The sequence below is a fragment of the Physella acuta genome, unplaced genomic scaffold (assembly GCF_028476545.2).
Source record: "Physella acuta isolate Inbredline_101_S28 unplaced genomic scaffold, ASM2847654v3 ptg000900l, whole genome shotgun sequence".
Classification (NCBI taxonomy): domain Eukaryota; kingdom Metazoa; phylum Mollusca; class Gastropoda; family Physidae; genus Physella; species Physella acuta.
The window spans coordinates 1-212173 of record NW_026732417.1 but is presented as its reverse complement, the minus strand read 5'-3'; the positions used below and the strand labels follow the sequence as shown (position 1 = coordinate 212173).

At 37.9% G+C, this 212173-nt stretch overlaps 5 protein-coding genes across 10 annotated transcripts; 2 read left to right on the top strand and 3 right to left on the bottom strand.

Moving 5' to 3' along the window:
• Positions 1 to 1393: 1393 nt before the first annotated feature.
• LOC131953011 (potassium channel subfamily T member 2) lies at positions 1394 to 126243 on the bottom strand. Its single transcript, XM_059315987.1, has 31 exons — positions 126010 to 126243; positions 30772 to 30851; positions 29556 to 29646; positions 28728 to 28811; positions 27930 to 28038; positions 27170 to 27244; positions 26546 to 26626; positions 25517 to 25611; positions 18580 to 18763; positions 16497 to 16661; positions 15716 to 15852; positions 15346 to 15418; positions 14610 to 14718; positions 14210 to 14318; positions 13789 to 13938; positions 12833 to 13071; positions 11932 to 12038; positions 10863 to 11014; positions 10272 to 10377; positions 9547 to 9719; positions 9123 to 9194; positions 8656 to 8790; positions 8083 to 8194; positions 7706 to 7807; positions 7404 to 7487; positions 6598 to 6732; positions 5904 to 5984; positions 5086 to 5209; positions 4515 to 4599; positions 3858 to 4068; positions 1394 to 2879 (listed from the first exon to the last, which is right to left on the bottom strand). Exons 1-31 carry the CDS (start codon positions 126195 to 126197, stop codon positions 2640 to 2642), a joined length of 3888 nt encoding a protein of 1295 aa, XP_059171970.1. The 5' UTR covers positions 126198 to 126243; the 3' UTR covers positions 1394 to 2639.
• Positions 118088 to 150215, top strand: LOC131953010 (glycosaminoglycan xylosylkinase-like). Of its 3 annotated transcripts, none has more exons than XM_059315983.1 (10): positions 118088 to 118154; positions 121653 to 122087; positions 122331 to 122457; positions 143588 to 143711; positions 145459 to 145545; positions 145892 to 146001; positions 146647 to 146821; positions 147593 to 147784; positions 148396 to 148455; positions 149548 to 150215. In XM_059315983.1, the coding sequence occupies exons 2-10, from the start codon at positions 121815 to 121817 to the stop codon at positions 149771 to 149773; spliced, it is 1374 nt and encodes a 457-aa protein (XP_059171966.1). In that variant the 5' UTR covers positions 118088 to 118154; positions 121653 to 121814; the 3' UTR covers positions 149774 to 150215. The 3 variants fall into 3 exon arrangements, with proteins under 3 accessions (XP_059171966.1, XP_059171967.1, XP_059171969.1); XM_059315984.1 differs by having other exon boundaries at positions 118089 to 118118; XM_059315986.1 differs by having other exon boundaries at positions 118099 to 118154; positions 121703 to 122087.
• Positions 150216 to 152276: 2061 nt separating this feature from the next.
• On the bottom strand, positions 152277 to 163555 carry LOC131953017 (histone-lysine N-methyltransferase SMYD3). The gene is made up of 15 exons (XM_059315996.1): positions 163535 to 163555; positions 161000 to 161136; positions 159285 to 159351; positions 158555 to 158662; positions 158180 to 158252; positions 157519 to 157649; positions 157182 to 157249; positions 155849 to 155957; positions 154890 to 155000; positions 154665 to 154701; positions 154416 to 154475; positions 153930 to 154101; positions 153531 to 153639; positions 153160 to 153289; positions 152277 to 152851 (listed from the first exon to the last, which is right to left on the bottom strand). The coding sequence occupies exons 2-14, from the start codon at positions 161098 to 161100 to the stop codon at positions 153164 to 153166; spliced, it is 1272 nt and encodes a 423-aa protein (XP_059171979.1). The 5' UTR covers positions 161101 to 161136; positions 163535 to 163555; the 3' UTR covers positions 152277 to 152851; positions 153160 to 153163.
• Positions 163556 to 168473: 4918 nt separating this feature from the next.
• On the top strand, positions 168474 to 201170 carry LOC131953012 (protein PRRC2C). Of its 4 annotated transcripts, none has more exons than XM_059315989.1 (40): positions 168474 to 168649; positions 170302 to 170476; positions 170570 to 170710; positions 170793 to 170917; positions 173671 to 173746; positions 176332 to 176484; positions 176605 to 176879; positions 177040 to 177119; positions 177292 to 177465; positions 177619 to 177666; positions 177778 to 177880; positions 177964 to 178065; positions 178253 to 178342; positions 180471 to 180719; positions 180827 to 180943; positions 181060 to 181333; positions 181479 to 181638; positions 181854 to 181925; positions 182102 to 182266; positions 182935 to 183137; positions 183220 to 183425; positions 183678 to 183769; positions 184411 to 185816; positions 185896 to 186088; positions 186312 to 186896; positions 187176 to 187282; positions 188606 to 188790; positions 189593 to 189863; positions 189951 to 190345; positions 191137 to 191196; positions 191282 to 191428; positions 191639 to 191880; positions 192031 to 192433; positions 192545 to 192712; positions 192802 to 193141; positions 193243 to 193447; positions 193578 to 193671; positions 197074 to 197427; positions 197710 to 198226; positions 198353 to 201170. In XM_059315989.1, the coding sequence occupies exons 2-40, from the start codon at positions 170362 to 170364 to the stop codon at positions 199267 to 199269; spliced, it is 9609 nt and encodes a 3202-aa protein (XP_059171972.1). In that variant the 5' UTR covers positions 168474 to 168649; positions 170302 to 170361; the 3' UTR covers positions 199270 to 201170. The 4 variants fall into 4 exon arrangements, with proteins under 4 accessions (XP_059171972.1, XP_059171974.1, XP_059171971.1 ...); XM_059315991.1 differs by having other exon boundaries at positions 181479 to 181643; positions 181856 to 181925; positions 189951 to 190216; XM_059315988.1 differs by having other exon boundaries at positions 181479 to 181643; positions 181856 to 181925.
• A 2302-nt stretch (positions 201171 to 203472) lies between these two features.
• Positions 203473 to 208798, bottom strand: LOC131953013 (uncharacterized; the record flags this gene model as incomplete). The annotated part of the gene is made up of 4 exons (XM_059315992.1): positions 203473 to 204510; positions 205714 to 205831; positions 206413 to 206850; positions 208681 to 208798. Coding segments are annotated over 4 exons (1262 nt in total), but the record flags the coding sequence as incomplete, so codon positions are not given.
• Positions 208799 to 212173: the final 3375 nt, after the last annotated feature.

The following is a 212173-nucleotide window of genomic DNA, read 5'->3' as shown; positions in this document are numbered from 1 at the left end:
ATTTATTAAAACAGTATTACATAAAATGGCATTAAAATATCCCTTAAAAGTTAAAATAAACAATTGCTATAAAAAAACAACAATCTTAACTTGCAAATCATATTCAACAATCATTGCTGACAAACATCTGTCCATCAAGCAATCACAAATGTATCTACAATATCAGATTAAAGGGTAGTGCTGGCTTAGTCACAGTCAACATATAATCACATTGTGCATTATAAACAGCAATTTTAAAACCTAACACTAAATAGTTAGTCTAGTGATGGGGCTATTGGTAAGCAACTGTTTTTTTGTGTGTAAACTATCTCTGCTAAAATAAAGCATTACAACTGATGCTTCAATTCAGATGAATTAAACTGTAGAATGTATAGGAATACAAATTATGTTTTTTTGTAACAGCTTGTTAAACTCAAGTGAAAAGTGTGGAATTAATGAGCCAACAGAGGTCAGAGTTTACAGGTCACTGGTTTGAGCAAGTTGTAAAATAACTTTTCTTAAATTAACTTAAACGAAACAAAAACTGTAAAAAGACAAAGTCTCTCCTACCTATTTCATATGATCAAAATAAAAATAAATTAAAAATAAATACAAATGCATACAACTATTTATTTTGTTAATCTCATAAATAAACTAAAACTAAGAAATATAAATATATAAATGAACTGAGGTAGGTTAGAAAATTCACTGGAAGATATGGAAGCAGGAAAGTAACTCATGGAGGCTGCAAGCAAGGTATATATAGAAGACAAGTTGGGTATGATAATGTAATGTTAGGAATAACACTATTTAAGTCTCAGAGCTACAAAGTAAGCTATTTGGCAAGTCTGAACAACCCAATCAAAAAGTGAGGCTGGTGGGTTAGTCATGTGGCCAGAAAAAATTATGGGAGATTGTTAGCTTTTCTAGTTGCTAGGGGGAATATTAGTTTAGAGGGCAGTTAACAAATAGGTAGTCTAGTCAAGATTAGTGTAAGGCTGTTTAGTTGTCGGCTTTGAAATTGAAGTGGAAATAGATAGTAAAAGAATTAGTTGTTATATCTTTTACACATAGTTGCTCAGTATTGTGTAAGAATAAACTTTGTATTACATTTTTATAAAGATTGAATTTCTGTGATTTCAACAAATACATAAAAATAGGCTTTTAAGTAAAGTTATCCTAGTCATCATAGGCATGTGGCACCAAGTTATGCCATAACACCGGACAGTCTTTCTATATTGCAATGACCAACATGATCAAGCTAGCACTGCAGCTCTTCTATATTAGACAGTAAATAGATCCAGATATGTGTATGTTGACTACATCTGTTAATATGACTGATAGAATGTCTTCAAGCATTTTAGAGTGCTGTCTATTTAAAAATTATTAACATCAAGAAAATGTTTAGGTAAGCAAATAAAATTTCATTTGTAGAATTAATTTTATTGAAATTTTCACCCTTTCCAATTATCACCTGATTTGGATTAATATTTAAATGTAAATAGTTATAAACAATACTTACAGTAAAAATGAATTATTTCCCCTTCCCTGTATTTTCATTGCCCTAGTATTATGCATTGTTATAAATGATTAAGAAAACAGTTACAACAAGCCAAATAAAATAAGACTAATGATTTAACATTAATTCAATAAAATAGTGCAAAAAATAAGTTGTAGCTGATGCAAGTGTACTTCACAATTATTTATAAAACAGTGTTCAGATCCATGGAATAGGCTGCAACCTTGTGGGCAAACATCACAGATAAATTAAACTTCAGCAGTTGTCACAGACAATATTTATAAGCTGAATTTTACCCACTAAGTGTTACTCAAGATTTAAAAAAAATTGTTATATGTAAGTACTATTTTATTATTAAGTTGATTGAAAACTTACAATTTTGAATTATAATTCATTTCTAAAATATAAATGTCTTAAGCAAATTTTAAAGTTTAATAAAGTTTTTAAAAATATGCTTTTCTGTTATGGAACTCTTGCTAAATGTTTAAAAAATTGAATACTTATAAAATAGTTTGATAAATTTATAAACTAAGTTTTTATATTTTTTATTTTCCAGGAATAGACTTTCAAAATACACAGGCTACTCATAAATCAGTCCTTAAACATGGGGTACAATCTTTGATGTATTTGCTTACTTATTGTAATATCAGACATTGTTTATGCAAACACAAATTATATAAATATACATAAATAAAACATTGACACAGCTGCTTATGAAAGTGCATTGCAACCAATCATTTAAAACACTTATCCTCATTTACCTAACCAGCTTTGCGATACTGCCAGTTAGGCTGAGTATTTTGATCAAATTATTAACATTTGTATAAACAAAAACAAAAAATCAACAAAAAAAATGTGTAAAAATCACATGTGACTAGACTGTCCAAAAAAATCATTAATTTACAGAGCTGGAAAGTTAAAAATTCAAAGTGTGAACACATGAAACAATTAAACAGCAGGTGTTGCACATTACAAGTAAGATACAACTGTACACAAAAGTGAGAAAACCTAAATAGGTTTTTGCACATAATAAGTGAGTTAAAACTTCAAAAATATATACACATAAGAGTTAAACCTGCTGCAGCAGTTCCACGTAATAAGATAAACCTGCACATACAAAAAGCAATTAAAACCTGAGCAGTCACAGAATTGTCCCATTCAAAGTATCATGGCTAAACAAAGCAGGGCCGTCTGAGCTATAAATAGACTTGATGTTGCCATCACTGTCTGGGGTGGAGATTTCGTCCCTTGAACGATGCGAGAAATGGTTGGGTGGGTCCTGACTCCCCTGCTGGGACATGTAATGGGACTGAAGGTCCGCTGGAAGACTCACAGACATGTCTTTTGGGTTCTCCAAGTGTTCGTAATAAATCACCGGAATCTATCAATTAAAAAGTAATTGTTCCACCAAATAATCAAATCTAGTGATATTTTTTAAACTGTTCACTACATCTATTAATAAACTATTCATCTCACTAGCTCGTTTTATTAATATTTAATAATGAAAGGTCAAAATTGAATTTAAAAAAAAGATAATTTTCAGTCATAGATAATTTAATCTTTTTTTAAGCATACCTTAAACTGGTACATTCCCATTAAGCCTGAAACAGAAAAACAATGGTCTTTCTTTTCAACCAGAAAAGTCAACCAAGGTAAAATTAAATATTGCATTAGTCATTATATCTGTTTCTGGCCTAACAGGGAAGTACCTTTCAAATGAAAACAATATACATATAATAAGATGAAACAAAATTTCAAGTAATTTAAAGACTAAACTAATAACCTACAGTTCAGGGGTCATAAATAAATGATGTCATACATTTTAAACCAATACCCCAAAAAGTCAAAGTTTTGTCCACCATTCACCCCCTCAACAACAACTTTTAACATACATTAACAGACTATTCCTCTTTTTTATCTTAAAAATAAAAAAATAGAATGCCACATTATCGCCCCCTCCCTACATTACTCAAGTCTGATCAACTCAGTCTATATGTGTGATATCATTTACAGACAACCCCTAGTGCTTTTACCTTTCTCTACCTATTCTAAACAACAAAATTTGATTCTGATAGCAAGACTTTTAAGACATGATATTATTGCATCAATGTTTTCTGTTTGCCATGGTCCCAGGGTTTTGGTTAGTGTTAGCTTCATGGAAAAGGGTAGGGTTAGGATCAGTAGTGTTGGCAGATAGACAGGGGGGGGGGTTAAAAATAAAATTCAACCCCCCCCATGACAAAATTCTACCTACAGCACTGGTATTACCTGCTGGTGTTTTATAGAAAATTTTGGCAAATTAAAAAACTTTTATACAAAATCCAACGCAATCAGCCCCAATTTGATATCAATTCCTTACATTGGCTGGGGCAGAGACCGTGGAATCTTGGGAAGTTTTTGTGATCAGATGGTCGTTACTCTCCTCCTGCTCATTGTCATGGGACTGCACGTCTGATAAGCCAGCATCAACAGATGAAGTTGGTACGTGTCTGTAGCTGTGTCCTAACAGCTTCCTTTCATCAGTCAATGGTGATGGTTGAGGGGATAGTGAGCTAGGACGTATGACGTACCTGATGGTTGGAAAAAAAAATTACTTTAATAAAACAATTTCTTACTCTTTACATTCAAAATAATTTAAAATTATAAACAACTTTTATATGATCATATTATTTTACCTAAATTTTAAAATCATGTTAACTATTTATTTAGTCTATATTAACTCCAAAAAGTTGAACTGTAAAAATCCACTTTTCACAAAACTAAAAAACTTAAACATAAAAATCCACTTTTCATTACTTTAAATGTTTTATTATACAACAGGTTAGACTGTTTAAAGAATTGATTTGATTTGTTATAAGTTGAGCTAAAATTGTATTTTATTGGCACAAATTAGTAATCAATATACAATAATTTTAAAATATTTCATACTATTCATTAGTCTCAATTTTGTGTGAATCAAATGACTTCAATTTTTTCATAGAAACTAAGAATGAATGAAAAATAAATTGATACATACACAATATCTCCAAGTTCCAGCTTAAGATCATAGCTGGGGTTAATGAGTACATAAGAAATGGTTGTCCTTGTATCACTTACTTCATCTGCAGAAAAACAAATTAGCAAATATTGTGCATAAATATAACATTTTTTATTTCTTGAGTCCTTTCCTGAATCCACCCAGCTTTGATGGGTACCTAAATCATTTTAGAGAAAGTAAATGCAGTTGGGCTTAGAAATGACCACACTATCCATTCATTTGTCAAGGTCACAGAAACAAGTGAACTCTACTTCAGAATGGGTATCTTATACATAAATTGCAGGTAATGGAATTTAAGTCACCATTTTCATTTAATTCAAATTTTATAAGTCAAAGGAAAAAATTGATTAAAAAAAAATCATTTACATTTTTAAAAAGTTAAACAGATTAAAGCGTTAAGTATATAGAACAAAAGATATTTTTAAACATAAATTATTGTAGATTGAACAATTTGTCTTAAGTAATAGCAAAAAGTGAGAGAAAAAGAAAGAGAAAATAGATAAGTGGAGAGATGAAACAGAAAGGAAAAAGCACATCCACCCACTCTCACAATAATCTTCTAGTGGAAGTCCCTCCGTCTGCATCCGACACTTGACCATCTGGATGATTTCATGTCTCTCTGGAGTCAAATGTCCTGTCATGGCTGACTCTTCCTCTTGTGGAGCCAATGAAACCTGAAGGTTAAAATATATTGAAAATTGTTTAGTATATCATAAGTGACTGGATTTTAAAAAAGTGCGATAAATTTTTTTTTTTAATGAAGCCTACATAAATTTAAAACATGCAAGTATAAAGAGTAATGATAAAATTTAAAAAATCAATAAATACTTTGAAATCTGAACACAACGAAAATGTTAATTAAATTATTACATAAAGAAATTTTAAACATACAAATATAATATAATTTACAAAATAAATTACAATATAAATATTTCATTCTCTTATATTTAAAAAAAACATTCCTTTTACATTTTCTATTATAAATACTCTTTTATAATGTACAAGGTTATAAATATATATACTTATTATTTACTGCAATAATCTCAATCATATAAAACTTTTAATTTTAATATTTTATTATGTTTATAAAATATCTAAAACACTATTTCAAGTTAGGTTATATTTTTCATTAGTGGAAGTTTGATACAAAAGCATGCTAATTGTTTAAAATGGTAAAGTATTGAGAAAAGACACTAAATATTAAAATGCATTCCATAAGTATATTTAGAAGGACTATCAGAAAAGGAAGTATTGAATCAACAATGAATAAAAACAGCAAACACAGAGCACAATAAAATGTATATTCTGAAAATGTGCATGTGAGGACAGGATGTATAAACTGAATGCTTAGAAGACATGTAAACTGACATTTTCCAATCCATGTTTTGAAGCTGTTGTTCTCATTCTTCCTCTTCTCAATATTGTCTTAATTGATGCATATTTCTGGACCTAAACAAAAGTCATAGAATTTACTGGAGCTCTTGGACTAAGGTCTTTATACCTTGAGGGCAAAGTTTTTTTTGTTGAAAAGGAACTTTAAAAGGCCACTGAAAATGTTATTTATAACAGAAATATACGTAAACAGTGTGTAAGTTGGTTTTTAGATATGTATGTTTACTTAAGTAAAGACTCTACTTTACACAGAAGCAATATTTCCCCTATATTCTTCTTATAACAAAAGTCAGTCAATAAACAATTTAATAAATCTACTTTTGAGGGTTACAAAACACTTTAAGTTGTAAAACATTTCAAATGGCACAACAAACAATAATTTAAAGTAGATTTATTACATACTGTTGTTTTTTAGTAATTTATTATTTGGAAAATCTGAAATCAGTAGTAAAAGGATGCAGTTATAAAAAAAAAACCTACAGGTTAAATCATGAGTTTTTATGTACGAATTTGAAATACTCCTTATTTAATAAATAAAAAATATTGAAAAATAATGTTTTGGTCACAAATGGGTTAAACAAAAATTTTCTACCACACCATGAGGGAGTACACACAAATGGTCACCTACGACATGTACACAAGCACATAATGGGATCAAATATTTCCTTACAGTACTGGCTTCGGCTGCACCAGAGTGATACTGGGTGCGATAGATCCCGATAGGTATCTCACAGGCTGTTGAACACAGCTTCTGATACAATCTGCCATAAGTCCTTATCCAAAGGTCATCTTTTCCAATTGTTACCTTTTAAAACAAATAAGAGAAAAATTATTGAAGATGTACATTTATGCTAGGTGCAGTGTTTCTTCCAGGCATCTCTTTGGGGAAGGGGGGGGGGGGTAGAGCCCCCCGAAAAAAGTCTACCCCCCCCCCCCCAAATGAAATGGAATTTATATAGAGAACATATACTTTTACCCCAGAAAATGTTGTCCCCCCCCCCCCCCCAAACATATCAAGAGCCCCCTGGAGAAACAAAACGTCTGAAAGAAACACTGGCTAGGTGGATCTAGCATTTAAATCTTAGGAGAAGAAATTCAAGATCTAGCCATAGCTATACAAATGTAAATAAAGAAATAACAACATAATTTATTTCTTAAAAATTACAAATAAACAAAAGATTTGTTAACCTTTTATTTATTTTTTTAAACTTTTGAGCCGGATTCCTTTCCTCCTACCCAGATATAACATTGACTTTTATAAAAATGTTAAAGCCAAAAATTTAAATTTTTAATAAATTTATAAGCTGTTAAGTTTTTCTTTAAAAAATTTGAAAATAAGTTAAAAATACTAGCTAGACAAAACAAAAATAATTAAAACCCCAAGATAAATAGTATCCAGGATACACTAGTTTTAGTATTGGGATTAATTGTGACTAAATAAACCACTATAAGTTAAACATTTAAAAAAACACTCACAGATGACAGGTGACCTGATCCAACTGCCATGTCTATACCCAACAACAGCCTGACAAATGTTATTAAATAGTCTTTAACAAATGCCTGCAGTTCAAATAAAAAAAAATATCTTGAATATTTTGAACATCTAAAAGAAAGGGTAAAGTTGAAAAGTTAAAAATTGGAGATTATAAGTAAAAGTTCAATTTATGTGTAGCTAAGTTCATATAATTTTATTACAGCTTATTTAACAAAATATTTCATGACAACTTGAAGGATTTAAATTCTCCAAATATTTTAATCTAGAAAACTATCAGACTGACCTGATACAAAAGCGCATCCAACATGCTCGCACTGAACACATTGCCTGCTGCAAATGGAAGTCTAAACATGTAATAGATATTGGAGCCTCGTTCTCTTTCTTTCTGTTCACAAATAAAAAATAAAATATTAGAGCAAAGTAATATCTGGTGGACTAAAGAGGAATTTAAAAAAATTATTATTAACAAAAGCAAATTTTAGGCTAAAAACAAATGGACTAATATCTAATATCATCAAAACAATAAAATAGAATTTTTATTCATATTGATTTTAACTTAAATATAGAAAATTCATGCTTAAGAATAAAGTGAGTATCTAATTTGTAAGGTTGACATTCTAAACAACAGAAATTTTGTGTTAAATAAAATTAGAAGTTTACCTTTTCCTGCTTTGATATAGATAAAGCATACAGATCATCTGGTCTAAACTGCATAAATCTCATGTTTGGTGCATGAGAAATTTCTGTGATGATGTTAGCTTTTGGAAATAGCCTGTAAAAATAGTAAATTACTTCAGAATAAACAATCATAAATTAAAGAGTCACATCTTTCTACACAGCTTCGGAGGGAGGGGGGGTGGGCGAACAGGACGGACTGTGTTACATGGAGCATGGATGAATTAAAAATTATATTTAATTTAAATAGAATATATACCCTTAACCCATAGTCTGCCCAAAGCAAAATATGCCCCTCTGAGCAAAATGCCTGAAAGAAACCCAGTTTCTACACAAAACCAACCTAGAATATTCTATATTTGGAGATATTAAGGCCAAAAATTATTGTGAACTGGGGTGATTTTCAATACAGAATTCAGTTTTAAAAAGCGGGTAATAAGAACAATAATGAAAACCATCTAACCAGAACTTACAAATAGAGATAGCGTAAAATTAATTACATAACAGTAGGCTTGAAAAAATGCTGCAATAAAAGTCTATTAAAAGACATTTTCCAACCTGAAGATTGTCTGTACAGATACTATGGTATTACAGTCTGCCAAGGTGTCCTCTTCTCTAGAGTTGGATGTTTCCTTATTCACAACCACAACATTTTCAGTTAGATTTATGCCTGCTTTGAGTAAATCTTCAATGCTGGAAAAAAAAATTAATAAGCTTTTTAAAGAGGGATTTTAATAATTGTACAAACCTAACAAATACATTTTTTTTTAGTTTTTAGAAATCTTTGGTCTTTTATATTTTTGCTATTAAATTTCTTGCTTGATAATTAAATCGCAAATATAAATGATAATGTAGGGTTTGTGATAATATATCTTCACATATAGTCTACATTGTTATATAGCTCACTTTATGATAATTCATGAGATTAAAAACCCTGAACAGTTTAATCAAAATTTTAAGTTGAAAGAGTTAAAAACAAAATAAAACTTTAAGCTAGCCAATGACGTTTAAGAAACAAAACCAACCAGTCAATGGATCCCAACATCCAGTAAACCAAAGGGAAATAACTAATCATGGCCAGGAAGCTGGAGTCAGGCCTGTGTTGTCAAAAAAAAAGAATATTACAATATTTATAATTATACCTGCATTTTCTATCCTGTGCTATAAATTAACTCAATGTAAACATCATTTAAATATGACATTTAAACCAAATATAATTTTAAGATACATTACTAATGTATACAGAATGGAAAATCCATTAAGTTCATTAAGCATTTTTTTAAACAAATGTGCTGTATTTAAATAGAGCTAGTAAAAGTTTTTATAGAATTAAAAAAAAAAAAATTAGTGATCCTTTTTAAAATGTTAATTAATTAGTTCATATATCAACACAATTGAGTATCTTTTTTATTTGTGAAGTGTTTCTAAAAATAGCAATATTTGACCTACACTCTGGAGAAGAGCAGAACAATGGGGTTGATGGATTTCTTAGGGCGAGCATGGGACCGTAAAGGCACTATGAAGTTGTAGAGGCCAGAACTGGCGTAATCTGCAGCAACAATAATGGCAGGGTTGGGCCAGTTGTACTCTCTGGCATTTTTGTGATGGCAGTGACTGCATTGCTGTCAAGTTTAGTTTTTTTAAAACTTAATTTATGCAGCCATAAAAATATCTAACATGATTTGTATTCTGCTGGTAAAGTTTGCATTACTAATTAACAAAAAATAAATTACTGTTTAACAAGTCTTAATTAAACAACAAATAATTTATTATGGAGTAAATTTAAATAAAGGTAACTTTATATTTTGAGTGTAATTTTAGGTAGTTCTCATCATATTTTCCCTTTTGTGCCCATTTCACATGGGGCAGATGAAGTAGAGTTAATCTGTTTCAATGACCTCGGCATACAAGGGGGTAGTGTGGTCAGCACTATGCCCAGCTGCCTTTGTTTCCCCAACATGAGTCGGGTACCCATTAGAACTGGGTGGGTGAACTCTTGACATTTGAGGTAGCAGTCTACTGCTCGGCCACAACATCCCATAGACATTACAAGTTATCTTTAATTAACATAATAAAAAATCTGAATATAAATAGCTGTTTCTTTAGTGTAAGCACAGCCTTCAAATAAAACTCAAATACTTTATCAGTTACATATTGGTAAATAAGGTGCTTACAGTAGCTACTTGAAGGCAACACAGTGGACGTTTCTCTTTCATGAGGTGACACAGTGTCGGACTTGTCCCTACATACGGGGTCACTGGAGGAAAGCCTCGGACATACCTAACAGACAAATCATTATAACTATGACCCATGTTTAAAATATAATTTTTCTATTAAAGCAACAAGTACTCAATGAACAATCAATAGCCAGGTTGTAATGTACATCAACTTACAATTATGTGCAGGGTTTTAAAATAATAATAAAAATATTACTAATAAATTAAATTGTAATAGGCAATGTATTATAAATTTTTAAAAGTTATTAATTTTTATGTGGTTGACTGTGATTGCTGTACGGATACTGTATGCTCGGGGCATATTCATAACATGCATGTAAACCACCTGATGAATGTGTTACATCACTCATGGAAGGGAATACCATCCTATGAGATGGTCAATAGTAGTCACAAGACAAGGCAAGGTGCAAACCACAATTGGCACCCAGTCTAGTGACGCCACTGACATAAACATATCATGTCATGTAACATAAACCAAAATTTCTATAGAAATTATAGGAAAGAAAATAACAAAAGGGAAAAACTTACTCAGGAAAGTCATCTCCATCTATATTCATTTCCTCTTCTTCTTCATCATCTGAATCCGATGCCATCACATTGATGTGAATGCTGTTGGTTTCAAGAGTGGCAGGCACTGGTGCTATACTTGGTCTCTTCTGTAAGCTCTGAATGTTGAGACCCTGGGAACATACATACAACAAGTGCATCAGCCATGTCAATTTTGTGTGAAGCCATCTAACAGTAATGATCTGGTTCTTTTGTTTTGTGTAAGTAAAGAAAATTGTATCAAATTCTTCAAAGTTTTAGAGTTCTAAATATGGTACCTCTAAAACATATACTGTGTTATTACTGTTTTGTTTTGTGTAACTAAAATTTGTACTAAGTGTTCTAAATGTTGAAGATCTAAAACACATACACTGTTTCAGTATTAATTTGTTTTGTACAAGCAACTGGCCTACAATCTTTAAAAATTTTAACTATTGAAGTTCTGATATTAAAATCTCTATTACACACATACTGTGTTAGTGTTTTTGTGTTTTGTATCAGTAAACAACATCTTTTCCCATTCATGTCCAAGACACATGGAGCAGATGAAATAGAAGTCATCTGTTTCAATGACATCTGCAAATGAGGGGATAGTGTGGTCAGCACCATGTCCAGCCACCTTTGTTGACCTGAGTCAGGTACCCATGAGAGTTGGGTGGGCTCAGGGATGTCCTATGGGATCTGAACTGGAGCCTTGTAAGTAAGTAAGTTTCCCTTTCAAACCTGACGGTCTATGGGGCAAGTGAAGTAGAGTTCACTTGTTTCTGTGACCTCGGCATATGAAGAGATAGTGTGGTCAGCACTATGCCCAGCCGCCTTTAATTTCCCTAACGTGAGTTAGGTACCCATCAGAGTTGGGTGGACTCAGGGACGGTCTACTGACTTGAACCCGGATTCGAACTCAAGACTTGCGGGTTAGCAGTCCAGCTCTCTACCGCTAGACCACTCCGTCCCACTCGAGCCTTGGGTAAGCAGTAATCAGCTCTGCCATTCAATTACACAGCCCCTGTATCATTTATACTGTTTGTGAGTGTTTAGACCAAATGCTTACTTTAGGTAGACTAAGATTTCTTGGTTTGCTGCCAGTTCTGGACACAAGATTGGGTTCAGAGTTGAAATTACCAACTCGGGTGTGTTGAAGCTCTAAGGCAACTGTCCCTGGAAGGCAAGTCAGATTTTTTAAAACATAAAGGAATAATTGCTAGTAGCATAATTACAAATAAACTATTTCAAACAAGAAAAGACTGAACACAGATTTATTGGTAGTAGATGTTAGGTCATGTACTGAGTAGTTGGCCTAATATACTGTTGCGATTAAATAAGTTAAAAATACATAAAGGTCTTATCAACACTAGGATGTGAAAATTGTTCATCCTACTGGTATTGCTAATAATGATTGTAGCATTCTGACTATGATTTATTCTAAACCTACATCTAGCTCTAACTTTAAACTTAATATTAAAGCTCAAACCTAAGCCTTAATGTTTATATTCTGTTATCTGCAACTCCAAATATTTAAAAGTGTAGGTATGGCTAATCACTAAGAACAGATTGACCAAACACGCAGTTCTTACCAACACTAGCTATCATACTAGCCACCCTGGTAGCTTTCTGTGTATAAGAATGTGTGGGTATGGCTAATAAAAAAATTAGGATTGTCTGACCAAAGTAGTTCTTACCAACACTAGCTATCATACTAGCCACACTTGAGGCTTTCGATGTATTTGAATGTGATAAAGATGAGGATAGTTTAGCCAAACAGTCAGTCCTTACCAACACTAGCTATCATACTAGCAACCTATAAGGCTTTCTGTGTATTTGAATGCAACAGAGATGAGGATAGTTTAGCCAAACAGTCAGTCCTTACCAACACTAGCTATCATACTAGAGTATTTGAATGTGTGGGTATGGCTAATCAAAATTTAGGATAGTCTGACCAAATTAGTTCTTACCAACACTAGCTATCATACTAGCCACCCTTGAAGCTTTCTCCGTCCCCTGTGGCAGTTTGGCCCTGTCACTTGTCCCCATATGGTTTGGGTGGGCCAGAATGAAAGCTGAGTTTTCCTCCTTGGTGATGTTCATATAGAAGCAAATGTCGTCCTTGCGCATGATATGCCTGGGCCCGGGGTTCAGCTGTATTGTACTACCTGGAATGTCTCTCTGAACTCCTACTAGACTGACACCATATCTGAAAGATTTGAATAAAATGTTACCGCTGTTAATTAAAAACATGGGGTCAGCGTGGTCAGGTAAGTAAAGCTTGATGTTGTTTAACCAAATGTTGCGAGTTCAAACCACCGGGCAGATGAGGCTCAATAGCTGGGGACAGCAACTCATTTAGGAGAGAAAATTCCCCATAAATGGTTTGTCCTTGAATAGAAAAAGGCTATGGAACCATATCTAAAAACAAAAGCAGACTGAAATCAGTCAATGGCCTATGTGGTGCATAACAGGTTGACGTATGATACTTAATTATGTTGGAGGAAATCCCATCCAACATTACAATTTAAAAAAATTTTATTTTTTTTTGAAGAAGAAAAAAAGAAGATTAAACTTATTATAACTAAATTATGTGTTTAAAAAAGTTAAAAAAAAAACCCCTCTTTCTAGTCTGGAGGTATATGGGGTTAATGATTTAAAGTTCACTTGTCTTTATTGTGTGATCTTGGCAAATGGAACAATAGCACCCAGGCATCTTTACCTTCCCTAATTTAGTAAAATACTTATGTAAATTTGGGGGACTCGGGCCCAAGATCTGAACTAGAGACTATCTGATTAGCAGTCAGATTCTCTACCATCCAACCATGATTCATTAAACATTGATTAAGTTTAGGTATCAAGTATTAAAATAATTTTATTAAAATAATGTTATTAAATTAAAATAATTTTATTCCACAAAACTTACTTGCGATGAGCATGAAAAGATGCATACGTAAAACTTTTCCCTTCGTAATCACCAAAAAAATTACTGTCTTTAAGTCGTATGTGGTAAATTTCATTCCCTGAGCATTTTCCATACAACTTTTGCCATTCCTCATGAGATGTTTGACCTTCACTGTTAAAAAGTTATAAACAAAAACCTTTTCAGTTCAGCTCTTCATTAGTATAATAATTATTTAAATCAACTAGTGTTGTAGAATTGGCCAAAGGTGAGAATAGGCAGTGCAGTAGTCAGTAAAAGTTGGATTAACTATTATCAATGTTTAAAGGCAAGTGTAATGTGTAAAGTATAAGTCTATGAGAATAGACAGTAAAGATGGTACTAACAGGCCTCTTGATGTGTGTAGCAGAAGTTTATGAGAATAGACAGTAAAGATGGTACTAACAGGCCTCTGGATGTGTGTAGCAGAAGTGTTACAAATGTAGAGATCCCTGGACACAGGCAATTATTGGCCAGCAAGGCATACTTGAACTCATCCTCACACACAACATGATCTGAAAATTGTTTTGTTGTTATTATTAGAAATCCAACTTTTAAAATAAAATGTGTTTGTTTCGTTATTATTTATTATTAGAAATTCAACTTTTAAAATAAATGTGTTTGTTTTGTTATTATTAGAAATCCAACTTTTAAAAGATGTTTATCCTAAAAAGTTGATTTGTGCCTTTCTTTTTGAATAATATTATAAAACTTGTAGAAATCTATTTAAAAACAAGTGACAAAAATAAAAGAGAGAATACAGATAGAAAAGTAGAAAACTAAAGATAAAATAAAAAAGAAAATACCAGCAAACTTGACATGAAACTTGTTCTCTGGTCTGAAGAGCTGGACATAGAGTGGACACTTTGGTGCAAAGTCTCGGACAGCCCAGGCTCTCATAATGGTGTGTTGATCCTGCATGGCCAAAGACAAACATGGGGGGGGGGGGAAGAAGGGAGGCATCAATATCAGGGGGAACATAATTAACTGGGGAGTCAGTATCACCACTTACTAGAAGAACATAGGGACACCTAAATATGTCAGTTTTAAGCTACTGAATGGATCTTCTACTTCTCCATAATTGGCTATTGTATAATATAAAAAACTGTTTATACAGAAGGCCTATATTTTCTAAAAGAACTAGAAAGAAAGTTTTTCTGGAACTGTGTAGTACATTTTAAAAGTTGATATAAAATTCCTGATTGATGTAAAATATGTGATGTTGACTTATGATTTGTAAACACTAAACAAGAATAAAATCTAGATTCTAGATCTAGAATTTATTTCTTGTGCTCCGGTTGGTTTTGTCCCCCCCCCCCCCCCCACAACTGATGACTCATTAACTTCTATTTAGTAATTTACATATTAAAAAACACAACACTAACACCATTACATGGGTTCTATCATAACAATACAAATCATAAAGCATGATTGCCTGGGTTACCACCCATATATATTTCGCTTTACTGCTGATAAATTAATGTTTTCTAACCTCACTGTCTGTACACTGTACAGTATATATTATTATTATTATATACTCACAGTGGCGTCCTTGGCAGCGTTGTTCCTATGGTTTCTCGCAGAAAGTATAAAGCAAGCCTCTGCATCCTGCATTCTATGAAAAGAAATATTTATTTCTGATTAAAAAACACAAGATACTTCAGAGCAAATAGTAAAGTTTGTTACATAAAACTCCAAAATCAAACAACTGCTGCCTTGTAGTTTGTTCTTGGTTGGACAAAGGCTATGGATGGAAGCAAATCCAAAGGCAAAAAGAAAAGCAGGCTGAAATCAGAGTCAATGGCTTCAATGGCGCATAACCAGTTGACACGTATCCCTAATTGTGTTGGAGGGGGATCCCTTCCAACACTAAACTTAAGAACGAAGAAGTTAAATAAAACGACCTACACACCTACACCTGGTCAAGTCCGTGTCTTTGAGGGCCGAACCTTGAACATAGATAACCCGCTGTGCCCACAGCGGAACTTGGAGCAACATCTTCATTGTAGTGTCTAATTCACAAGGGGAGAGCATCACCACGAAATAGTCCTATACAAAATAAGATACAATTTTCATAGTTATCCCCCTTATCCATATACAGCTTTTAAAAACTTCGTTGGTTTCGCAATTTTATTTAAAAATAAAATGTAAATTTTTACAAATCTTGTTTGGCTGGCTATACTTAACTAATTGATACTTCCCAATTAACTCTGAGACAAAGAAATTACTATTATTGGAGTTAGAGGATGGCCTGTTGCTGGATTATGGTTAGCAGTAATTCTCACAGGAAGCACGCTGGAATGCGCATCTTAGTTTATACCCACCCCGGAGTGCCGGATCACGTCAACCCCCTTACGGAGAAAAATGTCTGAAAGAAACCCCGATGGTTAGGTATTTTTAAAAATCGGCTGTCAGTTCTCGGGTTTTGTTAAACTTAAAGTGCTTTTAAAGTTTTTTGAGTCGCTCGACTTGCCTGCAGTTTCTTTCAGGAATCACTTGGGAGGGACGAGAGACGCTGATTCCCGCCCCCTCCCCCTCTACTAAATATACCTTTTTATATAGAAAATATATTCTTTAACTAGTGTCCGCCCCCCCCCCCCCCGCAAATTTAAGTGTTCCCCCTCCCCAAAGATTTCAAGTCCCCCCCCCCCCCCCACCCCCCAGAAAAAATGTCTAAAAGAAACCAGACATGCCTGCAGTTTGGCGTGAGCGTAGAACTCGTTGAGAAAGTCCATGACCGAGTCTGCCTGCAGCATGGTCATGCAGACGACAACGTGCTTCTCCGTCTGCGCGCGGTGGCTGCTGTAGGAGCCCCCCATCTTCTGCCTCTCCAGCCATATCAACGCCAGCTGTTCGATCTGGGACAGAAACAGAAAAAAATATTAAAAGATCTTGGCTCGTTTTTACATATTTTTTCTGGCAACTCATGAAAAATTTTAACCGACAAAAGACAAAAGATCTTGACTTGATTGTCGATACATTTTTCTGGCAACTCAGACCTGAAAATTTTCTTTACAGAAAATTCCGTCATTTTATGGAGACGTTTATTTTCTTCTAGCATCTTAACATTTAACCAGGGGCGTTGTTAGTCACCCGGTGTGGTAACTGAGAGTGTCAAAAGCCTACAATTTTACGTACTTAAAATAGTTATGATATATATATATATATATATATATATATATATATACATTTATATATATATATATATATATATATATATATATATATATATATATATATATATATATATATATATATATATATATACACATAGAGGGAGAGACAGACAGACATACAGACAGACAGACAAATAGATAAATAGATTGATAGATATGGCCTATATTTATGGGCTAGATTTTTTTGGGTGGGGGGGGGGGGGTATGAGCATCATCCATTAAAAAAATCCTGCCCACGCTTCTTTTCTCTATCAGACTCCTTCGATGTACTTTTGACTATGAAATTGGTCAAGTAAATACGGGTCTTAGACCTCGTCTAACCGATGACCACAACATAATCAACGATGACCACAACGCCATGAAGTATGACCCTTAACACCACTGAAGACGAAGTGCTTGCTATACTTAGCGTGGTGACAAGTAGTTATAAAATACGTCATTTTGATCCAACACTTTTACGGCTGTATAGCGGATATTTCAGTGGATACCGGAAGTGGTTTTGGCAGACGACAGAATTTTTTTCCCCAGCCTGACTTCAATGATTTAAGTTTATATTTGTCAACTCAGTTATACTTAGATTTTAAAGTATCATAAGCAGCATTTCGGAGCAAAGGGTTAGACACTTGATAACATACAAGTAATAGTAAAATAAAAATCTATGTCAGTCAAATTCTGGGTTATGGGTGTTGTAGCCCACATCTCTTATCATTTTGTAATGCTTATATGCTTGCATTGTGTCACTTTAAGCAGGCGCATATGATGATTTGAGAGTTGCTGCCCCTACCATACATTCGTGTACCTTCACTAATAGCTGTAACTTAACCTCCTTTACCTATATTTTTATTATATATATATATATATATATATATATATATATATATATATATATATATATATATATATATATATATATATATATATATATATATATATATATGAGTGTGTGTGCAGAGACGTCGCGAGGCGGGGTGCGGACCGCACCGGGTGACACGATTTAAGGGGAGTGTGACACTAATACAAAAATAGAGAAATTTATAGAATAAGTAAGCTTTTTGCCAGTTCAATGAATGGTTAATTAGCGGTTAAAGTATTTTAAGTACAAACTGACGATCCCGACAAGGGGAGGAGTGGTGACACCACGACCTAAACATGCAAACTGTAGAGAAAACAATGTTACACCCAGCTGTCTTAGCTAATAACCGACTTTAGAAAAATATCGTTAGTAATAACTGAAAACGTTAAAGCTATAACAATGGCGGGGGGGGGGGGAGATGACACCAACTGCAAAATATATAGGTGGATTAAAATAATATGTACAAAAATTGACACCATTTGGCAAAATCGGAGGGAGGTGTCACCAATAGCAACTATATATGTAGGCCTACGTATGCATTTGCATACATATATATATAGCCTATATTTTTTTTCCTTTGGCGTTGGGGGTGGGGGGGGGGGGGGGGTGGTGGGGGAGTGACACCATAAGGTGCCGCACCGGGTGACACCCGACCTAGCGACGCCACTGTGTGTGTGTGTATGTTTCAGTTTATGTCAGTGTGTTGTGCGTGCGTGTGTATGATGGCCCTTAGTGTAGATGACCTACCTGTGTGGGGAGTATAATGAGAGCGAAGCAAATCATGAGCAACATAAAAAGTTGGCTGGGCCAAATATCCGGGTAGACATCACCGAAACCAACGGTAGAGAAAGTTACCACGACGAACCAAAGGGACTCAAACGCACCAAAGTGGTGGTTACCTCCCCTTTGAAGATGATGGACGCCGCAAGCCCTGAGAAAAAAGTATAAAAACAACATTAAATTGTTTCAGAAATGTTAAAGAGTATTGAAAGGACAAGAACTTCACATCAATAGAAATTCTAGTTAAATTAATATCAAATACAAAACTTAATCACATGGTCAATTTTAAAATAAAATTAAGAAATAACCTCCTAAAATAATATCAACTTTAAATTAAATTATTTTAATATTAAACTTTAGATTACACATTTGTACCATTTTGAAACGGACAGTCAATTAGGCGGATGACGTATAATTCGCCTACTTTAATGACCTCGGTATATGATGAACGGATAGAGTGGTCAGCACTATCCACAGCCGGACTCAAGGATGTGCTACTGACACAAACCTGGGATTCAAACTCGAGAATTAACGGTTAGAAGTCGTATGCTCTACCATCCGACCACGCCGTCCCACTACACATTTTTAAACTACCTATATATGTTCATGGTCGAACTTAGTATCAAAACAAAGGGTAACAACTGCAGTGTTTACATCTTTTAGAAACTATAATGTGTCCACACTTAAAAAAAATAATTCTGTATGATAGAACAATGAATAGGGCAGAGGTAGGCAATCCCTATAGGAGTGCAATTCAAACCACCCGACCTTCATTTCGCTTAACCTGACCTGACCAACAGAAAATCGCGGGAACATGTTGAAATAATTCATGATGATGACATTTTTTATACTGACAAAAAAATAGTGGAGTTGATTCGTAAAAGAGAAGCGGCAAGTCAAATTCTGTGTTTTTGTCACTGTTCGACACTGTATTACTATTAGGCTGTCTTTCTAACTGCGCTGCTGTAGAGGAAACGCGTCTCTTGTTTAAACCGGACTAAGATGCTGACAAAATCACACTACTTCATTATTAAATAAGTTTTTTTTGGTTAACTTCGCCACCTACAAACGTGAAGCAGAAATCGGTTTGTTTATAGTTCTAGTCATCTAATGCGTACCGTGTGATGGAAAGTAAAAAGTACCATTGGTCCTAATTATAAATAAAACAATGCCTTTCTAAGTTAAGACTAGTTTAGAGCTAGTTTCTAAAAGGTTAAAAGTAGCAATCATCTTATAAGTCGTTCATGTTTATTTACATTTGTAAAGCTTTTATTAATTTTACACACACATTTTCTAGATGAAAACTAGGTTTTTACATCTTTGCTTTTAAAAGACGGGCAACTACAAGGACTGAACACCTCACAAACCTGGAAAGGTTACAATACATTGAGCTAAAGATATGTAATTTGACAATAGCTGAAGGAGCGGATGTCATATCTGTAGAACTATAGAACCAGATGTAGAAAAAAGAGCTCACCCGCAAAAACTCTTATATATACATTTATATATATATATATATATATATATATATATATATATATATATATATATATATATATATATATATATATATATATATATATATATATATATATATATATATATATATATATATATATATATATAATTATGTGTGGTAGATTTTATAGGATTTTATAGGATAGAGACCATTTTGTTCGTTAGCAGAATTTCTTCCAGGTCTCTCTTCGTCTACCCCCACCTTGAACGAAATGGAATTCATATAGAAAATATAGACTTTTAACAGTGTCCGCGCCTCCCCCCCCCCCCCCCACCCGGAAATTTTAGCCCCCCCCCCCCCCCTCCTTCCGAAAATTTCAAGTGACCCCTCCCCTCCCGGAGGAAAAAAGTCTAGAATAAACACTGTTCGTTACCCTATTATAACTCTACATATCACTTCTATGTAAAGCCAGACAAAGGAATATACAGATTGCACTGTAAAGAGAGACATCGGACCAAAACATAACTTTTGAATTAATTTTTAATACAGCTAAACCAGTTGAAAGGACACGAATTCAAGAGAAAGGGAACAACAACTTCAGCGGCCTTGCTGAGTACAAAATAATCGATAAAATATCTGAAACTTTTCCCCACTGACCAGAATATGAACCTTGAAAAGGAGAGTCGCGCGGGAAGGGAAACAACTCCTAAATCATTCCGCTCTTCAGAAGGTCAAAAGTTCAACACGACACCTTATATTACTTGTGGGTGTCAGGGACTGAGAATCGAAAACAGATGTAGCATTACGGGCTATGGGATCGATTTTAGTAGAAAAAAAATTGATTGGCGAACAGGACCGGATTTAACGTAAAAGAATCTTGTCTAAAATGTTGTAAACAAACATCAACACAACTGTATTAATTATTTTTTATTATTTTCTTTTATTTAAAAAAAAATGTTATAGCATTAATTGTAGCATGTTCCCATACTAGATTCTACCTCTTCTTGATAAATTAAAACTTCGACTCCGCACAAAACACAATGAACGAGTGACAAAAAAATTATGCCTAACGTAATAGCATCTATCTTTCTTCAATAAATTCGCGATTCGAACCCGCACCTCTACACCCCATTTTCTTTGTTCAGATCGGGAATCCCCGATATTGAAGATAACGTACATGGTAGCTGTTTGACAGTAATTCTAAACGCTAGTTCGTTTGGTTGCTAACCCGAAGGTCTCGAGTTCGGATCTCAGTTCGGACGGGAGTATATGACGTCCATGAGTCTACCCAGCTGTGACTGGTACCCGGCTTGTTGAGGAAAGTAAAGGCGGCTGGGCATAGTGCTGACTTAACGCATGTCAAGAAACATATGAACTCTATTTCATCTGCTTAATGGATCACTAGATCCAAAGAGGAACTTAACTTACTTAGTAAACACTAGTTAATTTTTTTTTTAAAGTTTTATTTGTGTATTCCCCCAGTCAATCGTTACTTTGTGCTCTACTTCAAATTCAATCAGAACCTGTTTAGCTACATTCGCGAATGGGCTTGACAAAGGTCTAGGGTATCAGGACTTTTTTCCAGACATTTTTTGTCAGGGGGGGGGGGGGAGGGGCTTGAAACTCTGAACCTTACGAGAGAGGGCGGACACTGGTTAAAGTATATATTTCATTTTCGACATAAATTATATTTTTTTTACTATTTCTACCGGGGAATGGGGGGGGGGGGGGTAGGGGGGGGGTCCATCAGTTCCATGTCTCAAGGCTTTTTTTTTTAAATTTAAATTTTACATTGGAAATCGCAGACTTGTTCATTGCAACACCTCTAATGACGCCAAATGTTTGAACTACTTAATATTTGATTCAGTCATGTCTCTGTTCGACAAAAAATTTCCAATTTTATGTTGATGTCGATTTTTTTTTGTTTGCGGGTGTTAAAACCATTAATTTCTGGTAAAATTTTTAATTGTTTACAAAACAAGTTTCAACTTTTATTTTTTTATTCTCAAATCATTTGAGAACAAACAGTTGAACTTTAAATCAACAAATTAATTAATTAAAACTTTTACTTGTGGATAAAACAACACTTTTCAACAGAAGGAAAGACAATTTTATTGTCATGAGTTCTATTATCTTGATCTTGGGTTTCTCAAAATTGCTTCAGGTGTGACCACATATAAAGTACCAGACAAAACTAAAAAAAAAATTAATTTGTAATATAAAAAGAAAAAAGCCGAATTTTTAATTTAGTATTGATCCATTTTGTTTCCATATACCGTGATATTTTAAAACTGTAGCTCTAGAGAGTATATTAGAAATTTATCACTAGAAACGTACATAAATTATTGAAAGCAGGAGTGTAGGCGTATACTATTCCCTGCATTGAACCATTTATTTTCTTTATTTCGCTATTGAAGAACAGTTAAAAACTGTTTTAAACGGAGAGTTAACGAAACAAACATCAGGAGCCATAAAACAACTAGGCGATAGACATATAACATTCACATTTACACTTATACTCACACACACACTCTCTCTCTCTCTCTCACACACACAATATATATATATATATATATATATATATATATATATATATATATATATATATATATATATATATATATATATATATATATATATTGTATGGCCAGAAAGCCTGGGGTAGCTAAGACGTTATTATATTTTCAGATTTCAAAGACGTGATGTCACATGCGATTATATTTTCAGATTTCATAAAATTGACAGCTTTAGCAAGAAAGTCTGAGGGACAGCTAAAATTGTAACATCATTTGTTCCGTTTATTACAACATATTTTAAAAAAAGTCTTTTTAGTTTTAAAAAAAATGTAATGTAACCCAACGGAATCTTAAAGTGTCGAATTTTTTATTTTTTGTCCGTGTTTTGGTAGGGCAGCAGGTCTGGAGATAGCCGTACCGGGCACTAACCGGGTGTGGCGGGTAATTTGTCCACTCGACGTGGTGCCAGCCAAAAACCAAATTTGATTAGACCAGGGACTCGTGCCAGACGCCAACCCGCTGGTGGCTCAACCCTGTCCAACCCTGAGGTTGTTTTATGGTGAGTTCCTGCTTGTTGTAGCCTGCGGTGAAATGAAATTGCTAGGAGAACTTGATAAGCCAAATATATTCATTTTAGAGCTTAGAAAACTAATTGAAAGCTAGCAGATGCTGGAAAATGGTTTTAGACTAGATATGTCTACAGGTTTTAGACTAGATACGTCGAACAGGTTTTAGACTAGGTTTGTTGAACAGGTTTTAGACTAGATATGTCGAACAGGTTTTAGACTAGATATGTCGAACAGGTTTTAGACTAGATATGTCGAACAGGTTTTAGACTAGATTTGTTGAACAGGTTTTTGACTAGATATGTCGAACAGGTTTTAGACTAGATAGGTTGAAAACACTGGCTCAGAGAAAAGATGTCTTTTCAAGAAGTTTTAGGCACAGGGAGGGTTGAGTGAGTGAGTGAATTCTTCTTCTTCTTCTTCGTTCTTAATTTTTAGTGTTGGGAGGGATCGAGCCTTATCTGCCAGAGGGTTTGAAATCGAGACTTTTTTTCGAATTTATCAACCATGAGCTTTGCCGACTCGACCATGCTTCCATTACAATTAAGGATTGCGTGTCAACTAGTTATGCGCCATTGAGACCATTGACTCCGATTTCAGCCTGCTTTTCTTTTTGGATTTGCTTCCATAGCCTTTGTCCAACCAAGAACAAACTACAAGGCAGCAATTGTTTAATTTTGGAGTTGTCTCTCCTAGAAGAGTGGCTGTCCCCAGCCAACGAGCCTCATCTGCCCGAGGGCTCGAGCTCGAGACTTTTCGGTTTAGCAACCATGAGCTTTACCGATGGGATGGATGGAGTGATTGGGGAGAAGAGTGAAAGAGAGGGATGACGTGAGGGGAGAGGGAGTGAGAGAGAGAGGGATGGATAGATTGAGGGAGTGGGAATGTGTATACTATAGCTCAAGCGAAAGAGCCCAACTTAATCTGTGAACCGAGCACTAAAGACTTGAAGCTAACACAACCATCATTCGCGCATTAAGAAAATCTATTTATATAAAAAAAATGACTGGCCAGATTTTTTTTTCGACTCCAACATAACAATGTCGTCTCTAAAAATAGATTTTTAAAAAAAACCATTCCAAAGTTCCGAAACGATTTTTAAAACGAATTCTTTTTACCGCTTTGAAAATATTGATTATTTTACAAAATTTCATTTTTCCCTATTTCCAAAAAAAAAAAATAATTTTTTTTTAAATTTCTATCATCTGACAAAAGACAAAACAAAACCAGCAAGACCATACGAAATCAGCCGGTTCATCCCTATTAAACCCGTTACTATTTCATGAATACAGAAAATAGAGAATCGATTTTTAGGTTTAAGGGAATTTACACCCCCCTCCCCACGCCTAGTAAATGGGTGCTGGTGTCTTTGTTATTAAAAGTCACAGCAGTGGGCGGTGGGGAAAGCGCCTGACGAGAAGAATTACCGACGAAATGTCCTGTTAGTTTCAACATCAACAGGTCTAGCCAATCAGATGATGTTTAGCTTCCACGTGACCTCTGGGGTTTTGCTACAGCAGTGTTCACACTTTGAACTGTCTTGCGGTAAGTAGATCTATGACCAACGACTAAAGGGTTAACGTGTCTTTTTGTGCGTTTGAAGCGAGATCTTTTAAAACCTATACCAAAGTCGCCGACATACAACACTTACCACGACCATCATGGTAACACACAAATTGACCCTATAAATAGCATACAAACTTAGTATACATAATACGTACTTCATACAACTTACCTATCAATACCATTAAACCCTCTAAATACCATGAAACTTGACTTATAAATACCATACAAAGTTACACTATAAATACCATAAAACATGCTTTATAAATAATACTAGACAAACTTCCCATATGAGAAACAGTTAAATTTACTTTATAAAATATAGAAAAACACACCTTAAACTTACCGTATAACTACCAGACAAACTTACTATATAAATACAAGACACCATATAGATCTAAGGGTCGTCCAAAAATGACGTCACACTCGTAGGGGGAGGGGGGTCCGTGATTTTGTGACGGTGTGTGATGATGGGGGGGGGGGGTTGTTCAGATAGTGTGACGTCACACTTTTGCATTATAAAAAAACAATGTTAGAAAACGAATTTTAGCCGTTATTTCGCGTTTTAGAAAACTGTTTTAATGAATTGCAATAGAAATTGATTAAAATACTCTATGTTGACTGAGTTCAGACAAGATGTCGGGAAAATATCGTATTTTAAGAAAAATTCAACTGCAATTTTGAGGGAGGGGGGGGGGGGGGTTAGGCTGGGGTGTGACGGAGGGAGGGGGGAAGTTAAACATCTTCAAAAAAGGCGTGTCGTCATTTATGGATGACCCCTAAATACCAGATACACTTACCCTATAAATACCAGACACATCAAGGTAGCACCAAGTACCAAAAGTTGTTGGGCCAAGGCCGACTGGGATCGTTGCATAACACGGTGAAGATCGTTCTGTTTTTGGTTTTTTTTTTTTGGTTTTTTTTTTTTGCGGGGGAAAAAAAAAGAAAACAGTTTGATGACGTCATTTACTGGAAAAAAAAGTTAATCAACTCCCTCCCTCCCTCCCATCTACGCCCTTTCCACACATTAAAACTTTATCTCGCTGGAACGATCTGGTGTTGTTAATTATTTCGTACAGCAAGACGGAACTCTGTCAGATTTAATTATTCCATTCATCTCCGTCTAACGATTTCTTCCCACATCATCCCCACACCGTCAATCTTTATCCAAACAGCAAGCAAAAACAAAAAAAAAAGGGAGGGAACTCTAAACAATTGTCCAGATTTACCGCCCTTTTGTTTTTCTTTCGTCTCTATTTGATCAAAACAAAGGGACCAACATCGAAGTTGTTTCCCCTAAGTTGTGATGTTTCTCTTTAGACCTAGCGATCTGTTTGGGCTGATGAAGTAAAGGCTATATGTTCCTTGACCTCGGCATATTAAGGGATAGCGTGGTCAGCACTATGCCCAGCTACCTTTACTTTCCCCACAGGTAAGCCAAGTACTCAATAGAGCTGGGTGGACTCAGGAAGTCCTACAGTCACAAGTCCGAACCGAGATCCGAACTCGGGACTTTTGGACTAGAAGCCAAACGCTCTATCATTCGACCGTCAAGTTTTTCATTGCTAACTAGCAAATCACAAACACAATGAAATAATACTTTCGGCATAATAATAGAAGAAGACAAACATGTTTGTGTTTTATAAGATTGTATGATGACGTTCAGTAGTGTCTTGATGGTGTAGGTATACAGCTTGTCATTTCCTCCATTATCTTTTACCACTGAGGTTTATTTTAATGTTGCAGCTTTATTGTGTATGCTGGTAAGGTAGAGGAATGACTTACAAACATATTCTACATGCTGGTAATGTAAAGAAATGACTTACAAACATATTTTGCATGGCGTTCTTGGCGAGCCAACAGTTGAGAAACACGGGAATAAATAAATGACGAAGTGGTTGGATGATCTGAAACAAAACAAACATGACGCAATGTTGTACCAGGTAAACAGCATGACATTCAGTACGACGTTTAAATCAATACAACGTTGGTCACATTAGGTCTGACATCATTAAATTCTAGACTTTACAATAATTATTGGCGGCTTCAGGCAAGTATTCTCAGGGGTCTAAAGTCCTTGCTTGCATACAGATAGTACAAGTGAAACGTACACACCCACGTCCTTGTATATATATATATATATATATATATATATATATATATATATATATATATATATATATATATATATATATATATATATATATATATATATATATATATATCAGACAGTTTTGAGGAGAAGATTGAGCCCATTCCTATGTCATTACCTCTAACATTGTTTATTTCTTAGTAAAAAAAAGCAGCCGGTTTTAAAAAGCGTTAGCGGTGTGACCCTTGAGACTTACAGTAAAAATAAATGGCACTGTTTTAGAGACTTACAGTAACAATAAATGGCACTGTTTTAGAGACTTACAGTAAAAATAAATGGCACTGTTTTAGAGACTTACAGTAAAAATAAATGGCACTGTTGTGATGATCTCTGTGAGAAGCTCTAGAGACAGAACTTGCTGCAGGATGTTACCCTGGTAGAATGGAAAGGTGTAGGTTCGGATCCCACACAGAACATCATGATAAAATGATGGGGGTTGGGAAAGGGTGAATGATAGATGAAATGAGTTTTGGGTAAGGATATAAATTTGGTCTAGAATGTACTGTGTGTGACGTAATGAGGCATTGGGAGGGGGGGTGGAGATAATGTTATATGGTAGGAAAACAGCAGGGCCTTATGTTGACAAATTTTATGAGATTTTAGTGACTGCAATGGTGGCGACAGTGAAGGTAGCTGCAATGATGGTGAAGGCGATGATGGTGGTGGCAATGATGGTGGTGGCAATGATGGTGGTGGCGATGATGGTGGTGGCGATCATGGTGGTGGTGATTTTGATGGTAGTGGCTATGATGGTAGTGGATATGATGGTAGTGGCTGTGATGGTAGTGGCTGTGATGGTAGTGGCTGTGATGGTGGTGGCTATGATGGTAGTGACTTCGATGGTAGTGAGATGGTAATGGTAATAGCTATGATGGTAGTGACTGTGATGGTAGTAGATGGTGGTAGTGAGATGGTGATGGTAGTGAGATGGTGATGATAGTGGCTATGATGGTAGTGGCTATGATGGTAGTGAGATGGTGATGGTAGTGCCTATACTGGTAGTGACTATGATGGTGGTGGCTGTGATGGTAGTGAGATGGTGATGGTGCAGCTCCCACCTTATAGCTCAGGTACTGGACCAGCATGGTTTCCGTCAGGCTAATAATAGCAACAGTCACCTGACAGATCCACACGCCCTGGTGGTGCTCCACCCAGATGATGGCCTCCCTGTGTCAGACACAGCCCACGTAAGGTCAAGGTCAGACACAGCACACGTAAGGTCAAGGTCAGACACAGCACACGTAAGGTCAAGGTCAGACACAACACACGTAAGGTCAATGTCAGACACAGCACACGTAAGGTCAAGGTCAGACACAAAACACCATCCGCATAAGCGATTTCTTAATACATTATTAACTGGGCTCGGTCAGCATATGAATAAATTATTATTTCAATTTACACCAAAAAAAAAGGGAAATGATGGCTAAACGTTAATTTTTAAAAACTTTATAAGCTGGGCCTCGTCACTTCAGTTCATCCTCCCCCATCCCAGCATTTAAAGAAACACCTTGACCTCCATGAGGTGGAGATGGTGGTGGTGGTGGGGGGGGGGGGTTAAAGTATTTGTATGTATATTAGGGGATGGACTTAAATAAAATTCCCTTTTTGAAACTAACGGTCCATGGGGCACGCGAAGTAGAGTTCACCTGTTTCTATGACCTTGGCATATGAAGGAATGGTGTGGTCAGCACTATGCCCAGCCGCCTTAACTTTCCTTAAGTTAGGTAGCCATTAGAACTGGGTGAACTCAGGGACGTTCTATTTACTTGAACCCGGATTTGAACTCGAGGCTTTCGGATCACAGTCTAGCGCTCTACCGCTAGAGATAGGACCTCCCCCCCCCCCCCCCCACTTACCAGTTGACCTGTGGGTCCTCATGAAAATCAGCCGAGTCTTTCCGTCTGTGTTTAGCTGTGGTGCCGTTATACATATCATTGTCTCTGTGGATCAACACATGCAACCAATCAAAACTCTACACACACACACCACGTGATTAATTCGATAAAAATAGTTCTAGTAGTATAGGGCTGGGGGATCATAAAATGCCAACCTTAGTGGCGATTATGGGGTTTATTAGCTAGATTGTTGAAAAAGCTTTACATTAACTAATGAAAGTGCTCCGAGAGTCCATGTACGTCTGATAACGCCTATCTTAGAATTAATAAAGTCTAGACTCACCCCACATACGAGTCTATACTTACCCCCAATTCACGAGTCTAGACTCACCCCACATAATAGTTTTGGCTTTCCTCATATACCTTTAGACTTACCCCACATACGAGTGTAGACTTACCCCACATACGAGTCTATACTTACCCCCAATTCACGAGTCTAGACTCATCCTACATAATAGTTTTGGCTTTCCTGATATACCTTTTGACTTTCCCCACATACGAGTGTAGACTTACCCCACATACGAGTCTAGACTTACCCCACATACGAGTCGAGACTTACCCCACCTACGAGTCTAGACTTACCCCACATACGAGTCTAGACTTACCCCACATACGAGTCGAGACTTACCCCACATACGAGTCTAGACTTACCCCACATACGAGTCTAGACTTACCCCACATACGAGTCTAGAATTATTCCACACACTACTCTTGACTTACCCCACAAACTACTCTTGACTTACCCCACATACAAGTCTACACTTACCCCACATACAACTGTTGACTTACCCCACATATGACTCGTCCATATAAACTCGCACAACATACAGCACACACGTCAACAACTTGATGACCAGGTTGAAAATACGGATACGTAAACCTGAAAGTAAGGAAAATACGGATACGTAAACCTAAAAGTAAGGAAGATACGAATACGTAAACCTGAAAGTAAGCAAAATACGGATACGTAAACCTAAAAGTAAGGAAGATACGGATACGTAAACCTGAAAGTAAGGAAAACATGGGTACGTAGAGCACACTTGGTATACAGTGTATACATAAATATTTGATATTATAGCCTACTCTGTATAATGATATTATATAGTCTGTATATTGATATTATATAGTCTGTATGTTGATATTATATAGTCTGTATATTGATATTATATAGTCTGTATATTTATATTATAATATATAGTCTATACATTGATATAATATAGTCTGTACATTGCCTGCCGTCCCTAAAATGGTACCTCAAATGGACCTTAAACATAAACCTAACCCAAATCGTAATGTAATGTTTTGGCTAGGAAGATTTCCATTTTCAGCACAGGTATAGACTAAAATTAAAGTTTTATCACTTTACTGGTAACATGGGTATGTTAAGAGTTCCACATAGGGAGGTAGTTACCATGGGGATAAATGTATAGAAGTAATTGATTTGGAACTAATGACATGGCGTTATACCCGGGGGTGGGGTGGGGGGGGGGGTCATTGATGAACGCAAGCAACTCACTCCCGTATCTTCACGTACCCCACTAAAGACGAGAGTGTGCTAGAATCGAATAATAAAAGCAAATATATTCATTACATGTCTCCAAGGATAGGAAATCCAAAAGAATATATTTTACACTCGCTAAATAAAATACAAATAACATCCCCAATTCCAAAACACACAAAAAGAACAAAAAAAAAACGAAACAAAAACCAAATAATTCTGTGAAATATCTTGTGAGCTCATGGTTATATTTTATTTCTAACTAAAGATAATCATAAATCTTGTGTTTGCTTTGTTTTTTTTAACAAACAGATTTTGTTACACGTGAAACAAAGTGGAGAGACAACAAAGAGACTTACTCGATCTTTGAATAATGTAACAAAGAGATTTTGTTAAACTTGAAAGTAAGTAAAGAGAAAACAAAGAGACTTACTCGATCTTTGTTTGACTTAACGAATAGACTTTGTTACACGTGAAACAAAGTGGAGCGACAACAAAGAGACTTACTCGATCTTTGATTCTTGACAAAGTACAGCTGCAGTCTTTCTTTCAGGGACTTCTCGTTGGTGAAGAACTCGACGTGCACTCTGTAAGAGAAAAAAAACTGTCTTAAAATAGCTGTCTTATATGTGTCTTCAAATTCCTTGAATATAAAATGTCTTGAAAAAATGTCTTAAATTTCTTCTAAATACAATGCTCTTAAAAACTTTCTTAGCACATGTTAAACTCGTGATTCCTGTTTTTTTTCTTTTTCTTTTTGAAGTTTTTAATTTTTAAAAGTCAAGAATCCTGCTTAAGCCGTGTGAATGCATTTACTCAGTGGGTGACAATGGCAGAGTTTCTTTCAGGGGTTTTATAGGAATGGGGGGGGGGGGGGGGGGGGGCGCTCGAATACTACCCCCCCCCCTTTCCAAAAATAATGGAATTAATATACAAAATTAATACTTCAACTTGTGTCCGTCGTTCCCCCACCCCCGGGTAATATGTCCAAACCCCCCCCCCCCCCCAAGTTTTAAGTGCCCCCCCACCCTTCGGAGAAAAAAATACCTGAAAGAACCACAGAACCATAAGGTTACCATTATGACATCTTTTCACGTGTGGTTAAAAACGAAACGTCCCATCACACATATAACCACGGCCGAACCGGGAAATCCCGTACGTGATACTTTATCCAATCAAAACTGAGGGGTCAGTTCACGTGACAATGCAGTTAAAAATAGCAATCACTGCTGGGGATAGAGGCAGGCACGACAACGGCCATTAGCTTCAGCCATTTCGCAACCAGGCAGCCAGCACTTGCTGCCCCAGCTAGTCTTAATGGGGGGGGGGGGGGTATTTTTTTCTCTCTAAAAACTAGAAATCGTTGTCTGGGTCAGGGGTATGGGTCGGGGGAGGGGGCGGGGGGTGTTGAGATGAATGGAGCTGGTCGATACAGTGTTGTCAGTCTGAGACGAGCTAATGACGGTGGAGGTGGACTGGTCATTACAGCCTCAGCCTAAAGAGAGTCGATCTGTGTACACGTGAGTAAACAAAACAAAACTGGTCATACTAAATCACGCGGTGATTAGAAAATCACAGAGATACCACTAGATAAAAAAGGAAATTTTTTGCACAAGGTATAAAATTTCATAAAAAGAGGACACAGCGTCTTGAAAGATTTAAGATACTTAAATTTAAAAATAAAATGCTTTACTTAAAAAAATATGATAGTTAAAAATATTAATTTTTTTAAAAATGGGCTGCTTTACTTAAAAGATTTAATTAAATTACCTAACTAGCACAGAGATTTCTAATATTGTTTTAATTTTTCCCCTATGCATAAGTTACAAGATACATGTAAAAGCTTGTAAAATATGTGTGTATAAAATTTGCCTATGTATCAACAACAAATGTTAATAAACATCGATCAATCATTCTTGCATCCCCTGGTATTGACATGAAAAAAATAATTCTTGCATCCCCTGGTATTAGCATGACAAACGGCGTCGCTACAGGGCGTGTTTGCGTCTTTTGATCGCTTTGATTACTACACAGACAGCGGAAATAAATATGTATCATCTTTCTCTGTGGCGAAGGAATAGGGAATGAATGTATTATTACACACATTGTTATTTTTACAAAGGAAGCTTGGACTATCGTGTGTCCGCTTTCACGCCGCGAAAAAAAAAAATCTGCGCATATTTTTTGACACTACAAATGAAATGGAAACTGATACATAAATAAAAATTACATATGGCAAATCAAACTAAACAGTATGTAGGCCTACTGTTATTTTTAATGTTGCTAATCGACATTACTTTCTTCTTCTTCGTTCTTACTTCTTGTGTTGGAAGAGACTCCCTTCAGCACAATTAAGTATACGTGTCAACTGGTTATGCGCCATTGAGGCCATTGACTCCGATTTCAGCCTGCTTTTCTTTTTGGATTTGCTTCCATTGCCTTTGTCCAACCAAGAACAAACTACAAGGCAGCAGTTGGTGGTAGCAGTTGTTTGGTGGTAGCAGTTGTTAGGTGGTAGCAGTTGTTTGGTGGTAGCAGTTGTTTGGTGGTAGCAGTTGTTTGGTGGTAGCAGTTGTTTGGTGGTAGCCGTTGTTAGGTGGTAGCAGTTGATTTATGGTAGTTGTTGTTTGGTGGTAGCTGTTGTTTGGTGGTAGCAGTTGTTTGGTGGTAGCAGTTGTTTGGTGGTAGCAAATGTTTGGTGGTAGCTGTTGGTGGTAGCAGTTGTTTGGTGGTAGCAGTTGTTTGGTGGTAGCAGTTGTTTGGTGGTAGCAGTTGTTTGGTGGTAGCAGTTGTTTGGTGGTAGCAGTTGTTAGGTGGTAGCAGTTGATTTATGGTAGTTGTTGTTTGGTGGTAGCTGTTGTTTGGTGGTAGCAGTTGTTTGGTGGTAGCAGTTGTTAGGTGGTAGCAGTTGATTTATGGTAGTTGTTGTTTGGTGGTAGCTGTTGTTTGGTGGTAGCTGTTGTTTGGTGGTAGCTGTTGTTTGGTGGTAGCAGTTGTTTGGTGGTAGCAGTTGTTTGGTGGTAGCTGTTGGTGGTAGCAGTTGTTTGGTGGTAGCAGTTGTTTGGTGGTAGCAGTTGTTTGGTGGTAGCAGTTGTTTGGTGGTAGCAGTTGTTTGGTGGTAGCAGTTGTTAGGTGGTAGCAGTTGATTTATGGTAGTTGTTGTTTGGTGGTTGCTGTTGTTTGGTGGTAGCAGTTGTTTGGTGGTAGCAGTTGTTTGGTGGTAGCAGTTGTTTGGTGGTAGCAGTTGTTTGGTGGTAGCAGTTGTTTTGTGGTAGCAGTTGTTTGGTGGTAGCAGTTGTTTGGTGGTAGTAGTTGTTTGGTGGTAGCAGTTGTTTGGTGGTAGCAGTTGTTTGGTGGTAGCAGTTGTTTGGTGTTAGCAGTTGTTTGGTGGTAGCAGTTGTTTGGTGGTAGCTGTTGGTGGTAGCAGTTGTTTGGTGGTAGCAGTTGTCTGGTGGTAGCAGTTGTTTGGTGGTAGCAGTTGTTTGGTGGTAGCACTTGTTTGGTGGTAGCGGTTGTTTGGTGGTAGCAGTTGTTTGGTGGTAGCTGTTGTTTGGTGGTAGCAGTTGTTTGGTGGTAGCAGTTGTTTGGTGGTAGCAGTTGTTTGGTGGTAGCAGTTGTTTGGTGGTAGCAGTTGTTTGGTGGTAGCAGTTGTTTGGTGGTAGCAGTTGTTAGGTGGTAGCAGTTGATTTATGGTAGTTGTTGTTTGGTGGTAGCTGTTGTTTGGTGGTAGCAGTTGTTTGGTGGTAGCAGTTGTTTGGTGGTAGCAGTTGTTTGGTGGTAGCAGTTGTTTGGTGGTAGCAGTTGTTTGGTGGTAGCTGTTGGTGGTAGCAGTTGTTTGGTGGTAGCACTTGTTTGGTGGTAGCTGTTGGTGGTAGCAGTTGTTTGGTGGTAGCACTTGTTTGGTGGTAGCTGTTGTTTGGTGGTAGCAGTTGTTTGGTGGTAGCAGTTGTTTGGTGGTAGCAGTTGTTTTGTGGTAGCAGTTGTTTGGTGGATGCAGTTGTTTGGTGGTAGCAGTTGTTTGGTGGTAGCAGTTGCCCGAGAGTGTGAACTCTCGCCATCCCCTAATCGGCATTAGCTGGGTATTTATATTTCTTAACCCGTCTTAACACCCCCCCCCCCCCGCTCTATATGTCATGGGATGGGTACTGACAAGAAGGGATGGACTATTCGAGTTGAGTGGCAGGCGAGATTCGTGTTAATCTGTTGAACTTGACGACTTGACACAGCTAGAGTACTTTTTAACTTGATATTTATTTACTACTTTTCAAGTAGAAAACCTTGCTGATCTTAATAAACTCTCGAAATGCGATATACTTTTAGTAAGCGTTATTTTGATGTCATTGTCCGTATTGATAAGGTTATTTTTCTATGATAATGAGTAAAAAGTTATTTTTGAAAAGATTTAAAATCCATTGTCTTAAAATGGATTTGCGTTTATTTCATTCGCCTTTTTTATGAAAGTTAAATGCAGTGAGAAAAATAATTTTTAACTACGAATTGAAAGCAAAACGATTCTACAAAACAGCAAACAAAATATATACGCTCAGCTTCAGAAAGATCTGGTCTGGTATCAACAATTTATAACATAGAGCTTCTGTTTAATTTTTAGATCTTTAAATCAAACGGTTTAGAAACTTCAGTTTTGTTTTCATCAAGACCAAGGAAAGTGCAACACTTTTAGTTCACATACTTGTGAATGTTGCCTTGTTCCCCTACATGTGTCGGTCGCAATTTCCCAAACATGTGCCGGCTATTTTACAGTTCCCATACATGTGCCGGTTACACTACAGTTCCCATACATGTGCCGGTTACACTACAGTTCCCATACATGTGCCGGTTATACTACAGTTCCCATACATGTGCCGGTTACACTACAGTTCCCATACATGTGCCGGTTACACTACAGTTCCCATACATGTGCCGGTTACACTACAGTTCCCATACATGTGCCGGCTACTTTACAGTTCCTATACATATGCCGGTTACACTACAGTTCCCATACATGTGCCGGTTACACTACAGTTCCCATACATGTGCCGGTTACACTACAGTTCCCATACATGTGCCGGCTACTTTACAGTTCCTATACATATGCCTGTTGCCCCTCGCTAATTTCCTCTAAGTTTTAATCAACAGAAACCATTCCAATCAAGACGAATTTAGGACGGCAAAGGTAAAAATATATTCTGAACGTGGGCCAATGTCACTGCGACCTATGACCATTATTTCTTTACTAGGCATGCTGCCCAGCTTCGCTTAGGCTTTCGAAAACATTGAGAATTTGAATGCTTAATTAATTCGCCCGAGGGTCGGTCTACGACCTCAGGAGTTATGTAGAGGTTCCTTCGTGGACATTTTTTTTAAATTTATAACTCATATAATGCGCCGGTCAGTCGAGGTCAGTTTTGACCCCCTCATCGTAGACTTTTCGGCCAACCGGCCCCCGTGTTCTGTCGCCCCAAGGCAAGATCCTGCCAAATTTGAAGCGCCTGCGGCGCCGGGAAGTGCCCTATCGGGCACCCGACAACTTTGCTTTATATATTATAGAGATTAGCGATTTTCGATTTGCACCCCCCCCCCTCGAGATTTCCATTTGCACTCCCCCCTCAAACTTTCTATTTTCACCCCCATCAACCTTTCAATTAATTTTTCCAACCCATTTTGGCGCCCGGGGACATATGTCCCCCCCCCCCGCCCCCCCCCCCCCCCCCCTCGCTACGCTACTGGCAAATTGCATAGATAAACAAAGATTTCAAAGTAATTAAGGCCTGAAATACTTTAGTATAGAAATGTATTATTTGAATAGATTCTAGATCTAGGTAAGGTCTACATCTGTATAAGTCTACTTTTTCCGTACATCTAGATAATCTAGATCTAGATCTAGAATATCTAGATCTAGAATATCTAGATTTAGAATCCTAATAGAAATTTTTTTTTAAGTTTAGCCCGAGCAAAATTGTATTGTATAAATTTTATAGCGTACGTAGATCTAAATCATATTTGAATGAAATAGTTCATTTCTTTATTTTATTCTAAACTCGGAAGATGACGTCATCAGTTCCGTGCTTTTCTTTTAGTGTAAACAATAAGCGACGTCATTGTTAAATGCGTTCTTGTCCCAAGTTTAAACACTTTTCCGGTTGCATAATTAAAATTGTTTTTTTACATTCAAATACGCCTTTATTTTTTATTTTTGTTCTTTAAATAAAATTGTGGTTATACATTTAAAACATCTAACATATTATTTTCAACAAAAGTCCGTATAAAGTTCTTCATACATCGCTGCAGTTTCTGATGTGATGTCAGGCGAAAATATTTTGCGGACAGAGAGAGAGAGAGAGAAGTGCGCACATGGGCCATTATATATTAGGATTCTTGATTATTATTTCACGAGAGTCGCATATCGCATTGTATGTGACATATAAAAGACAAGGACGTTCCTCTCCAACACCGCAGGCCATAGTGCGACGACCCCTTGCCATTATATAAATCACCCCTAGGGTCAGGCTGATCTCCGTGCTTTGTCCCCAGTCACGTGATTCCCGTCTATGTATTTATGTCATCCTGACACTTCTGCTAGCACGACACGGCCTGGTATGGCCATAATAAAAAATTCATTATGTACTCTTTCGCAATACCGATCAACAAAGTTTACAACGCGGACAATAAAAGACATGGCAATCTTTTAATTAAACATTCCTCTTTAGACCTGGCGATCTATTAGGCAGATGAAGTAGAGTTCATTATTTTTTTTTACCTCAGCATATGAAAAGATAGTGTGATCGGCCTTGTCGTATTTTCTTTCCCTAACGTGAGTTAGGTACCCATTTAGAACTAGGTGGACTCAAGGATGCTCGAATGACTTGAACAGGGATTCGAACCCGAGACTTTCGGGTTAGCATTCCTTTAATTATTTATGGAAAACATGCTTAAAGTAAATTATTGAGCCAATATATCCCAATATATCCCATTCTATGAGATAATCTGTGCTAAGACCCCAATATGCGATAGTCGCCGATCCTATGTGATAAGTGTCATTCCATTATGTGATATAGACCAATATCTCATTATGTGATAAGGGCCGAGATCTCATTATGTGATGAGCGCCAAGACCCCATATGTAATCCCAGGCATCATCGCATTATGTGAAGTCTCACAAGTCACCATCTAAAACACATCAATAATTTAGCGAGATGATTAATTTGATTATCTCGTTACTTAACTTCATTTACCTTAATTCATTATCTTCTCGGAGTTATATGCATCAATGTGTTTATAAAACCTTAGTCGTCTATATGCATGTCTTCAACTTTAGAACAAAGAACATCTTTCTCTCTAGGGATTTATTCTGACTCTCGACTGTAATATATCATCGATACCAATGGGTGCGCAGACGTTCACCATACTAACTCTAATGGCAAACTTTTAAATGTACTAAATAAAAAATAAAAAATTTCAAACTGTAGGGCTATATTGTTATAAATAATGTCTGTAAGGTTTTTTATTTTTTGCTTATTTGAGATTTAAGAAATCATTATTATAAAATTGTTTAGACCTCTTAAAATAATTTTCAGTATTTACAAAATGCGATCTTGTTTTATGACGCATTTTTGCCTCGTATAAACTTAAACTTTAGGCCGCTAAAGTTCCCAAGTAAAGTAGGATAGAACATAACATCACCTAACGTATCGATAATATGTAGTCATTTTCCCTTTTGCTTCTGCACATATAATCTACCTTTAAAAATGTTTTAAACGAATTTGTACAAGTTGACCACAGTCCACTAATCGGTCTCAAGTAAATGATTTAACACAGCGATATGTCATAACCCTTTTTAACATCGCAGTTTATCTTATTAAAAAAAAATATCGAAGCATATTTGATATGATAAAATGATTGTAATCTGAAATTGGCCTGCTTGCCAAGTTTGAAACCAAACGGTTTGTGTTGTGTGGGCGAAAACATTTATCTCAAGATTTCCCCCAGATATAGATTTTACATGACGTGTCAAGTTAAATGTAATCTTCTATGTTCCTAATATAGGCTATATAACGTGGTTTTATTTAGAAAAAAAAAACAACGGGGCCAGTCCGGGATTTGAACACGGGACCTCTCGCACCCTAAGCGAAAATCATACCCCTAGACCAACGGGCCTTCGTAGAACTATTTATAAGCATATCTTATTATTAATTTTACCCCTTTAGATCAATCAAAATATTTACCATATGCTATATACATATTATGTGTAGACCCAAAATTGTGGATGTTTACAAGGGGACTTAACCGTGACGTCACGTGCAACCTCTCTAAAAGGCGGAGTAACAGTACGGTCGTGTCATTCGTGAAACAGGTTGTGATAAGGGTAATCCGCCCCTGACCATGTATCTATGTACATAAGATCTATCCGTGTACATGTGACTTATTTATGTTCGTAAGAACTATCTGAGTACATTTGATTTTTCAATGTACGTAAGATCTATGTTCATAAGTTTTGGCGAAAACAAGAATAATCAGCTCTATTGTGTGGAAACATAACAACACACAAACATCACGACACAACACATATATCATGACACACACTTCATGACATACACATCACATCAAATCACACACATCACACACACACACGTCATGACAAAAACGTAATTACACACACATCACCACATACACATCACCACACACACATCACGCCATTACATCATTTAAAATTATGGATGACCAGTTAGCACGCGCTACGGCCAATCAATCGATGACATCATCGATCCATCTATCCCTACCACTGGGAGGCCAGGGAGGGGCATTTGCTTTCCTTTCAAGTTTGATAAACGAAATTCTCCAATATCTGTCGTCTATTCTAGTTTTCGAACATCGATCTTTTCTTCTTTATTTATTTCTAGGTGTTGATGAAATACTCCCAGAGGCCGCTTCATCCACCCTCCCTACCCCACCCCCTAACCCTACCCTACCCTCCCCTGTCTCAAGATGGCATGCGATGGTATTCAAGCTTTTCACACTTTCATTAAATTAAAGTTTGTAAAATTCTGTATAGAGCCTGTGATTTTTACTTTCTCGTATATACGTAGTATAGAGAAAGTATTGTAATCGTGCAAAAAAAAAATCGAGATTTTTACAAATCTCGACGTTTTACACCTCACTGATACGGAAAAACATAATTTTGCAATCTTGTCCGTATGTCTCTCTGTGTGTGTGTGTGTCTGTGTGTGTGTCTGTGTGTCCGTGTGTAAACACGATAACTTGAGTACCGTTACAGCTAGGTTGATGAAATTTCATATATAAGTATTATATCAAAATCGTAGATCCGTATCAACTTTTGAGCGATTTCCGACAACCGGAAGTGGTACTTTTTCTACTTTGAATTTTTCAAAAGCCTATAACGTGAGTACTATTTCAGATAGATAAATGAAATTTCACATGTAAGTAAAAGATCTAATTCTCTACCTTCTGATAAATTTTGAGTAATTTCCGTTGACCGGAAGTAGTAATTTACGCTACTTCCGATTTCTCAAAAAAACTAATGTAAATTTATTAAGTACTAATACTATTGCGCACTATTATACACACCTTTATTAGGCGTTCGCTTGGTGCGCAATTGTTTTTTACTGAGATTCTATTCTATTTTTAAAAGTTTCAGTATTTAAAATGGATTAAAAATCATAACTATATCCCCAGTTACCATCCCCTGTTGTTTTATATAAGAATATTCGAGAAAGTTTAGGGGAGATCACTACCGGTTTATTTATGATTTATGACTATTTTTATGACAGTATTTGTGTTAAGATAGTTGGTTTGAAACGGAATTCAGCAAGCTTTTCTGCACTTGTTCACAGGGACCTGTCCTTTCGTATGTATCCATTCAGACCGGAAAGTTAACTGGTGTAGGTAAAATAGAGTTTAGCTAGTTTTAGATGTGGGGGTGGGGGGAGTTATGTTTGTATGTGAGTGTGGGCACAGGTGCGGGTGTGGGTGTAGGTATAGGCGTGGGTTTGAGTAGAGGTGTGGGTATATTTGTGAGTGAGGGTGTAAGTGTGGATGTGAGTATAGGTGTGAGTGTGGGTAAATGTGTGGGTATGTGGTGGGTATATTTGTGGGTGTGAGTGTAGGTGTGGGTTTGTACGTGGGTATATCTGTGAGAGAGGGTGTAGGTGCGGATGTGAGTGGAGGTGTGGGTATGTGTGTGGGTATATATGTGAGTGTGAGTCTGGCTAGGATACACGTAGCAGGCCCACACCAACCTTAGCTTTCCACCCACTTTACCCAGGTACCAACTACGGCTGGGTTTACTCTAAGATTTCCTTCGGGCGTGGGAATTGAACTCTGAACTTTCGGGTTATCATTGTAGAGCTCTTCCAAATGAACACACGCCCAAGTGTTCAACGTCTCTATAAGTGAATTCAATGCACATAGACAACATAAGCCGTGCCGGAGGTTGCACCTTGAGAAATATAAGCACGTCCCGGGAATATCAAGAAAAGCTGAGACGTATCTGTGTGTATGGGGGGGGGGGGGGGGGGTAGGGGGGGTTATATAATATTTTTTTTACCAAAATCGTATTTATTGAGATATAAACATTGTTAAGTTTATTTTTAAAAATTATCTAATGTAAACAAAGGTATATATTATAAAATATTTCCTACATTATTTGTTGGTATTTATCAAATATCATAACGTCAAAGTAAAAAGAACCTCAGAAAAACTTAATTCATTTAAGTTTTTACAAGCTTTTATTTAACTCACTTTCTCTGTCTGTCGTCAGTCTGTCTGTCTAGATCGAAACGCCCGAGCGAAATTGCAGGCACTTCTAACTGACAGATATAGAATCGATGGGTCTCTTCCTAAATATTAGTAAAGGTATCCAATAGATACTAAAGTGGCCCACGCTTTTCTTTATAGTAATTTAAATAGTAGTGTATAATTTATTTTCTACTTTTTAGTGCATTATTACATAAAAGCTTGTTATTAAAACGTTTTATATGAAAAAAAAAAAAATTTCTTTCAAGATGGTGGCACTAAAATGATGAAATGTTTTATGACACCCAAGGGTAGTAACCCAGCCTGTACTCGAGGCAGACGTGACGTGATCAACGTCACGTGACAACCAGTCACGCCACAACTTAATTTTCTTTAATTTTGTAATCAACAACGGAGTATTTAATTTCGGTCAAACTGATTTAAAACCCGGTAGTGTAAAGAAAAAAAAACGACAGTTTTAAATTAAATGTGACACGTTGATAAAAGATCTCGACTAGTCGCCCGTGTACTGATTAATTTTATATTAGTTTCACCGGAGGCGAAAACATTGTGTGAATAGCAAAACTTGTTTGTCGTCCCTTGCACAGTTCCGGTATCAGATTGATCTCCCTTTGGTGAGTTGTTTTTTTTTTTCTTTATATTATTTTGTCGCCGGCAGTTTCGATAAATTATTTCTAGGTGACCGGCTGTTCAAAGTTGTCTGCCAACGACTAAACTTTTGTTCAGAAAATTGGTGTCTTCGTTTTTTTTTTGTGCATGGTGAGTTGCGAGACAGAAATTTACGCGCTTTATGGAAATAAATGTATGTGATATCTATATATGGCTCTTGTGGGCTTTTTATTAAAGAGTATTGATTTACTTTGTGTTGCTTTTTTAGCAAAAGTGTTTGTAGAAGTTTGAATGCGAGTAGGACTACGTGTTTCAGGTGTTGGTAGTAGGGATGTAGGTGATGGTGTGGTTGTAGCTGTGATTGTGGGTATAGGTATGGGTGTGCGTGAGTTAGGTGTGAGCGAGGGTATAGGTGTGGGTGTGTGGTAGGTGTGGATTTAGGTTTGAGTGCGGGTATAGGCGTTGTGAGTGTTGGTTTAGGTGTGGGTGGGTGTGTGGGTATGAGTATGGGTGTGGGTGTAAGTGTGGGTATAGGTGTGGGTGGGTGGGTATATGTGTGGGTATAGGTGTGGGTATATGTGTGGGTATAGGTGCGTGTGTGAGTGTGGGTATAGGTGTGGGTATATGTGTGGGTATAGGTGTGGGTGTGAGTGTGGGTATAGGTGTGGGTAGGTGTGTTGGTCGAGTGGCTGCGAGGTGTAGCGAGCTACGAGGGGGGGGAGGCTCCCCAAGTTTGATGCTGCATGATGTGCTACTAGGAGATTGGAATAGAATGTGGAGTTTTAAAATGCTTCTTCCACCCCACCCCTAACTCCGATAGAGGGTTTGTTAGGCAGACAACTCAGACAAGATAAACAAGGGTGACAGACAGACGCATACACAGACAGACACACACACGCACAGATGCGTCGACACACAGACTGACAGACACGCACGCAAACAAATCGAAAAATAATCAAACACATAATGCATACACACATGATTTGAACCCTTCACAAGTTAACAATAACATACACAATGTAGATCAACGGATCAACCAACTCTAGAACTTTCCGTAGCCCCGGGGCACACATCAGATCTATTTATATCAACAATCAAAACTAAGCTGAGCTGACCGAATCAGCCAATTGGGCAGAACAATTTCCAACTTTTCGGCCAAATATTTTTTTTTACCCGAGGCTCACATAAATACGAAAAAAAATTGAAGCCAATTTTGATAAGCTTTAACTCAATGTTAGGGCTATCGTTTAGGTGGGGGACAAACATGGGGAGGGGAGGGGGAACAGGGGACAATAAAATAGAGATAATGGATGAAAATATTTTTAACAAAATACATATAAATGATCTCATTAAATCGGATGTTTGAATTATTTTTTTTGTGGAAAATTTTAATCTACTATCCCATCCCAATACAAACTTATCCGAATACAAACCCATCCCAATACAAACCTATTCCAATAGAAACCTACCCCCAATACAAGACTGTACCAAAACCAACCTATCAAACCTATCCCTATACAAACCTATCCCCAAAACAAACCTATCAAACCTATCCCAATACAAACCTATCCCAATACAAACCTATCCGAATGCAAACCTATCCCAATACAAACCTATCCCAAATACAAACCTATCCCAATACAAACCAACGCCAATACAAATATATCCCAATACAAACCTACCCCAATACAAACCTATCCCAATACAAACCCATCCCAATACAAACCTACCCCAATACAAACCTATCCCAATACAAACCTACCCCAATACAAACCTATCCCAATACAAACCTATGCCAATACAAACCTCCCCAATACAAACCTACCCCAATACAAACCTCCCCAATACAAACCTACCCCAATACAAACCTATCCCAACACAAACCTATGCCAATATAAACCTACCCCAATAAAAATCTATCCCAATACAAACCTATGCCAATACAAACCTCCCCAATACAAACCTACCCCAATACAAACCTCCCCAATACAAACCTACCCCAATACAAACCTATCCCAATACAAACCTATGCCAATACAAACCCATCCCAATACAACCCCATCCCAATACAAACCTATCCCAATACAAACCCATCACAATACAAACCCATCTCAATACAAACCTATCCCAATACAAACCTATCCCAATACAAACCCATCTCACACAATTCCCAACCCCCAGCGCTGAAGTAAAGCCAGCACAGAAGCTGTTTCAAATCAACAGAGAAATGGGACCAAACGAACTAAGATGCTAAGATCTAGAGAGCCATTTACTCAACATTGGTCCAAACTAATTCCATAGTAACAGAGTGAACATTTGAAAGTTTAAAAAAAAAAACCCACAAAAGATTAAACCAACTCTCACAAACAGTTTTAAAAAATCCCACACAAAAGGTTAAAAAAACACACAAACAAACAGAACTTAAAGAGGATCACTGAGGATTAGGTTTAGAATTTAGATCAATGGTGCTCGGGTCTCTCACACATTCACACAGAGAAAAATTGGACTTGGTGAACTGAGGTGGGGGTGGAATGGTGTGTGTGTGTGTGTCCCCACAGAGGCGAATAGAACTTATTGAGGTGGGGGAAGGATGGCGTGTAGTCCCCCCCCCCCGCCACAGAGGGGATTAGAGCTTACTGAGGTGAGGTTAGGATGGTGTGGCCAACCCGCCCCACACACATAGAGGCTAACTTACTGAGTTGGGGGTGGGATGGTGTCTCCCCCCCCCCACACACACAGAGGCTAATAGAACTTACTGAGGAGGGGGTGGGATGGTGTCCCCCCTACCCCCCCCCCCCACACACACAAACAGAAGCGAATAGAACTTACTGAGGTAGGGGTGGGATAGCGTCCCCCTACCGCTACCCCCCCCCCCCCACACACACACAAACAGAGGCGAATAGAACTTACTGAGGTTGGGGTGGAATGGTGTGGCCACATAAAGGTTAATTGGACTTGCTGAGTTGGGGGTGTGTTGGTATCCTCCCTAACGCCCCCCCCCCCCCCACACACACATAAACAAAGGCGAATAGAACTTACTGAGTTTGGGTGAGATGTTATCCCTACCCCACACACATACACACACACACACAAACAGAGGCGAATAGAACTTACTGAGGTGGGGGTGGGATGGTGTCCCCTCCCCCCCTACACACACACACACAAACAGAGGCGAATAGAACTTACTGAGGTGGGGGCGGGATGGTGTCCCCTCCCCCCCTACACACACACACAAACAGAGGCGAATAGAACTTACTGAGGTGGGGGTGGGATGGTGTCCCCCCTACCCCCCCCCCCCCACACACACAAACAGAGGCGAATAAAACTTACTGAGGTGGGGGCGGGATGGTGTCCCCTATCTCCGACAGGGCAGCGACGCCGCTGTTCTTCAGGCGGGCTGCTCTCGTCTGGCTCTGGAACCGATTGTGCTGCTGGTGCTGGATGGACTGGAGCATCACAGATACGGCTACCACGTGACACCACTCACAGAATCGATGAACCATTCACTTTATTATTATCCATGTGGGGAACGACCCGGTTTTTCGCGTACGCACAAAATGATGACGACACAATTTATGCATATTCCCGAATATCTCCAGCGCTTACTGTGTGCCATAATCCCACAGCTGCAAACTCCAAGAAGATATAAAGTCCACACATTGCTTTATGAAGGGAAACTTACATTTTTATGTTGTGTGTGATGGGTGATTTAGGGGTGGGGGTGAAGATCAAGTAACACAGGGTTGATCTGATAAACACATCCAATAGAAGTTGCATCACGAAAGCCAGAGTGATCCAGGCAACTAGGAATTAAAACGAGTAGACCGACATTCTTACCACCTTACAGAGCTACGTCATATATTTTATGAACCATCGTTTGTAAAAAAAAAAAAATATATCTTTTGCATGCCACATTTATTTCACTTAACTTTTAACGAGCGCGCAAATTCTGTGTTAAACTATAAAGTTTATTATCATTTTCTGTTTGCAAAAAGCATTAACGAGAAATAATTCGATTAATTAAAACAAAAATGATTAAATTATCATTATACACTCGTGCATAGATGAGTTCACGCATTTTCTCGATTACCCATCATAATCTTCGCCCGTCGTCATAAAAATTCAGCAACTCACTCCCTCCTAATGTAATGTTAGACTTACACACAATTGACATGCAAAAATGATCTTAAAAATTGTGAAATGTATGCTAATAATCAGTTAGAAATTTTTTAAAATGTGAAATATGACGTCAAACTTTTTTTTCTCACAAAAGCCATGTGACGTAACCACTGGATGACGTCACATTACGCATCGGCGTTATTTAATTAAAACGCACTGTAATGATAAAGACGCATAGACCTCATTTATGATGGAAGCGGCTCTAGTATAAAAATCGGGAATCCCCTAAGAACTAGCGCCATATCTCGATTTCTGTCAGACCGGAAGTCGGGATTAGAACGGGAGGTATGAGAAAACGAAAGTGATCATGCGCAGTAATTGGATTTGTCGTTCTAGCGAAGCAGAAGATGGTCTGATATGTCGACTGCCAATTTATTAAAAGTCCATAAAAAAAAAATCCATACGTCTGAGATAGAAAAACAAAGAATGTTTTTGGCAGGATTATGTTCCTAATATCATGGCGATTTCAATACATTGAAATACTATTTCCGGTATGCAAATGAATATTGTTTTATCATTAGACAAGAAGTAGACTATTGTGGAAGAAGTAGAAAAAAGTCCCATCAAAATATTGTTAAATATAATAATGTAAAGTTAGCGTGACCGAAAATATGCAAAACTTTCTATGACTAACTTTCTTTTTTTTTCAGGAATAATCATCCGGCATCAAATTTAATATAACACCATTGTTTCTTCCAGCATTTCCCCGGGGAGGAGGCCGTGCCCGTCAGCACGTAAGTACTAAGTCGTCTGTACTTTTCCTAACGCGAGTTGGGAACCCGTTTGAGCTGGGTGAACTCAGTGACGTTTTTTAACTTAAACCCGGATTCGAACTCGAGACTTTTGGGTTAGTAGCCTAGCGCTATATCGCTAGGCCATCCGTCTCATAATGTCTATATTAATTAATTGTATGGATATCAGTATAGATAGGCCTAAGTGAATATCAGTAAAGATATGGATATCAGTATGGATAAGTGTATGGATATCAGTATGGATTATGGATATCAGTCTCGATTACTTAATGGATAACTATACATACAATCTTCTACAAGAGAGAGAGAGAGAGAAAGGGCGTCCACCTTAAGTCCCCCCGGCACCAAAGATTGACCTTTACGCAACAAAAAACTCCCCAACCCGTGCTCACATTCAACTTGACACGTGCACTAAAGCGCGCGTGTTTTCGTCCGGTTTCCAGCGAGTTCCGGTAAGTGGAAGATTTGAGCTAAGCCCCGGGTGGATGGCCCAGACGGCCAAGCAACAATGGCCAAGATCGGGTGGCCGTGGTATGAACGTAATGACCAGAGGCGTCTATGGGATGGGCTATGTATATCATCAGATACTTTTAACCCACATTTTTCTTAGCACAGACTAAAAAGGTAAATCATTTCTTGAAAGTGTCCGATCGATTATTTTAGACCAATAAATAGACATTTTGAAAACTATACGTCTATTTTTTTTTTTAATTCTGAAAAGTGTTGTTAAAAAGATACTAAATAATGTATAACTGCTTTACAAAAATGTTCTAAAATAATTCTACGTGGATATGTATACATGTAGCTATTCATGCACACACACACACAATTTTATATATTTATACATATGTAGTTATACATATTTTTATACATTCAGTTCACATTTTAGCTATGAATAATCGTTTGTTACATTACTTATTTTGTAGCAATTAGATTATAACATAAGACACCATCAAGTTAACGTCAACGCTTTATTCATACACAGTACGGCTCCGACGACACGTCTTCTATCAAGACTCATTCATAGCAAACTCAGTGATGGCTACACAGTACACAGAGACTCGATATTCAAGGGACATCACTAAGATATACATAACACAAGGGACGTAACAATAAATAACAAACAAAAAACAGCGTAACATTGTTATAATTAATAATTATCATTAAAAAAGTTTTTAAAAACCCACGTTTTCTGATTGAACTAAAAAGTAGAAAATAAATGCTATACATCACAATAATGCAAGCGATCACTCTACTATAAGCGATCGCAAACTGAGTGCGCATTATGACAAAAAATGAAAAACGTGGGGCGCCGAAGTAAAAGTTTTTTATCGGTCATTGTTAATATAAGATGTAAAAGTTATATTACTATTGATTAGATAATACTATTGAGTTTTATTAGGGAGCTTGTAGAGAGTCAACAGTATTAAAAACTGTAAGAAAATCACGGCGCCCCACGTTTTTCATTTTTTGTGCAAAAATGGGTTGGAAAAATAAATTGAAATCTTGAGGGGGGGGGGGGGGGGGCGGGGTGCAAATCGAAAGTTTGTCCCCGGGCGCCGGGAGGGGTCGCTACGCCTCTGGTGCTGTGAAAAATGTTTGGTAAAATTTAGTAAAATCTGCCTCAACCTTCTGCCCAGGGATGCAAGAAACATGGGCAGACGTAGACATGTGAAGCGTCCACCCCAGCAGACGATCTGTAACGGACAAACACGTGATCAGGTCTCAATGAATCGATGGACGTGTCGACGTTAAAATAGAAAGCTCGTGATCAAGTTTTTTGTGCAGACGTCTAATGCATCTCGCTCGGGCTCGTATTTCATTCAAACGATGCACAATTTATTTTTGTTTAGCTTCAAATGTGAATATAGGCCGGCATATAAGCCGTGTATTCGTGGTTATAAAGTCGAAGGAATAAAGTTCTCTTTTCGAACCTGACGGTTCATGGGGCAAGTGAAGTAGAGTTCACCAGTTTCTGTGACATCGACTTGTGAAGGGATAGTGAGGTCAGCACTATGCCCAGAGTACAACTATGAAGGGTTGAAATTAGCTATAGTATGAAGTTCATTTAATGTCTTTAATTAAGACATACACGGTTAATTAACTTGGGGCCGTTTTGTTAATGTAACAATTTTTAATTTCATATATGTTATTTTTTGGGTCTCTTATTCTCATATTATGTGAGCCGTCGTCTTTTACTCGCTTATATTCACATAATATCCATATGGGATTGTGGAATAATAACGTTATCCGCCTAGTAGAGAAAGGGTTAAAGCTTTATTGACAATAGAATACTGTTGCAAGGTATCCTTATTAATGATCGCTGTTTTAATGACGCTACGCACTTTTACAAAATGAAAAGTATTGTTCTATTTTATCATTTAATCCCTAAATAACGCATCCTATTTTAACACTCAATCCCTAAATAACGCATCCTATTTTAACACTCAATCCCTAACTAACGCATCCTATTTTAACACTCAATCGTATTTTATCACTCGATATCTAACGGATTGTATTTTAAACACTCAATCCCTAAATAACGCATCGTATTTAAACACTCGATCTCTAACTAACGCATCCTATTTTAACACTCAATAGTATTTTATCACTCGATCTCTAAGTAACGCATTGTATTTTAACACTCAATCCCTAAATAACGCATCCTATTTTAACGAGAGCAACTAACTTAAAACACCCCAAAGTTTCAGGCATGCAGGTATATCTCTGAGACCTTTAAAGGAGTTGACCTCATCACAGTCCACTCACACACGTCCCTCACACACGTCCCTCGCACACGTCTCTCACACAAGTCCACCCACACACGTCTTTCACACGTCCCTCACCACAGTCCACTCACACACATCCCTCACACACGTCCCTCACAACTGTCCACTCACACACATCCCTCACACACGTCCCTCACAACTGTCCCTCACACACATCCCTCACACACATCCCTCACAACTGTCCACTCACACAAGTCCACTCACACACGTCCCTCACACACGTCCCTCACAACTGTCCCTCACGCACGTCCAGAACACAACGGTTACGTAATCCCAGCTGAACACAGGGGAAGTAAATCACCAGGGGATTGTGTCGTGGGGGAGGGGGGGGGGATGGAGGAGATACCCTTGTTGTTGACAAAAAAAATTGTAATCGATTTTCCCGTCTGATGTAAGCTTTGAAAAATTTTAGCGCAGTCCCTTATCCAATCCTGGTTTTTTTAAATGAAAACATCTAAGCTCATTTAGATCTATCTGAAACGTGTGCTGGGATTAGCGAAGGGGAGTAAAATGGCTTATTTGTTTAAATCTTGTATATATATATATATATATATATATATATATATATATATATATATATATATATGTAACGAGACTATTTGCCTGTAGTGCCAAATGTTAACGAGTTCTGCTCGACAACGCCAAATGTTACCGAGTCTAACCACTCATTCTACACAACATCGACCACAGTATAGATACTCGAAGATGCAGGTTCGCTATTGATCCTTTTATTACATGAATCAAAGAAATGCTTCACAATAATATAATGAATCAAAAGGAATGCTTCACAATAATAGTCTGAATCAACTGACCCCCAACAGTCCTCACTAGTCTTCACATAACTGAATGCACATGTCTATCGTCCTTCTTAACACAATACGGCTAACCCGTTCAATAACCAACTTGATACTGCCTCACTGACTGACTGATCGAGAGAGAGAGCCGCCCGCGAGCTCAGCCGTCGCCTTCCTATATATCCCCTTCGTATTCGTAATCGTATTCGGTTCTATCATAATCGTAATCGTAATCGATTCTAATCGTTGCATCAGAATGTTAATTACGCCGCTTCTGTCGTACAGTCCGATTTAATCAGCCATCTGCATCCTGTCACATCAAAGTTGACAGACCGTATTGCGTTCTTATCGTATCGCTTCCCAAGATACTACGCCTTGGCTTTCTGATCGTTATCAGCCAACACCTGTGTTATTGCATCAGTCGTGTCAAAGTTGACAGCGCTGTACTGCGTTATGTCTCTGGTAACTTCCCCTAGTTACATCCACCCCTGCCTTTTTTTGTGTGTTATCAACCACAAACAACGCTTGGCAGGTGCAGTCCTTCAAAGTCAATCGCACCACCGTAAAAAAAATGTATTGTTCCACTCACTGTCAATGTCGTCACATTCGTATAAGATTGACAGTTATCCCTATTTCACATATCAAATGTGTCTACATCATCTTCCTCAGACACAAAACAGTTCTAGAATTCACATCCACCTTTTTTCGTTTGGTGCCTTCACCAGTTCACTTTTATGACTTTTTGAACAGTCTGTTCTCATACCAGCGCGACCATGAAAGAATTGATGGTTGCTGACAAAAAATTTCGTATTCTTTCTGTTTCTCAAACTTCTCCACGGACCACTTATCTGATGGTCTACTGTCTCTCTGCTTCTGGGAGGAACGGGATCCTCTTCGTTGCCGTTATCCTCCACTTGTGTATCGCTGTTGTTCTGTTGATGGTGACATGGTTCCGGGATGGGTATGTGAATTTCCGTTATAGTTTCCGGTTCCCTAATTGTCTTGGGTTTCCTTGTGTGTAACTGCTCTTCTTGACTATGACAATATTTCTTTAATTGAGCAATATTCGCCCACCGATCCGGTTTGGCGTGATCGATGGGTCTTATCTTAAAGGGGCCACCTGCTACTTTAGGCATCTCCACGACTTGCCATATCTCCTGTCCCCAGAGGTCGTGGATTTTGTTTCTGCCTAACGGGTGGCTACGCAGTAATACCCTGTCGTTCAGTTTGAGTGGCGGGTCCTTTGTCTGTACCGGCGGTTCCCTTCGCCGTGCTTCATGTTCTAGTCTTTCCTGTACTACCCTGTACATTTCTCTAATTCGTCTCATATGTTCATTCACATATTCCAGTGCAGTGTATGAGCCAGTCATACTCTCCTTTTTTCCTAGGAACAAGTCAAGAGGGAGTCGAGCCTCCCGTCCGAACAGCAACATGTGTGGCGAAAAGCCGGTTGTGGCATGGGGGGTGCAGTTGTATAGATATACCAACTCTGGGAGAAAATCAGGCCAACGTTTTTTCTGTTCAGGTTCTAGAGTACGCAGCAAATCATGCATGCTGCGGTTGAACCGCTCGCACTGTCCGTTTCCTTTCGGATTAAATGTGGTTGTTCTAGATTTGTTGATCCCGTAGTGGCTGCACAGTTGGTTAATTACTTCTGACTCAAAGGCCCTTCCTTGGTCAGAGTGTAATTGTCTTGGTATGCCATATTTGATGAACCAATGTTCTATTAAGACCTTTGCCACTGTTTTGGCAGTCTGATCTCGTGTGGGCACCGCCACAGTCCATTTGGTGAATACATCAGTCATTACCAACACATGTTCCGTCCCATCCGATGATTGCTCCAACGACGTAAAGTCCATAGCCACAATCTCTAGTGGTTTTGTCGCTAGTAGGTGTCCTGATGGCTGTCTCATTTTGACAACTGGCATTTTCGCATGCTGACACCTCACACAAGCCTCACAATGGCGTTTGACCTCCATTTCCATATTGGGCCAGTAACACCTCCGTCGTAATATTTTGTGCGTCCTGTCCTGACCCTGGTGTCCTGCCCTGTCATGTGCCAACCTTAGCACTTCTTCTCGTAATTGTCCAGGCACCACCACCTGGTGTATTGTCCCATCAATTTGGTCATGAATTCTCCACATGAGAGCACCATCCTTTATACTGAGACGGTCCCACTGACTCAGTATTTTCTTTGTTTCTCGACCAAATTGTTCTCTTTCCCTTCTTCCTGGGAATTTTTGTTCCTGGACGTGTTTCAACAGCGGCTGTAAGCCACTATCCGTTCTCTGGGCATCTCTTATCTCTTTGTGATTAAGGCAATTAAAATCACTAATGTCCATATGTCCGGGCTCTGTGGATATGTGCTCCACCCCGGTCTGTCCGTTTTGCATCACTTGTACCCCATGAGGGATATCTGTTGACGCTCTGACCTCACATATTCCTGTCAGCGTTTCTTCCTCATCGCCCGGTCTCTCGTAAGGATTCCTTGATAAGGCGTCCGCATTGCCATTGGACCGCCCCGGGCGATATTTTATCTCCAGGTCAAAGAGTGCCAATTCTGCTGCCCATCGCTGTTCGATGGATCCCAACTTTGCTGTCTTTAGGTGACTCAAGGGGTTATTGTCAGTGTATACCACACATTTAGCACCTAATAGATAGTCCCTGAATTTTTCAGTCACAGCCCATTTTAATGTCAAAAGTTCTAGTTTCATGGCGCTGTAATTTGTCATGTTCTTCTCTGATTCCTTCAGAGCTCGACTGGCATACGCAATAACCCTGAAACCTTGCTTTTGTTGTTGTGATAGCACAGCTCCCAGACCTTTAGAGCTGGCGTCAATTTCTAGCCGAAATGGTTTGTCAAAGTCCGCGTATCCTAATATCGGCGTCTCTGTCAAAGCCTTTTTCAAGAGCTTAAACGAGTTCAGGCATTCATCAGTCCATAATTCACCTATCAGTTGCGTTTTACCTTTCTTTTTCTCCTTACTGTGTTTCTTTGTCATTTTGTTTACCAAGTCATGCAACGGTGCGGCAATTTTTGCAAAACCAGGTACAAATTTTCTATAATAGGAAGCAAAGCCCAAGAATGATCTGACCTCTACTGTAGTTGTTGGCTGTTTCCATTCTTTAACAGCTGCAATTTTATCTGGGTCAGTGGCGATGCCATCCGACGAAATCACATAACCCAAAAAATGTACCGATTTCAGACCGAAGCCGCATTTGTCTGGGTTCAGCTTTACTCCTATCTCCCTAAGACGGAGAAACACTTGTTCTAATCTTTCTAGATGGTCCTCCCAAGTTTTTGAGTAAACCAGTATATCATCCAAGTACACCAACATTATTTGAAATAGAAAGTCACTCATAGCACTCTGCATTACTCGCTGGAATGTAGCAGGCGCATTAGTTAGACCAAACGGCATACGGGTCCACTCGTACAGTCCCAGTGGAGAAATAAATGCCGTCTTATGTTGATCGTTGGGGTGCATGGCCACTTGGTGGTAGCCGCTAGCCAAATCTAAGGTAGAAAAAAATCTTGCTCCCCCCAACGCATCAAGACATTCATCAATACGAGGCAAGGGGAATGCATCCCTTCTTGTGATATTGTTCAATTTCCGGTAATCACAACACAGTCTTATCTCCCCCGACTTCTTTTTTACCACTACTATCGGTGCCGCATACGGGCTAGTGCTGGTTGTAATAATTCCCTTTTTTAGTAGATCGTTCAGGTGTGCTTTCACCGCCGAGTAGTGACTTGGTGGTAATCTTCGATAAGGTTGCGCCACCGGCTTGTCTTGTAGTAAGGGTATCTGGTGTTTTATTACTTCCGTGTAACCCAAATCACCCTCGTACGAGGCAAATATATCCCTGTACTTATTCAGCAATTCATTTAGTTTTGGGTCCTCAGTTTCCGGGAATGTATATGATCGGCCATCCTCTTTCTTCACCTCGGCCGTCACATTGACCGACCTAATTGTTACTTCATTACTGCTGGTATTGCTCAGTTCGATGCACTGTGCCGACCTTAGTACCTCGACGTTCTGTGGTACTCCTACCAGAGTATTAGGCGGTATAAAAATTTCCTCATCCAAAACATTTGCCACTAATCCTTGAACTAGTCCCTTCTCCGCTGATGTGTATGTCCGCAGTAACACGACGCCTGCCCTCAGTGCGGCGCCACATGGTTCTATCATCACATCACCATTCACGCTTCTATCACCAATTTGTAATGTGATTGCCTTGACCGTGTTTGCCGGGACTGATATCCTTCCTCTGGTCTTGGCAAACCTGGCCAACTTGGATCCCCGACCTGGTGTGGTCGATCCGACAATATTTGTAAGAAATTCTGGCAACTGGCCAAGAATATTCATGCCCAACAGGCAAGGTATATTTGACACATTTGTCTCTAGGTTGTGTTTCGTAACGAACACCCCAACCTGCTTCAACCTATGTCCCGCCACCACGACATCCGCCAGAAAATAACCACAGTATGGAATGGTTAGTCCATTAGCTGCCGTCAGGCGCATGCATGTGTCAGACCTCAACCTATGGTCTTTTCCTTTCATCCATTTGGTGTAAAAATTTTCCGTAATTGTCGTCACCTGGGAGCCTGTATCCACAATTGCCTTCACCGCGATGTCCCCAATCGTAATCACCATTTCGGGACAGACTCCCATCATTTTGTTTCTTGGGCCATAACCTCGCCCCTCTGTAGCCTGGCCCTGCCTTACAGAGGACGACCGTTTCCCTGACAGTACCGTGCCATATGTCCGGGTTGTGAACAGGACAAACAAATTGGTCGACCGTCAGCCGTCCACCGGAGCGATGGACCGGCGGGTCGCGGCCGTCCAACCTGTCTCTGTTTTGTCCCGTTCTTTTCCTGATTCTCAGCTGTTGACCTGCTTTCTAACCTCTCCAATCGTTGGTCAACCTTATCCAGGTGGGCCAACAGTTGAGCCATCATGGTTTCCACCGTGCCGGTCCCTGTGGGTGGGAATTGTTTCTGTTCCTGCACAGAGACTTTGTCCACCGAACAGTTCGATTGGTCCTCATCCTCGGACCTGCGGATCGCTGAGTTCCTGACCTGAAGGAAGGTCAACTGCGGGTCTTTGTGGACCTCCTCTTTCAACTCTCTCCTTAAGATCGGGGTTGCTAGCCCCTCGATGAAATGGTCCCTCAGTAGGCGTACATCAATGTCAGGTGTTTTGCTCTTTACCGAATCAAAGGCCCTGTTCATTCGGTGTGAATACTCCATCACACTCTCCGCCATTCTCTGCTTTAAGCCTACGAACCCCGCTAGCAGTTGCGATCCCGACCGTCTCTCCCCAAAGGTCACCATAATTAGATCCAGCACCTTATCTGGATCTGATTGGATGGTTTTATCGTGGCATTTGACCTCTGCCCTAACCGTCTCTCCTATACTGCCCATCAGCAGTCTTAATCTTTCCTCTGGTGACATCCGTCTCGAGGCCCAGGCCGCTTTGACCTCTTCACTGAACCTGTTGGTTAAAGCTGGATCACCGTCCCCGTAAAATTTGTTAATGTGGGACTCTCTGGGCAGGACCACAATATGGGTCTGCTTCTCGTCCAGAGTAGACATTTTATTCCTTGAGTAAAAAAAAAGAGTTCTTTCTTACCGTGTGTGTATGAAAAATTTTCCTCGTTCCTCAATTTTCACTGTTCCTGAATGTTCGAATTCACACACACACGAAACACAGTTATGAACAAGGTTGACTATGGGTGCCTCAAGCGGCAAGTCTAGTTGAATTCATCCTGTCCGCAGCGCCAAATGTAACGAGACTATTTGCCTGTAGTGCCAAATGTTAACGAGTTCTGCTCGACAACGCCAAATGTTACCGAGTCTAACCACTCATTCTACACAACATCGACCACAGTATAGATACTCGAAGATGCAGGTTCGCTATTGATCCTTTTATTACATGAATCAAAGAAATGCTTCACAATAATATAATGAATCAAAAGGAATGCTTCACAATAATAGTCTGAATCAACTGACCCCCAACAGTCCTCACTAGTCTTCACATAACTGAATGCACATGTCTATCGTCCTTCTTAACACAATACGGCTAACCCGTTCAATAACCAACTTGATACTGCCTCACTGACTGACTGATCGAGAGAGAGAGCCGCCCGCGAGCTCAGCCGTCGCCTTCCTATATATCCCCTTCGTATTCGTAATCGTATTCGGTTCTATCATAATCGTAATCGTAATCGATTCTAATCGTTGCATCAGAATGTTAATTACGCCGCTTCTGTCGTACAGTCCGATTTAATCAGCCATCTGCATCCTGTCACATCAAAGTTGACAGACCGTATTGCGTTCTTATCGTATCGCTTCCCAAGATACTACGCCTTGGCTTTCTGATCGTTATCAGCCAACACCTGTGTTATTGCATCAGTCGTGTCAAAGTTGACAGCGCTGTACTGCGTTATGTCTCTGGTAACTTCCCCTAGTTACATATATATATATATATATATATATATATATATATATATATATATATATATATATATATATATATATATATATGAGTACCAGAGTACAAACGACAATATACAAGTTTCCCATATATTTTAATGTATTATTTGCCACTTCACTTTACATTATGTACACCTGTCCTATCACCTTCTCCCCCGCGGGACATCACTAAACCCCTCCACTGGCCGTGGACGAATTCGCTGTGGCTGACGTGTGTTTAATCAGTTTGTTATTAATGTCGTTTGAACTACAATACTAAGCTAGAGGATGTTAGATTAAATAAGAGTTTATTGATTTTCATTGTAACTTCATCTGAATATATTTCTTAAATATATAGGCCCCCTATTTCTCTGTAATTTTTTTTATTTAGTAATCCTAACGTGTCTCCCCCCCCCCTCCCCCGCCCCTATCACCTCTATCATGCCATCGCCATGGAATACAATTCCAGAGCTTATCCCAGAACATTCTCGGATAGTTTAACGGATTCAACGTGACTGTCGATTTCATCAAAGGGGAGCTAATTTGTTCACCAGACGGACATAACTCTGGCAATTAATTCCGGGAGTGGGGCGAGAGTGGTCTGCACTATTTCGTTCTGCTGACTCATACTTTTTTTAACAATGTAAAAAAAATTCATACTAAAAGTATAAATCATTAAATACCAATGTCCGTTTTAAAACAAAACATTTTTTTAATAAATGTAAGGGGTGTTCAACTTATTCTTTCATTTTCTAAAGCATAGGGTAGATATTTGTTTTACATGAGTCGGTTCGCGAAGCCTTTACCTTATAGAAATTCGCGAAATTAATTCTGCTAGAACTTGCTTTTAAAAATTAAAATTAAGATATATAAAGTGAAAGTCAGTTTGCCCTGTTTTAAAGTTTGGACCAAAGTTATAGAAAAAATGTTGATGAAAAGGGTTTAAAAATGAAAGGAAAAAAAACACGTTAAAATTCTGTTACTAGTCACTTAATTAGTCTAAAGTTCATAAGAATAGCGACACTGAACTACATAGCGTCATAAAAAGATACTGCTAGCGTCACGTCACGGCCATGATTCAATATGACGTCATCTAGTCCACCCAGCTGCGATGGCTACCCGACTGGACATAGTGCTGACCACACATCTGCTGAGGTGAATGAAAATTTATCTGGCTATCTTCTTCTTCTTCGTTCTTAATTGTAATATTGCAGGTGATTTGCTCCAACACATTACGTGTCAACATATGTTATGCGACATATAGGCTTCGACTTCAGCCTGCTTTTCTTTTTTTGGATTTGCTTCCATAGCCTTTGTCCAACTAAGAACTAACTACAAGGCAGCAGTTTTTTTGTAGGAGTTGAATCTTCATGGCTGTAAGTTAACTATTTTCACCGGGCTCATTTATAGCGCACCATCTGGTGCCAATAAATGAAAAGCACTAATGTCACCGTGTTTAATTACATTTTTAATTTAAGACAACAAATTTCGTGTTAATTAAAAAAAAATCTGCGTTTCTGAGTTGAAAATTAGGTTCTTCGCATAACCGAGAGTAATCCGTTGAAATATTTTTAATTGGATTAATTAGGGATAATATTAGACATATATTATCTTATTGTATCTTATTGTATCTTATTGTATCTTATTTTATCTTATTTTATCTCATTTTATCTTATTTTATCTTATTTTATCTTATTTTATCTTATTTTATCTTATTTTATCTTTTTTCTGACTAGGACCAGTTTCTTCCAAGCATCTCTTCGGGAAGGGGGAGCGCTCCTCCTCCCCCAGAACGAACTGGAATTTATATAAAAGATATTTACCCCGGAAAATTTTGTCAGCCCCCCCCCCTTTCCCGAAAATATCAAGTGTCCCTCCCCCCCCCCCTGGAGAAAAAAGTCTAAAAGAAACACTAACTAGGGCACCGGGTGGGGTCGTCCATACACACACACACACACAAACTGTGAGGGAGGGTAGTTCTGACTTTGATATGCATGGAATAAGTGGGGGATATGGGTGTAATGAGAAGCTGCATACATTGTGTACATTATTTTAAAAAAAGATTTTTAAAAAAAATAATAATAATAATGATGATGATGAAAAAATAACGATAAAATAATAAGGATAATGATAATAAGGATAAAAATAAAGATAATAATAACATAACTTTTAAAAGTTAATTGTTTAAAAGTATGGGTATTTCCAAAGGGGGTGCTAGAGTCGTTAAACCTTGTAACGTTACCTTGAAGGGGGGGGGGGTGTCCATGGTCGTGTTACGTAGACGATGTAGTGGGGTTGAGATAAAATGGGCTCAAATGAAATGACCTTATTTATGGACGACCCCATGAGCATGGACTAACAAAGCTCTGAACGAAATTCGATTCATCTGACCCCTGACCTTGACCCCTGAGTCGTACCGTGAATGCCCACACGATTCATTGCTTGATGTTTTTTAATATCCTATATTTAGCATCAACTCATGTGCTGAAGTTTCCTAACGCAATCAACGGAATGGTCGTTAATAAATTCACACAAAAAAGTTCTCAGTTATTTTCTCTTTGAACAAAAGAGACAGTTCCATTCATGAAATAACAACTTTCCATTGGATAGCCAGATAATTACGTCATTGATAATGCTGTTTACCCATTTCTAGTAGTGCAGTTAGAAAAAAAAAATAAAGACTAAGTTTGCAAGGGGAGGGAACTATTTAATCTTCCAATTCTTTCCCTTTTCGAATTTAAAAAAACACAACAGGGGAGATAATGACACGAGATGGTCAGACAAGCCAGTGGTTAAATCCCCTTTCGTGACGCGATGACTAAAATAAAGAAACCGAGAGAGGAAAAAAAAACGAAATGGCAGATAAATAAATGCAAATTTACTGCGTTGAATGCAAATATTAAACTCAATTTTCTGCTGAAAAGAAACTACGAAGCCTCTTAAGGCAGGGCAATTACTGTACACAGCTGGATTCAGGGACGTTAAGAGGCGAATGGCCACACAGGAGATAGGAGGGATGAAGTCAACTGTAAAATAGAAAACGTTTTAGAAGAAAACTTGAAGATGAGGTCTACGTATGAGAATGGGCGGCCGCGATCGAAGACTGTGCCATGAGATGGCTAACATGAAGTCTCGAGATTGATTCTTTTTTAAATTGTATGACGTTCCTGTGTCTACTCAGCTCTGATGGGTACCTGAACGTATGACGTGCTTGTGTCCACTCAGCTCTGATGGGTACCTGACCGTATGACGTCCATGAGTCCACTCAGCTCTGATGGGTACCTGACCGTATGACGTGCTTGTGTCCACTCAGCTCTGATGGGTACCTGACCGTATGACGTCCATGAGTCCACTCAGCTCTGATGGGTACCTGACCGTATGACGTGCTTGTGTCTACTCAGCTCTGATGGGTACCTGACCGTATGACGTGCTTGTGTCTACTCAGCTCTGATGGGTACCTGACCGTATGACGTGCTTGTGTCTACTCAGCTCTGATGGGTACCTGTCCGTATGACGTGCTTGTGTCCACTCAGCTCTGATGGGTACCTGACCGTATGACGTCCATGAGTCCACTCAGCTCTGATGGGTACCTGACCGTATGACGTGCTTGTGTCCACTCAGCTCTGATGGGTACCTGACCGTATGACGTCCATGAGTCCACTCAGCTCTGATGGGTACCTGACCGTATGACGTCCCTGAGTCCACTCAGCTCTGATGGGTACCTGACCGTATGACGTCCCTGAGTCCACTCATCTCTGATGGGTACCTGACTGTATGACGTCCCTGTCCACTCAGCTCTGATTAGTACTTGGCCGTATGGGTTTATGGGTGTACTCAGCTCTGATGGGTACCTAACCGTAGGTCGTCCCAGAATCCACAATTTAAGTTCAGTTACTGTGATGATTAGAGTAGAGCCGGGACCAGGATTACGGTTAAGCTTCCAAGCAGGTCTAGACCTCTGATACAAGTTAGGATGTGATGTATGGTTATGGTTAATGCGTTCGAATCTGGGTTCAAGTCAGTAGAACGTCCGGGAGTTTACCCAGCTCTGATGGGTACCTAACTCACGTCAGGGTGTGTGTTAGATACTGTAGAGCAATCACTGTTGTTGTAGATTTGTGTTTTTTTTTTTTTTTTTTTTTTTTACAATACCACTAGTCTATTAACTGATGCAACCGCCGCTTATAAATACAAAGTGGCCTAAAAAAATTACCCATGCCGAACTGTGGAGAAAAATTGGGCAAAAGCCTATTGGCAATGAAATACAAAAGCGCAAATGGGGATGGATTTTAAGCCCGTATATCAGAGTGACACACCCTACATGAAAATGTTCTAGATCTGTATAATAGTAGCTTCCCTTACATGAAAAGTTTCCAGATCAGCCTAGCAGAGTAACTCCACTTACATAAAATAACTCTAGATCTGACTAACATTGTAGCCTCCCCTACATACACAATATCTAGAGTTGTGATGGCTCTGCAGTAGTAGTAGTGTTACCTCCCATGATAAGAAATCATTAGGGCGCCCATGTCCCCAAATACAACTTGTGATCACACACCCAACGGACGTCAAGCGATACACATGACGAACTGCATGGAGAACAAACACACAAAGGAGTAGTTGGACTATACGGAAGTCGACTGGCTTCCAATAGGTGGGCTATTTGACTATAGGCAGATCATCTGACTGCCTGCAGAACAAACACATAACGGAGTAATTGGACTTTAGGAAGGCTAATACATAAAGAAAAGCAAGCTGAAATGGAAGTCAATGGCCCATATGGCGCATAACAAGATAACACTTAATACTTAAATTGTGTTGGGGGAAATCTAGTCCAACATTACAATTAAGAACGAGGAAGAAGACGGGCTGATATCGAATTGCGTCCAACCAGTGTTTCTTCCAGACTTTTTTCTCCGGGGAGAGGGGACGCTCTTTCTTCAACCCCCCCCCCCCCCCCCCCCCCCCCTCGAAAAGATGCCCGCCGGAAGAAAGGAAGAAACTCTGCGTCCAACATTAAAGACGGAAGAAGAATAAGAAGGTTGACTACGGTGGTTAAAATAAAAGGACGGCAGACAAGCCAACACAGTAGAGTTGTTGGACTATAGAATGGCTGTCAGTTGTACAACAACACAGTGATAGATGGGTGCTGGGAATGTCAGTCTAGTTGAGTAGTTGGGTTCTGGGAATGTCAGTCTAGTTGAGTAGTTGGGTTCTGTGAATGTCAGTCTAGTAGAGTAGATGGGTTCTGGGAATGTCAGTCTAGTGGAGTAGATGGGTTCTGGGAATGTCAGTCTAGTAGAGTAGATGGGTTCTGGGAATGTCAGTAGAGTAGATGTGTTCTGGGAATGTCAGTCTAGTAGAGTAGATGGGTTCTGGGAATGTCAGTAGAGTAGATGGGTTCTGTGAATGTCAGTCTAGTTAAGTAGATGGCTTCTGGGAATGTCAGTCTAGTTGAGTAGATGGGTTCTGGGAATGTCAGTCTAGTAGAGTAGATGGGTTCTGGGAATGTCAGTAGAGTAGATGGGTTCTGCGAATGTCAGTAGAGTAGATGGGTTCTGGGAATGTCAGTCTAGTTAAGTAGATGGCTTCTGGGAATGTCAGTCTAGTTGAGTAGATGGGTTCTGTGAATGTCAGTCTAGTTAAGTAGATGGCTTCTGGGAATGTCAGTCTAGTTGAGTAGATGGGTTCTGTGAATGTCGGTCCTGTTGAGTAGATGGGTTCTGGGAATGTCAGTCTAGTTGAGTAGATAGGTTCTGGGAATGTCAGTCCAGTAGAGTAGAAGGGTTCTGGGAATGTGAGTCTAGTTAAGTAGATGGCTTCTGGGAATGTCAGTCTAGTAGAGTAGATAGGTTCTGGGAATGTCAGTCTAGTTAAGTAGATGGCTTCTGGGAATGTCAGTCTAGTTAAGTAGATGGCTTCTGGGAATGTCAGTCTAGTTAAGTAGATGGGTTCTGGGAATGTCAGTCTAGTTAAGTAGATGGGTTCTGGGAATGTCAGTCTAGTTAAGTAGATGGCTTCTGGGAATGTCAGTCTAGTAGAGTAGATGGGTTCTGGGAATGTCAGTCTAGTAGAGTAGATGGGTTCTGGGAATGTCAGTCTAGTAGAGTAGATGGCTTCTGGGAATGTCAGTCTAGTTAAGTAGATGGCTTCTGGGAATGTCAGTCTAGTTAAGTAGATGGCTTCTGGGAATGTCAGTCTAGTTAAGTAGATGGCTTCTGGGAATGTCAGTCTAGTTAAGTAGATGGCTTCTGGGAATGTCAGTCTAGTTAAGTAGATGGCTTCTGGGAATGTCAGTCTAGTTAAGTAGATGGGTTCTGGGAATGTCAGTCTAGTTAAGTAGATGGGTTCTGGGAATGTCAGTCTAGGTTAGTAGATGGCTTATGGGAATGTCAGTCTAGTAGAGTAGATGGGTTCTGGGAATGTCAGTCTAGTTAAGTAGATGGCTTCTGGGAATGTCAGTCTAGTAGAGTATATGGCTTCTGGGAATGTCAGTCTAGTTAAGTAGATGGCTTCTGGGAATGTCAGTCTAGTTAAGTAGATGGCTTCTGGGAATGTTAGTCTAGTTAAGTAGATGGCTTCTGGGAATGTTAGTCTAGTTAAGTAGATGGCTTCTGGGAATGTCAGTCTAGTTAAGTAGATGGCTTCTGGGAATGTTAGTCTAGTTAAGTAGATGGCTTCTGGGAATGTTAGTCTAGTTAAGTAGATGGGTTCTGGGAATGTCAGTCTAGTTAAGTAGATGGCTTCTTGGAATGTCAGTCTAGTAGAGTAGATGGCTTCTGGGAATGTCAGTCTAGTAGAGTAGATGGGTTATGTGAATGTCAGTCTAGTAGAGTAGATGGGTTCTACGAATGTCAGTCTAGTAGAGTAGATGGCTTCTGGGAATGTCAGTCTAGTTAAGTAGATGGCTTCTGGGAATGTCAGTCTAGTAGAGTAGATGGGTTCTGTGAATGTCAGTCCAGTCAAGTAGATGGGTTCTGGGAATGTCAGTCTAGTAGAGTAGATGGGTTCTGTGAATGTCAGTCCAGTCAAGTAGATGGGTTCTGTGAATGTCAGTCCAGTCAAGTAGATGGGTTCTGGGAATGTCAGTCCAGTAGAGTAGAAGGGTTCTGGGAATGTCAGTCTAGTAGAGTAGATAGGTTCTGTGAATGTCAGTCCAGTAGAGTAGATGGGTTCTGTGAATGTCAGTCCAGTAGAGTAGTTGGGTTTTGTGAATGTCAGTCCAGTAGAGTAGATGGGTTCTGTGAATGTCAGTCTAGTTGAGTAGATGGGTTCTGTGAATGTCAGAATAGTTAAGTAGATGGCTTCTGGGAATGTCAGTCTAGTTGAGTAGATGGGTTCTGGGAATGTCAGTCTAGTAGAGTAGATAGGTTCTGGGAATGTCAGTCTAGTTAAGTAGATGGCTTCTGGGAATGTCAGTCTAGTTAAGTAGATGGCTTCTGGGAATGTCAGTCTAGTTAAGTAGATGGGTTCTGGGAATGTCAGTCTAGTTAAGTAGATGGGTTCTGGGAATGTCAGTCTAGTTAAGTAGATGGCTTCTGGGAATGTCAGTCTAGTAGAGTAGATGGGTTCTGGGAATGTCAGTCTAGTAGAGTAGATGGGTTCTGGGAATGTCAGTCTAGTAGAGTAGATGGCTTCTGGGAATGTCAGTCTAGTTAAGTAGATGGCTTCTGGGAATGTCAGTCTAGTTAAGTAGATGGCTTCTGGGAATGTCAGTCTAGTTAAGTAGATGGGTTCTGGGAATGTCAGTCTAGTTAAGTAGATGGGTTCTGGGAATGTCAGTCTAGGTTAGTAGATGGCTTATGGGAATGTCAGTCTAGTAGAGTAGATGGGTTCTGGGAATGTCAGTCTAGTTAAGTAGATGGCTTCTGGGAATGTCAGTCTAGTAGAGTATATGGCTTCTGGGAATGTCAGTCTAGTTAAGTAGATGGCTTCTGGGAATGTCAGTCTAGTTAAGTAGATGGCTTCTGGGAATGTCAGTCTAGTAGAGTAGATGGGTTCTGGGAATGTCAGTCTAGTTAAGTAGATGGCTTCTTGGAATGTCAGTCTAGTAGAGTAGATGGCTTCTGGGAATGTCAGTCTAGTAGAGTAGATGGGTTATGTGAATGTCAGTCTAGTAGAGTAGATGGGTTCTACGAATGTCAGTCTAGTAGAGTAGATGGCTTCTGGGAATGTCAGTCTAGTTAAGTAGATGGCTTCTGGGAATGTCAGTCTAGTAGAGTAAATGGGTTCTGGGAATGTCAGTCTAGTAGAGTAGATGGGTTCTGTGAATATCAGTCCAGTCAAATAGATGGGTTCTGTGAATGTCAGTCCAGTCAAGTAGATGGGTTCTGGGAATGTCAGTCTAGTAGAGTAGATGGGTTCTGTGAATGTCAGTCCAGTCAAGTAGATGGGTTCTGTGAATGTCAGTCCAGTCAAGTAGATGGGTTCTGGGAATGTCAGTCCAGTAGAGTAGAAGGGTTCTGGGAATGTCAGTCTAGTAGAGTAGATAGGTTCTGTGAATGTCAGTCCAGTAGAGTAGATGGGTTCTGTGAATGTCAGTCCAGTAGAGTAGTTGGGTTTTGTGAATGTCAGTCCAGTAGAGTAGATGGGTTCTGTGAATGTCAGTCTAGTTGAGTAGATGGGTTCTGTGAATGTCAGAATAGTTAAGTAGATGGCTTCTGGGAATGTCAGTCTAGTTAAGTAGATGGCTTCTGGGAATGTCAGTCTAGTAGAGTAGATGGGTTCTGTGAATGTCAGAATAGTTAAGTAGATGGGTTCTGGGAATGTCAGTCTAGTTAAGTAGATGGCTTCTGGGAATGTCTTGGTGCCATCACTGTGATGGCCGACTGTGGCAGCACGTCAGTCAATGACGACGTGAATGTCCGTTCTGCGACAGCTTGGGTCAGTTCCTGGTCAAGCCGCTAACAGCTACTTCTAACATGTTACCAGGCTTTAAACTAGTTTAGCTCAAGTGTTTCACAAAACATCTATACATGTATACATATTTACATGATGTATGTATATATATATATATATATATATATATATATATATATATATATATATATATATATATATATATATATATATATGTGTGTGTGTGTGTGTGTGTGTTTGTGTGTGTGTATTCATATACATACACTCACAAATATGTGTTTATGTGTGCGTGCGTGTGTGTGTATATATTCCATGTGAACCCCTACCACTGTTATCACGTATACTCTGATACTATAACCACTCCACTGTTCCCTGTCAAATGTCATAATGTTCCCTGTCCTCCCCCATCCACCTTGAGTATGTGTCCGAGTCTTGTTGATACATTTACCGGTCAGTCACGCGCGTGATGGCAGATGACACGCGTTATCGTCACGTGATATCGATCACAGTCGATCGCCTCCGGTGGTAAATAGACCCCGTGGAATGGGACGGGTTGTTAGAACTAGTGCTGGCTGCATCACTAGATGGGTGACACTGGTGTCAGGGAGTCACACGCACACACACACACACACTCACACACTTACACACACATATATACACACAAACACATACACATGTATACACACATACATACACACATACATGCACACAAACATACAAACATACATACACACATATATACACACATATACACATGCATGAACATACATACATACACGCTCAAACACAAGAACACACATACACACACGTACATTCACACATACATACACATACACACACAGTTTTTGCAAGCTGGGGTAAATGCTTAGATCAATTCTTCCGCATTGGTTCACCAAATGTTAACGTAAACCCAACTCATCAGAAAGTAAATCCGTCCAGTGCTAGGGTAAATCAGACTAACCACATAACTACGTTAGGATCAACAAAATATGTTCAGGTTTAGAATACACATTGTGGAAGCAAAACAAATACAGAGGATGGAATTAAATCTAATATAATAAACTACACTGCATAATATTTTCCCTTCCAGCCATCTACAGTCAAGTTAACTTTTCAAACCTGACGGTCCATTTGGGCTAGTGATGTAGAGTTCACCTGTTTCTGTGACCTCTGAACTTCCAACCTTCTACCACACAAGATATAGGCTAAGATACTGGACACACATTAATGACAGGCTACACATGTCTTGTGTGCACACATACACCATAAAACATGGTAGTGTATATGGTCCACATGCAATACCATACATGGTATATAAACACCACATATGGTAGCAAGCAATCACCCTAAATATTAAAAAGTATAGACCAGAGATAGCAAATATACACCACATAACAATGTGGTATTAAATATATACCACAACATTTGAAAAACACGAATCGCGTGGACCAAAAAAATATACCACATCATTGACCGGATTGACCATATGAGCATCATGAAACTTAAAATCACATATCACATATACACCACGTTATTGACATGATTAGCCATATAAGCACCATAAAACCTAAAATCACATATCACATATACACCACACCAACTGGAATTAATCACATAATCCGATGTAGATCACCAACGTAGAACGGAGCACCGAGGAATTTGGTGCCAGACCAGAGGCCCCGTGTCATCCGTCTCAGACAAGAGGGGGGACAACTCGGTACCGGCGTGTCGTGGTCCCGTGGAGGGGATGTCGAAACCCTCAGGATATCAGCCCCTGTCTCGCGCGGTCTTAGCTCACACGCTGGGGGTCATTGGCTGCTCGTGTATCGGTGGGGGGGGGGAGGGGTGGAGTGTTGGCTGATTTTATATTGGTGGTGGGTGTCTATATATGTTAGGGTAACGGGGATGGGTTGAAATAGGTGGGGTGGAGAGGTGTGAGGTTATTGGATTATTATACTTAGATTATTTTGGGGGGTAAAGGCTTGGAGGGTCATGGGGGGTGGTGGGGGATCAATTGCTGATCAAAATTTGTTTAGTGTATTTATTGTGGTAAAGTCTAAGGGGTTGGAAGGAACCATGTGAGGGGTGGGGTCTATAGATGGTTAACTCATAGGCTGAGTGTACAATATGTGGAGGTGTACACAAGGTGTGGGGTGTATAGTGTGTGGGGTGTGGGGGTGTACAAGTTTTGGGTTGTACATAGTGTAGGGGTGTACAAGGTGTAGGGCGTACATAGTGTAGGGGTATACACGTTGTGTGGGGTGTACATAGTTTAGGGGTGTACAAGATGTGGGTCGTACATAGCGTAGGAGTGTACACGGTGTGGGGTATACAGTGTGTGGAGTTGTACAAGGTGTGGGAGTGTACACGCTGTGTGGGGTGTACATAGTGTGAGAGTATAAATAAAGTAGTGTGTACATTGTGTGGGAGTGTTCATTGTGGGGGGGGTGTACAAGGTGGTGTGGGGATACGCACGGGGTGGAAGTGGGGGGAATTGCCTCATCATACATTCGTGGACGAGTCTGTCTCCTTCTGTAATTAACTTAAGTAGCCAGCAGGGAAGGGGTGTGGGGGGAGGGGTCATTTCCTGATCATTCATCCCTGGACAAGAGTATCTACTTAGGGCGGTAAGCTGAAGGGGGTTGAGGAGGGGTGCGAGGGGTGCGAGGGGTGGGGTGTCACCGGCCTAGTGGACCCATGCTGCGTGTCCTTAGATGCGACACTCTGGGGGTGTGGAGGAGGCACTCACACTAGAGTGCTCTAACTGGTGAAATGGGGGTGGGGGAGAGGAGGTCACTATCCTGATGAGCAACGGTCGATCCACCGTGCTCTCTTAAGACATTTCTAGCCAGTGGAAGAGGGACGGGGGGGGGGGGGAGAGTAAACAGGAGAAAAAATAAATCTAGACGGAAAGTTCGACAACTCTAACCTCATTATCTCTATTCATCCCATCCCTTCTGGAGAAAATTAAATTGAAGGGGAAAAAATGTAATTTAAAGTGGGATTGGAACTGATGCTAATTAGATCTGTATTTCTATATTAATTGGTATTGAAGCTTATTAGATCTGTATCTCTATGTGTTTTAGTTGGAATTGATTCTAATTAGACCTCCGTTTTTACACATACACATTAAGAATTATTTTGATCACATCAGGTATGTGATTCCTCTTGATTAAAATTGTAATCGTATAGCAGGAATATATCGCGAGATAGTTGTTTTTATTTTATTAACAAGCGTACATCTTTTAGCAGCCAATGTTTTTACTACAGAAAGCAAAACCGTTTTATTTTATTTATTTTCAATGCATAAAAGCTTTTTCTCTCTTTTTTTCTTCTTCTCGTTTCTTTATTTTATAATCATCTAAAGAAAAGATCCTTGGAATGCTTATAAGTGTTTTGTTTTTTATTTGTTTTATTATATTCATGGCTGGCAACGCTGTTTTTGTTGATACGTGTTTTGAGAGTGTTTTTATTTCATACATGTACAGTTTATATACAGATTTACCATTCCTAGGTTAGATACTGGACTACCATACCAACTGACGCCATCCTGTCTACACTTGAAAGCAACAACATCCCTATGAGTTACACCCAAACCACTTCCTCTTCCCTACTAACCCCACAACATTCCTCATTGTTGATTGTAAACATGTAAGATTTATCTACCTTTATCAACGCCGATAAACAGTTATATCCCCTTATGTATTTTTTAAAAACCTATTGTAGAATTTGTTAAGTTTTTGGCTCTGCCTGAGTTTTAGCTGTACTAAATACTAATCAGTCACTGCCCGTTTTATTGCTTTCAATTTATTAATAACTTTTTTTTTATTTATGTAGGCCCGCTATGTGTGTGTGGGTGTGTGTGTGCGTGCGTGCGTGCGTGCGTGTGTGTGTGTGTGTGTGTGTGTGTGTGTCACAAAATAGTTCTATATAACTCTAACTCTCTAATAACTATGCAATTTAAGTTACCCATATAAAACAGAGGGCTCAAAGAAAATAATCGGAAACTTAAATTACATTTTAAACTTAATTTTTTTCGCCGTTCAAGTTTAATTTCAAAGAACACGCGTTTGTCTATAAATAGACAGAACGGAAATGACGTAAGATCTAAAGATAACCCTGGTACTTATAAAATATTACCAGGTCTAGCCAAGAGGAAATAGCTAGGAAACGAAATTCCCTAACGCATCGTTTTTCACGCTTGAAGAGGGACGATGAAAAAAGGGGAGTTAAAAAGGGCTCGTAATGTCTCAACGGAAGTGGTAAAATTTCAAAACAGCCCGTACTTTTGCAAATTCTCATTTTGAATAAAAGCGTATTTAAATATTCAATATGTCTGAATGTTATTTTTTTGTTCGTGTATATCCTTGAATTTACATTTGAAAATTCATTTAAAAAATACGAGCTTAAATTTTAGCTGATTGGAAACTATGTTGTATGGATAATATTTAGATCAAGATCTATTGTGTTAAATAATAATAGCATATTTCAAATAGGACAATCCAGGGGAGGTAACCAAAGAAATTTTCATCCACAATTAGGAGAATTATAAACAGTTTTCAGTTAGATCGTGTCTGCAAAATAATAAAAAGTAATAGTCACTCATGCCTCTGGTGTCATCATTAATGTTATACATTGTGTACGCAATTATTCATGAAGGATTTTTCTTAACCCACGTCATAAGCTACACTATAGAGGAAACTACATACCTGACTCTTAATAGTTTAGCATGTTTGTTTTTTCTCATACCCATAACTCATTAATGGATGACGTCATTTTATGAACGAGACCCATACTACAAAATTAGATTGTTATTTAAAAGCTCCCAATCTGCTTATAGGTTACAAGTTTAGCCATGCCAAAAATATCTACAATTACCGATCTCACAAAAATCACTTGATTTAATCAGATTTTATCGAGATAAATAAAACGCTATTTTTAATTTTCTCGAGGTAAACAACGAGTTCACCCTTTGTTTATTGATGAACCAAATCAAGCACAGCGGATGTCCGGTTTCGCTCAACTATTCCATTAGCCCGAGATGAGCAATAACAGGACGCAGCTGAAATAATGGTTCAATTATTGAATAAGACAGGCTCTAATCGAACACTGCAGACCGATGTAGAGAGCTCATTAAGGGGGATGTTATTTCCTGATTGGGATCAAAGCGATGATTGTTATATGTAATCTAGTGGTTTTTGTCTGGTTAAGGGGTGCATGCAGAGGCGTAGCTGTACATTTTGATGTCAGGGGCAGACTCAAGAGTTTTCGCCCTAATATAAGTATACTATATATATATATATATATTTTTAAAATATATATATATATATAATATCTATATATATCTACTATATATATATATATATATATATATATATATATATATATATATATATATATATATATACATATATATATATATATATACATATATATATATACATATATATATATATACATATATATATACATATATATATATATATATATATATATATATATATATAGGCATTTACAATAATAAGTTAACATGTGTCCATACAGTTTGTGATCTTTCTTGGTGGTAGCGAGCCGGATCTATATTTCATCATCTCACAAACACAGAAAATAAAAAACTTGAATGTTTAATGTCCATAACTGTCAGCCTCAATGTTTGTCTCCCGTCAATGAGATGTGATATGTGTGGAGTGTATATGTGTGGGACTTGTGCAGAGGGTGTGTGTGATGTGTGTGCAGAGTGTATGTGTGTGTGTGGATTTTGCGTGTTGTGTAGTTTATGTGTGTGGTGTGATTTTATGTGGTTTCTGTGTATGTAGATGTGTTCTGTATCTGTGTGTGTGTGTGTTGTGCGTATGTGTGTGTTTGTGTGTGTATTATTTAGGCTACGAATCTTTCATCAAGTCCACGGTTCATGACATGTGCAAGTCCAACAGCTGTTACTTAACACCGCTACCAACACATTATAAAACTTCAAACAGTAATTAACGTATCTTATGCTTGCTTTCATCCTTCGTCTAGTTTAATTACTTTAGAGTCTAGTTATCAGAATTCGTTATAAAGTGGAGAAAAAAATTGGTAAGAAAAATTATTTTCCCAAGAAAAGAAAATTATCGTTAGATCTAGGTTTTGATATAACTTTAGGTTTACCTAGGAAAGCGAAAACTATCGTTAGCATTAAAGTTGGGTTTAGGCACCTCGATCAATAACGTCGTATCTTTATTTATTTTTTCTTATACTGAACAAAAAATTTGGTTTTATCAGAAAACACCGGTACCAAGTAGTACCAACCACTTCCTTAGTATAATTCTCACGTATTAACTCCCCAAAAAGAAGTTACCACTCCATGCTTAAGACAAGATCACGGCGGATGTAACGAGGCGGATCTGTTTCAAAACGGGAAAGAAGAAAGTAGTCCCATATCCATGCGCCCTAACGCGGTCCGCTCGTTGGAAAGTAATTAAAAAATCATGGCTTTTATTGCAGATGAGAGCGAGATCAAAAAAAGATGAAACTTTCCGCATCTGTTTGTCGAATAGGTAGGTGAATGTGTGTGTCTCTCTGTATGTGTGTGTGTCAGTGTGTGTGTGTGTGTATTACCTGGGCAGGGTGTGGCAGAGGTATGCAAATATTGGGTTAGAATCTGGGCGCTTTTCGTGTGTAGTTGGATACCCGATATGGTGCGGTGTCGGAGTTTTTTTGATGGTGTCAGATTTGTTTCACTTGTCATAAGATTAGGTGGTTTTGTTTTTAAGCTGTGATAGGTTAGGATTAGAGCCTGGTTAGGATTAACTGTAATTTTGGATTAGTGATAATTTAGGCATATGTGTTGGTTAGGCTTATAAATGGCAGGTTAGGCCTAGTTACTTGATAGGCTAATTAACAGATTTATTTATTATTTAGCAAAATTATAGAGATGTTGATAATTTAGGGCTATCTTAAATGACAGTTTGGGTCTAATTACTGGATAGGCTAGTTAAGATCGAAGTTATAGAGATGTGGATAATTTAGGGCTATTTTTAATGACAGATTGTGCCTAATTACTAGATCGAAAATATAGAGAAGTGGATAATTTAGAACTATCTAAATTAGACGTAGCGGCAGGTTCAACCTAGTACTGAAGGCAAGACAGATTAAAACATAGAAAAAGTGATGTAGCAAGTTAGACTAAGTTACATAATCAAGGCACATCGATAAATCAAATATACTTTAATACCTCGAGATTCATCGATATTTATTTTAATTACCGTTAAAATTACTAGAAATATTAAAGCAGTTTTTTTTTTACAAATATCCTTCAATTAAAGTACAGCTCTTTAAAATGTATCTTATTATAACCACGAGAAATTCCGATTCTATTTTTATCGTGACGGCCTCACACGATAACACCACTAGGATGTTCGTCAAGACAAGGTAACTCGCTGTAGCCTTGAACAGTCGGTGTCGGTGTTAGCTCCCCTGGATGAAAAATAAATGCAAGCGAATGGTCACATGGGCTGAAAGTGTCCCCGCCCCCTCTTCCTCTTTCCCCGTGAGTTCTATTCAAACTCCTGATTAGGGATGTTATTAACTGTATTTCTGCGGAAGTGCCCTACCCACCCCCGCGGCATTTCTGTAATTTCATAATATACTAGCATTTGTCGTAAATTTGAAAATTTTATCTGGTCAGTGAACTTTTAGATATATTTCATAGACCGGTTTTTTAAAGCCCTGGAGCTTGTATGTTAATGTTTTGTTTTGTCTTTAAAAATTGCAAAGTGTTTCTTTTTCACCCACCCACTCACAATTGAATTCATTAAATTACCTTTTTTTTAAAAATAACTCTTTAAACCAATCTTTGACAATAGAGCGCATTTTACATGTGAGTAGTTTCCCTTTATAAAATCAATTCTTCTCTTCTTTTATGTAAAAGGGGGGGGGGGGGTAGTGGGAAATTTTAAAAATGTTTATTTAAACAAAAAAATGATATCTGTGATCAATTATTCTAATTTAGCCATTACACTTTATTTAAAGTTGGTTTTTTTAAACGCCCTCGCTGAATCCCCTTTCATACACAAGCCTTTGTTTAACTTAATCATAAACCAATAATTAATTTGTACTTATGCAATTTGTTAATTTGTGCAATCAAAACGTCCTCCTACCCCACCCCCCTCCCCCGCCTACCAAAGCTAACGAGCCCTTGGTATGATTTTCACGATTTTGCAATCCAGGAGCTCCAAAAAAAAAATATCAATATTTAAATTAAGCGTAATTTTGCCTGAATAAATCATCAACGTTGCCACAATTTGAAGGAATTAAATGTAATTACTGTAATTCTGTTTATTTTTAACTTAATACACCTAAAAAAAAAATTATTTTCACAATGAAGAGGCTGTGTGTGGTTTTGTGGGTGTATGTGTGTTTGCAATTGTGTGTGAGTGTGTGTTTATGTGTGTTTGCGCGTGTGCGTGTTATTTGATCTAAAAATATAAATAATATCCTCGGGGAAAACAAGGGGTCCATGCAAGAACCGAAAGGAGATAAACACTTGCGAAAAAAAAAATAGCAGCCAAAATCTTTACGTCTGTCAAAGGGGTTTTTTATAACAGGAAGAAGGGGAGACTATCAAGAAAAAAATAATAAAGTGTTCTTTTTTTCACTTTTTAAAGTGCACCGTGTGAGTCGTTAAATATGTTACATCTTTTAGCACGGGCTGGTTAAAAGACGTTTATTTTTATTTGGTTTTTGTATTTCAAAGCAAAAATAATATTTTCCCCGAGCGCTAGAATATAAAAACAGTTCATTCAGTAACACTTTTTTTTTGCTGGGTTCTCTTACTTTATTCTTTTTTTTCTTTTTTATAATTGAAGTCCGACAACTTCGTTATTTTTTTTTTTTTTCAAATTTTGTTTAACACCTAAGGGAGATAAATCGTTTGTGTTACATTCATACAGGATAGAGTTTCCATTCCACTTTTTGTGTATTTAAAAACCAGGAAATTTTAGAGATGTGTTTTTTTAAAGTTGACGTTTTGAGCTGGCGATGGTGGTTTCCGTCTTTAGCTTCTGTAAACTGATACGGACACGTCTTCCTGATGCCGATAGTGCAGTTGTTTCAACGGTTACTTATTTTTTGTACTGCTATTATGATCAGTGGATTTCTAGGACTGGTTTTTCTATGTAAGTAGTTACCTGTTATTTGATAAATACAGTGCAACGAAGTTGTAGTTTATTTTATTTTAATTTTTAATGACGATATAATATGCACCTTTTAAAATAATGATTATATTTATATAGTGATCCAACGTAATAGAGTATTAAAATTTCAAGTACAGTAACGTCATTTGATTTAATGTGTATAATTGCGTCATATTTGTCGTGATAAAACTCCATATTTATTGCCGCTTTAAAAAAACAGCATATATATATATATATATATATATATATATATATATATATATATATATATATATATATATATATATATATATATATATATATATATATATATAACAGCTTTACTCCGCTACCATATGAGAACTTAAAATAAATTGCACGTCTTCTGGCTTTGTTAAATTTGATAATTTAAAAATCTATTTGAACAATGTGAATGTAAACTAAACCACCCATTTTGATGTATAGATCGAAATGACAAATGTCTGGATTGTTTGGTTAAAACACACAGAATTAGTCATAGGTCAAAGTGTCAGTGAGTTCAAGTAGTACTTAAGTGACGGTGTGTGTGTGTGTGTGTGTGTGTGTGTGTGTGTGTGTGTGTGTGTGTGTGCGCGTGCGTGCGTGGGTGATGCAACATAGAAGGTTATGACAGGCTGGTGTGTATCGGTGTATGATAAGTGCTGAAGGGGTGTTTGTAATGTGTATCAGTAGGATACTTAGGTGAAGAATGAGAGGGGAGGGGAGGACACACATTGGCTTGATAACTGGATTGGTTGACAGTGGGATAGAGGGCGTGGTACACGGGCGTGGTATATGGGTTGAGGGTGGGGGTAGAGAACGTGGTATATATGCGTGGAACATGCGACTGCTACATGGACATTATGTTTTGTTACGTTAAGGGTGAAGTAGAGGGCGTGGTTACATGTGTTGAGGGTGGCGTAGAGGGCGTGGTTACATGTGTTGAGAGTGGCGTAGAGGGCGTGGTTACATGTGTTGAGGATGGCGTAGAGGGCGTGGTTACATGTGTTGATGGTGGGGTAGAGGGCGTGATTACATGTGTTGATGGTGGGGTAGAGGGCGTTGTTACATGTGTTGATGGTGGGGTAGAGGGCGTGGTTACATGTGTTGATGGTGGGGTAGAGGGCGTGGTTACATGTGTTGATGGTGGGGTAGAGGGCGTTGTTACATGTGTTGATGGTGGGCTAGAGGGCGTGGTTACATGTGTTGATGGTGGGGTAGAGGGCGTGGTTACATGTGTTGATGGTGGGGTAGAGGGCGTGGTTACATGGGTTGAGGGTGGGGGTAGAGGGTGTGGTAAATGGATGTCTGAAACTGGAGCATGTTACACTGTAGAGAGCAGGTGTGTAGGACAGGTATGTGGTGCTAGAAGAAATGGTGGTCTCACGGGTTTTTGTGGCATCATTGTGTGACTGGTGTTACTGGTGTCACGTTATGCCTGTCTATGGGCAGGGCGTCACCATTTTGTTTTGTGGCACTGGTGTCATGTTATTGTTGGTGGCAGGGGCGGCATAATTTTGTTTGGTGGCAGTTGTGTCACACTATATATGTCTATGGTCAGTGGTGTCACATATTGTTGGTGGGCGTCGTGTTACATTATATAAATATATGTCAGTGGCCAGTGGTGTTATGCCACCGTGCTCATAGAATCAAAGATTATCCTGCGTCTGTCACCTACTCATATATTCACCACATGAACTCATCTACCTGATTCCCAGCCACCGTGTACCTAGGTTAAAAGTGTGTTCACACTTTCTCGTTGTCTACAGGTTAAAAGTGTTTTATATGTATATTAACACATTCTCTTTGACTATGAGTAAAAAGTTTTATATGTGTGTTCACAGTTTCTGTTTGTCTATTGGTTAAAAGTGTGTGTGTGAGTACTCATTTTCTTTGTCTTCTCATCTATCTCATGTACACAGACTGGTCAAAGGATTCCCTGACCACGAGTCCTGACGGTACCGGCACGGTCTCAAGACACAAGTCTGGCACCCACACGTCCCTCTCTAACCTACATGTGAGTACATACAATACAGTGGTTCTCAAAGTCTGGCACCCACACGTCCCTCTCTAACCTACATGTGAGTACATACAATACAGTGGTTCTCAAAGTCTGGCACCCACACGTCCCTCTCTAACCTACATGTGAGTACATACAATACAGTGGTTCTCAAAGTCTGGCACCCACACGTCCCTCTCTAACCTACATGTGAGTACATACAATACAGTGGTTCTCAAAGTCTGGCACCCACACGTCCTTCTCTAACCTACATGTGAGTACATACAATACAGTGGTTCTCAAAGTCTGGCACCCACACGTCCCTCTCTAACCTACATGTGAGTACATACAATACAGTGGTTCTCAAAGTCTGGCACCCACACGTCCCTCTCTAACCTACATGTGAGTACATACAATACAGTGGTTCTCAAAGTCTGGCACCCACACGTCCTTCTCTAACCTACATGTGAGTACATACAATACAGTGGTTCTCAAAGTCTGGCACCCACACGTCCCTCTCTAACCTACATGTGAGTACATACAATACAGTGGTTCTCAAAGTCTGGCACCCACACGTCCCTCTCTAACCTACATGTGAGTACATACAATACAGTGGTTCTCAAAGTCTGGCACCCACACGTCCCTCTCTCACCTACATGTGAGTACATACAATACAGTGGTTCTCAAAGTCTGGCACCCACACGTCCCTCTCTAACCTACATATGAGTACATACAATACGGTGGTTCTCAAAGTCTGGCACCCACACGTCCCTCTCTAACCTACATGTGAGTACATACAATACAGTGGTTCTCAAAGTCTGGCACCCACACGTCCCTCTCTAACCTACATGTGAGTACATACAATACAGTGGTTCTCAATGTCTGGCACCCACACGTCTCTCTCTAACCTACACGTGAGTACATACAATACAGTGGTTCTCAAAGTGTACTCACGCTTGTTCGCACTCAAACACATTGCATCTCTATTCTCTTTTTGGCCTGCTACAATCAGTAAGTAATGGAACAAATACTAACACCTTTTAGTTGTATGTATAATCTTTAAAATGCACTAAAATTAAACAGTTTTGGAAATATAAATATAAAAAATACAAGTGGGGGAGAGGAGGTGCCAAATTGAAAGTTTGTCCCCAGGCGCCGGGAGAGGTCGCTACGCCTCTGCATCAGACTGATTGATTATTGATTATCGCTATCAATTAAATGGTGTTACTGTCAAATACAGTAAACTTTAAATTGATTTCTAAAGACGAATTCATTATCTTAACAAATTGAAAGATCTATGTGTTGTTGTTTAATTATAATTTTTATTTTTATAAAACACTGAAAACGCAAATGTGTAATTAAATGAGAGGGGGGGGGGGCTTTTAAGTAGAGCTGAAATAAATTTGGGATTACAGAAAATTAAAATGATACCAATTTTAAGCAACCGGAAAAGTTACGTTTTTTTTTTTTTTAAATACTTTTATTTTCATTATAAAACAAGTAAAACAACATTAAAATTTACAGCATTTCAAACAAAGTGTTTTATAGTTTTCCCGTAAGGGAATAAATAAGCTCAAACGGTTATTACAAAAAAGATGTATTTACAAATCGGAAAAGTTAAGTTGATTAAAGATTTCTGTTTTTACGCCGTCGTCGTAAATGGATTAAACGGAATACTTCTCATTTAAAAGTGTGTCAAATGTTAGTTATTCGCCACAAACAGGCACTGGTTTTTAATAAAAGCTTATAGTAATTTTAAAAATATAAGAATTTTATTTTCTACAATGATTTTAACTTATAATAGAAGAAGTGTCTGTACAAAATGAGAAAAGCTATTTTGAATTAATTCGACTTCTAGACCATCAGAACGCGAAAGTGGAAATATTTTATGTGAAACGAGAAGAGAGTTATCGGACCTTGTATGGTTGTCAGAACTCTCAAACATCTGTGCGTGTCTTTGGGTGCCTTTCTACCAACAGATCCTTTCATCATCTGGACAATGTTTTGTAATTACACGTTAGGTCCCAGACAATTACATGTAATTTACAGCGTAAGTTTACCTTGTCATGCATGTTTGCTTTAGTAAATTAGTACTTCAGTTTTTACCATCGGCTTATATTATACGGACAGATACAGAATTACAATAATAATAGTTCTTTCTGACATGTAGCCTACTTTCATTCATCTACTTTTATTCAAAACATCTAATTACAATTTTATTTCAAACATGAAATTGTAAATGTGTAATTAAATGGTGATTCAACTGTTGTTTGTTTTTTTTAATTTTTAAAAAAAATTTCCCTTTCGGAGGGGTGGGTTGATGGGGTATGGGCTAATAAGTAGAGCTGAAATGAATTTGGTATCAAAGAAAATCTAATATATAAAGCTCAATTCTGTAACGCATATGTTTGTCGTTGGCATTTCTACGGATTTAAGTGTTAGATCAATTATCGTGCGCAGTTGTCTAAATTTATGAGTTAAAAAATTACTATTAAAAGTGTTGGGAAATCATTTTCATTTTTCAAATTATAGTAATAATTGTCGGCATGTTCATTAAACACAAGTTTTAAAAAAAATATCATCTTTTACAAAAATTCTAATTATGTTTTTATTTAGTCCTATAGCGCTTACTTCCCTTTGATAAATTAGGCAAAACACAATTACTTCCCTTTATGAAATCATTGCATTAGTTGAAAAGCATTTACTTTTTAATTACTTTGTTTTGGTGTTGGGAAAAAAATAATTACATAATTAGCGGGGATTGATCAAGTGCAAATGTTTTAGGTATTTTACGGATAAGCTTGGAGTATTATAATTGTTCATTAAATTGAAACAGGCGCGTTCGTTTAAGTGAGTGCAAAAACTATGAATAAGTTGGGGTACTATAGTCGTTTATTAAGCTAAAACAGGCGATTCTGCCCCGGGCGTTTATGTTCGCGTTAGTGTTTTCTTTGTGTTTAGGTGGGTTTGCGTTAGTGGTTGCGTTTTGATTTGGTTCGTTTTTGTTCTTTCTTTTTTCGTTTTTGTTTGTGTTTTTTTTTGTTTGGGTTTGTATTTGTGTTTTTGGTTGGTTTTGCGTTTGGATTTGGTTTGTTTTCGTTTGCTTTTTCGTTGTTTTTTTTTTGGTATTGGTGTTTGTGGTTGGGTTTGTTGTTAGGTTTTTGTTTTCGTTTGTTTTTTCTTTGTGTTTGTATTGGTGTTTGTGGTTGTGGTTGGGTTTGTTGTTAGGTTTTTGTTTTCGTTTGTATTTCTAATTGTGTTAGCGTTATGTTTGCGTTTTGTTGTTTTGGTTGGTTGTGGTTTGGGTGGGCAATGCCGGGTTTATGATGATTACTAAACACACAGGTAATGGTCTTTAACGGAAAGGTTTTTCACAGAAGCCAGAGCAGGGCCTGGCCGGGACGGCTAGTAATATTATAAATGAGACAAAATTTGGGGTAAAAATAAATGTAAATCAGACGTCTTTTACCTTGTCAGTAATATTCCATATTATACTTTAATAAGTCTATCAATTAAAAAAGCAAGACTGTTAATAGTTTGTAATTTAAACTGAAGTCAAATAATAATGCTAAAATCTATAAAATATCAAAATTACACAATCATTTGTACAAACAATTTTTTTTTTAAATTTATGGTGTACTAAACAATTTTTTTTCTTTTTATAACTACATTTCTTTGTACTTTAACGATTTTTATAATAATGTTATGGGTTATTTCCCTTAGTTTAAATCAATTATTACATGAAAAATGTTTTCAAATGATAACTGAAAAGTATATGCATGATAAGCATGCTAAGTCCAGAATTAATGTTCATAGAAACTTGTTTCGCTGAACATGATTTTGATGAATTTATCATAGTTCGCTGGGGTGGAAATGGGTAACAATATTGATGTACCAGCTGGAAATCGAGTACGAACTAATAAAATATAGAAGGTCGTTGCGGGGTAATTTAATGCAAGATAATTTAGACAGGTCAAAAGTCAACTGAGAATAGAGGTTTAGATGTTTAGGTGAGGAAATGGAATGAGTGTGGATAATAGAGTTGACATGCCATGAGTGAATTAAAGATTATAAATTTGTTTTAAAGCACAAGTTCCAGTGTTCTCTTGAGAACGGCTGGTCAGACTTTTTGGACACGCACGCCGTTCATATATATGGGAATGCTTGGCCTAAGCGGTAGAGCGGTAGGCTGCTAACCCGAAAGTCTCGAGTTCGATTCCGGGGCCAAGTCATTAGAACGTCCCTGAGTCCACCCTACAACCACACCAATAAATGAAACCTAAAGGCACACCAAGTAATAAATGACAACCATACATATGTCCCGTCCCCCGCCCCCCCCCCCCTCGCTACGCCTCTGTTCTGATTTAAAACCAGACAAACCTACAGCCATACTGATATACAAACAGACAAACCTAAAGCCGTACTGATAAAAAGAACAGACAAACCTAAAGCCATACTGATATACGAGAACAGACAAACCTACAGCCATACTGATTATACGATAACAGACAAACCTACAGCCATACTGATTATACGATAACAGACAAACCTACAGCCATACTGATTATACGATAACAGACAAAGCTACAGCCATACTAATTTATGACTATGCAAACCTTCAGCCATACTTATATTCGAGAACAAACAAACCTACAGCCATACTGATTATACGATAACAGACAAACCTACAGCCATACTGATATACAACTATGCAACCCTACAGCCATACTGATATACGAGAACAAACAAACCTACAGCCATACTGATATTCGAAAACAAACAAACCTACAGCCATACTGATATTCGAAAACAAACAAACCTACAGCCATACTGATATTCGAAAACAAACAAACCTACAGCCATACTGATATGCGAAAACAAACAAACCTACAGCCATACTGATATGCGAAAACAAACAAACCTACCACTATATTGATGTAAAAGCGACACAATATGAAACAGCGGTCACCAGTGGTCTAGCCGGCCATCGATTAGTTATGAGTGAGTGTCATATTTACTACCTCCCCTGGCGGTTTGTTTATGTTTGTGTTTCACCAGTCGATCATCATTTCGCTCACGTGACGCACGCCATTTTGTTTGCTGTTGTTTGTTTTGTTTTAATAAGAATCAAACAATCCATAAAATACAGGAATGGACATAACATTGGCACCAACACAGCGTCAGTCATAAATATTAATAGGATTGACCCTTCATTAAGGATGACCTTGATGTGTGTTGTGACCTTCCTGTTGGTCCCGTGGTGGTCGTGTTATTGTCTTTGCTACTAGCATATTCTAGCGTCCCCCCCCCCCCCCCCCCCCGGCTCAACTGTACTTTATTTTATTCAAGATTTTTCTGCGAGTGTTGATGTTAGGTTTAACGTACATACATATATATATATATATATATATATATATATATATATATATAGAGAGAGAGAGAGAGAGAGAGAGAGAGAGAGAGAGAGAGAAGAGAGAGAGAGAGAGAGAGAGAGGAGAGAGGAGAGAGAGAGAGAGAGAGAGAGAGAGAGAGAGGGAGAGAGAGAGAGAGAGAGATCATTGTGACCTGCAAGAACGACTCGTCCAGGAACAGTTTACCTAGACTTTTAAAGTAAACACCGGCCCACACCCCTGCGTTAAAATAAAGATCACACCTAAAAATCTAAACCAGCGGGATCTAAACATTTCATACTCAGAATTGCTTTTAAAATGTCTCCCCCCACCACCTCCCCTAAATACCAAAGAAGGTATCATCATCTTTTCCCGTTCGTGCCCAAGACACATATGGCAGATAAAGTAGAGTTCATCTGTTTCAGTGAGCTAGGCATAAGAAGTGATAGTGTGGTCAGCACTATGCCCAGCCGTCTTTGTTTTCCTCAACTTGAGTTAGGTACCCATCAGAGTTGGGTGGACTCAGGGACGGTCTACTGACTTGAACCCGGATTCGACCTTGGGTTAACAGTCTAGATCTCCACCGCTTTACCACGCTGTCCCCATTAACAACAATTTATTATAGCTGTAAGTAAAATTATTCTCTGCCTTCTATCAAATTTTAGTTATTTCCGTTGACAGGCAGTAGTAATGTACGCTATTCCGAATTTTTAAAAAACGCATAAACATTTATAAAGGTACTAATATTCCGCACTATTATACATACGTTGTTTCCTGTTCACTTGGTGAGCAATTCTTTTTTTCTAAAAGATTATATTGTATTTTAAAAAGTTTAATTGATTAAAAATCATGTCTATATCCCGAGTTGCCATCCCACGTAGAGAAATTTTAGGGGAGATCACTCCCGCTTTATTTGAAAACGTTTCGAGTCCCCCTAGGGAGGACTTGAATGCAGTTAGGAAACCGCTGGGGTAAACTAAAATTAAAAAAGCGGAAAATTTACTTCCCCTTTTTTTCAAATAAATGTTACAGCAAATATCGCTCAAGCCACGCAGAAAATCTGTTACATCGTGAAATTTCCTAAAATTTGGGAATTTCAACTCTGTTGGAATTTGAAAATAATTTCTATGATATAACTCTCACTGAGCAGAATATACAGCTTAAAAATGCACGAGGGTCTCTATCTAAACTAATAAATCTTCTACGACAAACGGGGAGATAACTCTCGCCTCTTGCTCAACGTTTCCACGTAATCGCGTTACCATGGTGATCATGGTCGGACCTCTGTGATACAAACCAGGTTTCCGGCTGAACCCTTGGTTTAAAAATAAACTGATAATCACTACCGAACAACCTACCTCCAGGGTTAATTTCTTATCACAGTGTCTTAAAGGTTTTAAAAAGCCATTGTGAAGCCTAGTTTACGCAGCAGTATAGAGTTCGTTAAATAAACAATTGCTTGTTATTTTAAAAATGTGTGCGTTGTTTTATATATATATATATGTATATATATATATATATATATATATGTATATATATATATATATATATATATATATATATATATATATATATATATATATATATATATATATATATCTGCGTGTGTGTGTGTGAGTGTGTGTATATATATGTGTGTATATATATGTCATATATATACACATACATATGTTTATACATATATGTATATTTATATACATATAATACATATTTGTATATGTATATATAGGCGAAACGTTTATATATACGCACGTGTGTGTACGTGTGTGTACGTGTGTGTGTGTGACACAGATCACTGATTCAATCAGAACCAATCAGCAGACACTATCGATTACCCTGTGGGGGTCAGAGTTATTGGTTTAACCTGGGACGTTACTGATCGATTAGTGGTGTATTTGCACGTGCTAAACCAAAGCGGTCTGAAAAATGCCGGCTACGGTACGGGCTACAGCACGATCTGCTGTAATGCCGGCTTAGGTACGGTCTGCTTGATGCCGGCTTAGATACGGTCTGCTTGATGCCGGCTTAGGTACGGTCTGCTTGATGCCGGCTTAGGTACGGTCTGCTTGATGCCGGCTTAGATACGGTCTGCTTGATGCCGGCTTAGATACGGTCTGTTTGATGCCGGCTTAGATACGGTCTGCTTGATGCCGGCTTAGATACGGTCTGCTTGATGCCGGCTTAGATACGGTCTGCTTGATGCCGGCTTAGATACGGTCTGCTTGATGCCGGCTTAGATACGGTCTGCTTGATGCCGGCTTAGATACGGTCTGCTTGATGCCGGCTTAGATACGGTCTGCTTGATGCCGGCTTAGATACGGTCTGCTTGATGCCGGCTTAGATACGGTCTGCTTGATGCCGGCTTAGATACGGTCTGCTTGATGCCGGCTTAGGTACAGTCTTGCTACTACAGGTAAAAGGCATTGCCCTCGCCACAGCTGTCCTATAAAATACAATGTGCGTGCCAGTAGAAACGGTAACTCCTGCGGCTAATCACTCGTCACTGAATAGAATAACTCCATTTCGTAAGAGCTACCTCCCGTGGTTTTCATTTATCTTCATTATTGTTGAAAATGTTTATTCATTTATTTTTTTTAACTCTTCATGGAGGGGGTTGGATGATAAAAGTAAGCCGCTTCAGGTATATAAATTAAAGGTGTAATGGCTAGGTTCAGAAGTGATGAATGCATTAACGTATCGGTATGTACTATAAAATATTTTTAAAATTTTAGAATATATATATATATATATATATATACATGGTTGTTTTTTTTTATTAAAATACAACAGATATATATTGGCTTTATGTCTTCAACAGTGGTATAGGGCTGGTAAGTAGGTCACCAACCAGTTCTACGGCTCAATAAAACCTGCAGGAGGCATAGAACTGGTTGGTGACCAACTTACCAGCCCTACAGCGAGGGTGTGGCAAGCAACATAGTCCCAGCTTGTTAAGTTGGTTCTACAGCTTAGGGGCCGTCCATAAACTAGGTCACACTCATAAGAAGGAATTTTGTGGCGACTGTGATGATGAGAGGGAGGGGGTGTAAATAGTCAGAAAAAGCGTGACATCGTTTAGCTGGACTGCTAACCCGTAAGTCTCGAGTTCGAATCCGGATTGAAGTCAATAGACCGTCCCTGAGTCCACCCAACTCTGATGGGTACCTAACTGAGGTTAGGGTAAGTAAAGGCGGCTGGGCATAATGCTGACCACACTATCCCTTCATATGCCGAGGTAACAGAAACAAGTGAACTCTACTTCACTTGCCCTATAGACCGTCAGGTTTGAAAGGGAACTGTACTTAAATGTATCTCATTAATTTAGCCACTCCTAGACTAGTACTTTCTATACCACATTAATTTAGCCACATCTATATAAGTAGCTTCTATATCTCATTAATTTTCCCTCCCCCCCCCCCAGACGAATAGTTTCTATACCATATTTGCCAACACATTCGCATTTAGTGGAAAATATTTGATCTTCGCATCACACCCAATCAAACACGGAACATAAAATGTTGCGCACCAAAAAACTCTGCAGCGAACATAAAGTCCCATAACTCCCCTTTACTGCCTTGACGTGATTGTGATTCAAGGGTCAGTGGTGATGGCTAAAAATAGATCTCTGAGGACGAGACGACCCGTATCGAAAGTACGTCGTAAAAATAGGGTTAGGAAATTTCCGATTGGTTGCTAATGTGGAAGTCACAAAAACAGACATGCAAAAAATGAACGAACATTCTGGTGAGTGCGTTATTTGTGTGTGGTGATGGGTGGAGGGTGTGAGTGGGGGTTAAGGGAGTTTTTTTTTTTATTTCTGAGTATAAGTGAGATCGGTTGTTATCGATTAGCTATACCCACATTTTAGTGCAGAGGGGGTATGTAATGGTGATGCCATATTTTTTTTTTTGGGGTTTCGACTATATTATAGGGGTAAAAAGAAGTAACGTTCAGCTTATTGGTTAGTTATGGATATAAGTAAGGTTTAGAGTTTGGATAAAATCTGGTAAATGTGTTGGCTGTTAATTGGGTTATTCAATTTAAAAAAATTATTTTCAAAACTAGTTATGAACCTTAAATGTTAATAAGGGGTGGGGGATGGGGGGGGGGGGGGGGTTCGTTATGATCTTTGACCAATAGAATGAAAGTAAACATAACAATGACGACGGACATTGAACCTTATCTCTACAGCCGATGTTTTGTATAGGTTTGGTCAACAAGCTAAACATGACAGAAATAATGTTGCTGTCCAAACAACCTTATCCTGACCTTCTTGTCTGAGGCCATATCTCATCGGGTACTCTGTGTCGTGTCACGTGCTCAAGTAGCCGTCGCTATAAATAGTTCAGGGGCAATAATTTCACTCTGACCCAGAATTCCCGGAGATTTTTGACAGGTTAGTTTTGATTGTCCCCATTCAACAGTCTAGTATTTATTGACCCCTTCAAGTCTAGTATTTATTGACCCCCTTCAACAGTCTAGTATTTATTGACCCCTTTCAACAGCCTTGTATTTATTGACCCCTTCAAGTCTAGTATTTATTGGCCCCCTTCAACAGTCTAGTATTTATTGACCCCCTTCAACAGTCTAGTATTTATTGACCCCCTTCAGCAGTCTAGTATTTATTGACCCCCTTCAACAGTCTAGTATTTATTGACCCCCTTCAGCAGTCTAGTATTTATTGACCCCCTTCAACAGTCTAGTATTTATTGACCCCCTTCAGCAGTCTAGTATTTATTGACCCCCTTCAACAGTCTTGTATTTATTGACCCCCTTCAGCAGTCTAGTATTTATTGACCCCCTTCAACAGTCTAGTATTTATTGACCCCCTTCAACAGTCTAGTATTTATTGACCCCCTTCAACAGTCTAGTATTTATTGACCCCCTTCAACAGTCTGGTATTTATTGACCCCTTCAAGTCTAGTATTTATTGACCCCCTTCAACAGTCTAGTATTTATTGACCCCCTTCAACAGTCTAGTATTTATTGACCCCTTTCAACAGCCTTGTATTTATTGACCCCCTTCAACAGTCTAGTATTTATTGACCCCCTTCAACAGTCTAGTATTTATTGACCCCCTTCAACAGTCTAGTATTTATTGACCCCTTTCAACAGCCTTGTATTTATTGACCCCCTTCAACAGTCTAGTATTTATTGACCCCCTTCAACAGTCTAGTATTTATTGACCCCCTTCAACAGTCTAGTATTTATTGACCCCCTTCAACAGTCTAGTATTTATTGACCCCCTTCAACAGTCTAGTATTTATTGACCCCCTTCAACAGTCTGGTATTTATTGACCCCCTTCAACGTCTAGTATTTATTGACCCCCTTCAACAGTCTAGTATTTATTGACCCCCTTCAACAGTCTGGTATTTATTGACCCCCTTCAACGTCTAGTATTTATTGACCCCCTTCAACGTCTAGTATTTATTGGCCCCCTTCAACAGTCTAGTATTTATTGACCCCCTTCAACAGTCTGGTATTTATTGACCCCCTTCAACAGTCTGGTATTTATTGACCCCCTTCAACGTCTAGTATTTATTGACCCCCTTCAACAGTCTAGTATTTATTGAATAATAATAAATGTGACTCTTTAAAATATAAAATATCGATTGCTTACCTTTCCATATCCGTAATCGCCGAGTCACCCCATATCAAATCACGGAATCGATACCGAGGAGGAAGTGGCGGAACAACGTCATCCATTGTGAGAACTTTTCTTTTCACTTCGGGGAAACCCGAAACTATAAATATCACCAAACCAGGTGAATTGGCTTTAGTAGTTCCGGATAAGAAAACACCATTTCCACCTCCAGTTTCATAGGATTTTTGAAGTCAGGAAATTTCCAAAGTCATTGTGTTATAGTTTAGCTCCAATATGAATACGTTCACCCTTGAAATATAAGGCTATAGAGTGCTTTGTTGAATTTTGTTAATATTTCAAAACTTTAAAGGGTTTTTTTTTTATATTTTATTCACTGTATTTTTTCATCCCTTGGGCCATAAATTAGTCTTGCACAATACTCATAGTATTCTAAGCAATAAAAAGCGGTTCTAGAATCCAATTATAAAATAATTTGCTAAAGATCATATCGATTTCTTCTTCTAACGCTTAGCCAACCAAATAAAGGTAGCCGATTAGCCTATTTGTCAAACGATTGACCAATCGTGTTGACTCTTATCAAACCACAGCCAATCAAACACGCGAGGTTTGGATGGGAAGGTCAACATGCAAAACGTCCCGTAAACGGAAGAAGAAACCTGATAACGGTTTTGTAATCCCTGATTTTTTATATTTTACTTCTTTTTTTTTTTGGTTCAAAATTGTGTTTCATTGTTGTGTAAAGGGGAGGGGGGAGGGATGTTTATGAGCATAGCTCACCCTTAAAATACATAATAAACGAAGCGGTACGGATATGGTTGGAGGCGATACGCGATGTTTAATTGTAGGGTTCGCTGCCCCTCCCTCTACCTCTCCATCCCCCCCCCCCTCCTTCTTTTCACTGATAATCGTTGCCGTAGCAACGAAGAAAGTTGCGCCCGTTAATGCACGTGTAGAGACGGTTGTAAAATTGTTATTTTCGGTCAAGCTGTGCTTCCAGAGAATCTGGTCAATTTGGTGGGGCCTTTGAGATGAGACTTTACACTGATTGTAAAAAGGGGTGGGGGTTTTGAGATGAGATTTTACTGATTGTGGAGAGGGGTGGGGGTTTTTGAGATGAGACTTTACTGATTATAAAGAGGGGTGGGGGTTTTGAGATGTGACTTTACTGATTGAAAAGAGGGGTGGGGATTTTGAGATGTGACTTTACTGATTGTAAAGAGGGGTGGGTTTTTTGAAATCAGTCTTTACGGATTGTGGAGATGGGGTGGGGGTTTTGGAATCAGTCTTTACAGATAAAGGAGATGGGTGTGGGTTTTGAAATTAGTCTTTACTGATAGTGGAGAGGGGTGGGGGGTTCGGAATCAATCTTTACAGATTGTGGAGAGGGGTGGGGGTTTTGAAATCAATCTTTACTGATTGTGGAGAGGGGTGGGGTTTTGAAATCAGAATTTACAGATAGTGGAGAGGGGTGTGGGTTTTGAAATTAGTCTTTACAGATAGTGGAGAGGGGTGGGGGTTTTGAAATTAGTCTTTACAGATAGTGGAGAGGGGTGGGGGTTTTGAAATTAGTCTTTACAGATAGTGGAGAGGGGTGTGGGTTTTGAAATTAGTCTTTACAGATAGTGGAGAGGGGTGGGGGTTTTGAAATTAGTCTTTACAGATTGTGGAGAGGGGTGGGGGTTTTGAAATTAGTCTTTACAGATAGTGGAGAGGGGTGGGGGTTTTGAAATTAGTCTTTACAGATTGTGGAGAGGGGTGGGGGTTTTGAAATTAGTCTTTACAGATAGTGGAGAGGGGTGGGGGTTTTGAAATTAGTCTTTACAGATAGTGGAGAGGGGTGGGGGTTTTGAAATTAGTCTTTACAGATAGTGGAGAGGGGTGGGGGTTTTGAAATTAGTCTTTACAGATAGTGGAGAGGGGTGGGGGTTTTGAAATTAGTCTTTACAGATAGTGGAGAGGGGTGGGGGTTTTGAAATTAGTCTTTACAGATTGTGGAGAAGGGTGTGGGTTTTGAAATTAGTCTTTACAGATAGTGGAGATGGGTGGGGGGTTGAAATCAGTCTTTACAGATAGTGGAGATGGGTGGGGGGGGTTGAAATCAGTCTTTACAGATAGTGGAGATGGGTGGGGGGGTTGAAATCAGTCTTTACAGATAGTGGAGATGGGTGGGGGGGGGGGGGGGGGTTGAAATCATATTGTGGAGAGAGGTGTGAGTTTTGAAATAAGACTTTACAGATTGTGGGAAAAGATTGGGGGGGGGGGGGTTAAAATCAGAATGTGTGAGAGGTGTGGGTTTTGAGATCAGACTTACAGGGGACCGATTGTGGGGAAAGGTGAGGAAGGAGATGTTAAAGTCAGACTGACTGAAATAGTGTAGGAAATGTGGAGTTAGGGTTGTAAATCAAATGTTAATAAGGACAGACGTTGTGTATATATATCAGAGTCTATTTTTAGCCTTTGCCATTTTGACACTAAACAATGATCTGGAAGATCGTTAAGAAAGATGGCTACTTTTTACAAGGGGTGAGAGGTTCGAAACCCAGCACCACAGGTCTTTTATTTGACACAGGCAGCTGTCTCTTTTGAAAGTAGTACTGACAGAAGATAATGATATGTTTAAATCATCTCCAAGAGATGAAATAATGAACGATAATAGAAGCAGACAGACCACATGCCGACATTTACATACATATTTATCACAATACATTATTTAAAGATTTGTAATACAGGATTGGGCGTGTCTATGGTACGATTATATATTTAGATACAAATATAATAAACAGTGTTGTTTTTGTCATAAAATATATGAAAAACAAAGCAACGTGCCAGCCGTATGTAAATTTGGATAGATTGATTTAGAAAAAAAAAACAAGACTATATTGTGTCCATAATATGCTATTTTTCTTGACATGCCGCTGGAAAAAAAAAATCCTAAACAGTGAAAATAAAAATTAAGATAAAAATGAAAAACGCCCAAAAAATATTTTTAAACTCCTAAGGAACTAATGAACACAAATTTACGTTTCAGCCTTTCATCATAATGAGCAGGAAAATAAATAATAATTTTAAAAAATCCATACCTCGCAAATTGTATCTAATCTGAGTGTCTTCTTCAAAACATCGATACGAGATAAAGAATCGATTACATCCTCAATAAATTACCCGCGAACACAAACGGAAATTTGAATTTATTGGCCAATTTAGAAATTTGGCAAGACGGTGGCTTAAGCCTAAAAGATTTTGATTCGCACTGCTTATCAATTTTTTAAATTTTCCATTTTTTAGAGTTGCGCTTGGGTTGATAGAAATTTTCCTAAATGCCGCGTTTGTTAGCCTAACCGTCAGTAAAAGTACGGATAGAATGACGCTATCGAATGGTAGAGTGCGATATAGCGTACATTACAAACATTAGTACTTAAACTATTTTAACTATTAGTAAATTTACTTCCAAAATTATAAATATTTTTTTTCTGATCAGAAAAAAAAAAGATATTTTGAAAATTGGTAGTTTCGATTGTCAATTTTTTCGTCATCCTACCTTTCCCCCCCCCCCCCCCCCACCAAATATGACACTTTGGATTTGGTCGCAATGGCAGGAAAAAATATAAATTGTGGTCAGGTGTTTGCCTTAGGGGGTTTTGATGGACTATTTATATAAACGAAAAAGATTATACAGCCTCGTTTTTTCGTATGTTTCGGTGTTTCGACGGTAGCAAGCACGCTATCGATTCATTCACTGACGTTCGTAAACAAAGGACAATGAGATTATGGGGAGCCTGGAGCTATGGTTTTTGTATTCCGACCTTTAGTCAGAATTTGTTGACTTCAAAAAATCTAAACCGATATAAATAAAACAATTGTGTGCTCTAGATATAAAATGATTGCAGTGGCGTCGCAAATGGGTGTGGAATGGGTGCGTAACCACCCCTGGTCTCTTGATATCTAGTGACATTATTTATTCATAATTTTACCATCGCCCTTTCCTGTTCACCCAACACTATAAGGATAATTTTACCACCATAATTGTTCCGATGTTCAATACACTTTAAAGATAACGTTAACATTAAAATTTTATCCCCTAACACAACCCACCAATATATACACACAACAACAATCTATTTTTAAAATAATACGCTACAGCACAGATCACGTGACAAGCGCCAGACAATCGAGAAATTAAAATCCTCCCACAATTCAATTTTTGGAGGCTAAACTTACAAGCGCCGACCCCCCCCCCCCCCCCACCAGTGGATATAGAACACCGCTTGATTGCCAGTTTCCATTATGGCGAGGTTTGAAATAGAGATGTCGTCTCACTGGTCTTATACATTGGTTGTTTTTTTACAATACCAATGACATCAGCTGTCAGGTGATGGCTATTGGAGACATTCGTTCAGCATTTTCATTATAGATTGGCGTATAGCCATATATATATATATATATATATATATATATATATATATATATATATATATATATATATATATATATATATATATATATATATATATATATATATATGTGTGTGTGTGTGTGTGTGTGTGTGTGTGTGTGTACATATATGTATAGATACATATATATATATATATATATATATATATATATATATATATATATATATATATATATATATATATATATATATATATATATATATATATATATATATATATATATATATATATATATATATATATATATATATATATATATATATATATATATATATATATATATATATGTGTGTGTGGGTGATGTGTGTATATATACATGTATATGTATAGTGTATAGACTATAAAAATGGCTAGAATTTCATTCTATCACAGCTATTGTTTATGTGAAGATTGTTAGGCTAGATGTCCGGTAAATGAACATTAATGTCTATTATCTAACGAACGTTGTTAAATGGAACCCCCAGTTCTCTAACCAGTTCACCACCCACAAAACGCTTTTAATAAACCAGCTGGGGCCTAACTTTGATACAGTGTGTGTACTAGGTTTATATTAGCATACTGGGTATGGTTTGCATAAAACATGGGCTATGGGAGCATAAGACACAGGTCTATTCCGATATTGCTGCGTTTTATTATATTAACTTGTCTCCCTGGTGTGTTTATCTGAATCTACAAGTGTGTTTTTTTTTATTCTATAAGTTTTCTGTCGGAATGTATAAGTATGTAGGGCCTATGTCTGAATATAAAAATGTTTCTTTCTGAATCTACAAGTGTGTTTCTTTGATTCTATAAGTTGTTTGTCGGAATATATAAGTATGTAGGGCCTATGTCTGAATATAAAAATGTGTCTTTCTGAATCTACAAGTGTGTTTCTTTGATTCTATAAGTTTTCTGTCGGAATATATAAGTGTATGTGTCTGAATATAAAAATGTGTCTTTCTGAATCTACAAGTGTGTTTCTTTCATTCTATAAGTTTACTGTTGGAATATATAAGTATGTGTGTCTGAATATAAAAATGTGTCTTTCTGAATCTACAAATGTGTCTCTTAGATTCTATATGTATGTTTATCTGAATATATAAGTGTTTCTCTGAATATATAAGTGTATCTCTCTAAATATGTAAGTGTGTTTCTTTTGATTCTATAAATGTGTTTCTTTAAATATATAAGTGTGTCTCTGAATAAGTTTCTCTCTCTGAATATATGTGTCTATGAATCTATAAGAATCGCTGAATATTTAAGTGTCTTTGATTCTATAAGTGACTCTGTATAAGTAAGTGTATCTCTCTGAATATATAAGTGTCTCTTTGAATATAAGCCTATAAGTGTGTCTCTTCAAATCTAAAAACGCGCCTTTGTTAAGAATAAGAGAAAGTGTAGTTAAAAGAAAAAACAGAAAACGTTAAGAGTCAGCTATGTTCATGTCTTTTCTGTTACATAATGTTGTCCCTATAGCATTCCGCGAGATACCTCAAACATTGTTAAACAGTTAAAGTCTTTGTATTAAAAACATGTTTGTTGATTCCTAGTTGAGCTCAAATATTTACCATGTCATAACCATTAAAATATCTTACGTGGGAACCCCAAGCTCTAATGACGTATCCTATTCCTAATACTTTTACAAACACTAGCTCTAATGATGTATCCTATTCCTACTCTTTACTTCGTGTACTTTTACAAATACTAGTTCTAATCATGGATACTATTCCTAACACTTACTGGAGCTAATCTTCACTGTGTGCACTTGTACAATGCTAGGTCTAATCATAGTTACTATTCCTAACACTTATTAGAGCTAATCTTTGCTTTGTGCACTTGTACGTATCCACCCTTAACCCTAACATTGACGTGTAATCTAACAATACCTTTAATCTCAAATCTGTGAAATGGCACTACTACGCCAGTTGTTCCATAAAAAAAACATCTATCTAATAAAAACATTATCGTAGAATTTGAATTATGTATCCGAATGTGATAAATGCGACGAAGACCATTAACATTTCCTAGAATACCTAGTTATATATCCTGAAGAAATCACAGAACATGCACCAGTACTCACTCAAACGCTAGTCACGACAACACGCGAGGGGAAAACACACGGGAGATCATTCCTGCACGTGCTTACTCACACCTCAGCCTTGAGCGTAATGCCAGCAAGTCTATTTATAGATGCACAGTAATTCGCCACTCGCTTGCTTCCCCTGATTAAATTAGTATCGTCAACAGCACATTTCTCATGTCGCTTCGTTAAACTTATTACCGTCGTTGTCACTTCAGCATAAAGCTTTTTTTTTTTATTTTTGTTTGACATATTACACAGGTGGGTTATATTAAGACACTGAAAAAACGGATTCCATAATTCCTTTGGTGAAATGGCATATCCTGTGAAGTGACGTAGCGCCTCTGAAAACATAATATCCCGAGCTTATTGACTGCAGTGATTTTCGCCGGTTTTAAATTTTTTATCAGCTTTTGCGAAATGGCAAAGTGTTGTGTTGTGAAGAGGGGAAGGGGGGGGGGGGCGTCAGTGGGCAGTGTCAACGTTGTGGAATTGTCTCTTGTCACGTGACGCTAGGGACAAGCCGATTCTAGAGAAGTGGGGGAGGCAGGTTGAAACAAATATGTTCGCTGAAGCAACGGTATAGCTGCCGGCTGCATGTTTCAGTACAATGAGTATTGGTGTTAGCAGTGACCGACAATAGACTCTTCTAAAAAAATAGGTGTGTCCGATTAGTAGTATTATTTTAAGGCAGCCTAAGATTTAGTGTAGTGGTCAAAGAATAGGGATATGGTAAAAATTTGGTCAGATTTTGGGTTAAGGATAGGGTTAGCGTAACATTAGCTAATTATATTTATAGTCTGTAGACTATAAATAATCGAACACCCCTTTTTTTAAGAAGATTCCATTTTTTGGCATTACCGGACGCTGGTGTTACACAATACACCAAAGAACCTTAAAAAAATACACGGCCCATAACTCTATTCTATTTTGTCCCTTTATTTGACTCGGTCATATGAAAGAGTAATGTGGTCACTATGAAAAACCTGCTGATTTACTTCTATATCTAAGTACTCATCCAGAGCTGGGTAGGACTATACTTATATCGAGTCCGCCCTAAAAAGTATTTATTTTTACAAATGTTACAGTCACAGGTATTTTTGTTTTACAATGTTGAGAATACAAATTAGGTGGACTGGCTGCTACAAAAATAACATTTTGAACCCCATAGTTTACTGATTAGTACGGAAAGGTTGGTTTTAAAAAAACTTTGCTAGTACAGAAAGGTTGGCTTTTAACTTAGTATTAGAGAAATTTTAAGTTTAAAACGCTCGTTAATTTTATAGTAGTGTAATGTTAATAGCTGCACTACAATATTAACAGTACTGTAGTAGTATTACAGTACTGTTAATACAGTACAGTCTCGATATGGAATCCGGGTTCAAGTCAGTCCACCTAAGTCAACCACGATGAGTCCATCGCCTAATTCTCATTAGGGAAAGTAAAGGCGGCTGGGCATTGTGCTTAAGTCACAGGTGAACTCTACTTCACTTACCCCATAGACCGTCAGGTTTGGAAGGGGAACTTTGTATCGGTAGCAATGTTAAGTTTAAAACATCGTTAACATATTGCTACAAACTATCGTTGTATTAGTAGCAATGTTAAGTTTAAAACATCGTTAACTTATTGCTACAAACTATCGTTGTATTAGTAGCAATGTTAAATTTAAAACATCGTTAACTTATTGCTACAAACTATCGTTGTATTAGTAGTGTTACGACTGTGGGGACGTGGGATGCAGGTATAGGGGACGACGCACGTGTTAGAGTTAGATTGCTATTAAGGATGACAGCCATATTAACCTGTGACCGTTGGGGGAGACAGTATGGCGGGCAGACTGGACGTAAAACCTAGGAAGTTATCATTAGGGTCTGAACTTTTAATTAGGTACGATAGAACTATGGCGCCCTCCAAATTAGGTTAGGCTTGGTTGGGGGAAAGACAAAAGACGCTAGGACAGTCAGGGTACGGCAGCTCACCAGTTAGGACGTGTAGTTGTAGATAGTATAGTTTAGAATAGGTGGTAGGATTTTTGTGTTATATTTTGGTGGCGGTTACTTTTCAATATATTGTATCTCTGTGAAGATTAAACTTACGTTGTTAGTAAAAAGGTGTTCGTTATATTTAACGTGTGTTCTTTTCTACCTCCCCTCCTAAATCGAAAGATCTAGGTAGGTCGGGTCGTAACAATTGGTGGCTAGCGTCCCGGGATTGGACAGACAACGAGGCCGGAGTTGAATAGTTTCTTTTGATGCCATTTTCAGTTGGGGGCTCACCAGCTTGTGTTTTAGTTTTAAGTTTTAGGAGTAGTGACAGTAAAGTTGTTCACGGAATCAGGAGAGTTTTCCAAACATTGAGTAAGTAGCGAGCTTATCACCTTTGTGTTGACACTGATTTATTCATTAGAGGTTGTTCTTTTTTTTTGTTGATTCGGTATAGCTGGAGGGATTAATGCCCAGTGTACTCGAATGTTCTTATGTGATCCAGTGGAACTGGAGTTTTATGATTTGCTCAGTATAGCTGGAGGGTCAATGCCCAGTATACGTGAGTAAATCGTTTGTGATCCAGTGTAACTGGATATTTAGTTTGGTTGGCCCAGTATAGCTGGTGTCTACCTGTTTGAAGTGTCAAAGGTGATAGCCCTACTTTTAGTGTTTTAGTTGTGGATCTACTTGTAGTTGTGAGAGTAAGCCATTTTGTTTTGTTTTTGAGTTAACCGCCACCGTTTAACTTTAACAATGGATATAATGAATTTTTTAGAGCGTCCAACATTGGAGGTGTTAGATAATTGTAAACGCGTAGAACTAGTGGCCATCGCGCGCAAGTTAAATATATCTTTTAAGGCTTCATCTAAAAATAGGGTAGTGCGTGATGAGATTGTGGTAGAGCTAGTGAACCTTGGGTTGTTAGAAGAGGAGTGTCTGGACACTATTGTACAGAGTGATCCTACCTCTGAAGTTGTTAAATTAAAGAAACTTGAGATAGATAGTAAAGAGAAAATGGAAGATAAAAGGTTAGCAGTAGAGAGGGAAAAGATAGCTTCCGAAAAGGAAATTAGGCTTAGGGAATTAGAGTTGCAATCTTTCTCCTCTACATCTCCTCCTATAAAACTCACTTCTTTACAGTCCAGTGTTCCGAAGTTTAGTGAAGAGGATTTAGTTAGGTTTTTCAAATCATTCGAGTTCGCAGGTAGGAGTTATGATTGGCCCTTAGACAAATATACTACACTACTTAGTCCTGTGTTAACTGGAAAAGCTGCGGATGTTTTTACATCCCTTAGCCCTGACATTCAGTCAAACTACCAGCTTGTTAAAGAAGCTATACTGAGAGCTTACGAACTGACACCAGAAGCTTACAGAAGCCAGTTTAGGAGTCTAAAGAAAGCTCCAGGGGAAACTCACGTTGAGTTCCTCTACAACAAAGAAAAGCTTCTATACAGGTGGTTGACTGCTGAAAATGTAACTACCTTTGAAGACGTTTGCTCCTTATTCCTGCTCGAAGAGTTTAAAAACTGCCTTCCAGGTAGAATACGAGTTCAGCTGCAAGACAACGGGGTCAAGTCGACTCGTCAGGCGGCCGAGATGGCTGATAACTACACGCTGAACCACAAGGACTATTATGAGACACCAAAACATGAAGGTTCTCATAGACCAGCCCTGGGTAGAGCAGGCAACTTCCCAGGCCAATCTTCAGTCCAGCAGCCAGTCAAATCTGCATCGCGTCCAGTTGATGTTATCTGCTACTACTGCCAAGCAAAAGGGCATTTGGCTAGACAATGCAGTAAACGCGTGAAGGATAATAGGGTGTACCCAACATCGTGTCTCCAACAATCGAGGGGTCACCTGGATCGGGATCTAGATACCACCCGAGGTTATGGCTGTATTGAACAAGTTAGCCAGCCGGTAGATCTACACAATTCTGAGGTTTGCATCCCAAACCCAGAATACACTCAAGAAACGATAAGCGTCGAGCCTGCCCCTAAGCCCATCCACAAAGCTGTGAATGCTCACGTTGGTGTGGCCGGTGATGGTATCGCCAGCTGTGACGCAATATCAGCCAAAACATTGCAGAAGTTCCAGCCATTCATCTTCGACGGATATGTGTCAATACCCGGAGATGCATCGCCTCCACGACCCATAAAAATTCTTCGCGACACCGGTGCCTCCTTGACCTTGCTACGGGAGGGAATCCTTGCTGGTAATTCGTTTACTGGTGACAACGCTCTCTTACAGGGTATCGAGTCAAACCAAGTGAGCGCTCCTCTCCACACCATACGGCTAGACTCAGGTCTAGTAACAGGTGATGTCGTTGTTGGAGTTAGGCCGCACTTACCCCTGCCAGGAATTGGATTACTCCTGGGCAATGATCTTGCGGGACACAAGGTGTTTACAGATTGTTTTAATGGTGAACACCCGTTCACCCAGTCCACCAGCGATAACACCAACAAACAGTACCCTTCATGTGTGTTAACTCGTGCGGGAGCTAAGAAAAGAGAGTCACCGCTGGAAGTGACGAGCGAGGATGAGGCAGTGAATTTAAGTTCCACCTTCTTCGATAGAGTCACTGATCTCTCTCTCCCTCGTGATCAAATTCGTGACACTCTCTCTCCCTTGAGAGTCTCATTTGACGATTTCGTGCAGGCGCAACAGAACGATTCGGAAATAACTGAACTGCAAAACGAGGCCTTACCTCAAGCTGAGGCCGAGAGACAGGGGAACTGTTTCTACCAGCATGATCACATCCTCTACCGACGATATCGCCCAGACAACGCCTCTGGTGAGGTTGCCGGGCATGACCGCAATCAAGTCGTGGTACCCAGAATATATCGGCCTGACCTGATGTACATTGCCCACGACTCACCCCTGTCGGGTCATCTAGGTGTAAGAAAGACATTGACAAGACTTAGAGAACATTTCTTCTGGCCGGGAATGAAGAGAGAGGTAACGGAGTATTGTAAGACATGTGAAGTTTGCCAACGTGTCGGTAAACCTAATCAGGTTATCCCTGATGCTCCACTTTGTCCTATCCCGGCATTCGGCGAGCCTTTCACCACAGTTCTCATCGACTGTGTAGGGCCTTTGCCTAAGACAAAAGCCGGAAACGAATACCTATTCACCATGATGTGTGCCTCTACTAGGTTCCCAGAAGCTATTCCTTTGAGGAATATTAAAGCCAAGAACATTATAAAAGCTCTTACCAAGTTTTTCACTACCTTCGGTTTCCCACAGGTGATACAATCAGACCAAGGCACCAACTTCACCAGCCCGGAATTCCAGAAAGCCATGCGTTCATTTGGCATTAACCACGTTAAGAGTACCGCGTACCACCCTCAGTCTCAGGGCGCACTCGAGCGTTTTCATCAAACGCTAAAGACTATGATGCGCACCTACTGTGTGGACCACGCTGATTGGGATGAGGGCGTACCCTTGCTCCTGTTCGCAGCTCGAGAAGCAGTCCAAGATTCACTCGGATATTCACCGTACGAACTTGTGTTCGGTCGCACTGTTCGCGGCCCTTTAAAGTTACTGAAAGAAAAGTGGACTAGTTCCAGTGAAGCGGTGCCACAGAACTTAGACATTTCAAAATTCAAAGAGAAACTGCGTGCAATCTGGGAGTTGGCAAGGGTTAACCTAACCCATGCTCAAAGAACGATGAAGAATAAGTTCGATCGAAAGACTAAGGCTCGCAGCTTCCAACCTGGCGACCAGGTCCTAGCGTTTCTTCCTGTCCCTGGCCAACCACTCAGGGCCAAGTTTTTCGGTCCATATACGGTAGATTCTAAAGTGGGTGAAGTGAATTATATGATTAACACTCCTGGTCGCAAGAAAACAAAAAGGTTGTGTCATATTAACTCTATTAAAAGATTTTATAGTAGGACTCCTCCAGCCGCCCCAACAGAGGTGGTGAATGTTGTTGTAAAAGAGGACCATGGTGGGGTCGATGAAATCGATCAAGACGAGTCAGGTCACATAAAGTTGCATAACTCAGAGATTTTATCGAATCTCAATGACAAACTGTCTCACTTGACCGAAGATCAACGAACCATCATGGGCAATCTTATTTTTGATTTCTCTCATGTGTTTCCAGATGTCCCTGGAGAAACTATTTTAATAAGCCATGATATTGATGTTGGTAATGCTACTCCGGTTAAACAACACCCTTATCGGGTTAACCCTGAAAAGTTGGCACTCATTAGAAATGAGGTCAAATACATGCTGGAGAATGACATAATTGAACCCAGTCAAAGTAGCTGGAGTGCCCCATGTCTTCTCGTCCCTAAAGGGGATAAGACCTATCGGTTTTGTACCGATTTTAGAAAGGTTAATTCCTTAACAAGGGCTGATTCCTTTCCTCTCCCCCGTATAGATGATGTAATTGACAAAGTTGGACAGGCAAGGTTCATAACAAAAATGGATCTCCTGTCTGGATACTGGCAGGTACTCCTGACACAAAGGGCAAAAGAAATTGCAGCCTTTGTCACTCCAGATGGCCTATATCAGTACAAGCGTATGCCCTTTGGTTTAAAGAATGCCCCTAGCACTTTCCAACGCATGATCAACTCAGTAATTGCTGAGATAGATAATTGTGACGCGTACATAGATGATGTTGTTATCTATAGTCAAACTTTTAAGGAACACATTAACCAGTTATATAAATTGTTTACCAAGTTAGCCTCCGCTAACCTAACTGTAAATTTACAGAAGAGTGAATTTTGTCATGCAACCCTCACATATCTAGGGCATGAGGTGGGGAACGGGAAGGTTAGACCTGTCGGGACAAAGGTGGAGGCTATTGTTGGGTTGCCTCCGCCCACCGACAGAAAACAGTTGAGGAGGTTTCTGGGAATGGCGGGGTATTACAGAAAATTTTGTAAAAATCTCTCCACCATTGCCGAGCCACTCACCAATCTACTCAGAAAGAACATAAAGTTCGAGTGGAAGGTGGAGTGTGAACAATCATTCCAGGAGATTAAATACATATTGTCAAATTCACCTGTCCTAATGGCGCCAAACTTTGGAAAGCCCTTTAAACTGGCAGTTGACGCTAGTGATTGTGGCGTTGGGTCTGTCCTCATGCAAGAAGATGAGGAAGGCGTAGAACATCCAGCCGGGTATTTTTCAAAAAAGTTGAATGCTCATCAAAGAAATTATTCAACTATTGAAAAAGAAGCCCTAGGGTTAGTGCTGTCATTGCAACATTTTGATGTATACGTGAGTTCCTCCCCTTTAGTAGTGTATACAGACCATAACCCACTAACTTTCGTAAACAAGCTGGGGTTGAAGAACCAGCGACTGCTCCGCTGGTGTCTTTACTTTCAAAATTTTAATTTAGAAATCAAACACATAAAAGGGAAGGATAACATAGTTGCAGACATGTTATCTCGGGGATGAACAATCCAATACGGTTATCTAAAGGATGATGGTGTTTTCTTTAGTTTGTATTATTATCTTTAAAAAAAATGTATTTTTTTTTATGTGCTCGATGCTATATATCTTTGTCATGAAAACCTACGTCTATATTCAATGTCAATGTGTTGTCTAAATTCTTATTTTTCTTCCAACCTTTATGAAAATGTTTAGGTTTGTGGTAGTCCTAATTATGTTCGTGATATTGTCACTTATTCGATTATTGTTTTGGGCTCTGTAGATGAGTAGCCTGAATTCAATTAATTCTCCAAGGGGCGAATTAATTTCTTGAAGGGGGGAGGTGTTACGACTGTGGGGACGTGGGATGCAGGTATAGGGGACGACGCACGTGTTAGAGTTAGATTGCTATTAAGGATGACAGCCATATTAACCTGTGACCGTTGGGGGAGACAGTATGGCGGGCAGACTGGACGTAAAACCTAGGAAGTTATCATTAGGGTCTGACCTTTTAATTAGGTACGATAGAACTATGGCGCCCTCCAAATTAGGTTAGGCTTGGTTGGGGGAAAGACAAAAGACGCTAGGACAGTCAGGGTACGGCAGCTCACCAGTTAGGACGTGTAGTTGTAGATAGTATAGTTTAGAATAGGTGGTAGGATTTTTGTGTTATATTTTGGTGGCGGTTACTTTTCAATATATTGTATCTCTGTGAAGATTAAACTTACGTTGTTAGTAAAAAGGTGTTCGTTATATTTAACGTGTGTTCTTGTCTACCTCCCCTCCTAAATCGAAAGATCTAGGTAGGTCGGGTCGTAACAGTAGCAATGTTAAGTTTAAAACATCGTTAACTTATTGCTACAAACTATCGTTGTATTAGTAACAATGTTAAGTTTAAAACCATCGTTAACTTATCGGTACAGAAACCGCATGTCCGAATCCCGATCTTAATTGTCCACTGTATAAAGTGCTCACATCAAACGGCACGTGCTTGTTCTGGACTGCATATGCTCAATCACCCATCGATCTAATCACGTTGTATCGATTTCTCCCTACCTGCGGACAGTGTGGGGTCCTTGTCTCAAATGTATTTGTAAGTCGCTGTGTTGCGTTTTGTTTTTATAAATGTAAATTTCCAAAGACGGTAGCGCGGACATGATTAGCATCAGGGGCGTAGCAAAGGGGGGGCGGGGGGGGGCGGACCGCACCGGGTGACACCATTTAGGGGGGTGACACCAAGGCAAAAAATAGCAAAATATATAGAGAAAAACTTGAGGGGGGTGCAAATCGAAAGTTTAAGGGGGGGGGGGGGGGGGGGTGCAAATCGAAAACTTGAAAGTTTGTCCCCGGGAAGGGTCGCAACGCCTCTGGGGGGGGGGGGGTGACACCATTAAGTGCCGCACCGGGTGACACCCGACCTCGCTACGCCACTGTGTAGCATAGCTAGGTTTGCTACAAAATAGTCGGGCGGGGCGGGGGGGGGGGTATTTTTTACAGAATGGATACTGAAATACACAAATATATATAAATAAATAAATAAATAAATAAATAAATAAATATATATATATATATATATATATATATATATATATATATATATATATATATATATAATTATATCCATTATATATTCCCTCTATGTAGGGGCAATTATATTTATATACATATATATGTGTGTGTGATATTTTTTAATGGGTTAAATGCAATTTAAAGTAGAAAAATTATAGAAAACGCAACAGTATTATAAACAGATGCAGGGTAAATATAAAAAGATAAGGAAGAATTATAGAAAAATATAGAGTGGGTTTAGAAAAAAAAACTTAGGCGTTTATGGAAAAATGAAGAGTGTTAAAAATATCGTTGTGAAAAAATGTATGCAAGTTATCTTCTAGATATCTTCTAAGTATAATAATGGTTTTTTTTTAATTTGTAAATATGTCATCAAACCATTTGAGAAAAAACTGCAATTAAACTAGACTTTAATGACACGAGAGATCTACACTATTAAGTCAACATTTCTAAACTTAAACGTGACAACGTTAAATACCTTACTTAAGACTTAAGCTAAGTAATGTCCTGCTTCATCGTCAAGAAAAGCCCAATGCCCCGCAGTTATTAGACAAAACTATAAAACTGGTAACCATAGTAACAATGAATAAATAACCTGATCAACCGACAATATTTCTTCTCTTGCTTGACAGCTTAACGCGAATAAGTAAATGTCGATTTCTTAGACATTTTCGGAAATAAAGGGACGAAATAGAATAGAGTTATGGGTCGTGCATTCGGTTAAGGTTCTTGTTATACAAGTGTCCGGTATTGCCCCAATAATGGAATCTTCTTAAAAAGGGGTGTTATATTAGTAGTCTACTAACTATAAATATGATTAGCTAATGTCAACACAAACATGACTAACCCTATCCCTAACTAACCTAAGCCCTAACCAAAGCTCTACCATATCCCTAACCCTCTTCTTTGACCACTACACTACTATATATATATATATATATATATATATATATATATATATATATATATATATATATATATATATATATATATCTGGATGTGTGTATATGTGTGTGTATAGGCCTATGTTCAGAATTGCTAGCTTGTTAATTGCAGTGGTGATCAGAATTTCAAAGCACAACTTTAAAGATACGGGCCTCCAAGTAAAAAAAAATTAATTACAGTGGTAGGATAAGGTGGGGGGGGGGGGGTGTAAAATACCCAGGGCAGTAATGAAAAATATTGATTTCATTTAAATGTCACCTTGACCGTGCTACAATTATTATTTTTTGTTAGTTTCCGGTCGTGTCAGGTAAATTACGTAGCTTAGACTAGCAGCAAAGTGAACTTCGTGTTGGTGTTGGCACTCGTGTTGTTGAGTGAGGGATTTCCAACGCACACACGCACACACGCGCACGCACGCACGCACAGACACACATATACATTTCTTTATTTTTATAAATCTGTACGTGTATGTATCTCTTCCATAGATTTAGACTGCTCTAACTCCATTTTTTTCACTTTTTATTCCGAGATTTATAAACCCTTTTTGTTTAAAATACACCAAAAGTATCATGGTAAAGATCTTTGTGGCCATGTATCTTACTATTTTTACACAACAATCTTAACAAGCCCTCTGTTAAGGGAACTAAAACTGTAAAACCTTGTGAACATTTGGCAAAAGTGGAGAACATATATATATATATATATATATATATATGTAACGAGACTATTTGCCTGTAGTGCCAAATGTTAACGAGTTCTGCTCGACAACGCCAAATGTTACCGAGTCTAACCACTCATTCTACACAACATCGACCACAGTATAGATACTCGAAGATGCAGGTTCGCTATTGATCCTTTTATTACATGAATCAAAGAAATGCTTCACAATAATATAATGAATCAAAAGGAATGCTTCACAATAATAGTCTGAATCAACTGACCCCCAACAGTCCTCACTAGTCTTCACATAACTGAATGCACATGTCTATCGTCCTTCTTAACACAATACGGCTAACCCGTTCAATAACCAACTTGATACTGCCACACTGACTGACTGATCGAGAGAGAGCGAGAGAGAGAGCGAGCTCAGCCGTCGCCTTCCTATATATCCCCTTCGTATTCGTAATCGTATTCGGTTCTATCATAATCGTAATCGTAATCGATTCTAATCGTTGCATCAGAATGTTAATTACGCCGCTTCTGTCGTACAGTCCGATTTAATAAGCCATCTGCATCCTGTCACATCAAAGTTGACAGACCGTATTGCGTTCTTATCGTATCGCTTCCCAAGATACTACGCCTTGGCTTTCTGATCGTTATCAGCCAACACCTGTGTTATTGCATCAGTCGTGTCAAAGTTGACAGCGCTGTACTGCGTTCTTATGTCTCTGGTAACTTCCCCTAGTTACATATATATATATATATAATATGCGACCAGAACTCCTTTAACCACCAATAGACCTACACGTCCATGACATCTTATGACCTGTCGCTAGTAGAATCAGTGGGGAAAATCTCTATGAAAATGTATCGATCTATCTCATTAAATATTGGATCAATTTCGTAAGACACCGACCTGACACGTACCTCAGCTGTTAATTACAAGGGCGGGGTACGGCGCCGTGATGTCGGCTTGATAACAGGAACTTGGTGCTTTATGATTGAGAAAGTGATGTTTTGTTTCATCTGATCAGTGAAACATGGGGTTTTGTTAGGGAGAAAGTGATGTTTGGGTTCAGTTGATGAGTAGAATATTGGGTTTTGTTAAAGAGAAAGTGATATTTGGGTTCAGTTGATGAGTGGAACATGGGGTTTGGTTAGGGAGAAAGGGATGTTTTGTTTCAGTTGATGAGTGGAACATGGGGTTTGGTTAGGGAGAAAGTGATGTTTGGGTTCAGTTGATGAGTAGAATATTGGGTTTTGTTAAAGAGAAAGTGATATTTGGGTTCAGTTGATGTGTGGAACATGGGGTTTGGTTAGGGAGAAAGTGATGTTTGGCTTCAGTTAATGAGTGGAACATGGGGTTTGGTTAGGGAGAAAGTGATGTTTGGGTTCAGTTGATGAGTAGAATATTGGGTTTTGTTAAAGAGAAAGTGATATTTGGGTTCAGTTGATGAGTGGAACATGGGGTTTGGTTAGGGAGAAAGTGATGTTTGGCTTCAGTTAATGAGTGGAACATGGGGTTTGGTTAGGGAGAAAGTGATGTTTGGGTTCAGTTGATGAGTAGAATATTGGGTTTTGTTAAAGAGAAAGTGATATTTGGGTTCAGTTGATGAGTGAAACATGGGGTTTGGTTAGGGAGAAAGTGATGTTTGGCTTCAGTTGATGAGTGGAACAAGGCGCTTTGTTAGAGAGAAAGGGATGTTTGGCTTCAGTTGATGAGTGGAACATGGGGTTTTGTTAGAGAGAAAGTGATGTTTGGCTTCAGTTGATGAGTGGAACATGGGGTTTGGTTAGGGAGAAAGTGATGTTTGGGTTCAGTTGATGAGTGGAACAAGGGGCTTTGTTAGAGAGAAAGTGATGTTTGGATTCAGTTGATGAGTGGAACAAGGGGCTTTGTTAGAGAGAAAGTGATGTTTGGCTTCAGTTGATGAGTGGAACATGGGGTTTGGTTAGGGAGAAAGGGATGTTGGGTTTCAGTTGATGAGTGGAATATGGGGTTTTGTTAGGGAGAAAGTGATGTTTGGTTTCAGTTGATGAGTGGAACATGGGGTTTTGTTAGGGAGAAAGTGATGTTTGGTTTCAGTTGATGAGTGGAACATGGGGTTTGGTTAGGGAGAAAGTGATGTTTTGTTTCAGTTGATGAGTGGAACAAGGGTTTGTTAGGGAGAAAGTGATGTTTGGCTTCAGTTGATGAGTGGAACATGGGGTTTTGTTAGAGAGAAAGTGATGTTTGAGTTCAGTTGATGAGTGGAACATGCGGTTTGGTTAGGGAGAAAGTGATGTTTTGTTTCAGTTGATGAGTGGAACATGGGGTTTGGTTAGGGAGAAAGTGATGTTTTGTTTCAGTTGATGAGTGGAACATGGGGTTTGGTTAGGGAGAAAGTGATGTTTGGTTTCAGTTGATGAGTGGAATATTGAGTTTTGTTAAAGAGAAAGTGATGTTTGGCTTCAGTTGATGAGTGGAACATGGGGTTTGGTTAGGGAGAAAGTGATGTTTTGTTTCAGTTGATGAGTGGAACATGGGATTTGGTTAGGGAGAAAGTGATGTTTGGCTTCAGTTGATGAGTGGTACATGGGGTTTGGTTAGGGAGAAAGTGATGTTTTACTTCAGCTAATGAGTGGAGCATGGGGCTTTGTTAGGGAGAAAGTGATGTTTGGCTTCAGCTAATGAGTGGAGCATGGGGCTTTGTTAGGGAGAAAGTGATGTTTGGATTCTTGTGATGAGTGGAACATGGGGTTTGGTTAGGGAGAAAGTGATGTTTGGATTTTCACAAGAATTTCTAAAACTGGCTCCAATAAATGATGCATGCTGTATACAGACATTAACATGTGGGGGTCACTGCTACCCGCTGCTTAGATCAAGGGAGGTGAATCGATCCACACCCCTAGAGTTATTTACCTTTGTAAGTACTGTGAAAAATTAATGAAGCAGAAACTGATCACCGCTAATGACAGATAAATTTCTCACCCCAAATCCTCTCCCACTCCATACCACATACACATATTACCTATTTTGGATATTAGGTCAACTATCACGGAAATTTGGGGTAAAAATGTATAACAAATGTTTACTTCAATGTGCCAATATTTAACTAACTTTGTTAATAACCAGATTTACATTTTTAGTTTAATCGTGTTTTCTATTTCTATTATTTATTTAATGATGCCGAAAATCATTGGTTAAATATGCACGTTAAAAAAACACATGTAGGACGACATAATTATTACAAAATTATAATAGTAGGCCGACATATTACAAAATTATCATAATCTGTGGGAATTTTTTACCTGAATACCTTATCAAATCAGAAACCTTTTATGAAACCACTAAAACCTACCCTATGCAAATGTTCAGTTCAAAATTTAAACAGTGTATTAAAATCAAGATCTAGGCTTACACACATTATTGAGTCAGTATTAACGCGAGCTATTGGTTACTAACATTTACATACATAAATATATATATATATATATATATATATATATATATATATATATATATATATATATATATATATATATATATGTGTGTGTGTGTGTGTGTATGTGTGTTTATACTATATTTATATTTCGATATAAAATTACTAATATCTCTGAAGTACTATCTGTAGTAGAAATTAATTTAAAATAACTAATCTACCAAGTTAATCAGGTTAATATTCCAAAAGGTGCAGTGATGCATGACCAATCCCCCCTGATATCTCTACCAGTCATGAATACCCAAATTCCTCCCTATCTAACAATGTTGTGTTTGATGGTACCCGGCGGTCTCGACCCCCCTTTTATCTCTTTCTGTTCCTGATATTTAAAACCAGAATTTTTGTATTTGTACGCTCGCATAAGAAGATGAATGGATGAGTCAATTAACAAATTATTATCAGTCCACTGGCGGTAATTTAAGCTGTAGATGAAAGGACCGGTGCTAGTTCAATGTTAGGTTCATAAAAATATTGCTGCTGTACAAAAGGACTTTTTCAACTATTTCATTTTTTGAACGGTTTATTTACCATGGTATGTGCCTGCGTTTTGCATTATTATTAAAAAAAATTAAAAAAAGGTTTGTAAATTATGGTCTAGGAGTTTTGTGAATGCCCAGCCGCGTTTACTTTCCCTAACGTGAGTTAGGTACCCATCAGATCTGGCCAAGTGCAGGCACGCTTCAGTGATTTGAACCAGGATTCGAACTCCAGGATTATATATATATATATGTAACGAGTCCCCGAGTCTATCCTGCCGACAACGCCAAATGTAACGAGTCTCTGGCTACCCTGCCGACAACGCCAAATGTAACCTTCCCGAGTCTAACCACTCATTCCACACAACATTGACCACAGCATAGATACTCGAAGATGCAGGTTCATTATTGATCCTTTTATTACATGAATCAAAGAATGCTTCACAATAATATAATGAATCAAGAGAGATGTTTCACAATAATAGTCTGAATCAACGGACCCCCAACAGTCCTCACTAGGCTTCATCTAACTGAATACACATGTCTAACGTCCTTCTTAACACAATACGGCTAACCCGTTCAATAACCAACTTGATACTGCCACACTGACTCACTGATCGAAAGCGAGCGAGAGAGAGAGACTGAGACTGCGAGCTCAGCCGTCGCCTTCCTTATTTATCCCCTTCATATCCGTAATCATATTCGGTCCTATCATACTCGTAATCGTAATCGTTGCATTACGCCGCTTCTGTTGTACAGTCCGATTTAATAAGCCATCTGCATCCTGTCACATCAAAGTTGACAGACCGTCTTTCGTATCGCTTCCCGAGATACTACGCCCTGGCTTTCTGATCGTTATCAGCCACCACCTGTGTTATTACATCAGTCGTGTCAAAGTTGACAGCGCTGTACCGCTTTCTTATGTCTGGTAACTTCCCCTAGTTACATCCACCCCTGCCTTTTTTTGTGTGTTATCAACCACAAACAACGCCCGGCAGGTGCAGTCCTTCAAAGTCCATCGCACCACCGTAAAAAAAATCCATTGTTCCACTCACTGTCAATGTCGTCACATTCGTATAAGATTGACCGTTATCCCTATTTCACATATCAAATGTGTCTACATCATCTTCCTCAGACACAAAACAGTTCTAGAATTCACATCCACCTTTTTCGTCTGGTGCCTTCACCAGTTCACTTTTATGACTTTTTGAACAGTCTGTTCTCATACCAGCGCGACCATGAAAGAATTGATGGTTGCTGACAAAAAATTTCGTATTCTTTTTGTTTCTCAAACTTCTCCGCGGACCACTTAACTGATGGTCTACTGTCTCTCTGCTTTTGGAGGGACCGGGATCCTCCTTGTTGCCGGTATCCTCCCCTTGTGTATCGCTGTTGCGCTGTTGATGGTGACATGGTTCCGGGATGGGTATGTGAATTTCCGTTATAGTTTCCGGTTCCCTAATTGTCTTGGATTTCCTTGTGTGTAACTGCTCTTCTTGACTATGACAATATTTCTTTAATTGAGCAATATTCGCCCACCGATCCGGTTTGGTGTGATCGATGGGTCTTATCTTAAAGGGGCCACCTGCTACTTTAGGCATCTCCACGACTTGCCATATCTCCTGTCCCCAGAGGTCGTGGATTTTGTTTCTGCCTAACGGGTGGCTACGCAGTAATACCCTGTCGTTCAGTTTGAGTGGCGGGTCCTTTGTCTGTACCGGCGGTTCCCTTCGCCGTGCTTCATGTTCTAGTCTTTCCTGTACTACCCTGTACATTTCTCTAATTCGTCTCATATGTTCATTCACATATTCCAGTGCAGTGTATGAGCCAGTCATACTCTCCTTTTTTCCTAGGAACAAGTCAAGGGGGAGTCGAGCCTCCCGTCCGAACAGCAACATGTATGGCGAAAAGCCGGTTGTGGCATGGGGTGTGCAGTTGTATAGATATACCAACTCTGGGAGAAAATCAGGCCAACGTTTTTTCTGTTCAGGTTCTAGAGTACGCAGCAAATCATGCATGCTGCGGTTGAACCGCTCGCACTGTCCGTTTCCTTTCGGATTAAATGTGGTTGTTCTAGATTTGTTGATCCCGTAGTGGCTGCACAGTTGGTTAATTACTTCTGACTCGAAGGCCCTTCCTTGGTCAGAGTGTAATTGTCTTGGTATGCCATATTTGATGAACCAATGTTCTATTAAGACCTTTGCCACTGTTTTGGCAGTCTGATCTCGTGTGGGCACCGCCACAGTCCATTTGGTGAAAACATCAGTCATTACCAACACATGTTCCGTCCCATCCGATGATTGCTCCAACGACGTAAAGTCCATAGCCACAATCTCTAGTGGTTTTGTCGCTAATAGGTGTCCCGATGGCTGTCTCATTTTGACAACTGGCATTTTCGCATGCTGACACCTCACACAAGCCTCACAATGGCGTTTGACCTCCATTTCCATATTGGGCCAGTAACACCTTCGTCGTAATATTTTGTGCGTCCTGTCCTGACCCTGGTGTCCTGCCCTGTCATGTGCCAACCTTAGCACTTCTTCTCGTAATTGTCCAGGCACCACCACCTGGTGTATTGTCCCATCAATTTGGTCATAAATTCTCCGCATGAGAACACCATCCTGTATACTGAGACGGTCCCACTGACTCAGTATTTTCTTTGTTTCTCGACCAAATTGTTCTCTTTCCCTTCTTCCTGGGAATTTTTGTTCCTGGACGTGTTTCAACAGCGGCTGTAAGCCACTATCCGTTCTCTGGGCATCTCTTATCTCTTTGTGATTAAGGCAACTAAAATCACCAATGTCCCTATGTCCGGGCTCTGTGGAAATGTGCTCCACCCCGGTCTGTCCGTTCTGCCTCACTTGCACCCCGTGAGGGATATCTGTTGACGCTCTGACCTCACATATTCCTGTCAGCGTTTCTTCCTCATCGCCCGGTCTCTCGTAAGGATTCCTTGATAAGGCGTCCGCATTGCCAATGGACCGCCCCGGGCGATATTTTATCTCTAGGTCAAAGAGTGCCAATTCTGCTGCCCATCGCTGTTCGATGGATCCCAACTTTGCTGTCTTTAGGTGACTCAAGGGGTTATTGTCAGTGTATACCACACATTTAGCACCTAATAGATAGTCCCTGAATTTTTCCGTCACAGCCCATTTTAATGTCAAAAGTTCTAGTTTCATGGCGCTGTAATTTGTCATGTTCTTCTCTGATTCCTTCAGAGCTCGACTGGCATAAGCAATAACCCTGAAACCTTGCTTTTGTTGTTGTGATAGCACAGCTCCCAGACCTTTAGAGCTGGCGTCAATTTCTAGCCGAAATGGTTTGTCAAAGTCTGCGTATCCTAATATCGGCGCCTCTGTCAAAGCCTTTTTCAATAGCTTAAACGAGTTCAGGCATTCATCAGTCCATAATTCACCTATCCGTTGTGTTTTACCTTTCTTTTTCTCCTTACTGTGTTTCTTTGTCATTTTGTTTACCAAGTCATGCAATGGTGCGGCAATTTTTGCAAAACCAGGCACAAATTTTCTATAATAGGAAGCAAAGCCCAAGAATGATCTGACCTCTACCGTAGTTGTTGGCTGTTTCCATTCTTTAACAGCTGCAATTTTATCTGGGTCAGTGGCGATGCCATCCGACGAAATCACGTAACCCAAAAAATGTACCGATTTCAGACCGAAGCAGCATTTGTCTGGGTTCAGCTTTACTCCTATCTCCCTAAGACGGAGAAACACTTGTTCTAATCTTTCTAGATGGTCCTCCCAAGTTTTTGAATAAACTAGTATATCATCCAAGTACACCAACATTATTTGAAATAGAAAGTCACTCATAGCACTCTGCATTACTCGCTGGAATGTAGCAGGTGCATTAGTTAGACCAAACGGCATACGGGTCCACTCGTACAGTCCCAGTGGAGAAATAAATGCAGTTTTATGTTGATCGTTGGGGTGCATGGCCACTTGGTGGTAGCCACTAGCCAAATCCAAGGTAGAAAAAAATCTTGCTCCCCCCAACGCATCAAGACATTCATCAATACGAGGCAAGGGGAATGCATCCCTTCTTGTGATATTGTTCAATTTCCGGTAATCACAACACAGTCTTATCTCCCCTGACTTCTTTTTTACCACTACTATCGGTGCCGCATACGGGCTCGTGCTGGTTGTAATAATTCCCTTTTTTAGTAGATCGTTCAGGTGTGCCTTCACCGCAGAGTAGTGACTTGGTGGTAATCTTCGATAAGGTTGCGCCACCGGCTTGTCCTGTAGTAAGGGTATCTGGTGTTTTATTACTTCCGTGTAACCCAAATCACCCTCGTACGAGGCAAATATATCCCTGTACTTATTCAACAATTCATTTAGTTTTGGGTCCTCAGTTTCCGGGAATGTATATGATCGGCCATCCTCTTTCTTCACCTCGGCCGTCACATTGACCGACCTAATTGTTACTTCATTACTGCTGGTATTGCTCAGTTCGATGCACTGTGCCGACCTTTGTACCTCGACGTTCTGTGGTACTCCTACCAGAGTATTAGGCGGTATAAAAATTTCCTCATCCAAAACATTTGCCACTAATCCTTGAACTAGTCCATTTTCCGCTGATGTGTATGTCCGCAGTAACACGACGCCTGCCCTCAGTGCGGCGCCACATGGTTCTATCATCACATCACCATTCACGCTTCTATCCCCAATTTGTAATGTGATTGCCTTGACCGTGTTTGCCGGGACTGATATCCTTCCTCTGGTCTTGGCAAACCTGGCCAACCTGGATCCCCGACCTGGTGTGGTCGATCCGACAATATTTGTAAGAAATTCTGGCAACTGGCCAAGAATATTCATGCCCAACAGGCAAGGTATATTTGACACATTTGTTTCTAGGTTGTGTTTCGTAACGAACACCCCAACCTGCTTCAACCTATGTCCCGCCACCACGACATCCGCCAGAAAATAACCACAGTAAGGAATGGTTAGTCCATTAGCTGCCGTCAGGCGCATGCATGTGTCAGACCTCAACCTATGGTCTTTTCCTTTCATCCATTTGGTGTAAAAATTTTCCGTGATTGTCGTCACCTGGGAGCCTGTATCCACAATCGCCTTCACCGCGATGTCCCCAATCGTAATCACCATTTCGGGACAGACTCCCATCATTTTGCTTCTTGGGCCATAACCTCGCCCCTCTGTAGCCTGGCCCTGCCTTACAGAGGACGACCGTTTCCCTGGCAGTACCGTGCCATATGTCCGGGTTGTGAACAGGACAAACAAATTGGTCGACCGTCAGCCGTCCACCGGAGTGATGGACCGGCGGGTCGCGGCCGTCCAACCTGTCTCTGTTTTGTACCGTTCTTTTCCTGATTCTCAGCTGTTGACCTGCTTTCTAACCTCTCCAATCTTTGGTTAACCTTATCCAGGTGGGCCAACAGTTGAGCCATCATGGTTTCCACCGTGCCGGTCCCCGTGGGTGGGGATTGTTTCTGTTCCGGCACAGAGACTTTGTCCACCGAACAGTTCGATTGGTCCTCATCCTCGGACCTGCGGATCGCTGAGTTCCTGACCCGAAGGAAGGTCAACTGCGGGTCTTTGTGGACCTCCTCTTTCAACTCTCTCCTTAAGATCGGGGTTGCTAGCCCCTCGATGAACTGGTCCCTCAGTAGGCGTACATCAATGTCAGGTGTTTTGCCCTTTACCGAATCAAAGGCCCTGTTTATTCGGTGTGAATACTCCATCACACTCTCCGCCATTCTCTGCTTTAAGCCTACGAACCCCGATAGCAGTTGCGATCCCGACCGTCTCTCCCCAAAGGTCTCCATAATTAGATCCAGCACCTTATCTGGATCTGATTGGACGGTTTTATCGTGGCATTTGACCTCTGCCCTAACCGTCTCTCCTATACTGCCCATCAGCAGTCTTAATCTTTCCTCTGGTGACATGTGTCTCGAGGCCCAGGCCGCTTTGACCTCTTCACTGAACCTGTTGGTTAAAGTTGGATCACCGTCCCCGTAAAATTTGTTAATGTGGGACTCTCTGGGCAGGACCACAATATGGGTCTGCTTCTCGTCCAGAGTAGACATTTTATTCCTTTAGTAAAAAAAAAAAAGAGTTCTTTCTTACCGTGTGTGTATGAAAAAAATTTTCCTCGTTCCTCAATTTTCACTGTTCCTGAATGTCCGAATTCACACACACACTAAACACAGTTATGAACTAGGTTGACTATGGGTGCCTCAAGCGGCAAGTCTCGTTGAATTCATCCTGGTCGCAGCGCCAAATGTAACGAGTCCCCGAGTCTATCCTGCCGACAACGCCAAATGTAACGAGTCTCTGGCTACCCTGCCGACAACGCCAAATGTAACCTTCCCGAGTCTAACCACTCATTCCACACAACATTGACCACAGCATAGATACTCGAAGATGCAGGTTCATTATTGATCCTTTTATTACATGAATCAAAGAATGCTTCACAATAATATAATGAATCAAGAGAGATGTTTCACAATAATAGTCTGAATCAACGGACCCCCAACAGTCCTCACTAGGCTTCATCTAACTGAATACACATGTCTAACGTCCTTCTTAACACAATACGGCTAACCCGTTCAATAACCAACTTGATACTGCCACACTGACTCACTGATCGAAAGCGAGCGAGAGAGAGAGACTGAGACTGCGAGCTCAGCCGTCGCCTTCCTTATTTATCCCCTTCATATCCGTAATCATATTCGGTCCTATCATACTCGTAATCGTAATCGTTGCATTACGCCGCTTCTGTTGTACAGTCCGATTTAATAAGCCATCTGCATCCTGTCACATCAAAGTTGACAGACCGTCTTTCGTATCGCTTCCCGAGATACTACGCCCTGGCTTTCTGATCGTTATCAGCCACCACCTGTGTTATTACATCAGTCGTGTCAAAGTTGACAGCGCTGTACCGCTTTCTTATGTCTGGTAACTTCCCCTAGTTACATATATATATATATATATATATATATATATATATATATATATATATATATATATATATATATATATATATATATATATATTAACATTCATTTATTATTAGAAGTAAAAATATCTTAGGATATGCTGCTTTAAATAATATAAAATTGTCAAATTTCTGAAGGTTTTTTGAGAAACCAGAAATACAGTAAAGTACGATTTCCGGTTACCAGAAGAGAAACCTATGTGGGCTATGAACGAATTTTTGTCCACCCAACTAAAACTTTACGGTACTCATGTTATCGTATTTACACACACACGCACACGCACACACACACTCACACACATACTCCCACCCAAACACACGCACACTGACGAAATTGCAAAACTGTTGTGTGTTTTTTTCGGACAAAAGTCTAAAACATTAAGATATATTGAAATCTCGATTTTGTTTTTTGTGAACATTTACAATATTTACCTCTATACTCCTTATAAAATAAAAATAAAACTACTAAGTTACTACGATCCAAACAAGTAAATACTCAATTATTTAAATTAATCGATACCTTCCTAAAGTAATCGATAACTTTCATTACGTGAACTGAACCGAATCGACCGATGAATTATTCACCCCGTATGCATGGCTTGTTTCCTACGATTGTTTGGTTTCTTTTGTTAGTTGCGTGTCAGTCCGTCACACGTGAATTACACGTGAATTATCGTGAATTACACGTGAAATCTGAGAACGGAAACTGTTGATGGAGCAGGACTAGAGTGAAAAATTTGAATCAGCATCCATGTTTTATCTACAGAACCTTCACGGAGCACAGGCCGACTACTTGACCTCTCCCAATTACTCAGTTTTTAGTAGTAGAAGGTCTATAAACGCACAATGGCCGTTTAATGAATGGCTAGTTAACTCTGAAAGTAATGAACGGGTGACCAATATTGCTGCCAACATCCCCACCCAGAAACGGTATCTTGGCTAGTATACAAACCTCCATTTAGTCATCAGGGTTTGGACCAAATGGTATCATCTAAACTTAAGGGGGGGGGGAGCAGGGAGCATCTAAACTTGAGGGGGCGGCGTGGTCAGCAGGGAGAACGTATGATTGCTAATTCATAAAGTCCCGAGTTCGAGCCTCCGGGTAGATGATGCACCTTAGCTCGAGACAGCTGCCCATCTAGGAGAGACAACTCCAAACTCAACCAACTTCTGTCTTGCAGATTGTTCTTGAGAGTACAAAGAAGCAAATCCAGAAAGAAAAGCAGACTTAAGTCGGAGTCAACGGCCTATATGGCTCATAACATGCTGACATGAAATACTTTAGTTGATGAAGATCCTGTTCAAAATTATTACAATTAAAAACGAAGAAGAACAAAAATAATCAAGAAGTAATTAACATAATTAGTGTAGAAAGCAGAAATGATGTCATGCAATTATCTTGACGTAATTAACAGATTCAGTGTAGGTAGCAGTGATAATGTGAGCGAGAGAACGTACACCGTGCGAATACTCTCCCATAACGACACCTGCTCGGACTTTGGTCAACTTACCCCTCTTGAGTGGGCGGATGACGTGAACGTAACATTTTCTATGACCCAGAATAAGAATGGATAGTGTGATCATCAAGCTTTAGCTTGTGTGATCATCAAGCTTTAGCTTGTGTGATCATCAAGCTTTAGCTTGTGTGATCATCAAGCTTTAGCTTGTGTGATCATCAAGCTTTAGCTTGTGTGATCATCAAGCTTTAGGTTGTGTGATCATCAAGCTTTAGGGTGTGTGATCATCAAGCTTTAGCTTGTGTGATCATCAAGCTTTAGCTTGTGTGATCACCAAGCTTTAGGTTGTGTGATCATCAAGCTTTAGGTTGTGTGATCATCAAGCTTTAGGTTGTGTGATCATCAAGATTTAGGTTAGATAAAAAAAACCAGAAAAGATGTAGGCAGAGAAGACGCTAAGGCACTATACAAAAACATGTACGTTCTATCACGTTGATAAAGTTTCTGTTGCAAGATGACCAAGCAAGACTTTTCGTTTAGAAAGATATGGGGGGGGGGGGAGGGGGGAGTCATTCATAAATAATGTCGCGCTTTTTTAAAGACTTTTACCTCCCTCTTCCCCATCGTCACCAAAATGCCAGACCCCACTCCCAAAAAAAGATGTCACACATCAGCCTGCAGCTGCCTCCTCCTCCTTCCCCCCCCCCCCCCCCATTACCACCCTCAAAATATTTACTTTAAACATAGATCTATTTTAAAACTTGTATTACGTTTCGTTTCTATTTCCCATGTTGTCTTTGTTAGATTGTATAGATTATACATAGTGAGAAGTTTAAATTTAAATTACAATGAATATTAAGGTCATCACACTTTGGGCCTTTTCATATGCATTGGCATCAAAAATCCACCAGCTAAGGGAAGCAACCGGGAAAAATAAACCCCGGTGCAAGGGATGCTACTCTATTTTCTCACGTTATAGTTTTTAATTTACCCCGACTAAATATGGCGGATGTAATAGTAAACAGTTGAGTTTACCTTCTGTTGTCTTCACATAACAAATGTAGGCCTACACGTCTACCATGGTTTTATTAATAAGTGATATTCTTTTTTTTTCATTCTGAGTTAACATAAAAAGAAAATGTCAGAAATAGTTCCTCATTTTTCAGTGTTTTAGATCTAGATATAAGATAGGTGACACTTGTCACTTTCTCACTTTCTAATTCTTTCACTTGAGTTTTTGTTTTGAGGATTGGATTTCTCTGATTCATTGGGCCATTTTTTTGAGGAAGTTTCAAGTTTATGAAGTGAGATAAGTCTGAAGTCAAATCTGTAATCGCTACCAGTGACTTACACAATCATCAGATCATAGAAATGTTTAGAAATGCAAAATATCTAGAGTAAAGTTCCACGCGCGGTCACACATAGCGGAAAATTCCAAATTCCCGATTTTCATCGGGCGCTATTTTATAACCGTTTCACACAGAAACAAACCGAAAGCACTGTATTACTCCGCTGCCATTCTACTGTAATATGTATGAGTCATTTTGTATTCCTACGCATAGTATTTAAGATATTCATGTTTTAGTGACGTCCCTCCTTGCGATATTTTTTTTCCCTTTTTTTTTTGCCTGCGTACGCAAGAACCTGCTTGCCAACGAGCGTATTGTATACGTTTTGATCCAATTTTAATAATTGAAATAAATATTTTACACACTTAAACGTGTTGTTGATTGTATTATTAATTAATAGATTGCAAAAATAATAATTAAAAACATGTTAATTAAATTAATTAAAGACATTAAAAGTTGACCCAGTGATGACTCAAGGGACGCAACTATAATAATCATAACAAAGGGACGTAACAACCACTAAAAGACATAACGTAACATTTGCTTAGATATGCTTGTATGTAGAGACACAAACTAGATTTAGAAGAAGTAGATGATCGAAATAATTTAAAACAGCAGAAAAAAATAGAAAGTATACAGATTCTAGGCTTAGTTTGAAATATAGAGCATCTAGAACTAGGCTAGTCTAGCTCAAGTCGTTGGTTACGCAGCGATGTGAAACCACCGTAATCGACACCCAAGCTGCGGCCACCCCTATTTACCTATCAGGTTGCTTTATTAGCCTTATCTATCGTATGTAAAGTGTCCCGCATATATTGTAGAAGCTATTTATAGTTAACCTAGTTATAAAAAGCTTTGATTGGTTGGTTTTATTCATCTCATCCGGGACCTAGTGTTTTTCATAGGGGGAACTAGAACCGCCTACGACGTCATACCTCGAAACTTTAAAATTTAAAAACTCGACTTCCAGAAGGAGAAAAACAAAAGAATTTGACCTGGATATATTTAGAAATGGACAGGTTTACAGCAGATATCGGTAGTTTCGTATAAAACATCAAAACAAATATTGTACGAAGCGATAAACAGGCGATGATCGCACCGGTGTTTTAACCGCGCGTGGAACTTTACTCTAGATCTAGAATCTAGAATCTATCTAGTAAAAAATCTAGGGTTCTTTGAATAAACTAAAATAAACTTTAACATACAACTTAATCTTAAGGCCGATTCTAGGATTCTAGCCGGAAGAAGATCTGATAATATGATAAAATAATGCTATGCGGCTACAATGACCTGATTTTTCTTGTCATCTAGATCTAAATGTTCTTTGTCTAAGCCTAGGCCTATTTGTTTTCTTGATGGGACAGAGCTTGGATTATTAATAGCTTTGAGCTTAACCTAGTATTTCCTGCCTTAGTTTTATATTTAATTCTATCTTCTAATTGCCTAATAGTACAGTATTGTTGTATATTATTTAACTACGAGCCGACCCGTGGCGTATCATACGCCACTATTTAGTTGTTTTATTTTCTACTTTTCAGTAATTCATAATTTGTGAATTCGACAGTACCAATGCTGCCACTGAAAATATTTGCTTTAAAACACCATCAGATGGTCGTTAAGGACGATACCCCCTCCTTTCCCCCAACCCATACCCCATCCCCCCCCCCCCACTCCCCACCCCCCTTGAAAGCAAACTCCTCTTCGTTACCTCCCCTAAGTTTAAAATCATTTCAAACTTAATTATCTGCCCCTTATAGCCGTCACTAAACCCAGCTCTACGATTGTAGACATTTAACGTGAACCACAGCTCACCAGACTTCCTAGAGAGGAAGAGAGGGGACTGCAAGGCTTTCTAACGTCTCCAAGAAGAGAATTATATATATATATAGATGATTTGGTGAACTTAGCCTACATTTGGCTTTGTATTTTATTCCCTCATTGTAGAAGAGATGTGGAATTAAATCACAAAAAAGTATTCTATCCCATAACTTCTAACCAGTGATATAACAAGTAATTTGAATCCTATTGGCCTAATAAAAAAAAAAGTAAAATACTCATTATAACCAGGCTTTAATAAAATGTGTAATAAGTTTATTTTTAGACATGAAATGAATAAATCATGCTGACTGATAGGTGATTGCAAAAGTTGGTACAGATCTACAAATTTGATATAATACTTATATATGAAATTTCATGTAACGGTACTCAAGTTATCGTGTTTACAGACACAGACATGTGGACAAGATTGCAAAGCTATGTTTTTCCGACTGAGGGAGGTTTAGAACATCGAGATTTGCAAAAATCTCAATTTTTTTTCTTTGCACGATTACAATACTTTCTCTATTTCTCTATACCTCGTATACTAGAAAATAAAAATTGTCAAAAGTAATTAAATTTTACAAAACTAACTATATAGGTACAGCAATCCCTACTGAAGTAAAAATAATAAAGTCTTTATTGCCTAGCCTCTATAAACCTCACAGCTAAACTGTCATGAGATGTGAAAATTAAACAGGTTAAGATTAGTGACATCTGGTGCACAAAGCAATTCTATACTGTGCCTAGCATAGCGTAAGCTTATTTTCTATTGATTTTTTAATGTAGCTTTCAAATGACAAATCAATATGTGAATGAGGAATAGATGTGCTGTTTTCTGATAGCCAAATTTTATCTTCAGCTCAAGCTTAAATCTCAGTATTAAAAGATGAGTGTCCTTTTCCCTATTTATAAGCCTCCCTAAAGTGTTGAATATCACCCACAAAATATAAGATCACCGTGATCATGTCTTGGTATTAGGTTGTGAAGAATATGTTTAAATTCTATATCTTGGGAGAAATAGTACTATATATAATATGTATATTAAAAAATAGACTTTATTCTTAACCTTTTTCCAGGTAAATTTAGTTATGCGCAGAAAATAATTTTGATATTTTCTTTCAAGTGCATGCCTTTGAATTTTTGTAACAGACTGTATCATGAAATAATTTATATTGTCTTATACACCTATATAAAAAATACCTCTGAATGTTCAGTCGATTCAGTTTCTAATTAGAGATAACAAATTCTTTGAGTTTTTGCAATGAGGTTGAAAAATGTTTTTGGAATTCTTCATTAGAGTTTTAAATAGTTTGTTATATGTATAAGATGTTAATGAAATCACTTTTACTAGAGTTCATATTATAAAACGTGGTCTTTTTTCTATCATAAAGTTCTGTTACATTTGATTATCTACTGGAACAAAAACATCTCATGATTATAGCCGGAAATATTTCATTCTTGATTTTGGTGACATTAGTAACTGTGAACTCATCGAATCAAAAAAAAAAAACTGATGACTGTATTAAATCAATCAAATTTTTCATGAATGGAGGATGAAGACAAAGTTTCGGCTGCTTTTTGTTGGAGCAGCGGTGTTTGTAATTTATGTATCCTACAAGATTTTAGAGCCAGAACTTTATCGCCTCAAGAATGCCCGTGGCTTAGGTGTGGACGCTGGGTATAATCAGTATGGCAATGGTCTAGATAAAGATTATCACAGGGGTGAGTTTCCTATTGAGGTGCTCCCACCCAATGGGAGGCAGGAGAGTGTTGTTATGAATGCTGTTAATCAAGACTCAGCGCAACAAAATATTTCTGTAACACAGGTATAAGGTTTTTTTAAATGTATTTTCATTTGTATTTATGATCTTTTTTGTGTATATATTAAACATGATGTTCACATTTCACAACATACTGATCATCACCATATATATTTTAAATAAGTAGTTAAAACTTTGTTATTCTGCGGCTTAGAAATGACACTAACACTCATAGATGTTAGTGTTTGTTATGGGTTAGCTACCAAACTCACTGCTCTGTAATATTAACTCTTGTTTTATTTGTTCCAGGTTATCAAATCCCTGATAGACAGGTACACACCACAGTACACATACCAACTCAGTGACTCGCCATGGAAGGTAGCGGCCAAATGGGTGGAAGCGCGACAAATCCTCCCAGTAGATGACCAGGAATTGGGTGAGTGGTTTACAAACTACTTTTGTCTAACACTGAAATTTCAAACTGGTTCATTTAACTCCAAAAGAGCTTGGGGGGGGGGGGGGCGCCACACTACCAAATTGATTCATTTTGTTCATCATATTTCAATAAGTGGGGTTAAAGTTAATATCAAATTAATCCATTATATTCAGTTTTTGTTAATTTAATCCAAAGTTTTATTTTGGGTACACCTAGCACCTTTTTTTTTGCCTTTCTAAAAAATAGTGGGGCCATTGATCCAATTTACACAAAAAGCTCAACATTATATATTTTGTTTAACAAATTAAATAGATGTATTTTAGATATACTGAGATAGTGTTTTTGTTTTACTAAACTATTAAGTTGAAAACATTAATTAACTGTTTAGAATAATTTAAGGGAAAATACTCTCAAGTTTAATCATATTTAGAAAATAATGTAAAATAATGTAAACTTTAATAATAATAAACAGATGTAATTTTTTGGCAATTTTTCTGGTATTCAACATGTAGATTTACGCAATCAATAAGGATTATCTGAATCAAGCGCATAATTAAGAATCAGCATAATTGTTTTTAAATTGGCTTTGGTAGCAAGAACTCAAGACAGTGGGGTTATTTTGTTGTATATAATTGAAAAATAACATTGCTATGTAGTATAAGCCTATACATACAAATGATACTATATTTTACAAGTATCATTTTAGACAGTCACTTTTATGCTGGGTTTTGAGGTTCCTCTTCCATCTCCTACATTTGTAAGGCCCAGGAAATGAACTCAAATTGTACAGAAGCCAGAAGCTTAATGCTAATTTAATTATTTTCTAAGGATAAAAGTAGTAATGTAGTATGGGGATCTACTTCCTGCTTTTATTGTTTCAAGTAAAATCTATAAAATAAGAACTCAATAAAGTTAATTTTAATTTGATTAAATATTGGGTGATGTTTTATATACATAACCCAAGATGTTTTGTATTTGTATTTTCCAAAAGAATTCTGGTTACTCCAGTTTTATTGAAGTCAGGCAACACACATATTACAGAAGCAGCATAAAGCATTATGAATTTTTACTCTTATCTTCATCATATAACACTACATCCAAGTTGTGTGAGTGATTTTATCTTTGTGGTGAAACCTGTTTTATTTTAATGTCAGGTTTAGAAAGTCTCTTTAGCGTTAGCTTTGAATAGAGATGTAGAAGAGTGTTTGGGTGACATAGATTGTGTTGTTTGTTACGTAAACTATTAGCTGGGCTCAGATACAATAACTAACATTCCATTGCCAGCTTTCATTGAAAGTGAAGTTCCCCTAGCTAACTCCCCTAGCACAAAACATCAGATATCTGTGGAAATTTAATCTTTTCCGCCGGAAAGATGAGCACACCAAGAAGGCTTCATTAAAATTTACATCAGCATTGATAAAAATAAACAAATTACTGTTGTATACAATGGTTCATTAGCAGACTTAAAAAATATGTTATGAAGAAAACTTCCTGAGAAAAAAGTGAGTTGGTTGGCTTAATAATGATTCATAGAAGGTAGTTAACATTTTCTTTAGGTTCTGTGAATCATGAAAATGTTGGCATTGTATTGTGTTTACTCGCCATATAAAAAGATAAGTAATATCTCTATCATAAGTAAGTCAGTCTACCAACTGCCTTCAGATCTAAATATTACAGCTGCAGCAGAGCTGCCCCTAACCCACCTAGTAGTTTTATTCGACAAAGAAGGTCCCTCATATCACGAAGAGAACCCCCGCCCATTGACCCCGATAATGACATTGTTTCATGTTAGCAGTGGCGTAGCCAGGAATCGGTCATGGGAGGGGTTCAAACATTTTTCCTTATGTATACAATCCTATATATATATATATATATATATATATATATATATATATATATATATATATATATATATAGGGGTCCATGGGAGGGGTTATAACCCCCCCCCCACCCCGCCCTCCTTGCCTACGCCACTGCATGTTAGGTTATAGGAATTGTTCACAGCATGAATGTTTTGAGAACACTCCACCCCAAAGTCCTGCCTACGCCACTTTTTAAGCTTTATCTTTTGTAGGTCATTGGTTTTTTGGCGAGTCAGCTTTAAAGGAACTATTAATAATGCATATACCTAAAATGTTGGGTTTTGTTTTGTTTTGACTGAAACATTTTAATTTAGTTGTTTGTTTTTGAAATGGTTATTTGAAATGTTTTGTATAGTTGGCCCCGTGGGCTGTAAAGAGCCATCGATCCAGACACTCTCACATATCTGCCCTGCTCTTAGAGTTGGTGGTTCAGATCATCGGGGTTTCAAGTTGGGTCGACAAGTGCTTTGACATTTATAGTTTTTGTTATTCAGGGACACATTTTTTAATCAGTTACAGGGGGAGGTTTTGTAAACGTTTGGGAAAATTGAAGGATAATGATTGTACCATCTGGCCAATACTTTCTGCAACATTTCACTTAGCAAACGATTCTTTCTGATAGCAGACGATATCCCTTCTCCTAGCAGATATTTACAACTTTCCCCTAGCAAACTATATTTAATACTTTCTTCTAGCAAACGATATTTAATACTTTCTTCTAGCAAACGATTCTTTCTCCTAGCAGATATTTACAACTTTCCCCAGCAAACTATATTTACTAATTTCTTCAAGCAAACGATATTTACTACTTTCTCCTAGCAAACGATATTTACAACTTTCCCCTAGCAAACTATATTTAACGAGCCGACCCGCAGCGTATCATACGCCGCTATTTAGTTGTTTTATTTTCTACTTTTCAGTAATTCATAATTTGTGAATTCGACAGTACCAATGCTGCCACTGAAAATATTTGCTTTAAAACACTAACCCCCCCCCCCCCTTTCCCCTAACCCCGACCCTACACCCCCCCCCCCCCCCCCGTGAAAGCAGCCTCCTCTTAGTTATTTCTTAGTTACCTCCTGTAAGTTTAAAATCTAACTAAATTATCTGCCCCTAATAGAAACCCTACTCTACGGCTTGTAAACATTTAGCTTTGTAAACATTTAGCGTGACCACAGCTCACCAGACAATGTGGGGGTGGGGTGGGGGTGGTAGTGATAGTGATAGAGAGAAAGAGAGGGGACTGCAAGGAGGCGCTTGCAGCTTGTTTTCTAACGGCTCCCAGTAGAGAATTATATATATAGATACTTTCTTCTAGCAAACGATATTTAATACTTTCTTCTAGCAAACGATTCTTTCTCCTAGCAGATATTTACAACTTTCCCCTAGCAAACTATATTTAACACTTTCTTCTAGCAAACGATATTTAATACTTTCTTCTAGCAAACGATTCTTTCTCCTAGCAGATATTTACAACTTTCCCCAGCAAACTATATTTACTAATTTCTTCAAGCAAACGATATTTACTACTTTCTCCTAGCAAACGATATTTGCTACTCTGTCCTAGAAAACGACATTTACAACTTTCCCTCAACAGACGATACTTACACATTTCACCGAGCAAAAGACACCTATCAACTTAGCAGACGACACATATCCCATACACCCTGCAGACAACCCATCTACTTACTCAGAACTTTGATGGCTGACCTCGTCCTCACTGTGGCTGCTGCTTCCCCGCCTGTCCAGCTGTTTGACCGGAGTTGAGTTTTCCGGCGTGAAGGACAGCAATTTTTTCCTGAAAGACATATCTTCTGCTGAAGTCTGTTTCCGAAACCTCTTTTGGTAATCGTACTCTGAAAATTTTGACTCCTTCATAGGACGTGTTTTGTTTTTAATTATTGTTTTGACTTGACCTTCGCCATGTTGTACTGGATACTGGAGAGAACTGTGTCACATTTGGCTGTTGGTATGGCCAGTAGTACGCAGGGGGTGGGGGGGGTGGTACTAGAAGCACAGCATCCTATTCCCACCGCCTGGTATGATATTTGGTAGATACATTAACTATGTATGCATGACTTGCTCTTGTTTGACGATTTGAATATTTTCATTGTCTGTTACATTTCACTGGGTAATACCAATATTATATCACTTGGTTTTTTTTAATCTTTGTTATTGTTTATGCTGGTGAAGTCCTAATGTCGAAACATCATATGTTTTTGTTTTTCCACATTAAATTTCATTTTTGTTTTTCCTTTTTATATTATTCTTTATATTTCCAGTGCTTCGTAAAGCATTCGACGTCAGTAGTATAATCACGTAGTTGTTACTAAAATTCGCGGAAATATTGATTTGTTTGCTGGATTTTGACTCCCAGTTTTTGTATCTGACGGTCTATAGTTGACGTAGATTTGATGGGTGTACTTAAGGAGGGTAACTCGCTGGGTTCTGCTGGGACTGATGTCATCTGAAATGTAATAAATAGAAAGGGGATATAACTCTCATTGAAGGGGAGTTCTTTATACTAATATAATATAACATACAGCTATTTATCTTAATCTAGCGGGATTTCGGCAAGTTTCGGATTTATAACAGCCTGAAGCAAACCGTTTATTCATTTATAATGACGTGGCCATCTAGTTTCTATCTCATTTGTCCTTGTTCTCCACTCCTTCCCCTCCAATTCCCTCTTCGTATCAATCGATTTGCGATCAAGGAGAGACAACCACGCAGGGCTACTACAAACTACGACAACGTATGCAACGAACGCTAACTCTGTTGACTTATTTGCCTCATTATTTAATTATCTTCGCTTTGTGGGAACTCGAAGGTCGGTGTTTGGGTTGGTTTGGCTGGTGTTGACTAGATACTGCCTCGGTTGTTGAATTGTTGGACAGAATGATGGGACAGGATTGACGTTAACTGGAGTGAGTTGGTAGATCTAGATAGTTTGAAAATCCATTTTTAAAAATTAGCCTTTCTGAATTGTTGAACAGAAATGATGGAACAGGATTGATGTTAACTGGGGTTGGTAGATCTAGATAGTTTGAAAAATTAACCTTTCTGACCTAACTGCCCTTAGGGCTGATGAAGTAGAGTTTATTTAATTCTCCTTGATATTTTCTTGAAACGGTTTTTATTCTGTGAGAGGCGCGTCGTTCGTGACAGATTCAGTCGATAATTTTAGATGGGGGAGGGGGTGTAACTCGATTATTTTGGAAAATTACCCTCCCCTCAATTAATGTCCCTGTCGACTACGCCTCTGATTAGACACCTATATTTTATTATACTTAAGCAGTTTTCATATAAAAAAAGAGAATGGTCAACGTGTTAACGGAAACAGTTCAGTTACACGGATACAGTAGTTCATTAAATCAGAGTTTCTTCCAGGCATCCCTTCGGGTGGAGCCCCCACCCCCCGAAGAAAGTCTACCCCCCCCCCCCCCAACGAAATGGAATTTATATAGTGAATATATACTTTTAACAGCGTCCGCGCCCCGCCCCCCCCCCCCCCCCCCCCGAAAATTTCAAGTGCCCCCCTCGAGAAAAAAGTCTGGAAGAAACACTGCATTAAATATAAAACCACACCAAGCACAAACCAGTGACACTAAGTTACTCTAAGGGAAATCCCCTAATTTTTTTCTTCTTGGTTCGCGTACTTTTTGCAGCTCGACAATTTTTGTATTGTGTTATCGAGTACTTTTTGCAGCCTGTCAAACATTGTAACTACTAACAGCCCCATCGATTCAGCGAAGATCGGCGCGGGATTTATCATACAATTCACTTAACGCTGTTGATTGCTTTATACAATGCGCTATGTACATTAGTTTCCCATTATCGCTATTATCACATAAACATCTGGATAGATGTATGGTTTTAAAAAATGTTGATATTTTTTTTTTTAAACCTTTCACTGCTCGCGGCATTTATTTATTGACCAGGGGAAGCTATCCGACATTAAAAGGATATCATCCAAAAATTAATGCGCTTATTTATTTTACGGATGAGATTTTTTATGGGGATTTTTTTTAACACCCTGTTGCCTTTTAAGGTTACATGAAGGGGGGGGGGGACAGACATGAGAGCAGACGGCCAAAGGTTGCCATCAATTTATTACATCCCCCAGCGCGGTGCTTGTCGTCTGCGTGGTATTTTGTCCGTCAGGGTGAACTCCCTTGACTGCCTGACACTCGTCCCATTGCCTACATGTGAACAACGAAATCAATGGCGCCCTCTCGCATGTACGGTCTTCACATTATTCTCACCCACAGTCCCCTCACCCACACACCCTCTGCACACGCGCCTTATACAAAGCATGCTTATGGTGGCATACATTCTAACAATGTTTACCCGACATGTAAGTGTTGTCACACTGACGCTTGATAAACAGCTCCTCTACCCCCCTCCATCCACAGCCACCCCACCCACAGCCACATCACCCACACACACCCCTCACCCACACAGCCACCCCATATGCACATGCATATATCAAGAATGCTTATTGTGGCATACATTCAAACGATGCGGTGTTTATCCGTCACGCAAGTGGTGTAACACTGGCGGTTGATAAATAGCTCGTCTACTCCCCCCCCCCTCCCCCCACACACACAACACCCCCACGCCTCATGATTAATAACCAGAACTGCCACCCCCCTCCCCCCTTCAAGCTCATCATGTAGGGGTCTCTGATGGCCGCATGTGTCTGTAGCATTTAACACGCGTTTAATATTCAACACATGGAGTCGTTTGTCATGTGTTGGGTACAGTGTCCTACGGTACACACATATATAGACGCCACACACAGACACCATCAAATACAGACACAATCACACACATAAACCATCACACACAGACACCAACAAATACAGACACCACCACACACATAGACACCATCACACCCAAACACTATTACATGCAGTCACACAAACACAGGTATCATCAGACAAACCATCTCACACAAACACACCCACACACATACATACATTTCTATCACTCATGCTGACATACGTCTACAACAATAAACCCCACTAACAGACTCACCCTTCACATTTTTACCCACACATTCACAAAAACACCCCCAGGCCTGAAGTGATAGCATCGCTACCAGAAAAACGCATCCAGTTATTGGCACAGCGTGTGCTCATATTTTGTTCATACCTTATAGCGTTAAATGCGGTGTTTTTGGTACACTGCGACATCTTTGTTTTCTTTTCTATTGTGATTTTACGACCCATTGAAACTTCTCTGAGTTTAGGAATCAGACCTTCAGTGTAGTTTAGGGCACAAGGACCTTCTCGACAGTTTATGATACAATGACCTTCTCTTTAAAGTTTATGATACAATGACCTGCTTTAAAATTTATATGATACAATTACCTTCCTTAAAGTTTATGATACAATGACCTTCTTTAGTTTATGATACCATGACCTTCTTTATAGTTTATGATACAGTGACCTTCTTTATAGTTTATGATACATTAACCTTCTTTATAGTTTATGATACAATGACCTTCCTTAAAGTTTATATGATACAATGACCTTCCTTAAAGTTCCGACAAATTAACGTCCTGATAGTTTATGACACCAAGGTCTTCCAATGAGTTGTAAGAAAAGGATATTCCTCAGTATTTGACACAAAGACCTTCCTGTGAGTCATGACACAAAGACTTTCCTGGGAGGTATATGAAAAAGACCTTCCAGAGTTTAAGACGTGTCCCTGAGAATTACGACTCAAACACCTCCCAGGAAATGACGCAAAGAGCTTACTAAGAACCTACAACACGAAGACCTTCGTGAGAAACTACTACTGAAAGACCTCTGAAAATTAAAAGCACGAAAGATTACACCACAAGTGCTTACATAATTATCGCTGAATGAATTTTCTCTATCGTCGATAACTATTCATCACCTTTTTACCCCGAGCCTTTTCTTTTGATTAGCAAGGGTGCGGTCTGACGTGATTCTGCCATTAATTCTTAACAAGACAGTAACAAAAGCCACGCAGATTGTTTCCTTTTGTGGGTATCCCAATGTAAATAGCTCCTTTTGTGTAGACCCCCCCCCCCCTCCCTCATAGACATCACACACATACCACACATCGTCTATTTGCCTGCGTCTAATCTAATTTCATTGATTAAGAAGGCTCCTGCACTAGCAGCTAACTAGGTTAGCGCGCATATCTCAGCTAATTTAACGTGTTTTGTTGTGTATGCTATCAAATGTTTCGCGAGTTTACTTGAACTTCCCTAGACGTAAATCGTCGCATGTTATTTTTTGTTAACATTTCCTTAGTGTTCATTGTGTACTTAAAGACATTATGTGTGTGTGTCTCTCTCTCATGTATATCTAATCTGATACTAGGTTTAATTAGTGTGAGCTGCACTGCTTTCTTTACAGTGTGCCAAAAAAAACCTTTTTATTTTCATTTTCTCGTATACGAATATAGAGGAAGCGGTGTAATCGTGCAAAAAATCAAGAAGAGATTTTAACAAATCTTACGTTTTACGCCTACATGAGTTGGAAAATTTTGCAATTTGGTGTGCGTGTGTCTGTCTGTGAATACAGTAACTTATGTAACGTTTCAGTAAGGTTGATGGAATTTCGCTAATAAGTATTCTATCGAATGTGTAGTTCTGTATCAACTTTTAAGCGATTTCCCTGTTGTTTCATATAAGAATATTCGAGAAAGTTTAGCGGAGATCACTCCCGGTTTATTTAAAGTTTCTGGTCACGCGATTCAAAGATCCGCCAACCCCTTGCAATAACAGTACATCATCATCCACGGCCAACCAGCTCTGTCTGGCTGTATAAATAAAACAGCGATTCGCCTGCTCAGGATGGTAACGGGACTCAACAGATCTGCCAGAACGGAAATCATTGGGCGCGAAGACAGTGAATTCGACACTACTGGGGGGAAGGGGGCACATTTTTCTGGCTAGGATGCCGCTTGACCTTTGGAAAAATGTCATTTTCTGTGGTGTAGATATCTTCCGAGATAAATACATAAACAACAAAAACAACAAAATAAAAACGAACAACCAAAAACAACATGAAACAAAGCGGAAGTGTTCTCTCCTTAACTTTATCGTTTATTACATTTTTAGTTTCTTGTGTATACGAAGTATAAAGTCTTGTAATCGTGCAAAAAAAAATCAAGATTTTTGCAAATCTCGACGTTTTATGGCTCCCTGAGTCGGAAAAACATAGTTTTGTAATATTGTCCGCATTCCTGTGTGTGTGTGTGTCTGTGTCTGTAAACACGATAACTTGAGAATCGTTACAGCTAGGTTGATGAAATTTCATATATAAGTATTATATCAAAATCGTAGATCCGTCTCAACTTTTGAGCGATTTCCGATAACCGGAAGTGGAACTTATTCTACTTTTATTTTTTAAAGCCTATAACTTGAGTACTGTTTCTGACAGATAAATGATATTTCACAAAAAAAGTAAGAGATCTACTTTTTTGCCATCTCTCAAATTTTGAGTAATTTCCGTTGACCGGAAGTAGTACTTTACGCTATTTCCGATTTCTCAAAAAACGCGTGTGAATTTATAAAGTACTAATAATATTCCGCACTATTATACACATTTTGTTTGGCGTTCACTTGGTGCGCAATTCTTTTTCCTACGAGATTCTCTTCTATTTTAAAAAGTTTAAGTAATTAAAAATGAATTTAAAATATTGTCTATATCTCGAGTTGCCATCCCCCGTAGTGTTATATAAAAATATTCGAGAAAGTTTATGGGAGATCACTCCCGCTTTATTTTAATTTGAAAGCTGGCTTGAATGCTGCTCCTTCAATAAGTTGATGTGTTCGATAATAGTCAAACAGACGCTCAACAAGTAAGAGAACGTTCAGATATTATTAAAACGTTTAGGGTAGGAGGAGGCAATGCATTTACCCCCGTCGCTACTGTTTGATACAGTTCAAAAACTACATCTGTGGAATTGGACATCGAACTATACCTGGAAGCTTTTTTTTCTCTCTCTTAAATGTAATGATGGAAGGGATTTCACCCTACACAATTCAGTATTACGTGGCAACTACTTATGGGCCGTTGGGAGCAAGTCATTACCTTATGTCAAATACCCCTTCATCTGCCCTTATCCCCTGCCCCAAAAACTGGAGTAGGTCATTGATCCCTGTAGATTACCAGTTGGCTCCAAGACAAAACTTAAACGTAAGGGCAAGCGTTGGTTCCAGAGGCGGGGTGGGGTGGGGGTGCGGACCGCACCGACCGTTACCATTTTTGGGGGTGACACCATGGCGAAACTTGTAAAATATAAAGAAGAAATATGATTTCTGTCAGTTCGATTACTGATTAATTAGAGTTAATCCACCTATATTAATAACTGACTGTCGATAAACATCTTTACTATTAACTGTGCACACGTTAAAACTATCACCAGAGGATATGGGGGGGGGGGGGGGGTAACACTAATTACAAAATTTACAGAGGAAAAAAGGTTTTGTTGAGTATTTTGAATAACTGATAAATTAATCAACGACCGGGGAGGGGATGACACCAAAATTTAATAATTTACGATGAAAATGATGCTTTTTTCCACATGAATTAGTTGATGGATTAATATAATGTATACACAAATTGACACCATTAGACAAAATGGGAGGTGTTGACACCAATTGCAATTTTATATATATATATATATATATATATATATAGGCCTACGTATATGTGTATATTTTTTTTTTCGGGTAGGGGGTGGGTCGACACCATGAGGTGTCGCACCGGGTGACACCCGACCTAGCGACGCCACTTGTTAGCTCGCAGTTTATTGCTAGGGTTAGGGCGAGGCTTATGACGGTATAAGCTTTATTCTACACCTTCCTGGTTCCCCTGCGCGGTATTCTATTGTCAAAGTACGAAATCCCATGTCTTTCTTATTCTGTTTGGTCCATTTCAAGCATATTATAGAATGCTGTGATTTTATAAATGTCGGGTTTCTCACTTTTCCGAAGTTTTCGATGCATTCTCAAGAAGGGGGTAATTACATGGGAGTCAGGTATTGGTAAAGACCGGGTGAGAATTAAGATGTGGCCAGAATTCTAGAAATAGTCTATGGAGTACCAGAAAGTCGTGGTTGGGGTTTGTGGTTGTATGCATGAGGGTTGGAGACGTTGCCAAATGGCGTGATTTCCTACTGTAACGGCGCCGATAACTGCCGCGTATTGATTCAGCTTAGCTATTCTTTTACACAGCGTGATGAATGCTGGGTTTGAGCGAATCATCATGAAATCTATTGATCACAATAGTTGAGACTCCTTTGTATAATAATTTATTTATTTTTAACAAAGGCGCCATCGTGTGTCAAAATAAGTCCGATTTTTTAAATCGAATTTTATGTACGTTGCTAGTTTTCAGGAGTTTTTTTTTTGCTGAATGATTTTTTTAAAAATATGTCTCAGAATAGTTTTTTTTTTTCCTTTTGATGAAAAGAAAACGTTAAATTAAGTGTGAGTTCAAGCTAATTGATTATTACTTTTAGTTTTAAGATTGTACAGTAACGTTAGCCAAGATTTTTGGATGACAGGCATAGAAGACGTTGTTCTAATGATGTTCCCTCCCGTAACACCACTAAAGACCGAATGATGGTTCTTCCCATAACACCACTAATTGCCTAATGATGTTCCCTCCCGTAACACCACTAAAGACCGAATGATGGTTCTTCCCATAACACCACTAATGGCCTAATGATGGTCCTTCTCGTAACACCACTAATGACCTAATGATGGTCCTTCCCATAACACCACTAAAGACCGAATGATGGTCCTTCCCATAACACCACTAATGGCCTAATGATGGTCCTTCTCGTAACACCACTAATGACCTAATGATGGTCCTTCTCGTAACACCACTAATGACCTAATGATGGTCCTTCTCGTAACACCACTAATGACCTAATGATGGTCCTTCTCGTAACACCACTAATGACCTAATGATGGTCCTTCTCGTAACACCACTAATGACCTAATGATGGTCCTTCTCGTAACACCACTAATGACCTAATAAAGGCTCCTCTTATAAAACTCATTTTTCTGTACTAAATAGGTTAAATGTGTACTTACCCTACATTTCATACGTCTACTCTGTGCGCAGCATTATATTCTAACCATGAGCGCGTGATCTCGCAGACCGCGAGATTTAGTGCTGTGCTATTGTGATATTATTGACGGCAGCCGGTACATCAAATTGAAGTTTCGGGTACCGTTTAACATGGATCGAACAGGGGCGGAATGCTGGTATTGAACTTCAGATTGCTGTGATTGGCACTTCAGTAAAAACTCAAGTGATTTGTCCTTGTTAATCACGTGGTGTTGTCTGATGCTTGCTAGGGGTGTTTGTCCTGTGGGGGGGGGGGGGGTCAGAGGTCGACTATCTACAATGCTTATATAGCATGGATGGGTGGATGGACGAACTATAGAGATAGCGAGACAGGCAGAGAGAGATAACTAAAGGGAAAGATGGACGGTCGGACGATAAATATGTACACATATAGCCTAGATCAGGGGTCTCCAAACTACGGTCCGCGGGCCAGATGCGGCCCGCGAGGTCCTCTCATCCGACCCGCGGCGATCTTTTTGTCCACGGAATAAATGTTTGTTAGAGGTGGCTGAGAAACTATGCCCAGAAAATTCAAAATTTGAAAATGTAGCTTTGGGTGCAAATACCATTGCCCGCCGTGTTGCAGACATTGGTGAAAACATCGTGACTAAAATAGCGAAATAATTATCATTAAAAAAGTTTTAAAAAACCCACGTTTTCTGATTGAACTAAAAAGTAGAAAATAAATGCTATACATCACAATAATGCAAGCGATCACTCCACTATAAGCGATGAAAAACGTGGGGCGCCGAAGTAAAAGTTATATTACTATTGATTAGATAATACTATTGACTTTTATTAGGGAGCTTGTAGAGAGTCAACAGTATTAGAAACTGTAAGAAAATCACGGCGCCCCACGTTTTTCATCGCTTATAGTAGAGTGATCGCTTGCATTATTGTGATGTATAGCATTTATTTTCTACTTTTTAGTTCAATCAGAAAACGTGGGTTTTTTTAAACTTTTTTAATGATAATTATTTTCTACTTTTTAGTCTTTGTTTGTTTGCATTAAAATCTTGCTATCGATTTTATCTTTTCGCATTCACTTTTTTTTTTTGGGTAAACGAAGACAACTCGTAAAAAACACGTGCCTTGAACCCGTGTCGAGTGGATTAGCAATCGTGTGCCCAACCACTCGACCATACCAGTTGTTACGGTTGTTTGTACACAAACACCGCGTGAACACTACTCAGTAAGCAAAGAGGGAGAGTACCGAACCTTGTTTTCATCAAATTACAGTTACTGGGTTATGTCCCTTTTTCCCCACGTTTTTACTACAATTATATAGCGCTCTAAAATGCTCAATAAAATGTTTCCATGGATCAATTTAGTAATAATAACAATTGAATATTCTATTGTCATCCAAAACGAAGCTTCCCTGAAAATTTCAGCGCGCTAGCTAACTGGGAAGTGCCAGAAATTTCGATCGCAAGATTTGATTGGAAAGACAGAGACGAAAGCAAGTTAAAGAAAACGTGGGAAAATGCAAGCAAGTTTCGCCATTTTTTGTTGTAATCGATCAGTTGCTGGACAGTTGTTCCACATCTCAAATGCTTATGTTCATTAGAGGTGTGGATGAAGACATGAACATAACACAAGAGCTGGCTTCCCTACATAGAATATATGGCACTGTTACAGGAGATAATATAGATAGTTCAGAGATATGTTAAAAGATAGAAACACAGAATCGCAAGATTTACCATATTTCACAGCAGTAAGATGGCTAATTTGCGAGAAAAAATTGAGACTGTTTCAGAACCCATTTGAAGCAAATGTGGCCAGTTGGAAAGGTGAACTGCAGCTGGAGGTCATTAGAGACACGCTCAAAGAAGGGCGGGTGGGTTTTTATAAGTTGTTGCAAAAGAAAGATTTTCCTAATATTAACACTTTTGCATCAGAGTACCTTTCAAATTTTGGAACAAGATACCTGTGTGAACAAATATTTTCAAAATTGAAATAAGTGAAGAATAATTTGAGAGCAAACTTGGACCTCTCGTGTGTTGTTGGCCACCGACAGTGTTTCTTTCAGACTTTTTCCCCCAGGGCGGGGGGGGGGGGCACTTGAAATGTGTATATATTTCTATATAACTTATATTTCGTTAAGGGGGGGGGGAGCGCGACGGTACACGTTCTTCGGCGGGGGGGGGGGCGCTACCACCCCGAAGAGATGTTTTGAAGAAACTCTGGCCCCCGAACTGATATTTGATAGTTAATGCGGCCCTCGGGCTGAAAAGTTTGGAGACCCCTGGCCTAGATGAATGGATTGGTAGGTAGGTAGACAGTGAAGGGTGTTAGAGATGAAGTGGAACATAAATGGGATAGATGGATAAATATACATATACATAATGGACATATATATATATATATATATATATATATATATATATATATATATATATATATATATATATATATTTATATTTATATACACACACATTAATATACTTTACATCATCTGGTCTATGGATTGCTACGGCCTAAAGAGTGTTCTTCGCTTATCTTTTATATATATATATATATATATATATATATATATATATATATATATATATATATATATATATATATATATATAGGATGTGCGTTCCTAAGTGATATATATATATATATATATATATCACTTAGGAACGCACATCCTCCTGCCTACCACATCATCAACCTAACTGCAACCACTTTACTTGATGACTTCCTGGGAGGGGGTACGGGGGGATGGGTCTACATCATTATCTAACCACAGGGTTCTATACAACAATTCATCTCTTCACTCAAACAAATTATTTTATTTTTAAACAACTTGTGATCAAACAGATATCTATTCTCTTTGTCCTGCCCCCCCCCCCTCACCCAATCGCCTCCATTAACGATTGAAAATAGATGGTGATGTCGCTCCAATATATGTGTGTAAGCTTGTATGTGTGTGTGTACGTGTGTAATGTCGCTCCTATATATGTGAGTACGTTTGTGATGTCGCTCCAATATATGTGTGTAAGCTTGTATATGTGTGTGTACGTGTGTAATGTCGCTCCTATATATGTGTGTACGTTTGTGATGTCGCTCCAATATATGTGTGTAAGCTTGTATGTGTGTGTGTACGTTTGTGATGTCGCTCCAATATATGTGTGTAAGCTTGTGTATGTGTGTGTACGTTTGTAATGTCGCTCCTATATATGTGTGTAAGCTTGTGTATGTGTGTGTACGTTTGTGATGTCGCTATATATATGTGTGTACGTTTGTGATGTCGCTATATATATATATATATATATATATATATATATATATATATATATATATATATATGTGTGTGTGTACGTTTGTTTCTTTGATAACAAATTTATTACTGGCCCGTTTAACATAGGATGTTTAAATTTAACGGGTGCGCTTTTTTAGAAGGCTTAAGTGTGTCGGTACTAATTTAACGGTTGAAAATGTTTGGGTACTAATTTAACGGTTCCAAATGTGCTTATCGTTAAACCCAATTATTTATATTTTTGTAGAATAGCTCTGCCAGAATTTAGACACGCCCTCCTCCCACCCCCACCCTACCTCAGATCGATGTTCTCATGCCAATAACCCGGTTGTGCTAGTGCATGTTTGTTTCTGTCGTTTGTAGTTGACAGATATATCGTGCTGTGTGTGGGGAGTCGGTACCTCAGTTAATGTTCATTGCGGTCACTCGCCTAACGAACGCGACGCTAAATGCCAGTGAGCTAAAGTAACCTTTTAACATGTATCTGATATTAGGTTTTAACAGGGAACTAACACCGTATTAGAGCAGGGAAAGAGCAAAAATTAAATCATAGACCTAATAAAAGCTCAAGGGATTGTCTGTCAAGATGTAAACTAACAAGATTTCAGTGACCTTTATAGCATAATGGGACGGCGTGGCCTAAGCGGTAGAGCGCTAGGCCTAGTCTGCTAACCCGAAAGTCTGAAGTTTGAATCTGGATCCAAGTCAGTAAAACGTCCGTGAGCCCACCCAGCTCTGATGGGCAGCTAACTCATGTTAAAGAAAGTTAAAGTTTAGATGGGGTGGCCTAGCAGTAGAGAGCTAGACTGCTAACCCGAAAGTCTCGAGTTCGAATCCGGCTGTTTCCACCCAGCTGTGATGGGTACCTAACTCATGTTAGGGAAAGGAAAGGCGGCTGTCAAAGTGCTGACCACACTTTTCCTTCATATGCCGAAGTCAAGAAACATGAACTGCCCAATAGATCTCTAGGTCTAAAGAGTATTCTTTACTTTTATATCCTAATTTAAGTGATTGATCGCGACACGCTCCGTTATCTAACACAAATCAAAATTCTAAATCCAACACAATATCATAGCAGTGACCTTATATAGATGTGACCTAATTTGACATGATGTTTAGAATGAGCTGGTAGAAAATACAACAAGCTGCTGGGGCTATTGATTTTCCCACGGCCACTCCCGTAGGTACACTCACTCGGCCTAGTGGAAGCCTCTTACTAGGATAGCTAAGTACGGCTTTGGTTGTTGACTATTCGGAGGCCAGTTGTTCTAAGTAAATTGGACTTAACACATTAGGGATAGGGACGGGGGGAGGGGGAGAGACCATTGCAGAAGGGAAATGAGAAACATTTTGTTTCAAAATATCGAATTTGTATGCGGTGTAGTAATTTTTAGCGCAATTTCCATTCTGGAGAATTGCGTTTATTAACCCGTCATTTCTGGGAATGGATGGATGGATGGATGAATGTGTGTCCGGTCTTTAAGTCGTATCTCCTCCTCAACGAAGCAATATCGATGACTAGTTCCAAAAGCAATTATGTTAAGCAAGTTACGAGAATGAGCATAGGCTATAAAAATTCCGGGTTTCTTTCATGTATTTCCCGGAAAAGCCAAAAAACCTCGAAAAAATGCAGTTTTTGGCCCATATCCCGGCAACCAGACCACTTAGCGACTTGAAACATGTACCAATCGATTCCTGTCATAATTTAGAACAATATTGCCAAAGAAAGGTTTCAAAAATATCCTCTCGTTCGGTCACAAATTTTAAAAATACATAAACACCTACAAACCGATCGTTCTTCTAGCTTGAACGCACCCCAACATTATACGTCAGAGCTATTTTTAGATAACATAAGGAAATTGCGCATAAATGTCACTAGACTTTTTTAATTAACTTGTTTTCTAAAGTACAAAAAAAAAAATTGCAATTTTCCAGGTATTATTTTAAGGTTACAAACTAAATTTTTAGTTCCTTTAACTCGTACACCTTAGGTTATTAAAAATCATGTTGGCACTGGTAGGCCTATTTGTCAAGGACATCAAAGTCAATATCTTAAGACTTAAGTGTTGCTGTTAACTTACTCTAGGCTTAGTTTAACCCTAACCACCCTCTATGGAAATCTGTCGACAACAAGCTAGAGAGCTTAGTTTAACCCTAACCACCCTCTGGAAGCCAAATAAATGCAGCCCCGTTAATTTAGAACAAGTATCACACTAATACTTTAACAAGATGGAGGGAAAAATACTTGGCAACAACTGTTAATATGTAATGTATCGACTTTTTTAAAATTCTGAAGTTTTTTTTTTTTTGTTATTCTTTTGTTGCACTAACTTTCTCGCCTCTTTCCCCCCCCCCCCCCCCCCCCCAATTAAAATAAACCGTTAAATGATGCGTTGCTGAAGCGGATGATATTATTATTAACCGGTCTTCCATACAGAAACACACAACACAATGTCCGACTAATGTTACAACTGCTGATTGACGTCATGTCATGCTGTAGACTCAACACATCACCCTGTTATACACAACACATCACCCTGTTATACACAATACATCACCCTGTTATTGACAATACATCGCCCTATGTTATGTTATAGACTCAATAATTCACCCAATGTCAAGTAATAGACCCAACACATCAACTTGCTACAGACTCAATACATCATCCTGTCATTGACAATACATCGCCCTATGTCATGTTATAGACTCAACACATCAACTTGCTATAGACTCAATACATCATCCTGTTATTGACAATACATCGCTCTATGTCATGCTATATACACTTAATACATCACCTTGTTATAGACTATACCCTATGTCACCCTATGTCATGATTGTCAATACATCACCCTGTCTTGTTAAACACTCAACACATCAGGTGATCTATAGATCCTGGTACTACAACTACTGAGATTATATTTATGCTGTATATCAAGTCACTAAACATCTATCTTATGTGATACATTATGGACATAAACAAAGGCGAACTATTGTCAGTAATACATCTACTCACTCTAATGCTATTATGTTATGTTATTCACAAGTTGTTTTTTTACTACTACTACTACTATAAATAATGTACTAATACTCATGTAATACATTGATAAGCGTTTTTAACTACTTCTTAGACCAAGTATCCTTACAACAAGTATCTGTTAAATTGTATAATACAGTCAATTATTGGCGATCTTATTCTTATACTACTGCTAGAAATAATGTAGTTATACTCATGTAATACATTGTCTAGCGTTTTAACTACTTCTTAGACAAAGTATCCTTACAACGGGTATCTTGTAGACTTGTAATACAGTCAATTATTGGCGATGTACTGCTAGAACTACTCTAGTGCTACTCGAGTTATCGTATATGTTTCAACACAGTCGAGCTATGGCTACAATTTCTCCAGTGCTACTTTGTGATGTAACACACTAACACATTCTACTGATAAAAGTAATGCTACTTTTTGAGGTAACACACTAACACAGTCTACTGATAAAAGTATTGCTACTTTGTGATGTAACACACTAACACATTCTACTGATAAAAGTAAAGCTACTTTTTGATGTAACACACTAACACATTCTACTGATAAAAGTAATGCTACTTTGTGATGTAACACACTAACACATTCTACTGATAAAAGTAATGCTACTTTGTAATACATCAACACGACCGAGTTTTTCATCGACTGCTAGAACTACTCACTCTCTACTACCAGGATGCTCGGTACTGTCATAGACATTGTTATGTAAACATCGGCTGCGAGTGAGCGGCAGTGGCAGGTAAAAGACGGGGGTTTCTAGAGATCTACGAGCACACGAAATAGTGTAGAAACCCTGTGTTGTGTACTCACCAGCTATTTTATCCACACGACCAACATGAGCTCACCCCCGCGGTCCAATGCACGCGCATGAAAGGCTCCATTGATGTCTCGTGCAACCCCCCGTCATCACGTGGTGCTGATACACTCTCGTCAAGCTTAGCTCTCAGCACGGTCTAGTCAAAGTAAAGAGGGGGGAGCTGCGGGGGGGGGGGGGGGAGAAGGAAGCGTATCGGCTTGAGGGAACCGATCGATATTTCTAGAAAGATGGAATTCCGTCCCCTTCCACGATGGTCTAGATAAATAAAAAAAAATGTCGTTGATAGAACCGTAAATATGGGAGATCGATTCATACTTCTGGTGTAATCAAATCAGACGGCAAACGGCTCTAATTTGTGGTGGATTTTTTTTCTATAAGTGGGTATAGGCGCGGTTTTTTTTTATTTTATTTTTTATATTTTTTTTGCTAATGGAAAGGGGAGGTAACTGTTATTCAAGGGACGTAATGAATGTTTTCCTGAGCCAATAAGTCGAGGATTAATAATGCATCTCTCAGCTGACTCGTATACCGGCGAGTCAATGGAAATGCCCGAGTTACTTTTTGTTTGGTTTCTGTACAGCTACCGGCACTCAGCTCCGCGAAGTAGCAAGCTCTTAGCTCCGCGAAGTGTAGTCGTGACATGCGTGCTAGATTTTTTAGCGCAATTTCCATTCTGGAGAATTGCGTTTATTAACTCGTCATTTCTGGGAATGTATGGATTGATGAATGTATGGATGTATGAATGTGTGTCCGGGCTTTAAGTCGTATCTCCTCCTCAACGAAGCAATATCGATGACTAGTTACAAAAGCAATTATGTTAAGCAAGTTACGAGGATGAACATAGGCCAAAAAAATTCCGGGTTTCTTTCATGGATTTCCCGAAAAAGCCAAAAAACCTCGAAAAAATTCAGTTTTTGGCCCATATCTCGGCAACCAGACCACTTAGCGACTTGAAACATGTACCAATCGATTCCTGCCATAATTTAGAACAATATTGCCGAAGAAAGTTTTCAAAAATATCCTTTCGTTCGGTCACAATTTTTTTTTTAATTAATTAAAATTTGGACCGAATTAGTAGGCATGTTTTTCCAACCACACCACACGCGTCATCACGTTCAATAGCTGCGCCATCACGTTCAATGGCTGCGACATCACGTTCGGTAGCTAGGCGCGCAATGGTTTTTAGTCATGTTACTCTATTGTAAATAAAACATGTAAAATACCGGAAAAAAAATTAATAAAAAACGTTTTAATAACTAACCAATGGTTTTACTAACCCTGCTCTTGATTTACGCTACGACAGAGCTAATTTTAGATAACATAAGGAAATTGCGCTAAAATTGTCACTAGACTTTTTTTAATTACTTGTTTTTTTAAAGTTAAAGCCGGCTAAGATCAAACCATGTAATGCGGGGTTTAATTACGGCTGACTATAACTCAGATTAAATCGGAGTAGCACCAAATAGTGTTCTGTTCCTTAGCTCGAGTTGGTATTATGAGCTCAGCATTGCCCACTCGTTTCTCTTCACTTTAATCAGTAGGAGAAAGTAAAGATTGCTGGGCATTGGAAAAGTATATTTTTTTCATAATGCCAATTATGTACACTATGTCTTTAAAGCCACTATGTGTACATATGTTAAAATTCACTAAGTGTACATGTGTTTCAAGCTGCCCTATGTACACGAAGTGTATCGCACACAATTTAAATTGATGTGTAATTCAAAATGTGACAGTTTTTTGGGCTGATATTTTTTTTTTAACTTAACGCCCGTGCCCTACCTACAAAACCAGATACACTCTTCTCCACCTGCATTGTGTACAATCTGATCTCCAAATCAAACGTATCGCTTTGACTCGGCCCTCAACTATTTCCTACAGACATTCTTCAAAACTGAACTTACATTTTAAATACGAATCGACGAAAGTCACAACTAAATCGGTTATTAATTTATTACATGTTTTAAAATTAAATATTCTTCTATCTTTTGTTTGTTTTTGTAATAAATGACAGGTATTGTTTCAACATTGCAGGCGCTATCCTCAATGCCATGGGGCAAGGCAAGGTCACGTCTGCCGATGTGGGTCATAAAGGGACGCAACTCAAACTTACTCTAGTTCTAAACAATGAACAGAAAGTCATTTTCAAACCTGCCTGGTAAGAAAGTGTTGTGGTTGTGAAATGAACGTAATATTCATGATTTTCGTTGTCGTACTGAAGAGCGTTCTTGTCCTTGTAGTCTTGAATGACACCCAGAAAATGTTATAAAGGTCGGTTGTCAAGCAATAGGTGTTTCACAATCCATGTATTGTAGGACACCTTCACCACCTTCATGGTGCTTCTAATGGCTCGATGTCCCACCTAAGCCCATGTCCCACCTAAGCCCATGTCCCACCATGTCCCACCTAATCTCATGTCCCACCATGTCCCGCCTAATCCCATATCCCACCTAAGCCCATGTCCCACCTAATCCCATGTCCCACCTAAGCCCATGTCCCACCTAAGCCCATGTCCCACCATGTCCCACCTAAGCCCATGTCCCACCAAATCTCATATCCCACTTAAGCCCATGTCCCACCTTATCCAATGTCCCACCTAATCCCATGTCCCACCTAAGCCCATGTCCCACCATGTCCCACCTAATCCCATGTCCCACCTAATCAAATGTCCCACCTAATCCCATGTCCCACCTAAGCCCATGTCCCACCTAAGCCCATGTCCCACCTAAGCCCATATCCCACCTAAGCCCATGCCCCACCAAATCCCATATCCCACTTAAGCCCATGTCCCACCTTATCCAATGTCCCACCTAATCCCATGTCCCACCTAAGCCCTGTCCCACTTAAGCCCATGTCCCACCTAATCCCATGTCCCACTTAAGCCCATGTCCCACCTAATCCAATGTCCCACCTAATCCCATGTCCCACCTAAGCCCATGTCCCACCTAAGCCCATGTCCCACCATGTCCCACCTAATCCCATGTCCCACTTAAGCCCATGTCCCACCTAATCCAATGTCCCACCTAATCCCATGTCCCACCTAATCCCATGTCCCACCTAAGCCCATGTCCCACCATGTCCCACCTAATCCCATGTCTCACCTAAGCCCATGTCCCACTTAAGCTCATGTCCCACCTAATCCCATGTCCCAACAGCCCATGTCCCACTTAAGCCCATGTCCCATCTAATCCCATGTCCCACCTAAGCCCATGTCCCACCTAATCCCATGTCCCACCATGTCCCACCTAATCCCATGTCCCACCAAATCCCATATCCCACTTAAGCCCATGTCCCACCTAATCCAATGTCCCACCTAATCCCATGTCCCAGCTAAGCCCATGTCCCACCATATCCCACTTAAGCCCATGTCCCACCTAATACAATGTCCCACCTAATCCCATGTCCCACCTAAGCCCATGTCCCACCATATCCCACTTAAGCCCATGTCCCACCTAATACAATGTCCCACCTAATCCCATGTCCCACCTAAGCCCATGTCCCACCTAAGCCCATGTCCCACCTAATCCCATGTCCCACCTAAGCCCATGTCCCACCAAATCCCATATCCCACTTAAGCCCATGTCCCACCTTATCCAATGTCCCACCTAAGCCCATGTCCCACCAAATCCCATATCCCACTTAAGCCCATGTCCCACCTTATCCAATGTCCCACCTAATCCCATGTCCCACCTAAGCCCATGTCCCACCTAATCCCATGTCCCACCTAAGCCCATGTCCCACCTAAGCCCATGTCCCACCAAATCCCATATCCCACTTAAGCCCATGTCCCACCTTATCCAATGTCCCACCTAATCCCATGTCCCACCTAAGCCCATGTCCCACCTAAGCCCATGTCCCACCTACTCCCATATCCCACTTAAGCCCATCTCTATTAACACCCACAGGTACACACGAGATTACCTGGTCACTGGCACACCCTATGCTGGACGTGATCGGCACAATGCTGAAATAGCTGCCTTTCACCTGGGCAGGTAAATGATTGTTCCTCTCTCTTCCTTATTTCTTTCTTGATTTACCTGACCCCCTCTCCAACCCCTCTTTTTAATTTGTAATAACTTTAATTGCTGATTACAAGTCATGATAGCCTATGTTTTGAAATAGCTAGCTCTAGTCTGTATTTTTCTTTGTGTTAAGTTTTGCTCTGTGTTTAACTCCAAATGTGTGTAAAGTTTTGTGTTTAGCTGTATTCTGTGTTTAGCTTCATTGTTTTTTTTAACTCTATTCTGAGTTTACCTTTCTGCTTACCTCAAATCAGTATTATTTATCCATCTTTACAATTAGCTCTAATTAGCCTTAACACTGCCCCTATCTATCTAGAATCCTGGAACTAAGGAGGACACCTCTAGCTGTGGGCAGGAGGCTGGACATCAAAAATGACATCCAGTCAGTGGCTACTGAGGGCTTGTTGAGCACATTTTTTAACAAAGGTAATCAAGGATGGCCAGTGAGAATCATACATTACATTGGTACAGATATAGATAGCTATGGGAACAAATGTATACAGATATAGAAGATGAACATTGTATCACTGCAGTTTTTTTTTTTTAAATAGTACTTCCAGTTTAATTTTACCTATTTAGGAAATAATTTCAAAATAAATTAAAAATAAATATCAAAAACTATTTTGCTGGACATTTTAGGGGCCATGGCCACTATTTTTTAGAGGCATGGTTATTGTGTCTGGATAAATGTATTTTTATTTTAAAGTGAAGATAAATCTAGTTTTACAGTGCTAATGTATTTAATACAATATTTATTTAAATCAATTTTTCAAACATGTATTTTTTTATTAAAATCATGACAGCAGAAACAATCTTTCAATCACGTCTAAACAAATAGGTTATCTTTTGTTGGTTTAGATGGAGAAAGCTGTTGTTGTTTTGTTTTTTTTAAAACTAAAACCTATTTACATGAAACAGTCTTTTAACTTATGTTTCAACCTACATTTAACCTTTTGTTTGTTTATTTTAAGATGGAGAAAGCTGTTTTTATTTTGTTTTAAAATTTAACCTATTTACATGAAACAATCTTTTAACTTATGTTTCAACATTTAACCTTTTGTTTGTTTTCAGATGGAGAAAGCTGTTTCTATGGCCGATGTTTGTATTGTAAAGGCCCAGATGATGGGGTGTGTGCTACCAATGGCTACATCGAGGGGACGCTGGTTCTCTGGCTGCCCTCACAGTTCCGCATGAAAGTACACAAGCACCCCTGGTCTAGGACCTACAGAGATAGTTTGCAGGCAAAGTGAGTATTGCTTAGTGCAACTGTTTTTTTTTCTAATATGTTAAACGAAACATTAATGCCTGTCAAACAATTAAGGCAGCAATTGAAATGGACAGTGCTATTATAATTAGCAAAGCTAAAAATATAATTGAAGCTAAGTAAAGGACTACAAGGCCGAGCATGCATTCGTTAACCTCAAGAGTATCAAATTTGGATTCTGGGCTAGTCCGTCAGATTTACCTGAGTTCACTCAGCTCTATTAGGTACCCGATTCAAGTCTAGTCAAATACAGGCAGATTAACATAGTATTGAACACACAGTTACAGGTGAACTCTACTTCATCTGCTTATTAAAGGGAAGATGCTTTTTATTTCTCTTAAACATAGTATTGTACGGAGTGGTCTAGCGGTAGAGAGCTCGACTGCTAACCCATAAGTCTCAAGTTCGAATCCGGGTTCAAGTCAGTAGACCGTCCCTGAGTCCACCCAACTCTGATGGGTACCTAACTCACGTTGGGGAAAGTAAAGGCGGCTGGGCATAGTGCTGACCACACTATCTCTTCATATGCCGAGGTCACAGAAACAAGTGAACTCTACTTCACTTGCCCTATAGACCGTCAGGTTTGAAAAGGGAACTTTTCTTTACTTTTTAAACATAGTATATTTAAATTGAATGCCGAAGTTGAAAAGGATGAAAAATAAGTATTAGGGCCTAAGTATTTTGTCGTATCATTTTTAGAACACGTTTTTGTGGTATTTAACTCCATTACTGTTGTAATGATTCCTATGACAGATGGGAAACAGACAAAGACTATTGCCAGAAACTAGTGCAGGTGAACCCAACCTTCAGCAGTGGCCCCAGGCTTATGGACATCATTGACACAGCAGTGTTTGACTACCTGATTGGTAACGCAGACAGGCATCACTACGAGACGTTTGAAGCCATGGCCGACAGCATGTTGATTATGTTGGACAATGGGAAAAGGTGCACTATCTTTTTTTGGTTTTGTTAGTATTTAAAGGTGTTCTATCTTTTTTTTGGTTTTGTTAGTATTTAAAGGTGCACTATCTTCTTTTGGTTTTATTAGTATTAAGTAAACACTTTATGGTATCAGACATTCAGGTAACTGGTAGACAGGTGTTGTATAGTACTCAGGTGGTGTATGGCATACAAGTGTCAAATATATACTTGTTATCTGGCTCACAGGTGTCAGATACATAGCTGTGTTATGACATACAGGTGTGAGGTACATACCTGTGTTATGACATACAGGTGTCAGATACATAGCTGTGTTATGACATACAGGTGTGAGGTACATACCTGTGTTATGACATACAGGTGTGAGGTACATACCTGTGTTATGACATACAGTTGTGAGGTACATACCTGTGTTATGACATACAGTTGTGAGGTACATATCTGTTATCTGGCATATAAGTGTCCCACACGCTGTTGTGGGGTACACATCTCCATAACTTAACCCTTTCTAACATGATTAAATTAATCAAAATGCCAGCTCTGACCTAGGTACCTGATGAGATCATGTAAAAGATTAAATTATCACTTTCATGAAGTTAAACCTTGTCTACCCCCAGTTTTGGCAACCCAGGAGTTGATGAGCTAACCATCCTGGCACCATTGTACCAGTGCTGCAAGTAAGTCTCTTCTAGCTGTGTGTTTGTATATGGGGTGGGGTGGTTGGAAACCCAGGAGTTGATAAGCTAACCATCCTGGCACCATTGTACCAGTGCTGCTAGTAAGTCTCTTCTAGCTGTGTGTTTGTATATGGGGTGGGGTGGTTGGCAACCCAGGAGTTGATGAGCTAACCATCCTGGCACCATTGTACCAGTGCTGCAAGTAAGTCTCTTCTAGCTGTGTGTTTTTATATGGGGTGGGGTGGTTGGAAACCCAGGAGTTGATAAGCTAACCATCCTGGCACCATTGTACCAGTGCTGCAAGTAAGTCTCTTCTAGCTGATAATGCTGTGTGTTTGTATATGGGGTGGAAGAGTGATGTGGTACAGCTGAATGAAAGTTTGTTTAGTATATGGGGTGGTGTCTTCATGTGATGAAAGTTTGTTTAGTATATGGGGTGGTGTGGTCATGACGTAGAGCTGAATGAAAGTTTGTTTTGTATATGGGGTGGTAAGGTAGAACAGGATGAAAGTTTGTTTAGTATATGGGGTGGGATGGTCATGTTGTAGAGCTGGATGAAAGTTTGTTTAGTATATGGGGTGTGGTTGTGTTGTAGAGCTGGATGAAAGTTTGTTTAGTATATGGGGTGTGGTTGTGTCGTAGAGCAGGATGAAAGTGTTCCCAAGCAGACTGTCAGGTCTATAGGAGCATCAAACTTTAATGGGTGACTGACTTGAGTTGAGAGAGTTTTAGTTTAAGGGCATGGGCGGGTGAGGAAAACCAAAATAACTAAAATGCTTATTTCTAAACATAACGCTATTATATTTAACAAATAGTTATAACTCAAAGAGTTAAGTCTAAATATTTGAAAATGGCTGAAAATGTCCTGCCATATGAAAGAGTTTATTACTTTACTGGGGGGGTGGGGGGGGGGGGGCAATTTTTTTGCTGGATAAACATACCCTACATGATTTGTAAATTCTAAAATCCTACATTATTTGTAAATTCTAAATTTAGAGTATTTTAAAATTTGTTGTTGTTCTTGTATTGGCTGGTTAACAATCTTTTTAAAAAAGCCTTGCAATGTGTTAAATTTGAAATATATTCTTTCAGAATTAGGTCCTCTCTCTGGCAGAGGCTGTTGGCCCTCCAAGATGGCATCCTCAGTAAAGTCCTGGAAGGAGTTCTCTCCCATGACCCCATTGCCCCAGTACTGACCAGGCAGCATCTAGAGGCCCTGGACAGGCGGCTGGTCACTGTCTTAGAGCAGATCCAGCTGTGTCTTGACAAGTTTGGTATTAGTGCAGTTGTCACAGATTCTTTTGACAAAGGGAGATAATATCTGTACAATTTTAGACATTATTTTTTTTATAAAGGGATTTAATAAAACTTTGTTTTGTAAACAAAGAGTTAAAATATAAGTTTAAAAACTTCAAGGCTAAACACCTCGGGTAATTAATTTATGAATAAATTAGCAGTTATTTGCTTTTTTAACAATGTAGCCAGCAATAGTTTACACAAATTGTTACTTTACATAAAGAAGTTAAACCTCCATCTTTCAGGAAACGTGTTCATTCATAAAACTGTGTTTATAATTTTCTATCAGTGTTTAACTCTATAATTCCTACTTGCCTTACAAATGATATCCAGTATTTTACTGTTACTGCCTCCTTCTCTTCAATGTTGCCAAATATTTGTTATCACATTGTTTGCATTAGTTTTTACCTGATGATATATTATTGAAATTAAAATATTTCTTCTAATGGGTCATCTATAAATGACGTCACCTTTTTTTGTGAAGATTTTTACCTTTCCCCCCTCCCCTCCATCACAGATCGTCACAAAAAATGATGCCACACGTCAGCCTACCACCCCCCTCATAATTGCTGTTGAGTTTTTTTTAAACGTCAATTGCTTTTCTAAAATATAGACTGGGCTTGGTCAGCTTAGAGTTTTTGTATCAATTTCTGTTTTATTTTATTAAAACAGTTTTCTTAAATGCGTGAAACAACTGCTAAAATTCACTTTCTAACATTAGCTTTTTTAAAATACAAAAGTGTGACATCACATTACCTGAAACTCCCCCTCATTACACATCATCACAAAATTACCCCCCCCTACCAGTGTGACATCGTTTATGCATGTCCCTTTAAGTAAAATCTCCATGCATGCATTAAAAGTCAATCTTTTTGTTTTTGGCCAATGGTGTATTTATTACCTCCTTCTTTACTTGTATCTGGCATTTTGTTTTTATTTTTTTTTATTTTTTGCTAATGTATATCTGATGAAGTAAATTATTAAAGCCCAGTGCCCATAAAAATAGCAATTCATAGCATAACATATTGAACATGACACTGAGGCATTCCATTCAGAGCCTATTGTTATGTGTATGGAAGCAGGCATGTGATAGGAATTATGTTAGAGGTATAGTTGTATGTACTATTCCAATACACTCATTACATGTTTGACACAAGGTGAATTATGTGTATGGAAGCAGGCATGTGATAGGAATTATGTTAGAGGTATAGTTGTATGTACTGTTTCAATACACTACACTCATTACATGTTGGACACAAGGTGAATTATGTGTATGGAAGCAGGCATGTGATAGAAATTATGTTAGAGGTATAGTTGTATGTACTGTTTCAATACACTACACTCATTACATGTTTGACACAAGGTGTCTATATGTTGTCTCATCTGTGTGTTGAAATTATGCTGCACATTTCTATGATGCTATGTTGTAAACCAGTGAGCTATAACGTATTATTCCTAGCTGTTAAATCTAAAACCGTAACAATAGACTGTGTCTATGGAAACAGGGACTTTAAAGGAGTAAGTCACGATAACATACACATTATTTAATACAATGCTGGCCATTTTTATATAAATGTGTTATAAATCTTTGCTTGCTTGCGATTAGTGGGAAATGAATGCACTTGTTATTATTAACCAGTATTTTGTTGTGTGTGATAAAAGTTATTGGCCAGTGTAAGATTGTTTCTTCTTTACATGCTAAAGTATTACTTTTTTTTATTAGGCTAATAAGGTAGGTAGCTTACAAGGTTAATTTTAGTTTTAGTAAGTCAACATTTCAATATCTATTTTATCACTGCAACCTTGTAATAATATTGTTTTCAAATAATTGACTTTCCGAAAGAAAAAAAATTTATATTATACTATCAACTATCAGTATTTTTTTTACTGCCCTTTTATCATGAACTGAATGCATGAAATGGATGTTCACATACTGTTATCTTGCATGTATTTAGAAATTTTGCACTCAGCTTGTAGTGATTTCATGTGGGATTTAGATCTATGGTATTTTATTTTCTAAACATTTCTACTGATTCAAGCAAACAGGTTCCTATGACAGTTTTAGTTTACAAATCTCTGTGGCACAATGAGCCTTCACCTTTGGACTGAACTCTACTGGAACTTGAAACATTGTCAAATATATTTTATGGATCTGTGTATAAATCATGTCTCTTTTTTTTTATGTTGTTGGGTATATTTAATCTGTATGATGATATTGGGATAAATTTTAAAATATTGATGTAAAAAAAGTTCATTTTGTTGATTTGTTTTTATACCTAGAGGTGTAGTTGTTTGTAAGATGGTGCAACTCCATTCCCCTGCAATGCCATTAGTAGTTAGTGTGCAGTCATCTATTGACATAGGCCAACAAGTTTCATTTTAAAAGAAGAAAAATTGTATTTTCAAAATATTACACCTACTGGCCAACAATCACACAACCTGACATACAATCACAGACTCAATCACAATCATCAAGGTTGGAGATAACAGGTGAAGAAACATTTCAAATAAATTTTATTTCAAATCTACAAAAATGAATTTTCTCATAATTTATAAATATACCAACAATTGGCCTATAATATAAAAATATAAAAAAAGTTTTTTTTTTCCAAAAAGTAAATTTGACATTTCACTCAACTTAGACCATGAACAATGAAGTTATGGCTATAAATATTTTTTGTATAAAAGTTACTCAGTAACTAAATATTGTAAGTATGATGATCCATCACAGAGTAACTTACTAATTCAAATGTTTTAACTGTTAGATTATTTTTTTGTTGAAGAAAAAATTATTAATATCACTTATTAACAATCTCTAACCCTAAAACTATTGTTCATAGCAGCTCCAAATCAGTCAATTTAATTTTTGCATTAAGTAAGTCACATATTCTCTTGAATACAAAATCAAAAGAAACATTAAAATATAAATCACATTTGAGCAAGTTATAATAAAGTATGTACAGCCAATCAAAATGTACATTTAAAACAACCAATTACATCAAGTGTATTAAACCTTGTCATCAGTGTTTATTTTTCTTGTCCAATATGTTGGCAGACAATTTTTTTATAAAGTCTCATTAAAATCCACTTTATACTTGTGCTGAAAATATTCAAGGAGTTGCACGAAGTTTTAGCTGATCTAATATAATCTAGTTCAAATCACTTTAAATGGAATAATCATTTTTTAAAAAGAAAATTTCTCATCGCTTTTAAAACCCACTATTCCATAAAATGAAATAAGCAGTGTTTAATCATCCACAGTAATGTGCAGGTTTTCAGTTCTTTTGAGATTTTAACAGTTTCCACCCACTAGCCTCACCTAACCAGTTCTGTTGAGATTTCAACAGTTCCCACCCTCACCTAATCAGTTCTGTAAAGATTTCAACTGTTTCCACCCACTACCCTCACCTAATCAATTCTGTAGAGATTTCAACTGTTCTTGGTGCTCCAGCTCTGCCTCACACTGTGCCATCATCTCAGCTACCTGCTTGTACAGGTGATGGCTGTCGCCCAGGGAAACCACGAAGTTTTCCATGGCCTGTCAACAAAAACATACATTAAAATATTACTTTAAAAATTGGCAATTTTTATTTTTAGAAGCTGATTGTTAGCAGGGGAGATACTTTAATTATCTCCCTTTTATCTTTTTTTTTTTAATCATTAGTGAAAGGGATAAGAAAAATATTTAAAATTTGACATTTTGAAATTAGTTTATTTTTAAACTAAAGCAGTAGTGTCAAAGGAATGCTAGTAATCTAAAAAGTGTTGATTTAATATACCTTCCTCAAATGTAACATGGCTTCTGGGAGTCTTCCAAACAGCATCAACAACTTGCCCATGTTTGCTAGCAAATAGCCAACACAAGGGTTGTAGGGTGGGTGTAAAATCCTGAAATTAAACAAAATAAAAACACAGATATCTAAATTTTTCAAATAAATTATGATGTATGAACAAATTACATAGCCAACACAAGGGTTGTAGGCTTTAGGGTGGGTTCAAAATTTTAATTTTAACAGCACAAAAAAAACAAATAACTAAATAATCAAGATATGAATTAATAAGATAACAATGAAAATAACAGTTCTCTAAGAGCATAAAAATTAAAGCAAACAAAAGAGCCTTAAATTCTGTTGAAGAAATTCTACAATATGGATTCAGCAGTAAAAAAAAAAACTCACGAATAGGCTTTGTAGTTTTTTATACCAAACAGCAAAGCTGTCTCCCACTGCTCCGCATCTATTGCAGCATCAAATGCTTTGCCAGTAAGTCTTACCAGTTGCACATTGCCAAATGGAAGCTTCACCTCATTCAAACACTTTTCACACACCTCCAAAATCTGTTTGGGATTCACTGAAGTAAAAAAACAAGAATCAGAATTTTATTTTGCATATATTATTGATTACAGTTTTTGTTTTGACTTATCAAAATACTACAACACTCAACCATAAATTTTATTAATAAATAAAACATTAACCTTAGTTATTTTAGTCAAGTCTTATGAAGAGAGGGTTTAAAATAATAACAAAATTAAAAGGTGTAAACATTTTGAACTTGTAATAGAAAAATGACATCTTGCTAGGATGACCAAATCAACCAGAGAACTGAGAAGGGATTAAAGCTAGGGATGATGGTCTACATTAGATAAAAAGTGTGGCTCACAATACCTGAATCTTTCCTCATGGTCTCAACTTTCTCAATGCAATCCTTTACTTTTGTCAATTCATCTAAAAAAAAAATTAAGTAATAAATTGAACTAGGGAAGAAACCTTATTTCATCTTAATTAAATATAAAATACACTAAAATTTGTAAGATCTTTTATATTTTTTAATGTGCAGTATAAACATAAAATCAAAGCTAAAAATCGAAAAAATTATGTAAATTTTAACAATAAGTAGAAATAATTGTTATCTACCTTTTGAGCTACCTTCTATTGATAACATCATGGCATCCTAGAACAAAATGCATTTGTTATATGTTTAAGTTTCTATTTCAGGAAAAATTATTCTTCTTATCCATAACAGAAAATAATTAAACATGGTTACTTTGAGAAGCTCAGACAAAAAAGTTTCAATTTAATCTGTGAACAAAAAGAGCAGAGGGGCTGAGATGAACTCTGTTGGTTACACTAATGACTTACAGATTCCTTGTTAGAGCAGCGATCGCAGGTACAGGTAAAATAATACTGTTGCTGCAGTTGCTGCTGCCTCTCCTCTATAGTGGCCAGTGGATCTACATAGCTCAGGAACACCTGGGTTAAAAGACAGTTTCATCACTTGTCTGTTTTATTGTATTATATTGTATTGTGCCAATGAAACAATCTGATGTCAGTGAAACAATCTGATGTCAGTGAAACAATCTGATGTCAGTGAAACAATCTGATGTCAGTGAAACAATCTGATGTCAGTGAAACAATCTGATGTCAGTGAAACAATCTGATGTCAGTGAAACAATCTGATGTCAGTGAAACAATCTGATGTCAGTGAAACAATCTGATGTCAGTGAAACAATCTGATGTCAATAAAACAATCTGATATCAATGAAACAAATTTTAGTAAATAAATACTTAAATAAAAGGTTGGGTCATCTGAAAAGAGTGTTGAAATATCAGAAAGGTGAAAGTGGTGTATGAACAAAGCAACAAATAAAAATGTCTAATAGGCAGGACTAACTTAGATAGCAGAGGTAGAGACAGATCTATGACAGCCTGGATATCAGACTTAAAAGAAGAAAACATTAGATTAGTCTAATGGAACAAGTTGATTGCTGATACAGTACTTTACTATCCCAAGCTAGGGTGATGGATCCCTTAAATTTTGTTATAATATTAATAATATAAACCGTGTACAAAATAAATTCGTCAGTCATAACACAGTCTCCATTTTTTAGGGGTTTTGAGTTAATAGTTTACAATTGTTCTATTATAAGGCAAATCGCCTAAGTCATGAGCCAATCAGAAAACTGTTGTTGTTTTTAAACTGCACCATAGTGACATAGTAGAAGTAATACTTAAGTTATTCAGGGGGTTTTTTTTCCAGTTTTCTCAAAACATGAAAACATGACTTAGGCTTTTGTGCTATGACAGTGTATTTTACTTACATTTGTGAAGGAATCACCTTCAATGTCTGCAACTGCCCTGACGGTCACATTGATTCCATCAAAAGATGCCACAGCATTAGGCCAGCAGCAATGGTCCAACACTGAGGGACTGAAACACAACAGTATACTGATCTCATCTTTAGAAGACATAGACAAATACATTAAGGACCAAAATAAGCAGCAATGGTCCAACACAGAGGGACTGAAACACAACAGTATACTGATCTCATCTTTAGCAGACATAGACAAATACATTAAGGACCAAAATAAGTAGCAATGGTCCAACACTGAGGGACTTCTTCTTCTTCGTTCTTAATTATTAGTGTTGAAGGGGATCGAGATTTATCTGCCAGTGGGTTTGAACTCGAGACTTTGTTTGAATTTATCAACCATGAGCTTTTTGCCGACTCGACCACGCCTCCAACACAATTAAGCGTTACGTGTCAACTGGTTATGCGCCAGTGAGGGACAAAGAACAAACTACAAGGCAGCAGTTGTTTAATTTTGGAGTTGTCTCTCCTAGAAGAGTGGCTGTACCCAGCTAACGAGCCTCATCTGCCCGAGGGTTCGAACTCGAAACTTTTCGGTTTAGCAACCATGAGCTTTACCGACTCGACCACGCCGACCCCGACTGAGGGACTGAAATACTGATCTCATCTTTAGAAGACATAGACAAATAAATTAAGGACCAAAATAAACAGCAATGGTCCAACACTGAGGGACTGAAACACAACAGTATACTGATCTCATCTTTAGTAGACATAGACAAATACATTAAGGACCAAAATAAGCAGCAATGGTCCAACACTGAGGGACTGAAACACAACAGTATACTGATCTCATCTTTAGTAGACATAGACAAATACATTAAGGACCAAAATAAGCAGCAATGGTCCAACACTGAGGGACTGAAACACAACAGTATACTGATCTCATCTTTAGTAGACATAGACAAATACATTAAGGACCAAAATAAGCAGCTATGGTCCAACACTGAGGGACTGAAACACAACATACTGAAATAGTACTCAAGTTATAGGCTTTTGAAAAATTAAAGTAGAAAAAGTACCACTTCCAGTTATTGGAAATCGCTCAAAAGTTGATACTGATCTACGATTTTGATAAAATGCTTATATATGAAATTTCATCAACCTAGCGGTGACGGTACTCAAGTTATCATGTTTACACACACACAGACAGACAGAAAGACAGACACACACACAGACATACGGACAAGATTGCAAAAGATTATTTTTTTTTGCACGATTACAAGACTCTCTATAATTCGTATATACGAGAAAGTAAAAATCAAGTATAAAGTGGTGTCTATTACCTTGTATATACAGCCACACCCACATCTTGCAAAAGCTCATCAGCAATTGTAAATGTGTTAATTACCATCTGAGGATATAGAATGATTTTAATTAAAATGACATTAAAACCAATGTAAGAAACATTTTATAGGGATTATCGGATAAGATAATTGAAATAAGCACTAACATTAATGTCTTTTTAAAAAATAAAAATAATTGATTCTGTTCATAATAGGGTTATAGCCATTGATATTACACTTGATTTGTTTTGTAACCTTCTAATATTTTGAAATTCATCCAAGATTTTTCCTCAACCTTAACCATATTAAACAAATGGAGGTAAAGTTATAACAAGACCTTGCCAAAAATTTCTAGCAAAGTATCTTCATTGGGAAGCTGCAGAATACCATGTGTATAGCCTCGTAAAAAATCTGCAGCTATTTTAAACAGCTCATAGCGTGATGTGTCTGTTTTTATTTTATCCGCATCTGAAGAAAATTTGGATAATTTGTAATTTACATAAAATAATTTTCTAAAAAGGATATCATTTAATGGCTATACATCTGACTCACTAAAAATATTTTTTTTCAAAATAAACATTACAAATTTTTTATACATAAATCACAAGGAAAAAATAAAATTGCTGTTTCTATATTTCTTTTCATAAATAATAATATAATAGTAACAAATTATAATGAAAGATGTTAAATACTAGAACAATTTTGAATATAATTAAAAGTCATTTCACATTCGATTAGAGTCATTTTTTAGGTTGTAAGAAAGTTGAAAAGGATAAATCTTTTCTTGTTATGTCTCAAGATTCTAAGCTTGTGTCCAAAATATAGAAGAATGTGTGAAGTATACCGTTTAACTACTTATAAAGGTTTAAATGGGATGCATTTAAGTTGACAGATCTTATTAGTGTATTTGTAGATATTGAACATACTCCCTCATAGTGTTAAGGAGACCCAAAATCTGTAGTAAGCTTTTAAACAAATGTTAGTACTAGTGTTCTTACGTGACATCAAGTCATTGAAAGATCGTAGGCAAGGAGATTCATCTTTACTGCGTTTTTCCCCAGCAGAGCCTGTCTGTAAGAAATATTATTAAAATAAGGTTTTTTCTACTTTTATTATACATGGGTGAGTTTTAAATGTTTTATAAATTTACACTAGAATGTATTATAGCAAAGTAAATTGATAAGTTTTTAAATTTAGAACTAAGTTTTATTAACACTTAAGTGTCAGATAATACAGCTGCAAAGTTGAGTCAATTCACTGTTAAATTTAATTAGATTAATTACATAACACATTTTAAAAAATTAAAATGGTGCAAAATTTTACATTAAAAAATGTTCATGATTTTTTTATTGGCTTATAAAAATATTATTTACCAGGTAACGAATTAGAAGTCTTAAATAAAGTCGAATACTGTCTGTTGGTGTGTCTGGTACTCTCTTCATAACTTTACACTCCAGTTTGTGAATCTTCCAGTCTTCTTTCTGTCAGAACAAATTTGTTATGTTGTGAAAACATTTTTAGTAATTTCACAAGTGAACAAACAAATTACTTGTGGGAATCAATTACTTGTAAAAAAAAATATTTTAGCAAGAAAATTAGTTTTTGTATGTTAATAAAGGCCATTGCTTAGAATCATTATCAAGCATTATCAACATAATATTGAGCATTTTGGTTAAGTAAAGATGAGGTTAGGGTCAGTGGCTAAAGTGGGAGCATGAATCCCATCGACCATATAGATGTTTCATATAATTAGACCTATATTAGTAAAATTTATATATTATGTGGATGGCTTAAGAGAGCAATTTCTCTAAATGAATAACAAAATATGGAGTCCAATACAAGGGTTTTATTGTCCCTGCCATCTACACATAGGAAAGTAAAGTTTCTTTTTCAGACCTGACATACAATAGGGCAGAGAAAGTAGAGTTCCAATGTTTCTGTGGCCTTAATATTTAAAGATAGTGTGGTCAGTTTTATAAACTCTGCAGCCTTTAATTTCCTTACCTTGGAGTCAGCTACTCTTTAGAGCTGAGTAGACTCAGGGATGCTTCTAACTAATGAATATCATCATCTAAACCAGTAAATAAGTTTACTTATGATTACCTGACAAGGAACTCCACAGTACATCACTTTTTTACATGCTCCACATTTTAAAAGCTTCTCCTCTGTGCTGTAATTAAATAAAACAAGGTACATATTCATTAAAGCTGCTTGAAACATTAAGATCTAGACCTGGTTGAACAATATAGCCTTATTATAATGATATTCTTCCCATTCTCAATCATCATTGTGCGCTATACATTGTGTGGTCTTGTGTATTACAGTAAAAAGCAGAAGAACCCAATGCCAACTGTAAGTTGATTTAGAAAACAATTAAAAACTAAAATTAAAAATTCATAAAAATAATTGTCTAAATACTAAATGTACATTAAATCACAGGTAATCAAATGTCTGGCTTTTTTTTGTGATGATGTTTGACAGAAGGGAGCGAGCGGTCATAAGAATCTGTCATGATTATTATTCTGATTAGGGCCCAAGAAAAAATGATTTCTTTTTTTTTATAATTTTATGATAGATGACCTCTTCTTGAATCTGGCAGATTATTATCATCATTATTTTATTGCCGATTAAGAAATAAACAAGTTCTTTAAGAATATTTATATTAGGCATATTACATTATTAGGCCTAATTAATAAGGCCGATGCTAGCCGGAAAAAAGATATGCATGCACAATGGAGAGAAACTACACGGCAATGTTTTCGATGGTACTGCACATGCGTGTGTTTACAACCACAGAACCCTAACACCAACCCTAATCCTATCACTAGCCCTAATCCTGTCCCTAACCCTAGCCCTAATTCCAGCCCTAACCCTAGCTATAGGTCACTGCGCATGCGCAGAGCTATCTTTTGCCCACTAAGTGGAGACGTTGGGGAGAAAAAACTTCTTCTGAGTAGTCACTTCGAATTAATAATTAAGATTAATTAATAATTATTAAGATTAATGCCTTTACTTTTACTTTTTGGCAAAACTCCATTTTACGGGGTAGGTTTTCCCCGCTTGACGTTCACCTCCAGTTGAGCGTATTTTATTGTAAACACAACCGAAACAAACAAAAACGTTAGGAAAACACAGATCTACTTATTTTTTTTATAAATGCGATTTTTTATTAGAAAAGGTAAAAAAAAACATAAAAAAGCATTAGAACTGTTCCAATTAACTATCGTGTGATCGTCAGCGGGAGAAAAATTCTTACACCCTTACACGGTCACGGGTTCACCGTGAGTTCACATTGACATTATTTATCAGCATATGTCATAGCTCGGGCAATAGCTGTTTGAAATTGTGTTGGCCTCAGTTTTAGGGTCATTGTAAGTTCATTAATGTTTATTTATAGTATTATGCCTGGGAGATACTTGTAACAGTACAAATTTTGAGTTACGTTTTTTACGTATTTCACCCATTGCCATGAAAATTCTGACGCACGAACATTGCACATTCAATATTCTAAATCTGGATTTTTCTCAACTTTTAACAAAAGTAAATTATCAAAATCTAAAAAAAAGTCAGTCTCTTTGTTGTTTTTTTATTCATTTGTTAAAACAAAAATACAATACAAATAATAAATCGTGTTTTCCTAATGTTTTGGTGTGTTTCGGTTGTTATAAATTATAAAATAATAAAATACGCTCAACTGGAGGTAAACAAGAAGTCAAGAAGCGGAGAATAAAAAACGCTAAAATGGAGTTTTAACTTATTTATTTATTAATATTTAATAAAAAATTTATTATTTTTTTTACTTTTTAAATTGTTTTTACCTTTTAAAGCAAAAATTGCATCGATCTTCAGTGAACTTTTTGCAAATGACATGCACATAGGGCTTCGCCTGTATGATAACAGATCCTTTCTTCCAGCCCATTTTGTTTTATTTTGACAATGCTTGAAGTCTAGCCTACTGAAATAAATTGTTTTGTTTTGTAAAATAGGCATAAGACTTTTTGTGTTTTTTATTTATCGTTTACTTTTCCTGTACTGAGCTTAAAAGCTGCCATGTGAATTATTTTTAAAACGAAAAAAAATCGTACAATAAAAAATAATTCAATAAAACAAAATTGCCTCTACTTCTTAAAAACTACTTAGTCTACATCTATGTTATAATATTAAAACTTCAAATAAAATTGGCATTTAGATTCCTCTATACAATAAAACTAAACACTATAAATAATTGATATGAATATAGAATATAGATATCTAGATCTATGTATTCTATTTTTTTTTTATATATATAAACATACATTAATATATTTAAAAATTTGGTCCAGTAGTCGATCGATCAAAACAAAAAATTAGCGTTTAAAAAAGAAAAACAGTGAAACTTGATAGACCAAATGCCATTTATTCAAATACCGGATTTGTGTCGCTGGGCTGTGAATTCGCAATGACCTTGGGGTTCTAGCGAATGTTGACGTATAGATCAATTCAAAGTAGCCAGCGAATGCTTTATTTACGCCTATGTGATTCAGTGTTTCTTCCAGGCATCTCTTCGTAAATTTTAGTCCGCCCCCCCCCCCCCCCCCCCGCCCCCACCCCCGAAAATTTTAAGTGCCCACCTTCCCCGGAAAAAAAATTCTAGTATAAACGCTGATGTGATTGTTTTATATTAACAGTTAATTTCACATAAACAATATAAAGTATAATTTATGATGTATGTCTCGCATATAAAATGGCTGCTTTCTTGAGCAACATTATATTTTTTTATTTCATTGGGAGTCCATATAGTCGTCAGTCTCCCAGCTTCCTTTCCTGCTTTGATCCATAAAGTCAGAACATTTTCTGTAGAAGATGTTCGATGTCCAAGACATCTCATTCTCAATGCATGCCTTGCAAAATGTCTCTGTAAATAAGTTAGATTCTTTGCATGGGTGGTTTTTACAAAGATGCGTCAAATTTAGACCTTGAAGTCAGGGGCGTAGCGAGGGGGGGGGGGGGGCGGACCGCACCGGGTGACACCATTTAGGGGGGTGACACCAAGGCAAAAGTAACAGAATATGTAGAGAAAAACTTGAGGGGGGGGTGCAAATCGAAAGTTTGAGGGGGGGGGTGCAAATCGAAAACTTGAGGGGGGGGGGGGTGCAAATCGAAAACTTGAGGGGGGGTTCAAATCGAAAACTTGAGGGGGGGTGCAAATCGAAAATTTGAAAGTTTGTCCCCGGTAAGGGTCGCTACGCCTCTGGGGGGTGACACCATTAAGTGCCGCACCGGGTGACACCCGACCTCGCTACGCCACTGCTTGAAGTGTTTGTGAAAGTGTTTAAAAAGCACCGTTAAACGGTGGGGGTTGTTTGAATGCGTTTATAATATGTATAGGCTTATAATATTTTAAGGCTTGAACGATTAATTGCGCGATGTTCGTTCAGAAACCATATAGGTCTAACAGTGTTTACAAATGTATATATTGTTCAAACGCGCACTTGGTTTATTTAATTACAGGGAGTGCTTATCGTTCTCAGCTTGAAAACTTGAAGAAGAAAAAAATTCAGTCTTTCAGACAGCCTCTCCCAAAGCACACCAGAAACCCTAAAAATAATGCACTGCGATCAGGGTTTCTTTCAGACATTTTTCTATTGGAAGTGCGGGGGGGGGGGGGGGAATTGAAAATTCCGGGGCACAATTAAAAAATTAAAATTTCCGGGGTGGACACTGGTTAAAGTATATATTTTGTATATAAATTATTTATTTTTATTTTTCATCCGGAGCGGTGGGTGTGTGTTTGTGGGGGGTGGGGGGGGGGGGGTAGTGCAGTATGTGGGCTATAGTGAAGTTAGCTGGTTATGTTCAGTATGAACTATAATGAGGTCATCTGGTTGAAATTATTCCCAGAGAAATTATTGGTATAGTTGACATTGTAGTATTATGTAGGCTAGGAGTGTAGATTGTCTAGAATGTAGATTTGTCCTTGCTTTTCGTGCTGGCATAGGTATAGTTGTGAGTACCTGGAGGGGGACTTTCCCCTTTAACAATGCAATATGTAGGCTACTAGGTTATATAAATGTATCTATGATATACCTATGCTAAGAACACTCCGCACGCCTCAATAAAAAGCCGAAGCCTTCAACGACTTTGCTTCTGTAATACCGACCCTGTTCGCGTGCTAACATGCGCTCCTAAAAAGGAAAATATATGCTAAATTAATTCCGAGTTCCTCGCGCGATATTTCAGTCAACTTGCTCAACAGTTATTAAATCATACTGCTTGCGACGTGTATTCGCGTACAGATAAAAGGAATCGATAATATAAAAAAAGACAAATATACAACGCTCATTTATCTATCTCAACTTCGGGACGATCGATACCATTATTTGAGAAAGGTTAAGAGAGTTGATTTCACCCTGTTGTTTTATTTAGCCGTGTATTGAACGAGAGAAAGGATTGACGTCCATAACAGCTGCTCGCTTGTGGGGAAATGGGTCAATCGCTGACGCATCGCAGAATCCTACGGTGACTATTTTCATGCGGAAGTAGATTTGCGACGCAATAAAAAAAGATTGCTTTTGTATAGGCAACACATTGTCTTATATAACGTGCCCTATTTTCAACTATTTTGGTCTTTGAATGCTTTTCTTCTTATTTATCGATTTTAATCTGACAATAGCACGCGTACGCCTATATGTAGGCCTATAAATTATATAAACACACATATAGCCTATATATTTATAGGGTAAAGCAAAACTGCCAGTTTAAATGTTTCCATCGATACTGTTATTCAGGTGTGGGTCTACAGGGGAAAATCCCGATGGGCCCCCACGTAAAAATCCTGGTGGGTCCCCATGTAAAATCAAGATGGCCCAAAGTTTAAAATCCCGGTGGGTCTCAGAGGCGTAACGACCCTTCCCGGCTCCCGGGGACAAACTTTCAATTTGCCCCCCCCCCCCCCGTGACAAAATTTTAATTTGGCGCCCCCCCCCCCCCATATATGTTTTATATTTATAATGCAAAACTGCAGCTAAAAGGAGATTTTAATTTTTTTCCCCACCCATTTTGACGCCCCCTATAGTCGGCGCCCGGGGACATATGTACCTCCCTCCCCCTCGCTACGCCTTTGGTGGGTCTCCATGAACAGTGCTTTGATTATAAAAACAATTGTCGCGTAAATTTCCGTCAAGCTGAGGATGATGATCAATCTCTGATGGGGGAAAATGCACAATTAGAATTTAAATCTGGGGTTTTGGGCACCTTTAAAAAATTTCTTCGGGCCTCTTGGACACAGCCACCCTTACTGATGTTATAGATTTGATCCCGCAAAAAAAAAAAAGTTAGACGGAAGTCTGGAATGCAGTGAGCGTCCGAAAATCTGAGAGGAGCTAGTCGTTTTAAGCGACATCAGCCTCTGTTACTGTCAACAGCAACAATCAATGCTCTACGTTGTACCAAACGGCTGGGCATAGTGCGGACCACATTATCTCTTCATATGCCGAGGTCACAGAAACAAGTGAACTCTACTTCACTTGCCCCATAGACCGTCAGGTTTGAAAGGGAAACTTTTACTTTACGTTGTACCAAAAAGTGCTCAAAAGCAGAACGAAGACAATCGATCCCACGATTGAAACAGGCCTACAGTAGTAAAATAGATTGCAAACATCCAGTGTTAAATTCTAGATATTGCGGTTAAGTTGGTTGGTCGTTCAGATGAGAATATCAGAAACCACGTAGACACAGACAGGCAAGCGTTACACACCCTCAGCAGTGTTTCTTCCAGGCGTCTCTTCGGGGGGAACAGACCCCCCCTACCCCCCGAAAAAAAAGTCTACCGTCAGAGATACCCACGTATTATTATCTTTTACGCGGAAAGATTCTGCCCGAATGATCAAGTTGTTCGTAGACCACAAAACCCACAAATCTCTCTCCTTTATTAATCTTTCTCCGAGTGCGTAGTTTCCATGACATGTTCGTATAGGTTTTTGTCGGGTACTATTTTGGTGACAATATCTTCTTGAAGATGGTGATGTTCTTCTCTGAATCACCATCATCATTCCTGTAGACCCCTTGTGAAGCTTAGGGACGCAACCATACCTCTCTATCGCAGAGGCGTAGCGAGTGCGGGGCGGGTGGTGCGGACCGCACCGGGTGACACCATTTAGGGGGGCGACACCAATGCAAAAAAAGCTTACACACATACATGTACGTGTATACGGCACATATTTAAATTATAGGCCTATGTAGGCCGACACAAACACACACACACACATATATATATATATATATATATATATATATATATATATATATATATATATATATATATATATATATATATATATATATATATATACTTTGTTTCTTGTGGGGGGGGGGGGTGACACCAAGAAGTGCCGAACCGGGTGACACCCGACCTAGCGACGCTACTGCTCTACCGTACTCGGTTTTGAAATTCCACCTAGTTGGGCCAACAACATTCCAACATTCCAACTGCTTCTTCTTCACTGAAAATTGATCTTTTCCCTTCTCTGAATACTTTTCGATAATCTTTAGAGTCGTTACAGCATTTTTATGCCCTTCTTTTTTTTAGTGCGAAAGGATGCCACACCAATTCTGGAGTCGTATTCCATCAGTGCCTTTGTGGACAATATAAAGCCTGTTTGTGAAGTGCAAATTGCCAAAAGCGTTGGGCTAAAGATAAACTCCGGAAAAACCAAGCTAATGAAAATAAAAACCAAAAGTGCTCTCAAGACCTTTGCGAATGGAGCAGAGCTAGAAGAGGTCGAAGACTTTAAGTACCTCGGCAGCTATATATCAGCAAATGGCAGCATGGAGAAAGAAATTGCCACCAGAATAGCAATGGCAGCACAAGCTTTCAACAGACTCGCTAAGATCTGGAAATCATCCTCACTACAGCAGAGAACTAAAATAAGGATCTATAAGTCTAATGTACGTTCTGTACTCCTCTATGCTGCAGAGTCATGGAAACTAAACAAGAAAGTAGACAGCCGACTCAGAGGCTTTGAAAGAAGATCCCTCCAACGCATCCTCAGGATAAAGTGGGACGACAAAGTCCCGAACAAGGAAATATGGCGAAGGACAGGATTAAACGACATTGTCTCAGAAGTTAGAACGAGGAGATGGAGATGGCTGGGCCATGTCCTACGCATGAGCAAAAAAAGACTCCCCAACATGGCGCTGAAGTGGAACCCACCCGGAAAGAGAAGTAGAGGAAGACCACTGGGAACATGGAGGAGGGAGATGGAAGAAGAAGTACAGGCTACTGGCAAAACCTGGCATGAACTAAAGTGGCTCGCCCAGGACAGGGTGGAATGGCGGAGATTTGTTGTTGCCCTATACTCCACAGGGAGTGATGAGGATTAAGTTGTGAAGTGCAGCATTTTTTTTCGAGCCCGGATTATAGCAATAGCTCACCCGTTACTAGTCTAGTATACCCAGGTGCGTAGCGAGGGGGGGGGGGGGCGGGGGTGCGGACCGCACCGGGTGACACCATTTAGGGGGGGGGGGGTGACACCAAGGCAAAAAATAGCAAAATATATAGAGAAAAACGAGGGGGGGGGGTGGTACAAATCGAAGGTGAGGGGGGGGTGCAAATCGAAAGTTTGAGGGGCGGTGCAAATCGAAAACTTGAAAGTTTGTCCCCGGGAAGGGTCGCTACGCCTCTGGGGGGGGGGGGGTGACACCATCAAGTGCCGCACCGTGTGACACCCGACCTCGCTACGCCACTGAGTATGCCCAGCATAAGTCAACAGTACCATGATGTGCAAAACGACCAGCATATTTCTACATGGCCCATCTTTCCTGCCCCCTCAGGTACCGATGTTAATTTTCCTGGTCGCAAGAACGGTTGTCGGCGATATATGGCTTCCGTTCGGCTTTCACAACTTCGCGTCATGTCTCTTTGTTTTGAAGATTCTTTTTCTTCCAGGACATAATTTTTCAAATGTTCTCTGCGTTTTTTTTTTTTTTGTAATGAGCTTTGTTGTACAGGTTCGGGTTATAAACCCAACATGTAGGGTCCCCTTTCAACTCAGGATAGCTGCCCTTCTTATCGGGCAAGATTTCCTGTCTTTTATGGATCCCTCCACCACCCGCAAGGCAGTAAGTTCTGACCCAGGATATTGGATTTCTCCGGTACATACCATGATATCTAGTGGGCGTTTTTCTATTCGCCACTGCGCATGAAAGTCGTGTTAAAAGTGATCGTCCATAAACGACTTCCACACTCCAAATACTAATATAGAAATTCCCCATTATAAAAACCTGCTAATGCTACTACATGCAATAATAGATGTGGGTGGTAAAATTGGCTAAAATTGTGTGACGACATTAAAGATAACCCATATAAAAACATTGTTCCATGTTGCAACCAGTGTATTAGAATTCTTTGCAAAATTGAAACAGGGTTTCTTTCGAACTTTTATTATCCGGGGAAGGGGCACTTGAAACGTCCGTTCGTGGAAACTGGTTAAACTAGGTCTAGGCCTATATATTTTATATGTATGTATATATATATATCATTTACTATATTTACAATTTCGTCCGGGGATGGTGGACGTGCAGTGCCCCTTCCCTTGAGAGATGACTGAAAGTGAAAGAAGCACGGAATCGAACCTACCCCTCCTATGACAAATCCATGGTTTCTTTCAGACATTTTTCTCCGAGGGTAGGGGGCACTTTAAATTCTGAATTGGTGGTGGACGTTATCCGAGCAGCACTGACCCCCCCCCCACTGATAATGAACCCAACTCTGTTGTGCCACCTTATTAATCTTAATGGCATTTTCGGGATTCGATCGTAAATAAGTCACTGATATTCGTACCTAGAGCATCTGTAGTCCCAAATAGCATCGATGAGATGCAAAAAAAAAAAAAAAAAAAAAATAATCGAATTGGCTTTTGATGTTTCCTGCTTTACTTTTTCATCGTTGATGTATTCATAATTTATTCCAAACTAGAAACAACGTTCTTTTTTTTTGTAACCTAAAAAAAACCCTAATTTTTACAAGGTTTTATAAACCTGATTTCCCAGACTGTCGAGTTATCGTCATCAATTTTTCGCCTACTTTTACTGAACCAATTAAATTCAAACTTTGCTCACATATGAATCTGATAATAATACAATGATCTATACATTCGTCCGATTTAGGTATTGGACAAATTATTGGTTTTGTTCCTCGACTCAGAAGTAGTTAGATCTATAAATTATATGCCTAAAGTTATGGACTCTGTAGCATGCCAAGACTAGGCCCACTCTTTTCCTTTGTAACGATTTTGCGCTAAGGATTGTGGGCAAACGACGTCACCTATATCTCATTTGCATATTCATTATTGTGCTCGCCATATTGGTAGCACTGAGATAGGGCTGAAAGCCATTTATAATCTGTAAATATCTTAGCCATCGGTTTATGTGTAATTGATTTTCAAGTCTCATTTTGTTGGACATTTTTTTACCCACGAGAACGGGCCTGCGTAAGTATCTTATGCACTAAAATATTTTGCTTAATTCATAACTATGTCAAGGGTAGTCGATCTTTGTTCTGTGATCGGAATTTTTCATGATGCGAAACTGCACCGACGGCTTGAACTTCAAGCTGAACTGTAGAATAACTTGGTTGTTAGATGCTTAATGCATTAAGAAAACTATTTGTGTAGAATCTGTCTTTGTTTATAGTTTGGTTTTGAACAATAATCTGGACATAGTTTAGAAATAGCACGTCTAGATTTAGATCTCAAGATCTAACATTCTAACTGTACTAATCTAACTGGTCTATGGATCTCTGTCAGTTCAAATCGAGAATAGCAAAGATAATCTCATGGTGTGGGTCTTGAGAGGCAGTGGAATAAGTGAACCTGATCTGGATTCTAGATCTAGAATAGATCAACATCTGACCTCACTCAAACTAGATCTAGAATCTAGATTAGTCTAAGATTAGGCCTGATTTAGATTATCTCCATTCCAAGATCTACAGAATCTAGAATAGAATATTTCTCATTAAATCTAAAATTTACTCAGCTTTTCAATTTAAACATGACCACTGTATAATAGACATCCTTATTTAATCCATTAGGCACTAATTTTGAAGTTTTTAGTTAGTTTTAAAATAAATTACTTAGGGTCTAATTTAATATTTGTCACTCACTGCTATGGCACGACACACCTTTCCATTACAACCATGTTATCTTCTTCTTTGTTCTTAATTTTAGTGTTTGAAGGGATCCCCTCCAACAATTATATACATGTCAACTGGTTATTGGCCATTGACTCAGATTTCAGCCTGCTTTTCTTTTTGAATTTGCTTCCATAGCCTTTGTCCAACCAAGAATAAACTACAAGGCAGCAGTGGTTTGATTTTCGTCTGTAAACTGTCCTCACGGACAGCTGCTTTTGTGCAAAGATGGGGAGGATAATCGCCCTTCACGAGCTACTGATAGTGTTTTAAAGCAAAATATTTTCAGTCGCAGCATCGGTAGTGTCAAATTCACAAATTATGAATTACTGAAAAGTAAAAAATAAAACATGCTGCAGGTCGGCTCGTATATTTTAAAAGGGGTGTGAGTTCAATAAGCTTATGGTAGCAAATGTGAAATGAGATAATATACTGTAACTACTAGACTAGATCAAACTTTTCTTTTGTTCTGCTAATGAGCATGTCAAACCTAACCAAGTTCAACACTAACAACCCAGCACCTAAACAAGTCCTTTAGGCATATTTATTTTTTGGAAGTCAGACTCAAGTTATCTAATACTCTTGACTCTGCCTTTTAGATAAATATTGGAGCCTAGATATCCAGGCCTTTAATACTACAACTTAAAATTAAGTTAAATTGTAGCTTTGTCCAAGTAATAATTTTTATTGGGCGGGCTAATGTGATTTTTTTATCTCTATCTTTCTGTTAATCTACTTTTCTGAACATTGAATATATTAATTTATTCATGCCTGAATCCTTTCTTCAGGCCACTACTAACCAAGAGGAATAGGCATATAAACTATATGTTGTAGACTACTATAATTTTCTTTAGGGCTAACAATGCAAATACATAAAAATATACCTAATACCAATAAAATAATGGCATAAGCTTCTTTTTTTTCTCATTGTAATAAGTTTTTGTTAATTTACAGATACTTGCGGTTCGTTCAGAGGGTCTATGATAAAACCTTCAATGTTTGTGCTCCGGCAAAATGTCCACCATTTCGGGGATTGGCAGTAAAGGGGAGAAGAATAAAAGTAAATACAAGGGCATTGACATCAACACTCTATATAAGGGGAAAAGTGTCGAGACTCAGAAGTCAACTGGTAATATATTAATAGTATTAGAACACTAACTTTCTTGAATTTTCACTTTTTGTATTTCATTTATTTCTATTTCATTTTTCTTTTTACTAACAGTTCCTCGACAACATGGTCTTCAAAGCTTGGGCAAAGTGTCCAGCTTGCGGCGCATGCCGCCCCCGGCAAACCTACCTAGCTTAAAGAGTGAGAACAGCGGAAACGACCCCAGTATCAGCCTTGTCCCGAGTGGGGGTTCGGGTATGATTATTTTACAAATTTGTTCGTTAGATCCATCTTTTTTGGTGGGTTGGCTTTAATAGATTTTTGTCCATTTTTGTAGGATGGGTGTCGAAGGAAGAGAAGAAAGAGGGCAGTGGAAGTGGTGCTCAGCCGCCATTGTCGCAGCCGCTGCAGGCCACGCCCACGCAGCAGCAGCAAGTTCCAGCACAGCAAGTTGCTACCAAGGTACAGGCTTCTTATCAGTTTGCATGTTTTTTATTGGCCTTATTTTTTTTAAAGCCTGTTATTTTGATACCATCGTGAAATTAAATTAAAATTAACTTAAAAGAAAATGGAAGAACCAAATGATGGCCTTTGATGACTGAAAGATCATATTTTTGTGATGCACATTTCATCACCCACTTGCTGATGGTTTTTATATTAACTTGTTGTAGTTTTGTTTCAAATGCCTATTCCTTATTCTTTAACTACTTTGTTTAAAGTGGTATGAACATTTACTCTTGTGTTTGGATTGGAATGGGTATTTAACTTGTTTTGTGTTTCTTTCCCTTTGGTTTATCTAGTCCTTTAATGGCATTCATACTTTCTCAACCTCTTATACTGGAAATAAAATTATTTTTATAGTGCAACCATATTTTTCTATCAGTTTGCATGTTTTTTATTGGCCTAACTTTTTTAAAGCCTGTTATTTTGATACCATCGTGAAATTAAATTAAAATTAACTTAAAAGAAAATGGAAGAACCAAATGATGGCCTTTGATGACTGAAAGATCATATTTTTGTGATGCACATTTCATCACCCACTTGCTGATGGTTTTTATATTAACTTGTTGTAGTTTTGTTTCAAATGCCTATTCCTTATTCTTTAACTACTTTGTTTAAAGTGGTATGAACATTTACTCTTGTGTTTGGATTGGAATGGGTATTTAACTTGTTTTGTGTTTCTTTCCCTTTGGTTTATCTAGTCCTTTAATGGCATTCATACTTTCTCAACCTCTTATACTGGAAATAAAATTATTTTTATAGTGCAACCATATTTTTCTATCAGTTTGCATGTTTTTTATTGGCCTAACTTTTTTAAAGCCTGTTATTTTGATACCATCGTGAAATTAAATTAAAATTAACTTAAAAGAAAATGGAAGAACCAAATGATGGCCTTTGATGACTGAAAGATCATATTTTTGTGATGCACATTTCATCACCCACTTGCTGATGGTTTTTATATTAATTTGTTTTAGTTTTGTTTCAAATGCCAATTCCTTATTCTTTAACTACTTTGTTTAAAGTCGTAGGAACATTTACTCTTGTGTTTGGATTGGTATGGGTATTTTTCTTGTTTTGTGTTTCTTTCCCTTTGGTTTATCTAGTCCTTTAATGGCATTCATACTTTCACAACCTCTTATACTGGAAATAAAATTATTTTTATGGTGCAACCATATTTTTCTATAGATGCCTTTTATAGCTCATTCAGTCTTATTTAATCACATTTTTTCATCCCCTACCATATTGTTGATAATTGTAATGCAACCATATGATGCTTATTGATGTCTGATTAGTTCATGCTGTCTTATTTCATCACCCACTTACTGATGGTTAGCACATTCATTTCTATATTTATTATAGCTTTTAGATCTATGTTGCTGTTCAGTAAATTCATTTAGTTCATACAGTGTATAGTATTACTCTTACTCATTAATTTATTTTCATATTATACCTGGATTCGGTAGAGAAAAAGATGGTTATTATCCTTTTCTCCTGCTGTTGACACGTATGGTGACACTAACCTATCAAATACTTTTTTTATATAACTCCGTGAAGAAATTAAGGATTTTTTCTGCTTAAGTATTATAATGATTTTCTTATAGAAAGAGGTGCTGGTAATGTGTAACCAAATGATGGTTTTCATTGATGTCTGATATAATTCATGCTGTCTTATTTCATCACCCACTTTCTGATGGTTAGCACATACCAGCTGTCCAATATTAATAATTCACTTTTAAAAAATGTATCACAGAAGTGTGAAATTATCCTTCTCACCCACTGCTAATACTAACTTATTAAATATTACATTGTTATCAAGTCAGTGAAATTTATTTGCATTCTCTTATAAAAAAGACATTTGTTTGCATACTTTGTATAAATTAAGGCTATTCATTCCATGTAGTTTTTTTTTGTTGTTTTAATGTAATAATTTTCGAATGAAATGTTGCTCGTTCAGTGGGCTGGTAATATTGAACCAAATGGTGGTTTAAATAATGTCTGAGAAAATTCATGCTGTCTTATTTCATCAACCACTTACTGATGGTTATTAAATAACAGTTTATCCACAGCTATTTTTAACTGTCCAGTTAATGACTATTTAGTAAAAATGTACAAAAAGCAACCCTGAATATGTCCAGTCAGTCTTTTTTGTTTGTTACTAATGTCATTTGCATATTTGGCTGAGAGGGACATAATCATTATTGTTGACATGGGCAGGTTTTTGAGTTTCCATTTCATCTTTTGAGGTGCCATGACTTTTTTAAATGCCATTATTTTTGTACTATAGGCTCCCTGTCTTTTAGTCTCCATGTCATTTGTAAGTCTTTTAACACATCTATCTTAATGGTAGAGTAATGCAATTGAAGAAAATAAAAACCAAAATAAATCAATACTTTTTCGTTTTGGATATTTAAAAAAAAAATTTCAAATAAATCCCATGTAAAAATAAAAAATAAACAAAAATACATGTTCTGCAATCACATTTTTATATTGCTGCATTTGTTTTTAAAAATCTGTTTTCTTGAAGATTTAAAAATCAAGTAAAACATTATAAAAATGTGATTGCTGGCAAAAAGTCTGACCCATCAAGCCGTCAAGTGATTTTTGCCTGAACAGATTTATTTGAATTCATGTACTGACTCAGAAATTACTCCTTATCATGAACAACTCGTTAATTTTAGTTGTTTTAAAAAACTAATTAGTAAAATGTATTTCAGACCAACATCCCATCTGGGGGGCCAAGCAGTTCGGGTGTACGGTCATGGAGCAATGTGACTGGGGGTATTCAACAAGGTAATTTGTTTTGTTACTGACCTACAAGTTGGGGAATGCTATGATGTATTCTTATCTGTCAATCCAATGACTGGTGATTATATCTTTAAAAAAGCTGAGCATCCCATAAAATATCTTTATTTTCACAAACTATTGTCAGATGTATGCTTTCTGAATCTCTATCCTGATGTACAAATAAATTAGCATCATATAGGATGCATTTAACTTGCATAGCAACCATAAACATTTTCACTGCAGTACCAGGCAGAACATTTTTTCCAAACATTATGGTAAAACTTTATTGCTTCACCCCAGGTTGGTAACTTCTAAGAGCTATGTTTTTGTAATCTTTTCTGGAGGAGTATTAAATGAAAGTTTTGTTCATTTTTCTGATATTTAAACATTAATAAACTGAATAGATCTGCTTTATATGTCAAAATATTCACTGATAAACATGTCTATCATCAAAATAATTCATTTTGTGGTCAGTAACAGCTGTGAAAGTATATAAACTTTACTAAGTTTCTATATATTTATTCAATTCTGTTCAAATGAAGTACTTGTCATTTGTTCCAAACAATGTAGGTAGTTGCCTAGCTTTATTTAACAATAGTAAATAGTTTTCTTGTACAGAACGAATACAGCATGTTTGCAATGATGACTGTTATCTGTCAATCCAATGAAGTGCATGATTCAGCCTATAATTAACTGAGCAAACAGTTTTAACTTTGAGACTACAAACAGTTATTGTACAACATGATTAAACATTGATCCAATCTAGTTTAGAACCATTAAATATATGCATTTCTTCTTCTTATAAGACCTGACAAGACATATAAAAATCACTCTTCTACAAAACTGTTTAAAAAATTAACAACTAAAAAATTTTATGTGACCCCTACCTCAGTATGGATTGTTTTACACAAGGTGTTATAATAAAATGCTTTTTATGTCTGAAGTGCAATATCAGAAAGAACTTAAAAATAAGTACAGAAATTTAAAAAAAATAGGTTTTGTTTTGTTTCAGGAATAATTTAAATGGGTTTGCTATGATGTCATTTATCTGTCAATCCAATGAAAACTTGTATGATTACATTTTTTATAAAACAACCTGAGTGAACCTGTTTATTTATTCAAAGATTTTTTAAAGCTTTAATTTTTTACTAGACAACTTTTATAGCACATACAAATGGTAAACTATGTAATGTCATTAACTTTGTTGTTTCCTATTTATAAAAATATGTTCAGCAGCTAAAGTTCAGAATATACTATTAGTGAAAATATTTGCTATCTTCCTTAATTTTTTATTTTATGGCAAGTCATTATTATAACACAAGTCTTTAGGGATTGTTCTCCATTTAAATATTTATTATTGTGTTAAAGGTGGCATCAGTGAGAAATTGACCATTTCATGCTTACAAAGTATGCAATACCATGTGATGGTTTTCTTTGTGTCTGAAATGACTGTTTATGATGTCTTTTCATCACCCACTTGCTGATGGTTTGCTATGTCATTTATCTGTCAATCCAATGAAAACTTATATGATTACATTTTTTAAAGCTATCATTTTTTACTAGACAACCTTTATAGAAGATACAAATGGTAAACTATGTAATGTCATTAACTTTGTTGTTTCCTATTTTAAGAAAATGTTCAGTAGCTAAAGTTCTGAAAATACTATTAGTGAAAATATTTGCTAGTTCCTTTCAATTCTGATTTTATGGCAAGTCAAAATTATAACACACGTCTTTAGGGGATTGTTCTCCATTTAAATATTTATTATTGTATTAAGGGTGGATTGTATTAAAGGTGGCATGAGTGAGAAATTAACCATTTCATGCTTACAAAGTATGCAATACCATGTGATGGTTTCTTTTTATCTGAAATGACTATTTGTCTTTTCATCACCCACTAATGGTTTGCTATGATGTCATTTATCTGTCAATCCAATGAAAACTCATGATTACATTTTTTATAAAACAACCTGAGCAAACCTGTTTATATATTCAAAGATTTTTTTAAAGCTATCATTTTTTACTAGACAACCTTTATACAGATACAAATGGTAAACTATGTAATGTAATTAACTTTGTTGTTTCCTATTTTTAAAAATGTTCAGTGGCTAAAGTTCAGAAAATGCTATTTGTGAAAATATTTGCTAGTTCCTTCAATTTTTATTTTATGGCAAGTCAATATTATAACACAAGGCTTTATGGGATTGTTCTCCATTTCAATATTTATTATTGTGTTAAAGGTGGCATGAGTGAGAAATTGACCATTTCATGCTTACAAAGTATGCAATACCATGTGATGGTTTCTTTTTGTCTGAAATGACTATTTATGATGTCTTTTCATCACCCACTTGCTGATGGTTTGCATATGGATTTTTATTTGTATTTACCTTTTAAACAGAGTTTCTTCCAGGCATCTCTGGGGGGGGGGGGGTGTCTGCCTTCCCCAAATAAAATGGAATTTATATTGAAAATATGTGTCCCACCACCTCCCATTGAGAAAAGTCTAGAAGAAACACTGCTTTAAAAGACAATTGAAGAAGGGGGGGGGGAATAGTTGCCTTAAAAACTCATTTTACTAACATTGTTTTTAGGGGGATTAGTAAGTCATCAGTCACCATTATTTCAAGAGGAATTTCCAAGTTTAGCACAAGAAGAAAAAAACAAAGAAACAGTACAACCTATCAGAAAAGAAGAAGATTTGAAGGATACTCAATATGGACCAGGGCCAAGCTTGCGACCACAGAGTAAATAAAATTTTGGTTAAATGTGCTTTATAATAGCACAAATCTATTGACTTAAAATTTTAAGTATTCTTGTTGTACAAATTACACAACTTAATTTCCCCCAACCACCCATTTATGTAGATGTTGCAAGCTGGCGCGAGGGCGGCGGGCGTGCAGTGCCACAACCCAAACCAGAAGAGACCATTCAGAATACACCAAATTCAAGTCTGACAGAAACACAGTCCAATGGCCCCCAGATGTCCGGTGGAAATGGCAGTGGGGCTGGGGCTGATATGCCTTCACAGGCATTGCCACCCAGACCTGCTTCAGGTCTTGGACCTCCACATGGAACCATGCCTATGGGTCCTCCAATGGGAATGCCTCCCCCACAATATAGAGGCATTATGTCAGCATATGTAAGTATTTACCCTTTTTAATACATATCTAATGTAGAATATTATTTTTCTTATCAAACTTGTTCATTTTGAATTAATGATTTTAAAATTGCACTTGAGCATTTAAACTGAAAATAACAATGCTAAGCATAAGTAACCTATTGGTGCTTGACGTTTTCAGATGTATGGTAGAATGCCACCAGGAACATATCCTGCAAACTATCCTGGATTCCCTCGACCTCCATATCCACATGATCCAAGGTATGATGTTTAAGATACTTGTTGTGGTACATTTTTGCATCATTTGATGTTTTCATTAACTTAGACATGTTTGATTAATTGTGAAACTAAGATTGTTCTGATGGTGCTATATTAGTTAAATCTTTACTTTTATTTAAAGACTGTTTTTATAACAATTATTTTTGCTTTTTAGGTTCAGGGGCCCACCACCCTCAGTTTCTCATGGTAGGCATTTGGGAGAAAATGAAGAAGGACAAAAACGACCAGCTATCGTATCTGACAAAGCACTTAAAGACTTTGAAGACATTCTCAAATCTGAATCAAATGACGGGGGGTGGGCTGGACCCCAAGGAGAAATAGATTACAGGTAATTTGAGATAAATTTAAAGTGTGAAAGATTTTTTGACAGTTTTTAATTGAGTTCAGTGTTTGCCTTGACTTTCTGTCTGATCAAGCTGTCTTCAGGTGTGGCATCAGAATATTTCACTTTTATTTTGTTTCTTTTGGCACATTTTTTCAGTGAGAAACTGGTCTTCAGTGATGAAGATGATGACTCTCAAAGTCCAAGGTGAGTTTAGCTGGTGTTTTCCATACATTTTTTCTCTTCACCAACCTGTACATCTTAGTAAAATGAATTACTTTAAATGGCAAGTATTATAATTTTCTAACTCTTTATCAGAGATAGATCCTTAATGGATGGAAAGCACAGACAAAAGAAAGAATTGGAAATGCACCAGAGGGACATGGACTCCGATAAGGATAGGAAAGATGACTCTGATAAGGTAAAGAGATTTTTATAACTTAAAATTTAAAACAAATTAAATTTTGAGTAAATATGTTCTAAATATATTTATATCTTTTAAAGAATGATCTTGGTCCATCAATGGTTCGTGAGGCTTGGCCCCATGGGCCCCCACCACCTCATTACAGAGGACCACCTAGACCGCCACACCCTGGAATGGATGCAGTAAGTAAACATAGTTTATTTACTTAAATTTCTTAATCTTACTTTTACAACCTTGTGGTGTGCTTAATTCTGTACCACATTAAGTGCTTTGTCTAGTGTACTTTTGTTTATATTGACTTCATGGCATATTTTTTAAGTTTAAATTTTTATTATATTTGTTTTTAAAGTACAGCTTTTGTATTTTCAGCGAGGATGGCCACCTCATATGCATCCATATGACTTTTTAGGTCCTAGGGGTGGTCCACCCTATGGTTTCCGAATGCCACCCCCACAAATGGTATGTTTTGTTGAGAAAAGTTTCCTTAAATCTATATGATTTTCAAGTAAATAATATATTAAGGTGTACTTAGTTAACACTAATAGTATGTAAATAAACATTGCAAAGTCTAAATAAAGCTGGTGCATAATCGGTTGTGTATGAGTTTGTTACATTAAACTACTAAATTTGACAGTGGAAATTAGGGGGGGGGGGCAGGAGAGGTTATGATATTTTAAAAAAATTCCGCACCAGATGATGGTTTACTTAGACATGTTTGATTGTTTGTGAGAACAAAATTTTGCTGATGGTGCTTCATTTTTATCTTTTGTTTGAAACCTATGCCTTTCAACCGACATAGCACTTTTGTTAGCATTTCATTAGAATAGTTTTAAAATAGCACTTCATTAGATTGGGTTTAAATAAAAAACAATGTAATCAGTTTAAAAAAAGAAAATTACCATATTGTTTGAAACAAATGCCTTTTCACCTGACACGCATTTTAGGGGTCATCCATTTATGATGTCCACAAAAATCTGGCTTTTTGACCCCCCCCCCCCCACACACGCGTCCACTTTTGACAAACTAAACTCCCCCTACCCCCATTGTGGACGTCCACAAAAAGTTAGTACACCTCAATACATGCTGCAAAATTTACATGCAATATGTACATTAACTAATAATATAATATAGGGATTTGATATTTTGAAGACTTAAAATTGTTCTTCATTGAAAGAGTAATCGCGCATGCACACTGAGTACCCTTGCCTCTTGAATTTAAAGGCTTTTTTATACACTATTGAGTCATAGATTGCAGGCAGTCATGTATCTTTTTAAAAAATTCAAGATGCTGTAGACTTTTTACTGCCATTTGTGGCTGTCTAGCTATCAACAAATATATGGGTTCGGGTAAATTCGGCTGATCAACATGGCATCATTATATTACTTATACTCAACTTAACGCTGCATGTGTTCCCATAACAAACCGCCTCTCCCCCTTTTTGTGATAGTCCTGATTGTTAGTCCTACACCTACCCATTTGTGGCTGTCTAGCTATCAACAAATATATGGGTTCGGGTAAATTCGGCTGATCAACATGGCATCATTATATTACTTATACTCAACTTAACGCTGCATGTGTTCCCATAACAAACCGCCTCTCCCCCTTTTTGTGATAGTCCTGATTGTTAGTCCTACACCTAACCAAGCGAGCACATTATACACCCCCTGATATTTAAATATCTAATTGTAGCAGGTTGTTTTGAGTTTTTTACTTGAATAAAATGGCTAGATCTACATTATTTTAGGCTTTGACACAAAATAATGATGTAGACTTCCTATGTTACAATTGTTTAAAATGTTAAAAAATAGACTTATAATACCATGAATTGTTTAAGAAAATTACAGTGGTCACTGCCCCATCCCCTCCCCTTGTAAAAAAAACATCCCCTTTTTTCTTAGGCAGGTGGAACAACATTACTGATACATTTACAAACCGCCTCTCCCCCTTTTTGTGATAGTCCTGATTGTTAGTCCTACACCTAACCAAGCGAGCACATTATACACCCCCTGATATTTAAATATCTAATTGTAGCAGGTTGTTTTGAGTTTTTTACTTGAATAAAATGGCTAGATCTACATTATTTTAGGCTTTGACACAAAATAATGATGTAGACTTCCTATGTTACAATTGTTTAAAATGTTAAAAAATAGACTTATAATACCATGAATTGTTTAAGAAAATTACAGTGGTCACTGCCCCATCCCCTCCCCTTGTAAAAAAAACATCCCCTTTTTTCTTAGGCAGGTGGAACAACATTACTGATACATTTACTACGAGAACTGCAGATATAATGTATAAACTACATTTCATATGCATTTTTGAATTATAAAATTTAAGTATTTTGTGGTTTAATTCCGAATGTGGACGTCCACATTGACCCGAAAGCCGCCTCATTCCACACGGGTCCACAAAAATTAGGTTTTTAAAAACTCCAACCCCACCATCATAAATGGATGACCCCTTAGCATTTCATTAGAATAGTTTTAAAATACCACTTCAATTGGGCTGAAATAAAAACGGTGTACAATAATCAGTTTCAAAAAAAGAAAATCACTATGTATTGTAAAATCTCAATGTAAACTTCAGCGTCCATATGGCCCACCGCCACCACCTCCTGTATCAAGTCCTAGTACTATGCCACCACGAAAAGCAGGTGATGATGATGATGAGCTGTGGAGAAGTAGAAGAAGAGCTAATGAGGGAGAAATCAACACAGCTGTTGAAAGAGCAAGGCTTAGAAGAGAAGAAAATGAAAAAAAGAAAGAAACTGAGCAGAGGGCAGCTGCTGCTGAAAAGCTGAGGCAGCTAGATGCCAGAACCAAGAAAAAGGATGATGTTAGTATTCTTAATAATAATTACCTTGATGCCTTTATATATTAAATATTATTTCTTTGTTTTTTTTTTAGTATTCATGTATTAACTGTTTATCATATACATATTAGGGTAAAGAAAGTGAAAATGAAGGCAGAGACAGTCGAACTGCTAGCGAGTCAAGTGATAAGGACCCACGAGAGTCTCGTTTCAGAGATAGGCCTGCCAATATTACTCCTCCTGCTCAGGTATTTGAATTAAGATTGTAAATTTCAAAAAATTATTTCGAAAGACATAGTTCACCAGCTGCCAAAAAAAAAGGTTATACAACCATGTTGTAGACTTAACCATTGTTGCTTTCTAGAATGAACAGACTTCCAGTTCAAAAAATTATGGACGAACTGTCCCACCAAGATTTCAAAAACAACAAGATCCTGCTCTGGCACAGAATCAACGGCAGCAGCAGCCTCCAAGTCCAGGTAGTGGGGGATCAAGTGGACATCCTTCAGGACCACCTATGACTCAGGTTTTCAGATCTGGTCAAGGACCACCTCCTCACTGGGGTTATGATCCAAGATGGCCTGGAATGCCATTCATGGATCCAAGATATGGACCTCGCCCACCACTAGACATGCAAGGTTGTTATCCTGGATTATGCAATTTCATAAATGCAATTTTTTTTAGTGTGAGCTCCTTATCTAGATGGGCTGTAGATTATTTTGGCTATTTCACTGAAACTCAATTATTTTGCTTATTTAGAAATTAAATTTTAACACTAAACAGGAATGCCTATTTATGGGCCACCACTAGCACGACGACGTAATGACAGTCATGGTTCTGGCAATGAAGGACAAGATTGTGACACAAGACATGCAGAACAGTATGATAGGCCAGATCCACGAGATCCAAGGACTGCATGGCTAGACAGATACCCTTCAGCTCATCAAGGTTTTAAAATTTCTTTATTAGGATTTTTAAGCTACATCGCACACAGTTCTTACTTTATTTGTCAATAGTATTTTATCTGTGTTAAGTTTTGAATTTATTTTGAGTGATTTGTCTGCACTCCTAGTTTTGGCTAAAATTATTGCTTAAAAATTAAGGTCATTTTAAAACAAGTTTTTAATGCTCCAATGTTGTTTTTTTTTTTAATTTATCAGCCCATTTTGAAGAGATGAGACGCCACCCATATTATGATCAAAGAATGTACTCCTTTGAATATGACAGAAGGTAAAACATTAGTTAATGCTACTGAAAGACAATGACTACATTTAATTAAGGAGTAAATTATTCTTGTGTAGTTAAATTTTAAATTTACAATGAATTTTTTAAAAATCTTGAATTTTTTTTATCTATATTAAACTTAATACTTTATTCTATTCTTTTCATACTTTTACAAATTGCAGGGACTTTGACCGCCAGCACAGAGATGAAGAAAGTCATCAATCTGAGGGCAGTGATGCATCAAAAGATGAGCCACGGCCAACGTTACTGCAAAGAGATTCATTTGAAGAGCGTAACAAACCCTCTGATAAAGATGAGAAATCTATCAAACCAGAATGGGATTCAAGGTATATTTTTTTGAAAAGCCAGTCACAAATATTTAGGATTAAGAGTAGTATCTGCTGTCATTTTGTAAGTTTATTACCTATTTCAGACTTTGTCCAGATATTTTAATGTTAAGTCAGAATCTTTCAGCTATTTTTCAGTTTGAAATAATTTTTTAAAATAGGAAATTTGGCTCTTTTAAAAAAATTATTTCCCAGTTTCATTATAGCGAATTTTGCATGCAATGTTACTAATTTGTATACTTGTATATTAAATTAATATTCATCATTTAAACTGCTTGAGTTAGCTACTTTCTAGTATTTCCAGCCTTTTGTTTTAATTTTGGTAATTGTTTCTACTCCTTGGTAATGGTAACTGGACCACGCACTACTACTTTTTTGCAGTGGACTGATTCTCGAGCAAAGAATTAAAAAGCCAATTTTGTCTAATCTGAAAAGTAGTGTGCAGTTTTTCTCATGCATCACTTCCGGTATAGGACAAAGCGCCGTGGGCCCCCCCCCCCCCCCCCCCCGAAATACAATTTGTATAGAAATATATATTTTTACCAGTGTCAGGGGCCCCCTGTTGAAAGGGACAGTAGATGTCTTTCATGGTGGGTGGAACCTGCGACCCAAACCCCCTGACAGAATTGTGGAAAGTATTTTGAGTAACAATGAATTTTATTTGGCAGCCGATCCTATCCAAAGGAATTAAACAAACAAGATGGGGGTGATCAGTATGATGAAGATGATTTTGACAAAACTGATAAAGATTGTTTGCTTGAACGAGAGGAACCAGAAGAGAATTATACTCGTGGCTATAGGCAGTCTAGACCAACACCTAAATTTAGAGCATATTCTTCTGAGGAATTAAAGCAAAGAGAAGCATCACAACGTATGTTAACATTTACTTTTCTTTTGATTTAAACCTTGTTACAAATGGTATTTTTACAACTTTTTTACCTGTATTACTATAGGACATGAACCACCATTACCTATACCCTCTGACCAAAATAAACAAGGAGTTCCTGCCAAAAGTACACTTACATCACTTAAGCGCAGTGCATCAAATATGTCAAGCAGCTCTGCTGCATCATCAGATAAGGACAGAGAAAGAAAGAGTGATTCACCAAAAGAAAGTCTTGTGTTTGAAAGAACTCAAGTTAACAGAGAAAAAGTTAAGGTATGTAGAAAACCCAGAAAATGAAAATACTAAATTTTATTGTTAATCCTGTGAAGACATTTGTGCATCACAGCATCCAGAGCCTTGATGTAACGATAACAACAGGAACATTGAACATGCTAGCTTTCGTGCTTAATAGCATTCTGCTATTAGGCCCCGTTACTTGCATACATTACTCAAAATGTGGATAAATAAATTTATTTTTATTTTGTAAAGCATTAATCTTAATTTCTGTATACTTGTATTTTACAGGATACAACTAAGGAATCTAAATCTCAGAGTAAGGAAAATAAACCACCTGATCAACCTCGACCCAATGCCTGGGAAATAAAAGAGCAAGACAGGTACAAATTACTATTAGTTATTATATTCATATTTTTTAACCTTTCATATTCAGGAAAAGGGTTTCATACTTAATCTGGAAAAAGTCTGGAATTTTGAAATACCATGCAGCAATGCATTTGTCATTTCCACAATCATTAGGAAAGGGGCACTACTCTTTAAAATGTAACCTTAATATAGGCTGGGCCTTCTTAAAAATTCCCAGAAGTAAAAAGGAAAATGGTCACCAAAATATAAATGAAGTCCTTATTGCATTTAGTTTAAACAAAAATAAATTCAGAACTGCTGATGCCAAAACTTCTCAACAGAATGGCCATAGCAAAGGGCACTACTATTATTGGAGATTCCCCTCTTAAGAGTTAACCACAAGTTTACAGTTGTTTAAGGTTGTCTGATCAATGTTTGTAAATCTTGCATAGAAAGTATAAAATTAAAGCGTGCGGCTTATAAAATTATTGCAAGCACTGTGAGAAAAATAGGCAAATTTCTTTGGTACTACATACGTAATGTTGCAAATACAATAATAATTTTGCTGCTACATTTTGTGATAATATAAATTGAACTCAGTTACCTTGTATGCAATAAAAAAGTGAAAAGCATCAATCATTTATTGTAATATATTATTATTTTTCCCATCTTACAGAAAAGCTAAAGAACAAGAGAAGACAGAAGAACCTTCATTTTCTAAAGAAGTGGTAGATGACAGGGTTAAGGAGTACGAAGATAGAGTTGATAGTCCATTTAATAACAGACCACCCTTGAAGAAAAAACGCGAGGATGATCAAGAGCGCGACAGACGAGATAGACACCCCGATGATAGAGATAGGAGAGACAGGGCTGACAGGGATCATGATCGCTACAGCGACAAGGCTGATAGACCTAGAAATACACCTAGTAGAGGTCGAGAGTTTGTTAGAGGAAGAGGAATGTCTTCTCGTGGAAGAGGAAGAAGTTCTGTTCGTGGGGGATATGGTACTCGTGGGCGTGGCAGAGACTACTACTCAGGCAGTTATGAAAGAAATCCTGGTCAAGGATCCCGGCGTTCAGATCGGCAGTCATTGATGAAATCATTTCATAAATCTGATGATAGTGAGGGAAATGATAGGGAAGAGTATGGGAAAAATTCTCATCGTAAGCTTGGACCTGGGGATGATTTAAGTGATGTTTCTGCCGATGAAGGTAGCACTTATGACAATAGTCTACATGATCGAATAGAAAAAGACAAAGAGAATGGTAAAGATCTAGATCGGAGAGATTCAAAAGACAGTCGTCAACAGTCCCAGAGAAATTCAGAAGATTCACGCCAGGATAATAGACAAATAGGGCAAAGAAATTCTGAAGATTGTCGTTTGCATGGGCGAGGTTCTGAAGAAACTCATCAGGCTCAAAAAGGGAATGAAGATGTTAGGCAGCAAGGCCAAAGGGTTTCAGAAGACAATCGTCAACAGGGTCAGAGGGACAATCAGCAGGGACAAAGAGCAGAATCTGCTAGAGAGGTCAAACAAAGGGATAACCGTGACCAGAAAAATCCTTGGCATCAGGAGTCTAAGGCACAAGGCCCACCACAACCAACTAATGTTTGGAATAAACCTCAACCTCTGCTTCCTGATCCTCCAAAATCTGATTGGTCTACAGATCCTAGTCTTAAAGAGAAAGATGAGAAGTCATTAAAGCTTGAATCCTGGCAGCGGCAAGACTCGCGCGAATCAGGCCAAGAGAAAAATGGGGATAACCACATTTCTGGTCAGTCTGATGGTCGGGAAAAGCAGCGTCATGATGGTTCGAACAGACGTGATGATAGAGATAGACGTAGACAGGATAATCGTGATGGTGGAGGCAGGCGTGGTGATAGAACACGGGGAGAGGATGGATTGCGTGGTGATGGAATTGATGGTGAACACAAAGAGAAAAATGACAGGCGAGATAGAGACCGTGATAGAGATGGCAGATACAGAGAAAAAAGGGTTGATCGTGAATATATGGACAGTCGACAAGATGAACAAAATGGTGTTTTTGTTCCAAGAGGAGAACCGTCTAGACGAGGAAGAGGCGAGTATTATTCTTACATTTAAAGATTTTGCTTTTGTAATTGCAGCATTTGTGTGAATGCTTCATTACTTTTTTTAAGGAGGTTCCCGCGGTGGTCGAGGCAATCGGTTCACTTCCGCTCCAAGTCGAGGGAATGGGCAAGGCTATGGTGGTAGAGGAGCTAATGGGGATCAAAATATAAATGGACCTAATGGACGTCAAGGCGCCAGATCTCAAAATGTAGACAGGAGTGGTGAGGGGAGAGATACTCGAATGGATGGAGGGAACTATAGGTAATAATTTGATCTCTGGGCAGAACGAATTTAATACTACAAATTCCTTTCAGTTATTTTTTGACTCAAGAAAACTGCTGCTTTCCTTTTGTATACTTTTCTTGTTATACATAGCTAATTTGGTAGAAATATTCCCTTAAAGTCAAACTTTCTTTTATATTCCTTTGAACCATCTTATATACTCCTTTGAGACATCAAAGTAAATAAATTTTTACTCCTGTAGAGATGGGCGCAGACAAGATAGTCGGAACCCACCTCCACCTAGATTTAGAAGAGGTGGTGGAATGGCTGAAGGTAGAGGTAGAGGATCAGAAAGAGGAAGTGGTGGAAGGGGTAGATCATCAAGAGGAAGGGGTGCCAGTGCACCAGCTAACCTTGCAACCAAGAAGCCTGTACTAACCAAGCAAGCATCTAATGAAGGAGAGGAATGGGAAACAGCATCTGAAAGCAGTGAGCCAAAAAACGATTTGCGAGAGTCCCGGGAAAACAAGAAAGAGATCTCTACCACTAAGAAGAGCATCTCTAACCAGCGGCCGTTCAGTGACCGGCAAAATAACCGGCGCATGAACAACCAGGACTCTCGCAATAGTGTTGAGCGCCGCAATCCCCAAAATAAAGACAACAAACAGAACCAAAAAAACGGGGCAGTGCCGCCGACAAAATCGGCGGCAAATGGGACAACCCCTAAAAGTAAACAAGGTTTGTCAAACACAATGAACCATAAAGAAAATGTTGTGTTCAGAGTGGATGGAGTAACACCAACTGACCCAAATGCTATCAACAACGCTATCAACAACATGCATGCTAAGTGAGTACAACTCATTAATTTTATTTTCATCGGAACAACTATTTTTATTCTGTAGGGATGGAATTTTAATCTCTGCATAAGACATTAAATTGCTTTCTTCGATTTAAAAAAATTGTATCTTAAATAACACATCTAGAAATAAGCTTTTATACAAGTAATTTCCATAACCATCTCATTAAAAAAAAAAGCATAGCAAAAACAGTCATGAAATAGCTAGTTAGTTTTGAAAATATGACCATGTTGAAAATCTGTTACAAATTATGCTCATTTTAATTACAGGAAACACATTGGTAAAAAAGCTGAAATTAATGATGTCTCAAAAACATTAAGGGCTGAGAAAGACAAAAAGGATGCGTTAGCAAACATTGACATTAATAACATTGCAGGTAAAGTGCTTAGGTGCTCTTCAATTTTCTCTAAGTGCCGTTAATAATGGTTATTTCTATTTTTTTCTAAGTATTTTAATTAGAGTAGTAATTTTCAAATGTCTACCAACAACATAAAATTTTGAAAACTCTGAAAGCAGTGTCTTTCTTGAAAAATTGTTACCAGTAAATTCCAATATTCAAGTTAACAAATTTCTATGAGGCGATATATTTAGAAAAGGCACTACTTTGCCTGTTTTACAGCATTCTGCATTTTTGTCAGCATAATGACTAAAAAGCTATTTGATAAATGGTATGGACTTTTTTAAAAAATATCACAAAAACAATGCAATGAGGGTATTTCAAGACTTCTTTCTTCAGTGGCAAAAATATTTAAATCTAAAAGGTTTAGCCATAATTGGGGTAACATGGATTTTTCACTACCACAATTTTACCACACCTACTTTATCAATGTGCCTCCCTTAACCTGTGAAGACATTTGTGTATCATGACATCTAGAGTTGTGATATAATGATAGCAACAGGAATATTAAATTGATCTGGCTTCGTGCAGTATAGTTGTTACTATTTTGCCCCGTTACCAGCTTACATTTTAAGACAGTAATTATCATTTTAAATATTTCTATGATGTTTTTCAACTATTGAAGTATAAGTTAAACAAATTACACCATGACCATAATAGATCTTGTAGGCCAACATCATTTAGTTTCATTATTCAAAATGATCTCATTTTTAAAAATATATCTAGTAATTAAAAATAATCACATGGATAGTAGAAACTTAAACTGCCTAGACATAACTGGTGGTCTTGTGTCATAAGCCTCAAGATCAGTACAACTATGAAAAGTGGGTTAGAAGTTGTTAGTATTATGGAGATGTGTAGCGAAGTGTCCGTAAAGTTGGGTAAAAAGTAATCCATTTGATGTTTCTTTCTATTTTCATTCAATCAATGAAGCCATTAGTGTTGTGTACTTTCCATAGTTGTGACAAGTGAAGTCATTTAATTGTATACTTGTATTTTCTCCAGAGCATTCTTGTCGCAACCATAAACACTTTTGGCTGCATAAATTAAATGTTTCTACATTCGAATATGCCTTTACTTTTATTTTCGGTCTTTAAATAAAATTAAGTTTCTACATTTTATACATCCAACATATTTTCAAGAAATCTGTATCACTAATTTCTCCATATATCGCTAAAGATATCTCATAGCCTCCGAAAATAAATTGCAGTCAGAGAGAGAAGTGCCCACATGAGCTATTATATATTAAGATACTTATAAAGTTATCAAGTGTTAGTTATGTCAAGCTTGTTGGTTTTTCAGGTGTGGTTGTTGTGGATGACCTACAAGAGGTTACTACTGATGACCCTAATTTCTTATTTGAAAGCAATGATGGATTCCAGGAAGTTACTTCTAAGAGGACTCTCAAAATAAAACAAAAATTAATAGAAGCTGAGCAGAAAAAATCTGAAAAAGAAGCTATGAAGAAAAAGGATCATCAAAATAAGGTACTAAGGTTTTAAAAAAAAATAGAATAGCATGGCTGCCTGCTTGTACAATTTTTACACCCAAGTAACAATACAATGTCTAAACAGTGTTTATACTTCTGTGAAATAAAATCATCTGGGGTATTTAAAAATTACTTAATGTAATTCAAATATTCCTAGTATGTTGTGTAGCTTCAGTAAAACAAATTGTATATATATTAACTGAAGCAAGTAGTTCTTTTTTTTTTTTGAAAAATGTTTCTGAATGTTTGAAAATTATTTGTTAATTTAAGCTAAAATTGTTTCTGTATCAAAGGTTGGACAAAGGGCACCTCATATGATTGCATTAATCACACCTACTAAACCAATACTAACAGGCCTGGTCTAGATAAACGTTTTCCCAATTCTTTATTTAGCAGCAAACTAATATGTAGGCTAATAAAATGACAGTGTTTAGTGTTAAGATGTTTTAAATGTGGTTAAACAGTATGATTTCCTAGCCATCATTGAAAGACTTTGTATGAACAATTTCTTGATTAAATCTAGAACTAATTTTTTCATTAAAAATATAATAAACAAGCTTATTTATTTAATGAACTAAATGTATTACTTTCTGTCACAATTTGTATTCCTTTAAAAAAAAATCCTTAGCCAATGTGAAAACTAAAAAAAATTATTTTTAAAAAAAAGTTAGGACTATTTGATTATTATGGAAAATGTATTGATAATTTTTGGGGGCAGGCTGCCTTGAATTTAATTATTGTTGAGTATATTTGTAAAAGAAATGTCCTATCCCTACTAAAAAAAAAATGTTTTTTCTCAGGTTGTTGCACGCCCCAAGGGTCTAAGTCCTAAAACTGGCAGGGCCACTATTAAAGGTAGTAAACTGCCTCCACGCCTTGCAAAGCAGAAAGAGCAGAGAGAAAAAGAAAAAGAAATGACCAAAAATGTCATGCCTAAAATAGAACTCTGGGATAATGAACTAGCTAACAACATCCCTTCTCTTATGGCTGGCATAGATTTAAGCCCTGCTGGTGGATCCAACTCTCTAGCCATTGCATCTTCTAGTAACACAACTCTAGATGATAATGGAGGTTAGTTATAATTTAAAGTAATATCACTATCTTTGTGCATTGTATTTAAAACAAGCCTATATTAAATTCTTTTTTATATTTCTTCAGATATAGCACTTCCTGTGAGCAGTAGCATAATAGTAACAAACAAGAACAATTTAGGATCTATGATGGCATCTATATCCTCTTTGACACCAGCACCAGCACCTGCCATTAGTGCTTGGTCAAAGCCAATAAACTTTTCAGCATCTGTGGGGTCCGTAGGCTCACAGAACCAGCAAGTGTCCACAGCTCATTCTGTTTCGGTGCAACATGCGGTTATTCCTGCAGATCCGAAATTGGACAAAGGCGATCAACATGACAGTGGGATAGATGTAAGTGACCAGCCAAACTCTGCAGCATCTTCTACTCGGAGTTCTCCCAGCGCTGATAACAAGCTCATCACCTCCTCTACCGTCCCACATTCTCAGAGCGTTGATCCCTCCACAGCCCCAGTGCTCAAGGTACACAAGTGAAACCAATTCCTGCGGTTGATGCTTTCAGTCTTTAGAAATAATTTCATTTCACTTGCATCATGTGCACATATCAGTAATTAAGTATTACTCTTTGTGCTTGGTTAGTTGTGCGTCAGATTTGTGATGTTATATTCACTTAGTCTGGTCCTTAAAATACTAAAATAAGACTAATTCTGTCTTTTAAAGTGGACTGATTTTTTGAGATTTGTGTACCTTGATAGTTTTGAGTTTCATTATTGACTAAATATTTTTCTTTCATATGGATGTTAAGGTTGCTTTATTAAAGCTTTACAATGCATGAATTCCTACCCATCACAATGCACTTTTAAAAATGTGCATGCTAATTTTATAGGTTGAGCTTAAACCTCTTTAGCTTTTGACTTCCAGCAAATGGCTGTTGCATGTCTACTGTTATTTAATGAATGAACTTCTATTAATTATTAGTATGAATTCTGTTATTTGCTTCAAATAACTGATTTCTATTCAAATAATCATTATATTTCTAATTTTTAAAGCCGTTTTTAATAGTGTATGGTGTGTTAAAATCCTTTTAAATATGGAATTAATAGTTAAAATAGATTGCTTGTGTGTGAAGAACTTAAGATTTAAAAAAATACTGTGATTAAAAAAGGGGTTCTGTAGTATTTCTATTGTTTCTGTAGTTACTAGAAATAAGCATGCATTTTATAAGGCTACAGTAGAACAAGTTGATCCCTTAATAAATTTAGTACTCAATTAATTTACAGAACTTGTAAAATAACTAAACTGTTTAATTCTAGAAAAATGACATGGATGTTCCAAGAGTCATTGAGCTACCAAAAAGTCAAAGACAACCTAAGGTAAAAATTTAATTGTCTTGTGTTATACATTGTGAACAATTTATTTATTTATATAATTTTAAACTTATAATTCTTTATATCTTAGGCAATGAAACCTGAAAAAACTGTTAAGGCTGAAGCCAGCATTAAGGTGATTAAAACCGAAACTGCTCAAAATCAGAAAGATCTTTCAAGCTCCAAACCTGAACCTATTCAGATGCCACCTAGTTTTAAAGATCCTATTTTTGGGAAGGTATGCTTACTGCAAAATGCTGTCAGCCATTTTTAACTTATGAAGAGAATGTTAATATGAAATCACTGTGAAATGTAAATTTTAAAATTAAAAGATGCATTTAAATCTTGCATTAATTTTTACATTGGAATTTAAAAATAAAATAGAAATTTGAATTCAGTAGATCTTATCATTAAATAAAACAAACCTATGATTTGTTTTTCCTTTCAGAGTGACGATTCTAGTCTTCAACTTGATTTCCATTATGATGAGAATCTTGCCAGTGGTTTAGTTAGTTTACCTGAGAAGTCTAACCCTGCTGAAAAGGAAGCATCCCATAAAGATAAAATTAATCTGTCAGCTCCTGTTTCTAGCAATCAGACTATATTATCACCAACTTCACCTGCCACTGAAGATTTGAGTTCAAAAATAGCATCTGTGAAGAATTTTTGGGATTCACCTTATGAACACAAGTAAGTTTAAATGGTACAATGCTCCATTATATAGTCCATATAAGAGCTTTTTATACAAGCGAGACCACCAACTTGATTTGCTGCTGTATATATACATGCAGACAAAAATGAAAAAAAAAAATTTAAAATTGAAACTTATTTCATTTCCAGAGCTAGCCTGGCTTCAAGTAATGCAACTGTGTCCACTGATAGCATACTGACAAACATTGGAGGAAGTAATACTAATACTAACAATGTCAATAATGCTGCAACTTCAAGTAATTCAGTTTTCTCTAACTTTGGACATGAAGTAGGAAGTAACAGTGGTGTTAGTGTCAGTGTAATTACAAGTGATTCTCAGCCTCCATCTCTACTTGAAGATAATGTGAATGTTGGCACATCAAATGCTGTGGTCACTGTGACATCAGCACCTCGTCATTCTCCTGTTGTTATTCAACATCTTCACTCACCACATCCTTCTGAATCTGTGATGAAAAATGATGACATAACACAACCTGGCATGATTATAAGCCATGAAAAAAGTGTTAATATTGAACCTACAAACGTTTGCAAGGTAATTTCACTATATCAATTGCATTTCTTATAATTAAACTTATGAAACATAGATTTCAATGTAAAAACTAAATTAATGGAAATTCAGGCTGTGGTAAATCAAAACTTTCAGGTGCGTCCTCAGCAGCTTCAGATGGGCTTAGGAAATGATCCCATGCAGATGTCGGTCCTTTCCTCCAGTATCACAGCTGCAATCCCAACTGTTGCTAGTCCTCCAATGCTTCTGACAGGTTATCCAACTTTTCAACTGAGTTCCCAGTTTGTTGCCCCTGAACAAAGGGTAAGCTATATTAACTTTAAACTTTCAATATTTACCTTTTTTTTTTATATAATGTATATTTTTGTTTTAATAAACCTTTTCTTTTTCAGTACCATCAACCAAGCTTTGGCTTCAGCTTGTCTCAAGCACAGCCTGCAGCATCATTAGGGCCACAACCTCAAGCTCCTGGCCCTATGGGTAGTCAGCAACAATACAACCAACCAAATTTGTATGTGCCATCTACCCCAACACAGCCTGAATTTTTGCCTCCTTCACAGCTCAGTTATACACGGAATCATGGCTTTGGCCAGGGAGCAGCCACTGCTCCACCACCACCTTCACAGCAAAGCACTATAATGGTGTCTTCGTCCACATCAGCTTTGATGTCTACCAACATCAAAGCTGCTAGTGCTTCTCATGCACCATCATCTTCTTCACTTTTTGGTGGAGGTAAGCAACAAGTATAACATTTTAAATTGACCTCTGAATAAGCTTTAAACTTTGTTCATTTTCCATATAGTTTTGCTAATAAAATTTTTATTGTTCAATAGATTTTCAGTATGCTGAACCTTTAGGTAAAGCAATGAATCAAAGCCAAATTTCATACGGAGCTAATCTGGGTAGTTCATCTCTGACAGGAGGTCCTTCCCAGCCTCTTTTTTTCTATGATCCAAATCCATCATTGGGACAGCTGTTTCAACCAAGCCAAAATTTGAGTAATTCTCAGTTGATTGGATCACAAATAGTTCAGGCGAGGTAATTTAAAATAAATTTTACCAACAGCACATGGAAAAATTATGTAGAGGTATTCTATTATCAAAAACAATAAGTTACTACATGTTGTGTTCTGTTTTAAAAGCTTATATATAGTCTTAATGTTTTTTAGGACACAAGTGCAACCAGCATCTTCATATTTTCAACAAGCTCCAGCTGCCAGCTTTTATCCAACACAACAACCTAGCTCAGCTATTCAAGTTGGGGTAAGGGTATTTTGTTTTATAATTATCGTTTTTTTTTTTTTAAATCAGTTTACTTCACAATGTTTGTTGGCCTGTGGTTAACAATCTTTGTGGCTAAAGCTTTTTGTTCTCCATTCTACACAAGAGATAGGAAAAAAATCACCAATGACTGTTAACATTTTAGGGATTTAAAAAATCACCAACAATGGCTGTTTAAAACATTTTAGGGATTCACCAATTTTCTAAGAAAAGCAATTTTTTGCTTATAAACAAGGGTTCCCACAGATAGGAAATAGGGAGTGTTGACCACTTTTGAGAGTTCATGTTTTTTGGTTGGAAAAATGTTTCAGTAGTCAAGAGATTTGATTCAGAGCCCTTGAAAAACAGGCTTTCAGTTAGATTAGAACAATTGAACCCTCATATCTTGACCTTGGTTAACTAGCCTACTCTGTTGTTTTTTGAGGTGGCACTGACAATTTCTCTTAGCTTTTTCTCACTGGTTATGTCAATTATTTTCTGTCACCAGTCACAATATCTAAAGCCAAAAAAGGGACAAATATGCAGGGTTCGTGCGGCCTCCTGAAATTCCAGGAGGTCCTGGAAAACTCCTGGAATCTTAAAAAACGTAAAAATCTCCTGGAATTCTCCTGGAATTTGAAAAATTATAAAAACCTCCTGGAATTCTCCTGAAATTTTAAAAATTCCCCTGAAATCTCATGAAATTTTATTAACCCGCGGCGCAAAACCCGACCGAAATTATTTGATTTTGTTCCGCCAATAATTGAATAGTAGTTTTTAAATGGGACGAAAAAAACGCATCGGCCGTCGTCCGACTGAATCGCACTGCCGTGATCTACACATCGTGTGGCACAGCCGAGTGTGTGGTCACGTGACGCTAGGCGATTGACCCGATTGGATGATACTATAAACAATTTCTAAAGATAGATAGGCCTACATGTGTTCCCGTGTTTGACTTGTCGGCTATTGGATTTTTAAAGTAGACAGGCATGTTTCAATACTTTGTCTTAAACTATTGAAACAGCAAAAAAAAGTTGTAGTAGTATTTACGGCTCAGGACTAATCGTTAAAATTAATCTTCTTTAAAAAAACCCGGATAGCTGCGACCCGATCAAACAATGCTGATTCGCGTAACGTTTCATTATTTTATTTTATACATTAATTTTTCTTAAAATTGGCTATAGAAAATAAATTTAATTTTTCCAGTGGCTCTTTTTTCGGTTGACTAATAATTGTTAATACGCTTAATACTGGCTTGCCAAATCGACCAAAATGGGCTGGGGTTGGTGGGGGAAGACACTGACCATCCTACACGGTATGTAACACCCAACGTAACATCCATAGCTCAACCCGCCCCCACTACTCCGTGCCGTGACGCGACAAGCCGACGATCGCCGCCTTTGATGTTGTGTAACACTCGTAAGGTGGTTTCATACCCCACCTCCCTTCCCCCTTCACTTTGTGGAGCTGATGTTACTAATCCTTGGGCATAGATCAAGAAATCTTGCCAGACTTTTGTCTCTGAAATTACATAATATTCGTCTGCCACGTTCATCGGGTTGGCCGACTAGCCTAGCATCATTGGATTTGGCATCCAAAAATCAATAAAATATCACGAAATGATATTAATTGGTGAAGTCTGCTTGCATTTATACCTCTTTTATAGTGAAAAACTCTTTAAAATTTGGTCCATACCCTCCCAGTATTTTTCCTCTTTCAGGGTCTATCCCGGTTGTTTGAAAAATCTGCTATTTTTTTTTAATGACAAAAAAAATCATAACTTTTTGTTTATGGTCAGATTTTGAAAATTCAAACTGGTCTGTAGTCAGATTGATAGCCTCTATCCTAATATGTAACTAATATATTGTTTTACTTTTACTGAAATTAAATTTTGCATTGGCTTAGCTAATTAAATATATTACTAAGTACGCTTTTTTTTTTAAATGTACAAATTGGGTTTCTTTTTTGTTTTTAAAATCTCCTTGAATTTTTTTGAAAAGTCCTGGAAAACTCCTGGAATTTTATTTGAACTTTTGAGCATGAACCCTGAATATGCTACTTGACATCTGTTAAATCTGCCTCCTTGACCAATGACAAAGTTTTGTATGATTCAATGCTAATATTGTAATGTGAAAAGTGTATCGATGCTATCTTTAACGCTCATCTTTATATAAATTCAAGCGTGTCATTAATTTTTACCATTTTGGTTTTCCATTTCCTAGATGCTTGTTTTCAAACCTCAGTTGATGTATTATTAAAAATTTTTTTTTTTTTAATGTCAATTAAAATAAACAATTAACATTCAGTCAGTTTCAGTAATAGAATTAGTTTGCAACTTGTGGTGAATTTAATAAGATATATGACGAAGAACTGAGACATACCATTTATATCTTTTTTTGAGAAAACTTTTTTGGATTATTATTAGGCTGAAAAATGAGAATCTTCAGTGGTAGATGACAAACAATAGTCATGCTCAATAATGTTTTCTACTTATAAAATCTTTTACTGACTAGATTTAAGTTAATTTGGGTCACCAACTTAACACTATTTTGTAGCTTGAAGAGCTGCACTACTTGTGACTGATAAGTTGGTAAAATAGCATGTCATGGGAAAATAGGGAACTTTAGGAAATACAAGAGTTTTGTTCTTGAAAAATTGTGGGAACCCTGAAAATGCTTTTTACTTACAATTTTACTCATTTTCTCAGCCCGTCACACCTCACTATTTCATGACAATTGTAAGTTTTTAATAGCTGTTACATTGATATTTTTTTTTTCGTTTTTGGCATTTTCAAAATATGACAGTTTTTAGTGACTCAATTTAAAAAACCCACCCTTTTAAGATGCAAAGAGTACCTTAGTTGAGAGCCCTAAGTCTTCTTCAGTACTGATTTATCAGTTAGCTATAAATTGTCTAAAATAGGCTTAATCATTATTTAATAAAGTTAGTAAGCTGTTATTAAGAATAGAGATTGTCAATGCAATATTATTTCCAGATGAAAAGAAAATATTTACAAGTTAAAAGGTTATTTTTTGGTGCTTAAAGTAGCCTGCCATTTTAATTAACCTTGCTTTAATTTCTGTTTTGTCTGAACCTTCATTAGTTATTTTAAAAAATGAACTAAAACAGGATTTTGAAAATTATCTCTACTAATTAACTTTGTATTACTGGGTGTTGACTGGCATTTTTGTTTATAGAAGATAGCATTATTTTAAACTGAGTTGACTATTTCATCATCTTGAAACACTTTTTGAAGTTGTTTTTTTTTTAAATGGGCTATCATGATAACTTTTTTTAGTCACTAAGCTGATGGTAGAAAAGCAAAATGGTGTATATTTACTGAATTTACAGGTGATGACTGTCCTCTATTGTAAATATTTTATCTCTTTCTCTCAAAATTAACAGGGACCAATACAGCAGCCTGCAGCAGCCCACCAGTTTTCAATGCAAGCATTTGGTACACAACATAGCCTAGGTCTTGCTTTACAACCATCATCTTTAGACCAGGGCCCAGTTGGACCAGCTGCTTTGAATCTTCATCAGTCTCTGAGTCATGGAATATCTCAGCAGGCTCAACAACATCCTTTAAGTGGGAACAATAAAGGATCTCCTTTTGGAAGCATAATTGCTGCACACCCAGGTCAGCAGCCGACACATCAACCAATTAATCAGTCAGGACACCTTGTTCAATCTTCACAACATAATATGTTGGGACACACACAGCAAGCTCAGCAGTTAATTGTATCAAGGGGTAATCAAGTAAGTTTTTGTTTTAAGATTAGCCCTACAGACTAATGGTGTGTTCTCGGCATCAAAACAGTTGTTTTTTTGTTTTGTTATTTTAATTATTAAATCAGCATGTTTCTGGACCCAAGCCGCAGTGTCAGTAGTGCAATATGCTCTGTTTTTCATCATTTACAATCCTTTTGCAATTGATTAGCTTTAGCTTAATGTATATTTTTTGACATGTGTATTCAGTGTTAGCTCAAAAAACAAAATAGCCTGTTTAAAAATTTGTGTTATTACATTTTTTTTTTTTAGATCAAATCTCCTCCACACAGTACGCCTCAAAATAACTACATCAGTAGTGGAATACCAAGTTTTTCACAAGGACAATTAGTTCCTAACAAGCAGTTTAGTAATAGTACACCCAGTAACACTGGTCAACCACAAAATATCAGTGGTCATCATATTGTCAACTTAAGCAACTCTGCTAACGCAAGCAATATGATTATGTCTGGCATGTCCTCTGGAAGTACTAACCATAGCAGTAGCAGCAAAAGCACTACTTCTGGAATTTCTGTCAGTTCTATGGATATGGCTAGTAATAGCTCTCGTAATAGTGGACAAAATTTGTCAATGGGAAGCCTTTCCCAATCTCAGGTTGGAAGTACAAATTCTCGTAGTACATCTACCACAAGGTTTCTAAATCCCAATGCTCCGAACTACACAGCAAGTAATAAATATGGAGTGACTGTTAGTGGATCAGGAAGTAGTACTTCAACACAAACGTTTGTACCTTCACAACAGCCACCTCCAGCACAACTATCTAATCCAGGTGAGTCTCATGAGTAATGTTGTTTTTAAACTTCATTGTAAATACATTCCTAGACAAAGTTCTTGTTAAAACAAACTTGTATACCTTGTGGGAAATTATTTCGTTTTTTTATTTCTTGTCATTTAGGTAATAATCAAGTGAGGTCCCAAATGATGATTGGAAATTTAGGACGACCCAATGCTGCACAGGTGTCTGCTAACAACCGAGCATCTTTCCCAAATCCTATTCAGCGACCTGGGGGACCTCCTGTCTCAGTTCCTGTACAGCAGTTTGGGAATGCCAATAATAGTAACAATGGACCACCAAATAAAGGAGGCAATCCTATTCCTCCTGGTAATAATGCAAGTGGTCAGAATCCTATGAATCTAAATGCTATGAACATGGGAAGTAATGTTCTTTTTAATAGCATAGTAAATGCAGCAAAAACATTGATTAGCATGCAAGGTGTCAGTAGTGCAGGAGGACCAAATCCATTTGGAATGAAAGGCCCCACACAAGGTCCTGTAGCTGCCCCTTACATGAATTCATCTAACAGGGATGGGACTCAAAGATCTACTGGAAAAGGACCTAGTACTCCACAAGGATTGAATCAAAAGATTGGAAATACAGGAAATAACCCTACAGTTTCATCCAATAATCCCACAAAAGCACCAGGCTCATACCCTGATAGCCTAAAAGCTCAACAGGCTAAGCAGCGACAAGAAGTTCTCACACATGCTGCTAATTTTCTAAATAATAAATCATCAGGCAACAAGGATCCCACAAAGGTAAGCTCAGCAGCTGTACCCAGCACTACTAAACCAGAAGAAAAAAAGCCTGCTCTAGCTATGGTATCAAATCCTAGTCTTGTGGGCACGAGTGTGAAAATAAATATAAGTGCAAGCAGTAATACCAGAGCTCCAGCCATCCCAGTTACTGCTTCAGCCTCCGTGGCTTCTGCAAGTTCATCTTCTAGTAAGAAAACCACAACAAATAGTAATCCTAACACATCGAGTTCACCTCCAAATGGAAAATCTGCCAGTGGTGAAGATGAAAACAAGTGAATGAAAGCAGCAAATAAATGAAGCCATTTTTAACATCATGGTTAACATTGAAAAGTTTGCATAATTTAATAGTATATTTCTTGGACAAATTTAAAGCATAGTTGTTTTTTAAAAGCCATTCTAATCTAAACAGGTAACTTAAACTTTGAAAAATTGATGAAAAATTCAAGAATACTGTTAGTTAAATTTGTTGTGAACAGAAGCAAATGAAATAAACGATAATTTTGTTCCATAATTTGGACTGTCCATTTAAAATGAGTAAAAGCCGCATTCATGAGGAATGTGATGCATGTAGCTTGCACTCACATTATTTTTTATAATTGCTAGTAGTTGTGGCATCATTCATTGGGACTGGCAAACACATAGCATTGTTCAAAGCAATTCTGTAATTTTGCATCTTTCAGAACAAACAAATTTGTACTCAGCATATTGTGATTGAATGTGTTGTTTTAAGGTCTTATAAATATCTCTACTGGACTTCTTGGTTCATTTAATTTTTTAAGAAATTTGAATTTTTTAAAAAGAAGTATAGGAATTCCAAATTTTCTCTTAGCTTTAGATGCCCTGTTTTGTTTTAAAAGAACACAGGCAGGAAGTTTACATCTGATATGGGCCTATAATCTTGTGGTGCATTTTTTTGTAAACTTATGAAATTTAATTGCAACTGTTCAGATTAACTTTTTCTTGTGTGCGATATTGAACAGAAGGAATTTGTTTTGTGTATTTTGTCATTTGATGTACATATTTTGTTTGTTCTGTAGAGAAAGAAAATGGACAGTCTTAACTTCCTTAGTGGTTGCAACAATCACATTGAGATAAACCCTAACATGTTATTCATTTTTATGATTACAAGGTTAATGCTCCTTAATTTTGGTGCAAAGCCTAAAATACCCATACTGAGACTTAACAAACCAACATGATGCTATATATCTAGTCCTTCACTAGTATCAGGTTGATACTGAATGGTAGATCATATATGCTTAGACTTGATACCATAGAAATGGTTTTCAACCCATTCTTAGAGACAAGCCATCAAATGACCCATTTGATTGATATACAGCTAGAACATCTGATTTCTGCCAGATGTGTGCTAAAATACAAATACATATATTGAAGTACATTTGAAATTCCTCTTGTAATATGTTGGGTAATACTGACCCATTAAAAATGTAGGGTAAGACATTCCCCCATGTCAATCCCTGCAACACTTGAGTAAGGACTACACCCTTGTGCCCCCAAGGTTTGTAGTTAAAAGGCTTTGGTGATTGCACCAACTTGTGTATCCCCCACATAAGATGCATCACTTGGCTTCACCTGCCTTTTTTTTTTTAACTTTTTTTTTATAAAAAACCTTATTTATTTACTTTTTTGTACTAGTGTATGTGTGTACGTCTGTGTGTAATGTTCTTTTCTGTGTGTAGAATTGTTGTACTTGACAAACATCACTCAAGGACAACCTTTAGTAACAAAAACACTTTTTATTTTCTTAATAACAGAATTGTAATATTTAAGTGCTTGGGTTGAGAGAAATTGTGTAGCCTGGAAGAAACTTCATTTCTGTTGTCCTGTCTGTTGTAATAACTGTCAATTGTTACATTTATTCTCACATGGAAAGTTATGTACAGTTGTTTGCCTGCAATCTGTGGTGAACAGAAGCGATGTGCTCCAATTTGAAGTGTGTATGAATGATAAGTTGTTACAATAAAGTCAGTCTGCTATTTCTCTCATCCCTTGTCCTTTTTGGTGATTTTGGTTGCTAGCTCTCAGTGCTAATTTGAACTACCTTTTTCTATTGAGTAAAAAAAGGGAATTCTTCATTGTACCTGAGACTTATTTGTGTATTGTGTTTGCTGCTCTAATGATCATTCAAGCAGCAATGCATTAAAATTTATTCAACATTTGACCTTTCTTTTGTTTTCTTTTGTTTAAATTACTTTAAATGCCTTGAATACCATAGCATTATTTGAGCTATTTAAAAACTTGTAACTTATTTTAAGAACACTGGAGAGGTAAACAAAGAACTGGTGACTGATATTAACTGTAAGAAATTAAATTCTTAAATTTCTTTTTCCTTGCATTCAACTAAAGCTTATTCTAAAGGGTTTTTATTGTAATAGAAAGATCCAAGGGTGAAATGTAATTTTTTTTTAAAATTTGATTATTTTCAAGTATGCTGACACCGAAAGGAGTGAAATGATATTCATTTTTAAAAAACGCACCGGTCACTCAAAAAAGACCTGGAGTACGTAGTCTGTTCTAAGATGAAAGTAAACACAACCCACTTCACTGATGGCTGATTAAAATCTGTACTAATTGTCAATGTTGTTATCTCCCCATACGTTACTGAAATAGTTACCTTGAAACTTTTATCCATTTTATTTCTAAGTCATTAAAACTAAAAAATATTTCATTTTGCAACGCTATGTGAAATTGAAATGGCTGCATTAGTTAGATGTGGGTTAAAATATTGTCACAAATTATAAAACTCACTTTCAGTTCAGATTTCTTTTATGGTGGGGGGGGGGGGGGTCTCCTGGAAGAGATCCCTGAACGAAACTGGTTACGAACCTAGACTTGGTAAAATTTAAATTTCGAAAAAAACATGACTTGGGTGATTTTTTTTATACCCCCCCCCCCCCCCCATTTCCTGATCGTTTATAGCTAATCTTTAAGAGTCTTAAGTATAACTTGACATTAGTAAACCCATTATCTGTTGAATGATGCTACTACACAGAGTTTCTTCCAGGCATCTCTTCGGGGGGGGCAAAGCCCCCCCGAAAAATTTTTACCGCCCCCCCGAACGAAATGAAATTTATATAATTTATATAGAAAATATATACTTTTAACAGTGTCCGCCCCCCCCCCCGAAGAAAGTTTACCGCCCCCCCGAAGATTTCAAGTGCCCCCCCCCCCCCGGAGAAAAAAGTCTGGAAGAAACACTGCTACTACATAGTTACATCCCCTTTAATTACAGAATAATAATTATTTTCATTAAACTTTATAACTAATTTAATCAAATTAGGCTCTCATTGGATATGCACTAATCTGCATACTAACATCGTAAAAAGTGACTCACCTGAGTCTTAAGCGTGTAACGTAGGCCTACGAATGGTGACCCGAAATTTGCGCAACAGAAGACTACGCGCATCATTGTAATTTGCACAAGGGGATTTTTTTTTAATCGTATCATTTATAACCTTTAACAAAGAATGACCACAAAAATGACAAAATTAACGTGTATAGCTACCTATTGGATGTCAAATTTTTTAATGGAAAAAATGCAACATTTTCATTGTAAATTACTAGATAAACTGTCACCCGGTCGTTTATTGGATAATTAGTTTATTGAAAATATTCAACTAAACGTTTCGTAAATGTTCGTGTCATTCTCACACCCGGGTTAAGCTTTGAAGTCTTCGGTTAATAGTAACGATTTTTATCTATGGCCGGTTATTAATGCAGCTGGATGTAGCGTTGTTTTCTCGATAATTAGCAGGTTTCACGTTATGGTGCCCTAAACCTCACCCCCCCCCCACCCCACCCCACCCCACCTTTCTCTTCCTTGTCGACATCGCCAGTTAGTACTTAAAAGACTTTTTAAAATCTAATTAATCTTAATTTAACTGGCAAAACGCAATTTTCTTCGGTATATGCAATTTTTTTGTTTTGGTGTCACCCTCCAAATGGTGTCACCCGGTGCAGTCCGCAACCCGCGACGCCCCTGGGTGTGGATAACAAACAAACCAAACACACATCACCCACTCTGTAAATGCGAGAAAGTATAGGGGAGATCACTCCCGATTTATTATTTAATGTTTTTAACATTGGTTCAACTTGTATAAGGTGTTGAGTCGTGCGGCAAGCAGTTACGTCCAGAGTTTCTTCCAGGCATCACTTCGGGGGGGGGGGGGGCAAAGCCCCCCCCCCCCCCCGAACGAAATGAAATTTATATAATTTATATAGAAAATATATACTTTTAACAGTGTCCGCCCCCCCGAAGAAAGTTTACCCCCCCCCCCCCCCCGAAATTTTTTTACCGCCCCCCCCCCCCCCCGAACGAAATGAAATTTATATAATTTATATAGAAAATATATACTTTTAACAGTGTCCGCCCCCCCGAAGAAAGTTTACCGCCCCCCCCCCCCCCCCCCCCGAAAATTTCAAGTGCCCCCCCGGAGAAAAAAGTCTGGAAGAAACACTGGTTACGTCTCTCTAGCCAAGTTGTTATTATCTTTTTATTGAACTTTTATTAACATTGTTTTAACTTGATTAAGTTCGATATTATTATTAATTCTTTTTACAGTATAAATGTTGATTTTTATATACAATACATGTTTACATTTCATAAATACTAAAAAGTAGAAAATAAAACGTAGAAGGACCTTCAACTAATCAAACTTTTAAATGCAAAAAATGGAAATAAACAATCGTTGATAGTAGTTACAGAAATTTTTCATCATATTTTACCTTTTTAATGCCCATTTCTTTAACTATTGGGCCTATACTATCGTAGACCTTATATTTTCTTGTTTTTATTTTTTTATTTTATTTTTTTGTGTGCCTTTACAAGCTTGCTTTATACTTGTTTTATAAAATCATGGAATTACTTAATAGACACAATCGCAAACTACATGTTTCTTGCCTATTTTTTTTTCAAAGACAATTTACAGACAAATCTTCGGCAGTTTCTGTGGCATTCTTGCTCGTTTCTGATCTTTCAAAGCGACTGCTCGTTTCAAACTCATGCTCATTACTACAGTCTTTATGCAACCTGGATTTTTGTAAATCTTCAAGATAAACTCTTGTACTGGAGAGGGACCGGAACTCCAGAACGTCCTTGACCGCTTTGATATCTCCCAGTGTCATTCTCCGTTCAGCTAGTTTTCCCATTTTGTCCAGTTTTGGTAACGCTGTGTCCAGATTATCGCCTGAATGTCGACGAGCCAGGTTTAGCATCACTAGTTTGGAGCTAACCTCTTCGAAATCATCGCCGTTTGCTTCGCTGTATTCTGGAGCAGACGACTGAAGAACTCCCGCCCCCGCCATGGCGTAAGATCTGATTTTGGCCACGGTTTCTTGGAGGTCAGGTGGCGCGCGGAAGTGACGCGCGCGCCGACTGTATCGCTTGGCGATTTCCTCTCGTTCGCGTTCCTGCCACATGTTTGTACGGGCTTTGCGCCGGTTGAGCCACTCTTCTGCTGCCGGCGACCGTTTTAGCATCTTTTTGTGGTCCTTGAAGATCTGAGAAAGACACAGGAATAATAATTCTTGAATAAAACGGGAGTGATCTCCCCTACAATTTCTCGTATATTAAATTTTTTAAATAGAATATAATTGTGTAGAAAAAAAGGATTGAGCAACAAAATGTATGTAAACACAACATGTGTAAAATAGTGCGAAAAATTAATGCTTTTTAAAACAAACATTGATTAATTTTCAAAAATTAAAATAAACATCATATTCAGCTAAACTTTATGTCACAGTGCGTTGTCATCTAGTCTAGACCTATGTGAAAGGTTTTGAAGAAATGGGTCCGGTAGAGAAGAATTCTTTCTTCAGAAATAGCATAAAGTAATAATTCCGTTCAACGGAAATCACTCAAATTTCGAGAGAATCAAGAGAATAAAATCTTACACCTATGTTTATTTTTCGTCCACCTAACTGAAACGTTACTTAAGTTATCGATATTTTATCAAACAGAAATAGAGCAAAGTGCCATTTCCGTTTATCGGAGTTCACAAACAGATTGAAAGTTATCCAAGTATAACATCTTATACTTATTTATGAAATTTCGTCTACCTAACTGGAATAGTACTCGTGTTACATTCTTCCCAAGGAAATAAAGTACCACTTCCGGTTAATGAAAACCGTTCAAAAGTTGAAACTCATATAATAGCTGCATTTGAAATTTGGTCAACATAACTAAAAAGGCACTCAATTTATCTTGTTCACGGACAGACAGACAAAAGAACAGACAGGCAGGTAGTCAGGCAGACAGACGGGCGGTCGGACACAAAAAAAAATTGCAAAACGAATTTTCGCACTATTACTGCATGTGTGGTTTTATGCCTTTATTTTCCCTATCGTTAGGCAAGTACCCATCAGAAATGGTGGACTTTTGGCTTAGAAATCGTGCGCTCTACCTCCCGACCACGCCGTCCAATCAGTCTCGCTGAACGAAATAGAAGTTGTATAGAAAATATTTATTTTACACCCCCCAGGTATTTATCAAGTGCCTCCCCCCCCCTTTCCCGAAGATAAAAGTCTGAAAGAAACACTATCCCCGACTCGAGTTAGACGCCCAGCAATGACATCATAAGGACCTGAAACCCGAGACCGTTCGACCACACCGTCCCATTATCTACTTTCTTGAATTTATTGATTTATGGATTGTTTCGTAGTTCGTATCAACGATGTTCTACGTTTCGAAGTTTTAGTTTTTACCTGTTTCTTCTGAAAACGATGTTCTTGTGAGCCAACAAAGGACTGCTTGTCAAGCTCTGTGTATGTGTCCAATAGGCGTCTCTCTTCTATGGAGTTTTTACACATACTGCGGAGTTCCCTGTGAAATAATTGGAGATTTACATGACACCACGTTTTTTTTGACGATTTTTACTACCCCCCCCCCCTTCCTCTCCGTCATACATCGTCACAAAAAGCCAGACCCCTCCCCTAAAATGACGTCACATCTCAGCTTATACCCCCACTCAAAATTGCCTTTTCATTTTTTTAAAATCTATTTTTTTCCTAAAATCTTAACTGAGATCGGTCAACTTCGAGTGTTGTAGTCAATTGTCTACTGTAGAGGAAATACGCAAAGTGCTTATATCCTCTCATATTCTGTCGAGGAAATATTACACTGCTTATTTCCTCTCAAGCGTGAGAGAATATTTATATAATATGTAACCTAAACAGGATGTGAGAGGATATAAGCACATAAGCACCTTGCGTATTTCATCTATCATTGGTTGAAATAAGCACCTCAGGGTTTTGATTCACCCCCCCCCCCCTTCCAACCTCACCGAAGTTTGCTGCTACGATTAAGCTAACGATTTCTACAATGGTTGTGATATAAATATGCTTGGAATAAACTATTAGATTAATATACACATTTATAAAAACAATTATAACATTTTTTTTTACCTGTCAATAGAATCGGTCAACGAGCCTTTTCGTTTATATTGGCCCTGACCTCCAAGAGTCGTGAACGAAGGGAGAGAACTCCGCCGTTTATTGAAGATAAGCGAATCCGCAATTTCCGCTTCGTTTTTAGAATTGTCTTTTCCTGCTGCTGTGGATTTCATTGACTTGGGTTGGGATGACAGATAATCGGAAAGAATCGATTTATCAGTTTTCACTTCCGCCACTTGTCCCTGGACTTTGTGTGAAAAGGTTGCAGTTGCAGCTTTCGTGTCTGACATTTGGACCATTGTCTGCAGAGCCCGACTGGCCAACGTGATCTCGTCTGCTGTCATTAAAATCCTATTCGACGAAGGTGGTATCGGGTAGTCGATTCTACCCACAGTGAACATGGTTGCTTTTCTTAGCGTAAAATTATATTGGGACTCGGTTGAGGAATTTGTGTGTCAACAATGAGGTTGAAAAATTACGTCAGAGGCAGAAGAAGAGGGCAGCCGTGTGTTAGGTTTAAACCTGAAGATAGTTCATTTATGGTTAGGCGTTGTTTACAAAGGGGTGGTCATTAATGACCCCATGCACGTCAAATAATAAGGCGACGGGGGTTGGGGGGGGGGGTCAGATGTAACGTATCATAAGACAATAGCATATATTAAAAATGATTGAAAATATGTTAATATTCGTTGTAATTATGGTTATAGAGGGAACGGGGGTGGGGGGGGGGTGTTGGCAGAGTGTTTTGTCATTTTACTGTGACACTCTTTACTGATAGAGGCGGGGGAAATGGCTACATTAGAGTGAAGACGTTTGAAGACGTCACAAGGTGAACATGATATTTTAGTTAACTTTGCTGGGGACACTGAGAGACAGAATATGGCAACTGCGCATGGTCTAAGTATGCAACAATCTTGCACGTAGGCCCACGGACACAGAGGCTTAGCGAGGGGGGGGGGCGACATACGTCCCCGGGCGCTGACCTTAGGGGGGGGGGGCGCCAAAATGGGTTGGAAAAACAAATTGAAAGTTTGAGGGGGGGGGGGTGCAAATGAAAAGTTCGAGGGGGGGGGGTGCAAATTGAAAATTTGTCCCCGGGCGCCGGGAAGGGTCGCTACGCCTCTGCACTGACAGGACATCAATATAACCAATTGTAGTATGAGCTTACAGAACGCTGACAGCTAGTAATCAACAGAGGGTTTTGTTGACGTTTGTCTAAAAGCCTTTTGTCTAGTTTTTGTCTAATTTTCTTACATTGTGTAGATACTATATAACAAAAATATGACATTTTACCCACCACATTTAATATTATATATCGTTTCCTTAGACTACCAACTAATCCTGTTGGGTTTAGTATGGGGGTTACATCATATTAGAGGAAATAGCTTGTTATAAACTTATATAAAAACAAATTTAAAACTTTATTTTATGTTTAAAATTTTATTTATTTTATTTTTAAAAGTGGAAGTATCAAACTATTCTTTCCAACCATTACAAATGACACAGTTTGTGCAAAAAATAAGAATAAAGAAAACTAAATATGATATAACATTATTCCATACCAACACCCTACCCCTTACAGCGTTCTTTCAGGCATCACCCCCCCCCCCCCCCCCCACAGAACGAAAATATATACTTTTACCAGTGTCCCCCATCCCCCGGAAATTTAAGTCCTTCCCCCCCCCCCCCCCACCTACATAGTTTTAGGTAGGAACCACTGACCCTGTATAACATTATTTAACAACAGTATGAGCTACATCTCTTCCCTATCGTTTTCGTATTATATTTAACTGTGAATATTCATTAAAAACCTCTTTATCTTTACCATTCAATTACATTAACCATATTGACATTTACAATTAAGTTATATTCCGTTATTTTAATAAGTTCTAGATCTATACACACCTTAGCTGTGCATAGTGTGCATACAATGCAGTTATTTCAATAGGTTGAATACATCTTATAGACCTACTTACCCCCTGTGACTTAAAACTTTATTTATACGTCTAAATCCACATAAAAGCAGAATTTGCGAATGGCATGAACGAAAAATCCCTTGTTAAAAATCTGCTAAACCTGAGCAACTTCAGACTAGAGAAATATAAGAAGAACTGGCAAAAAAGCCAAAAATAAATAAATCTAGCTAAAACTTAAATGTTGAATGCCAAACCTGACCAACACGTCAAACACGTTATTTTTAATAGGCTTTATAGAGTTTAGCTGGCAGTTTAAAAAATAACAAGCCAGATAAATAAATAATAAATCTGGTTGACACTTCACCGGTGATTGTACATGTAAAAACTGAAATTGCTGCGGAAATCAATAACCAGCTCGTTCGTCAAGTTCACTCTCGTCGTTTGTTTGTTTCCGAAAGTTGTAAACACGAGACACAGTGTCGCTTATGAGGTCGTGACGACGCGGAGGGAAATGTCCGATAGAGAAATATCACATTTCAGTTGGGGAGAGCTGAAGAGCTAAGTACACGCAGGGTCATGGGCTTGTATACTTTAGTTAAAGGGCTGGAATAACTAATCTGGCGGAGTTCTTTTTATTACGGGACGAAATGTGAAGTAGTGGCGCTGTAAGGGTTTCTATATACTATATAGTGTATACAAGTAGGTTATGGCGCTACACAGTGGCGAAGCCAGGACCGTCTAAAGGGGGGGTTCCAATTTTTACCCGGGGACAAACTTTCGATTTGCACCCCCTAATACTTTATATATATATATATATATATATATATATATATATATATATATATATATATATATATATATATATATATATATATATATATATATATATATATATATATATATATATATATATATATATATATATATATATATATATATATATATATATATATATATATATATATACCGAGGGGTCTATGGGGGGGGGGGATTATGACCCCCCTGCCTACGCCACTGGCGCCACATGAGGTGGCTTCAGTGGCGTAGCGAGGTCGGGTGTCACCCGGTGCGGCACTTAATGGTGTCATCCCCCCCCCCCCCCAGAGGCGTAGCGACCCTTACCAGGGACAAACTTTCAATGTTCGATTTGCACCCCCTTCAAACTTTCGATTTGAAACCCCCCCCCCCCCCCCCCCCCCACAAACTTTCGATTTGCACCTCTTAAAAGACTATTTAACACTCGCATTAATCACTTAATTAAGTGGAATTATCATTTTTCTCTATATATTTTGCTATTTTTTCGCCTTGGTGTCACTCCCCTCAATGGTGTCACCGGTGCGGTCCGCACCCCCCCCCCTCCCCTCGCTACGCCTCTGGGTGGCTTTGTAAGGGTTTGTGAGATTGTGCACACATTACTACATAGCAAAAAGAAGACAATATCTGATTTACCCGATTGTAAAATACGCATAACATTACCCCTTTGTTATGTATAAATACTTTTAAGAACCGTCTTAAAAACACATAAAACAATAATACTATTTCGTTACTGCAAAATGTTGGGAGTATTTAAGATGATTATGAGAATCATATAATTTTAGAGACAATTGCTTCTTAAATCTTCATTTGAAACAGTAATATTATAGTACTTATATTACATTCTAATGACCCCCCGCCCAGTGTTTCTTCCAGACTTTTTTCTCCGGGGGGGGGGGGGGCACTTGAAATTTATCGGGGGGGGTGGACTTTCTTCGGGGGGGGGGGGGGCGGACACTGTTAAAAGTATATATTTTCTATCCCCCCCCCCCCGAAGAGATGCCTGGAAGAAACTCTGCCCCCCCCCCCGCCTTCGCAACCACCTTCATATAATTGTTTTGGCATAGTTTGGAAAAATGTCTAATTAGAGTATCAACTCTTTGATCTACTTTTGATTAAAAACATGTACTAAATTTGATTTTGTACTGCTCCCTCCTCGTAGAGAGCAGAAACAAGAAAATAGAATGTTATTGGAAATAGGCAGCCCAGTACGTCTATACGTGTGTAGGTGAACTGGTCCGAGTTGTCAAGTGTGTGGACTAAGTCAGTCACTGAGCCCTAATGGATTCATTAGAATAGTGTTTACTAGGCTACTCTAGTAGATCTGTCTTGTCAATTGGATTCATTAGAATAGTGTTTACTAGGCTACTCTAGTAGATCTGTCTTGTCAATTGGATTCATTAGAATACTGTTTACTAGGCTACTCTAGTAGATATGTCTTGTCAATTGGATTCATTAGAATAGTGTTTACTAAGCTACTCTAGTAGATCTGTCTTGTCAATTGGATTCATTAGAATAGTGTTTACTAGGTTACTCCAGTAGATCTGTCTTGTCAATTGGATTCATTAGAAAAGTGTTTACTAGGCTTGTTGTTCAGTTTAAGGTTGGATAAGGTGGGGCAGTCATGGTTTAAACCTCGGGTGGGGTAGGGGATTAATGTTTCTTTCTGGCATATTCAACCCCCCCCCCAGCACGTAACCCCCCCCCCCTCCCCTCGAAAGAAATAGAATTTATATAGAAAATATACACTTTTAACTACGTCCACTCCCCCCCCCCCACCGAAAGATTCGTGTGTCCCCCCCCCCCCCCTTCACCCCCAGCGGAGAAAAAAAATAAAACTGGAGGAAGCGAAAAGGGATTGAGGGTAGACCAAATAAACTAATACTGAAAATGGACCAGAAAACTAAGGACTAAAAAAAACGAGTTACAACCACAAAGTATAAGTACTTTAAGCATTTATTTTAGACAAATATCAAAACAGCACAGGAAATTCTCAAAGAAGAAAAACTCTTTCAAAATTATCATGCTGTCAAACTTGAAAGACAAGTCCTCCATTTAGGGCTATATTTAGAATATTTCTATATATGAATGCTGTTATATTCTATCTAAGTAGTGGAGGTTATAAACGATTGAATATGTCTAGCCTAGGCCTAATTGATGAGAGCAGAGGCGTAGCGAGGGGGGGGGGGCGGGGATTGCGGACCGCACCGGGTGAACCCATTTAGGGGGGTGAACTTGAGGGGGGGGGGTGCAAATCGAAAGTTTGAGGGGGGTGCAAATCAAAAGTTTGAGGGGGGGGGGGTGCAAATAAAAAATTTGACTGTTTGTCCCCGGGAAGGGTCACTACGCCTCTGGGGGGGGGGGGTGACACCATTAAGTGCCGCACAGGGTGACACCCGACCTCGCTACGCCACTGGATGAGAGCGTATACCGACATGCATTCTTAGCTGGATTTCTGTGCTGTTTTACTTATTCATACAAGTAAGGTTAACGAGCTTGTGCCTAAAAATAGAAACAATTGACAAATCGAACCACTCTACAGTTCTTAGCAAAAGGTTTGAATGAAAGAATGCTATTTTTTTTTTTAAAGTGTAGGTCTTTATAAAAGATATTAAAATCGTCATCATATTAATAGTATAAGTAAATAATGTGAGTTCCTGGGTATATGAAGTTTTCATTTTTTTTAAAAGTTAGTACCTTTGAAAGCAATTAACAATTTCTTGGGTTGTCAAAAATACATTTCGTGCAACATTCCGCGCTGGGTGGTACAAGTGGCATGAAGATTGTCTCCATTGATTTGAAAACTTTCCCTTGAACAACTCAAAACATGACTTAGACAGTCAAATAAATCACCAAGACAAAGAGGAAAAAATCCATAAATATGTGAAACGTTTGTATGTCTAAAAATAAAATGCAAATTGTGTTCCAATTTACGAAGTAAACAAGGGTTATTGATGTCAAACACGAGTTGTCGCACTTGAAAGACAAGCCCTCCCGCGCGGGGCTATATTTAGAAGAAATCAAGAACAGTCCTAGACACGAAT

Bases quoted from the DNA above. Each gene is read 5' to 3' on its own strand.
- LOC131953012 (XM_059315988.1), top strand. From the start codon at position 170,362: ATGTCCACCATTTCGGGGATTGGCAGTAAAGGGGAGAAGAATAAAAGT. The intron at 176,880-177,039 runs GTAAGTATTTAC...TGACGTTTTCAG, and splicing joins GAGGCATTATGTCAGCATAT to ATGTATGGTAGAATGCCACC. The intron at 198,227-198,352 runs GTGAGTCTCATG...CTTGTCATTTAG, and splicing joins AGCACAACTATCTAATCCAG to GTAATAATCAAGTGAGGTCC.
- LOC131953011 (XM_059315987.1), bottom strand. From the start codon at position 126,197: ATGAAGGAGTCAAAATTTTCAGAGTACGATTACCAAAAGAGGTTTCGG. The intron at 13,939-14,209 runs GTTAGTACCATC...ACTTTTTAACAG, and splicing joins CTACACACATCCAGAGGCCT to TGAAGGTCAAACATCTCATG. The intron at 5,210-5,903 runs GTCAGTTTACAT...TTTAACCTTCAG, and splicing joins CAAAACATGGATTGGAAAAT to GTTTCATTGGCTCCACAAGA.
- LOC131953010 (XM_059315983.1), top strand. From the start codon at position 121,815: ATGAAGACAAAGTTTCGGCTGCTTTTTGTTGGAGCAGCGGTGTTTGTA. The intron at 147,785-148,395 runs GTGCACTATCTT...GTCTACCCCCAG, and splicing joins ATGTTGGACAATGGGAAAAG to TTTTGGCAACCCAGGAGTTG. The intron at 148,456-149,547 runs GTAAGTCTCTTC...ATATTCTTTCAG, and splicing joins CCATTGTACCAGTGCTGCAA to AATTAGGTCCTCTCTCTGGC.
- LOC131953017 (XM_059315996.1), bottom strand. From the start codon at position 161,100: ATGGGCTGGAAGAAAGGATCTGTTATCATACAGGCGAAGCCCTATGTG. The intron at 155,001-155,848 runs GTAAGTAAAATA...CTTTTAACCCAG, and splicing joins AAGGTGATTCCTTCACAAAT to GTGTTCCTGAGCTATGTAGA. The intron at 154,102-154,415 runs GTATTGTGAGCC...TTTTTACTTCAG, and splicing joins GACCATGAGGAAAGATTCAG to TGAATCCCAAACAGATTTTG.